Source organism: Synchiropus splendidus, chromosome 4 (genome assembly GCF_027744825.2).
Source record: "Synchiropus splendidus isolate RoL2022-P1 chromosome 4, RoL_Sspl_1.0, whole genome shotgun sequence".
NCBI lineage: Eukaryota > Metazoa > Chordata > Actinopteri > Syngnathiformes > Callionymidae > Synchiropus > Synchiropus splendidus.
The window spans coordinates 2,495,204-2,774,670 of record NC_071337.1 but is presented as its reverse complement, the minus strand read 5'-3'; the positions used below and the strand labels follow the sequence as shown (position 1 = coordinate 2,774,670).

Sequence of the window (279,467 nt, the reverse complement as noted above, 5' to 3'; positions counted from 1 at the left end):
CAGGATGCAGTTTTACTGCCCGCCACTGAAGGTCCAGTTTTACCCTAGGAGTGGCCTCCACAAGCCCCCTGTTGGTCCAAAGTGAGAGGTTTAGTAAACACTGGAAAAGTGAATTTGTTTAGGCTTTACCTTGGAAGCACCTTTATTACAGTGTGGCCCTAAGATGCTGGTCCTAGCTCATTAAGTATGTTGTAAATAAACCAAACTTGTGGTGAAACCAGATTGGTCAGCCGATTTATCGGTGCCCTTATGTGCATTTATGATGCCATCGTAAGCCAATTTTATTTATATGGTTATTTAAATAAGATGCTATTTATTTATAAAATGAAGAGAAATGTTTTTGTCTTCGAAATTTAGCAACACCAGCAACAATGGCAGTTGTTTGGCAATACTTGAGGGAACAATTAAGAAAAAAAAAAACAATGTGCAAAAATTCGTATCGGCCTGTTGCGACTTTAAAACAAATCGTCAATCGGAATTAGCCAAAAAAAAGGGCGATCCTACGTGAAACATAATGGAACCCGTGCTAAAGGTTGTGGCAGGTGCAGTCTGTCCAATCAGCAACAGGTGTGTGGAGGCCTTTTTCCGACTCACGTTGATGTTGCTGTGATAGTCATGTGTTTTTAGGCTTTTGGTTGTGCTTTTCAGTTGTGTGTGCCATTTGCCTTTCAAGGCCACATTTCGTTCTAAGCTCTAACTACAGCTGTGTTCAGAACCCTGCAGCAAGCCTTCAGGCATGCTTTGGCTGCACAGTCGGAGGGGCGGGATCACATTTGCCGCGTGCTAACCCGTCCTCCACAACAAGGCTTTATCCTGTTTGTGTGTCTTTTGCTCCCGTCATCCAGTGTGTTGCGCCAACATCAAAACCCTCTCGTTGCTATCCGTGTTGGCCTTATCAACATGCCAACGGTGTGAGTCCATCCCTGGGCCAACACACACAAACACCCTTTATCGCTTGACTCCTATTTCTCATGCAGCTGACGATTCATTCCAGCAAAGGCGCTTCCTTCCACTGATGTGTAAGGAGTAGCAAGCAGAGAACAGACTTGGCACATGGACTTTACAGCCGGGCTCACCGTGCTAATGAGGTCAAAGAGATAGACACAGTTCCCTCAACAGCTCAGTCCAAGACATTCCAGCACGGCTTCGCTTCTGCTGCTCAGGGCATCGCCGCTTTTTGTGGGAAGTCATCTCCACGTCGATTTAGCTGCACATTAGAGCAGCTGGTCCAAAGTGTATGATTAGAATGGAGAGAGTCTTATTCCCTTTTGAAATCTCGACTTTATTCAACATGTATACTGATGTTCTTACTCTTAGATTCTTCACTTCGTCACCTCGGCAGTCAAATTGTCAGGTGCTCCATCGGCGTGTTTCAGCAGCTGCTGGTTAACAAGCACAGCGTCAGAGGGACAGAAACCTGCTGAACATGAGCAACAGCGAAGGGAAGCAGTCGCCTTCATGGCCTTTTCTTCATCACCCGTGCTCTCATGTGTGAACAACTCCTTCCGTCTGTGATGCTCAGTTCTTCCAGCGTCCACCTGATTACCTTCGCTAAAGTGTATACTTTTCTCCAGGCGTCTGCTAATGAGTTTGTAATATCTGGCATCTGAGCCAGAAGGTTTTTTTTTTTAAACAGACTGTTGTGATTTAGTGAGGCGGAACAGGTCGCACAGTGAAGTTCCTTTTTTTTAACCTTCTTCCCGTCAGTGTTAGTAATAGAAGTGGTGACGTGAGCGCCACCTGTGCAATCCCATGGAAGGGCTGAAGAAGTCTTGGTGGAGGACAATTAAATTGCCCATAAGCGCCTGCGTTTGCTGTTTCCTTGGTCAAGTTGGTCCATTTAATGAACGTGCAGTGAGTCCAGATCTCAGCTGCTGCGTGGGGAACCACATCAGACATCAGCGTTAATAAAGGATGGCGTAGTTTTACTGCGTTTAATGAACCAACTTTGCAGCCCAATTTCAATCAAATTGGCTAGATTCAACATGTGCCGCATGATATGGTGAAAAAATCATGACAAGTTATGACAAAACAATGATTTTATATTTATATTGGCATCAGACAACAAAGCCACAAGATCCAAAATTTCCCTCCACAGTGTTTGAAGATTGGCTGGCGTCATCTTCGCTGCCCTCTCAGGCTGCTGTCACTCACTTGGTTACCATGGCTAATGCTAGCAACAGACTGCGAACCTCACCAACTAGCAAACAATAACCAGAGTTTCCTTCAGGATTTTCTGAGGCCCCTCAACAGGAATGGAATGCAGCCACTCAAGAAGTGAAACAATGAAGCAAAGGGGAACGTTTTGGCATTGATCAACTTGATGACAGTCATTTGATGATGATGACAGTGTGCAACGGAAAAGGGAAGAAAACTGAATATTTTGATGGTGATATGTCAGATTCAGAACATGCGACCTCTGGTGACCTCAGGGTGGGTTTGTCCAATCCGTTAGCGGGGTGACAGCTGATAATCGAGGTCGACCAGAATTTCCCAGGATAATTAGTCGTGAACGATGAGTGGCTCTGCTCTGAGTTGAGCCTGACAAATACTGACGCATGCTCTTCTGCAGCTGTTCAGGCTGACGTGTTGTGCAGCAGTTCCCCAAGCCTGAGTGTCCTGGAGTCTGAAGCCACACGTTTGTGGAACTATGATCTTGTGAGAGTTTGGACTTGTAGGTGACTGTGGGGAAGAAAAAGCTGTGAGGCGTTTGCATCAGGAAGCATGGCACCAGACATTCCAGTCCCATCTTCAGAACATATCTCTTTGTAGGGACCTTTCATGCCCATCACCCTTTCCCCAGCCTCCACGGCCAACCTGAACCAGGTCTCTGAACCCAACTAAAACCCAGTTATAATGACCTAGTTATTTTGAAATGTTCATCCTCCAATTGAGGCAAAATCTCGTGGGCTATGGCAAAAGGTCCCCACAAAGACATAAGGTCCCCACAAGGAGGTGTTTGCCCCAAAATTGGTCCTCACTAGGATAGATTTTTTTTTAAACACACTCTCTATCATGTTCAAGTAAAAGTAACTGTCTCTCACTAGGGGCTTGTGTTTATCTGCCTGCATTATGTTCTTTAAGGTAACAAAGTTAGAAGCGTATTAGAAATGAGTTCTGGAGCGTTGCGGCAGCGGGGCATGTTTTGGTTTCCTGGGGACACCTTGTAGTGTTGTCACGATACTAAAATTGCAAACTTGATATGGATACTCAGGAAGTACTTGAATGAATGTTACAGTGTGATGGAGCGAAGAACCTGTCAGTAGCTTCCACCCCAAAAAAGTGTTCTTCTGTTTTGTGTCTGAAACTGTGCTAAAAGAGACTGGTGTCTTGAAAACCATTGTATGTAAGGCATGTAAAACAAGAGCTTATTTTATCGGACCTCGGCGAGGCCTGAGCGAATGTTCTAGGCCGGCCTCGTGTGTCGGTGAAGATTCTGCTTCTGTCTGCCGTGAACAACTTTACCTGATGCTTCCTCAAATCCCTTTTGTTGTCTGGCTTGTTCAGAATTGTAATCCTCCCTCAATTGGAGAGACGGCTTCAAGCTACCCGAATAGTTCCATTGATTTAAGTCAAGTGCTTGATGTCTTGGTGCCAAGAATACAAAACAAACACACAACAGTTCTTGCTTTAGCGTCGACCCTCCTTCACTTTAAATCAACGTTTTCCTGCTAAACTGCTCAGAGGCTTGCTGAAGACGAGAGAAATCCAAAGTAGCTTTCTAGAAACTCCTCTGCTGGTACTCTGGTCATTTATCTCCCTTTAACAGGACATGCATTTAAAACATACCTGGCTGGGCTGTTTCATTGTTATTGGAGTTCTTTATCCTCGGAGTGGAAACTCAGTACATGGCCTCTGCAGTGCGCCTCCATCGTTTACATGCAACGCAAACCCTGCAGTTGTAGCAACACAGTGCAAGCAAGTTTTGTTGTTATGGTTGGAAGAGAAGTCCATTACTGGCAAATGACAGCGCACTCATGGACAGCAGTATGGCTGAAAATGACACCTACGGCATGTATTGAACTGATGGGTTCAACCTTAGGTGTGACCAAAGTCTGGCTGAAAGCCATGATTTTAGATTTAGATTTAGATTTTTGAATTTATAGTCCCGCCCAAATCCATTCCCCTCCCGACACACCATGACAATGACTAACAACTTGATTTGTAAAAAAGAAGCTGTAAACATCTATTTGTAGAAAAATGACTTGATAAACAACAAATAAACAACCGAGTCAAATAACAAACATTAACTCTGTAAATGTTTACTTTTTTTAAGTGTGGAACTTCCTCCTGTCATCAGCTCTCATCATTCGCAGCGCTTTCATGCCGTGAGTGTCATGACTCGCCAGATGTGGAAATATGGCGACTGCGATTGCAAAGCTACGGCTGAAAAAGGGTCAGCATCTCTCAAGACTCCTGGCTGTCCCTGTTGGTCAAAGCCTGTGTGAGTCTAGGGCACATGTTCATGCAGTTGTTGAGGGGAAACAATTCCATGCCAATTTTTATTCATGCTGACTTGATGTGTGCTCAGTAGTGCGTATACCATTTATTGGTATCGAATGAAACAAACAAAACACTTCCAGCAGCCCTTGAACAAACTGTTGTTCAAAGATCTCAGCATCACCACCAAGATCATTGAGTTTATTTAGTCTCTGTCTATCACCAAGTATCTGCTCCATCCGATTACATGTTTCAATATTTGAACAGTGACCTGTGATCCTGTCAGGCTGCATGTGCTTCACTGTGGGCTGAGAGTATTTGTACTCATTATCTGGACTCCATTCCTGGAGGTGAGACAAACAAGATGGCAGTCAAACAAAGTAGCACCTATAATGATGGAGTGCTTCAGAAATTCCTTTCTCAGTGTTGCAGGACTCGGCCCAGTAATCCCAGTCCAGTGCATTGTGTGCAGTATTTACAGGCTAGTGAGTGCTTGTAGAAGCAGGGAAGAAATTGTGGAGCTGCCAGTCTGAAACATGCTGTCTCCTCCGGTCTGGTCGGGATACACTTTAGTTTATTGTTTGTTTGTTGTAGTGGTTATAAATATACAGAAAGGACACAGGCTGTAGTCATAAAAATAACTGCTAACTAAGTGGGAGGCAGCCTGAAAGACCTCTGAAGAAGGCTGAGGGTAGCGGCCGTCCATTGACAGTCAGGTCGAGAACTACAACCCAAATTAGAGAAAACATGAATCCTGACGACAGTAAAAACGTTATCCTCAAAACAAATGTGCAACTCTGAAGGTTTCACATCAGCATTTTATATTTATTAAACCCAAGACAGACATATGTAGAAAGTGAGTGGATCCATCAGCAAAACATCATATAATCGCTCTTGGAGCATAAATAGATCAATTTTCCGACTGACAAATGACGTAGCACAGACATCTGAAGCCCAGCATCCCAGATATGCGCTGTTCGTTCACCTGCTGCGACGCCTCACTTCACACGTCTCACGCTCCTGTTATGCTTGGTCAGCGAACACCAGCGCGCCACTTTATTTACGTCTACTAGCGTATCCCAGGACTGGAGTCAGGGAGTTTTTGCATCCTGCTAAACACTCGCATGCTAAATGGATACATGTTTTCAGCTGAAGTCTCAGTCTGCTGCTCTGCCAGCTCACTGCAAACCTCACCTCTCGCTGTCATCGACTGACTCATATGTATGATCTGGACACACCTGGAGGAGAACCAGAAGCTAACACACACGGTTCCCACATAGCTGCTTTGTTGTTAACCTTTACATGGAGTAGTGGCCCAACTATCCTGTGGTGTTGCAGTGGTGGCGTGAGCTGGAGAGTGGAGCCGCTGCTGATCTGCTGACCTCGTCTGGTGTGACTGGCTGTGGGCAGCATGCAGGGCTGATTTCGATCACTGTCAGCGAAGTTACTGTGGAAAACTGGAGGAAAAATTGGGTGTCTACCGTCCGTCCTGCCTAAAAGTAGGGCATCTGTGCCCGGACCTGCTACTGTAGCTAATTCCTGTCTGTACTGGAGCTGCATTGTGGAAAATCATTGAAGCATTTGAAGAGCTTCAGACTGGGACCTGGAAGCACCGGCTTGACCTTGCTCCTCTTCACCCAACTGTAATGCACTTCATCTCCTGCCAGCCAGTCACATTGGTTTTCTATGAGAGCTCAGAAGTGGTTTATCTGAGACGATCATGTTTCAGGTCTGTGTGTGTGCGCGAGTTGCATTCGCCAGCATGTACTGGAATTAAAATGATAATCGAGGCTCGCGCAGTGAAGAGACAACCTCTGACTTTCTGAGTCTGCCTCAGGCATCTTCTCATCAGCCTGGATTTGTTCTGCGATACGGTAAATGTGGTTTTGCAAAGGTATGATATAAAGGCTCTGAAAACTCTCTCGGTCCTGGGGGACTAACTCCAGCAGACTCCTACACTCATGGAAGAGACAAGTAGATCTGTTTGAAGACCTTTCGTGGCCCTTATTTACATGAGTGGACCTGATTCTTTGGCTGATTTTCCATTTTGGATTCCACCTCAAAGCAATTCTCCCATTTATTTCACCTTCTTCTAAAAGGAGACAACAGCACTGCGGTCTTCACAGACCTTCTGGAAGCTCACCATCCTTTCATCGCCTCGCGGCACAGTGGCAGACAGAAACACCAGTGGAAATGTTTCCTTGCTAAGCAAACCGTAATATTTGCCTCAACCATCATGGCTCCCTGGAGGCCCCACGAGGCACAGCAGTCTGAATGCTTCCGTCTGACTCTCTCAAGTTGCTTCTCTCACCCATCACTTCCCGAACACATATGCCATGTCTGCTGCTCTTCATTCACCCCATGATGCTGAGGGGCAGATATGGTTTGGATGGAAGCCCTGCAAAGCCAACATGATACATGGACTGGAACTGAAGAGAAGTACACTTGACTGTCCATCACTGCTTAGAATCCTCCCACAGTAAGGTGCCTCGCCGCCCAATTATTGACCACCCACCCATCCACCTGAACCGCTGTCGCCACATATCTTGATGGGTTTGAAAGGGTATACGGTTGTGGAGAAATGCAACTGTCTGAAAAGAGTTTTGGGAGCCAGTTGAGACCTCATAACTGCAGGAATCGCACTGAAACCTGTGGTCCTTGTTCAGTGCGGTCATGCAAGGATGGCGGTGTCTTATTTGACAAGAAACACAAATCCAGGTTTTATTTTTGCTGCTGTACCTCGGATCCACGTTGGTCATGATTCAACAGTGTTTTTGCACAGAGTGAGACGTCCTATCGTGGATGTGAAGTATGCTTTAAGAGGCCTGAATAGAGCCTGACATGGAGGACTCAGAATCTGACCACCGACCTGATGAATGATTGAAAACCCACCGCACTGTTGAGGCAAAGATGCCTGGTGTTAGCCATCATGGAAGCGTGTCGTGGTTATTTCTGGACCACTTTCTGTCCGTGTGAACGTTGAGAGACTCGATGCTTTTTCGTGTGTGGAACTGTGGAATGGCTGTTTACCATTTTGCAACTACGTGCAACGTCCAGACGTCACAGCGCAGCTCGTTCTGGACTGAACACACCCAGAAAATACCCAAAGATGGCAGACGGTGTTTGCCGTCATTTTGGGCTACCAAGTGCCTGGAAACACAGAGCTGGACACGACGCATAAATCGTGCAAGCATCACGGAACTCAGACCAAGCGCCCCGGCAACACAGCTAATGTACCGGCTCGTATTACTAGACGTCACCTGGAGGCCAGAGACACTGAACAGTGAGCCGCGACCTGCTGCGCTTCACCGGCAGGAGAGCCTGTAAGTTTTACCTGGAGACAGCTGCGCCACAACTTCACCAAGAGACTAAAGGAATGGTCGACAGTGAAGACACTTTCATCAGGGTTTAAAAGGCGTCATGCTCAACTGCTGTCAACAGGCACTTCTATTTAGCAACTCAAGCACTGTGTGATTTATGTTAACAGTTGCAACAAGTCCATCTTAAGCGGGGATCAATGTTTAAAGCACAATAAACGTGAAAAAAAATATTGTCTCTAATTGTCATTCTGTCTGCAAAGTTGATCATGATCAATAAAAGTTATCATCGATTTTAAGTCGAATCGTGCCCCCAAAAATCAGAATCAAATCATGAGATAGGAAAAGACACACACCCCTGGTGTTGAAGTCCGTTGCCAAATCCATAAGAAAGTCATCGATTTTAAGTCGAATCGTGCCCCCAAAAATCAGAATCAAATCATGAGATAGGAAAAGACTCACACCCCTGGTGTTGAATCCCGTTGCCAAATCCAGAGGCTTTGGCCGTGTGGGCATCACGAGCAGCTTCTTTAACCCAAGGTTGAATCATGTCCTAGAACATTACGGTTCTTTGTAAAACCCATGATACTATTTTGTTCATAACGTTTGTGGCCTCATCACTTGAAGAGTCAAGAATGAAAACGTGAATAAGACTCTTGATTTTTGTGTTTCACCCGCTTCCCCAGGTCCCTTTTAATTCTTTCTCTAACAGTAGTGGGAAGTTGGACCAATCAGAAGTCATGATGATGGGTGGTCGGTGGGAACTGTGGGGTGACCATGCTGGAACTGTTGTGACTGGAGAGGGACTGACCGACTCAGTTGACTAACTTCAGCCCGCACTTTTCAACAAAAACACAGAGGCCCACACTGCTCCGAACTTCACGCCGTTACCCGACTGGTTGAGTCCGAGATAACATCTAATTAAACTGCAAGCCCACTTTGTGTTTCAGGGTTGACTGGGCCTCAGAGAACAATGTGCTGTGGCTGTTGTTTCCCACAGTTGCTTGAAATGCATTGTTAATCAGTGGAGTGCTTTACAGACGGTTTATGGAGTTTGATCTCGTCTTTACTTCCAAGATCAGGAGGGAGGGGACGTTTTGGACTCGTGTGAGTGAATCACTGAAGGCGTCACAGTGGCACCAGAGGAAGGTCTGAGGTGAAGGCTTGAAGCAGGCAAACTGTGACAGGGAGCCGTGCTGTGGGCCAAACAAAATACAGTCGAAGCAGAAGCAGACTTCTTCTCTGCTTGGTAACTGGTGGACAATTTGTAATCCTCCCTCACCTAGACTCATAACACGAGATACACTCTGAGAGTTTTAAGTTTAAATTCACCATCTCACTTTGTTCATTCACGTCGCTGTAGGGCAGTAATGTTGTGACCTGGATATTCCAGTTTCCCCCCATTTGAACCGTTACATGGTCCAAGTCTCACTCTGCTGTTGAGTCTCGAAAACTGTCAAACAGAGCACTAAAGCAATCGCTCATTGAAGAGTTTTTTTTTTTTTACTGTTTTACTACCTGTGTATAATTACAGCAGAAAAAGGGTTAAATTAGTACTGCAATATTTGTTCCTACTGTCCTTAATTCTCCAGTGGGCCCTATAAAATAGCCTGTCGGGCCAGCTTTGGCCCCCAGGCCTCAAGGTGGACGTGCGTGGTTCGGAGAGTTTGCTGAGGTTTGTCAAGCTGCCACTGCACATTATGAAGACAATATTGTTGAGGACGAATCAGGAAACTGATGTTGCTGACATTTCATTTGTTTGAATGTCACACTGTTGCTCGAAATGTTAAAAAGCGAAACGTCAAATGTGTAATAAGTGGTTTGAGAGTGCAACAGCAGCAGGATTTTGTTATTCATCTCTAATTGGCTCCATCACTTCCTCTGTCTCTCTCGCACGTGGAATTCTGCTGCATGGTTGAACTGCTTCCTTCTGTGCTCAGGCATTGGACTGAAGACCTTGTGATTAATGAGCCTTATCTGTGCGCTGTGAGTTTAATTCTCATTTTGTCACTCTCTCTTCTCTTCACATTCTTGTTTACCAACATCACATTCTTATTTGGAAGCTTCAGCCCCCAGTACAGAGTGGAACCAGGCCCTTGTTTGAGGCCAGAGCGAGGGATCGATGGTCAGTTTTTGGAGGTGATGGGCCTCAGCTTGGACCCAGTAGTTTGATGGTGAGTGGCTCATTAGGCTGCTTCAGTGAAGGTGGTGAAGATGTGCCACCTGTTGTGGATCAGAAGATGGTTTCCTCACATGTCAGGATGTAGGAAGGAAGTGCTAAGTGCTGTGTTTGTTTTTCATCAACACATTTCAGTTGAACTTTGCGTGCATTTCTGAGGGTGGCATTTATTCACATCTCATTTATTCACTGCAACCTTTCTGTGTGAAAAGTCCTTCTGTTTATTTACCTGACATTTGAAAAGTTGGCCGCTGTGTGTGCGTGACAGTCTGCTGGAAATGCACTGTGGATTCATGCGCTCATCTGCCACTCCAGCGATCATTAATCCTGCAAGTCAGAGCCATATGGATGAAGTACCTTGCTTTGCACATGAGATGTGATGATGATACAGTTAGCAAATAAAGTAAGCAAGAAGCTTTGTCTTTCTCGTCCCGTTTCGTGTCCACCAACTGTGGATAAGTCATCTCCTTCACCGTCAACAGTGATCATCTTTGCCCTGAATGATTCTTGTGATTCAGGCAGGTCGACATTCCTCATGTAACAGAATGAGATTTTCGAATTGAGAAGGCTGCAAAAACCACTTAGTTTATGCATATTCCACGAGTCTGTGGGACAAAATTTGGCAACCCACTTTTTTTTTTTTTTGGTGGGCTCAATGTTGTCCAAATAAATTTAATCCAGTTAAGACACAGAAGTTGTCCATGACTTCAGATTATTGAATTATCATGACGTCGTCACCCCAAAATCCTGAATCCAGATTCTCTCAGAAGCTAAAAATCTCTTCTCCCGAGACTGCTGCTCGCAGCTCACAGACACAAGCATTACATCATCACCTGCTCAGATGTTGGTGCCTCTGACATCATCATCCAGCAGATCCATCAATACTTGAGCGAGGGGAATCTGAGTGAATCAGAGCTGAGCTGATATGGAGCTCCGTCTGTGGAGAGTTTACCCCGCGACCCGCCGTATGAAGTCAAAGCTTTGAACATGAAAGAAGCACACATTTTGATCCAGTCTGAGAACAGCGCAGAAGGAATTCTATTATTTTAACGCAGACATCTTCTGGACAATGAATGGATGTGAAAGCCTTTTTGGTTCAGCACTGAGCTCCACCACCACTCTCTTCCACTTTGCAAAGACCCACTTTTCTCAGCGCTCAATTATTAATCCGAGCGCCGCTCACCCGTATTATTCCGCAGCACTTTCCCTCCGTGCCAATACCTTGTAGCTTAACGGTTATCCTGAGTGACATTTTTGGCATTTTATTAAGTCACGCGTTTTCGCAGCCGCCGCCACATCGCTGGTTTCGAATCGGCTACTCATTATGGAAAAGACTTGACAATTGTTATTACTGCCCTTATCTCGACGTGGAGGAATCGCGATGTAATCCCCGAATAATGAGGTCTGGACCCAGTGGATCAACCCAACTGTCTTCACCAGGACTCACCTGGAGTCTGCTTCGCTCTTCCCACGATGACAGAAACCGGAGAAACTGCCCCCAAAACAAACCATCGTCAATCATGCATTGAGAGAGTGTTGACCTCAGTGAAACAATAGTGGAACACTCACTATAACAGATGGTGATGATGGCAGAGATGTGTTGGAGTTTGAGGGGGAAGTACAGGACAGATAGATGACTGAGTGTGTTGTACCTTTTTTAATTGGTCCTCGACAGTCTATGACAGGCTCGATCAACCTGCAGCTCCCGAGCCGCATGCAGCTCTTTGCCCAGTTTCATGTGGCTCTTATTATTGGAAGACTTCGCATTTAACTTTGAAACGTAAACAGTGCCCCTCATTGCCATTGAGAGTTGCAGTCCTCAGACTTGGATTGTCATCAGATCCACAATTTAACATGACTTAGTTCCACACTTCATTTTGTCATGACCTAAACTAAACATATGACATGTGTTTCACATATTATTCGTAGCGTTCAGCGTGAATTCCGTCTGTTTCAGTGGAGCGAAGAGTCAACCTGAGACGCTCCAGTCAGCAGTCTGTCGTGTTTCCTGTTCACTACACTTCCTGGACACTGGGGACCACTGTTCCTGATGATCCTTTGGTTTACTCACCTTTGAGCCGCTGCTTCTGGTGTTTGGTGTCTTCATGAGTAGAAGAAAGTCTGATCAACATCACCCTTTTGTTCTCAGCTCCCATCACCAATATAAAAATGTCATCCCTCTCTGCTGCTTCCTTTTCTAATGCGTCTGCCTCCTGCTCATTGCATGTGGAACATCACTACCACCAATCAGACGAGATATGTGTAGGGCAGTAATATTGAGTTAATAAATTCCAATGTGGGTGGAGAAGAGCTGCTTGGTGGAGGTCTGCTCCCTCACAGTCTCTTACTACTGTTGTCAGTTGTGTTTGGATAAAGATTCTAGGGTGATGCACCTGCAGGCGAGGAATCTAAGTCCACAGAGACAGTGTTTTTTTTTTCACGTGAGGAGCAAATATCATCCCCACAGATGGCAGTGTGGAGCTGCCGTGGCGGAAGCCTCCAGATCCAGGCTCCCTCCTCACCTCTGACAGTTCCTCATAAATCAGCAACAGAAGCCGACAGACACACACAGCTATATCCAGCCCCTCGCTCCAACCTGCTAATGCATTCTCCACGTATGACGGCTCGCACCTGCATGCTGGAGTAGCCTCCATTCGCCTAATGGAGGAAAGTGGGACGTGAAGCGGCGGAGGCTCCGTCCAAGTCTGGGTCGAGCATGAACAGGCGAGAGGTGGCCAGCGGCTCGCTCTCCAGACGTTACCTTAATATTTCATCATGAGAGCCAACTCCTGCTCTAATCTGATTTGTCGCTAAAAATGGAAACGGTTAGGGGTCTAATTATTCCCTGCGGGTGGAGCGGAGGAACCAGAGTGTGGAGTCCTGTCTTCATGGAGGCTCTCGCCGATCGTGACCTGGTCTGCTTCTGCTCCCCGCTGGTGTCGGATCTGATGTGTTGCGGTCAGGCTGAGGGTTTAGGATGGTTTTCCTTCTACCACTGCTGAGGAGGTTTTGCTTTGGCCAATCCTCACCTCTGTTTACACACTCAGCAAAAGTCATGAACAGGTTTCAGATACATTGTAAACAGATGATTTGGTGTTTTGGATTATCATCTGTTCCAGCAGAGCACAGACAGTCTTCGGTCCACACTATAGCTCAACATTCTTGCTTGCTTTCTACTGGGTTATGTGAGCGGGTTCAGATGGTGAAACTGCAGGACGATCATGTCAGCGGAAGTCAGAGTGTGGGGGTGTGTGTGAGCTGCTCGGTGGAGGTCTGCGCCCTCTGTGCGATTTCTAGACTCCAGGATCAGGCATAGCCGATACAGTCACGGTGCGCTGCTTTCCCCGGTGTTCTGCTGACTGCAGCCCGGGACAGTGAGCACGTCCAGAACCATCTGAGACACCCTGCTGCCGATGAGATGGACTCACTCATTAATAGAGGAATTAAAACCATGTCACCTGAAATGAAAGAAAAACTTGTTTGAACAAACGTACGTCGAGAAAGTTCTGGTGGCTTAATGCAATTGTTAAGTGACTGGATTGGACTCGGGAACTTTGACATCAATTAGGCAAAACATGGCGCCAGCCTTGCAGCGCATCAATATTTATTTCATCTACATATAAATGAGATTAGGAATCCGTTTACTGAGCTCTACCTGCAGACAATGCTGCTGTCATGACAGGGCAACTGCTGTATTGACATCTACCACTGAGAGTTTCAGTGCTGAAAGCTTCATGAGAATCAGTTTTGTCTTCAGTTGTCAGAACCGTTGAACTGCTGATGTCGTTCACGGTGCTCTGGGTCGCACAGTTAACTCGGATCGTCTGGTTTGCGATCGTGAGCTCCAGTCATGGACCAGACTTTCCACCTTTTTCTAGACTCACTCGACTCCGCTCTCTTGTTTCCTTCCGGTTCCATGATCAACAAGCAAACTAGGGCCCCAACAAGTACGGTTTTCAGTTCTATTTGTTGGCCGCTCATGGATGCATGGATGCTCCTCTGATCAGAAATGCTCCAGTCTTCCCTTAGTGGGGTTGGTGTGGATCAGTCGGTTAGTGCTGCTGTTCTGGCAGCAAAAATTAACCTTTACAACGCCAGTCAGTTTTTAAATCCTGGATCATTTGGCTTCTTCTCCTTCAGAACCAGTGTGTTATTTTGTTTCCCGTCTTTCAAGCAACCTTCTGGGATGTTTTGGACTGACTTGATGACGGTCTTCATTTAAGCTGTCTGAAGAAGATTTGTTAGATGTGCTTTGTGAGGGCCACAAGACTAACATGCAATGTGGGAGAAATAAGAAAATACGTTCAGGGGCCAGAGGTGGGACCGGATTTGTCCTCAGGGCCCTGTGGTGGATGCTTGGGCTTCCAGTTAGTGATGGAGCTTCCTGAAGCATTTGCTGAGCCCACAAGATGGCACCCGCTGCTTTGTGATCCTGAGCATTGAAAGCAGTTTCACTGAAACCACACGTCTCAAAGAGAATCTCGGTGAGTTGTAGATGCACATTCTTTGTTGAGGGATTAAACCTCAGATTATCAGGAAATCCAGTCGACATATTTGCTCAAAACTCTTTTGAAGTTGGAACACTGTTGGTTTGCCTTTCTGAAGAGGAACTTATTCTGAGGTCAGAGGTCACTGTGGTAGCCAGTTATCTGGAAGTAACATGGCAGGAGGTTGACAGTGATGCAGATGAAGCCGGTGAGAGCCACCACGCTGGAGGCTCAGTCACATGTCCTGCCGGGTTGTCCCTCTTGGCAAAAAGGATTCTGTAAACGGGGATTAACCGCAGAAACATGGGTCCTTCACGAGAGAGAGCGAGTGAAACGTGGCTCTGCAGATTCAGCAGAGAGTCAAGTGTTTGTTGGAGCTGTCTGTGCATGTTTGAGTCCCCAACTGCCCCGAGCAAGTCCAACTCCAGGCAGCGGTGATGGGACATGACGGGCGCAGTTTCACATGGTGCTCCCGGAGTGAAGAGGACGTTCAGAAACAAGTGTTGTCCCCTCAGCGATCGGGTTTGTTGTGGGCTTCAGAAGACACCGGAAACTGAAGGGATCCAGAGAACAAGGCTTTATAAAGAGGCTCAGTTGTGACTGAAGATTTTAGGTGTTCACTTTGCAATTGAAACGGCTTTGTCAGTTGTGGCTACAACACAGGGATTTGTCCTTTCAACACTTGCTAATTCATGCAAATTCAGGCTGCCGGTGTTGTGCTGCGCTGGTTCAGGGTTGGCTCACGTTCCCAGTGTTTCTCACATTTCAACAGCTCAGCTGCTTGTCAGTGTCTTCAAAGATGTTTGCCACAGGTGACAATTAAAATCCTTGAATGAGAAATACTCTCTGGGGTGGGTCAAAAGTTGATCCTGAGAATGTAACGCTGAGCTGAACACGGAGTCTTCCATCCCTCCGCCCCGTCTGGTCAGGTGTCCGGAAGCGTTACGTGACCCCATGTGACCTTTTATTCGAGGGTACAGGAATATGCTGAAGGAATGTATGGACAACACCATAACTGCTAAGGGTCTTAAGAGCCATGTGAACATCTCTATGTTGCCATGTTGTAACTTGTTAATAGTGACACTCACACATATGCACACTCTTTAATGGACACCCTTGTCTTGAGGTTGGTGTGGTTTAGCACGGTTGTCCTACCGCACAGTTCTGCAGGATGGAGTTCAGGAACAGTCTTAGCTCGCTGCCCAGGCGACCCCGCGGATGTCTTCAATCTGGTCGTCCTTAGACCCAGCAGACCCAGCCCGAGGGCAGCTGCTCCTCTTAGGATTGTTGAGAGATGCATTCTTCTTTTCGTCTGTCATTTTAGTATTTTCCTCAAAATTAATTGAAAGAAAATTCTAAATATATTTTTGAAATAAATCGCCTTTTCATCTTCGATGTTTGGTCCATAGTTTTATTATGATTTCTATTCAAATAAAATGCATATAAAATGATTTTTTTATTGGGTTCATTTCATGTTTCACTTTTCTTAACATCCTTGCTTCCATTGAACTTTTTTGGTTCATTTCGTCCTTTTTTGTAGTCATCGCCACCTGTCTTTTGGCATGATGGCCCCTCACAACAGTTACAGTTTGTAATGTGGCCCTTTAGGAAACTGCCCACCTCTGCCTTTGTAGATTGACAGGCCATTTTGTGCTGCGACTTTGCTTTGTCATAGTTTATGTGTGCAATAAACTTTATATTTCATGAGGAAATAAAATCATGGCAGAGAATCGTGACGTCAATTCTTGGCTAAAAAAGTCGTGATTCAGGCCGAGTGGACAGCAGTCACCTGACAGCAGGTCAAACAGCTGACACAGCAGAAATGCCTTTACTTCTGCAGGGTTGGAAGCCATGCCTGCTTGAGTTGGCGTGTTCTTGTTTCGCTTCAATCACCGACGATTTCACGGGTTTCCTTCGATGCACCTCTCCCCAACTTCTGTGGTGCACAGTCTCATGCTTCAGTTCCCATCGTTAATTGATGAAACGACTCATTAATTTTCATGATGTTGACGCTGCTAATGTCTGACGCTGATGGAGTCTGCTCACTGATCTCCAGACATGAGGATCCTGGCTGATTAAACACATATCTAATGTGGGACTTTGCTGTGTTTTAATTGAGCAGTGTTGGCCACTGTGCTGGCGTCGGTCCGCCACCGTCACCACCACTGAAGCAATTTCCTGAAGAAAGACAGTAATTTCCCTTTGACCTCATGAGCCGGCTGCCCACTCACTCACTTTGCTTCTCTGCTTGGAACCGCTAGGCACAGCGAGTCTCACCATGGTGAGATGTTTGGAGACATCAGAGCCGAAATTCATTCAGTGTTCAGTTTGTGTGTGGCTATATGGAACGTAGTCAGGAAGTCCTCCTCTGTCAGATGATGCCATCACAACACCAGTGTCGCCTGCCTGATTTCTGGCTTCCCATCTGCATGGGACATCTAAGCACTTGAACAGAACCTTGAGACCTTCATCTTAATCCTGGTGTTGCCACATTCTTTCTCCTGTTCTGCGTGCTGACCAGTGTTCCCTCTAAGCTGCGCGCGTGTGCAATTGTGCACAGCTGATGCGATCTCAGCGCACAAGAATATCTACGTTGCGCAACAAATGAACGAAAACAAATCCTGAATTGAATAACAATAACACTAAGCGCCCACTGCGCTGTTCGACCATCCTCGCCGGAAGTTTCCACTATTTCTCCAGTGCGGCAGTTCTTTGGATCACCGTCCGCCGGGTGACACCGCTACATTTGAAGTGAACTATTGGAGCTGGCTGATGTTGAAGAGCTGATTTCTCTTCAAGTGGCTGGTGCTTGGTCCAAATGTGCGCATGCACTGAGCCAATTGGGGGGCGGAGTTACGCAGAGGACAGAGAATAGTTGCAGTGCAGGTTTCAGACGACAATCCACAGAGAGTAGACGCTAGTCAGGTGAGGAGATGAAGTGTGGAGTCAGTGGAAGAAACCTGTTCCTTCTTCATTGGAGCCTGATCCACACAGCTCACTGTTCCAAGAGGAGCACTCACAGAAGACGGTGGCCTCAAGTGGACAAAACTCACTCTCACAACAGACGGATTCACGAGCCTCATCCATCCGTTTGAGAAAGGATCAATGTTTGTAAAAGTTTCTTGAAGTTCTTTGATATCCAGTGCCATCAACGGTGTCATGTGACAATGGCTGGAGTTTATTGTATTGGAAGATTCTTGATGTATATATTGTGACTATATTACATTATGATTCACCTGAACAAACATGTAAAGAGTCTATACAATTCAAAGACAATTGAAAGGTTTTTATTTCTACTTTTATATAAAATTTCACACGTTCCATTCCTCAATTTGAATTATTCAAATTGTAATTTTTTTTTTCCATTTTTTCATTTAAAAAATATTTAAGAGAGTTTGTGTGTTTGCTCAGACACATGAAAAATTGGAGGGAACATTGATGCTGATGCCGCGCTGTCCGGAGCTCTCTCAAGCCTTTCCTTCGTTCCACTCCTGGTCCACTCTGACTCCAGACTGCTCTGTGTTCAGACGCTCTTCTCTTCTGGTCTCACACGCATGAACTTGAGTGAAAGTTTGGAATGTTTCTGCTTTGTGTTGAAGGTCTGAGCTACTATGAGACGGTTAGCAGTCAACCTGTGACCACGTGTCCTTGACTTGATGAAATCCCAGCCTGCGATCTCGTCCAAGTCACCAGCCTGTCTGCCGCTGGGATTGTAATTAACCTGGTATTACACAGAAGAATCAATGAGCTGCTTGGCGTGACTGCTAATGGGAGAATAGATTTTTATAGAACTGCCCTACATGTTAATTTCACCCTGCTTCCAGTCCATCGATAGGAGTTATAGGCTGCCTTCTCTTTCTGCAGAAATAAGCACTGCAGGAATGAGGAGAGGAAGGTGTGAAGAGAGCATGGTGAAGTTGGTGTGAAGGAGGTTGACTTGCTGTGACAAGAACTGTGTACCAAAGATCACGTTGAGGGTCCCGTGTGTGGAGGGAGGTGACATCATCTCAGGGTTTAGAGGAAAAGTGGCCCCAGCTCTTCAGCAACTCAGGTGCCCTGCTGCTGTCAACATTAGGAAGCCACCGTCTTGGAGCTCCACGCCCCACATCTGCTCTGGAAAACGCAGTTTTAAACATGTTTGTCTAGGAAAAGGTCCAGCCTCAGGTCCAGAACTCTGATTCAGATGTGAGCAGAGAGAAGAACTGGGTCGTGGACTGTGGCTGCCATGCAGTTGTGTGTGTGTGACCATGCTGGTGCGCTGACTCTGCGCTCACAGCCACGAGCGACCCGTGATGGGGATGTTTTCAGGAAGTGACACGGGGGCATTTGAGACGGCTGAGTTCTCCCATGGCCGCCTCACCTTCAGAGGTTTGTTGTGTCAGCTGTTCCCGCGGCTCTGAAGATACACGCCAGTGCTGTCCTCCTGGACCATCCCTGTGCTGTAGCTGGGCTCAGTTGAAGTCACATCTAAAATCTACAGCCGTTGTTGGCTGGCCATGGCTCTTTAATGGCTGGAGAAATGTTTCAAATCAGAGCTGTTTCACCACTGTTTCGCCACTGTGTCATCTGTCCTCGCTTGATTTGGCATCGTAGCACAGAACGAAGGGACCGGTTTGCCAGAATAGACAAATATTTTTGAACTGCGTTCTTGGAATTTTATCGTGAGGCTGAAATCTCACCTTCAAGTCATCTTGCTCTGAGAAGATTATATTTAGTTATATAGTTGTATTTCCTCATTGCAGTGGCCACATTCAAATACACACAAAATAATAATAATAATTTTCATGTAATAACCATCTTATTATGTTTGATTTTGTGGTAATTATTGTGAAAACTCGGCAAAGAGAGAAGTATTTGAGAGGAATATGATTTATTTATATATGGTGATTTCAGAAGTGCAAACTGAACCAATGGCAGTTCTTTGGGTCACACAGTGCCCTTGCAGTAGCTGGCTGTTGCTAAAAGGTCAGTGACCACTGATGTAGACCGTCCCAGTTGTGTCTGTGGGCCTGCCTTTAACATGGCCCACAGAGGACTGGTGACCGGCCCAGGGTGTCTCCTGTCTCTGTCCTGGACCTCAGTGTAGTCAGTACAAGCTCATGGCAGGTGCATGTTGTGCCTCTGAGCTGGACGGTGACGATGAGTCCTGCCCACTTCTGTTGTGGCCCCCTGGATCCTGATCCTTCTCTCACTGAGCTCTGAAGTGAAGCCCAGCACTGAGGAAGGAGGAAGCTTGTGATTGGTTCTCTGTGACGTGCAGCTCTGACAGGAAGTCTTCATGTCACCCTCCTGCCACTCCATGAATCTCAGCAGGAGAGTGCAGTGCCAGAAATAAATAATGATCCTCTTGAAACCCAACTGTGAGAAGAAAGTGCTCTTTGGATTTTTTTTTTTTCTTTCCTCACTCACTCGACTTGAATTTTCCACCTCTTCATATCAGAAATATATCCTGTCTGCACTCTCGCAGTGGAACCCACTGTGTTTCGGTTATTAATTCACATTGAACAGCCCCTCAGCGTTTGTTTGCAGATGTCTGCGTGATCATTTCCCGCATGGCATCACTGCTGCTGCGCATGAGCCCAGAGAATATGGCGGCAGCTTCATCTTCCTTGTGTCAGCTTCTATTACCCGTCCTGCCGCTGGGGTTAACACGGCGGAACTGGGTCCAAGCGAGGTGGGCTGTGTTGTGAGAGGGTGTGTGGACATTTCACATGTCAGTGGCTTGTTCAGGACTGTCATGGGTTCAATACCCACCCCTCCAAGTTTGATCCTTGAGGTCGGGCTGCCGCTGGTGAATGTATATCGAAGACATTGTATAGATCAGTGATTCTTAACCATAGAGCCGGGGCCCATGGTTGGGCTGCCAGCGCCCCCTAGAGGGCCGTTTTACACCTTTGGGTCGTGAGACGCTCAGTTTGAATTCATTAGCCAGGTATGGTGGAAGTAGTGAGTCACTGAATTGACTTGACAACTGCAAATCTGTGAGAGTTACCAACTATGGGAGAAGTTCTTGGAAAGGAACAATGATGAAGAAAGTGATTGTGCCCCCAACAGTTAATGAAAGTGTCTGTAGAAGCAGTTTTGAAAATGAATTGTAACATTTTATGGCAATATTTTCAGTTCCACTTTACTTAAATCTTCTTTGGAGTCTAAATAAAGTATACTATTTTTATTTTATGATATTTGGACATGATTTTGTCTAATTTCTTTGGGATTTGATTCAGTTTTTTCAATTTTCTCAACAGTTTGCATCAAGTGTATTTTTTTCTTTTTTTCATCAGTAAATTTGATGAACATGACTTGCACCTGCTTCTGCTGCTGGTTGGACTTTTCCATGACAAATATCTTTGTGACGATCACATGGTTTCATGTCATTTCACAAGGTTTCGGTTTGTTTACGTGTCAGTAGATTAAATATGGTTATTGATCACAGATGAAATCAAGAGTCATGAATCGGTTCTATCACTTGAATGGGCCCTGGGGCCATTTGTTCTGAGAAAGGTGGCCCTCAGATCAAAAAGGTTCAGAGCCACTGATGTAGACGATAGTCTAATGCTTGGCCGTCAAGGTGTCTTCTGTCACCAGTGAACTAGAAGGTGTCGCAGCTGAGGGAACACCAGATGTGCCTGTGTTTGTCAGCGTTTGTACCACAGTTTCAAAGAAATGTTTTTGTAATCATCTGCAAATAATTTAATCTGGATGTAAACATTAATGTTCTGTGCCCAGATGATGATGTGAAGTGCAAATCTGACTCTCAGGTGTTCGGAGTGGAGCAGTGATGATTTCCAACCTTGTTTACAAAGACACGATGATTCAGCAGAGCTTGTGTTCAGAGTCGACACGACTTTCACGGTGTTCAGCTGCGGCATGACTGAAGCATTGATGAAGCACACTTCACTCTCTGCGTGTTTCTATCACAACAGTGTTTTCTTTACGAACATCACGCCGTCAGATTCAGAGTTGGCTCCAGTTGGAAGTTACATTGACACAATGTACTGAGGCTGGACACAAAACACAGGCTGTGGCTGCTTTGGATTGGAATGCAGACACACACACACACGTTAGTATTTCTATCCTTGTGCGGAAATTGTGAGGCTTTTCATGGCCATCACCCTTTCCCCAGCCTTTCCTCCTAAACCAAACCATCCAAAACACATGGCTCTCCTGAACCAGGACTCTGAACCAGACTGGAACACAGATATGACTGTTATTCTTCATCCTCAAATTGACTCATACGGTCCTCAAAAGTACAGTGTTTTGTTAAGGACTGGTCCCACCAAAGGAACATAAAGTAGCCCACACACACATACATGTTTGTTTCGCTATTTTTGTGAGGACCTCTCATTGCCATCACCCTTTCCCCAGCCTCTCCCCCTAAACCTAACCATCCAAAACACGTGGCTCACCTGAACCGGGACCCTGAACCAAACTGGAACCTAATTATAATGACCCAGTTATTTTGAAGCGTTAACCCTCAAATTGAGGCTTCACCTTGTAGGACTGTCCCTGACAAGGTCAGATAAAGAAGTACACACACGTCCTTATATCATTAAAACCATGAAACCACCTTAAATTAAACTTCAGTCTGGATTGTTGTGCGCCTCTCAATCCTGCTCTCTTCCTGTGCTCCTGCTTCCAGTGGCGAGGCACTGAACCAGCATTCAGAGTGCAGTCAGTGACAATGCTTCCCACCCAAAGCAATTACCTTTTGCTCGTTTTGGTTGGGGTCGCCTCCGCTAAAAGCACCTGGAGTCTCCCTGACCAGCGGGAATCGGTCATTTCCTCCCAGTGTTTTGGGTTAATCCCGGATGGCCCTCGCAGTGAAAGGTCCATTAAGCCCAACGCAGAAGTGCGGCTCTCTTAGGAGCGAGCGCTCCACGTGCCTCGACTCCTCCTGCTGTCGACACTCACCTCGTACTGAAGGCTAATGCCGTAAAATGTGGTGATGCACCAAGGATGCATTTAACTCGGGGCACTCGTCTCATCAAGCTTTACTGCTGTACCAGAGAGGATTCCTCTGGACAACTTTAACTCTGAGGTTCTCGTGGAGGCAGCACAGAAAACTGGTGTGGAGGCAGAGACATGAAGACATTTCAAGTGAAGCGATTCACCCTTGCATCAGTAGTTTTCTCCATCTTCCCTTCTTGCTCAGTCTACAGGCCAGTTGGTGGCTTGGACTGCAGCTCGAGGCGCCCCCTTTAGTTTTGGGGTGACCCAGGCCTTTCTGTGTGGAGCGCCTATGTTCCATGCTTTTATGGGCTTTTTACCGAGAACTCAGGTTTCCTCCTGCAGCCACGTCCGGAGTTGTCTCTCACCTTCAAACAGAGTTATTTCGAAGTCTCCATCCTCAAATCGAGTCTTATGGACCTCACAAGGACAGTGTTTTGTCAAGGATTGGTCCCCCCAAAGTAGGATAAACTAGCCCACACACACACACACACACACATACATGTTTGTTTCGCTATTTTTGTGAGGACCTCTCATTGCCATAACCCTTTCCCCAGGATTGTAATGACTCTGTGTGGCGCGCCTATGTTCCCCTCTCATGTTGGCTGGTTTAGCCATTCCTATTGTGGTTCCTGCTTCCTGGGAACCACCATCACTGAGGACCTCAAATGGGAGCCAACCATCAGGTCGCTCATCAGGAAGGCCCAGCAGAGAATGTTCTTTCTGAGGCAGCTACGGAAACTACGACTGCCGACGAAGTTGCTGGTGGAGTTCTACACGGCCATCATCCAGTCCATCCTCACCTCCTCTATCACCGCCTGGTACAACAGCGCCACCTCCACGGACAAGAGCAGACTGCAGCGCATCGTACGTTCTGCTGAGAAGGTGATCGGTTGCAGCCTGCCACCTCTTCAGGACCTGTATGTCTCTAGGACCCAGAGACGTGCAGGTGGGATCAGAGCCGACCCTTCTCACCCTGGTCATGGACTGTTTGTTCCTCTTCCCTCTGGCAGGAGGCTACGGTCCATCCAGACCAGAACCTCCCGTCACAGGAACAGCTTCTTCCCCTCGGCCATCAGACTGTTAAATTCGTGAACAGCCTTGTTGTTATGTTATTTTATTTTATTTTATTTTATTTTATTTGTTTTTTGTTGCACTTTATTCCAAGACACTTTCCTAGTCAGTGGCTCCCCACTGACCATGGCAATAAATCTGATTCTGATTTTGGGCATTTTACCAAGAACTCAGGTTTCGTCCCACAGCCTATGCGCCCCGTCATGTCCGGAGTTGTCTCTCACCCTGTGCCGCTGGGATCGGCTCTGTGTCCCCTGAATCATGTTCCCTTCTAACCCTAGATCCTGATCGGAGACACCCACTTATTGTTGGAAAGAATCCTTGGTGGAACCCTGTGACTGTTGAGAAGAATCCTGTAGATTTGATGACACGAAAACAATCCGGAACAGTGTGACTTTGGTGTGTGTGGTTTGTCCCTCTCCTACCAAACTGGTGTCTTCCTGCAGCAGCAGCAGCAGTGTAGTTGCAGCCCGAGCGATCGGCTCCCTGCCACCTGTGTCCAAGCAACTCTCCACCTTGTGTTGTCTGTTTCACCAAGCTTGTCCTGGTGCGTCGGAGGAGGGGGTTGGTAAAAGATTTCTCCCTGTGCTGAGTGACATCAGCATGCTCACAGTGGGTGCTGCAGTCAGGCAAGGTGAAGCAATTTTACACTCTCCTGGACTTCAAAGTTGGGCCGGCTGGTGATCCTGCTTCCTCACGCCAAGCACTTCTCCCTTGGTTATTTTTACTCCTCAGTGTCACAGGACCACTTTCCCCCCCAAAAGACCACTTCCAGGCCGCGCAGTGAGACCAGTGCTGTCACTCTGCCAGCTGCTGCTGCTGCTGCTGTTTTGTGTTGTTTCCTCCATTCACCAAAGGACTTGGGAGGAAGATTGAATTGTTACCATTCAGCATGCAAAAATGTGCTTTCTTCACTAAACACTATAGCGATAGATCATTCTGTAGCGCCACCAACAAACCCTGTTGGCCAGCTCTACATGTGATGATGAGCTGAGGTGAAGTGATGCATTGACATGAAAAACTTATCTTTATTGAACTGTAGAAATCACGGTGGAATTCTGGGGGTACGTTAGGGTCCCAAGGCCTTAAAAACGTGCTGCATCATTACCATTCACTGAAACCAAATCAGAGAAATGAACAAAGCACTGCAGCGCAGTGTTGAGGGGCGCCCCCACCCTCTTTCCACGGAGTCAGTTCTATTTCAACTTTGTCTGCACGGAGTTAAGCTTGGCATATTAATGCTAGTTTACCGTCTGTTACATAGGTCTGTTATAGTTTTGGGCAGTTTACTGTTAAATTACTGTTAACACATTCATTCACTCTGATTTTTTTCCGTAGCAGTAGCCACTCTTTTGGATGTTTTCAACGAGTGTCAGTAAAGGTTTCAAAAGACGTCACGTTAGCCCTGTTAGCCCCGTTGGCCATTTAGCTCTGAACTTCAGACAGTCTTTAGCGTCGGAGGTCAGACCAGAAAACTCTTCCAGTCACTCTGCCATTACCATGTGTGGTCGAGTTAGAGGCGGATCATGATTAAAAATGTTTTTTAAATAAAGTTATGTTTTTGACCAGCTGGTTTGCTTCGACGGTGAGTGTGTAGCAGGACAATGTGAGTTTGCGACAACAGTGTGGAGAGTGAGCGGCGGCAAGTCAGTTTCTAGAATGAAACAGGGGCGATCCATACAGTCTCCGTCTCCTCACTTTTGCACATTGTCAACGTGTTCAAATGGTCCACAATCTGATATCGTCATATTGCACACCCTTACGAAGTGTCACCATGACGATGGAGACGGCTGCGCTCGATACTTGACACCACAGACGACGAAATGATGAAATGGAGAGCAACTATGTGAGCTGTGGGTCGGACAGTTCAGATCATCTTTGAGTCGTGTTGAAGCGCTCCTGCTTGGTGGTCGCCAGACCGCGTTGTGACCTCCGGCGTCAGTGCTGAACTCACAGTGCTGCGCCTCTGTAGTTGGTACAGTGGGGTGCCGGGTTGTGGTGGAGTGGGTTGCCAGGTTTTCCGCTGTGGTCTCGCGTCTGCTCCATAGCACATTTGATGACAGTGTGATGTTCTAGACTTCCAAATGTCTCGGTCTTGACCTCCAAATCTCTCGGTCCAGTCTTAGTCTTGATCTTCAAATGCTTCGGTCTTGTTTTGGCCTCGATACTCTCCAGTCTCGATAATGTCTTGGTCTCGGTTGGTGAGGTCTTGACGACAACACTAGTAGGGGCCACTGGCCCATATGGGTGTGTGAGGTGTACGATAGAAACCACCCCTTCACTGGGGTCAGTATGTCTGTCTGGGAGAGCACCAAATATGTGTTCGGCACCAGATTAAGTTCATGTGGTAGCAAAGAAATAAAAAAAAAAAACGGTTTTTCGAATCGGGACACCCCACGTGCTGCCCTTGCATTCACTTCAAACTCTCCTCTGCCAGTTCAATACAGACTCCGCCCCCCACACAAAGGTCCAGGTTAGTAGCACTCACTGTTTAGCAGAACACCAGCAGCAAAATACAAAATTGTAGCTTTCAAACTTGTATCTTTGGGTGAGCTGTGATGTCTGCTGTTTTCTTTAGGTCTGCCGTCATGTATTGTTTCCGACTGCAGCAGCCAGAGGAGAGTGAAGTCTCCTCGCTGTGTGGGCGTATTTTCAGCTCGGAAAGCAAAAGTCGTGGTTTGATTCAAAACAACACGCTGCGATACGACTACTACTTATTCATGCACAAAGAGTGTGTGAAGTCAACAGGCCTGATTCATTTTCTCAACAGTAGGAGACCTTGTTACACAGCTGATGTTAGTAATGATGTTGATTTAAGAGCGAGCTTTGCACAAGGCCTGCTGCTTTATTCAAATCAAGGAGGCTCAAATATACTTTTGATTTCACCAACCTGGCAGCGTGGGGAGCGAGAACACAGAGCGAATCCTTCCTCACTCAGCTCAGACTTCCTTCCTGTCATGGAAGCCAGCCTCCGTCCACAAACTCATCTTCTCTAATGGGGGGAAGTGAATGTCCTTATTTCACCCATCAAAGTGACTGTAGACAGTAGGTGTACCACAGAGCTTCTGAGGACTTGGAACGTGTCTCCCTCTGGCTGTCGACACGCGCTTAGTAAGGTGATCGTTAAAGCTGCAGGAAGTAACTTTGGAAAATGACTGACACCCTTTGCTTCCTCAAGAGGCAGGGTGTCATCTTGACACGGCACCTCTGAGACCTTCCCTCCAGATGCACCTAGAGACCGGGTCTCCAACAGTACTGAGTTTGAGAAACAAAAACCTGAAACTGCGGTTAGCTGAAGGCTAATCATTCGCTTTAGCTAACTGGTCGCTAGCCTCTTTTAACCTGATCGCATGTCGCACAACAGGCTGAACAAATGCTGCAGTATTATTACTGTGGTAGCTCCCCTGTCCAGGACGGGGAGCTGCCAGCTGTGAATCCAGTTCCAGACCGAGACAATCCCTCTCCTTTTCAGGAAGGTACCGCCGATCTTTTGGCTGGTTTCGCCGGTCCCATACTCCTTGGCCACTCTCTTCTCGGACTCACTCTTCTTTGGCTGCTCTACTGTAGCGGGAACCACGACTTGCCGCTGGTTTCTTCCCTCCAAGTCCTCCCTGACTCAGGGCTGCGTCCCTCCAGCACTTTGGTCCTGCAGGTGAACAAACCCAACATTAGTTGGTTAAAACGTGTCCTGATCCTGACCAGACCAGACGATCGATGACTGATTTGGTCTCCTGCGCGCTCTTTACTGATTCTCTATTTTCAGATACATATATTTGAAAGCCGTTTCCATGGCGATGTTCAGCCCTAGTGAGCTCTTTTGCCCAAAACCAGCTCAGTTCAGTATGTCACGTGAAATGCTCCCCACTTCCCTCGGGCTTCTGAAGTGGTGTGTAGCGGCCCAGGAAGCGTGGCCTGCGAGGCGGCCATGATCCAAGCTCCCATTTGGCAACATCTATGTCGACTGAAAACAGCGAGCGCCTGGCGAGGTTTGAAGCTCATCCTGATCTTTTAATGAGTCCGATTATCGGAACAGCTGTCGCCTCCCGTTCCAACACACACTCGGCCGTCGGCGCGTGACAACGCTACATATGTGCGCGCCGCCGGGTCGCCTCCGAGCCGAGTGTGATGAATACTGTCAGCGAGACTTTGATGACTCGCCGCCAGCGCCGACTGATCCAAGCTGTTTGCCTTTATTCCAGATTGATTAGAAAAGTTTAGTGATCACGCTCTTGAGATCTGTGTCTTTAGGTTCATGAGGTGAAGAGAAGTCGAGCATGTGGCGGAGGATGGTGGCCCGCACAGACTTGCACGTGAGCTTGTGAGATCCGCTCTGAGCTGAGTCGCTGACCTCGGTCCAAACAGGAGAGATGCTGTGCTGGTCGTGGTGTTAGAGGCACTGCGGCAAGAAGAAGAGTTGGAGATGAAGATTTGAAGACTCGGCTGTTCGGAGGAGAGGGGGAAAAGAGTAATGCTGCTTCTGACCCACTTATTTCAGACGTCCCAGGTTCCTTGTGTCCGCCGGACCAGTTGGAGTCTGTCAGCTATTCCAGCGCCTGCGTCCCTCAGCGGAACCAGCTGCTCTTTTGTTTTTGTGGCTCCACAGGCTGTTCTCTATCAGAGGCCCCTGAGGGACTGACTGGACGCCCACCGAGACAGAACGGTGTGTTCCCTCCCAAGGCATCATTTTTTATACACCAATATGGTCAGAGATTCAGGGAGCCCAAACCTTCTTTTTATATCCAACAGCTTTTAATACCTGAAAAAATTCCTGCTCTCCAAGGCTCAAATGCTCCCACACCTTGGGCTGGATGAGAGGAAACGATCACATCACCACCAATCACTTCACTTTGGTTGATATCGACGAAGGTATATTGTGATATAAAACAAAGCACTATGTTTGTCGAGCCCTGTCATGTGACAAGACTTCAGAAGGGCTGATGGGAAACCTCTCATCTTCCACTTGTTTTGTCCTTCATAGAGGGTTTCCGCCACATCACCGAGCAAGGCGCTCCACTGTCACATGATCAAATGTAGTGAAAGGAAACATCGAAACATTCTGGTAACACAAAGCACATCATGGAGCTGGAGTTGAACGTGACGGTTTTTGCTGTATTTTGCGCTGAAAAATTCCCCCCAAAAAAACTCATAACTGGAATCCGTTGCTCGCTGAACTGAGGTCACTCATTCCGGCTGGACATACGAAGAGACGGACCGCTGCTGATTGCAGAGGGATTTACTTCTCATGATTGAAAAGTAACGTTTTTATTGTCACCAATTCTGTAAATGTCAAAACTTTCCCCTCTGATTCATTGGGGGTTTCATCATGAAACAGTTGCAAGAAAGACTGTAGTGTCCAACAAGTGGAATAGAATGAAAATGGATTCAGCGTAGACCTGGGCAAAGTGCGGCCCGGGGACCATATGCGGCCCAATGCTTGTATTTTTGTGGCCCGTTTGACGTCAGACTAAAAGTATTACTGATATGTCATAATTTTTTTGTTCTTTCTCTTTTGGTCATCACCGCCATTTTATTAGTTAATATGCCATGTTCTTAAGACTAAAATTGTAATCTTTTCATTGGCCATTTTTGTGTTTTTCTTGTTCCTCAAAATACATGGAAGTAATACTGAAAATATATTTTTAAATAAATTGCCTTTTTATCTGGAACGTATAGTCCATAGTTGATTTATATTCAAGTTAAGTGCATATGAAATTAAATATTTCAATCGGTTTCATTGCATATTTACACTTCTTAATATTCTTAGTTACATTTCATCTCCTTAGCTTCATTGTGTCCTTGTTACTTAAGTTTATATTTGGGATATTTTTCCATTATGTTTTGGAGTCATTTCTGTCTTTCTTTCCATGATGGCCCCTCACAACAGTTTCTAATGTGGCCCTCGTGGAAATTTAATTGCTCTCCTCTGATGTAGCGTGATAATGATTGTTAGCACCGAAATGACAACATTTATCATGATATTGTTTTTTTGTGTACATCGCCCATCCCAAGTGGAGAATTGAGTGAGATTGAGTGAATGCTGCCCTCTGCGTTTGTGGAGGAGATTCTGGCCGAACAAGTCCTTCACAAGTTAGACTGAATGAAGTATCAGATTAGGGTGGTGTGTGTTGGGCTGTGGAACCATCTTTGTGGGCCGAATATGGCCCGCGGGCCGCCAGCTGAGCCACAGAACAATTCTGTTGCCGTTGTTTCACCGTCAGTCCAAATTTAGTTGCTGACAGGAGCTCAAAAGCTGGATGTTCTGGTGGAAAAGGAGGATGGTCTCTGATGACAAACCTCAAATGAAGCCTTGTTGGTCCTGTGAGAACACATTTTATCATGTATCACGCCAATAGAAGGAGTTAAGCAGATGGCAGACCATCACTGAAAAGTGTTGCAGCGCAATCCTGGTTCATTCTAATTCCCAGCAGCCTTCGTCATCAGTAGGATAAAAATCACTCCTGCAGGCAAGTGAAACTGAGGAAGCTGGACTGTGGCTCTTCCCTGCACCTCAGCTCCTTGGTCCCCAGAATGCAAATCCACGTTCTCTTAAATGTGGTCCCTCAGGCAGGTGTTGGTCAGAACCACCATTTGTACGACTTGTCCTAGACAGATGGATGAGATATTTGATGGAACAGATCCCAGAGTTTAGATCAGTCCTGGACTGGGACCTGTCGGTCACTTGCGTGTGGCCCCGCCCCCTGCCTGAAGTCAGAGCACGTAGTCGTGCCGAGGCGCTGCTGTTGCAATGGTTGTCTCGTGACGTATGTCATATACATGATTTTAAAGATTTTTTTGAGTTTTATCAAGCTGGTTTTGAGTTATCTCCAGCGCCGGTCAAGGTCGTGGTTGTGGGTGACATCAGGGCAGGACTCTCGACCTAAACCAGAAACATTTGGCCAGAAAGAGACCATGTCTCGGCATTGGCTTCCCGTGTGCTGAGTGAAAACGGCTGAGATTCTCGTAGCAGAGCGTGAGAACGCAGGCCCCTGGTCCACCTCTGGCTTGGGAATGTCTTGGATTTCATGGCTCTGCTCTCACTACGCTGTCTCCAGAACCCGAATGCCCCAAGATAAAGAGCTAAATTAACATTAAATAACTGAGTGGATGTGAGACAATGTTGGCAGTTTGGTTATAATAAGATGGAATTATAGTCAGTGGTGTGGAAAAAAAGGTGAGCGCGAGGTCATGTGGTAATAATCTGAGAGGAGTTGTGTGATGGGTGAAAAGCCTTTAATCTGACAAGCGTTTAAATGAGATGCAGTGCCTTCAGTGGCAGACGGGGGGTGCTGTAGGACCTGGGAAGGAGTGAGGAGCGTGCGTCCCCACAGCCAGCTCCACGCTCCAGCCGTCCCTCTCCCTCCTCTCTCTCTACCCGCCTCTCCGTCTCTCACTCAGTCCATCCTCTCGCCTGGTGATGCTTCTGCTCTCCCTGGCTGCGTGCTAGCGGCTGGACTGGGGTTCCGAGCCGAGGGTCGAGCTGAGGGGGATCAGCACTGCGCGGGGTTTACTGCGACGCTGGAAGAGCTCAGAACCTGTGGAAGGAGGACACAGCCGGCTGCTGAGGTCTGACGCCTGCGTGTGTCTGCATCTGTGTGTGTGTGCGTGTGCGTGTGCGTGAGAGCTCACCTTTTGATCATGCGTATTCATCATCGAATGTAAATGTGCTGCTCTTGGGTGAAGACACGGATGGAGTCAGCGTGACTGTCGTGCGGCACTTCACCTGAGATGTGTGGTGCGTGCGTGCGTCTTCACGTGACGGAGGTCTTCAACTTCCTTCCTTCCTGTGCTGCTTGCCTCTGGTCGGGTGATCGCTGAATGTGTTTCCTAAAACGGTACCATGTGGGATCCCTGAAGTATCATCAGCCCCCCGGCCCCCACCTGCCGTCATGTCTGCTGTCTCATTGAGGTCTGATTAAATCAGAGCGAGCTGGCGTGCGTGCAACATTTGGCCGGGGAAAGGGATCAACTTGATGCTTGCTTTACCTTTCTGCCACTCGCGGGATTAGTCCTTCCCCCGTCCAGCCAGACCCATTTCTGTCACACTCTCCTCTCTGCTCCTGCTGAGGCAGCAGGATTTCAGTCCCTTCAGGATCCTGTGGGCAATTTTTGTGACTGCTGCGAGATGATATGGCTGAGCATGTCGGACCTCAATTATTGAAACGTTTTTTCACCCTCAACAACTCGCAGCTGCTTCAGTTATTGTCTGTTAAACCCCTGAACAACAGTGTCATCATGGTATGGGCAGCGTGGTTGTGTAGCAGAGTGTGCTGCAGCCAGTCTTTAGCCGTCTGTGGTTCTATGCTCGTGTGGGTTTCATCTGGGCTGCGCACATGACGGGCCTCTCTTCACCACATGTTGACAAATACAGTGGAAACTCAACTCAAAATCCCAGTGTTGGGGACCTGCGCCGGGGAGAACCCAATGACACTTCTGTGGTATCGGTGTCCCCGACTGGAACCCTGTTTTGCGCAGGTCAAAAGGTTGGGGTCTGCACAAAAGGTCAGAGGTCAAATCACATGACTACCTGATGATATCACAGTCCAGTTTTGAAGGGACGGTGCTGGGTCCCAGGCCCGTCCAGGGACTCCAGAGCCCCTCCCCCTGTGGCTCAGAAATCTAGATTTCATTCAGTCGGCTTGTCTGTACTTCAGTTGTCTGTATTTCAGTTTTCAAATGTTATTGTTGAATCTTGTAACATTAAAATGAAACTCGACCAAAATGTGCGCCACCTGAGCTGACCTCTGACATGCAGACTTTGATCCTGACGATCTTCAGGTCCACATCCATACGTGTGCGAGCAGGTCTCGTCCCACATGACTCGTGTAGAAACGAGGCTCACGGACGCTCCGTCACTCTGAGCACAGCCAGTCAAGTCGCTGCTCTTTCACACGCTTCCTCTCGCTTTTGGGCGCTTTCAGACAGCCGCGCTGATTTAATGAGGTCAATCCTGCGTTTGAGAAGCTGAAACTTCTGAAGCGGTGTCTGGTGGGGCTGTACACACGCAGGCAGGCGGGTTGCTCGTCCTTCTCTCTCCTGCACTGAACGTGGAAACAGGTTTGAAATGGGTTTGCAAATGCTCGTCTTACATTGAAGAGTGAAACACTGACAGGACACGGTGGCGGGTTTCTCTTGGTGGTCGCAGCAGGTGGATGCTCCTGAACCTGTGTTGTGTCATAAACGCTAGACTGTAATACCTGCAGGACTTGGTGGCTCCGCCTCCTGTTCTTGCGTGAATGTTCTGAGGGTACGTTTAAACAGCGAAGGCACCACGGACTGCAGTTCCATGCAGAGCAGCCCGACTGAGGCAATAGCTCGATTAAGCAGCCGACTCCAATGTTCAAGTTCTCCCTGTTTACATGCAGCGCAATGAGTAGTTCTAGCTAGCTAGCTTAGTCCGGCTACTGGCTACATGCTATCTTAGTCCAGCTACTGGCTACATGCTAGCTTAGTCCAGCTACTGGCTACATGCTAGTTTAATGCAGCTACTCGCTACATGCTAGCTTAGTCCAGCTACTGGCTACATGCTATCTTAGTCCAGCTACTGGGTACATGCTGTCTTAGTCCAGCTACTGGCTACATGCTAGCTGAGTCCAGCTACCGGGTACATGCTAGCTTAGTGCAGCTATTGGCTACATTCTAGCTTCCTCCAGCTACTGGCTACATGCTAGCTTAATCCAGCTACTAGCTACATGCTAGCTTAGTCCAGCTGCTGGCTACGTGCTAGCTTAATCCAGCTACTGGCTACATGCTAGCTTAGTCCGGCTACTGGATACATGCTAGCTTAATCCAGCTACTGGCTACATGCTAGCTTAGTCCGACTACTAGCTACATGCTAGCTTGATCCAGCTACTGGCTACAAGCTAGCTTAGTCCAGCTAATAGCCACATTATCCAGGTCGTGGAGTCTGACTCAGAGAAATTCTAGTTTCTCTCCAGGACTATGCCGTTTACATGCGTTTTAAAAGTCAGATTTTAGTCTGACTAATGCAGTAATTTGGTTTTCTGGGTCATCATGTGACTGCAGTCAGTGAAAACCACTTGATGCGAGGAACTTTGCACCTAGTGAAACTGCGTTTACTGAGTGACGGAGCGGCTCAGAATTGACTACCTGGCTGTAGGTGCCATTTTCGGGAAATCAAACTCTGATACATGTGGACAGGACGATACAAACCGCTCCTTTTCAAAGGTAACACGTATCACAGAACCCGTGCCTGTCTTTGACGTTGCAAAACCGTGGGTGGCAGCGTAACAAGGCGCTAACGTTCGCCAATCACAACCATGAAAATCGCAACAACTGCATCTGTAGAGCCGCTGTGCCTGAAAATGCAACATCAACTGTGCTGCTGCTCTGAAAGAATAAATGGCGGTCACACTTCTGACTCCAGTTCTGTCCCATACTGTGACGTCGACTGGCTGCTGTTCCTCCGCTTTGCTCCGTTCACATGTACAGTAAACCTGCAGGAGTTCTGAAAAGCATCGTACCAGAGGCGACTTCTCTGTTTGTGTATAAATGAAGGGACATTTCTTTGTTTCTGAAAATAGCCAGGTACGTCTGAACTGGCCCTGAAAGTTGAAGATCAGACTGGACGCTCCAAGCCCGTGGCAGGTTCATAACCCGGGGTGTAAGAACAAGCAGCCCAGTTGTGTTCCAGAGCATCACAAGAGAGGGTCCAGAGGGTCTCTCAGCTGGTGGGGGGTGTGGGGGACCCGTCTAATGAGAAGCAGCAACAGCCCCCAGGGGAGCAGCGTGGTGATTCATGTGCAGACGTTCCTCCACACGTGTTAACTCGGCGCTCCAATTAACACCTCTACCAATCCATGGCTGCACTTGACAGTCGCTGAGGCCTGTGGAGGCCAGAGTGTATTCATTACCGTTATCCCTGTTTGTTTAAGGGATTTAGCAATTGTTTGCTGTGGCTCTGCCGTTTCCAGGTCATTTATCTGCAGGCTATTTTGGGCCACATGATGTAGCGTGGTGCCAGACAGCGTGCCGGTGTGGATGGATGGGCGGAGCGAAGGCTGACGCTGCTGCGGTTGTTCTTCCAGGGGGCGTGATCAACAAGGACCTGTGCCACTACCTGAACCTGCGCTTTCAGAAAGGCTCCGTGGATCACGAGCTGCAGCAGATCATCCGGGACAACCTGTACCTGCGGACCGTCCCCTGTAAGTACTGCAACCGTCGTGTCCACCTGCCGCCATGTGATGCTGGCTCGGGAGACAAGTGTGTGTGTGGATGCTCACTTCTCTTTTGGGGCATCTTGATCTGGGCTCAGGGCGGCTGCAGATGCTCGAGAGCTTTAGTGTCACTGGCGCTGTGAGTGACCTCAGAGGGAGGTGGAGAGCTTCAAGTGTGGAGCCCCGACGCTAGAACCTTACGGCCTGCTTTCTTTGGCTTTTACTCCGGTTTCCTCCCCCAGTCCAGAACCGGCTCTTCTATTTAAGTCTCATGATTGAAAGACTAACACTATATGACCTTGAGTTTTGGGTGTGAGTGAGTGAGTGAGTGAGTGAGTGAATGAATGAATGGTGGAGCTGAAGCCTCTGATTGTTTCATTCTCTAATGTGTTCAGTTGGTTGCTAAAACAGGTAGAGATTACCGTACCGGACTATAAGCCGCAACTATTTTCTCATGGTCAGAACCCTGTGTCTTATACAACAGCGCGGCTATTATATGGATTTTTACAGGCTCAAATCAGGTGAAATCGGACACGACGAAACCAATGAAATCCAAGGCTTTTTATTTACCCTTAAAGCACTCAAAATGCACTTTTGGCCATGGGTCCACGCTGTCGCTCTCCTGGAGGTCTGGAATCGAGAAGCAGCTGCTGAGACAGTCTGCGCTGTTGGAACTACGCAGGTGAAAACGGCGCATTTGGAGGACTTTAGTGTGAATAAAAGATGTGAGGAGCTCATGATTCTAGTTCAGAACATTGCAGTTTGTTTTATGAGTCAGTCTCTATTCGGGACCCTGTTTTAAAAACTTGTTTTTAAGCCAGCTCAGGTTTTTTAAAGGGTAGTTTGGCGTGTAAGAGGAGCTTGCGAAGCAGCGGACACTGTGAGAACTCCAGCTGAGTTCCATTCAGTTTCAGTGATTCATCCACTCGTGAGTTCGACTCTTTAAATTCCTGCAAAGGCTTCGGAGGGTTTCTGAGCTCCGAACTGCTTCTGACCATATGGTCCTGCCGCACTTGTGACATCATCAGCTGCCTCTGCCTCAGGGCTGATTCTGTTTGCTGTTTTCGCTCACTCAGCTCTGAGTTTAGTGTGATCATCATCTCTGAAGAGCATCTCTGTGATAAGACGGTCCGGACCCAGCCATCAGACCCATCTGTCTGGACCCATGATTCCCAAATGAGGGGTCTGTGCCAGCAGATGGATTCTGCTGACGCCACTTCCGAAAATGAGCCTTGATTCTTGGGGAGTAAACATTATGGAGAACTGCTCCACATATGTTGAGGTTCCACTCCACTGGGTCCTCAGTCCTGAATAGTTAAAGTGGAGTGAGCTCAACCTGGTGGCGCTGGTGCTAGTGTGGACTCCACGTCTGCAGGGTCATTAGCCCAGATCAGCACCAGTGTTGCTGTCACGACCCGATACGTGCCTCTAATGTGACATGAAGAAGACATAATAATGGTGGAAACTCTCCGTCCTCCGCCGGTGGCGATGGATTTAACAGGCTCACCGCCGCTGCCTTGTCAATACTTCTTCCAAAGTGGCCATGTTGGTTTTGGAGTTTGTTGTTGTTATAAACTATTGACACTTGGCTGCTCCCCCTGGTGGATATATTGATGAACAGCAAAGGAAAGAACACATGGAAGCATGTGATCAGTGACTGCGACATGGTTTGAAACTGACGGCTACATTTTCACATCTAAAGCGAGCATGAATGGGCCTTAACTCTCATACGCTACTGTGTCTGGAAACCTCTCGTCGATTGATGTTTGTTCAGCTGTTCCCTTCCGTCTGTTCCGTCCTTCATTCAGTCATGTCTCGTATATGTCCTGCTTGTATCTGTTGGATTTGTGGCCATGGTGCCGTTTTTCTGTCATGCATGGACGTGTTCAACAGGTTCTGTTTGCATAGAACTTCCTTCAAGTTCTTCTGTGCTGGTGGAGAGCGTTCTTCCATAAAAGGCAGAAAGAGTCAGTCACTGAAATCCGCCCTCTTCCTTCAGCTCTTTCGGCCGTTTCCTGGCTTCTTTGGCTGTGATATGTTGTGCATATCATCCCTTCAGCTGAAGGGTCAGATGGCGAGTCAGAGCCACGTGATTCATCCACAGGATCATTGGTTTAAGCTCTGACTGAGCTCTGTCTCTTGACTCAGGATTCTGATTTGACCTTGTGTTTCTGAAACTGATTTGCTCGGTCAGTGAACATTTCTATGTGTAAAGAACATCAATACATTTCCGAACTGATTTGCGAGAGGTTGCCCTGCCAGTGAGACTGGCGACAGTTGCTAGTTAACCTTCTGCTGTTTGAGTTGAGTCTAGTTTTGGGCAGGTTTCTTCATTATCTCGCTCCACCACGAAAGATTTTGTGGCTCACCTACCTCAGATTGAAGATACGGCGGTGGCGCTGGAAGCCCTGATGGTGGTGCGGCTCAGACTCCATCTCCCTGCTGTGAAGTTGTGAGGTGGAGTCGGAGGAGCAGCAGGGTTAAAAACCACTGCTGAAACTTGAAGTGGAATCAACACGTCTCTGCATCGGAGTTTAGTTCACCATGAAAATAGAGGAAATCTCCTCGGAAATGTTCTGACAGATGGAATGTAAACAAGTGCGGCGATGAACTTGACTTGTAAACATCAAAGGGAAGAAAGCGGAGCAAGAACCCTACATGTTTCCCCCACATGTCATTAAATATGAATACGTCTGCTGCTGCTGGTGGACAGAAATAAATATGTGCTAAATAAACCTGAAAGTCGCCAGGGTCTCCGACGACCTGGGAGAATGTCGCAGTTTTGTCGGAGTTGGTCTCTGTGACCCGCTCAGACTGGGTGTGTGCTGGTTCTCAGTTGAACTCAGGTTGCTGGACTGAGCAGGAGAGACGAGGATGAAGGAGTTTAGAACCTGAGACCGGAAAAAGCCAGAAGGGTTTCCAGCATTGACCTCTGAGGAGTCGTGATCTCCACCAGATGAGTCCCACATGACCTCAGCAGGAGTCCGTTCAACCAAGCTTTGATGTTCCTAGCCGCTGCTCAACAGAGCTGTGACCTCTGACCCTTGCTGCCTCTCCACCTACATGTTGAGCAGCGTCCTGAACTCACTTGGTGTCTGTAGAGACTGAGCTCCGGTGGATGGTGAGAGCAGTCAGTTCATGTTTCACAGTCTTCGGTTGTTACTTCTTCAGCTCCGTACCGAGCCTCTCTTGCATATATTTTGGATGTTTTCCACCATATTTCTATTTCGTTTAAAATTAAATGAAGTTCAACAAATTCTCAAAACAGTGAATGAGCGCCATCAGTAGTTGCACACCCCTGAACTGACTGCTTCTAGACCTTCTGGTCCTGATGGAGAATCATCATGGAGCATCACAGGTTCCCACCACCTGCAGGTTCTTATCTTCGTCTGTAAATCTACAATCATTTGGCAACCCGATGAGGCTTGTTTGTGAGCCGCTGCCTTAGGAGCAGATGTGCTGAAGAGGACGGATGAGTTGCTTCTCTCTGCTCTCCAGAGGGAACATGGGACTTTCCTAAAAGCTGAGTTTGTGTGCGACGTCATCGTGGCGTTGATCAGCTGCTGGAACGTGTCGCCGCAGCTGCGATCACATCCTGTTGTTTAGCAGCTCATGTCCGAGCGAACCGCTGCAGGGGGGCGATGTTTACAGGAGCATCGAGCTGGTCTTGACTCCAGCCAGTGCTGGGTCGATGATGCTGCTGCTCCTGGTGCAGGAAATATAGCTTTCCCTCTCCGTCTCTTTTCTTCTTCTTTCTGTGAATACGCTTCCTCATGATCTCATTCCCTGTCACTGGCTCCCGAGTTCACTGACGTGCAGTGAGTGAGTGAGCTCCTTTCTTCCTGACTCTTCACCTCGCCACCGTGGGTCAGCTGGACGACCTTCCGCTCTGTTTTCTTTCACTGTCACGACGACCACGGAGGCTCAGACCTTCATGAGGAAGATAGTGTGAGAGGGTTGCTGTGTTCCCCTGGAAGAGAACATGCTGGACCTTCTCAGCTCCACGATGACAGTGTGTGTGTATGCAACACGTGTGGGCAATAACTCAAGACCCAGAGGACGGTCCAACACACCACACCCTTAAATGTTGCCTGCCCTGAGCATAGTTTGGAAATGAGATCAGCTGTGACACGTGTCCCTTTATTTGCTGTTGTTGCTGCAGGTCCCATAATACACTGCAACACTTGAAGATCCAACATGAAACATTCAAATGAAATACGTTTTGCAGGTCAGGTGGGGTCCATCTGGACTCCCTGCTGTGTTTTGGCCCTGTTTGAGTGGGGCACCTTTGTCCCAGGGCAGAAACCAACCTGAGAACAGGCTGAGGTCCAGTGACCTGGAGGAGGCAGGGGTCAGAGGTCATCCTCTCCTGATGAAGGTGTGGCAGGGTGGCTGTTGACCAGGCTCCTGGTGATGACGTTGATGGAGGCCCGGTCGAGGCTCTGACATGCTGCTCACTAGTGGTCGAGTCAGAAGCCCCACCTGCCCCACTTCTTCGGCTCAATGTCCTCAGTGATGCCTGAGCACTCTCCTTATAGTCAAGTCTAATTTCCTTCTTCCCACCGTGACCTGGATTTGTTTCAGGAACAATTTGATTGTGTTTTATTCGTACTTTAGTGCGATTATGAAAAATTAGTTTTGGGTTCCAGAGAGCTCACTTGCTCTTATCAGTCCTTTTACTCAGTCTTATTGGAGGCGAGGTTTCCATGGCAACTGTTTCCACTCCTCGTCTGCATCAAAGGCAAAACCTCAGCCCATTTTCTTCTTCTACTCCCCCGAAACATCCTTCAAATTCTTCATCACATCTAGTGACGTTGGGAAGTGGGTCAAGGTTGTCTGCGTTTGTAGTGTTTACATTAGCGAGCGCCGATCCACGTGAGGGCGTGGCTAACGTTCTCCCTGAGTCTTTATGAGGCGAAGAGATGGATTAGGGACACAGATGTGGAGGTGTCTGCGCTGATGCCGGGCGTGACGTTCAGTGCCTCGATACAGATGGGGCCAAAAGAGAAGTGTGACTGTCTCCGGCTGCTGAAGGCCGGTGACAGTCACCCTCCTGTCCTTGTCTGTCCAGCCGCAATGCCAGACGCATCCATCAGGTGGCTTGTCTGCCGTCACATCTTCACCACTTCCTTCCTTGTTCTCCTGAGAATGAGCTGACTTTTAGTGAGTCACGAACGGAGGACCATCCATTCGACCTTGCGTTCCTGGAACAGAGAACATGTCTTTGAGAAACGTCTTCACTTTGATTGTAATCTTAATTCCACGAGTCGCGCGAGGAGAGCAACATCAGAGGAAGATACATTCTTCTGTCACTGACCTTCCAGACCTTCAGCCTCTTCCTGGGAGCGTCATTCCTGGAGGAGTATCTCATTACCTGAGTGATGAAAAGTGTTCGTGGGCAACAATGTTGATTCAGCTGGGTCCGAATTGGTCCTGGTTCTGTTGGGCCTCCACACTACCGTGACAAGACTGTGGATTCTTTTTTGGGCCATCGAGACGTGATTGAAAATGATGACAGAAACAGGCTAGCGACCATGACGGGAAAAATGATAATCACCATTCTTTTGATTCCAATTATAACCACAGTTTAGTCTTATTGAACCTTCCAACTTTATTGTGCACCAAACATCACTGTAGTAGTCACATGTGGTAAATATAAATGATAATGTAACAGCTCTATTTAGCCGTCATCATGTCACTCTTGAAGGGCTCTTGCTGCTTCAGGCATCTGTGCGGAGAAGCCTCTGAGCAGGCACTTGTGAAGTGTGAGCGACTGTTCTCTTCCACCTCCAAACCACCAGTGGTTTTCAGAACATCTCCAGCAAGCAGTTGTCACTGCTGTCCAGACTCAGGACACTGCATGAGCGTCTGCTCCTGGGAGGTTCTAACCCTGAGAACCATGACCACACTGCTGCTGGACATCATACTTAGCGTCCCGTACCCAGATTTTAGCTGGGGTGATGAGCGCTCTGCCATGCTACGTCGACCTATCAAAGACAAAACCAAGCATGGTTCCTGCGATGGCGAAGTCCACCAAGCCATGAGAGTCGGTGAATTCCCATCTAATTCAGGGAGACTAGAAGAAGCACCCTTTTCATGGAAGCCAGTATGATGGCGCAATGACTAGGGCACTACACAGGAGCTAAAGATTAGATGGGCTTTTTTCACTGGACGCCCTCAATTTCCAGTCATCTGGACCAATTTCTGGAGCAGCCGCTTTGCCACACAAGCTTTTACCTAGGATTTTGAAACAGGGCGTCCAAAACCCCGCCCCCTCCCGACACACCGTGTCAACGACTGACAACGAACAACTTGCTTTGTGAAAAACACAGCTGTAAACATCTATTTGTACCAAAATAACTGGATAAACAACAAATAAACAAGCCTCTGAGTCAAATAACAAAGGTTAACAGACATGAACTCAGTCACTGTTGCCACAATAACACTTGCAGGGGTCCCCTGCGCAATAGTTTTACTTGTCTGACATTGATTCATTAAAATAATAATAATGAGCCTCAAATATTCCTCCAATTAGAAAGCAATGAGTTAGTTTTGTGAACGATTGTTTAAAGTGTGGAACTTACCTGCGGTTTCCTCCTGTCATCGGCGTCAGACACCCATCCCATCAATATCAGCTTCCACGTCGCGAGTGTCGCAACTCGCAAGATCACGGCGGTTAACAAATATGGCGACCACGATGGCCAAAATAAGGTTAGAGAATCTGTGAAGTTGGATCAGAGTGGGCGAAATTACTGGGCAGAAACCCAATTTAATGTAAACCAGTGAGATGACAGTAGGAGTTGGGCATTATACAGGCACTAATGATACATTTAGGGCGTCCTGCTGAGGAAACAGGGCGTCCGGTTTTGAGTGCTGGAGGTGTCCATTTGTTCATGTTTTGCAGTTTAGTGCGTCTGCTGCACGCAGCAGTTTAATATTCAAGACCACAGTCTTCACTCCAAATGGCGTTTTTATGGCAAACTGCAGACTCCAGTGCTGCGTCACACAGATTTCATGGTGGGTTCTAGTTTTACCTATAAGTGGAGTTTTATGAGCAGAAATCAGCTGTAGTTTTGGCCTGTGGTTGGTCAGCATTAACTTCTCCTAGTACGAGTAGTTGCACCTGGCTGCTGACCTGGGCCTGACTAGAGACCAGTGTTGGACTTGTACCTGACCTGACACCAGCACCTGCTCAACGTTGACTCTCAGTATTAAAACGAAATATGCATTTAACTGTAGCTCAGTTTCAGCCGTTCATGATGGACTGGAGAACAGTGGACCGGTTTGGGTGAAAACTGTTGTGCAGAAGGATGGATGGGGGCCACTGAATTGGGGGCCATTTTTGATGGACAGGCTCCACACCCAGAGTTGCTCCCTTCCTGAGGTGCCGGAGCTTCTGCCTGCTCTTTGCGAGGACCCCAGAGAGTACACACCAGCTTGGCTGCTTGTGTCCGGGTCAAATAGGAGCCGCCTGTGTGTGCTCTGATTACTAATGGTGGGATGAATTGAATAGTTCAGAGCCAAGCGGAAGAGAAGGAGTCCGTTCAAATATTCGGCTGAATCTCTGTTTGCGGTCCGTCTGTGTTTGAACACCTCAAACCGATTCTTCCTCTCCGGAGTCAAGCTGACGTCCTGCTGTCGTTTAACTTCCCGCCACGTCCCCGCAGGGTTCTCTCCCTCCGGCTCCGACCTACTGACTCGTGTGCCTCATTTACCTTCAGGGTTCGCTCGTACGTCCAGCGGAATGTAGCCGCGGTGGAATCTGAGAGCAATTTTCTCCCAGCGTCCCAAAGCTTTCATTTCAAACGCTGCCTCGCGCTGCATAAATCAGCTGCTCCCTCCTGCTGTGTGATTGTTGGCCACGCCGACTGTGATTAGCATCCAGCTGTAGCAACCGCAGCCGTCCCTGGAGAGCAGCGCCGAGCAGTGGCGGCCATCAGTCGTGCCAGTGATTCCGCCTCTTCACTTCTTCTGGAGTGGCGCACCTGAGCTACATGTCAGGACCAGACCTTGAATGTAGTGGACCAAACCGGAGTCCCCCCCACGTGGGCAGGCTGCTCACTGATTCTGACTCTGAACCTGACTCTTAATCTGACTCTAAAGTGGATCGTAAACTGCCTAACCAGGAGGCTGAGTTGGGACAGAGACTCATGGGTGGTGTCTCTGCTCCCCATAGTCCCACTCTCTCACACACCGCTCTTCTGGTTCTGTCCTCTGTGGCACCCAGATGACTGTGGTGAACCAGGCTGACCCTGTAATGACGCAGAGCTCTGAGATGTATTTGCATGGCCGCGACCCCTGATGGGAGCGGATCGGCTCCACGCTGCAGGAATTCATGCTCGCAGGTGACAATAACAGCAGTGAGTGTTGCACTTATCGCTAATGGCCAGGGAACTAAGTGGATCATACAAATTGAAAGTGACTGGAAGAGTTTCAATTTGAATGTTGCTATTCAGGCTCTGCACCAGAGCGCGACAGCAGCACAAGTGTTAACACTGTCAGACTGGTGTCTCTTTATCATCCAGCTACCTTTCAGTGAGAGCCACCTTCATGCTGACGGCCTCCTCGCAGTTGCTTTGTGATGAGTGTGGCTGATGCAGACAAGTCTTCAGTCAGTCACTGTCCTCTCCTCACGTAGAGAAGACTAGAGTGGCTGATGTGGACTCACAAGGCTTGCATGCAGCTGCCGAAGTCCAGTGGCCCACAGCTTCAGGTCCCCACTCACTGCTGTCCTGGGGCCCCCGGCTTCAGGAAAATGGCTTCTGACAAGGTCACTGAGACGCCTGTTCAGGTCAGCAAGGGATCCTGAAGTTCATAAATTCAGTCCATAAGTCCCAACCCCCATGATGGAAATATAGAATATAGGAGGAAAAAAAGCAGTAGTGACTAGTGCAGCATCACCTGAACACTATACGGGGCGGACGTAAACAAACATGGCCGACCTCCAGGCTGTTTCTGAGCTCAGATCTGCAGCTACTGTTTGAATGAGCCACTGACACACACCTTCACCTCTCAGACTCCGCCCCCATCCAAACCTCCGTCAGGCTCTGCCCTTGTGAGGCGCCCCGAAACAACACAGGCATCAATCCCTTCCCATTTCTGCAGTTGACGAATGTTGAACAGAATTTACTCAAAGTGTCGCCTTGACCTGTGTAATCTACTGAGGAAGCCCGTGTCATGGACTTTTTGAGACTATGTAATGCCCCATAACGGGCCATTGACACAAAGATATCCAGATGAGTGAGTGTCCTGGGGGGAATGGACCTGCCATACTCTTCAATCTGCTGAGGACATTGGGCCCCCATCTGCTGGCATCTCTGTAGTGTGAGAGCAGAAGCATGTGCTGTTATAGGACAGACCTCGCTCCCTCAGCGAGAGGTTAGATGAGCTGACCCCTCTCCTCCCTGCCTGCACTCTCTTCTTCACCTGCCTTGGTCGCTGTCTGATGAAGTCGTGTTTGCTCCACACATACTCTCCTATCCTGACCTCCATTCCTCCTCCTTCACCCTCACCTCATCACCTGCGTTGTGAGGGAGCGCGACGCCAGCCCAGCCCCAGCTCTTGCTTCCCCGCCTCCTCTCCTGGTTCTGATCTGGTGCCGCCTGTGTGACTTGGACTCGTGCGCCACCACAACTGAACCGGTCTTTGAGAACAGGAGCTCTCATTCATTTGATCAGAGAAGTGTTTTGTTATCCGCCACAACAGCGATTAGCGGCCTCCAGCCGGGCCTGTTTTTGTGTCAGCAGTCTCTGAAGCCTGCAGTCTCGCACCCAGATGAAGGGTCACCGCTGGAGCGTCTTGCTGCTGCTCTCGTTTATCTGCTGCGAAAAAACGGGGCCGAAAGCAAATGAAATCTCCACTCTCTTTGATCCTCTGTGCCCCACAATCTTCTCTGTATAATGTAAGAGAAGAAACAGTTATTTTCATGTTCCCGCACTTCAGCTCCAGCCCCACAGCCTTGTTGTCATCCTGTAAAGACACTGCAAATCTCTCTTTTTCACTGTCTAATCTCTCAGGTTGGCTTCTGTCTCTGAACCAGAGCGTGCATGTCTTAGCCGTTGCTGTTCCGCCTTCCATCTCTCAGAATGTCTGCTCCACGCCTGTGTTCAGGTCGCGAGAAGACCTGAGGAGCAGGAGACGTTCACACGAAGCTTATCTTCAGTCCGTTGAATTTGAGGTCAGCTTTCACAGTCTGTGGATTAGGGAAAGGCGATAACTTATTGTACACGATATACCGACGAGGACACTCCCCATGGTGAGAATTCTGCATCTCACAATAAACTGGATAAACGTGTGGCTCATTCGCTGCATTGGCCGCGCTCTCCAGCTCCGCGCCGTTTGACAGCCGACACCGGTGTGTGACAGTTGTGGAGAGTGTGGTGGACTTTGGTTCATCATGGTAGTTTGAAAGTGATTTTGAATCCAGGGAACCTTTGATCATGACACTGGTCGACTCTGAGTCTCTGGATCCCTGTTTCTTTGATGAGATGGAGTGGTCCTCATAGGGTCTCTGACGCGCTCGTCTGCCTAGGTTCACATCAACACGTGCAGCTCTCCCACTGCTCTGGTGAAAACAGTTGGATATTGGCGGATATATTCTTCCGCGTCTCCATTAGGCTTCACTGATGGCGGACACACTCTCACAGGCAGCGCTAATGCTACGAGGCCATGGAAAACAAGCATTTTAGGAGAGAGAATAATGGTTTTTCATCACACAAGACAAAGGACTGACAGTTTGTACCATGATCTGGAGAATAGAATCTGACTCCATGATCATTTCTTCACCTGATTTCTAATGTTTCTTCAGTAGCATCGAGGAAATGTGTCCAGACTGCTCCATAGTTCAAGTCAACTGTTCAGAGACATGAGATACAGCAGACAGACGGCTCCATTTAACCCCTAAATAAAGCTGGCAGAGCAGCCTGTCAGACACCAGCGGCTTCTACCAGAGACCTGAAACATTGAGTTTCTCATCTCTGCACTTGGTTCACTGTTCTATTGAAACATCAACAAACCATGATGGAGACAAACTCCACTCATAAGTTTCATCGTGAAACAGTTTCAAGAGAGACTGTAGTGTCCAACACATGGAAGAGAATAAACATGCATTTATCCTTATTATCATTATCGCTGAAATGACATTTATCGTGATATATTTTCTTTGTCCATATCACCCACCCTTGGTGCAGATAATACTCTTATGTAGCTTTGTCTGAAATGACTTCTGTGAGACAAATTCCAGTATTGCCTCCTGAGTGGCCTGATGCAGAACAGCTCCAGAGTGTTGTGTGTGTGAAGAAGGCCAAACTGAATTGCACAGTACTCCTCAATAGCTGGGGTTGACAGAGACTAACACCATTGTGACCAGAGCAGATATCTGTCCTCAACTAAGACCAAGCAGACGTGAAGGTGTTGTTGTGAAAGAAGCTCTGGCAGTGTGTACCAGGATATTTGCTTGTTGATCATTACCTCTCTGACAAGAGCCTGCTCCTTGTTTGGAGACTCATTTCTCTGACATGTTTGGGAGTAAACTAAAACCAGCTAAGGCTAGAGCTAAAATAGTCAGAAGAAGGAACCAGAAGTGGAGCAGCGGAGGTGTAGTTTTGTGTGGATGACATTGTTTTCACTTTGGAGAGGCTGCGCTTATCGTGGAGCTGAAAGATGAGAAGTATTAGAACACAGCAGGAGCAAGGTGAGCCGTCGAGGTCAAACATCAGACAAACACCTGAGGAGAGGAGAGGGAACGGCCACGGGTGTGAGTAAAGCTGCGGCTCCTGTTCTCTGGAGATAAGGGGCTGATGGCAGCTGAGCTGATGGGGACGCTGTGGACCATCAGCCCACTGTGAGGCTGGAAACACAAGACCTTTGTGGCCAGACTCAGGGAGTCTCTTCAGTGCCATGTGCTTGCTCCACTCGGGTCAATGATGTTCCCACAAAGTTTCACATCACGGTATTCGTGGTTCATGGATGCCACTATATGACCTGGTGCTTCTTTAATGTCCATATTTTGATATACAAACAATATCATGACATCCTTCAGCCCTCGTTCCAACTCTCACGTCGCAGCATCAACGTGGAACTTAAAGTTCTCTCCTTAACAAGAGACAAAGATACACCTCCCAGTTTTCTTGATCTAATAAAGGTCGGACTCGTGCTGAGGAGCTGTGGTTCTCCAAAGGTCTTGGTGCCTCACCTGTGGCTGCCCTCCCCTGGCTGGTCCAGGCCGTCTGTCCACAGGTCTGGAGCTCTCGCAGAACCTCTGATATTGGAGAAGAGGAACAGAACGCTGGCGGTTCTGTCACGCTTCTAAAAGTGGATATTTGTTTGTACTTCAAAGAGCCAAGTTGTCAGTTTCAGTCAGGAAGAAGATTTACATATTTCAACATTCTAAATTTAGCCTTCAGAAAAGACACTGTTTGCTTCCACAGTTCTGGATTGCGACTATTCAGTCAGTGGTTTTCTGCCCCACCACTGGCTCTGTTTTGAGACCCATGTCCGGAAGCCTCCGCACCCACCAGCCCTTGCTTTGGTGGAGGCCGGTCCACCCTGGAGCCAGACCAGTGAGATGGCAGGAAGCTGTGGGCAGTTCTGAGCTGGAGCTGGTGTCCAGCTTCGGTGGCAGTGTTTGTTCTTGGACGACTAATTGCTGCAGGCCAGCTACATCTGTCAGCAGTGAGGTGAGCGTGTCCGCTCTCATTAGTCGTGGGTCGGACACATGCTCACCGGCGCATCCGTCTGAGGACACGTGTGCCGCAGGAACGATCTGCCTCTACACATGTCTGAGGAGGTGTGTGTTTCCAGCTCATGGCTGAAGAGCAACTCACTTGCTGAACATCCCATGGTCGGAACCCGGCACGGAACACTTTTAGGTGAAAGTGACTGATGGGTTTGGAGTAATTTTTCCGGCTCGTGAAGTTCACTTTGGTTTGACTTTAGTTCTCAAACATAGCGGCGCAGCAGATGGCCCGGTTATATGACCTGTCAAAGGTTTTACGACAGCCACTCAACGTTTGGAAAGCAAGGCTCCTGCCATAAAGCTGAAGGTGTTTTATGTCTGGACGTGTTTGGACAGCGACGGTGAGTCAGGACCTGCTGCTGTCTCGCTCTCCCCGCGCTCGTGCCGGAGCCACCACCCAGGGGAAGCGATCTTGGCGGCAGATTATTTTATTCACGCTTCCTGATGAGGCAGGAGCGTTATTATATTCACATCTTCAATAGTTGATGAGGCGCCTGCAGCTGAGCGAGACAGTGGTGTGTGTGTGTGTCCGCCTGATCTGTGTGAACACTGTGTACATGTAACGGGATGTTTAACTCCAGGGCACATTCATTTTTGATGCCTCCATGAGGCTGGACAAGACGCTTCAGGTGCACCGGGGCCGGAGAGCTCTCGCACACCGAGACTCCACCAGCATTTATGGGCACACTAAACCCAGCGTGTGGCGGCGGACCTCTTTATCAATCCCTGTGAGAGACTCCCAGCAGGACTGGTTTAGACTGCGGAGCTCAGAAAATGGCTTCAGTTCAGGAGGGGGGACTGGATTAGGGGGACCGGTCTGGTGATTTATTGATTGTAGATGAATGTGTGAACCGAGGAAGGTGCCTGTGATGGAAGGGTGTTTGGGCACGAAAACAAAGGAATGATGAGATGGAAAGTTGCAGGACACCAGTGGACTAATGCTGGAGGGGAACATGTTTGTCCCCGTGTTTTCACCCAAGTCAGGAGTGTGATGGGCGTATGTCACGAAGGAGTCGATATGATGAGATGTATTTCTTCTCTCCGCTCCTGTGAGATCCATGAGACCACATCAGAAAGGGAAGAGTGTTGTGTGCCTGATGTGCAACTGAAATACTCTTCATCTGAAGGCCCACAGTGGACCTGGATCAAGGTGTGTTTCCGTGAAGATGGAGGAGCACAGACCTCCACCAAGCAGCTCACACTGCAATTTTTAACATCCGTCCGCCCTCATTCGCTGATCCATCGCCGGGTCGCAGGGACAGCAGCTTCAGAAGGTTGCGCCAAACACCCTCCTCCCATGAAACATCCACCAGCTCCGACTGGGGATCCCAAGATGTTCCCTGGCCAGTGAAGAGGTCTCATCCCTCCACCTGGGCCTTGGTTGACCCCTCGGTCTCCTCCTGAAACACCTCCAAGGGGAGGCCTGCAGGGGGCGTCCTCACGAGAAGCTACCTCAACTGACTCCTCTCAACGTGGAGAAGCAGCGGCTCTTCTCCGAGTCTCTTCTGAGTGACAGAACTCTTCACCCTGTCTTTAAGGGAGACGCCTGCCACCTGTCAGAGAAAACTCATTTCAATTCTGAGATCTGGTTCTTTTGGTCATGACCCATAGATCATGACCATAGCTGAGGGTCTGGATGAAGACTGATCGGTAAATAGATTGGCCCAGCTCTCTCTCACGCACAACAGTGCTTGCATTTATTTATGAATTAAGTATCATTGATATCATCAGTAGTTGACTTCAACTGAGCTTAGTGGACAGCAGGTGGCAGTACTCACGACAAGTCAGTGGAGCTGGCTCCTGACATCATCAGCAGGTGTCGCTGCTCTTGTCTGCTCCATTTACAGTCCACCTCTGGGAGCACGACCTGATGTGACGACGTTAATCCGAATCCGTGGAGTCACACGCTCTCATCACGCACGCTATCGTGACTGACAGCGAGGAGGTGAGGGTCCTGGAATGGCCGCATCATGCTGGACGTTAATCCTAAATCTTGTCGGGAGGTTTTCCTGATTGGGATTTGTCTGTTTTCAATGTTTGAGATTTGATTGTTTTGAAGCTTATTCACACACACACACACACACACACACACACACAGAGCAAAGGATTATTGTGCCAAATATAGAGCCTCATGAAAATGGATCTAAATAGGAAACAAACTCAAAGATAAGTTCCGAACTGTAAGAGCCTGCAGTGAGTGGAGGCGTCTGCTGAGCGAGCAGATGATGATTGTTGTCTCTTGAGGACTAGTGCTGTGTTTAAAAAATTGATTTTCCGATTCTGAATCGATTCGTACATCAATTCCATAAAATCGATTCGTAGGTCCAAAGATCGGATTAATTAATTTACGTTTTAACACATATTCTCCAGGTGAAGTGCGCATGCGCGCACCTGGGACACCAAAGTCAAAACAACATGCCTCCTCACAGTGGCAACACTAGCAACGTTCAGACGCGACCAAACCAAAAACGCGCTCGACAAAAGCATAGCAATTAGCACGTATGCCTAATGGAGGTACTGGAAGTGTTGCAGTATTACACGTCACGTGACGCGACATCACCCAGCGCTCCTTTCCAAGCCATCCACCGGGCCACAACAAATGAAACTCGAGCAAACTTTACCACTACCGGGTAATTCTGCACGCTCTGTCAAAATAACTGAAGCGATTGTGGGCTTCATTTGCAAAGATATGCGCCCGTCTTCCGTCGTTGGAAACGAGGGCTTCAGGCGGCTAATGAAAGTAACAGAGCCACACTACGCTATGGTGTCTCACAAACGTCTGTTATCCCAAACATGCAGCAGTCAGTCAAAGAAAACGTGAAAAGTAAGCTTCAGTCAGCAGTCAGGGGGGCATTACAAGTGATACGTGGACATCTCCGCAATCTTACGCGAGTCTGACAACTCACTATATTGATGAGGAGTGGGACCTCTTCTCACACGTACTACAGACCACATAGAACTGTTCACATACTGAGCAATGACCGTCAGGTTGCTGTGAAGTCAGTCACCAGCACTCTGTTTACATTTTCAGTGGCTGAGAATATCTTTTTTTCATTTTGATAATAAAATAAAAATGCATTAGTATTAAACGGCAGCATCTTTTGGGTGAATTTTTTATGTCATATTTCCAATAATGCACCAGTCCCATGAGCAGTCACATCTGGCCTTCTGTGTCTGGATCTTTATTATCATTTACTATGAATCCGTCATTCATTTCCTGTTGAATGTCAATATGATACTAGTATTAATACGTTGTGTAACTTGTCATGTGATCATGCCAACAGCTCAGAAAATGGTTTAAATACTAACCTGAATCGAGATTGGATCGGATCGAATGGAATTGAATCGTGATAATCGATTCTAAGTCATGGGAATCGGAATCGAATCGATTCTTGAAATTAGAATCGATACCCAGCCCTCTTGAGGACATTGCAAGCCCCAGACCTCCTGATCCGGGCCCCTCACTGCGTGACGTTCTGGTCCTCCTGGTTCTGCTGCCATCGTCTCCTGAGCACTCTTCAGCAGTGTAGCTCCTGCTGTGTCAGAAATCTAAACTGGACCTGTCTTGGCAAGCCTTTCTGCTTCCGTCTTGGAAAACCCTTGTCTTTCAAGTCACAGGTGTCTTCGGGTGACATTTCCTCTCAAGTGCTTTTCGATCCGCGCCAAGGGGACTGCTGACAAAAGTGAGTCACAGTGGCAGAAATGTGCGGCTGACTGGTGTGGCGGCATGCGTCCGTTGGAAGGTGCTGGCCTTTTCACCCATTAGTATTCCAGGCTCGACGCTTCCTGACACTGTTGCCTCTGCCTTTCCTGGCGGATTTCCGACCCTCTCTCTCCCTCAATGTGCCACTCTCTTCCTCTCCTCCTCGCTCGGCCCGAGCCCAGACACCAGCAGCCTACACTCCCCTCGCATTACCATGGAGACAGACGTGATGTCAGTGCGGCTCTGCCTGCAGTTTCGACAGGCCCCAAATCCCTTCTATAAAAGCATCGCCCCAAAGATTAGTGAAGTGCGGGCCACCTGCTGCCCAAGGAAAATTCTTTCTGGAGGTCCTTCTGGAGGAAACGCCCGGGTGGATCTGGCCAGATCTCGGAAGCTCTCAGGACCTGGCTGCTTTCAGGGGGGAGGAGAAAGACGTGCGCTGCCAGAGCACTGATCTGACTTTTACGGTCCAGATACCGATTCCTGGGCTTTGGGTATTGACCGATACCAGTGTACCAAGTATTAACCTGCTCTCCTTGCTATGGGATAACACTGGTCGTGTTTTAAGCAGTTGTCCGACGTTCCAGTGAGAGACGCTGGGACGGCTGGTAGTTTTTTTCCTGACTGGAGGGAAGTCCGAGCTCCAGCTTTCCGGGTCGTGACCCGAAGCAAGTTGATTGACCGCTAAATTGAGAGCTTCACCTTCTGACTCTCTCTTCACTCCAGCACACTGTCTTCATGCAGTTGCTGCCGGGCCGGCATGAGGGGCAGAGTTGTGCTGGGTCACCATCGCTGTGTGGTCAGAGCCACTCGTTACTCAGCAGAACTGTAGATCCAGTCAGTCTAGTCTGCGCGTGTCTTCATTCATCGATACTTACCAGGAACGGTAAATAACACCCATCTATAATGGTGTTCCTTAGAAGATTGACCCAAAAGTCCACGACCGAATCACATCTATGCAAGAAATAAATGAAAAAAAGGAAGAGTGAGGTCGTTGCCATAGCGACGTCAGCCTGCTGTCTGATGGAGGGTGACTTCATCAAGTCGTGACTGGGTCGCTTTTATCTGGCAGAAGGTTGTGATCAGCGATGTGTCTACACTCACTCAGCAGCTTGTCTTGGTGAGTTTCCTCTGCCTCAACCCCGGCATGCTGGGACTGGATGGCAGAAGAGTAACTCATCGAGTCAGTTACCACACAGCAAAGCTCCTCAGATGTTGGGTGCCCGTGAGGCGGTTTGTTCCTGAGAGAGAAGGAAGTGTTTGTGATGGGAAGCACAGCAAGAGGAAGGGAATGATGGCTATAGTTTTGCTCCAGTATCTGAGTGTATATTGTGTGTTACAGTACTGCGTCATGACACTGATGAGACATGTGCTTTAGTTGTGGGCTGCTCTCGCTCATTATTGCTCCTCAGTTCTGGTTTGTTTTGTCTATTTTTACATTCACACAAACGCGAGCGAGGTAAACAAACATTGAATGAGGGCGGGGAGGAACCCCGGAACGGGGTCGGATGATACATGAGCCTTTCAGGAACTGCTCCTTATCAGGTCCCATGTCCTCGCTGTCATCCTGTGGCCTTGAAGGAAGCATCCGTGATGAACGTTGTGTGAAGAGTCAATCGTGGGTTGCAAGAGGAGGCAGGGCCGTCTCTCCAGCCGCGGCGTGTCCGTGATCATTCCGGCTTCGGAATGTTGCTGCATTTCATGACGGTCTTTCTGCTCCGCCTCACGTCGATGGTTTGTGGAACCTAATTTAGTCTCCAATTAAAAGAGGGGCGAGCCCCACAGTAACAGAGGTTGTGTAACAGCCCTGACTCGCCTCTTACGTAACACGCCGTGCACACTGGATGGAAGCCGCTCTGTGGGACACGTCTTCTTCGACACATGCTCTGCTGCTTCAGAAGCGTCTCCCAGCTTAACTATGAGTCTGTATCATGGAGGAGGCCATGACTGAGAGAAGAGGCCGTGGAGCTAATGTGTCTGTCGGATGAAAGGCGGAATATCTGTGTGTGAATGAGAGGGAGGAGGAGTGAAGCTGAGGGAGCAGGAGGGAGTAAAGAGTGAGGTGAAGGCGGATGCAGAGGAGGTGGACACCACTGCCAGCAGTGATCACTCAAGACTGAGACCTCTACAGGACAGTCAGTCTATCTGACGGACATGTAGGGGAGAGACAGTTAGGGATGAGGGAGGTGCTTTGGTGGAGAGGAGAGAGAGAGCTGGACCAAGGAGATGAAGCAGAGGTAGACCACATTGAGTGTCATGATGATGATGACCTGCTGTGGCAACACCGATGGGAAACAGAGGAGCGGGCTTTGGTCTTTAATCACTTCTGTGTTCGGTGGAAGCTCGTACCTGCTGAGGGTGACTATCAGCAGCGAGGTCTTTTTTCATCTCACTTCATCTTTGAGGGACCCATTTGATGCGGAGAAGCAGGAGCAACACACAGAGTAGGACTGTCAAAAGTATCCATTTGCTTGGTACCAATACTGCTGTGTGTGGCACTGGGCCGCGCCACGGTCGTCATGGCGACCCTTGACAGGCCAGTGAAGCGATGTGAGAAGCTTCTGCCAACTCCAGCTATCATCTGTGATTCACGTAAACAAGAATGTTTCTCTGCCTTTTTCAGAAAGTCTCAAGTACAGGCTAATGGGGGGGCGTGAACTGCATATGATGAAATGATCAAATCATGATCATTTCCGCACCATCATTTTGCCGAATTTGATTAAAATTCACCGTTTCTCGACCCTTTCGCAGCCGCAGCTTGGCCATCACGGTCGCCATATTTGTTTACCAGCGTAATCTGGCACTTTTCCACATCTGGCGAGTCGCCACACTCGCGGCATGGAAGCGCTGTGATTGATGGGATGGTGACTGGAGGAAACCGCAGACGAGCAACACTAAAACATGCCGCAGTGTTTGCGTAATTGAAAGACAAAATCTGGTGTGAGTCCTCTCTGAGTGCCAAAGCTTCTCCAGGTGGTGCGGTGTGTGAACCTCCTGAAATCTCAGGAGGTTTCAGCGGACCCACCACCTGCACCTCGCCCTTCAACATTTCAGTCACATCCAGAGGCCGGAGACATCAGTGCAGGGCACCTTGAAGGCGTTGGCTGCACAGCAGAAGATAAACAAAGCCGAATGACTCAGTGCTGTTGTGCAACGGCCCCTAAAATGGATGTTTCCATGGTGATGTGGTGAAAGGTCCATGGTCTGGATGATTGTTGAGAGACACCCTTCATACAGCCACTTCCAAACCGCTCGACCACGGTGGTCCTGAAGGAGCCTGTGTGAGGACACCTGATGCCTTTCTCCAGCTTCTTGGAAGTACTCAGTTGCTGGGGTCGGTGAATCTCGTCGCCCCCTTTCTCCGCCTGATCCCTGGGTGACGGGTTACTGGAGCAGGTAATCACACTTTGTTTTTGCTTTCTTGACTCATTAGATATTCCACTCAGAGCGGCTCTGACTTTGCTGAATGGCTCTCAAGGTTGGAGGGGCAGCTTAAAAGGCGTACCACTGCGAGCTCTATAAATACTGCCTTTGTGCAAACAGTTGTAGGAGTTCTGCAAAATGTCTTTCGCTCCTGCTTTCATCCGCCGTTGTCTGTTGTGGACAGCTTGTTCTTCGTGTCACTCAGCTCTGCTTTTAGTGCCAAAAATCCCATCTGCCTTCAGAAAGAGTGTGGAACAGGAACATGTGCTTCGTCCTGCCAACAGATGAGCCTTGTTACCTGGGAAAGCTATTCACTAGCCTGCGCTGGATTGAGGCTAATGCCGTGACTCATTCGTTCGTCTCGCAAGGACTTGGTCTGTGCCATCGAGCAAACCCACGTCTTGTCATGTGACAGCCAGTAACGCTGGACGATAAACAAAGCCGTCGACGCCAAACAAAGAAGTGCCACTTTGGACTTTCTTCCTGGCACCTTTTCTTGTGACGGCGTTTTAATTCTGGCTCGCAGATAACTGCAGAATCTGAACGAGACAATCAAATCATGCGGCGAAGGAAAGGCGCCTCATCCATCTCTCCTGGTGAAATGAGATGCTCATGGAATACAAGGCACGCTGTTAAATACTGACAATGAAATGAGCTCTTTTCATTTCCGTCTCTGCGCCTGAGCCTCGTCGACTCATAAATATGGAATCAAACTTCCCACTGGGGTCCGTTCTGCTTTCATTGGTGGCGTCTGATGCTGTGGTGGGGACACTCACCTGACCCGATCCCAGGAGGGCGAGGCGCTGAGTGAGGTCCAGTTGTGGAGCTTCATCATGGAAGAGCGATCGGAGCGAGATCCAACTGAGAGGGAATATCTGCCTGTCGGTCCATCAATCCTGATGATTCATGCCAGAACAATACGGCAGGGTTTTGACATCACAGGCAGAAGATCCTCGTCCAGTCACTGAGGCCGAGTTTCCTGCTCACGTTCCTAGCATTCCCTTCCTTCTCCACTCACCTACTGCTCAGTGAGAGGACTCCAGCAAGACCCACGGCCGGACTCGCTATCACCATGTCAAGTCGCCTGTGCTGCTGTGAGAAATGAACGTGGGCCATTGTCTCTGCTGAATGCAGGCTTGGATTGATTTCACTTCTATCTCCAGACAAGTGAATTGGTTTCTTCCTCAGCTCTCGGACGTGCTCCGCCGTTCCGCAGCGAAGTGGTTGGCGAGACGAGGCTACAGCCACTGCCACTCCAGTAATAGAAGATAAAGAAAGTGAAGTCAGAACCTCCGACTTCCGGACATGAAGCAGGTCACTCGGGGAGAGAGGGGTGACAGTGGTTCAAAGTCACCCAGTATTCATGAGACCCAGGGAGGATGAGCGAGTCAAGCTCAGTCCACTGGGCTTTCAGAGGCTCCAGAGAGATCTGGAGGTCTGAACCAAAACCCTCAGGTCAAAAAGCAAACCACTCAGTGTTCCTCATGAGCCCCCAAACCTCTGAGGAATCAGCTCTTCTGGAAGCAGTTTCTCCTGAAATGATGGAAGCATTTGCTTCTCCTGCTGATGCCGGTCGATCCCGCTGCTGAGGCCATCTCTGCTGGAACTGTGATGGAAACATTCTGCTGTTAATGGAGGTGTTGCAGGATGGTCTGAGATGACCCCAATGAGTGTCTCCCTCCCTCCCAGATGAGACCCTCCTGACGGCGGGTCGAGAACGGTTTTAATGCGCGTGTGCTCTCTCGCCGCAGCCAGTGAAAAGACGGCGACAGTCGTGGGTGAATCCGTCGCAGCTGGTGAATTATTAAGGTGAGGCGATGGAGACCAGACCAAGGCTAACATTCATTTGGATGTGTCACCCTCTAGTCGCTGGGGCGCTCCATGGTAGACGTGAAGGAGCCTCCCCCTCTCCCGCTCACTGTGATCAAGCTGTCAGTCTGTCGCGGACCGTGAATTGGTCTCTGACTGGATAGATGATGCAGGAAGATGAGGGAGATTCTAGCCTCCTGCCAAGAGAGTTCACCCTCGGGTTAGAGCCATCACCAGGCTGAAAATGAACCAGAGCTGCAGACGGAGCATTTGGCTCTGAGCTCAGCTCAACTGATGGATGTTTACACCGTGCCCATGATGAGAGAGATGGAAGTGGTTTAGTGTCCTTCTACTTTTGTTTCTGAGTGTTTGGCTGAAGAGGAACATGGTCCTGATGTCTTCTACTGTGCCGTGACTGTGGCACCGGTCCTTTGCTGCCTTTGCTATAACTAATACGTCCTAATTCTTTTGCCTTTTTTTTGTTCTGTCTCTTTTAGTCACCGCCACCCCCACTTCAGCAGTAAATGTAGAATGTTCTTGTTTCAAGACAATTTTTTTTTCTTTTTATTGGCCATCTTTGTGTGTTTTTCTTGTTCCTCAAAATACATTGAAGGAACACCGAAAGTACTATATATTTTGAAATAAATTGCCTTTTTATCTTGAACGTCTAGTCCATAGTTGATTTATAGTCAAATTAAATGCATATAAAATTAAATATTTCAATAGGTTTCATGGCACATTTACACTTCTTAATATCCCCAAGCCTGTATATTTGAATAACATACAATGTAACCACACATTTTGTGTCAGTTCTGTAAGAATCAGCTCCTGCCAAAATAAAAGCAGATTATTCTCTCCACCGACCAAGGCCAGTGGCAGAGGCTCCCCGACCCAATTCTGGGTGGCGACCCGCCAGTTGAGTCACTGAGAGCGAGGACAACAGTGACCTGTCAATAATTCATTAGCTGAACTTGAACCTGGTCACTGGTTGCAGTATTCCAATGCAGGACTGGGGATTTTCTCTTCAGAGCAGATGAGGATCTGGAATATTCGCTTCAGTGTCTTGGTGACACACCTTCTCTCACATCCGTGTGCACCTTAATGCTTGCTGTTGTGGACTCGGTCACTGCCCGAACTTGTCCTTGTCACGTGACCAGGTCATGTGAAGAGGCTGCCAGTGTCCCGCCATATGAGCTCGGCGCTCTGCTGCTCCTCCTAGCTGTGACATGTGAGGATGCGGATTGATCCGGAGGCCCCACAGGGAGTGTTTGTATAATGGCTTGGATGTGAGCGCGCTCACATCTGATGAGGATCGAGCGGTCGCAGCAGACGAGCCGAGCAGACGAGCCCCCTTCACTAATTCTGCTCTGGAAATGATGAATCCGGACCCTCCTGAGGGCCAGAGTTTTCCCCGCCATTTAAGTGTAGATGTTACCGATGAAAGATGCATGTGAGGAGTTTAGGCCATGGCTTATGCATGAGGGCTCGGTGCGGGCGATTAACATTTCAAGCAAACACTTGCTCAGCGTCCTCTCCTCAGCAGATGCTTTCATGAATCCACAGTTCCGCTGGTGACCCGCCTGCCTGACTCTCTGAATCAGACGTCATCGCTCAAGAGTACAACAGATTTGACTTTTGATTGAAGCTACTTGGGAGTCAGTCTCAGACGCACTTCAATGTTTGAGTCTCGTGTCGGTGTCAGCCATGGTTCGGTGGAGCGTGTTCTCCAGGAGGAGACGGCTGGAGAACCACAGACTAAACAAGCCCACGAAAGCCAACGATGGGATCCACAGCAACAGATGAGCTTTTCACACTGCTGACTCTGTCTCGCGATAAAGTGTGTTCAGCTCAAAAGTCTGACAGGGGAAAACAAGCGAAGCAGGGTTTTGGCCGCAGACTTGATCACGCCTGGAGAGCTGCACTATGTCCCCGTCATGGGTCACAAACCAGCTATTTCGCACAGAGCACCCCCAGCTGAGAAGAAAAGAAAGGACCGGGGCATAGAGGTGCCAGACCGCACAGAAGGGGGCGCATCGGACTCAGGCCACCCGAGACAGAATCCACTGTCTCTCCTAAAATATATTTTAAAAATATTTTTTCATCAGCATGTTTGAAGATTTCATTGATACTTTGGCTGAATCAGAATCTGTTGATGGTCCCTAATTGATGGCGGCTTGTAGCATTAGCGCTGCCTGTGAGAGTGTGTCCTCCATCAGTGAAGCCTAATGGGGACGCGGAAGAGGACGCCGTTACCAATATCCAAGTGTTGTCATCTTGGCAGCGGGAGAGCTGCATGTGTTGATGTGAACCAAGGCAGAGGAGCGCGTCAGAGAACCTATGAGGACCACTCCATCTCATCAAAGAAACAGGGATCCAGAGACTCAGAGTCGACCAGTGTCATGGTCAAAGGTTCCCTGGATTAAAAAGCATTTTCAAACGACCATGGTGAAGCAAAGTCCACCACACTCTCCACAACTGTCACACGCCACAGAACTGGAGAGCGCGGCGCCGTCACCGTCTCCTCATGTTCACGTGTGCAGGTCCAATGCAATGTCCAATGTTTATCCAGTTTATCGTGAGATGCAGAATTCTCATCATGGGGCGTTATGGCTGCTATATCATGTACGACAAGTTCCCGCTCGTTCCTACTCTCCAGGTTGGGCGCAGAGTTGGGCGTCGTGTGAAGGAGAACCAGACCAGATCACACTCCTGCTTCACGTTATCAGCTATGGAGCTGTGCGGTGTCTATACAAGGCAGCGGGGTTTCGTCATGAATCTCGCCCTGTGCGTCTCATGGCTGCCTTTTTTAGATACCTTCACTCCGGTTGTGGCTCAGCTCATTTGGTTTACGACCCGCTCCGCTCCAGCACCAGTGGTGTTGGTGTGCATCACTCGAATGAAGGCCACCTACCACAGTGAGCATTATTTTCACCCTGTGTTTGGCTTTCACTTCTGACAGCCAGCGGAGCCAAATACCAGCTAATGACCGTCCATCTGTCAGCGCAGGGGCCGGAGCCCCCGCCGAGCTAATGACCACTCTGCATTACAACCTAGAGGACGATGATAAGGTTAAACGTAGGAAAATCACCCCCGAAGTCATTGTCCCCTGATGGAAGGCAATTGGCTGATTTGTCCGACTGCGGGGCCACTTTCTCTGGATTAGCCTCCGAGGTGAACAGCTGTCCCCCTCTGTCACCGCGACCATGGCTGCTCACCGACTCGGTTACGGAGCACTTGAGCGGCTCACGTCCCGCCCGTCCGTTAGAGCCTCCACTTGGAGAACCCCAGCAGGAACGTGCCATCCATGAATCGGCCCCTGTGAAGTGCTCCTGCATAATGCCATTTGATCCCAACCGTTTGAACGTGTGCTCTCATGAAAGCCAGGCGGCTAATGAACAATGGCCTTGTCAAGCACTGCAGCCAAACCTCTCTTTAATGTTCTCAAATCCAGCTCAGCAGGGGCTTCTATTTCAAGAAAAGAACAAAGACGGCGCTGCTCTTCCCACCTGTCGGTCCTCCCATCCTGGCGGGGTCAGCGTCTTCACATCTTTCTGCTGCGAGTGTGGAAGATGAGCGCGGTGGGAAATCTGCCCAAGCAATTCCTCGGGTCTCTTGTTTGCAACAAAACAGCGCAGCAGAACGTTTGCCCTGAATCTGGAGCGAGTCCTCAGAAGTCATCACGCACATCTGCGCTGTGGTCGAAGAGGCAAACGTCCGCTCGAGTGGTCGCAGAGAGCGAAACACACGGCGGCTTCAGCTGCTGTGGAACACACTCCCGGGTTTCAACTGTGATTCAGGGGCAGGCCGGATGGATCTGGGTGAAATCGGGATGAACTGAGACGTTCCATGGGTTAGAAACGCACGTCGTCCTCGCTCTACTTCTGTCTGCTCATGCCCACCTTCTGGCTCTTCCGCACTCCTCACACGCCGGCGTTCACTCCCACATCAAAAGCAGGGGAAGCGATGATAAACCGCTTCTCCTCCCCTCGTCATCTCGCTCGCGCTCAGGTTGTTTTTGTCTCCTCGCTGCAGCTTCTCCCCCGACACTCGCTGTCTGTTACCGGCCCGCTGCAGATTAATGGAAAATAATGAAGAGGAATATGAACACGGGGACGGTCTTGTGCTGAGAGGAGCCAACTGGCTCTCAGAAGAAGGCCGTGACGCGCACACTCTCACAGCCACTTTGTTTATCCAGCAGTCGCGAAGGAAAGGAATTAGTTTGTGTCCTGACCAGACAAAAACAAGCTCAAGTGGGCCTGCGCCACAACTGGTGCTGTTTTGGATTCTGTTGTTAGAAGAGCCGAGGATAGAAAACCTGTCTTTCCTCCCAGGATGTGATCCCGCCTCCACACAGGGTCAGGTTCAGACACACTGACTTCAGATGTCCGTCTCTGAGACCGTAGTCCAAGTGCCTGTCCTGTAAGTGGCGCTGTATCTCCGTATCGCTCTGCACTTGTGCTCCACTGAACACCACATCGTTGTTCTTGTGGGGACGTTTATAGCTAGGTGTTAGCTCCGTCAGCGTGAGCAGCTACGCAGCTGAAGTGGAGGTGAGCGGCGGGTGTTGCTGTGGCTCCACAGGGAACCGTGGCTTCCTTGCTGCGCTCCAGACCTGTTGGTGAAGCCTGTCCTGACAGCCACCTCCCAGAGTTACGTGGGAGTCTTGGCTCTTCCTTTGACCCCGTGACCCCACCGGTGTCTCGCTTCGCCAGTTTGAAATCTGTGAGGAGAGATCCAGCGTCGGTGTCTTCGGTGCCAGTGGGGTCACCAGAGGTCATCTGGAAATGCAGAGCCAGCATTTGTCTATTGTTTATTTTGATGCTGAAGCACGTTCCACACCAGGTCGATCTGAAAGTGTTGATCCATTGATCATAAATGACTCAAGTTTTTACCAGTCTTGACTTTTATTGTGGGTTTTTTTAACAATGATAAATTTGTATTTTTACTTCCTGCTTTTATTTTTGGTTGTTCTGCAGCAGTTCTAACCATTTCAGAAGTGTTAGTCAATGATGATCAATGACCTGGGTGTTGTCTCATGCCATCTCAGCGTTTTTTAAGCCGCTGCACCACTGACTTGTCCACAGCGCAGACAGCACCACTGCACCTGCGGCTTATAGACCTCTATAACTCATGCATGAACAAGATCTATTGTCCTTTCTAATTTTAGTGGGTGCGGCTAATATTCCAGTGACTCTATAGTCCGGAAATTACGGTACATTTATGGTATATGTCATTTTCCCGCGGCACTGTGCCGTTGTTTACCTCATCAATTACCGAGTAATTGAATGACCGTCTTGATGATTTGTGACGGCCGTTGTTCCCTCAGCGGGTTCAAAGTGATTTCCTCCTGACAAGAGAGTAACAGGAGAGCACTGCGCGCGTGATCTACTGCGCCACTAATTCCATGTGACGGCCCTCAGACTGTTTATCGCCGGCCGAACACCTTCATTCCAGCGGGGACGTCCTCTCCAGTGTCTCCCCGGACGTCACCGCTTTGATGGCTTACTGGAGTTTCAAACCTCGGTCTGAATGATTCTGGACTCTGGTTCATGTTGGGAGAAGGCTGTTGGAGTGTGTCACGTTTCCTCAGACACACGAGCGTTGAAGTGGCGTTGAACCAAGCTGAGCTCCTATCACAACCTGCTCATGCTTTGATCCGTTTCTGAATGAAAGTCAGCGGGACGGGATCTCATGGGACGGCTGAGTCCCAAACGCAGGTCGGCTCTGGTGTCGCCTTCCATCGCAACAGATGCTCCAACGTCAGTGAAGATATTGGAGGTACCTGAGAGGTTGCAGGTGAAAAGAGCCGCTCATGGAAGTAACTGGTCGACTGCACTGCGGTTCCCAGAGACAGACGCTTCTTCCGGGAGGAAGTTTGACTCCAACATTGGCGTTGCTCCGTGACCGTGGCGTACGAGGACCAGGCTTGAAGCACCAACTCCATCAGGAGGCGGGAAGGGAGAAAGTGTTGGCAACACTTCCCGTGCAAGTAACTCGGAGAGGAGCGAGATCTTGGCAGCAGAACCACAGCCGGACGACGATGCCAAGTCAGTTCAGTGATGGACAAGGTGACTTGTTTTTGCCGGGAATTAAAGTCATGATGAATCCACACTTCCACAGGCAACAGATGTTCAGTGCTTCTCCTCTGCAGACAGTTGGACATTTCATTCACGGGAGCTTCACCCCATTGGTGCCACTGTCAACCTGACAACCTGCCGCGCAGGTGTGGAACAGCTCCCTGAGGTGAAGGAGCTGGGCTTCAGGTCCACCTACTTCACTCTGCTCTGTGAGGAGCCAGAACCATTTCACTGTTGCTGGTGACAAGTGCTGCTTCCATGATGCCTGAAGAGCATCCTGTTATCATGGCGGAGTTGACGGTGATGATGATGATGATGATGAAGATGTTTATCATGAGGTCGGTGACGATGATGATGTTGTTTATGGTGGAGGTGACGATGTTGATGGTGATGATGATGGTGATGAAGATGCTGTTTATCATGGAAGAGGTGGTGGTGATGATGATGATGATGAAGATGTTTATCATGAGGTAGATGACGATGATGATGTTGTTTATGGTGGAGATGACGATGTTGATGATGATGGTGATGAAGATGCTGTTTGTCATGGAAGAGGTGGTGGTGATGATGATGATGATGAAGATGATGTTTATCATGAGGTAGATGACGATGATGATGTTGTTTATGGTGGAGATGACGATGTTGATGATGATGGTGATGAAGATGCTGTTTGTCATGGAAGAGGTGGTGGTGATGATGATGATGATGAAGATGATGTTTATCATGAGGTAGATGACGATGATGATGTTGTTTATGGTGGAGATGACGATGTTGATGATGATGGTGATGAAGATGCTGTTTGTCATGGAAGAGGTGGTGGTGATGATGATGATGATGAAGATGTTTATCATGAGGTAGATGACGATGATGATGTTGTTTATGGTGGAGATGACGATGTTGATGATGATGGTGATGAAGATGCTGTTTGTCATGGAAGAGGTGGTGGTGGTGATGATGATGAAGATTGTCTGACCTGCATCACTCTTTTTGTCTGAAAGTCAAATTACGCCTGAGAACCGTCCCATCACAGAGGGCGACCTCTCATCTCCTCCCCGGGAACACAGATGACGACGCTAGTTTTGGACCTCCCAGTGTGTTTCAGCTGGTTCCTTCTGCGCACCCCCCTCACTCTCGTCGCCTCTCATCCGTCTGCCGATGCCTTTTCCCCCTGTATCCCAAAGTTGGACTCATTCCTTCTGTTTTCCAGGCCTTTTCTCCCACTCCCTCCGAGGTGGTGAGGAGACACTGGTAAACAAACAGGAGCGAGGAGCATCTCCAGAGGGCCACTTCCTGCTGCTCTCCTGCATGTTTCATTTATTCCTGCCTCAGTGTTTGAAGGCATCGCGGCTGAAGGATGTGGTGCTGAGGGTCTGCGATAAGGGCCTTCTCTTGGTTCCACTTGGGGACGGGGAAGATAGGTGAGCGCTAAGCTGCTCGCACCGTTATCTCTCACAAGACACACACACACACACACACACACACACACACACACACACCGTCATTTGCATACATCCGCCAAGTTCACACAAGAGAGACACGCTCTTGCATCATGACTTGAGGTGCCACTTAACTACAGAAGTCGTACAAACTCATGAAAAATGCAGTAACCTGCTTCCACACTGCAGTTGCTGCACTTGTCGTGTGTGGTGATGTGCAGCCTCCTGATTTAGAAACCAATCCATCACTTGGAGGGTCGTGGATGCTCCCAGCTCTGACGTCCACGGAGCTCTTCAGATGGATCTTGGGGTCCAGACGGAACCGTGGGATCTTCATCTTTATGGAGGTTGTGGTGGTGGTGGTGGTGGTGTCCCACGGGTGCAGACAGAACCGTGGGATCCTCATCTTTATGGAGGTGGTGGTGGTGATGATGATGATGATGATGATGATGATGATGGTGGTGGTGGTGTCCCACGGGTGCGGACAGGACCGTGGGATCTTCATCATTATGGAGGTGGTGGTGGTGGTGGTGGTGGTGGTGGTGGTGGTGGTGGTGATGATGATGATGATGATGATGATGATGGTGGTGGTGGTGTTGCTCAGGTGCAGTCAGAACACTGAGATCTTCATCACCATGGAGGTGGTGGTGGTGATGATGATGATGCAGACATAGCCGTGGGATCGTCATCATTATGGAAGTGGTGATGATGATGATGATGGTGGTGGTGTTGCTCAGGTGCGGTCAGAACACTGAGATCTTCATCACTACAATGGTGGTGATGATGATGATGCAGACATAGCCGTGGGATCTTCTTCACCATTGAGGTGGTGATGATGATGATGATGATGATGATGATGATGATGATGATGATGATGATGGTGGTGGTGGTGGTGTCCCTCGTGTATGAACAGAACCGTGAGATCTTCATCACTACAATGGTGGTGATGATGATGATGGTGGTGGTGTCCCTCAGGTCCAGTTATAACAGTGGGTTCTTCTTCACCATGGAGGTGATGATGGTAGTGATGATGATGATGGTGGTGGTTCTTCTTCACCATGGAGGTGATGATGATGGTGATGGTGGTGGTGGTTCTTCTTCACCATGATGGTGATGATGATGATGATGATGATGATGGTGGTGGTGGTTCTTCTTCACCATGGAGGTGATGATGGTGGTGATGATGATGATGATGATGATGATGATGGTGGTGGCATCCCTGGGGTCGGATCGGAACAGATGGTGCAGATGAATCCGGGTGGAGCTGTGGTGAGGGTTGTTCTCTCTCCTCCGCTCCACCGGTTCCCCTCACCGTGGCCTGGGTTTGCGTCCCTCATGAGGAGCTAACGTGAGCGTGGCGTGTGATGCTGACGCTCATATTTGATGGAGTCATTAAGAAGCCAGCAGATGTTGAACCTGCTCGTTTCCACCGTGCGTATGCTTTATGGTTCCCATTCCGTGCGGATAATGCGCTCCAGTCTTGTGTCATTGAAGGGAACGGCCATGTGACTTCCAACCACATTCCATTTGTTTGGCACTTTTCAATTTGGGAAACATCATCAAGCCATTTGTTCAGTCCGGAGTTCCCTCCTGACTTGGACCCGACCCACAGAAATCACCGTGTTGTGTGGCCGTGCTGCCGCCACAGACTTCAGTCTCCTCTGCTTGTCTCACGATGACGGCGGATGTCACATGACGGCACGTGATAGTGGTTTACAGCCCGTAAATGAAGCCCTCGCTGACATTAGCTGGCAGGTGCACAAACTGCATACGTATCTGAAACATCCATGTTTCAACGCTTCCCTCGTGTCGTCGTGCAAGGAAGCTTGAGAAGGTGGAGCTGTTTCTGCTGAGGAGAGTTTTCTGTCCATCCAGCCTGGAGGAGTTTCTGATAAATATAAAACATGAAGCGTATCATTTATAGATGCTTATTGAGTCAACACTGGAAACACGAACAGCAGAGTTGCATTGAGGATTCGTCCATTCATTCAGTTTATTCAGGAGGCTTGTTATTGTTTGAGCTGTAGCTAAATAGTGTGGTAACTAGAGATGGGTCATATGGAGAAAGAAAACAGGATAAATGTTGTTATTTTGGCAATAATGATCAGGATAAATCCATGTTCATTCTATTCCAAGTGTTGGACACTACAGTCTCTCTGGAAACTTTTATGACGAAACTTATGAGTGGAGTTTGTCTCCAACATCATGACTTGTTGATGTCTCAATAGAACAGTGAACTCAGTGCAGAGATGAGAAACTCAATGTTTCATGTCTCTGGTAGAAGCCGCTGGTGTCTGACAGGCTGCTCTGCCAGCTTTATTTAGGGGTTAAATGGAGCCGTCTGTCTGCTGTATCTCATGTCTCTGAACAGTTGACTTGAACTATGGAGCAGTCTGGACACAGTTCCTAGATGCTACTGAAGAAGCATTAGAAATCGTGAAGAAATGATCATGGAGTCAGATTCTATTCTCCAGATCATGATACAAACTGTCAGTCCTTTGTCTTGTGTGATGAAAAACCTTGTCACAATTCTCTCTCCTAAAATGCTTGTTTTCCATGGTCTTATTGAAGATGTCACTCAGACTTTGAGGCTTCAGAATTTGTTGATGGTCCCAAACTGATGGCGGCTCCTAGCATTAGCGCTGCCTGTGAGAGTGTGTCCTCCATCAGTGAAGCCTAATGGGGACGCGGAAGAGGACGCCGCCGCCAATATCCAAGTGTTGTCACCTTGGCAGCAGGAGAGCTGCATGTGTTGATGTGAACCAAGGCAGACGAGCACGTCAGAGAACCTATGAGGACCACTCCATCTCATGAAACAGCGAGTGAGCTGTGTGTTTATCGTGAGAGGCAGAATTGTCATCGCGGCGAGTGTTTTTCCCAGTATATCGTGTACGATAAGTTACTGTCCCTTTGGGAAACCTAATGAAAGTCAGGCGTCATGGTGACAAGCCCAACTCACAGCTCGAAGCTCGTGAACTGGACATTTATGCAAACATCAATTAAAGGTGGAGACTGATGCTGCCCGGCCGAGCGTCTGCCTTTGTTGGGCCGCGTGTCGTCTGGTGGCTGGGCTCCGGGGCGGTGATCAACTGCCTTCTGGAAGGGCAGCACCATCAGTCCTCATGATGGACACGCTCACAAATCGACTTTTGGAGTCAACAAAAAAACTTTTTTTTCCCCCTCTGCTGGTGAAGTATGAACCGCCAGAGCCGTCACCTGGAATTACGGCTTGTCCTCTCTCTCCCGGTCCAAGGTCGATCCATCTATCTGGAAGTGTCGCTCGACGTCAGCTCCTCTCCGTCCTGGAGTGGTGTCTCCTGGTGGATTTATTGTGATGAAGATGCCGACTGCCGTCATCGGTCCGTGCCACTCAGCCGCGCCTGCGCTGCAGTTTGACTGAGGTTTTCTACATTTATTATTCATTTGATTGACTCCTACTAATCGCCTCGCAAGTGGAGGAAATGAATCATTCCCAGAATTCCTGTCAAGGCTCCGTCACGCTGGGCTGTGGCGTCCGTCGGAGCCAGAGAGGAGGAGAGCAGAGGCTGGGTGTTGGGGACTTTTATGTTGGCTGAGTTAAGCACGTATGGCCCGGGTGGTTTCTCTGTGGGTGAACTGCGTGAGTGCCCCCCTCCCCTTCCCCTGACACCCCTCTATTCGACTCATAGGAAGAGGAGGCGAATTACACAGCAGGAAGTGGGCACCGTGAGCTCTATTAAAAGGATCCTCGTAGAGTTAGGACAGTGCTGGCAGCAGGGATGATGGTGGAGGTGGAATCTGATCTGTCACACCGAGGCCGTTTGTGTTTTGTATTTGCTGAGTGTGACTCAAGTACAAGTTCCATCATAGTACCTCATCCCTGTGGAGGGATGTGGAGCTTCTTCATCAGTGAGTTATCTTTGCCTGTGGCTGTGAGGGTTTGCCAAGTCTTGGCTGAAGCAGGTGACCGGTTCAGCGCCCCCTGCAGGTCTCTACTTCTGATCGCTGTAGTGTCTCATTGCTACGGTAATCTAGCTCCTCAAGGGAAGTCCATGTCTGCAGCTTCCAGGACCTGCAGAGCAGGGGCTCTGAACCTTTTTGATCTCGGGGCCCATTCAAGTCACAGAATTGATTCATGACTCTTGATTTCATTTGTGATCAATAACCATGTTTAATCTACTGACACGTAAACAAACCAGAACCTTGTGAAATGACATGAAACCATTTGATCATCGCAAAGATGTTTGTCAGCGAAAAGTCCAACCAGCAGCAGAAGCAGGTGCAAGTCATGTTCTTACACGTGATGCAAGCTGTTGAGAAAATTGGAAAAACTGAATGCAGTTCTTAATAAAATAAATATGATAAAATCATAACTAAATATCCTAAAATATTGCCATGAAATGGTGTCATTAATTTTCAAAACTGCTTCAACAAGTGACAAGTCACTTTCTTTATCTCTGTTTCTTTCCATGAAATTCTCCATAGCTGGTAACTATCACAGACGTGCAGCTGTCAAGTCAATTCAGTGACGAGAGGCGGCTGGGCGACGTGGCACGGCCCAGAGGTGTACAGCAAAACAGCCCTTTAGGGGGCGTTTTGTTTTACACCTCTGGGTAAAACCTCAGTGATTCCTAACCATGGGCTCCAGCCCTACGGTTCGATGGTAACGATCATCTCAACAGCAACTTGACGGCTCATCTGGTGAAGAGCTGCGTGAAACTGGCCAGAGAGGCCCGACCCAAACTCTGCGTGAGTGTCCCAGACGCCATCTTGATTTCAGCACCTTATCTTGTTACCGTGTGCTGCACTATCGATCACTTGCTTTGCACCTTTCTCAGCGCGAGCTCACAGGTTTGCACCGTGTTTAACTCACTCATTCTGTAGCCGTCAGTTCACTGACTCCACTGATCATCGAAGTTAGAGGTTAACAAACTGCTTTGCGGTGGTGTATTCTCAGCCTTGTCTTGAAACCCTCCCCTTCCTCGCTCCGCACCTCGCACCTCCTGGAGGGCAAAACTATTCATGGAAGCTGGGAGGAGATGACCACCACATTACTGTCTGTCCACAGGGACGGGAGCAGGAACACAGCGACTCTCACTCGGCTGGAGTGGACCAGACTCCACCCAAAGTCTCATGAGCAGCCCTCCTGAGCAGACACTGGGGTTTCGGTCAGTGTGCTGAGATGGTTAGCTCTCATCACTAGATGCTGTTCCTGCTCACTGGACTTCATTACCGCCTAAACCATCAGTAATCACGCTTGATTCAGACCTTGCGCTACATCACCAGTCAAACGCGTCGTGCTCGCTCGCCCGTGCCGTCAGGCTGCAGTGGAAGCAGTTTTCGGCGGCGTCCGGCCTCGGCCAGCTAATCCATCCCTTTAATGCAGGGCATTACGGGGGTCTGTGACTTCCTCATTGGCTAATGGCTAGATTAGCATGGAACAATGGGCCGTGCTGACACCGTCGCAGTGTCATGCGTCGGAGCCCAGGCTGCACGCCGGCTGCTCTGCCGTGAGTCTAGCGTAGTAAACAACCATGCTGACGACGGATCTGTGGAGGGAAAGGAAACCACTCACCCTCATGTTTGATTGGTCCATCTCTAGCTTTGATGACGCCATCGATGTATGTTGCTGGTGGTGACCCAGTCGGGTCAGTAGACCTCCTCCTTTGGCTCGACATGTGGCGCCACTCACTCATCTTTGTCTCGTCCTGCTTTAATGTGAGGAATTCCATGGTGTCATGCATTGAAGGAAAACAAGTCAGACACACAGTTTGTCTGAAGGTGACAGTTTACGCTGCCGATCATGGGATGAAGCGCCGAGTCACCGGTAGATGACCCAAAATATTCAGCCAATGCTGTCAGGGAGTGGCAAGAAGGTGTCAGTCGATGATGGTGATGTTGAGTTCACGACCTGTTGGCGAAACATTGGTGGGTCATTTAGCTCTGAGCTTCTGCGTGAGCTGGAATATCACTTTAGACAACAGAATATTGTTTATTTTGCATCGCTTTGACAATAGCACAATAAATCACCATGGTGTCTATATTCAAGTTTTTATATCACCTGATTTAAACTGCAGCTCTTTAAATGTCTTGACAATATTTGTATAAGAATTTGAATTTTATAAGAATTTCAAGTCCATTCAGAGTGATGTAAACCCTGGTCATTGTGTGGTGAAAAACCTCCCTGAACCAAAGCAAACGGATGCTTTTGTTTGCTTTGGTTCAGGGAGGATTCCTCCATGTTTGTTGTTGTTGTTCTCATCCTAGCTGCCACGTGTCTGCTGCATCAGTGGGATCAGTGGAGCAGGAACTCCTGCACTGACAGAGGTTCCCTGGTGTCTGGAAAGAACACTGTTCACTTAAATTATTAAATATTTTATTGTGTTTTTTTGTTGTAATTAATGAATCCTAATTAAATTGTTAAAGTCCCACCACTAATATTTATATTTTTTGTATAACTTGATTTCTATTTATGATAGTATTTTCAGCTGGTTCAGGTTTACAGTGAGGTGTAGACTTTGACATCATTGTGATCCAGCCCTTAAGGACTCGCTAGTGTGATGCTCGTCTTTGTACAGTCTTCACAGAGAAACAGTCTAGCCGTGCTGGAGATGTGGGCGTGGTCTTTCACTCTCACACCGTGAGACCTCAGCCCCGTGGCCCTCGGAGACTGGAGAGTTCTTCCAGGTCCTCAGGACCTTCATGGACCTGTGTTCCAAGTGGAATTCCTTCTTCTTTTCACAGATGAGAGCTTCTCTGAGACAGAGGTTTGGGTCCTAACTGCCGAGCGTTTGTGTGACCGGGACCTGGTTCATCAATTCTCCACAAGTCAGTGGCGTCACCAGCAGAGGCTCCGGCGGTGTGAGCACGCAGGAGCGAGTGGGACGTCTGACCAGTGGATGTGAGTGAAGAGTGAGCCAGTCGTTCCTCCTCCTTCAAGCTAATTGATAGCTTGAATTTTGAATGAGCGTTTGCCTGGTTATGACTCTCTTTCCTCTCGTTCTGTTCTCGCTGGTCTGGTCGGAGGCAGCGCTGTGGGGAGGGACTGTGGGCTTGATGGAAGGCTCTGTTTCAAGGCCGTGTGTTTGTCAGGAGCCACGTGAAGGAGACCAGGCTCTCATGAGTGCACGCGTTTGTCGGAAGCTCTTGACTTTGATGTGAACGGAGTTCGTTTGGAAACTCATTGAGATTGTTGGCAATCACGACACTTGTTCTGTTGGAGTGGCTGTGACTGCTGAGGCATGGCGGCGGCGCGGCGCTCCTCTCTCTGGGAGATGAGGCTGCACTCGTGAGTGTTGGCAGTAATCCAGGCAGTGGCCACTACTCTGGTCCCAGCTCCATATCTGAGTGTCCTGCATGAGATGGTGGACTCCTCAGTGTTGACCTTTGTGAGCCAGATGTGAGTAGGTTCTTGTCAGCTCAGCGCTGGAGAGTGGATCATCATCTGGTGAAGTCGGAGTGCAGCCCAGTAATCCACGTGTCACCCTGATCTGGAGGTGATTCCATGTCCCACCAAGACAAGACGGTGGGGATGGGCGATATGGACAAAGAAAATGTATCACGCTAAATGTTGTCATTTCGACGATAACGATAATTATCAGGATAAATCCATGTTTATTCTCTTCCATGTGTTGGACACTACAGTCCCTCTTGAAACTGTTTTATGATGAAACTTATCAGTGGAGTTTGTCTCCAACATCATGATTTGTTGATGTCTCAATAGAACAGTGAAGTGCGGAGATGAGAAACTCAATGTTTCATGTCTCTGGTAGAAGCCGCTGGTGTCTGACAGGCTGCTCTGCCAGCTTTATTTAGGGGTTAAATGGAGCCGTCTGTCTGCTGTATCTCATGTCTCTGAACAGTTGACTTGAACTATGGAGCAGTCTGGACACATTTCCTAGATGCTACTGAAGAAACATTAGAAACCATCAGGTGAAGAAATTATCATGGCGCCAGATTCTATTCTCCAGATCATGATACAAACTCTCAGTCCTTTGGCCTTATTGAAGATGTCACTCAGACTTTGAGGCTTTAGAATTTGTTGATGGTCCCTAACTGATGGCGGCTGGTAGCATTAGCGCTGCCTGTGAGAGTGTGTCCTCCATCAGTGAAGCCTCATGGGGACACGGAAGAGGACGCCGCCGCCAATATCCAAGTGTTGTCACCTTGGCAGCGGGAGAGCTGCATGTGTTGATGTGAACCAAGGCAGAGGAGCGCGTCAGAGAACCTATGAGGACCACTCCATCTCATCAAAGAAACAGGGATCCAGAGACTCGAACTGTGTCATGATCAAAGGTTCCCTGGATTCAAAATCACTTTCAAACTACCATGGTGAACCAACGTCCACCACACTCTCCACAACTGTCATAGCTGTGTGTTTATCAAATTTTGCGTGAGATGCAGAATTGTCATCATGGAGATTGTGTTTGGCGGTATATCGTGTACCATAAGTTAGAGCCCATCCCTACAAGCCGGAACACTTCCTCAGCAGCCAGAGGATTCTTCACTCCGTACTTCAACAGTGACCACACCAAAGTAGCCCCTCATCCCGGCAGAGACCAGGCGTTTCTGTAGTAGAGGAATTGTGGTGGTGGGATTAAACCACTGAGATATTCCCGTTCTCCACCGGTGCCTGCATGTAACTGCTCGATTGAGGTCGGACCCGGAGATCTGAGGTCGCCTCGAGGCTGGAAATAATCCCAGGGAGAGCCCTGATCCTAGAGCAGTAAGAGCACCAACGTTAGTGTAGCTAGCAACCTCTCAGTCACTGGGGTAACCTGAAAACATGTTCCTAGCTATTTGGAAGTAAACCACTACTCTATAATGCTGGTTCTAAAAGTGGGTGGAGGTCACGAGCGACAAGACGTAGTGGACAAAGTTGGCCAAAGAACGAGTGTTGCATGAAACCGAAGCGGCCTTCACCGCTGGTGTCTGCACAGTCCGTCCAGACCTGAGGGCCAGCGGGGTCTCGACGACCCAGTGCTGAGTCAGCTGTTTGTGAGGGCCCCCCGGAGATGAGCCAGCAGCCGGGAACACCGTGATGATGCTCCTCTCGTGTCACATGGCTGGTGCTGCCCCCAGTGGAGAGCTCCTTGATAGAGATGGTGCGTCTGTCAGAAGAGGAACAGCTTGAAACTGCACTGCTTTTGATGTTGCAGATCTATTTTTAACCATCTTCCGCTGGGAATCAAATCAGGTGGCGCTCTGGGAAAGACTCTGCAGGTCACACGGGACGACCGTTTCAGCAGCCTCTTCACCTCCTCTCGTGTGTTTCGGGATCCAGGCCAGAACAAAGCAAGTGGGAGGCTCCAAATATAAACAGCGTTTCACTCACTACCTGCAGATAAAATAGCAGCTCTGATGTGAGACGGAGCTGGAGCCACGGCAGATGTAGCCAAGTCTTCTGTCTGCGTGAAGCGGAGAATCAATACAACATTCACGTCAGAAACAGTGAACACAGCGCTCTCCCAGTGGGGACCATCCTAAACACATGGTTGTTTTTAACTCAGTTAGTTTTCATCCTCAAATTCAGGGTTAACCAGGAAGTATTTCCAGGAATTGGTCCTCAGAAGAATAGCTAAACCGATGGCACACACACACAAATCTTGCACCAGAGTTTCAATTCTCCTGCTGCTCCCTGCTTCACACTGTAATCCTCCCTCTCGCTCAGATTATTGAGGCTAATGTTGTAAGGATCTAACACGGAGATTATCAGTCGTGGGAAGCTCCCCTGAAGCACCAGCAGCACGGACGTGGGACCCGTCTGTGGGACCCGTCGGTGGCAACTGCAGGAGGGCCTCCACAGTCTTGTTTCACTCCCTGCTCCATGCCTCCGTGTGACCTGACCGACTCCTGACCATGTCTCATTAGACTCCCTGCACGGAGACGCTGCGTGTGGATGTTGCAGCAGTGAATTACACTAGGTGGCGCTGTCACTCACATTCTCGTCCCCCTCTGAGTGAGTAAGTGGAGCAGAGCAGGGGAGAACTGTCATTGGTTTCTGGGTGAAGGGACTGGAGTTGATATTTTTTGCAGCGATAATGTTACATTCCCTGTGCGCCACATCGGTGGTGCCAATTGTAGTCTATTGGTAACCAGCGATACTGAGTGGTTCTGGGAAATATTGACCACAGCATGTCCATCCGGTTCTGCTGTCAACAATGTTACATTTGGGCAGAGCAGCATTGGCCCCATCATTCTTGAATAAGAAGCTGTGTTACGGTGACCTAAACAGTTCCCATGATGCTTTGCAGTCCAGTCAACCAATCACAGGGCTGCAGAGCATCATGGGAAGTCCCTGTTACTGAGCTTCATATTGAAGCAGCCTGACATGATGGCTGAAGAGGTTCGTTGTGACGCTACTGCAGTGTCAGTGAGACGCTGGAAGAGACATCAGAAATATTCATGAACTTTATTTTCTTTAACCCCAGAAGACAGAAAGCTCGGTGGAAGTGACCTCCTGATGGTGCAGATCCAGGCGAGGAGGCTTGCTCTTTGGGATTCGAGCTCATGGTTCATCCCGGCCGCCACGGTTCAGCAGTGAGAGCGGAGCAAGTGTGTGAGTCAGAGCGAGCCTCCGTTCCACTGAAAACAGCAGCGGGGGGTGAAGTGCGGCTGCATTATCACAGCTGGGATCAGCTGTAGCGAGGCTAGTTACCACGCCGCCACATAAATACTCCGACACCTGCTGCTGAGTCACCTGAGAGCTGGCGTGGAAACCTGCCTTTCAGTCGGCAGGTTGACTCTCAGCCCAACATGCTGGGGGCGGAGCTTGTCCCAGCCACTTGGGGCGAGTCCAATATAGAGCAGGGTTTCCGCCACGTGTTAATGTAACTGCCGAGGCTTGAACAAGCGCTGCCAGAAACTCACTCTAGCAAAAGTATTTAAACTGGAAACATCAAAACAAAGGGAAAACACCTCACGCATCATGGAGCTGGACTTGGACATGATGGTTTTCAGCCTGTTTTTCACAGAGAAGTCACGAAACAAACCTGTAGTCTGTTGCTGGTGGAACTCAGGTCGCGCACCCTGTCAGACATATGAAGAGACAGACCGCGTGAGGACGGCTGCAGACTGGAGGGAAGTCTGTTCCCATGGATAGAATCTAGTGTTTTTATTGTCACCAACTCAGAAGATGCCAAAACTTTCCCCGCTGCCATACACTCACCTCCATTTGATATTTGACAACACCTGTCAAAACACGAGGTGAAGATTCAGAGATGAGTCCGTCGGAGGGGCCTGTGGAGAAGTTTAGAGACCATGTGAGGAAGGGCAGATGTTTGGAGAGGAGAGACAGAGTTGGACCAAGGGTGGTGGAGATGAAGTTTGTAGAAGCTCATTTCACCAATAATAAGTCTCACTGCGGTTTATTTCTCGTCGCTCAGACCATGCAACGATCACAAAGCAGCTTCTCCTTGATATGTGTTTGAGACAGTGTCGCTCCAAACTGAGGTAGATGGTTTCGTCAGACCGGAGCTCCAGACTGTGAATGAATCTGGAGATGGCAGGTGTGAATCCCTCTTCCTCCGTGTTCCTCTGAGAAGGTCCAGTGCTGACCTTTCTTCACTGTCAGGTCAGCGCTGAAGCTGATCTGGTGTTTGGATTTCACCTGCAGTCCAGTACGGCTGTTTAAAGTCTGGGCCATCAGACGCTCTGGGCGGGCCGGGGTCGGCCCCCGGGCCTTGACTTGGGACAGGGATAAATGAAACTGCTGACCAAGTCTCTGGAGCCCCAGTCGTCCCTGTACTGCGCGGTGATGAGAAATGTCCCAGCTCACAGCGTCCACTCTTATCTCCTGCAGGCACAACCCGGCCGCCCAGGGAAGGAGAGGTCCCCGGTGTGGATTATAATTTCGTGACCATCGACCGCTTCATAGAGTTGGAGAAAAGCGGAGCGCTGCTGGAGAGCGGAACGTATGAAGGTAAGAATTCTGCCGAGTCATACTGAACTGGGATTATGGTTCTTGAATTTGTCGGCGGCTCTGAGGCCCGGCGTCTCAGGGAATCTCACGCCGCACATTGCCTTCTCAGCACTGGTCTTCTTTGAGGCAGAAGTGTGGTCAGTCATGGTGAACATCAGCTCTCATACTGCAGCGGGAAATAAACACACACACACGGCAGCTGTAGAACAAACCCATCTCGTCCTCAGAACATCACTCTCTCAGAACACTGTGTTTGTCACACTCACGGCGAGGAGGTACACGCCTGGACTCAGGAGCCTGGAGAGAGAGAAGACTCAGATCCAGCAGCTGTTCTTCTGAGCATCATCACAACAAACGGTTGCTCTTCATCCCTGTTCCACCTGGTTCCTCAGGAGAAACACAACTCTCTCTTCTCTTCTGCTTTGGTCATCCTCAGAAGCAGCATCAGCTCCTCTTCACTGGTTCATTGGTTTCTGACATCTGATAAAAGAGAGTTGTAGTGGAGGTCCTCACAGAGAGTCTACAGGCTGGACGGTTGTTTTGTGCCTCACTACATAGTGTGTACTCCAGTTCACAGGTTTGCACCACAGACTGTGTGTTTGGTGGGGGTCTGACCTCCACTCTGAGTTCCTCACTGACCTCCTTGTTAAGTTCCTCTGTGAGCTCTTCGCTGAGTTCCTCACTGAGCACCACATTCTGAACTTCACACTGACTTACACAATGAGTTCCTCACTGAGCTCCTCACTCAGCTTCTTCCAGAGTTCCTCACTGAACTTCACACTGAGCTCCACAATGAGTTCTTCAGTGAGCTTCACACAGAGCTCCTCACTGAGTTCCTGGCTGCGCTTCTCCCAGAATTCCTCACTAAACTTTACTTTGAACTTCAGACTGAGCTCCTCACTGAGCTCCACACTGACTTCCGCACTGAGCTCCACACTGACTTCTTCCCTGAGCTTCTCACTGAGCTCTACCACAAGTGAGGAGAGGGAGCAGATGTTGCTCCTGTCTAACCAGAGCACAGTGTAGACTGCAACAATGTGCTGATGTTTCTTTGTTTGGGACCGTGTCCTGGTCTCACAGGGGCTGTGTGAATGTCCACGTTACTTCTAGTGATGATGAGGTGCCACCTCACAGCACCTCAACTCTGCCACACTAGATCTGCTGGTGCTACTGTGACGTAGTGTCTTGCTGCTTCTGCTGTTCACGTCTCTGCTCCTGCTGTTTGCTTGGAGATGTTTCAACACCTGTCACTGACGGCAGTGCCAGCGTCTGTGGCTCCTCGGTCTCCTCTGGTCCTCCATGTTGGCTCTTGCAGTTCAGCCTGAGGCCGACTCACGACCCGAGGTTCTGATCCTGCCAGTCTTGGCTCATTTCACATTCCAGCCTTCATTTTGTAGAATCAGAGCTGCGTGTTTGAGTTGTACCTTCGAAGGCAGACAGAAACCTTCTCTCCCCACACTGGAAGAATGAAGCGGAATAAAGGAACACGGGGAGCCTTTGGGGGGTTGGACTGGTGGGAACAGACTCTAGCTCTGTCAGTGAAGCGCACCGTCACCGCAGGTCATGGATCTTTGCCGCGACTGACTGAGGCAGCGGGACCGCTCGCAGAACCATGTGACCGTCGAGTGATCCATCGCACAGACCACCATCCATGTGCACGCCCCAGCTGACGTGCACAGCTGGTCCTGAGCCAGACCCAGTGAGCAGGATTTGAAGATGGAGGCCTGGCGCTCACGCTGCCCTGTGCCTCTGGTGTCAGTCCTGAAGCCTCTTGACTCTGAGAGCCAGGCTTCAGCTGCTGCATGACCCGGCTCAGTGTGGTCCTCCAGACTGCTCCTCCCACCTCAGCCATCCTCACTGCAACATGTGGGACTGGGTCTAAACGTCACGGATGCTGAGACACTTCACACACACACGCACACACACACACACACACACACACACACACACTCATGGATCTCTCTTGTGGGGACACTGTGAGGTTTCTCATGGCCATCACCCTTTCCCCAGCCTCTCCCCCTAAACCTAACCTGAACCTGGACTCTGAATCAGACCGAGACCAAGTCAAATCAAGGCTTAACCTTGTGGGGACCAAAACCAAGGAGGTGTTTTTCCAAGAGATGGTCCCCACAAGAATAGATTAAACCAGTTACGCACACAGACACACCGGTTTGTCGCACCATCTTTGTCAGGGCCTTTCCTGGCCGTCACCCTTTCCCCAGCCTCTAAACCTGACCATCCGAAACACATGGCTCACCTGAACCAGAACTCTGAACCAAACTGGTACCCAGTTAGAATCACCCTGTTATTTTGAAGTTTGAACCCTCAAGCTCATGTTTGGACCTTGTTGGGTTCAGCCAAATGTCCCGACAAAGTCATACGGTAGTGTACACACACACACACACTGTTTCGTCATAACTTGAAATTTGAACTGAAACCAAGTCTTTTGAAAGGAAACTTTATGTTTATTAAGTTTTAACATTCTTGACAGTCACAACAACAAAAGATACAAAAAAGTTTAAAATAGTGTCACTGGTTACAGTATCACAGGTATTGATACATAGTAGCTATATACAACTTCTGTCCAATGGGGTCCAGTTTTCTATCGGTGACTGATTGGTCAGTCCGTTGCAGCAGGTTCTTTTTGTCCCTAAAATAACCAGTGGGAAGCCTTGGGAAACATTGATGGCCACAGAAGAGGAACCTGGTGAATATGATGCGGCTCCAGGTGGAACACGACCTGATTGGCCGAAGCAGTGGTTCTGCACTGGACGGCTGGAAATACTATCTTTTCTTCACTTCAACGTGTGAAGTGTATTTGTTGCTGCGGAATAGTGTGATGTCATCAACCAGCAGCAGCCTGGAGGCCCTGAGGATGTTCCAATTATGGAGCGAAAGTCCATCGACAAAAAATCTTTTTTTTTATTTTGGAAGTTTCCTGAACTGACCGTCACCTGCACAGTCAAGTGGCCAGTCGCTTATTTCAACGCTGGAATCGCAGAGCTAATCCTGGAAAGACTGGCTCTCCTGCGCAGTCGCACAATGCCGGCAGCAAGGTTTGGTCTGGCTGCTTCTCATGTTGTCGGAAAGCACGATGAAAAATGCACCGTGGGACGTGTGCATTCATGATGAGAGGAAGTCTTTTGTTCGCCGCTCTTTTTAAGGCTGACTGCCGGTGAATATCGCTCTTTCCCATCGGAGGAAAACAGGGTTCTTCAAACAAACTGCGACACCTGAATTGAAATGGAAATGCTGCATTTACATATAGAGAGGAGCGATATGAGAAGAGAAGTGGTCAGAGGGAAGCTTCCATCCAGAAGTGAAAACAAGGTTCAGCCAAGGAGAGTGAGGAAGCTCAACCATTACACGGCTTTTTCCGGTTTCTTCCGGAGACCCATCAGCTCCAGGACAGTCACTCAAGACGTGACCCGGTTCCACACCAGGTCGTCGCAGCGCTTGTTTTCACTGCGCTGAGTAACAGTTCTGTGACTGTTCGTTTTTCCATTGTGTGTTGCGTCCGAGTGAGCGTTCATTTCACAGACAGACGATCTTTGATGTTTCTTCAGCTCGGCAGTTTTTGTTGTTGATAGTCGCTGTAACTGAATCGCCGGCTCCTCGTTTCAAGTCTGTGCTTCACTATGGGAGACACTTTGTCTGTGAGTAGTTATACTTAAAAGATGAATGTTAACTACTTTGTTGCTGTAACTTTCAGTTTTACAATCCATATTTGGTGCACGAACGTGCATGAAGGGCAAGGAAAGTGCCCTTTTTTCAAATCTGCAAGTCAAGTTGTTGGCTGGCTGTCTAGCAACACAGTGGGTCACGTGTTGTGAGGACAGCATAGCGCTGCTCAAGATTTTCGTCTGATCGTCGCATTTATGAGTCGTGGGGGCAGCAGTGTCGGTGCAGAACCTCAGAAAATATCATTTCACCCAGCGACCGTTGGAGCTATGAGCTAGGCTGAGCTGAGACTTGGTCCACTGTGAACTAGAAGCTGGTCTCCTGCAGGACACTTGGAGGAACACTGGTCTGGTCCAACTGAGGCTGCAGAGCTGATGCTACTAACCGTGTCCTTCTGGCTTAGACTTGGCAGCTATGGGTCGCCAGGAAGGGTCAAAGCTGCTAACTGACTAAAGTGCTCTGTGGTACAGACCACACCGCTCGGTCGGGAGGTGGGGCCCCCTAGCCGATCTCCTCTCACCTTCTGTGACTCCAACAGGAGTGGGCCTTGATTCTCCTGAAGATCCAGTCTCCCCCACAGGTCCTTGTGAGGAACTGACCTCCTTCCTTGGATCTCCTGCCAAAGTTGTGGTGTGGTTTGTGACTGACAGGTGCGGCGGAGGTGTGCGCTCCCCGAGTGCGAAACTGTTCAACCAGAGGAGATCTGTCTATAAATACGAGACTCTGCGAGAAGAACTGTTTGATCTTCTAAGATGAAGATGTTGCTTTGCTGCTGAAGAGAGTGAAGGTTCATTATCTGTCTTAAAGGTGTCAAACACTCTGATGAAGTGATGCCACACATGGTGCGATCATTGTAAGTGATGTGTGGAATCAGAATGTTTCCTTGCACCGATGCTGCTGTCGGCCTCAGTGTTGCCCAGGAAGGGAAGGGCAAACTTCCAGCTGCCGCTGGATCCACCGCTGGGCGTCACCTTCAATAATTAGTTTAGGGGTTAGGTCTCTTTATGCCAGCAGATGTGCCAGCGGCACCGCCTTCACCTCCTCTTCCGTCTCTTTCAGATAACTTCTACGGCACCCCGAAGCCTCCAGCCGAGCCCAGCGCTCTGCTGCTCAATGTAACGGACCAGCTGCTGCCGGGCGCCAGACCCAGCTCCGAGGGCAAGAGGAAGCGCAACAAGTCGGTCAGCAACATGGAGAAGGCCGGCGTGGAGCCACCGGAGGAGGAGGAGGAGGAGAGACACGTCGTCAACGGCAACGGAATAGCCGTCACGCCAGGTGAGCCCCGACGTGCGCTGCAGTCAGGGCGGCACAAGGTCGCGACCCCGGCCTGCCAGGCTCTGCGTTGTTATTTAAATCACAGTTGTGAGGGTTGCCTAGCAACAAGGATGGTACAGACTGGCTTAGTCATGGACTCAGAGGAGGCTTTCTGTTGCCAGATATTTGTTATGTTCATTTTTGTACCTCTGTTTCTGAGACATCTCAGGACATGGGGAACCTGACACCCGGTCATCTGGGTGAGGACTGGCTCAGGTCCGAGTCTTGCCAGTCACGCAGAGGTCATTCCTTCATCAGACTTGTGTGCGCCGTGAACTCAGCGACGACAAGGGTGGAGTCAAGTCGGCTCCACGATCAAGCCGATTGGACTTCCTCACGTCTTCTGAGCAACTTTTTGAGATATGAGAGAACCTACCATGTCGCTCTCACCTGTCTGAACCAACGGCACAGGCTGCATCCAACATGGCCGCCATCTGATAGTGATGTCGGGACATTTGTTTGGGTTGGAGTGTCCAGAGACTTACACACATATACTTGTCTCTCTGTCCTTACGAGGACCTCTTGTGGTCATAACCCCAGCCTCTCCCCCTGAACCTAACCATCCAAAACACATGGATCACCTGAACCAGGACTCTGAACCAAACTGGAACCCAATAATGGGGTGTATTCCAATTCCTTCCTCCATCCTCAGATCTCAATCTTTAACCTTCAGAAGATTTGGGTCCTTAGAAATGGGACGCTCCTTAATGCAGGTACGTCCTTAGCCTGCTGGGGGCAGCATGACACCAAAGCAGTGTTTCCTCTGTCAATTCAGAAGAAGAAGAAACATTTACAGGATCAGAGAGGATGCCGTCTGCAGCTGTGTTTTTGTCTTTTATATCTCCATTAGCATAAAAACATGTACATTTGCGGCTCGGTCTCTTCGTTTTCGACGCCATCTTTGATACTACGCAAAGGATTCTGGGTATTCCTCAATACCCAGGAGGTCGCAGAGTTTCTCAATCTTGTTCCTCAATTTAACGTCCTAAGAATTGGGACAGTCCTTGCTCCTCGAGCATTTTTGAGGCTTGAGGTTGAGGATGAAGGAAGGAACACACTGGCCCAGTTAGTCAGACGTTCTCACCCTCAAAACTCTATATGGACCACCCCGAATATCCTCATAAGATCAGTGTCTTGCCACAGATTGGTCCAATTACATGCATACACACACTTGTGTGGAGGACGTCCCATGATCAGATGAGTGGATGGCTATGAAAGAGGCATTATGAGCTTGATCTGGCTGATAGCGGGCCCAAACCCATGCCGTGGTCCTGTGACTGTGGAGGCGTCCCGGCAGATCATCAGCACGGCGACACACTTGAGCAGCTCTGGCTCCAGCTCCGGCTTTCAGGATGAGATTTTGGTTTTCCTATGGGAAGGATGTGAAGCAAGGTAGGCTGAGCATGTTCTTCAGACGGACCCTGGGCCGGAGATGTCTGAGGTGAGGTTTAAGTGGAGCAAGAATCCAGCTGAAGGACAGACTGACCTCTGGAGGTCTTTAGACTTGAGAGAAGCATTTCACCGGACCCAGGTGTGTGTCTTGGGTTCACTTGGTCTCCCCAGAGATCTTCCAGATACAGTGAGACACTTGGTCTCACAGGCAATAAACAACCGCTCACTCGCTTCCTGAATTGATATTTATTCAAGCTCATTTGATGAGTGTTTTGGGGGCGACGTGGTGACTTGCTGTATACAGAGAACTGTCCGCATTTAATGAAGCATTTAGCTGTCGAGTCAAGTAAACAGGCTGCTGAAACTGGACTGTGATCCAAAGCTCGGTTTCATAAACATGAAGATTCTTTGATCAGCAAAGCTTCACTCAGAAGTGAGGCTCAGCCTGACGCTGCAACTCCATCCTGTCAGTGCTGTGAAATCTGTGATGCTGTTGGTGCAAAACTCACATGGATTCACTCACAGTCTTTCTATACACTATAGATCTATGCTGATACGCTGACTCGTCCTTCAGCGCTGCTCCTCCTCCCCTCACACTCACAGTGAAGAAGCCGGTCAAATGCTCCACTTCCAGCTGTTTCTAAACCTCATGCTCCTCTAATGTGACCACACACACCTTCACCACAGAACCATGGAGCGTTGCTTGTGGGACCCGACAGGCCAAAGACTGTCTGCACCGCAGAGCTAACAGAGCTAGCGGCTAACATAATGTCTCAATTCAAAACTTTATTGACACTCGTAGACTGGCACAGTTTTGGTTTAGAAGTTGACTAAAAAGCAAATGAAGAACCAAACAAATTTGCTCTAAAAAGTGAAGAGAGAAAGTATCATTGTTGAACTGAAGAAAGTTATTTGTCCTAAATTGTCAGATTTTTGTTTCTCCTTTTGGACCGACACTGACCACAAACTGAAAAGTCAGTCTGAAAAATACACGTGAGATTGTAATGAAACTGAAACAATTATTTAAAATAAGTAATATTGCCATATTGTCCACCCCTTTCTGTAGACATGTTTAAACAGACAGGTTTTCAGCAGTTTCATATAAATATTTTCACAAGTCAAAAGGGATTTTCTGCAGGACTTTGGACTGAGCGTCTGTCCTTTCGTGGTGAGCCTGAGGTTTTTATGAACCAAGTGTTGAAGAAGGTTGGAAAACTCACTGCTCTCCGTGATGCGACTCTGCCTCAGCTGTCGGACGCTGGTCTCACCCCAGCTCACCCCCTCCGTCTGGCCTCTCTCTGCGCCCTCTCAGTGACCCACCCTCTTCCGTTGTCTCCCCAGAGTCTAGCGAACATGAGGACAAGAGCGCAGATGCTCTGGGCGACGGCGGCCAGCAGAGCGGTCCAGCAGATGCCACCACTGAAGGTTGCCAGTCCCCCAAGATGACCCTCCCCAAACCCGAGGAGAACGAGGAGCTGGGGCCGCTGCCGGACAACTGGGAGATGGCCTACACGGAGAAGGGAGAAGTTTACTTCATCGAGTGAGTGTCTCAGCTCAGGGGGGGCGGGGTAAAAGGTTGGCGCATAAAGACAGCAACAAAACAGCATCTTAAATGACTTAAAGAGCTTCTTCTGCGTCAGAAGCCCGCGCTGGCTTTAATGACTGGCAAACGCTGAAGTCTGGAGGAAACAAGTGTAATTCATGCCTCGCTTTACTGCTGCTTTACTGCCACCATAAAGGTGAGTCTTCATTACCCTGAAATACGACGGCGCTGGGACTGGGTGTCACTAATGTGCATACATGAGGCCATGTGCTGGAGTATATCATCCTTTAATGAAGCCATTACGCAGAGCGCGCGACGCCGTCGGCCTGCGGGAAGCTTTATGACATCAACAGGCTATTTTTAGCAGCAGAGCCCCTGCGGCCTTGTCTAAGTCCCAGCGGCCTGAAGACGCCGGAGCTCCGACAGAAACCATAGTGTTGACGTTCAGACACATGTTGCATGCGCACGTCTGCTTCTCACGCTCTCACACACGACGGTATCTCCATCCTTGTGAGGACCTTTGATGGCCATCACCCTTTCCCCAGCCTCTCCCAAAAACCTAACCATCCAAAACACATGGCTCACCTGAACCAGCACTGTGGAACCAAACTGGAACGTAGTTAGAATCACCCCGTGATTTTGAAGTTTGAACCCTCACATTGAGGCTTGACCTTATGGGGTCCAGCCAAATGTCCCCACAAAGTCATACGGTCCTCACAAGGGTGGTGTTTTGTCAAATATCGGTTGTGGGGACTGGCAAAAGGTCCTAACTGAGACCCAAATGTCCCCACAAAGGTGTTTTCTAAGAAGTGATTCTTAACCATAGGGCCGGGGCACATGGTTGGGCCGCAAGCGCCTCCTAGAGGCCGCTTCAAGTTGTTTTGTATTATACCTCTGGGCTGCGAGATGCTCAGTTTTAATCCATGAGCCTCGTATGGTGGCAGTAGTGAGTCACTGAATTGACTGGACAGCTGCAAATCTGTGAGAGTTACCAACTATGGAGAAGTTCTTTAAAATGATAAAGATAAAGAGTGATGGCGCCCCCAACAGTGAAATCTGTTCATGAAAGCACCTGTTGAAGCAGTTTTGAAAATGTATTAGAACATTGTATGGCCATACTTTCATTTACTTATATCTTCTTTGGAGTTTAAATAAAGTATATTATTTTTATTTTATGATATTTAAACATGGTTTTATTATATTTATTTTATTCAGAAGTGTATTCAAGTTTTTCCATTATATTTTTTTCTTTTTTTTCTTTAGTAATTTTGATGAACATGACTTGCAGCTGCTTCTGCTGCTGGTTGGACTTTTTCATGACAAATATCTTTGCGACGATCACATGGTTTCATGTCATTTCGCAAGGTTTTGGTTTGTTTACGTGTCAGTAGATTAAATACGGTTATTGATCGCAAATGAAATCAAGAGTCCTGAATCAGTTCTATTACTTGTATGGGCCCTTGGGACATTTGTTCTGGGAAAGCTGGGCCCCGAGATAAAAAAGCTACACAGACTCTAGCTGCAGATGACTGTGTGCGATGCCACGAGTCGACTTCTCGCTGCTTCAGGCTCTCACAGCTTATGCTGTGAACACAGTGCAAATGATTCCTGCCAGCAGGAGGTCGACCTCTGTGTGAGAGGTCTTGGTTTACCCACGGAGAAGGGTTGCCGGGAACTGGGAGGGAGACTCGGGTGAAGGACGGAAACAAGTTAGCGATCCGTCTGAAGCCATGTGATGTTCAGGCTTGTCTCTTCAGCAGTGGTTCAGGCTCTTCTGTTCTCAACTCAGTGGAGCTCAGGTCACCGCGAGCGCCTGACTTTCCTGAGAAAATGGTGGCCACAAGCTCCCTCCACACACATGGTCAATGCCAGGGGGCACCAACGATGATAAATGGAGTCGTCACAGCAACCATCTGATCTGGTTCTGACTGTCGAGTGGATGGTTGCCTGACCGTGGGCGTAGGTTACGGGCGCTTTATTGACATTAAAGTGCTAAGATGTGCTGTTTTCCTCCCACTTCTTCTTCTTCCCACTTCCCTTCGAATCACCTCGCCACACTGCTGACTGGCTGTGGAGGCGGAGCCAAATTGTAGCGATCAACCACTGTGATTGGTTGACTGGGATGCAAAGCATCATGGGAACTGTTTAGGTCACCGTAACTGAGTTTCTTATTGAGAGTGTGGGGACCAATGCTGCTCGACTCTGTGTCCCATTGTTGATGGCAGTTATGGCTGAACATGGTGAACTGCACTCACTGAGGAGACACAGTTTGTCTGCACCATTTCATGGAACCTTTCAGTCCTGATAGATGCGCACTGGGAATGTAACTTTATTCCTGTTAAAAAAAAAAACCTCAGCTCACTCTAAATTTGTCACTCATTCCATTTCGTTGTATTCTATATATACAGTATTTGGCTGTCGTGGAATTTCGTTTTAAAATATGTTGGGGTTTTTTTGGTCTCTCTTGGTCAAAAAGGTTTAGATCTTTGATTGATGTATGACCTCCTCTCCTGTCGGGGTGACGTCCCCGTCCAGCTGCTGTCTGACTTCAGGAGAGTTTTTGTTGAGAGTCACCTGGCTCTTCCGTCCTCTTCCATCACATTCCTGGCCTGAAGGAGTTCTTAACCTTTTTGATCTGAGGGCCACCTTTCCCAGAACAAATGGCCCCAGGGCCCATTCAAGTAATAGAACTGATTCTTTACTACTGATTTCATTTGTTATCAACAGCCATATCTGATCTACATACACATAAACAAACCAAAACCTTGTGAAGTGACATGAAACCATGTGATCGTCGCAAAGATATTTGTCATAGAAAATAAGAAAAACTGAATAAATATAATAAACATAATAAAACCATATCTAAAAATCGTAGAATAAAATGAAAGTATTGCCATAAAATGTTCTTATTTCTTTCTAAAACTGCATCAACAGGTGCTTTCATGAACAGTGTTTCCTGATGGGGGCGCCATCACTTTCTTTATCACTGTTTCTTTCCAAGAACTTCTCCATAGTTGGTAACTATCACAGACGTGCGGCTGTCAAGTCAATTCAGTGACTCACGACTGCCACCATACGTGGCTCATGGATTAGAACTGAGCGTCTCACGACCCAAAGGTGTGAATCAAAACCCTTCTAGGAGGCGCTCGTGGCCAAACCATGGGCCCCGGCCCTGTGGTTAAGCATCACTCCTCTAGAGCACCAGCAGAGAGGAAAGCAGAGTTGGACGGCGCTGTTGAGGCCACGCAACAGATCCATCAAACTGTTTTCATCTGCGATCGACGTCTCAGACAAACGTTGGTGTTGCCAGTGTCTCTGGCTGGTGATCAGAGCTGAGGGCGAGCCAGCAGCTCCCTGCCCACAGCTGCTGCTCTCCATCACTGCCTCCGCTCTCGCTCCCTCTCCCGCCCTCTAATGAGGGACAGCAGGCAAATTAAAAATATTGATTGCCATTTGAGCGACCATGAATTCTAGTGTCACCTTTTGGGAGGCTTCTCCGGGGACGCTTCTCTTCTCCATCCTGTGTGTCACGCTCACTCTGCCTCTCTCTGCAGCCACAACACCAAGACCACGTCGTGGCTGGATCCCAGGCTCGCCAAGAAGGCCAAGCCACCGGAGGAATGCAAAGAGGACGGTGAGTGCGGCTTCTTCCTTTGGGCTAGGCTTCAGTTGTCGTGCTTCTGACGGAGGCTGCTGACTGGTGATGTGTATCAGCTCCGGTGGCCGCGGCCCACAGGCCTTGTGATTTGTGTATTTAAAGCCCACAAAGACGGCTTTATCCTCCTGTGAAAGAGAAGTGGTGCACCCGCACCACGACCCTGCGTCCCGAGAGAATGTCAACGAAGCTGAGTCTGTCGTGAGCTGTGCGTCCGCCAGGTCTGGAGCCGAGTTAGCGCTTTATGATGAGGTCACAGTTGGCTGCCAGAGCCAGGTCCTTCTGAACACACACGCTCTGTTAGAGGCAGGCTATCGAGTGCACTCCGGGGTCAGACCTTGTTGAGCTCCTGGTTATGGGGGAGTCTCGCGTCCATCAGGACTGAGATAGTCTGGAGTTCCAGTCCAACTCGTGAGTGGTGGGAGGGAGGCCTGAGCTTCGCTGAATCCTGACATCACGCTGGCTCAGACAGGTGAAGCAGGCTTTTAGCTAGGATGTTGAAACAGGGCATACTAAGCCACGCCCACAGACCGTAACCCCGCCCACAATACATTCCCCTCCACACACGTCAATGACGGACTTAACAGCTTACTTCGTAAAAAACAAGCTGCAAACATCTGACTTATATAAATAACAACCAATATACAACAAACATCTGAGTCAAACATTGACTCAATAGCTGTTGCCACTTTCAGATGCAGGAGTCTCCTGGGCAGCTGTTGTACTCAGCTGACACATAAGAAAAAAATGCATATTTTTTATCATGATTTTTTCCCTTACTTCACTTAGTACCATGTAAATTTTGATCCCTGTTGAGATATTTTATGGCATTTGCCAAGCACTGTGTGCTCCCCGCGCTCCCCAGTGAGCTTTGTGTCAAAAAAAAAAAAAAAAAAACGCTAAAATATTATGAGTTAGTTAGGTAACGATTGTTTGTGTGGAACTTATCTGCGGTTTCATTCTGTCACCAGCGTCAGACATCCGACCAATCACAGCGCTTCATGCTGCAAGTGTGGCGACTCACCAGATGTGGATAACCGCCAGATTACGACCGTAAACAGAGCAAGCTATGGCCACAAAAGGGTTGAGAATCGCCAAATTTCGATCATATTTGGCGAAATTCCCGGGCGGAAACTCTTTTCATGGAGACCAGTGTGATGATACAGAGTAGATCAGATCAGAGTAGAGCGTTATACAGGCACTGACGATCGGATGTTTTGGGGCGTCTGGCAAAAAGGGCCACACAAGGGCAAACATAAGGTCCTCACATGGAGGCCCCCGGGATAGATGAGCTTAAATACACACCTGCAGACAGCTGGGAGGAAACCAGAGTCGCCAGAGGAAACCAACTGAAGCACACTCAGGTCTGCTCAAGTTCCAGGGGTCAAACCTGTGACCTTATGGAGCGAGGCCGCAGCGCTAGCCGCTCCTCCACTGTGCTGCCTAAAGTACACACTGTGGTATTTCTTTGCTTGTCGTGGGCTCCTCTGCGGTCAGCTGAGTTCTTTCTGGAAGATCCCGGCCGTCACTGAGCGCCGCTCTAATCTGGCTCCACAGTTTTCCACCCGCAGTTCTCTGCGCGTGTGTGTGTGTGTGTCGTGAGGTTCCCGAGGCGAGCCTGTCGTACGACAACAAGCCACCGAACAGCGATGACATGCTTCACCGCTCCTGTTTTATTGAAGAAAACCCTGAGCAAACGCTTTTGCTGGGCGCGTGGAAGCTTGTCCTCTTTGTTCCGTGAAGCCCGTTTCAACAAAGCCTGTCAAAATATGTGGTTGGTGCTGGGTGCAGCGCCACCCGTTCAAAAGAGCGGCGGCACCAGCGAAGCTGGCGGCCGACATCACAGACGCTTACGTAACTGGATATTTCTGTCTCTCTCTCACCTCCTTTACCTCTTCAGTTGACACCCCCCCACCCCTTCTGTAGAGAAGCAGAAAAGTAGGACGAGTCTGTTTTCACTGTTGCATCCCTGCGCTGGCTCTCTGTTTGTTTTATTCCTGCTCTGCCAAATATTTGTTGGCTGCGAAGCAGAAACACGTGTGAGCACTTTGTCTCTTTACTGATTCAGCTTTGCTCTCACCTCAGGAACAGGCCCCCGAACCTCGTAGGCCGCGTTCAGTTACAGAGTTTTAGCGAGTCACATGTCCGCCCGCCGACAGGGAGGCTGCCGCGGTACTCGCTGACATCACAGAGTCTCCTTGACGTTCCGATTCAAGTCTTTCTGCTTGATGCTCTCACCAAGAAACGTCACATGAATGAGTGAAGTTCATTCCTGCCTTCAGTTTTCATGACGTGTGCCAGTCAGCAAGTCCTTGAACTACAATCCTGGCCCATTATTGGGGGCAATGTGTCACGTATTGTGTGGTGAGGCAGCCTGTGATTCCCACCCTGGTCTCCACTGAAGGACCAAGCCAGGAGACCTCAGAGGGTGGATGGATGGGTGGGTGATGGGTGGTTGGGTTCATGATGGCTGGATCGATCGATGGATGAGGAATGATGGTTGGATGGGCCAGTGATGGGGAGATGACCAATGGATAGATGATGGATGGATGGATGACAGATGCAGGATGATGGATGGATGGTAAGTGATGGAGGGGAGGTGATGGATGTACCGATGATGGATGGATGGATGACAGATGCAGGATGATGGATGGATTGATGGAGGGATGGATGGATGTACCGATGATGGATGGATGGATGGGTAGGTGATGGATAGATGAATGGATTAAGAATGATGGGTGGATGAAGGGGTGGGTGGATCAAGAATGGATAGATGGCTGGAGAATGATGGATGGATTGATGGATGGATGACAGATGCAGGATGATGGATGGATGGTAGGTGATGGAGGGGAGGTGAAGGATGTACTGATGATGGATGGATGGATGGTTGGATGGATGGGTAGGTGATGGATGGATGGATGGATTGAGAATGATGGATGGATGAAGGGGTGGGTGGATCGAGAATGGATAGATAGCTGGAGAATGATCGATGGATGGATTGATGGAGGGATGGATGGTGGCGGCCTCTTCACTCCTCTGACCTGCAGCATGGTTCCAGTGCGACTGGGCCGCTGAGGTCAGCTCCTCCCACCTCCCCTGTTGGCTCCTCCCTCCCCCTCTGTCAGCTGCATGAACCAGCAGGTGACCAGCTAAAGCTTCATCAGACCAGTGAAAGAAGCGTTTCTCCCAGCAGCCTCAGCTCCTGCTTCAGAGCTGGCAGCAGCTAATCTCTTCTCCTTGAGTGGATGTAATTAGGTGTCGGTCTGCGCGAGCAAAGTTCAGCCTCGTCTCTTTGCTGACAGATCGACCTGTCTCACCTTCACGCTTCGCCGCTTCTGATGTGTGTGACTCTTGTGTTTTGATTTACCTCATCATATCACCGCATCTGCTCCGTGTACCTCGCTGGTGCATCTCGAGCCTCGTGGCCGGCGCTGATGTCGGAACTACCCTCCTCCAGTTAGCAGCTCTTTAGTCAACACGAAGAACCCCATTCCACTCCTGAAGCTGTCGGCATGTTGGTCCAGCCTCCAGGTATCTCTTCCAGCTGACTCTGCTCGTGTGAGCAACAGCAGCAGCGAGACTTTTACGCCAACAGGTGGCGCTCTTCCTCCGTAGAGTTTTCAGTGTGGCCGGATGGTGGCGTAGGCAAGGTCGAGTCAAGGTGACCGGTGTTTTGACTCCAAGATTCAGTCAGAAAAGTGGCTGAAGTTGCTGGGCTCACTGAGGCAGAGAGGTGTGATGGAGATTATGTGACTGGTCTCCCAGTCGTCCTCAGCCTCCTCCACCTTCTTTGCAGCATTCAGTTCACTTCGAGTTCGTCTCATCGAACCCCAAATGCTCATTTCACCTGCTGATCTCCACCTTCATGAGGTTCTGTTTCTCGCCCATTTTTCTGTTTAGTCTTCTGCCAAAGTTAATCCTTTAGTCATTCACGTCATTGTAGTTGGTCATGTTTAAGTCGACTAAAAGTCACAGCAATTCAGTCTAGTTTTAGTCAAATGAAAACTCAGTTTTACTCAAAACATCCAGTCGTTCTTTTCATTCCAGAGATGCTTATTGTTTATTTATTCCAGTTTACTTATGTTCCATGGCTAAAATATGGACTGAAAATCTGGAATAACAAGCCTCTTGAATAAACTGAATGAATGAATGAATCAATGCGACTTTGCTGCTAGTGTTTCCATAGTTGACTCAATCTGCATTTATAAATGATACGCTTCATGTTTTAGATTTTTTAGAAACACCAACAAAATAACATTCAAAAAATGGTGTTGGAAACGATATAGACTTTGACTTTAGTAGCTGAGCATCAACTGAGCATTAAAATGCCGGTTTCCACCGTGAGGTTTTGAATCCTCCTCAAATAAAACCGAAATGGAGCGCAGCCAATCAAGAAGCAAAGTCATGTTTTGACATTCATTGAATTGGTGAGTACAATAACAGTAGTTTTTCATCATGAGAAGTGAATCTCTCTTCAGTCTGCTGCTGTCTTCACCGGTCCGTCTCTTCATTTGTCCGGCTGGATGAGCCACTTTTGTTCCGCTAGCTGCGGGTGCATGCAGTTGCTGACTCGGCGCTGGCGTCTCAGCGGAGTCGGCTCAGAGAACCTTCTTCTCTGGAGGAGCAACTGTGTTGCCTGAACACACTCAAGAGCCTCAGGCAAGTGACTCTTCACTTCAGCTGACTCCAGTTACAAGGTCTCATCGTCTTCAGTGTCTCACTTACCTCAGAGGTTTTCTGAGAATCTCCGCCATCCGCAGGTGATACTGCACCTGAGCGGCCAGTCGAGGTGCCGTGTCCCGTGCTGGGCCTTCCTCCTTGCTGCTCTTTCTTCAGCTCAGTGTGCGACACGTTCCAGTCATAAATATGGCCTGAAACACTGCTGAGTCGGCTGTATTTGGCGAGGAGTGGATCTTGAAATTCAACCCCAGTTTTTCACAGCTAACGCGAGTCCCGGAGCGACTGCCGTGTGTTTGGAATGGGCCGACGTGTCTTCTCTTTTAGCACTCAGAAGTGAGGCGTCCTCTTTTCTGCTCCATCTGTTGTGAGCTGCTGTCACCCAAACCTCTCCGCTCAAGTGTCCGGCCTGACGCTGCACTGAATACGGCCCAGCAAAGCTGCGGCTTCCAAACAGGTGCAGGTGAAGACAGGCTCGGAAAAAGGAATGTGGCGTGGACAGGACGGCGTGAGGACGTTTGCGTGGCAGGTTTTCAAGTGGCCAGCCGAAGTTCAGCCCTGCACCGTCTCGATAAGCTTCCAGACATGCAGCGCTCTCCTCCTCCTCCGTCCTGGTCTCCTGCTTCATTGTCTGCTGTGTCTGCAGGAGACAGGCTCCGGTGGGAGTTTGCACTCGAGGTGATGTCAGGACAAAACTGTCTTCACAGCCAAGGGTTGTGTTTTCAAACCAGAAGAAGAAGTTCAACTCTGCCAGAGAAGTTTTCAAAGTGAGGCGGAACCTTTATTCATTTTTCATTTGCCGGCGTTGAGTTGAGAGTTGCTCTCCAGTGAGCGTGTGTAATCAAAACGCTTCACTCAGCATCTGAAGATACCAGATGCCAGCTTGGTCCGAGCTTTTATCCCCGACTTGATTGGTGTTGAAGTGTCTTGAGTCGAAGATGTTCGCAGAGATGTTGCACGTCTCCGTCAAACTGCAGCTGTGGAGCTTCACTTCGGCTGAATCCATTGTTTAGTCAGCGCAGGCTGTCCAGCTGACCTCGCTTCCCCAGGTCAGGGAAGAGGCACATTTGGGCTTCTGAAGTCCTTGGGACAAAACCAGGAGACGTCAGAGGGTGGGTGCATCGATGGATGGGGAATGATGGATGGATGGGAAAGTGATGAGTGAGTGACCGATGGATGGATGGATGGATGGATGGGTAGGTGATGGATGGATGGACATATAATAGATGGATAAATTGATGGAGGATGGATCAGTAGGCGACAGATGAATGAGTGGATGAAGGGATGTGTAAATCTCGGCTGGATAGATGGATGAGAATGATGATGGATGGTAGGTGATGATAGATGATGGAGGGATGGGAAGGTGATGGATGGATGCAGGGGTGGATGGATGGATGGATGGATGGATGTAAAAGATTGATGGATGGTAGGTGATGATGATGGAGGGATGGGAAGGTGATGGATGGATGGACATATAATAGATGGATAAATTGATGGAGGATGGATCAGTAGGCGATGGATGAATGAGTGGATGAAGGGATGTGTGACTCTCAGTTGGATAGATGGATCAGAATGATGATGGATGATAGGTGATGATAGATAACGGATGGAGGGATGGGAGGTGATGGAGGGATGCAGGGGTGGATGGATGGATGTAAAAGATTGATGGATGGTAGGTGATGATAGATAACGGATGGAGGGATGGGAGGTGATGGATGGATGGACAGATCATAGATGGATGTAACAGATTGATGGAAGGAAGGATGGATGGATTAATGGTTGATGATAGATGACGGATGAATGGATGGAAGGAGGGATGGATGGTGGCAGCCTCTCACTCCTCTGACCTTCCACTGATCTGAAATGACATTGGACCCAGTGGAACACGGCAGAATGTTTGTGTTTGTAACAAAACTATGTCCTGAAGTATGTACATGAGACAGTCTACAGAAGCCCCGCTCATCCCCAACACTTTGGCAAGAGATGCGCCTCTGCTGGCAGCTGTGAAAAACCCCTCTCCTCCCCACTGAGGGCACATTCTCTTGGGTTATAATGGTGAGCCAGGAGCCCTTCATCAGGGCTTCATCTAACAAGGAGGGGGCGGGCCTACGCCTGCACAGGAGGCGGAGTCAATGGCAGTGTGACGTCAGGAAACGGAGCACCGTCATAAGAGACTTGCTGTATCATGTGGAGGAAGGCTTGACAACCTCATGAAGCATTTCTTTACCAAGAGCGCCTCCTACAGAGCGCTGAAAATGAGGCTTCGCTGAGCTTCATTTCTTTCTTAGGTAGTGGAGTACAAAGTTACGCTGGCAAAACACGTCCCACACAGGTTGGTTCCGTTGGTTCTGTGGCACCTGACCTTTGACGGGCTGACTGATTCTGGTGCGGCTGGTTTCACAAAGTGGTTCCTCTGTGAAAGGTCAGGGAATGAAAAGAGCAGAAGACAGAAGGAACATGAGCCCCCTGCTGTTCCCGCGGCTCGTCCTCGTGTTCCTCACCCCACTGCTGAAAAACACCATAACTCGCTGGCTCCATCCGACTTCAGAAGTCTGGGCCTGAATCAGGAACGACGGCACACTTGGACCTGATGAAAGGAGCCAGCCGCCCTCTTTTTCTAATGATACTGAGAGGAAGAGCAGAGTTGGAAGATGCTGCTCACTGATCCTTGCTTTCACCACAGTTTTTAGACTTCTTCGTTCCAGCTTCGCCCCCCAAAAGATGAACGGTCTTCACTTTTATTGAAGTTCTATTTGCTTCCCTCCTGCCATTTTTCACGTTTGCTGCCCCACATATATGATAGATATTGGATATTGCCATGAAAATGGCAGAGACCCGTCATTGTGTTGCCCACATATACTTTAGAATGTAATTTCATGAGAGCCATATATATGTGTGTATGTAAAAAGCAGCATTGGTCCCTTCATCCTAAATAAACAAACACAATTACGGTGACCCAAACAGTTCCCATGATGCTTTGCAGTGCAGTCAACCAGTCATATGGAGGAAAACAGCTCATTTTGGCACTTTATGGTCAATAAAACACCTGTAACTTCATTGGTCTGGTGTGACAAGGTTCAATTTTGGCAGCATGCGGCTTGTTTGCCTGCATAACTCCGAGCATGATGGGAAGTCACCGTTACTGAGCTCACTGTTGAGGGTGGTGGCGCCTTTTAAGACCGGCTAAATAGAAACAAAGTCGGGGAAACTGTGGTTTGTTGTGACAGTATTTTCATATGGTGAGCTCCTTCGCTTTCATTTTTCCCCTGGGCTTTGCTTCTCTGACCGAACAGGACCTGTGACTCGTGGCTCCTCTGATTCTGGTCATGTCGCCTCTAAACTAATGCTGCAGCGCGACGCATATCTCACCTTTACCTCCGTGAATGAGTCACCCATTCACACGTGCCGGGGCTTCTCAGCTGCATCTCCGCTCATTAAATGTGAAAGATAGTGTTTCAAGTTTTCACTCTGAACTCACACCCGTTTATGAAGCTTTACGTTGCTTTATTCTGTTGTCACATGGACGCACGTGCTCGCGTGCTCCCCATCAGAGGGCCGCGTAATTCTCAGCTCCCGAATCGTCATTCTCGGCCTCTGAAGTCTTTAATGAGTCACATGTTGTTCACGTGTGCGACGACGATGCACACGCCACAGGGGCGAGCGAGAGAAACCGCTGGGCTGCTCAGGAAATGAACGTCAACAAGCTGCTGATCTCAGCCGCCGTGTTCCCACGTTGTGTCCCCTGAATGATGACACTGGAAATGCCAGTAACAGATTGCCGTGTTTGCCGGGAGCTTGTCATCTCACCGTCTCCGTAACGAGATTTCAAAGCACGTCGTCCGTCTCACCACGGACCTGGAACTAATGACTTGTGCTGATGTTATTGGGAGCAGACGGAGGAGGTGTTTTCTCATTTGCATGTGAAAGGCTGAGTGAAGAATTGGAACACCAGCGACACGCCGCTGGTTCACCTCAGGCCTGCAGCAGTCGCTGCTGGCAGCGGCAGTGTCCTCGCAACCTTCAGCCACACGGTGGTCCACGGCCTCGGGCGATAAGTTATCGTATATGGTATACCGGCAAACACACTCCCCGCGATGACAATTCTGCATCTCACCGTAAGCTGGATAAACACATGGCTCACTTGCTGCACACGTGAACATGAGGAGACCGTGACGGCGCCGCGCTCTGCAGCTCTGCAGCGTTGGACAGCCGACACCGGTGTGTGACAGTTGAGGAGAGTGTGGTGGACATTGGTTTCCATGGTAGTTTGAAAATGATTTTGAATCCAGGGAACCTTTGATCATGACACTGGTCGACACTTGGATATTGGCGGCGGCGTCCTCTTCCGCGTCCCCATTAGGCTTCACTGATGGAGGACACACACTTACAGGCAGCGCTAATGCTACGAGCCGCCATCAGTTAGGGACCATCAACAAATTCTGAAGCCTCAAAGTCTGAGTGACATCTTCAATAAGGCCATGGAAAACAAGCATTTTAGGAGAGAGAATTGTGACAAGGTTTTTCATCACACCAGACAAAGGACTGACAGTTTGGATCATGATCTGGAGAATAGAATCTGACTCCATGATCATTTCTTCACCTGATTTCTAATGTTTCTTCAGTAGCATCTAGGAAATGTGTCCAGACTGCTCCATAGTTCAAGTCAACTGTTCAGAGACATGAGATACAGCAGACAGACGGCTCCATTTAACCCCTAAATAAAGCTGGCAGAGCAGCCTGTCGGACACCAGCGGCTTCTACCAGAGACATGAAACATTGAGTTTCTCATCTCTGCACTGAGTTCACTGTTCAACAAATAAAGATGTTGGGGACAAACTCCACTCATGAGTTTCATCATGAAACAGTTTCAAGAGAGGCTGTAGTGTCCGACACATGGAAGACAATGAAAACTTAATAACTTTGCTTCTGAAGCATCACTACATCAGCCATTTCTGGGAGACTGAAGAACCATTCTATCCATTTCCGCCCCTGATTTCTTCAGCAGGGTTGTGTGTTCCTGTGTGGACCGGTGTCGTGTGTTTTCTCGTGCGGTGAGGTCATCATTAGAGATAAATCACAGGCGCACGACACATGAATGGCTGAATGAGGTGCAGTGAAACAGTGAGGAGAGTTGTGAGCCGCAGTCATGAGTGAAGCCTGGGCTCAGCTCACCTCCTCCTCCTCTGCCTCTCTTCGCAGCTGGCTTCCGTATCAGACAGCATGAATGACAAGTGCGAGTCCGAACGTGTCGTCGTGGTTCTGCCCGTGTGTGGCTGAAACGCTTGTGCCCGTCATGTGTTCCGTGCCGAGAACACTGGACGTGATCTTCAGACTCTTCCTCAGCAGAGATGGTGTCGTCCACGGCCTGTGAAGCTGCTGCCTGTGGTTCTGTGCCGTCTGGCCCGACTCGTCTCGATCGCCGTATTTACATCACTAACAATTCAGGCCACGTTAATATTTCATGACTGAAACTTCCGACCGCCTTTGTCCATGTTTGCTCCGAGGACCACTCCTCCTTCCAGGTTGGTTTTCACGCTCCATCGAGCCCCTGGCGGTCACCGACGGCGAGCCCCTGCCGCAGAAAGGTTTTCTGGAGCCGATCAATGCGCCTCTCTCAGAGCATCCATCAAACAGGAGCCTCATTATTCTTGTCTGTTTATGTCTTGCAGAGCTTCCGTACGGCTGGGAGAAAATCGATGACCCCATTTATGGCAGCTACTATGTTGAGTAAGTTGTGTTAATATGTTCTCTTTATTTTGGGATGCCGCTGGTGAGGGGCCATTAATCCTGTTAATTCAGGCGGAGCGGGGCCAGGAAGTGATGGGCTCGTTACCGCAGCGGCAAAGAGCTCCGAGGCTGCAACAGCACTCTGGGAGTGCAGACCTCCACAGAGCAGCTCGAGTTCAGTGACGTCATGAATCCAGGGGGCGGGAACCTTGTGACTGAGAGGGACCAAAGTGTAATTCCATCACTGCCATATATATATATATTAGGGGTGGGATTCGATTTAAAAATAATCTAATTAATTAGAGAATTTGTGATGAATTAATCTCAATTAATCGCAGTTTAATGGTATAAGAATATTTGCCGCAAGAAGCCACGTTTTAAAATTTGAATGAATTTGGTTGAATGAATTATTGAATTACATACATTTAAACAACAACAGTTTGACAGTAGCACAAGTTTTTATATCACCTTATTTAAGCTCTTTTAATGTCTTGAAAATATTTGGATAAGAATTTCATTGTCATAAGAATTTCAAGTCCGTTCAGAGTGATGTAAACCCTGGTCATTGTGTAGTGAAAAACCTCCCTGAACAAAAGCAAACAGATGCTTTTGTTAAAGAAATGGAAAGTGAAGAGCAACAAATTTAGAGTGAATTCACATTTCAATATTTTTTACAGCAATATCGTGACATTCCCCGTGCGGCAGGTCGATCGTAGCAGTTGATGTCTACTGGTGTTTATTGGAACTGTTGAGCGACTCCTGTCTGCAGGAAGTGGCAGTAACTCGTGTCCCACTGTCATGAGCTCATGAAGCCATTTGTGTTTGACCAGCTGCCGCACCTCTCCGGCCCTCTACAAGTGACCGGTGCTGACCACTGCAGGCCCAGAGGTCAGGAAGTGACGCTGCTGTGGTGTCAAATTAGGTCGCCTTCCCCCCGAAGTTGGAGGAAATGAGGGGCATTGAATCAGCCCTGTTCCAGCTCAGTAAGAAAATGAAACGTAGGAGACACAATCACATCGGCGCCACTTCAGAGCCCCGCTGACATTTCAATTGGAGAAGTTTTGAAGCGTGAGCGTGAGGCATCTGCTTCTGAACTCCATCACGAGACGCCTCCTCCGTGCTGCAGGGGCTCGGACCTGACTGCGGCGCGGCCCCGCTCTGGTCTGCTCGCCTTCCACGGTGCCGCATGACTCGCTCTATTTTTAGCTCAGGATGAAAGTGGTTTGGCTCACGGAGTTTCTCGCACGCCAGGCTTTCTGTCTTTTGTCCTGCCTGTGCTGTTTCTGATCCCCAGCCCCCGAAACTTGACAGGCTTTTCACTGTCACTGACGCTTGTTTCTGACGCTGTGAACCTCTCCTCCTTCCAGCCACATCAACCGACGGACCCAGTTCGAGAACCCGGTCCTGGAGGCCAAGAGGAGAGTGCAGCAGCAGCAGCAGATGCAGAGCCAGGGCCTGTCCTCGCTGCCTCTCCCCGCCATCTTCAGAGGTGAGCCCCGCTGTCCTGGTGGCGCCGTGGGTCTCACCGCAGCGCCGTCTCATCCAGCTGTCACCGCTGACTTCTAACTGTCTTTCTGCGACAGGATGTGACGTCAGTCACTGTCTCTGCTCTGAGCTCTGTCCTGTCTGGACCAGTGCTTCACCCCTAGGGGTGATAGGAGGCACTGCAGGGAGGACGTGAGCGTGGGAGAAATCGATTTTAATACTCTCTAGAAACAAAGTCTCCGCCCTGAGAGGCTTGAGCCACCGTGGTCCTTCAAGTTAGTTACCAGTGATGCAGAGAAGCTGGCTTGAGATCACGAGGTCACATGACACGCCTGTCTTTCTCAGAGCCTCCAATTAACCAGGCGCGAGCAGGTTGAGAACTCGAGTTGATCTAAAGCAGCGCTTTTCAACTGGTGAGCCGTGGGAAATGATCCAGTTCCCGGAGACAGAGGTGGACGATGAGATGAGATGAAATCATGAACAACTGAAACATGTTGATGGTTGACCACCGTGAGCAGATCACATGGATTTGGCCACATCCTTTCTATACACTATAGATCGATGCTGACTCGTCCTTCAGCTCTGCTCCTCCTCCCTCACACTCACAGAGAAGAAGCCGGTCAAATAGCCACAATAGGCGAGAGTCAGTAGCTACCAATTTTCACCAATTCAAAGGGATTTTCCACAGGACTTTGGACTGAGCACAATTGCGCTCTGGCTGAGGTTCCTTTGGTGGTGAGGCTGGGGATTTATTCAATAAACAGAGTGTGACAGTGGTCTGAAGAACTCCATGTGAACCTGAGTTTCTGACACGGCCCCACGGCAGTGGGACGGTCCCACCCAGAGCAGAGCCACGAGCCCTTCAGGCTGAAACTCTCTCCAGATCTGGCTTCCACTGGTGCGGCCGAGCCGCCGGAGTCAGGCCTTTTTCCACAGTGTCAGGTGGCTTTGTATCTGTGACGGTTCTCTTTTCTCCCCCCCCCCACTCCCACCCCGTCAATGGGACCCCAGTAGAGAGCCCCTGCGCCACCCTCCCCAGATCCCCCCTCGTCCAGGTGGGCCTGTTGTCCGAGCGGAGCCACAGCCTGAGCGACCTGTCCTGTTCGCCGCAGGCGCTTCGCCGGGCGGCGGCGCACGCCACGTCCTCCTCCGCCAACGCTTCGCCTCTGCGGAGTGTTCTGACTCGCCGACTGAAGCGCTGCCCCCACCACCAGCTGAATCCACCCCACACCTCCGCCTGCACGGTGCTGCTCCAGCAGCCCGTCTATAGCCCCCTCTCCCTGTGGCACGTCCTCAGTAAGTAGGTCAGGAGGGGGCGCCACAGAGCCCGGCGCCACCTTCCGCTGCCTGCGCTCCTGTTGTAGCATGCTAGCTCGCAAGCTTCCCCACCCGACCCGGCCGCCTCCTACCGGGACTCGTGTTCTTCACATGTGGAAACCAGGATGCCAACTCAGCTCCTCGGCTGCAGTCCTTCGACCACCTCTGTCCTGCAGCTGACCCGGAATGTCGCCCCCCCCCTCCACCGACCCTAGCATCTTTGGAGCTGATCCCTTTAAGCCTGGTGACAGTTTGTGCTCTCCTCATGCTAATGACGCGCACCAGAAAGAGTTTGGCCTGTTTGTTTCAGTCACCACGACAGTGTTTCTGGGTCGAAACACCTTCCACTTTTGCTCCCTGAAATCCTCTCCTCTACAATGCTCTCCTTAAGTTCTTCAAGTTTGTCCTTCACTGTGAAGTCTCCAGGAGCCTCTCCCACATCTGGGGTCAGAAGAGCGGACATGAGGACTGGTAGGGCTAGCGCCTGGTCCAGGGCCCGCTGGTGGACATTGATCAAATCTGATCCAGTCCCATCACTTCAGATGGTCCTGAATAGAGGTGGATGGAGAGGAGCCAGAACCAAATAAGAGATTGATTCAAACCTGTTTGGCATGAGCTCCTCCCCCATGAGCCAGTGTCGGTGCCACAGTGGCTCGGATCTGTCTGTGGTTCCCAGGTGTGGTCCTCCAGTGAGACCATCAGATCAATATCAGCGTCTGAAGCAGGGGCTCCTGAAGTGCTTTTCTCTCTGTCTCAGACCAGTCGCACAGAGAGAACTGTGCTGCAAGGACACCTCAAGCAGAGAATAAATTCTGCTTCGTAATGCGACATCCATTCATCCATCCATCCACCCCCTTCCATCCATCCATCCACCCCCTTCCATCCATTCATCCATCCATCCATCCATCCACCCCCTTCCATCCATGCATCCATCCATCCACCCATGCATCTATGCATCCATCCATCCACCCACCCTTGCATCCATCCATCCATCAGCTATTCTCTGTCCCAGCCAGAGAGGTGAGGGGCCCCATGAACAGGTCACCAGACATTCACACACCTATGGGCCAGTGAGAGACATCGATGTGCACCATTTCCTTCTTCATCTGTCCCCCAACTCTTGGCGCCCCTGTCGTGCAAGCTGCTGCTTCAGATGCTGATATCCACTTCAGTGCATCCTGTGGTACCGAGCCACCCAGTGGCTGCTTTGAGAATGGCAGCGTAGTAAAATTGAGCTCAGGTGAGGTTGAGCACTGTCTGTGGTCCCGTTGCTTCTTCCACCTTGGCCTGAGCTCCACCCCTCTGATGCCCCCTGCTGGCCCCCTGTGGTAGGACGAGCCTCGTGCGTGCAGCTCTGAATCTTGCACGCAGACCTGCATCTCCACACCAGCCTGTGGACCGTGCTTCCCAGCTCCCCGCAGCTTCACCCGTGTGCCGTGATCCAGCCGCTCCAGCCTCCCGCCGCCGCCGCCTCGGCCTGGCTGGCTCTCACGCTGGTGTTTGTCTCGGTTGCAGAGAAGCCGCTCTTCACCCGAGACCCCACGCAGCTGAAAGGAAGCTTCCTGTCCACGTCGCTCCAGAAGAGCAACATGGGATTTGGATTCACCATCATCGGAGGGGACGAGCCAGACGAGTTCCTGCAGGTCAAGAGCGTCATCCCGGAGGGTCCGGCTGCAGCGGACGGCAAGATGGCCACCGGTGAGTCCCTGCTCTGCACGCAGGACCGCGTGGGTCACGCCCACCTTTGGAGAACACCTCCTTATTCATGTCGTGTAGAGTTTCAGACTGTGTTTTTGATGCTGCTGGGTTTAGGCGGCTTCATCGCAGTGAGGTCAGGTCAGGTCACTTCAAGGGTCATCGGGTCACGGGCAATGGATCCAGTCTCCCAGAGGGCAGACTGGGTTTGGCCCGTGTCAAATGGGACTTGTTTCTGACGGTGTGACAGAGTCAGCTGGCGTTTTCCTGGACATCTGAGCTAAGGTCGTGGGGGCAGCGCGCCCATCACAGTAGGCTGGACTCGCTCCTCGCCTTCCCAGATCCACAGAGAGACGTCATCTCTCCACCGTGGTTTCACCTCAGTGCTTGCTCTCTGATCTGGCCTTGCCACTGTTGAGACTCCTCCTTTATTCCTGAGCGTGTCGGAGGCGCAGTGAGCACTGGGCTGCTCAGGAAGACTGGGACCAACAGCATGCCTCAGTCCAGCAGGAAGCTGGTGTCTGGCTGCTGCAGGACTCCGCCCAACACCTGCAGCCATTCATCACCAGAGGACTGAGGCTCAGAGAAGCTTGCTAAGCTCTTCATCTCACTAGTCAGTGCTGTGTTCCAAAACCAAAATGCTTTTCTATTAATGAAGATGCATGTCGCCATTTCTGTTATTAGAGTCGTAACCAGCAGGGAGGTGTGCGTGCTCTAATTTATGCTACTTTGTGGGGGCCAAAAGCACTGTCCTTGTGGGGACCTTATGTCTTTAACATGATGGTGAAGACGGGGGAGGTTGTTCATCCTACTTTGTGGGGACCAATTACTGACAAAACGTTATCCCTGTGAGGACAGTTGACAGGACCCCGCAAGGATAAGCATCCGTTTGAGGGTTCAAACTTCAAAATAACTGGGTTCCAGGTTGGTTCAGAGTCCTGGTTCAGGTGAGTGTTTTGGACGGTTAGGTTTAGGGGGAGAGGCTGGGGAAAGGGTGATGGCCAGGAGAGGTCCTCACAAGGGCCGAGATACAAACGTGTATGTGTGCTGAGGGTCACAAACCATGGTCTCTACTGGCTGAGAGCAGATCAAATCTACTGTCAGCGTGGAGGCTGCCACAGACACTGAGCGCTGAGGTCGCGGCAGCCGACGCTCTGCACCGTTCCCTGGAAGCAAATGTCTCCGGCGTTTACTCGGATGAATTGAAAGTTGCGTTCAGAGCCCCCCTCAGTGTTGGGGTCACCTGGAGAGAAGCCTCCAGTTCCATCTGAGGAGCGACGCTTCAGTACTGAGCATTCTTCTCTCTGCTGCAGGTGACGTCATCGTCTACATCAACGACGCCTGCGTCCTCGGCACCACGCACGCCGACGTGGTCAAGCTCTTCCAGTCGGTGCCCATCGGCCAGAGCGTGAGCCTGGTCCTGTGTCGGGGGTACCCGCTCCCCTATGACGCGGAGGAGAGCGCCACCACCAGCACCAGCGCGGCGGCCACCACCACCATCATCTCCCCGCTGGGCATCATGGAGCAGCGGCCCATCCTGGTCAACGGCAGAACCGGCTACGACAACTACCTGGACTACCTCTCCCGGACGGCTGGCTTTGTCACGGACCCCGGCCAGGACCAGCTGGGCGCCGCGCAGCAGCTGCTCACCCCTCACCCCGGGGACACCCACCTGGACGGCTCGCTGCCCCACACCGCCGGCGCCACGCCGCCCGACAGTGTCTCCATGGCGTCCTCTGGGGCCACGCAGGGCGAGCTGCTCACGCTCACCATCATGAAGGGCCTGGACGGGTTCGGCTTCACCATCGCGGACGGTGCCACGGGTCAGCGGGTCAAGCAGGTGCTGGAGGCCACGGGCTGCCCGGGGCTGTGCGAGGGCGACCTGATCGTGGAGATCAACAAGCAGAACGTGCAGGGATCCACTCACAACCAGGTGGTGGAGCTGCTGAAGGAGTGTGCGGTGGGAGCCGAGACCAGCCTGGTGGTCCAGAGAGGAGGCACAGGTAACCCTCATCTGCAGGTAGGACGGCCGTGTGGGCTCCGGGCTGGAGAACCAGCAAGTTTTACCCCAGAACCAGGGCGTCCCACTCCATTTTTAGCAGGTTGGGGACAAAGAATGGAGGTTTTAGGAGCGAAGAAACAAAACTGCGCACCTCTCTGCGTTCAGAGAGCTGAGCTGGAGTCCACAGGTCTCTTGTGAGAAGTCACTTCTGGAGGCTCCAGCTCAGTAACATCTGCTCTAACGGCACGGACACAGCTCTCATGTTGAAGTGAAGATGAAGTTCCTGAGCCAGTCCACTTCAAAAGAGGTTCCTCAAGAGTTCCTGAAGAACTCTATTGAGGTTGCTGGATCGGACCAAGACCCCTTCTGGGCTTGTCCTCTCAAGAACATTTTAACGTGATTTAAAAGACGAGAACCAGAGCTATGCCTCCTTCCTCTTCTTTGTTTGCGCTCTATGATGCATTTGTTGGCTGCAGTGCTCAAACAGGTGCTGAAGTTCGGAGGAGATTGGAGGCCAGTGGAGCTCAGATGACTCCAGGCTTGTCTGGACGCTGGAGGTTCAGGGCTGAGCTCGGGTTAGGTGCGATGCTCCACTGGCTCTCTGGAGTTTGACTGTGGTCCTCAGAACTCAACGGTGAAACCAGACTCGTAACTCAGGAGAGAGCGGACGGCTCTGTTTAGAAACATTCAGCAAAGTCGTGTCGGTTCATGAATTGTGCATCATAAACTTGTGTGGACACTTCAACACGGACGTGGTGCTGTAGCCACAGTGTGGTCTCTTGCTTGGACAGTGTCTCCACATCGAGTGCGGAGAGTTGGCTTGTGTTTGATCTGAGCTGCTGGAGGAGTCGCTGGGTCTCATACGTCTGAACTTGACAGAACGTGACAGCTGTGGAGCAGCCAGGTTCTCATGATGCTCCTCGCCTGGTGGAGGCTGAGCAGCCGTGCGCGGTGACACCGGGGCGTCGTGTCACAGGCTGTGTTGCTGTCTGCTGGCAGGAGAAACATGAAAGTCTCTTCCTGTATCCCAACAATCCAGGCCTGTGCTATAGTTATACTTTCAGACTTTCACTTTCAGTTTAACTACATAGTGGACTTTCTTTGTGTCACCTGGAACCTCTGTTTCCAACACTGTCTCCTGACCTGTCCAAACCACCTGAGTCTGACCTCCATAACCCTGTGTGACTGAGCTCATCTGTTGTCACTTCCTGCACACCTGTTCGTTCCTCTCCTCTCCAGCTCGTACCTCCTCCACTCCACCTTCTCCTCTGACTCAACTCCATATCCTCAGCAAACATCATGGAGACACCTGTCTGTCAGTCTGTCCATCACCATAGCAACAAGAATTGGCTGAGAGCTGATCCCTGATGGACTCCTACTATCACATCCATCATACATGTCCTTCACAACCCTCACATCCTTCTCTGATGCTTCCTCCTACAATACCACTCTTCTCCAGAGCCACAAAGACCTGCTCTGTTCATCTCCATCAACATCAACAGAGCAAACAGCAGATCTGTGGTGCTGTCTCTCACAATGAAACCACACTGCTGCTCACTGCTCTTTCCTGCCTCTACTGACTTCAACCTTTGGAACCTGTAGTGACTGAAAGCTTAAATATATTGAAGGTCATATGTGGCCCCCTGTTCCGGTCACCGGACTGGAGTCGACATGTTTTGTATCAGTGGCAGCACCACGGCGCCCCCTGCATGTCCTCATCTGGTCCTCATGACTCTTCCTGAGAGCTCAATGACAGTGAGGCGCTGTTAGGAGCATCATTTAGCGTATTCCCTCTTCTTGTTCTGAAATCTTCATCTGACGTCTGCCAGCTCACCGACACGCTTCAGGTGCCTTCACCGCTTCTCCTCACCGGTTTCCATGCAGATGTTGATGGTTTATCGAATCATTTTAGCTCCGTTTCCTGGGTCTGTGACGCAGTGCCACGATGACCACGGCACTCTGAGGCTGCAGGCTTTTCCTGCGACTGGTTGCTATGGAAACGACAAAGCTGACTGGCCTTGTGATGATATTGATCACTCAATGATGTTTTGAAGGTTAACTTGAGCACTGAAGAACGACGGGGCCGCAGTGTCGCTCCCAGCTCCTTGCAAATGAATCTCTTTATTAAGCTTGATGTGGGTTGGTTCTGCAGAGGAGGGAAAGCTCGGGCTCCTGCTGAGCAGCAAGCTTCCTTCTCTCAAAGGTAATTTGCCCGTAACAAGTCTAAACCCTTTCATTTTGCTGACCACCTCTGAGCTGAGTGTGGAGTCAGCGAAGCCAACCTCCCGTCTTCAGACGTCTCTCGGGCTTTGTTTTGGTGAGTCGCTGGATCTGGCACCTGTGAAGGTGAGGACGGACAGACAGACAGACGGACACCAGACGTTTGACCACAAACCAGAGCGCCGTCTCTGTGTGTTAGCGCCTGGTGAGCGGCCGTCCAGACCATTACCAGGCTCCCGCTCACACGTGTCCTGGTAATTAGGCGACTTTCTCCACACTCTCATGAGTGTCGCCTGCTCGCTGGCTGCCTCCTCCCACAGACACACACTCAGCCGTAGGTTTCACACACACACACACAGACATACACACGCTGGCCGTACAGCCCTCCGGATTGGCTGTGCCCTCGCGCTGAGACCGGGGCTGATAGATGGGTCCACTCTCGCTCCTGTAACAAGACTCACCTCTGACGCTGTCAGGAGGTGAGTCTTCTGTGAGCAGCAGAGCAGCGTTGGATTCCCAGCAGCGGGGGATCGCTGTGAGGCAGACAGTGATTCATCGCTGCTGGAGGTTTTAGATGGAAACCAAAGAGAGAGGAGGAGGGCTGCAGAGTGACGCGGTCGACGCTCAGCCAGGTCTTCACTCTCACTCCTCTTCTCAAACTGATCCACAAAGGGGCCTCAGTGGGTGCAGGTTTTTGTTCCAACCCATCGAGCGCACACACTTGCACACGCACTTGCTTCAGTTGCAGCGTGGATGTCACCGTGTGCAGCGCGTGTTAGCGCTGAAGCCAAAGTCTCTTTAGCACCATGGATAGCTCCCGTTAGTCTCTGGACTCGCAGCCTGGATCTACTGCAGGATCACCTGCACAGCTCCGGCCTCTCTTTCAGCTCAGGTTCTGTTTCCGAGCTATAAAAGTGCAGCTGGTGTGTTTCTCCACTGAACCCTGGGCAGCTGGGCCTGGGCTCTTATTGATGCGCCATCTGCTGGGGGAACGCTGGAACTGCTGTGGTGGTTTCATGATGTGGAGCGTCCAACCATGTCCAGCTCAACACACCAGGCCCCCCCTTCTGTGTGAGTGTGAGACCCAAACAAAAGGGTCTGTCAACATCAATAGATTTTGGAGGCTAACGTTGCAGCATCTTTGACTCACCATGGACTCATAACTCAACTCTGGTTTACTTCTTGGACTTTTTGGAGGTTTGGAGATGAATTGTTGACAGAGTTGCTGCCTGCTGTTGTACCTGCACGACCTGTGGAGAGGCGATGCTTCGCGCCGCAATCTTCTCGAGCCACAACACCAACAGGCAGTTTAAGCTATTTGGATTTGATTCTTCAATGTGTGCTGCTCTCCTGGGCCACAGAAGGTGATGTGTGGGACCAGATTTGCCCTTTGAGCTTGTGTGTATTGGTGGCAGGTGACTCGAGCATGACGACATATGACGACACTATTCACGTCTCCTGCGTTGTCCTCACAGGAAGCTCGGGGCCTGGACTGACAAACTAGTCTTGTCAGGCATGTGTTGTTGGGGTCTCCAGCCTCACAGCTGGACCCCAGGAAGTGAATTGCTTCGTGTTTCTCTCAAGTGTCACCGGGCCGAGGCGTGTAAGTCGACTCGTCACCCTTTAATTCGGTCGCCTCATTTGCATGCTCGCGTGTCTTCCCGCAGGGCAGACGGTGGCGTCACTGCAGAAGCAGTAGAGAGGAGCCGAATTTTCTGTCGTCCTCTGTCTCCGCGACGAGCCGCGCAATGCTGTTAGCATTTGATGAGCTGCTTCAAAGGTCGACGATTGGAGAAAGTCAGCGCAGGCTGAAGGTGTCGTCACTGTTTTCACACTTCTGTGGAGCCTCAGATGCTCCTCTCATCCCAGCAACCCGGGGTGAGAGGCAGGGGACCCTTGGACACGGATACTGACTCACACACAGCGTGAACAGTTTCAGGTTCATCGCTTTACCTCAGTGTGTTTTTGGACTGTGGGAGGAAACCGGAGTGCCCGGCGGAAACCCTTGCTAGCTGGGAACCTTGAGAGTCGAACTGAATCTGGATTCAGTCATGGATTAGTCTGGGTCTGGACCTGAAGACCTGAACATGGGCGGCTGGTCCTTGACTCTCTGAAGGCAAGTGCCCAGTTGTCACTTCTGGATCCTGAGGGGACCAAGGAGGGTCTTTACACTGGTGTGGGAACCCTTTGTTGTCGGTGGTGATCCATCAGGTACTGCAACAATCGCGCCCACACAGTAGATGATCAGGATGATGAGTTTAGTTGGACCCAACGCTCTGGCGCTCAGCACTTCCTGTTGTGTTTTTAGAGACTCTGATTTCCTCTCATACTTGGTTTATTTGTGTCTCAACTTCGCAGGTCACTATTCCCCCTGGAAGACCCCCACTCAGGTAACCCCGGAACCGAACCCATCTCTGCTTTCACTAGAGGCTGCGTTAACCCCTCGCCTCCCTCCTGACCACACAGACCCCATGACTGACTGCTGCTTCACTCGCTTGTCTGTCTGCTTCACGTCTTCCGCGTGATCCGTGTGGTCGGTGAAGGAGGTGCAGCTAGAATGAGCTGGCATGCGACGCCTGCTGAGCAGGAAGGTGGACGCAGCAGAGTCACTCCGCACCAGCGCCGGACCCCGGTCCTGAAGCCGCTCGCCGCTCCTCCTCACCGGCCGCCTTTTCTATCGCTCCACGTTTGATCGATCTTCATTATCCTGCTCAGCGTAATCACCATCCCTCCTCAGAGGGAGGCGCAGCGTCGCGTTCCAGTGCTCATATCGGCCTGACCTGTGGTGACCCGCTCTCCTCGGAACCCGAGTTCCATCTCGCTTTAATTGGATATCATTTGTTGCAGCGCCACTTCTCCGGCCCTCAGAATGAAATATGGATAGGTTTGACTAACAAGGCAGGAGCCGCCAGCGTCTAATTGTGGCACGGAGCCGCGCTGCACAGACTCTGCCTCTGCCTGCCTCCCCTGAGTCCAGTTTGCAAATCAGCTGGTAGCGATTTGTCTGTCAAAGCCAATGAGTCGTGACGGAAACGACTCAATGTGGTCCAGCCTTTGTGCTCAATAAAACAGGGTGTTTGAAAGCGTCCGGGTCCGACACGTTGCCCTCGATCACCAGCTCGCTCTTCCTCAGCGCTGGAGGGAAACGGCGTCTCGGTGCCTGGCGCGGCGTCCTGCGTCAGAGCCAGCGGGCTCTGACTCATCTGACACGAGTCAGGCTGGTGGCAGCCAAACTGCGACCCCAAACACTTGGCATTATGTAGCGGTGACACGAGCAAGTCAACGGTGACACAGCGCCAAAACATGTCCCACTTTCGCTCCCCGTTAGACGTGGGCTGAAGAACCAGATCCTTAGATCTGCCTGGCTTCGATAAGGAGGCGTTATGGCAGCTGTCAATCACTTGCTCACAGGAAGTGTAATGTTCGTGCAAGCAAAGCCTTGGAGAGACACCACAACACTGCTCCTTTCCAGCCACACTGACCCGGTTCTACTGGTGTTGGAGTGGACAGCACCTGATCGTGACCCAGACCAACTGAATCCAGAACCAAGCACCAGTTTGTTCCAATGAAACATTGTTTTTTGTTTTTTTTTATGACTCCTGTCTGTGTGTATGTACGACTGATGCTTCTGTGTCTCGGTCTTGGTCTCATCCCCTCCTGGTCTTGGTTTCTCCCTGGTCTTGGGTCAGGTGCTCCCCACAACAACACTAGTTTTTCCCCAGTGTTGTTGTCACATATCTCAGATATATTCACCTGAAACGTGGCATATGGCCAAATGAGCTGAGTGTAACAGCAGGTGGCAGCAGCGTTCCAGTTGTTAGAGCTGCTCCCAACAGCGACGTGTCCTTCAAAACGACTGGTGAGTCCAGATGGTGCTGGAAAACTGTCTTGCAGTGGACGGTCACATGACCTCCGTGCCTCAGTCCCCCGGCCATCACACCGAGTTGCAAATATAAGAGAGCATTTCAACCCAAACTGAGTGGAGCGTCAGTGCTGCCCCAGTTCCCCTCGTATCTTGGGCGATGAAGCTCCAGCTCCGCTGCGTCCACCCCCCTCGCCCCCCACGCCAGTGCTAGACATGTCTGCTTCGCTCTGCGTGCTCAGCCTCGATGGCCCGCCCCGATCTGGATGGGAAGTGGAGCCGGAGATGCTCGGCTCCTCACTAACCTAACTAACTGTCCTGCCTGACACCAGTCGGGTGATCCAGCATGACTTGGACCCGCACACTTGGTTTTGAGTGACACTGCAGTGAGAGACGGGCAGAGTGGAGCAGGAGGATCCGGTCCATCACTGTATACAACCTGCCACATTAATCTCACTAAATCTCCCAGTCCCATAATGCACTGCAACAGCTGACGCTCTGGTCACGGACGTTGGTGCCGAGACCCTCGTTTGTCTTGGACTCCTGCCCGAGACCGTGTCCAGGGTCCGTCATCTGTAGAGCTCCGTTGATCGCCTTCAACACACTCACAACTCCACGAGTGACCTGCGGCTCAGAGGCCACCATCTGGCCCTCAGGAGGGCCCTGTGTGTTGATATGTTAACTATTTTCAAGAGCACCAGAAAAAACACTTTTCGACTGTGTCAGTGTCAGATTACTATATTTTATGTGCTGCCGCTCCACAAGGTGGCGCTAGAAGCCATTCGGTCCGTCTCTCAGTGACACCAGAGCGAGCAGGTAAACCGACCACAAAGGTCATTCTGGCTAATCTGAGAAGTGATCCGGCGTGACCTTGAGATGTCGAGGTCACCTGTGGTCTAACCGGACCTCTGCCCGAGCTCTTCACATCAGAGACCCGCTCCACATGACTACTGATGCCACTGTTGCTTTTCAGGTGTTGGAGCAGTGGGAGTCCCAGCAGGGCCACAGCAGCCCGGCTCAGACCAGCCTCTCTGCTCCAGTTATCCCCCACAGCGCCCCCTACCCCACCCACCACCTCCACCGGGCCTCAGTCCCGGACTCGGCCGAGGCACTGGTGCTGGCCAAACCTGACCCGTTTGGCCTGTATGAGCGGTCCAGGGCGATCTATGAGAATAGGCGTAAGTACCCGACTGGCTGACATCGCCACGGCAACACCGACTGACCGACATGTACTTCTGAAGTTGATGAGCGCGTGGCGTCTGCGGCTCACTCCGGCGCCAGTGAGTGAGGACGCCGTCGTGAAGCAGATGGTTTCCTCACCGTGGGGAAGAAAACCTCCGCTGGTTCCTGAAATGAGTTTGGCGTCGTGTCTTCTCTTTTATGGGTTCGTTCCGCAGCGTCGTGGCTCTGGTGCCTTTTTATGGCCGTGTGTGGGAACGAGCTGCAGTTGTCAACTTAATAAGCCTGGCTGGGAAGTGGAGCCAAAACCAAGCGCCGAGTGCGGCAGTGGTTGCTATAGTGACGGATCCAAAACGTCGAGAGATCGAATCCAGTGGAGCTGAGGTCCGTCCCGCCTCATGTCAGTTGGTGCTGATCAGGAACCCGCCAGGTCGCCACCGGTGCGTGTTCTGCTCACGTGTTTCTGTGAAACCTTCAGGAGCAGAGGGTTGCCAGGATGTCGTGGCCTGGGTTCTGGGCCCAGATCTTCTCTTCTGCTGAGCAGATAAAAAAAGTGACACTGTGGTGGTGCATTTCTGAATCACTCCATTTGGCTGGATGCTGTGGTTAGTCATGTGACATGAGCCGCTGGGTGGAGGTCTGCACTTGCTGAGTGCTTTTCTGGTGTCGAGTGAAACCCAGGTGGGTCACCATGGTCATCTGGACTGCTGGGTTTTGTGATGAGCAGTGAGGAGTCACCTGTGCTCCAGAAACCTCTGGGCTCATTTTGTAGCTTCCCACAGTGCAACCAAACTTGCTCCTCCATCTCACGTGAGGCGTCCGATATTCCACGGGACATTCCTGTCAGCCCGTCTTCGTGTCAAACGTCCGGCCCCGAGCGGCGCAGCGTGCAGGCTGCTCCTCGGCTCCTGGATGTCAACGCCGCGCTGGGAATCGGCAGAGACAGTGTTTGGGGACGCTCCATTTCACTTCCTTGTCTGCGTGATTCCCGTGGTCTGGTGCAGCCGGGGGAGAGGGCGAGTCGCCAGAGGAACACTTGAGATGCTCAGGAGGTTTACGTGGCGGGACGATGATGAGAGTGAGTGAGGATCGATGGAGGACATTGGAGTTAGTGGTCCTGAGCTTCTGCTGGTCTGGGTTGGTCCGGACTGCGGACACCTCTGTGAGGCCGCGCAAAGGAATGGTTTTCACTGCAGACGTTTGACTCCTAAAACCTTTAGAAATGTCCCTTCTGTCCTGCTCTGAACCTTGGACCGTTCCCATGGTAACGGCAGCATCCTGGTCTGGTCTGTGGTGGTGAGCCAAGAGGTTTCCTCACCTCTGCGACCCAGCCAGAGTTGCACTTTGAAAAAGTAGTTTGATTACTTTTTTATGTTACATTACAAGTTACTTGTCAAGTTACAGCCCTCATTGGCTAAACAGTATTTCTATGTCTGTTGTTGTGTTTTTGATCCAAGGTAACCTCGGAACAAACCTGGACTCTTGGGGGTCCAGTGTTTTCCATGTTTGGGGTCAATTTTTCAGCACAATCCCAGCGATAATAAATATTTTATTTTGACTCACCCTGATCCATTGGACCGAACATCCTATCCGTGTGGGACCCTGGTTCTGAAGGTGTGCGATGACACGGCGGAGGTGGTGCCTCAGACTCAGACCTCCAGCCCGGATTGTGCTCTCTCTCCTCTGTGCATGGTGGTCCTCACCTCTTCTCTGGATCTTTTCAGAACCCAGCCAGCCCAGAGCCGTGCTCCCAGTGGACCCCACAGGTACGCGCTTCTCTCCAGTCCTCAGTGAGCCAGTGGCTGATGGTTTCTCCTCCTGTCTCCTGGAGCAGAGTACCAGGACATCGAGGTCCACCTGCGGCGACAGAAGTCTGGGTTCGGGTTCCGGGTCCTGGGCGGGGACGAGGCGGGCCAGCCTGTGAGTCCGGAGACGCGTGAGAAGGCTCGTATGACGATGGGCGTGGCAACCTGTCATTTTCTCCTCTCTAACCCTCACACGTGTCCACCTGACCTTTGACCCCGAGAGCATGAGGCTGTGGTGGCGTCTGTTGACGTAACAGTCTGAAGGAGGCATGGCCTCGTGGCCCTGGCGCGGTCACTAACCTCGGTTGCGTTTGGCGGACAGATCTTGATCGGTGCCATCATCGAGAAGAGCCCGGCGGACCTGGACGGGCGGCTGCGACCCGGCGACGAGCTGCTCTTCGTGGACGGCATCCCAGTGGTGGGCAAGCCGCACAGATACGTGATCGACCTGATGCACGCCGCCGCCCGCAACGGACAGGTCAACATGGTGATCCGGAGGCGAGTGCAGAGCTCGGGTGAGTCCTCAGAGGCAAACTGCTGTGACTCCCTCTGAGTCACAGAACGCAGTGGCGAGCAGTGATGTCCTAACATAGTCCCACCCCCTCAACCAACCCGGCGGCCTATCAACACGTGAGAAACGCTGGGGAACCTTTTGTCACCACCATGTTTCTCTGGGCATTTTTCCACCAACAACACGGTGAAAACCTCCATGATGTGTTACGTGTTATCCCTCTGTTTCAATGTTTCCACTTGATTTTAAATTAGGGGTGGGATTCGATTAAAAAATTAATCTAGTTAATGAGAGAGTTTGGGATGAATTCATCTCAGTGAATCACTGTTTAATGGTATCAGAATATTTGCCACAAGAAGCCACATTTTTCAATGTGAATGAATGTGGTATCTGACTGAATCCAGTGATGGAGCCATACATACATTTAAACAACACAATGTTGTCAGTTAACAACAGCACAATAAACCACCATGGTGACTATATTCAAGTTTTATATCACCTGATTTAAACTAAAGCTCTTTTGACGTCTTGAAAATATTTGTATAAGAATCTCAAGTCCATCCAGAGTGGTGGAAACCCTGGTCATTGTGTAGTGAAAAACCTCCCTGAACCAAAGCAAACAGCTGCTTTTGTTTGTTTTGGTTCAGGGAGGATTCCTCCATGTTTGTTGTTGTTGTTCTCATCCTAGCTGCCACGTGTCTGCTGCATCAGTGGGATCAGTGGAGCAGGAACTCCTGCACTGACAGAGGTTCCCGGTTGTCTTTTTTTGTAATTAATTAATCATAATAATGTTGTAATTAATTATTATTAATCATAATTAATTTGTTAAAGTCCAACCACTAGTTTTAATATGTTCGATCGCCTGAGAATCCATCTTTAAAAAGGCATAATTTTTATGGTTTTACATTTGACATTTCATATTCATATGTGGCAGAAACCCTGTTGTTCACTCGTTTGCCAAGTCACAGTTTCGCATCAGACGGCCACATTTTGCCGACAGCGGCACTAGAAACATGTCTCTTACAGAATAGAATCGCACAGCTGCGCCGTCATTAACACATGAAAGGTGAAGAAAATAATATCTAAAATGTTTGCCCTCACCAAGGGCTCAGCCTGTGGCGGTCACATGACAGGAAGAGGGGAACAAACCCTGTCTCCACCTGGGTTTTCTAGCCACTGTGGCTGTAGATGCTGGTGAAATACAGGGGCGGAGAATGTCTGTCAACAGCTGTGGTTTCATTGGTCTGAAGGTTGTTTGTCCATCACAGTCCATATATGATGAAGCCACAGGGTTCAGAGAGCGGGAAAAGAGTCGATCTGGAAATGACTGTACGAGTCACAGGATCAGTCACGAGCGCATGGAAGCCCTTGCTGTCCCCAACTCTGATACGAGTTGATTTCATCCGACCTGGCAACACAGGCGAGCTGAATTCTGATCGGACAACAACTCTAACATAGAAAAAGAACACTCAGATGTACTGTGGAATGAATATGATTATTGTAGAAACTATATGTCATATATTGTGGGGAAAATACATGAAAAAAGAAATGAACTTTTATCGTGAATACGCTCATGATTCCAGGCGAAGTGAGGCCTTGCTGGACCTGATCCTCCACACTGACAAGAGCTCCCTCACTGTCAGAGTCAGCTGCAGCGGGTTTCATGCTCCCACGTTCACTCGCTCACTCAGCAGGGCCGGGATTGAACCGGCAACTTCTCGCACGCTCAGATTTCTCCACAGATTCTCACCCCAGCGCCTCCCTCCACTCCGCAGGTGAGTCGTGTCCCGAGAACGGCCGCAGCTCGGGCTCCGTCTCCACGCAGCACAGCTCCCCGCGCAGTGACCTCACCTGCGGCAACAGCAGCAACCAGACCAGCAACGCCGTCAGCGCGCAGCCCAGCGACGTCGTCATCAACAGGAAGGAGAGCGAGGGATTTGGCTTCGTCATCATCAGCTCGCTCAACCGCCCCGAGGCCACGGTCACCAACGGTGAGTCGGCTCTTCAGAGAGCGGTGCTGCCCGCAGGTCTGGATCATGGAGTTCCGTGAGGGTCTGGCTCGCCCACCTGGCCCGTCATGTAACCCCGCCATTCTCCGCCGTCTCCTCTCAGCCGTGCCCCACAAGATCGGCCGCATCATCGAAGGCAGTCCGGCCGACCGCTGCGGGAAGTTGAAGGTGGGAGACCGGATCCTGGCGGTCAACAGTCAGTCCATCGTCAGCATGGCGCACGCCGACATCGTCAAACTGATCAAGGACGCTGGTCTGAGCGTGACGCTGAGGATCATAGCGCAGGAGGGTGAGACACACACACTCACGCTCTTTCTTTCCTTGTGGGCACCTTCCCCCAGCCTCTCCCCCTAAACCTACCCCTCCAAAACACATGGCTCACCTGAACCAGGACCAAACTGGAACCCAGTTATTTTGAAGTTTGAAGCCTCCGATATAAGGCTTAACCTTGTGGGGACCGGCAAAATGCCTCCACAAAGTCATATGGTCTGCATAAGAAAGTGTTTGTCAAGAACTGGACCCCACAAACTAGTAGAAACATGCTGTCCACACACACGTTTGTCTCTCTCTGTCCTTGTGAGGACCTCTCCTGGCCATCACCCTTTCCCCTGCCTCTCCCTCTAAACAGTCGAACCCACTCAAGCTAAAGCCGACTCTTGAGTTTTCCGTCTCGTGCACGGCGCCGTTTCTCAGCTGTCTCCTCCTGGTGAGCAGTTCCAGATAACAATCCACTTGTGGTCCCACTTGCAGAGACCAGCAACCCCCCCTCGGCCCCCGGCTCAGAGAAGCAGAGCCCTCTGATCCAGCAGAACAGTCCGAAGAACCAGTCCAACACGGAGAGCTCCCAGCCGTGCTCGGGACTCTCCGAGAGCCAGACCAAGACCCACCAGAGCCCGGTGACGCAGCGGCCCGCCGCCCCCCCTCAGACCTACCCCCATGAGAGCAGGTGAGTTCTATCCGTCCTGCTGCACCTCACTGTCTTGGAGAGAAATTACCGCTTTATTGTGACCTGTTAAATATCTGATGGCCACAGTCGAACACTGAACCAGACCATGGAGCCGCCTGACGTGACGTGACGCGACGCGTGAGGCCACGCGGGATGCAGGGGGTGCCGGGTTTTCTGTCCTGCCGCACACTTCTGCTGACATCAGCACTTCAGAGGTCCCCAGATGATGTGAGCCGCAGGCTCCTCGAACATGTCGCTGACATGCTAGTGCCATTGCATCCTGTGTTGAGGGGTGAAACCATCACCTCCCTCTGGTTTCCTCCTGATCATTGATGGAGCTTGGTGGGTGCTACTGTAGGGTCTTAGTTAGGTGGGTAGCGAAGCTAGCTAGCACTGTGGGACGCAGGGGAGAGCAGGACGCTCGGTAGGATCTGGAAGAAAAGGACGGTCTTGGACCCCTTCAGGATGGATGTGAGGCAGGGACACGGCTGGAGGAAGACAGGTCACATGACGGAGGAAGGAGTCGCCAGCTAGCCAGTGAGCAACAAGCTAGTGAGGCTCGGTTCCTCCCTCAGGTGGAGTAGGGGCTTTTGAAAAGAGGAGAAGTTTGGATGCAGTGATGGGAGCTTGTGCAGACATCACCAAACTAACAACGTCCAGATCTGTCTTGAACTGTCTGGGGTCACCGAAGTGTGCAGCAACAGTGGGAGGAGCTCACGTCCTCTGTCCCTGAAGGAGAAGCAGAACTGCTCCTGACTCTTCCTCTGTGGTCTTTCAGCTACAGGTCAGAGGTCAAGGCGCGACAGGACGTGAAGCCCGACATCCGACAGCCGCCCTTCACAGACTACCGCCAGCCGCCGGTGGACTACCGGCACCCCCCGGTGGCAGACTACCGCCAGCCCCCCACACTGGAATACAGACACCCTCCTCTGCTGGACTTCAGGCACCTGGGCCAGGACGCCCGACAGTTCACCATCCCGGAGTATAGGATGCCCCCCGTGCAGGTGAGGAGAGTCGCCGTGCGCCCACCCCCTGGTCACATGACCTGTGAGCTCACGCCGTCTGTGGCAGCTGACGCAGGACTTTGACTTCTTCACGGTGGAGCTGGAGAAAAGTGTCAAAGGCTTCGGCTTCAGCATCCGCGGAGGCCGTGAGTACAAGATGGACCTGTTCGTCTTGCGGCTGGCGGAGGACGGACCGGCCGTGAGGAACGGCAGGATGAGGGTGAGTCCGGCCAGATCACTAACTGCTAAACCAACCAACTTCCAGACAGTGGCCCCAATGGAGATGAGCTGGTGAATTCCGACTGCTTTTGGACGGAATCGGTTTGCTCCTTTGGCCTCACGTGCCACTGTAATACCAGAAACTTGTGGTTAGGCCAGACTCAGTCGTGGTCTACAGCAGCCCCACGTCATGTGACGGACTCTGTCCAGAACATGATGAGGCTCTTCACACACTTTCACCATGAGACGGAATTAAAAACTGTTACACGACAGGTCAGCCGCAGGGAGCCAACAGTCTGGATGCTGGATTCATGTTGGAGAAGAGATGTTTTCATGTCACCTCTGACCACTGGTGTCCAGTATCAAGTGAGAGGATCTGATCTCTGCAGCATGGTTCTGGTGTCACCACCTCCGTCGTCATGGTGACGCTTCAAGTGCAGAACTGCATTCAAGACACTGCTGTCTTTTGCTCAACGGGTGCTTGGAACCTGTCGTCTCCAACTTGCAGTACCAGGTTTAGAACTAGGTGGCAGTGATTTGGGGTGACTGATTTCCCACGCGGCAAAATAGCGCTTAGCCACGATAGCTTTGGTGTGAGTCCATTTCACATCCGCTGCAGATTTAGAGAGGGAGAGTCCGACCCCCCTGACCGGTGTCCTGGTCCGAGAGCATCCCCCACCTGCTCTTGGCTGGTGGCGGCCCGGGAGCCGTGGAGGGTGAGCTTCCTGCAGCAGGTGTTTCTTCATTCATGTGAACGGCTTCAGCTCGAGTGACAGATGAAGCACCAGCTCCGCTCTGTCACAAGCCTGTCGTAGATGATGTGTGCAGGGGCCTCAGGGAGCTGGATTTCCCCTCCCTGGAGGTGGAATCATGAGGTCCAGCCGAGGACTCCCGTGGAGCCGCGCCTCCTCCTCATGTCTCCTCTCTGATGAAGTCAATGTGTGGTGCACAGATGAAGAGCCACTCTGGGGGTTTCGATTAAACAAACATGAGACGCGGCTGACGGGCCGCTCGCGCGCCTGTCACTTCAGGTTCCACTCACTGTGAAGGGGAATCGCTGTCGCTGGGTCGACCCTCGCACACGTCAGCTGACAGCGCGGTTTGCTTGAGCTGCAGATGGAATCCATCCTTCTGCTCTGGTGGGGTTGGGGGGGCAGCAGCAGAAGCAAAGAGGCCCCACCTCATCTCTGCCACCTGTCCTGGCTTGGCTACGTGACCTCCATGACTCAGTTCTGAGTCTCACATGTCACGGAACGTTACGCTCTTGACCTGTCGGGTAACGCACGAGTCTCAGTTGGGTGAACCGACTCCAGCGTTGGTGCCATCGTGCCTCCGCTGATGATCCACTGTCTGCTCAGTGACAGTTGCAGCCGAGGACCAGATGGTGATGATGATGAAGGTCACTTCAGTGTCCTGGTGTCATGTGTGTCTGGTTTATCCTCACTTGTGGGGACCAATTCTTGACACAACTCCACCATATGCTTTTGTGGGGACCAGGTCAAGCCTCAGTTTCAGGGTGAAATGGTCAAAATAATGGGGTGATTCTAACTGTGTTCCAGTTTGGTTCAGGTGAGCCATGTGTTTTGAATGGTTAGGTTTAGGGGGAGAGGCTGGGGAAAGGTCCCCACAAGGTTAGAGATTCAGGTGTGTGTTGCGTGTGTCTGAGGCCTTGTTTAACCTACTTTCTGGGGACCAATTATTGACAAAATACTATCCTTGTGGGGACCATTTGGCCGTACCCAACGAAGTTTAAGCCTCAGTTTGAGGGTTTGATCTTCAAAATAACGGGGTGATTCTAACTGGGTTCCAGTCTGGTTCAGAGTCCTGGTTATCTTTATCCATGTGTTTGGGATGGTTAGGTTTAGGGGGAGAGGCTGGGGAAAGGGTGATGCCGGGAGAGGTCCTCAGAAGGCCGGAGAGACAAGCATCTGTGTTTGTATATTCTGGAGAAACATCCCCAATTTTAGGTAAAACATGAACACACACCCTCAGGGGAAGGATGTGTGTTCATGTCTCTCTCTCTCTCTCTCTCTCTCAAACTCAAAGCCAAAGTGAAACGCGGGTATTTTGTAGTTTTAACCCTCAAGTGCGAGGCCTAACGTTGTGGAGTCCAGCAAAATGTCCCTCAAATGCAACTGGTCCTCACACCTAAGTGTGATGCAACTCTGCGCGCGGCTGCAGCGCCGACCTCGGTCCCTCCTCCGTGCTGCCCAGCCCCGTGACTCACTGGTCTGTGTGCTGCTCCAGGTGGGGGACCAGATCATCGAGATCAACGGGGAGACCACCCGAGAGATGACCCACGGCAGGGCCATCGAGCTGATCAAGTCCGGGGGCCGGCGGGTCCGTCTCCTGCTGAAGAGGGGCACGGGGCAGGTCCCAGAGTACGGTAGGTGTCGCCGCTCGCCTCCACCCTGATGTCACAGCGCTCCTCGTGGTTCCTCTCGATACACACTGTACATTTAACTCTCTCTCAGTCTGGACTAACAGCGCTGTATCTTCTGTCCACTCCAGTGATCTGTCACTAATTGATTGGTCTAGGTTGTTACTTCCCCTTCTATAGGAACGGTATCTTCCAGTCTCTCCATGTGCATGACAAGTGACAAGCATGGCTCCCCCTATTTCCTCCTAACGGGCCTCTCTAAAGACACGGTTTGTGACCCTGCTCATGCTTTTCTCTTCGCTGTTCTCTGTGCTTCTGTCTCTGTCTCTGTGTGTCTGCGTGTGTTTGTGCCAGTCAGGTTAACTGGGCGTCAGTGACCGGCTGTAGATGCTTAGTCAGCACCAGTCAGGCTGAGAAGATGAGCAGGATCTTTGTTCATCTGACTGGATCCTTTAGTGCCTCTGCTGGTGATAACATCGTGTGAAGCTGCGCCTCGTGTCCGTCCACGTTGTCTTCTCTCCCGAGCTGCCGTGGTTTCGGGTGCGAGTCGCTCCTTCACACGTCACCACGCACTGGCTCTCCGCGGCCGCCTCACCACTTGCACCTCCCGTCTAGGCCTGCACGATAAATCGTTCAAAAATCCCATTTTCAATTCACCGCCGTGTTTAGTTTTCGCATTTTTCCACTTTGCTACTTTCCTTTGAGAGTTCTATGCTCCCAAGCAGCGCTGCAAGCCACTACTTTCTGAGTTCCCACGATGCTCACGGCTCCACCTTCAGCCAATGACGAAGTGCCTTGTAGTCACGAGTTTAACTCATGGACGCGGTAGTGATCAGATCGGCCACAGGATAGAAACTGCGAGAATCAGCCCACCGATGAGTCTCAAAATGAACTTGTTCCGAAAAAGAGTCTGGCGTTCGGTTGTGGACCGGATGACAAGCGTCAATCTCAAGGGATTTGCAAGATGCGTTTTTCCCTCGTCGCGTCACCATAAGGTGACACCTCAAATCTTTATCAGCAAGGTGCTGCAGCTTTCTTTAGTCAGGGTTTATGTGTGCAATAAACTTCATATTCCATGAGAAAAAAAAATCTTCCTCTGAAGGGTCCGACGGCTCAGGTCCCCCCATCAGGGAAGAGTTCCCGAAACATTAGTGCTTTCCTCCATACTGCGACAACTTCAAACACATCTCCCATCCCACCTGTGACACCACATTCATGACTCAGCGATTCTAATCCCGGCACACTATAGTTCAGTCCCTCCTGGATGTCAGTGAATTTTTGGTTGTTGCGACCAAAAATACCTACGGAGCACTGGAAGTGACATGCATGTGTTTTTTAGATGTCACATGCATGACTTTATTTTTTCATCCCGAGATGACAGTCTCAAGATCATTTTTATCTCGGGATAAAAAAAAAAAATAAAGTCATGCGTGCCACATCCAGTGACGCGTAATACATATAGCTTAGCCACATGTGGTATTATTTTGAGTAGAAGGCACTGGATGGAGTGTTAACAGTTAGGAAGCCGTGGGAGACATAGTGGTTACAGGAGGATGTTGCAAAATGCTTTGCCAGAGAGGCAGTTACGCATGCGCTGACATTTACCATTGTATCTCGAGATAAAAATGATATTGAGATAACTGTTATCTCGGGATAAAAACAAATAAACAAACACATGCATGTCCCTTCCAGGGCTCCGTAAATACCTGACTTTGCAGGAGATGATATAAAAATTGTGGTGAAAGTTCTGGTTCTGGAACATTATGGGAAATAAAGACTTTTGCAAATGGGCTTGTGAGAAACTAGTTTTAGCCTAAAGAGGCTGCAATGATTTGAACCAAATATGCTTGATTTGCGCATTCTCTAGTATTTCAAGCGCAAATAACACACAAATAAATAAATAAATGTAGATGCTAAATAAACACTGATGATAAAATAAGTGCATCTTCTTCATGGTGATGGTCTGTCAGTAGTTTCCGGGCTGTTTTGTTCCGGAGCTCCTCACAAGGGCGGAGCCTGACAGAGGTTTGTATGGAGGCGGAGTCTGCCTTAACAGACTGACGGTCAGGGAGCGCTACCATTGTCACTCACAAAAGCAAGGGAGAGCTCTCCCACCTACGCTGAGGCGTACGACCTCATGTCCCCGCAGCCTCTCGCTGATGGTCGCTGACATCATGGAGTAAAGATCTCTGTCATTCGTCGCGTTGTCACATCCAGTCGCTGGCTCTGACGCTGTGTGCATGCGTGTCTCTGCATGTGCCGCACCGCAGCTAGCGCTGGCGCTCTGGTGTGTCTGTGAGGTGGTGCCTTGAGTGTTCCGGCATGGTCACTGTGTGCGTGCGCCGCTGTGGTCTCAGGAGCGTAGGTGCTCCTGGTGCTCTGCCGTGTGATGGCATGTTGCACGCTCCATGTCGCCTCCACTGACGAGGCCACTGACCACATGACTGTGTGTTCCAGACACTTCCACCTCATGGGATGTTCGCCCTTCAGCCTCCCCAAGTCTGCCGGAAGTAGCCCCTCCCATCGACCCTCTCTCCCTGCCATTGTCCTCATCTCATCTGGTCCCAGAGCCGCCTCCCCTGCTGCCTCGGGACAGCGGGCGGGAGCGGTCCACCAGCCCCTTCAAGGCCGAGCTGTTGAAGCCAGATGCAGTCAGTCACGGGCCGAGCAGCAGCAGCGGCAGCAGCAGAGCCCAGAAGAACGGTGGCAGGTCCACCCACGGCTCGCAAGCCACTGCTGACGCCGAAGGAGGCGACGGGCGGCCGGGCAGGGGCGCGAGGGGTCGGTCCAAAGAGAGGAGCACCGGCCGAGGCTCCAAACTCCTGCACGCCAACGGAAACAGCCGGGAGCATCACCAGCAGGGGGAGCCGGCGCCAGGCACCAAGGGCGGCGGCGGCGGCAGCTCAGCTGGGAGGAAGGCCACCGTCTCTCCCGGACCCTGGAAGGTCCCCGGCTCAGACAAGCTGCCCAGCACCCTGCGAGTGGGCGCCTCCCCGCTCAGCAGATAACAACTTCTGCGCCCCAACGTTCCCGGCGAGCCGCCGCCGGCTAGACTTTTATTTATGATCGGGTGCTCCTAAGTTATTCTGAGAAACTTTTGGCACCGGCCACCTTGAGAACGTTCTCCTGTGGAAGTGGACTTGTGTGTAGCGAAACGGAGCCTGGCCGGAACATTCTGCAGCTGGACCTTTTTATATCAACAGAGTGGAGTCTATTTTAAGATTGTTTAGAAGAGCGTTTTTACGGGACGACAGTTGTGAGACCTTCTCTCCAACGGAACTTTGCCTTAACGGAAGCAGCGTGAATGAGTCTGAGAGGTTTTGTGACGGGTCTCGGTGTAAATACGGGCCGATGGTTTCATGACCTGGCTGCCCGCTTCGGCGTTTTTCATTCCTGTAATTCACCCCGACGGTGCTGTCCAGTCGGACGCCAAGAGACGAGGCCGCCGTGACGCAGGGGGGCAGAGTGCCTTAGACTGACATGGGTTTGGCTCCGGAGTCACCTTCAAGGAAACAGGCTGCTACCAACTTCAAAGATGTATTTTTTCAGTGTGACAAAGCTACATGTGATTTGTGTGTATATTTGAGGCCCCTGGGTCACATGGTGCGGCTGACCACGCGGGTGTGAGGTGGCTCTGAATGTTCTGTCTGAATCACACGCACCAGGGGAGCAGCAGCCTGGCATGACCCGGTCACCTGTGGGTCAGTAAACCGGTTACAGGGTGATGAACACGGGGCCCATGCTGACCACGGACGGCTCCGATCCCGACAAACTGTGACGGACTGGTTTTCTGGACCCATGTTAGAAGAACCAGCATTGTCGTTTCATCTCTGCTCTTGGGCCGGACCGACAAGGTCTGCCAAGGAGCAGGTGGAGACCCTGATCCTGAGGCTCAGCCGGAGCCTTCCACCCCTGATCTGGAGTGGGAACTTCGCCCCCAAAAAGTCCTTGAACCTTCAGAGCCGGTGTCAACCTCAGTCACTGGAGGCCAATATTCAGACCCAGTTCCAGTCACAGGCTAAACAACATATAGGTTTCCAGTGACGCCTGTGAAGTGGGCGTATGACATCAGTCACTTTGGAGACTGACTTCTGAGAAAGGCTTCTTCTTCTTCTTCTGAGAGGTTTCCAGCCTTTGCCCACTGTGGTCCTCATAATCACAACATCAACGTGGGTTGGATATGTTCTGGTTCTTACTCAGTTTCACTTTGAGCCGCCAGTGATTTTAACGCTGGCCCAGAAACCTGACCTGCATTTGGCCCCCGGACCTCAAGGTTGACACAGGTTTCTCCAGTGTTCTGGGGAGTCTCCACCTCTTCACGGAACCATGGTGCTTTTTCAACTGGAGTTCTGTCTACGAGGTCCAGACTTGGTCCTTCAGCTGTCAGGTGCAAAACCTCCAAAGTAAGTCTGAAGTGCGAGACCCCTCTTCACGGGCGACGCCAGCCGTCCAAACTCACAAGCCAGTAGATCATCTGGGCCTGGACGTCTGCTGTGAAGTAGACTTGTCAAGGGTTTACGCACCTGGTCTGAATTCAAGTCACTGCGCGAGAGACAGGCCAATCACCAGCCAGGGTTTCGTCAGACCTGACACCTTCATCTGGAACAATGAAGGTCAGAAGGTATCTGGAGGTTCCCATCAATGACACCAGTCAGTGACTCGGACTCGACGGTGGAGCCGTGTAGGCGAGGGAAGCACTGGTCCGGTGCGAGTCAGAGTCGTGAGGCTGTGATCCCCCCGCCGGTCCAAAGGTCGCGCTTCATTTGCTCCGCAGAATCAGCAAAAACTCCACGATTCCTTTGATGTGTCCTGGAAGTCTGGCGGTCCAACACCACTTCTGTAATCACGGCCCTCCTCCATCTGCTCTGTGATCTCTAAATCCACTCCACTCATATTACCCCAAAACAAAACAACTGTTTCCCCCGGAGAGGGATCAGGAAACTCTCACCAATCTGTCGCTAATCTCTTGTTACACAATCTGCCTTTGAAGCACAATCCGACCCTCGGTTTGGTCTTCGGATCTTCCGATAAACTCGCTGACTAAAGTAGCACTTCTCTCCGTTCATCCCCTCGGTTGGGTTTGCGTCTGTGTCCCTCCACATGGAAGCCAAAATGTAACGTGTGTTCTACGTGAAGCGGAACAGGTGTGCGCGTGTGTGTGTGTGTGTGCGCGTGTGCGTGCGTGCGTGTGAGACCACGCTGCATCCAGGACGCCAGCGCTCGATATCACTGTGTCGTGTTCTAGCAGTGTGTAGATCCTCAACAGGAACCAAGACGACTCTGTGTCCTATTGACGGTCACAAAGACTATTTTTATGAAATGCAACTCTATGGATATATTAACTTTTGCAAAATATTGTTTAAATGTATGATACTCTGAAACGCTGTCAAATAAAATCTTGACATGACGATGACGGAGTGTTATGTGTGCTGTGAAGCTGCTGAAGCATCACGAAGCCTCATTTTCGGGGCCCGCTAGATGGCGCTCTCCTTGCGCGTTTTTTTTTTTTTTTTTTTTATGGAACATGTTTTAAATCCGAGAGCGCCACCCACCAAGCTCTGAAATTGAGGCTTTGTGACACTTCATGGTCAGTTACTGACGTCTGCGAGCACAGCACGTGATGGATCGATAACCAATCACGGAGCTGTAAAGGTAATACACGAGCACCTGAAAACACAGGTCTGAGGTGATAGAACTCAAGAGCTTCTCTGTTCCAAACCTGTGATGGAGTCAAGATTCTTTCCTAAGGAAGAAAGACTTGAAGCTTGTGTCTGGTGGAGTGACGGAATTAATCAGGACCATCGCGCTAATGGACATTTTTAAACTACTATAGAGCGAGGTGCACCATGGATCTTCATCAGAGGAGTCCCCCATCATCATCATCCTCATCAGCGAAGCGCGCGCACACGTGCTGGAATGGCTTGTAAAAAGCAGTGCAGTACTCAGTTCTGGCACCAGAGGGCTCCGCTGCATCATAACAGCGGGCCACACAAAGACGGTTCGACTGGCACTGTTCGGCTCCTCCGTCGTGACACCACGTCACCCGAGAGGCTGTTGTTTCTGAGTCTATTTTTGCTCTCAATAGTTGCATCTAATCTGAACTCCTCCTTGGTGCTGGTTTTCCAAGTGTCCACCAGAGGTCAGTAGAGACCGAGCATTTGCAGGTTCGTTTCATAATAGTTGGCCTTACATAAAGTCATTAGTCGAACCCTCGAAAATCGCTGCTCAGGTTGCTCTGTGACGCAGTTCTGGTGTGGCTTCAGCGCCGGGGTGAGAGGAACATGAGGGACGAGAGCGCAGCGCAGCGGGAGGGCGACGACAACAAGGCTCCCTGCTGAGGAACACGGGCTGGAGCTGCAGGTGTGAGAACAAATCAATCCAGATCTGCTTCCCCCAGAGAGATGAGCGCCGCCTGCTTGGGGAGCCCGGGACGGATAGGGAGGAGGAGGTGGCGACCAGGTGGGGCGCCAGAGCAGGTCTGAAGGAGCCGCTCCAGTGGGGAGCAAGCCGTTCATCACCCAGGGCTCGTCCCTTCAGCTGCACCCTCAACACCAGGCGGAGCTGGGTGTCACGCAAGGTCAAAGGTCAACATTATCCCTGAGTGAAGATCCACCAGGAAACTCCAAATAAAGTCTCACCAACTCACTCCTGGAAACATGAAGGTCACACCCAGGTGTGGTGTTGAGGTCACAGGTCAGGGAGCAGAGTGAGTGATGCCTTCACCCTCAGAGTGACGGTTCACCAGGCAGCTGCAGGAAGGACCGCCCCACACGGTCTTCTGACCCCCGCCTGCCATGATCCAGACCTCTCTTCCTCAGAAGCCTCAGCAGTCGTGACGAGACGCGACACGCCGCCTGACCTCAGGTGGAGACTCGCCCCACCCGAGAGAATAAGCACACGTGAAGCTCTGGCTCAAAGGCACTGCAGTGCAAACATCTGGAGGGGGAACATGAGGGCCCAACACAGGTGCTGACGTCACGGACTGGAACCTGCTCCCTGCGAGCTCCACCTCACCCCAAGTTCACTGAAACACCTCAAGTCGCTGAGCTGTGGCCGGGAGTCACGTGCTCCACTCCAGCGGCGTCCTCGTGCCGCCGCTCACCGCGCATGTCTGCTGCGGCTCTCAACTTCCCAGAGAGTTGAATGAAGTTGGGCTTCCCTCGCGCGCGCGGACGGAACGCCGTGTTCTGGCGGGAGAGTGGGAGGACCCACAGCGCGTGACACGCCCCGCCGACTCAGAAGCGCCGCCGCCGCTGACGGAGCTCGCGTGGAAGCGTCGCACGGCTCCGAGGCGAGGGGCGGCCGGTGGGAGGAGGCAGAGAGAGCCCGCAGCTGCCGCAGCGCCCAGCCGCAGGAGGACCCCAGCAGCCCACGGTAAACCCTCTTTTCTGCCTCGCTATCCCGCGCCGTGGCCGTGGCGTGTCATCACGCGCAGCATCCCTGATGCCAGGCGTCACGTGAGCCGCCGAGCCCGGGCTCCCGGTTGCGCGGACCCCGCGGTCGGTGCTGAGGTTCCTGAGCCGCGGAGTGTCGGACTCCGTGCCGGGTAACGGGGCTGCAACTGCGGCCGCTTCTGAAGCGGGACGCTCGGCGTGGACCAGAAGCCGTTAGCACCGGAAGCACCGCGGAGGCCTTCAAAATAAAGGCCGGTTACAAGCTAGCCTCTTTAGCTCACTGAGCGTTCTGAAACGCTGTGGAGGTCCGACGACACCGGCAACTAGACCGTTTCACATTGAGCTAGGAAGCCGATCCCTTCACCTCTTTTATGACCAGTGTCTCTAGTGGAGAGCGCCCATCCGGAAGTGCGACCCGTTTTGACTGGACCGGACTCTTTTTCATCGTCAACCAGCTGTGGAAAAACCGCTGGAGAGTGACGTCAGCCTTTTCGGATTCTGTCCGCGTTTGTTGTGACATCGCCGGCGACGATTCTGACGTCATCGCCATCCGACTGTAAGTCGCTCCCGTATTTGTTTAAACTGTGACTTCAGTAGCGTCATTTACATCAGCGACCGGATCGCACACGTGTTTCAACGGCGGAGTCGTTTTTAGAGTCCACATCCGTTTCTACTTGTCTCTCTCTCTCTCTCCTGGTCTTTCTGACGCGTGATGTCACTGAAGAGTGTTTCCGGTGTGGGAGGTCCAACCGTCCCAGCCCGGCGCTGACTGGTGCTGAACACAAGCGTGTTCCAGAGCGGATGAACCCATGAACCCCGCTGGGCCGTGACATGTCATCGTCTCTTTTCATAAGAGGCAAAGCGAGGCGTGTCTTGAGCTCATTTCCCAACCAGGATGCTTCACTAATTATTATGGGAGGATGACCTATAATTCATTTATGGCACAGTAGCACGTGGGTGTCCTCACTAATGGACCAGGGAGTCTTTACAGGGCTCAAACGCCACAGTGCAAATGTGTCACAGATATTCTGAGGAGTTGTGTCTGAGTTGCCTCTTGCTTTATAGCAGCTCACGAAGAGGTGAGAACAGCTCGTGTGTGTGTGTGAGGATATACGCTGTATCATAGAATATCAAATATCAAAGAATATCAAAACTCTTGACATCAATCTGCATGCATTTTCATGTGTATTTATTGATCAGCTCTTCACGTCGTGTGCAGACTAGTTGACTCGCCGTTCAGGTTGACAGTCACTTGTCGACGATCGAAATAATGGTCGGTTGCAGCTGTGTTGAAAAGTATGTTGTCGATTCTGTAGCAGGCATGAAAACAGTATTAAATCCCATGCTGTGCTGTAGCTCTGCACTGACTCGCTACAGAAACAGTGCACCAAGAGGCCAACATGTCAACCTCCCAGTGAACACTGTCACATCAGCCTCATCCGCTGGAACATGTGGACAAGTGATGACAAAGTGATGTGTGTGATGACCCCAGGAGCGCTGGGGATGGAGTCCGATTCAGGGTCAAGATTAGGCCACGTGTGAAGAAGATAATGACATTGTCTTATCAGTGGTGTTTCATAGCACCGTTAAGATTAGTTTCGTGTGTCACTGCTTTATCTGACTTCCTCTTCTTCGTTCAGATCCATTTCCTGTTTGGTGCTCGCCCATAGTTGCTGAAGCAGCTGCTAATGGTGGAACAGATGCTTCTGGGTTCTTGGGCTCTGTCGCTTGATGACCTCCGAGGTCACTTGAGGATCTGACCTCAGGTTGAAGTGGTGATGCAGAGCCGCGTCACGCTAATTTCACGCCCCAGACTCAGTCGTTGTGAAACCACTGACGTCCCCAGGTTCCTGCCTCCACCCTGGCTGACTTTTGCCCCGATTATTCAAGTCAAATTTGAGCTTGTGCTGAAGTGCTGTGTTGACTGAGGCAGCCCTGCCCAGAAGCGTCCACCCTCCAGGCCAAGATAACACACACAGCATTCGTGCTTGCCTCCAAGTTGAGTGCTGATGTTCGACTGCAGGTGTGGTTCTGCCAGTCAGACCAGTGTCAGGCGCCACGCACTCGCAGCTTATGCAAGCGCAAACTGGACCAGTGTGTTCCAGTGAAGTGACTCAAACACCGTCTTTGATGTGGTTTCTCTCCAAGCGCAAGTTGTCTCGGGTCATCCTTCCCTCCCATTGAGACTCATCGCCTCACCAAACTCTCCGCTGAGCTGCTGGGATGGAACCTTGTCAGTCCGGTGCTGCAGTTGTGTTCCAAACATCCAAACTGAACATGAGCCATTATAAGACGCGGTGAAGAGTCTCTGTAGAGAACTGCCCCACGGCATCAGATTCCATGATTCTGCCATGATGCCATGTGACCATTTCACATCTGTGACTGGCTGAGCTGCTGTGCTGAAGGGCCCATTATCAGGGGCCCCATGACTCATAGTGTATAGTGTTGTGTTGCTGTGCTCTCTCTCTCTCTTGTCACTGTCTGACTCACAATTAATGCTGATTCATCACAAATGATAAATGTAAAGTTCCTCTTACAACAGTGAGCGCCCCCTACTGATGCTGAGTCGTTCAGCTCAACCAACATAAACACAAGGTGCAGATGATGTTTGAGATCCTAAAACTGTTGCTCCCAGATTGCACTACAGCCACTCAACAACACAGCAGCAGCACCAGGAAGCTCCAGTTTGGTTCAGAGAAACTGCCGTCCCAGTTAAAAATGAAGCCCTGCGGGACTGAAATATGACCTGATGACTCGGACGAAAAGTGTCACGCTAGCATTCCAGTGTAACCGTTCACTCTGGTGTCTTGGTACTGTACAACCAATCGATCAAACTTTACAATGCTAATAAAGTTCCTGAACTGTCACTTTCTCATTCAAGGACAAACACACAACAATATCACAATTTATCTCCCGACACACCGTATTTTAACAGGGCAATAAAAATGTGTTTTATCTGATGATATTTTACGCTCCCCTAAAGTGCTAGCTTCCTTCCAATGCTTGCGTTGGAAGCTTAAAAATAAACTTGTTTTCTCCTTGTTTGACAGAGAAACATGCAAAACTTGGTCAGAAATAACATGCGTATTGTCGTCTTTCGGGCTGCTCGCAGTTATGTAATCCAGAAGTGTGAGCCTCATCCTGCGCGTGCTACACTTGTAACGGCCTGCAACAGTGTGTGTGAGTTATAAATGGCGGCTCCCCCGCCTCTCGAACAAGTCCCATCAGACATGTCAACGCAGGGCGGCTGCCGTGTGAAAGTCTTGCGTTCACCCTGTCATTCTGCAGTTCCATGTGTGGTCCCACACCTCAGCTGCAGCTAATGTTCCGCGGTCACCTTGTTAGCTTGCGGCTATCAATAGATGGTGAGGCATTTCAGCTGCTAATGGCGAGTGGCAGGCGTGACATTGAGTGTGCGTGTCCTGCAGTGGTCAAGTGCGGCTGGTGAGAGCCACGTGTGATTCCGACCGCACTTACTTGAACTTCAATATTTGCATTAGAGCTTTTCAGTTTGAGGAAAGGGAGCGGCACTTCAGCGTGACGTCATGTGATCAGCACTTTCAGTAAAGGGTTGTTGTGCAAGTGAGGGAACCGCCTGATGTCTGAGCTCTGCTGCCGTGTTGTTCACAGCAACATGACCCTGCAGGTCCACGGCCATGAAGGCTTTTAATCCACCTTCATCATGACTGAGATTTGTTTTCACAACCTCACCGTGGCTCCCTTGTTCGCTACTCACCAGAGATGGACGCGTGTGTGTGTGTCACCTTTATGGTATCTGGCCTGTTATCAAGGCTGCAGCAGCGACGTGCGTCAGAAGGGTGCGAGAAGGTTCAGCCGTGGTCCTCGCTGAACTCTGACTGAACCCTGGCGATGCTGTTGCAGGGTCTTGCTGCTGCAAAAACTGAGCTTCCTGTTTACCAGCGCTGTCTCTCACACAAGGGGCCAGCACACCCCAGGTCGCATGAGTGCATGTCGATAGAACCACTGTGGCTGAGAGTCTCTGAAGGCAGTTTCATCTGATGTCAGTGAGATGAATGCAGGCTAACTTGAGCATTAGCTTCTCAGTGGTTATCTACACAACACAGATGTTGTCCTCCGCCACCACAAGAGACTCACATGAAGAGGGAACATTCATGCACCCTTCCATCTTAGATCAGAATCTCCTTCACCTGCATCTCTTGCAGGTGAGTTCTTGACATTTACAGCCTCCACTCGCTTGCTGGAATGTTTGGAGGTCATGAGATCAACATGGGCTGTTGGTGCTCCTGGAATTATTTCAACCATATCTGTTCTCGCTCTTCCTGGCCGTATAAACTGACTTGGTGGGCCGTATTTGGCCCTGTGCCTTGAGTTTGACACAAGATCCCACTGAGCGATCAAACACACTGAGTTCAAACATCTGACGTCAGCAACTGAAGCTGCTGTTTTCTCCTGATGAACTGAGCAGAAGACAGAAGTTCTGCTCCTGTCAGTCGTTGCTGTGAGAAGACACAGGTGTCCAGCGAGTGACCTGCTCATCCTGCTGACCTAGACCAACGTCTTGAACAAGCCTGTGGCTTGGCCCTCACCGATGACTGTTGCAGGAAGGAAACCGCGCGCAGACCTGAGCGCGACTGACTGTGGAATGTGGGTGTGGTTTTACTGCCGTCGCTTCAGAATGACAGGAAGTTGTGGAATTTCTTTGCGATTGTTGTGGATCACTTGAACCTCCATCATCCCTCGCTGTAGAACCCCATCACTCCTTGCGCGTCTTACTCCACGGCATGTTGTCTTCTTGCCTCGGGTCATGTTTTGGTCGACGTGACGGCTGCTCTAATTGGTCCCAGCTCAAGTGCTTTCATCATTCATTATGGACCTGTCTGGCAGCAGCGATTCATGAAGTGCGGCGTGTTCCCTGGATGTTGAGTGAAACCCGAGCCTGATTGGTCACAGATCCGTTTCCACGTGTTGTGTTGCCAAAGGCAGCGCTGTGTCAGTGGAGTCAGTCACTCAGGAGTGGCTCGCATGGGGCGGCCATGTTGTTTGTGGTTGTGATCGCGATATTCATGTTCATCAATTTTCAACAAGCTTTATCAAAAGAACAAAGAAAGGAGGTAAATGAACTGATGATTGATTTAAAAAATTAAATAAATGAATGTCCTTATTGTGAGTTTTGTACTTCGACTTATACATGTTTGTCACAGTGGACTCATGAAAGTATTTCAGTGACGATCCCGGCAGCAACGACAACAACATTTGTATTTTTGATGGCCGCTGTTTTCTTTGAGAACTGAGCTGAGAATGAGCGTCTCAACTGCCCCCTCTGGTCTCGTCCAACAGTCTTTGATCGGCGTGCCAGACCTGGAAATTGTGGGTGAAACTGGAAACAAATGTAGGAATAAATAAGGAAAAGGATGTGACATAGTGAAGAAAGTACATGTGAAGTATTTAAAAATAACATTGATCATTCATTTGTTGGTGTTGACCACAGTTTCCGTGGTCAACACCAACAAATGTCTTGGTCCAGTGAGCGTGCTTGATGTTGCTAATACTGGCTCAGATGGACTTCTTTCATGAGCAGTGAGCGACTTGGTTACAGGAAGCGCTGCAAGAGCGTCTTCACAGAGATTGCTGTTTTAAACAACGTTGCGTTGAAGCAGCATGGAAAGTGTGGTTTGCTGATTAGCCTTATCAGTGAAGCGACACATGCATGTTTTTAGGCCCGACAGTTTCTGGGGTGTTGCTTTCATATTTCCTCTTTTAGAGCCCTGCACAGGCATTTTTAAGAGACGCTGCCCTCTGATGTATGAGTCAGTGTCGCCCCTATTGGCTCCACTGCAACAGTGCTCTGCAAACCTTCACAGCAACATCATTTCAGTGGATGAAATGCAAACCAAGTTTGAAGTTGCAGCAGGTACAGCAGGAAACGCAGTGATGTGACCGAGGAAGCAGCAGATGTTCAGTCTCACTTTGGCATGAACGGTGGTGTTCAACAGTTAGTGAATCTTCGTCATCATTTCCCTCGGCTGAAGGTGGACTCAGAGGGCGGCTTTTTAAACCTGACAAATCCTCCGCTGTTTGATGGCTTGTGTGGCCACCGTGGATTCCCAGTGTGGCTCTGGGTCCAGGCGCAAAATGAGCCTGGAGCCGCCGTGTCACTCAGAGATGGCTGCTGTCATGACAGAATCCCGCTGTCATCAGACAGAATGTTGACACAAACAGCGGCGTGCACCGACTCTCCCGGGGCCAGACGTCCCATCCAACACATCCACCTTCATCTGTAGATCTGAAATTGAGTCGGGCTTAAAGACGGCTTAAAGCCAGAGGCGGGCAGTTAATGTAATTAATTGTAATTCGATTAGCCTCTCGCTGCCTGGGGAAAAATGGAGCGGAGAGAAAAAGGTTGTGGTATTACTGAGGTAATGCAATCTTGGATTAGGCCTCTTAAGAGGTGCAATGTGATTATGTGGCTTTTTGTAAAGGAAGGAATGTATTTTAGGATGTGAAGAAAGTTCTGATCCAAAATACTTGAGAAATTGAAAAAATGTCCCTTTGGCCCAAATTGATTCTGCGACAGGAGGACCACCTGACCTGAAACCGAGTCACCACCTCGACTTAGGTCCAGGACCTAACAAGCACGTCAGTGCCATGTGGGTGGCAGTTGTTCGACTGACGTCACTGGTTATAGTGTGACTAGGATCTCACTCATTTGTGAGTCCCGCTTGAGCGAGACAAGACCATGGCTGTGTCCCATTTCTCACCCTAACACGAGCACTTGGTTCTGAGCACCCTCCACTGTGAAGCTCCCTCCACTGTGAAGCTCCCTCCACTGCGAAGCTCCCTCCACTGTGAAGCTCCCTCCACTATGAAGCTCCCTCCACTATGAAGCTCCCTCCACTATGAAGCTCCCTCCACTGTGAAGCTCCCTCCACTATGAAGCTCCCTCCACTATGAAGCTCCCTCCACTATGATGCTCCACTGTGAAGCTCCACTGTGAAGCTCCCTTCACTATGAATCTCCCTCCACTATGAAGCTCCCTCCGCTATGAAGCTCCCTCCACTATGAAGCTCCCTCCACTGTGAAGCTCCCTCCACTATGAAGCTCCCTCCACTGTGAAGCTCCCTCCACTGTGAAGCTCCCTCCACTGTGAAGCTCCCTCCACTGTGAAGCTCCCTCCACTGTGAAGCTCCCTCCACTATGAAGCTCCCTCCACTGTGAAGCTCCCTCCACTGTGAAGCTCCCTTCACTATGAAACTCCTCCGACGACCAAGTCAAGTGACTGATGTCCCTCAGAATTGGGACACTTGATGACATCACGCGTAAAGTCATTGACTGCTGTGCTGCGTTTCGTTTCCTGCATATCCAGTGTTGGAGACAATGCCAGCTCCAGTGTTTCTGCAACCTCTTGCATCGGTGCTGATCATCTCACTTGGTTTGGTGAACCAACGGAGAAGAAATGGGCGGAGCCTATGTTGCGGTGATAGATGTGTCCGAGGTGTGAGGATGCTAACGTTAGCCTGGATGCTAGCCCACTGTTGTTTGTTCAGAAGAAATCCAAACCTACTGTTGAACATCCATGTTGCATTGTTCATGTTGTGGGACACGCTGAAGCATTTGGCTCGCTGATGTGTGACGCCAGAGAAAGTCAACAAAGGGAAGAGTGGTCCTGGCTACTAACATGTCCCTGTTGTCCTGTCCAACATTGTTGTGAAATCAAGTCCTTTGGTCTCCTGGACATCTCTCCACACTTCATATTCCCACTTGGTTTCAAGTCAGCTCTGGAGCTCCCTGGGTTTGAGGGGATCATTTCAAGTGGTGAACGGCCAGTGAGGAGGAGTGGGACACACCACACTGACACGTGACGCGCACAAGTGTTAGGGTGAGAAATAGGACACAGCCCAACTCCAAAGACCAAGAGACAACCTTGAAATGTTGAAATGTTGTCTCGTGGACTGAGACCTGCGTGTGTGTTCGCTGTTCTTGAACGTGGAACCTCTCTCTCCTCCATATGAGGGCTGGATTTGCTGTACACAACTCTTCTTCACTGTGTCACACTGTAGTGTTGGAATTTCGTCTACACAACAGCCCACACTTGTTGGTCAGTGTTTGTGTGCACGACATGATGGTGTGGCCTTGGTACCATCTTGATTATTGACTCCCCCGTCATGTTTATGTCCACTGTTGCGCAGCTGTGGAGCTTCTGATGATCTGCATGGACCTGCTGGGCAGAGCGTCTGAGGCAGTACAGCCTGTGGCCCTCTGAGAGGGCAACTAGGGCTTGATTGTGCACAGAAGATCACAGGAAGCCTTGGGAGCCGTGTTTGGGCCTTCAGCTTCAAAATGACCCTCGATATCTTGACTTGAATTCCAGCCTCAGTTTCTTACCAGCCATTTTCTGCCCTCCTGAGCTGTCGCAGTCTCTGTTTGTTGCTCATGTGTTTGTTCCGCGGGGTACATTGGTGCGTCAGCCATGGCTGAGTGTTGGGTGAGCGCCGTCCTGTCCTTCCTTCGCCTGGGAAAGGCTGAACTACCAAACCTGGTGATGAACAGCCCAAGTGATGGAGACAGAAGTGTCGGCCCTCTGTTGCTGCCCGGCATCATCTGCTTCTGCTCAGTCACCAATGAGAGCGACTAAGACGGAAGTCTCAGAAGAACGCCGGCTCAGTGGATCTGTTTTCCAGCTGCGTGAACATTTCCCATTGTACACTGCTAATTCTTGGTGACTGGTCGGCCTGCGCTCTTGTCCTCGTGTCCACGGGGGAGCAGCGGCGACCTCTGCAGTGTCACAGCTCTTTGCATGACAGACGAACTTCTGCAGGTCTGTGACTTGCATAGAAATATGTAGCAAATCATCAGTCTCAGCCTTGGGAAGCACGAGACGTCGGTCCACCCTGATGTTCTTTCATCCTGCTCTGGGTCAGGTCATTGATTCTGCTTAAGGAGAGCTTAGTCACAGCCAGTTGGTTCATTTGGACGTCTAACATCTGCATGTGTGCTCAGGTGCAACAGCTTTCTGAGAAGGTGTCAAACCCACACGCGTCAGTCACAGTTCCGGCAGGCCAACCAACCAACATTCCCTCTCTCTTGGTGTCGGGTCGGTCTGTGGGCTCCTGAGATCTTTTCTCTCTGAGGCTGTGTGAGTTGATCTCAATACATGGAATAGCTTCACACTTTGTCGGTGAGTTGTCAGTCCTGTCAGGGTCCGAGGACGGACTGAACCCAAGTGCGTGAGGTGGGAGGCACCAGACCTTCACAAGACCAAAAAAACTGGCCTTGTTTTGGCTCTGTCATCATTGCGGCATCCTGGCTGAGATACAGGTCGTGACTTGTCTGGTAACTTGGACCAATGGACTCGTGAATGGAGACAGACTGGGGAAGAGCTTACAGCATCATCCATCTGCACTGACTGACGAACGGTCGGCAGATTCCAGTGATTTAAGGTGACAGCGGAGCCAGGAGGAGTGTCGTCCTCTGTATTGACGCACTGTTGCCATAGTTACCACAAAAGAGCAGCCATGTCGGCAGGATCGCTGCGAGCTTTTAGCCCACACATACATCCCCAGACTCCTGCCTCCTCGCTGCTTCACTGGCTGCGAGGACACTTGTGAAGTCACGTGACCACCTCCATCATCTCCGTGATCCTCCGTCTGAATTACTGACTGCCGTAACGTGTCGTAACTCCGCCTGAGTGTGGCACTTACCTTTGTGATGCTTGTAATCTATTCAGTACAACGTTTTACTGCGACATCTGTTTCCAGGTTTGTGAGTATCTCTGATGACAGACACACAAAAACACAGCCTCCTTGGCTGAGGTGAGGTACGATTTTGGAGTTAGACAGTCTACCGACACTGGAGACGGCAAGTAACTGCAGTGAACTATGTTTTCACGTGTTTTACTACCTTCTGACCAGGTTTAGCTGTCAGTCAGAAGGTGGGAAAATTCTCTCCCACCCAAGTTCACAATCCAAGATGGCTGCTCAGAGGGTCAGCAGCGAGGAGATATATTACATATTGTGTATATTTGACTTCTCACTACTTTTTCTTTTGCTAGATCAGTAGAACGTAGTATTTCTTCATGCATGTACCGTATATAGAAATGTTTCTGTTGTGTCATTGAAGTGAAATGAAAGAGCAATAATCCGAGACACAACAGTGGAAGAGTCGCTGAACTGGCGAAGATGCTCTTTGATGCTAGCTGCTAGCTGCACTGGCAGCTGTGGGAGTTTTCAGTCAGAAGCAACAAGGTTGTCCATTCAAATCAATGAGGGTTATTTAGTTGCACTTCCTAAAATGGTTTGTGTTTTTATATCATCAAATGTAACGGGATGTATTGTATCTGAATCACATTTCATGTTGTTACGTCGACCACAGAAAGTGTTGTTCATGTTAATGGTAATATCGTGATTATATTACACAGGTACGACACCATGTGAAGGTTCTGACTCTTGTAAGTCTCAGCTCTGTTGTCGTTCCTTTACTCGCCTTTGATTCAAGTTCCAGACGTTGATTTGAACTTGCGACTGCTGTGCGTTCCTGTCCTTCCACATGGTCTCATGAGTGAGCCAGATGCCCTGCAGAGATGTGATTTAAATCAGCCTCGTAGACACGGAGTGAATAAACCGGCTCCCCCACCTCCAGAAACCCTCTGAGTCATGAAAGAAGTGGGGCGCGTTATCTTGGGTGAACCTGACTCCCTGTGCGCTGAGGCAGGTGTGTGAGAGTCATTTGTCGTTACCTGCGGTTCACACAGATGGCTGTGCAAATGTTGGGCTTAAATCTCGAGTAAATCTCATCCTGCCAAGAAACTCTGAGTCAATAAGATAAGCTGAGCTAATAGAAACTCTCTCTGTCCCTCTCTCTCTCACACACACACACACACAACCCTGCCCTTGAACATCAGCCCTCAGACCATCTTTGAATATTCATGCGATGCGGAGAGTCTGGTTCCTCCTGTGACTCTGTGTGTTGAGCTGTTGGTCATCTGTCTGCTCTAAAACACACAAGGACAAAACAAGAGCATAGAGATGTTGTAAGGTTGTTGAGGTCGTGTTGACATGGTGGCTTCAAATGGTCCCTGAAGAGAGTCGTGGAGAGGATTGTGCCTATTCTGTCTGGTGTTGAACGACTGCACCCTTCCCTGCAGATGGAGAGGATCGGAGAGGACACCACTGACGCTCAGGCCCGGCCGGCGGACCTTAGCGGCGGAAACATGGCGTCGGTAGCTGAGTTCTACAGTGGCAAGAGCGTGCTCATCACCGGAGCCACAGGCTTCATGGGAAAAGTGCTGGTGGAGAAGCTTCTGCGGTCGTGTCCTGACGTCAAAGCCCTCTACATCCTGGTCAGACCGAAGGCCGGCCACCCCATGCAGCAGCGGGTCAGCGACATGATGAAGTGCAAGGTAAAGTTGATCACCCCTCTGCTGTACGTCACTGACCTACGTTACAGCTCGCAGTAGCCTTCACTCTACACTCGTCTTTCACTTGGTGTCGTGAGAAACGATGGACGCCAAAAAGTGACTGACTATCAGACAGAGAAGCAACTGCAGCACCTTTTTATGTTTGTGGTTTACGTCTCCAAATCCTGAATCATATCCCCGTGTTTCCTGCTGTCATAATGTCTTATATTCCTGTGTAAGTGGTGTGGTAAAGACAGGATTTGTGGTAATTTGAAGGAGTTTTTTTAACCTTGCTCAGCCAAAACCGTTGGCTGTCGAGGAACAGTTCTAAGATGTGATTTGCGGGCCATTATCCCCCTTCAAATCCAGATTTCAGGGAGTGTGACAGCAGCGGCTGAAGATTACTCTCATTTGTCTGCGCCTGGAAATAAGCTGCTTATTTCACCTCTGATAGTGTCTTGCTTTTCAGACTCATTTACTTTGAAGAAGCTTGTCACAGACAGTACGTACGCTGATTTTGTTTCATTTTTTTGGGCAACTATATTTTTAACCGTCTGTTTTACTTCAGAACTTAGTTTTGGAGAATCAAACAGTTGAAGCGTCATCAGAGATAACTGGTTTCTACCTTGTGTTTTGGTGGCAAGCCAGCAGACAAAGTGAATACAAAGATTAGTTACGGGTCACCATGAAGCTTAACACGCTGGCCTTTCTTTTGCCTTTTGTCATCGTCAGATTGCGTCACGTGATGAGTTCTTAACATGGCCTTAACATGTGAATGAGTGCGGTGTTCCGAGGTGCAGGAGGTCCATCGATGTATGGCGATACAGACAGTTGGTCAAAGCTGAAGCTCTTCGTACAGCAGTTTTTGTTCTTTTCTTACTAAACATAAGGTCATCAGGCTTCTGGCCAGGATGTTCTCAGTGTCCGGACATTTTGGTGAAGAACCTTGCTGTGCGGCGCTGCGATGAACGCGAGTCTGTGTGAGCTAGGGTTTCACCAGCGTGACTGTCATGAAGCAACCAAGGCTTGACTCAGGCGATTTTGATCTCTTCCACTACTGTGGAAGTGTTTGAGGCCTTCTGTCTGAAAGTAGGGCGTCTAATTCCGGTCCAGAGCGTTTCCTCGACTCCCCTGCGAGCTGCTGCAGCGTCCCTCTTCCAGATGTCCAGCTCACGCTATCACCACCGACATGCCTGCTCGCGCACGTATAGCATTTGAGATCAGACCAGCTGGAGGACTGAAGTAGAAACGCATCAGCTTGGCCGTGTGTCTCTCTGTGGCTGAGTTCCTGCTGCCTCCTTCCTGTCAGCAGCACATCAGAGACCGGTCGATGAGACGGAATCAGAGCTGATGTCTGTCGGCTCCAAAGCATTACTCAACAAACGCAAGCTAATGTTTCCTCGCGGGATCCTCTGCGGCGCTGGCCTCAAACTGTCAGCTCACCTGAGAGCTTCAGCGCTGTCTTCACATCTCCGTCCATCATTGTAACTGCTTTATTGAGTGTTTTCTGACTCACTCTCCTGAAGCCTGCCCTGGAGTTTCACTTTGCTCTGCTGTGGTGTTGGATCGACTTGCAATATTAATGATGCTTTGTGGAGCAGCGGGTCTTGTATTCCAGTCGAACCTCTTGATGGAGTCAAACGCTGGCCTGTTGACAGACTGGGAGACCTCCACCCCTGACCTAGACCACAAATCACTGAGGATTGAAGATCCTTGACAGAGCTCCACACTGCCTTGGCAGCAAACCTGTCAACCGCAGACATTTTTAAAGCTGGTTATTATCAACTGCGATGCTGAATACATCTCACATCCCTGTCATGTTTGTGTATCACTGTGTTGACAGCCACGACTGTTCCTCACAGCTCTGAGAATTGAACCTACCAACTCAGTAACATGTCGCTGAGCAAACACCAAGTCTCCACACTCACGTCAATGCTGAACTCCACATGGAGCTACACTAGTCATTGCTAAGTCAGGCCATCTCGAACGATCCTAAACACGTCATGGAAAACCACCCACGGTGAAAAGTTCTCCTCTCCCTGGCTGAGGTGGCAAGCGTTCTCTGGTAATCCACCAGACAAGCTGGACCATGAATCAGTGAATGACTGGGGCTTGACCAACACGGTCGCCACGGCAACGGGTAGCTCATTTACAATCATACAGTGGAAGATGATCCCGGCATTAGAGAGGCTCACACGCACCACCCCCGAGTCACCACAGACCTCTGTGCTGGGCTGATGTCAGACATGGATAAGCTTGTGTGAGAAGAAGTTTGTGGAAGGAGCAAGTGCAAGTTGGAAACATGTCTGTCAAAACAGACTGATGCCCGGACCGAACACAGGTCAGAGTCAAGGCAGAAGGTCAGCGTGGTCTGGACAAGTTAAATGCTGCTGTCAGTTTTGAGGTCCTGGATACCGAGCGTGGTTGTCTGGACAACAGTGGGCTGCGTGGGCTGTTCGGCTCCGGGGCCGGCCGATGATTCTGACTGTGCCGTGCTGAAAAGGGAAGTTCTGATCTCACTCACTCAAAATGATCTCAGCTGGTGTTCTGCAGCTGCCAAAGGACTTCCGTCTCCAAATTCTGCTGTTTTTCCACCAGTGTTTCAGCACACTCGCAGGCCGTCTTGATGTGACCGAGTGTTCCATGTCTTCTTCCCCGAGCCGCCCCCCGTTCAACCTCATCTCTAATGGTGTCCACCGTCCTTGATACCCTGCCAAGAACACACTCTCCCGTGTTCAACCTGCTTTTAAAGTGACATCATTAAATTTCAATGACCATCCTCAAGTGCCAATTGGTATTCATGCCTCAGTTCCCCATGATTCCCTTCAGAGCCCAGATAATTCATGAAGGAGAACCCAGTCTCTATTTCCACTGGTTGCTCGGTAACACGTTGTTTTTTCTCTTATCGCTCATTCTGACCAAGACAAGAGAAGACAGCTGTTAGTGTGTGGAGGATCTCAGTGTGTGGTGCTCAGCACACACTGGGTCCACTGAGGTCAGGACACCTTCTCACTGAGCCACAGGCTCCTGAAGACCAGGGAACCCAACGAGGAGGTGGGAAACAGTGGGAGCTGGAATGACAATGATGTGGAATTCTGCTGACGGAGACGGCTCTGAAGAGGGACAGACATTGTTCTGGGTGGACCAGTGTTCTGGCGAGGCTTCACAATGTTGGCGGAGTGAGGATCTGATTCAGGGTGAACTCTGATCCTGTCCTGCTGATCAGAGGGTCAAACCTGACTCAACCTCTGATCTCTCCAGTCTGGCTCCTTCAAAAGAGCTTCTCACCTAACCATCCAGACCAGACACCCCAGCCGCCTCACCCTGTGCCCGAGGGGGACCCCTGACTCTAGGCTTCGGGTGTAACAAATGGGGTTCAGCTTCCCCTCAGAGTCGCTCACGCTGCTTGTTTACTCAGTAATAAATAGATAATAGCAGAGGGAAAACAACGGAGTGGCTGCCACAGACTGACACTCACAGAGGCTCCTCACTATCTCCGCCTTGGAGGTTATGTTTTCTACAGTGTTGGTCTGTCTGGCTGTCTGTCTGTGTGCATAATTACTTAACAGATTTGGACTGAATTTTCAGGAAATGTGACGGCAAACAAATCATTCAATTGGATCATTGGATCAGCTATACACACATTCAAGGTCTCCAATACTCCCCGGTTACCACGGGGTTGGGATTCCTCGCTCTCACCACCGTGGCAAGGGTTCCATTCCTCTCTGGGAATTAGGTTTTACTTCTTTAACAGATTCTTTATTAGTGGAGGTTTGTACTCTCTGAGTGCTTTCTAGTATACGTACATTTCCTAATCCTCACGCCCCCCCCTGCAGTGCCTTCATTTATCCTCTTGGGTTACTATTTGAAACCCACCGTACTAGCAGGAGGGTGACAGGGATTCTCTCGCTGTCACAATTCCAACCTTCTACAACTTCTGCTCTCATCCTTTTTTAACGTAGCCATCTTGCTCTTCAATGTTAGTGTCGTGTCCAGATCAAACTCTAGAAACAAACTCTTCATGTTCATTTCAGTCCTGAGAAATGAAGTTTCAAGTGGTCATGGCGCAGTAAACCTGATGCCCTGATGTAGTCCTGTCTAATGCCAGGCCTGGGGGCCAAGTCCGGCCGGCCAGGTATTTGTAGTGGCCCGCAAGCGTGCATGGTTTGTTCCAAATCAGATCAATACTTGGTGCAGAATTGCTGTATTGATCTCTTCATCACTTGTCGTGATGTGTTTGATGAACGGTTGAGTGTATGTTGTGCACCAGGAAGAGTGTGTCGTGAGGTGCACTCTGTGGAGAGTTAGCGCAGGGTGTGTTTTGAAGCTCACCCTGTGCGAAATGTAGCCTCAAAGGGAGGCGGATTCAGCACAGGTGTTGCGAGTCCTGTCAAAGGTCTGCCAGTGTCACCGCTTCTTCTCTCAGCTTCACTGCTGCTCTCGTGTCAAGCTGTCTGAGCAGGGTGGAGGTGCCGTTCCCACCTGGGCCAGGTCCACCAATGGCACTTCTTAGTAAAGTAAACCCATCACTCATCGTTCTGACTGCTCGGTATGAGGAACATTGGAGGGCAGGGCATGTGAGTGGCACCAAGGGAACAGCCCGTCTCCTCAACTCTCTGATGTCTCCACCGAAACGTGGCTTCAAATCAGCTGTGGAGATGAAATGCAAAGCTGCTCAGCTGCATTCATGTCAGCATGGCGCCGCATCCATATTCAGATGTTCTCAGCCAAATGCAGTGGCTTATTCGTCACATTCTCAACAGCGTTTCCTCTCCACACTCGAGATGATCCTGTGCACAGGCGGCAACCTGCCTGCTCTTGAGGGCTCATGCCACTCTCCGGCCTGATGACGTCACTGGAATGTGATGCCGTACCTCAGTCCTCAGTCCTGCCCTCCTGCTCCTGCTCTGGAGGTGTCGCTTGTTTCTACACGCAAACAAAAAAACGGTGTCCTGCTTTGCCTCAAAGGCTAGTGTGGAGGACTGACAAGTCTATGGTGGTCTTCTGTTCACGTCCTGGCCACCAGCTCCAGAGCAGACAAGTCAGTAGATAGTTTTGGCTTATTCACTTACTCTACACTTATCTTCATCACTATTCTCTCAGTCCTTTGAAATATTTCTGGTGGTTCCTGTACGACTGCTCCCCCCGCAGCATTTCACTTGCAATGCAGTTGCCCCTCCAAACAGCCATGAACCTCTCATGTCCTTCTGTGGTTGCGATGCCCTCAGATGAGTGGCGCCTCTTGAGTGTGGGCTTTTCGAAAGTGCTCCAGATTGATTTCCGGTTTCAGGCGCTGTTTTCTGTAATCATGCTCCGAGCGGGTCAGCGGAAGGGCGGGGCGGCCTAATCATTTTAGTGTCGGCGTGAAGCTGCGAGGGTGGATATCGATTGAGGACGGGGCGAGTCAGAATGGAGAGAGCGCACTTTCCCTCGCACGAGCTTTGTCTTGTTGCTCACATGGTCGCCCACCTGTCACACCAGCGGGCGATGGCTCCACCCGGACATCAGTCCCAGAACCGTGTCGCTGGTGAACCTCCGACACCAACTGGTCGTCTGTTTATTTCCCACTAATTTGGACGTTGCATGTCGGGAAATGAGGTCAGCGATGAGTGCGCTGCTGTTAATTGCCTGACACACACGGGCAGCTCCACCCTTGTTACAGTAAGTGTTCTGGCCTATTAATCTCCGTCCAGCTAATGCCTCCGACTGTTCGGGTCCAGAACCTCTCATGGAGTTTCTCTCTCTGAAGGAGCAGCAAGGGCTGAGAGCTCTGGGAGAGGCTTCCTTCTGGCCGTTGATATGGTGAGATGAAGACAGCTAGGACCAGTGGTTTGGTCCAGCAGAGGGCTTCAGGTGCGAGACAGCTGTGGCTGCGATACAAAGATCCTCATCCACTTATTTCATCTGAATTAGATTTCATGTTACTGTCCATCAACATTCTTTCATCAGCCATTCCACTTTTTTCCCCTCTAAAATGTCCATTAAATGTGCACACACGTCCAAAATGTCCAAGTATCACTATGGTGTAATGATGCTCCTGTGTTTTCTTTTCCATAGAAAGCACTTTTCTATGTTGCTTCTGACTTCTCAGTGAGTTCAGAAGAGGTATCAAGTGTCACAGCGTGACATCATTTCCCTCGACAGTTAGATTTAAGGCCCGCCAGAGTTGAGGAAGCCACATGGCTACATATAACATCCCCTTAGATCCCCTCCTGTGTGTGATGTTGTAAAGATGTTCTTCACCGCGAGGTGACGGCGTGTGGGGCTGCGCGCTGAATCACCACCCTCCCCTGTTGACTGACTGAGCACTTCTATTTCTGAAGTACTCCAAGTTGCTTAGGAGAGTTTTGACCTGCAATGTCTTCACTTCTAAAAGTGTCAAGGGCGCGACCTTCGTTGGCTGGGCCACGCGTTGACCTGCGGAGGCAGGCGCGGGTGTTTCTCTCCGGCCTTCTGCGTCTCCTTCCTTCTCATGTTGCTTCACACAAAGAGGCTCTGACAGAAAGTGGTCTGAGATGCCAGTCAGAAATGCGAGGCGTTGATGAAGGAAGGACAGATGGCTGTCAGGAGGGACAGGTGCCTCAACAGACGCGGTGAGAACCACATGAGTCAAATTAAGCAAGCTCAGGAGTTTACTGCTGGGAATTTGCTTGTAAAGAACAAGCAACCAAGTGGAGCGTTTCGTTGTTATTGGATTATGTCTGAACATAAATGACCCACAGGAACACACTCTGGAACCTGCGTGACAACACACTGGCACCTTCACCACGACTGTGAAATACAGACCTGTGGACGCCTTTAATCCTGTTACATCAGCAGCAGGGGCGAAGCGTCCATCCATTGTGTTGCTGCTGTATTGTCAGCGAGGCTCATGGTCGGTGCCGGGCAGCTCGGAGGTCAGGAGGAGGGCGGCGAACGCCCTCATTCATATAAAGAAGTCACAGTCAGACTGTGTCATTGTCTTCCTGCCCCGATACAAAGACAGCTTTGATGCCTCCTCTCTACAGTCTGCCTCACCCTCCTCATCACAAGGAACTCATTGTGATGGCATGTGTCTTGCTGCCAGGGACTCGCCATGCAAGTACATGTGGCGGGTCGCAGACGTGAGAGGGAAGACTTTGCAGCCACAGCAGGAGATGGATTTGCATGACCTCCACGAGAGTGAAGTGAGCAGCTGGGATAGATGTGAGAAGCTGCTAGCTCCGTGCCGCACCTGCGCTCAGCGTGGCAGGGAGAGCAGACCGAAGCTGCGCATGAAAAAGCCCTCCCATACCAACTTCACGCTCAGCTTGCGTGCACAGATCAGACCTGGCACGCAGCGGAACTGAAACAGGACACGACAAAAATCTACTTTTGGTGGAGCCTTTGAGCCTGTTTTATGTGTCGGGTTGTGTTGGACCGAGCCGACCGAACGTTGGCTGCTGCCCCAAGGGCAGATTTTTTTTTCTTTTTTCATCTACCCGTCCTCTTTCCGCTCCGACACCTCCCTAATAGCAGCCTCTGTGAGCATCAATCAGCTCGGCCCAAAGTGGAGTCAAATCAGCCCCTGCCCTCTGGTGACTGCACTCTGGTGAACTCTGGTGTTTGGTGTTTTTTCCGTCCACCTTGCTGTCACATTTCTGCTGCAACTTCCTGTCCACCCTCGGCAATCGCAAATGGGCCATATCCTGTTGCCATTCTTCAAGCGTGGAAGTGTTCAGCAGCAGCAGAAGACCCCTGGTCTGGAGGTTTGCTTCCTTCCACATCTGTGATCTGGCTGTCGTGCTCCCCAGCAACACTGTCGCCAACATGGCTCCTGCCACGCTCAGACACATTGCTGCTTGTTCCACTCGCTCAGCTCTGGCCTCGCAGCTGGAAGTAACAAACACAGTTTGTGTATTACGTAATCATATCCCTGCTCCACACTGGTGCTGGAGACACCACAGGCGTTCCCCTCCCCCAGCCAGGCCGGGCATCTGGACTAATATGGGCTCATTGTATTTTACAAGCAAAGGGTATCATCAGGAGGCAAAACGCTGACGGAGCGCTTCCTTTTCTGCCGGCTGTCCAGGGGCCACAAGACTCTCCAGGACAGCTCCCGCGCGGATGCAGCACTTTGCTAATGCTCCTCTGTTCCTCTTCCCCTCAAACCTCCAGACATTTCTCAACTCTCATCGGCTGCACTCATTTACGCAAAACCCACACGCAGTGTTTGTTTTGTTGGAGTAGGATACACAGCAACATGAGCATGCTGGGTCTCTGATTTGGTCCCAACGTAGAGCTAAGCCTCATCAGCTCCGTCTCAGCAGGGGCTGGTCATGTTCACATCATGGAAGGGTCTTGTGTTGAAACCTACCCGTATTTATCAGCTGGTACGCTCAGGTCTCAGACCATGTTCTTCTGTTCCATCATGTCGCTCAGAGCTCGCTGTGCCCTCTCTTGTCTCACCACGTGCTGAGAGTCTGTTGAGCCTGTCCATCCAAGTGTGGCTGGATTATCGACATGAACATCACAACATCCCTCTCAGCAAGTCGGCCCCTGACGTGCATTCAGCTTCAGGGAAACCAGTCTGGCTGCCTCCAGCTGTCTGCTGCTCATCTGAGGCTGGGGTTTAAAGAACGATTCACCATTCCTCGCCATGAACCGGCCTCCGAGTCCAGACACCCGACAGCAACTGGTCCAACACATAACTGAAGACTGTTGATCAGACTTGGCAAACTCAAGGCCCCAGGGCCAAAACTGGCCTGCCTATCATTATATGTGGCTACAAGGGCTTTGGATCCTCTAAGTCAGATCCAGAGTGCCCAGGAGTGCGGTTTGCTCGCAGATCAAACTTGGTCTTGGACCAGACAGCCAGTCAGAGTTGTGCTGCCGTAGAGACAATGGACTCTGTGTTCTGTGGATCTGTGTGAGGAGGAGAAGACAGGTGACACGAGGAAGGAAAGAGAAGAGGCATGATGAAAAGAAATGCAGCGATGCGTCAAAGTTGGCAGCTGTAGGAGGAAATATGTGCGATTAAAGTGCCCTTGCTAACGTTGACGGCATGGAAGTGGAATGGTGTGGCTCTTGTCTGACTGATCCCAGCAACCTCTGAGGTCCTGCTGCTCACCTCGCTTGTCCACTGCTGGTGTCCTTTTCTCATTCCTCGACAGCAGGTGGCTGTTTTTGGGTCCATCTGGGTCTCCAGGCGAGGAGTCATCTCAGTGTCTATGCTCTCTCACCGTGGTCTTGGTTTTCACCTCTCCAGACCGATCATTCTGACTTCACATCCAACGTTCAGTTGACTAATCCCAGTGTCCCTCCACAGCTCTTCGACCGAGTGCGGGAGGACAACCCCGACTTCCACCAGAAGATCATCCCCATCAGCAGCGAACTGATGCAGCCGGGCCTGGCCATCAGTCCTGAAGATGTGGAGAGGCTGACCGCCTGCATCAACATCGTCTTCCACTGTGCTGCCACCATCCGCTTCGATGAGCCCCTCAAGTAAGAGCCTCCTTTCTTCAAACAGCTCTTCAGCACTCGGCTGGTTCAAGAGCCATGTGTTGAACTCAGGTGAAGAGAAAGGAGCGTCAACTGTTGCCGTACATCATGGAGGTTGGAAGGCCTTGAGTTTGAGCTGAAGTGTTGAAGTCTCCATGATCGGCCAGTTCAGCGCAACAGGTTCAGATTTACATCGACGCTTGAGGTTGGATTCGTTGAAGGAGAGGAGCTCAGACCTGCACTAAGAACCTGCATAAAATCATAGTCATACGTCAGTGTGAAATGTCTGTCATATACTTGATCATTAATTCCAGTGAGTGATCTGGAACTCACTCACACAACCCAGTAGAGACAGGGTGAGAAAGTCAGTGAAACTTTAGTTGAATCCAGCTGGTTGACTAGAACACCACCAACGTCGAACCACCTGCTCCGCTGACCAACCTTCTGTACCTGCCGCGGGGTCTTCTGGTCAATCTTTGCTCTTATTTCCCCAAAGCTAGGTGACAAAACCTAGCTGCTCAAGTGTCTCCAGCTCTGCAGTAAAAGGCGTTGAACATGAGTCTTGTCTTTGACAGTCGGACACAGACCAGGACCGTTAGAAACTCCTCGTCTGGTTCCTGTCATCAGCAGCTCCTCGTCCTCGTTTTTCCAAATTAAACCTGTGTGTGTCCGAGTCTGCAGTGAGCTCCAGCTCTGTCCTCGCTGGTGAGGGGGGTCACAGACACGCTCACTCACAGGGACACACACCTCTAGTGGATTCAGGTTAGATGGGAGGCTTTTGTTGAAGGTCTTATGGAACTCAGTTTTTTCAGGTCGGTGTTGTTTGCTGCCCGGTGAGGGCCTCTGTGGGTGTGTGGTTCCAGGGAGCGTCATTTCAACAGCCTTCCTGGTTGGAAAACAGTGATTCATGCATGCCTCTTACTGTGCTCATGCCATGAGTCTGAGCTTTCTTTTGCACAGCAAAAGGACGAAGCCCACACGGTAAGCTGAGCTGACCGAGTGGCCTGTGGCCCACAGCCACTAACAAGGTCCACCTGACCACAAGTGAATCAGGTCGACCCACCGCCGGGGCCGGCGCTGCGAGGCCTCTGCTCGCTCAGTCTCTGACACCTACACTGCACCGCGTCACCACGGAGTCAGTGCTGCCGTGGAGACAATGGACTCTGTGTTCTGTGGAGGAGAACACAGATGACATGAGGAAGGAAAGAGAAGAGGCAAGATGAAATGAAGTGCAGCAGCCGTAGGAGGAAATATGTGTGATTAATGTCCACCATTGAAATATGGATTATTGATAAAGTGTAGAGTTAGTGAACATGTGTTATTGCTGTTATTGGGTGGCTCCAGCCAACGCTGCTGCGCTGCAGTTCACCAGAGGTCTGACACGAGAAGCTCACCCAAGGGTGAAGGTGAACCAGCATGAACCTCTTAACAAGCTACACCTCCAAAACACAACAGTGACAAGACACAGGCGCCGGCTGTGTTTTCTCTCAACAAACAAGTCTGTTCTTTCCACAACATAAACAAACAGTCGGGTACAAGCTCTCACGGCTCCTGACGAGAGTGGAGAAGGACAAACTTTAAAACCTGCCCTGTTCACCTCCTCCCTGCGCTGAGAACACAACAGGCCAATGTTGAGAACATTTTAACCCCTGAAACCCCCTTCATTGATGTGATGAATGGGCTGTGGTCCATTTACTGAAGAGAGCTCAGAAATGTTTTCAGCACTATTTCATTAACTATTCAACTACGGAGAAGGTGGACAGCTGAGGATGGTTCTCAGAGCTTTGTCTCTCCAAGACCTCGCACAGATGAACTGACCAATCAGGAGCCAGTCGGACTGAGGTGTAGATAGTGAAGCGTCCAAACATGAAGTACTCCCTCCACTTCTAAGGTGTCTGAATAAACATCTCTGCTGCGGTGGAGTGGCGAAGGACAGTGACAGTGTTGAGCAGGAGTCAGAGCCAGTCGTCTTCGCTAAAACACTAACTCACACGGCATCATCCCGTTTGTGCTCACCATCTGCTGCCCGCCACCGACCTCAGACGAGTCCCTCCATCACCTTGCTCTCACCTCTGTCTCCACGGCTCTCTGGCAGACACGCCCTGCAGCTGAACGTGATCGCCACGCAGCAGCTCATCAGCCTGGCCCAGCAGATGCACCACCTCGAGGCCTTCATCCACATCTCCACCGCCTATGCAAACTGCAACCGCAAGTACATCGACGAGGTCATCTACCCACCGCCAGTGGAGCCCAAGAAGCTCATCGAATCTCTCGAGTGAGTCTGGGAGGTGGTTGGTTGTCCTGGTGGTGAGGCCCTGTGAGGTCCACAAGGGCATTGTTTCCCTCATTTCTACTTTTCATGTCAATATCAAGGCTTTAAGCCTCTAGAGGAAGTTTATTTTTGGCCTCAAAATTGCCTCTATTTTTTTCTTGTTAAATGCATATTGATTGTCTCTCTCTTCGGTTGACTTTAAGTGCCCCTCACATAAGTTTCTAATCTTTTTTTTCCCAAAAAAATGGCTAAAATCCATCCCAACAGTTTTTTAATCATGTTTTGGTGCCAAACAAAAATGCTGGCAAAGCCTGCTGAGTCAAGTTTTGGAGAGACTAAAGTCACATGACTGTTGGGCCTCTCCTGTGACCAATCTTAAATCAGTCAATCTGTGGCTGTGTATAAAAGATCCCCAGCACATCAGACCTTCACATCACCAGCAATCACCTAGGATTTGCCCTGAAGAAGGTCAAGGTGCTCCAGGAGTGGCCAGCGCAGTCTCCAGACTTGAGCATCATTGAGCATGTCTGGGGTAGAGTGAAAGAGGAAGCGTGGAAGACTAGACTAAAGAAGCTTGGTGAGCTGTGGGAGGCGTGGACGACCCTGACATCCCTGATGATGTCATCCATACATCGCATGAGTCACTCGAGCTCATGGAAGTCATACAAGATATGCAACATCTTTTGAAGTCAGTTATTTGTTGACTTTTCACCTTGCTCTCTGCAGGCAACAACACTTTTGTCTCGGACATTTTTGTGTTCATTTCTACAGTGAGGCAAATTTATTTTTGGGTTTGGGTTTCATATGAACCATTTCTAAAATCAAGTCAAGTTGTAGTTGCAGTTGTTTCTACAAAACGGATACGACTTTTGTCAGGGGCTGTATGTTACGAGGTGAAAGAAGAAATGAGCGTCATATTGATGTCATCCCTAATCCACGTCACAACCTTGTTCTTCAGGTGGATGGACGACGCCATCGTGCAGGACATCACCCCGCGGCTCATCGGCAACCGGCCCAACACCTACACCTACACCAAAGCCCTGGCTGAGTGTGTGGTGCAGCAGGCGCAGGACCAGCTCCCCATCGGCATCATCAGACCCTCCATTGTTGGAGCCAGCTGGCATGAGCCGTTCCCCGTGAGTCCTGGGCTCTGCCGGGTTGCACTTCCTCCGTGAGAGGCGGGGTCAGACTGAATCAGAAGGCTGGACTCTGCTGGGACTTTGGGCGGCCCGGGTGATGAAGAGGGGACTCGGGGCCAATGAGAGGCAGAGGGCAGGCAGATGCTGACTGGCCTGAGTGAGGAGTCAGCTCTTGTCAGGAGCTGTGACTCGGGAAACTTGATGACATCATCACGTGAGCATGCTCGCTGGAGTTAACCTCTTGTTTTTCTAATCTTGCCATATTGCGCCAAACTACCTCTCTCTTCCCTGCACTAGTGTTACTAGTTAAGTTACTTTTGGTGTGTTTACTTCAGTTACCAGGGAGAAATCAGCAAAAATCTCAATTGCTTCTCAGACTCTTCACCTGATGATTTCTGGTGAGGTGGCAGAGCTCTGTCATTGGAGAGCCAGTACCTTGTCACCTCCTTCACTAATCGATATTTCGCATCCGTCTAACCCTCAGAGAGGCGGATGAGGATGGTTTCCCCGCCGAGGTCAGCGAGAGAAGCTGTGTTTACACTCTGCAGGCAGCCCCTGCTCATGTTGAGCGGCGGTTCTGGCAGGAGACGGAAGTTGGTCTTGGCTGCACAGCTTCATTGGCAGCCATTTCTGGTCCACATGCTGCGAGGGAGGAGAGTCGGCCTGCAAATATCCGGGTTAATAGTGTTGAGCCAGTTTAGACTCTTGAAGTCACCTGCTCCACGATAGATGAGGGTCGGGTCGGTTCAGTCTGGCGGGACCACAACAGCTTGTCTGTTGTCTCCCTCCTGTCCTGACAGAGCAGCCGAGTCCAGCTTGTTGTTGCCCCTCAGGGAGACACAAGCTCCTGGCGTTGAAGCCTGCATCACATGGATGATCAGGCCCTGACCTTCTTCTGCCCTCGTCTAGAGTCGCTATCTGGTGGTCTGGCTTGCATGCTGGTTGCTAGAATGAACGTGGTTGTCAACTTCACCTGCTCCTCTCTGGATGGGTTCGGACTGTTATCAGGAGCCCGGAGGATCTGAGGACCAGATCAGACTTCCATCCCTCTTCAACTCACTTACCGGGCCCAATTTACCTTGTCAGAAGCAGTGTAACAGACGGGCTCTTCCTCTCCAACAGGGCTGGATCGACAACTTCAACGGGCCGAGCGGCGTCTTCATCGCCGTGAGTAGACCTGTCTACGTTCTTCCGCAGCCGCAAACCTGGAGCTCAGATTGTGTCTGTCGTTCCTCAGGCTGGCAAGGGCATCTTGCGCACCATGAGAGCCAACAACGATGCGGTGGCCGACCTGATTCCTGTGGACGTGGTCATCAATCTCACCCTGGCTGCTGGCTGGTACACTGCCATTCGCAGGTCAGTACTGTGAAACCAGCTGTGGTGACGGGTCAGTCAGTGCACATGGGGAACGATGCTGGTCTGTGAGGTCCAGTCCTACTGAGCCTCTTCAGCTAGCCAGGTGCCACAAGTGTGTTTGTGTTTCACCTGTTTCAGATGAAAAGTCCCTGACACACACAGAACTGAAGTCTCCGCCCACATTTACTGGATTAAAAAAAGTCAAATATTTAGGGATTACACCAGACAAACACTTGAAGCACCATCGTCGGCAAATTCCAATCGAGTAGCATTTAAACAAGCCCAGCTGCAGATATGGAGCCTGATGTAGTTCCTCCTTTACACAAGCAGGTGGCCGCACCTGTGACTTCAATCTGCGCAACATTTGTGGGCGAGTTTACATCAGAGTTTGGTGTGAATAGAGTTTGAAAACTGACCCCCAGTCGAAGAGAAGAGAGTAAAACAAGTTGTGTGTGTTCCATCCCAAACTTTGGCTCACTCTGACGCATGTACCACCAATGTGCAAGCAAGTTGTAAAAACTCCGGACCAGGAACAAACAAGACGGCACCACTGTAGCAGTCAGCTACAGTCGGCCAAAGCTTTTATGGCCGATATGTTCCCATGAAAGTTTTACAGCTGTTCCTCACCCTGCTCTCTGCACTGGTCACAAGACAGCGGATCTTCACAATGGTGACGGCCAGCACTGATCCACGTGCAGAGCAGCTGCCTGCTCTGTGGGAGGGGGTCAATATACCCACCAGCACCTGGGACTGAACCAGGCTGTCTTCGCAGTGGACTGACAGGATGGTCGAGCTAAACAACATGCGCACATGTGGAAATGTGGACCCTCTGTTGTGACTAACATCTGTAAATGTCTTTTTTTAGTCCCGCAATGGTCAGTGTTGAAGATCAGCACGTGCTAGCAAGTCAGTCTTGGACAGTCTGTCCATTTCTCAATGAATAAATAGTCATAACAAAAGCACAGCGTGTGGCAGCCAGCTCAAAGGCAGCTAGCTTGATCATAGGAGAAGGAAGAAGGTGTCCTGGGACAGGTGTGAGAATGTCTCTCCAGGTACCTGAAATAAAAGTTAGGTTTTAACCCTCCAGTCCAGCATCAGCCCTGCGTGAGGAGTTAGTGCCTCGTAAATCCCAGCGCCAGTGTTCGAACAATGATTGAAGAGTGTTTATCACTGTCCTGACCTTGACCTGGTGTCGCTTCCCTTCCAGACCCAAAACTGCCTTGGTCTACAACTGCACCACCGGAGGCATCAACCCGTTCCACTGGGGGGAGATCGGTAGGTTGATTTTCCTTGCTGCTCTTGCTCAAAGGCCGCGGCGTGACTGCTGAGGGTTTGGATGTTAGTGCTCACTGTCATGTTGGGGATCAATACGCTGCCGCTGTGATGTAATGTGTCCAGTTTGACCATGGACAGTGGCGCCCCCTGATGGAGCCAGAGAGAGGAGCAGTGGTCCGACCATAGCAGCATGTGTCTCGCCCAGCTGTCCCACTTCTGACCACATGTCAGCTTTTGTTTTCCATACTCATCCGTTTATGATCTGATTCAGGCCTGCGTGCAGTCAGCCTCCCTCCAAGGAGGAGAGGTGTGAAGGCTCCTTCACAAGGTCGGGATGAAGGTCAAAGCTGCCAGTTCTGGCCGTTCTCCTTTACAGTGTTTCTTCTCATCCTTGTGGAGGACAGAGGAGGAGGCTCTGCTGCCTAGTCATTCATCTGCAGGCGCCTTGCCACACTCTTGGTTGGATCCTGATGACAAGTGACCCACTTAGCCAGGGAATGCCCTCCCGGCTTGGTGCGTGTGAGAGACGGGTCACCGCCGTGTCACGTGATCTGGGGCGCCTGTTTAGAATTGGTTAACCTCACTGCCAGCACCGGTCAGTCCACATGCTGTCCAAGAGGGGCGCCACGCCAACGAAGCCGCGACCTCTGAGGTCAGGGGTCGTAGCGTGAAAGAGAGTCCATGTTGGATTAGAGCGGGGATGAGGTCCTGGCAGCTTCCTCGCTGATTATTAAACATGTCCCCTCCGCCGTGGGACTGACCAGCAGATGGCTCGGAGCTGGATTAGGTCTCAGCGGCGCCACCGCTGGAGGACAGGTGTCTGCATCGATGTCAGAAGTGGAGTGATATATTCATGGTTCTGTGGCCGCTTTTCCGAAGGTGACCATCTGGTTGGACTGTGTGATTAGCGCTCGGCTCCTCGGGTCTGGCAGCGAGACCCCAGATCGGACCCGGCGGCCACAGCTGGCTGTCACTTCATATCTGGCCTGCGCCGCTATCATGCATCTGTTGCTATAGAAACCAGCGGAGCGGACCCAGTTGGCATGCTGAGCGTGACGCAATGTCTGTGGTCACATGGCCGCTCTCTACAGTACAGTGTCTTGGAGGAGGGGTCGACTGCTGCTGGGGTTGTGCAGTGGACGCCACGGTGTAATCTCATTACTCCACGGTGAGAGTTTCCAGCACAGTGACGAGGGATTATGGTGTCTGAAGGGAGCCCAGTACCCAGTCCTGGTGTGGAGACTCCCCACTGGTGTTCTCCAGCCAGCAGGGGCTGTACTCTGGACTGGACTAGTTTCACCTGGGGACCTGGGCTGAAGAGGGACATGAGGCAAGTGGGTCCTCCAGTGAACGTTGTGCTTCTGGTGAAGGAGTGCGGGACCATCAGCCCCGGTGACATGGTTCTGTCCGGGCTGCAAGCAAAGTTCAGGGCTGATACTGCTTCATAAAAACCGGGGTGGGTTCATCAGCACGTTTATTTGGTGCCGAATGAAACAGTCATTCTGGTGTCCGGACCTGCATCCAGCAACCCTGCAGTAGACAAAGGTATTTAGCAGAATTTCCTTTGGCCCCTGGGGGTCACAGCTCATCCCACTTCACCAGTCCATGTCCCTGCACTGTTCTGAGTTGGTCGTCGAGATGGAGTCACGCATCTGTCCAGGTGTGAGACGTGCTCTCACTTCAGCTCCAGAGGAGCTGTGTGTGTTTGATGCCGCTGTCACGTGCGTGAACGTCACAGCTAACTTTATGCACATCAGATATGTCATTTGACAGAATCACATGGTTCAGACAGTGCAGCTATTGTAATCCAGTCTGACTTGGTTTCTGCTTTCAGAGCACCACGTGATGTCGTCCTTCAAGAGGAACCCTCTGGAGCAGGCCTTCCGCCGGCCCAACGCCAACATCACCTCCAACTATCTGATGAACCAGTACTGGATCTTGGTCAGCCACAAGTTCCCCGCCTTCATCTACGACCTCTTCCTGCGTCTGTCGGGTCAGAAGCCTCAGTAAGAGCTCCGCCCTGCCGCAGCGCTGTCCACCGCATGTGTCCCGCTGTGCTCTGACTCTCTGCTGCTTCAGGATGATGCGCATCTTCAACCGCCTCCACAAAGCCATCGGCCTGCTGGAGTACTTCAGCAGTCAAGACTGGGAGTGGAACTCTGAGAACGTCAGCATGCTCATGAGTCAGCTGAGTCCAGAGGACAGGAAGGTGGGTGGGTTCTTGTCGTTCCTCCGCTCGCCATGGTGTCATCACACTGTTGCTGAGCTACAGGGAGGTGTGGTGCAGACTGGAACTGAGATGTATGACAGTAGAGTCATCGCTGCGATGTTCAGAGATGAAGATACTGAGGTTGGAATTGGGAGAAAGGACCAGATCACCGTCTTCCACTGGGAGAAGTTTGGAGACACAGTTAGGGAGGGCAGATGTTTGGACTCATGGAGAGGAGAGACCATGGAAGGTGGAGATGAAGGAGAGGTGGAGGACTAGAGCGAAGGTCACAGGCAGCTGTGACAATGCTGGAGATGCAGAAACAGACACTTTCCCAGTCATGGTTTCATGGACTTTCAGACCCTGATAAACTGAGTAGACGAGCCAGGCGCTCATGAGACTAAAGAAGTGAGAAGATATCAGCTGTGACTTGAGAACAGGTTTGAGCAGGAGGAACCCTCCGCTGGAGTTCAGGGCTGCTTCATTGCACCATCTGGTGGCAGGTGTTGGAACTGCTATTCAAAATCCTTCTCCTCCTCCTCCAGATCTTCAACTTCGATGTTCGCCAGCTGAACTGGCCGGAATATATTGAGAACTACTGCATCGGCACCAAGAAGTACGTGCTGAACGAAGACATGTCCGACATTCCCGCTGCCAGACAGCATCTGAGGAAGTAAGTGGCGCCCCCCTCCGTGTGCTTCTGGCACTACACCCCCACTCAGACTGTGTGTTTCTGTCTTCCTCCCCGGCCAGACTGAGAAACATCCGCTACACCTTCAACACCGTGCTGCTCGTCTTCATCTGGAGAGTCTTCATCGCCCGCTCTCAGATGGCCAGAAACATCTGGTACTTCGTGGTCAGCCTCTGTTACAAGTTCCTCTCCTACTTCCGGGCATCCAGTACTTTAACCAACTGAGAGTTCCGGGGCCGGCGCTGTCAGCAGAACCCGCATCAGAGATCCTGCCTCCCACCCAGGACGACTCCTCCCCCTGGTGGATCAGCAGGAGGAGTCTGAGGGCAAGTGAAGATGTCCAGTAGCCATGTTTAGTTTGGGATTCTAATCCGCACCTTCAGCCACCAAACACGTCCGATCATTCTGTCTCTCTTCTCAAAGTGGCCAACTATATATGCAAGCAGGCTTCTGGTGTGGCTCCCGCCTCGTCTCCGTCCCGCCCATCTCAGTTCGATGCCTTTGATGCTTTCATTTCTCGCGTGACAGACGCCGGCGGCAGGTTGCGTCGAGGGATGTGTGGATATGTGGTAGAGCGAGACGTCACGTGTCAAAACTGCCTTCCTAACCAGACGACGCTCACGGGTGCGTGGGCTTCAGGTCCTCCTGAGAGCTACTGCTGAGTGTATTTGTCCAATTACGAGCCCAAGGTTAGTGAGATGCCTCCAGATCTCCTTCACCCTCTCCAAATCCACTGGACCAAACATTGAGGAGTCCCGAACAGAACATGTCAGATCTGTACAACAGTGATGGAGGGATGTTTTATCACAGCATCAAACAGTCTTTAATATTAGCTGCACCTAAAATACGTATATATTTAAATGAATTTTAATAGTTGCACCTTCATCCACACTATGGTTTTATGGAGTCCTGAAAAGACAGACTGAGAGGGGCCGGGCCTGGTGCCTTGAGGAACGCCGAGGTGATATTACTCTCCTCGACCCAGAATTGTAATGATTTTATTTTTACCTTTTAAACTAATTATTTAATGATGAACACAAGCATCTCCTTGTTGGACATCAAGACCCCCGGAGCCAAGACTCGGATTAACACTCTTGACTCTTCATTAGACAAATACACTCGCGCCACTTCGGGGAGACGAAACCGCGACCGGGAGCTTCGACTTTTCGCCTGTTTGTACAGCAGTTTGTACGTTTCCTACTTTTACATCTTTATACTTGGTGCGCGGCCGGAGCGTGGGGACGAAGGCGGTGGTGGGAGAAGAGTTCGTGTCTTCATCTGGATGATAAAGGACAGAGCAGTGTGTTTTCTAAAAAAAACAAAAACAAAACAAAACAAAGGCAAATCAAAGTGAAGCAAAAACGCTCAGAAGCCATTTGAAGCCAAACAGCCATAGATAAACCTGAGTGACTCTCATCCCTGCTGATGGTCCCAGCCGCCGGGACCCTCTGCACCTACCTAACAGTGCTTCTGGAGGCACACGCTTCACTGGACCTGGAGAGGAGCCATGCCACGCGCCGGGATGTCGCTCTGGAGGAGTGTACATAGAGGACTTCATCGATAACCAAAAGGAACGTCCACAGAGCTTCCCGCGGTCACATGACGGACAGCACTTCTAACAGGTGTACAGTATTCAGAGTATTGCGAGGTTTACAGGAGAAAAAGGGATCAACTTTACTTTTATGCAAAGTCTATATGTGTGTGTGGCGTCACCATGGTCTCGGGAGGCCAGTGTCTGGAGGTGGACGCTGGGTGCAAAGCTACAGGGCTACGGTCGCACTCTGCTCGTCTCCCAACCAAGTGCTGGAACCACTGTGTTTAACAAGCGACATGTACCTCCATGTTGATCTGTTTTGCACCTCTGTCTTCTGCTTTGGCGACGTCTCTGCTTGGCTAAACTGAAATAAACCGGAAAGTGTGTGTGTGGCGCCCAGTCATTTCCACAACCTGTGTTTGTGTGTGTGTGGGCTTGTTTATCCTACTTTATGGGGGAACCAATTCTTGACAAAACACTATCCTTGTGAGGGCTGTATAACATTGTGGGGACCCCATGAGGTTAAGCCTCAAAAACTGGGTGATTCTATCTGGTTCAGAGTGTTTTGGATGGTTATGTTTAGGGGGAGAGGCTGGGGAAAGGGTGATGGCCATGAGAGGTCCTTAGAAAAACAAACATGTGGAGGGGACAGGGGTGTTGACAAGCCACCTTAACCCTCTAAACCTTGTGAGGACAGGCCAAAATGTCCTCACAAGGTGTAGAGGGTTAAAACCTCAGTAAAAGTAGCTTATTAGAAATGGTTCCAGTTTGGTTCAGAGTCCTGGTTCAGGTGTTTTGGATGGTCAGGTTTAGAGGGAGAGGCTGGGGAAAGGGTGATGGCTATGAGCTGTCCTCATACAGATAGAGATGCAAGCATGTGTGCATGTGTTCTGGTCTCCTCAGCTCCACCCGAGTCTCTGACGGATCACGTGGCATCAGGCTGCTTAACAGGACGCCTGGTGGCTGCTGTGGGAAGTACAGACTCACGTTTATTTAAAAACACACAGCAGGTTCAGTGTTTTGTTTTTCTGTGTGCAGGAACCAAACAAACACAGTAAAGACGTCACTAGCCATCAGCTCATGTTGCAGCGCTCCGTGGCTCCTGGATCTACTCTGGAGGCCCCACGTCAGCCAGCAGAGGCGTCTCCAGGTGGTTGTGGTTCTGCTGCGGCGCCTCCTGCAACAGACGGACAGCTGGGTCAGTGACATCACTGAGGTGAAGGCGGGGCAGGGTGCGCCACACTGGGTCACTCATGAATGTTCATGGCGCGGATTCGCTGCGTATTAGCGAGTGTGTGCTGATGAGCGCCGTGCTGAGCCCCACTGAACAGGTCATGAGCAGGTCACCTGTGTTTCCCAGTTGAAAGTTCATTTCCCTTCCCAGTTTAGGAACTGAGCCCAGGTGATTTTGGAAACAGTTTACCAGAGTGAAGAACTCGCTGATGGTCATTTAAATCTAGTGTCAGGAGGCGTGAGACTGGCCAGCAGGGGGCTCCACTGCTGACTTCAGTCAGGAACACAACAGAGCTTTTGGCTTCTGCTGCTGCAGTGCATTGTGGGAGGACTCTGAGGCTCGCACCTCTCGTGGCCTGTAAACTCCCAGCTTGAAGCGGCAACACACGACGTCGAAGAAGAAGCCGACCAGCCCGTGAAGCATCCCTGGAGGAGGAGCAGGAGTCGTGAGGCTCTGGTCCGCACAGCTGTCTGCAGGTGAGGCTCACCTGTGGTGGAGAAGATCCCCCCGACGATGCCGCAGAGCCTCACCAGGAACTGCCAGAGCGGCATGTGCTGCTCGCTGACCGTCACCATCAGGGAGCTGGTGTCGTACTTGATGAAGATGCCGGAGACGCCGTGGCTGCCGGCGGCGTGGTTGATCACGCGCTCCTGCGGGCGCAAACACACAGGTCAGGTGAGGTCAGGTGACGGAGCTCGGGCCGGTCTGCACTCACTCGCTCGGTCACGGAGAACTGGTGAGTGTCTGCTGAGAGCTTGGAGGTGTGGAGTCTGGTGGGCACCACCGTGATGAAGTACTGGAACATCTGGTTGTCTGCACACACACAGGCATGAGCTCCTCCTCTGCGGTCCATACAGCACATCCCTGCACACTCACTGTGGACGGTGATCTTCTCCGTCCCGTCCAGAGGGTTGATGATGCCTGGAAGCAGCTCCCCGAAGGACAAATGGTCAATTCGGTGGGAGAAGTTGTACGCTGCCAAGTGAAGGAGCTCGGGTCAGAAACATGCAGCGGGAGAAGTGAGGACGAAGGGCAGACACTGACTGTCATGGCTGACGAAGGCAGCGATGTGGGCGTGGCCCTGTGGGTGATGGATGGGCCTGGAAACAGAAGAGGGGGTCAGCGAAGCGCCGCCCGCGTGGCCACTGACAGGCTGCCTACTTTCCCACGGTGATGTGGAGGTTCCCCGCCACCTTGTTGATGTAGACGTGTCCGTGGATCCTGCAGGAGTCCAGCGGCTCCCCCGCGGAGTCATCCCTGCCCGGAGACACACGCCGGTCACTGACGCACTGTCGACATCCGTGACCCTGCAGGCACCAGGCCCACCTCCCCTGAGAGGGTCTGCACCAGAAGTGAGCTCCGGAGGGTGGAGGTGGCTCATGGGAACACTTGAGTGATGTCTGACCTCTAACCCACTTTCTCCTCTCACCCTGACTGCTGTAGTGACACTGGTGTGTCTCCACCCTCATGGCTCTCGGTCACCTCCCACATGAGTCTCTGTCTCGCCCCTCCTGGGTCTTGGTCTTGGTTCTCGGTCTCGCCCCACGAGTCTCTGTCTCGCCCCTCCTGGGTCTTGGTCTTGGTTCTCGGTCTCGCCCCACATGAGTCTCAGTCTCGGCCCTCATGGATCTTGGCCTCAGTCTCGCCCCTCAGGGCTCTCTGTCTCACCGCTCATGGGTCTTGGTCTTGGTCTCACCCCTCAGGGGTCTTGGTCTCACCACTCAGGGCTCTCTGTCTCACCGTTCATGGGTCTTGGTCTCGGTCTCGACCCACGTGGGTCTCGGTCTCGCACCTCATGGGTCTCAATCTCGCCCCTCATGGGTCTTGGTCTCGGGCCTTATGGGTCTCGATCTCGCCCCACATGAGTCTTGGTCTCGCCCCTCATGGGTCTCTGCCTTGGTCTCGCCCCTCATGGGTCTCTGCCTTGGTCTCGCCCCTCATGGGTCTCTGCCTTGGTCTCGCCCCTCATGGGTCTCTGCCTTGGTCTTGGCCCTCGTGGGTCTTGTGTGTGTGTGTGTGTGTGTGTGTGAGTGACAGCAGCTTCTCCTCAGTGCATATGTGCTCCGTCCAGGAACTGACCGAGGCGGCAGAGCCGTAGGTGCGTCCTGCAGCAGCGTCTTGTAGAGGACTTCCTGCAGCGCGTGTTCTTCTCTCAGCCTGTTCTGGATCAGCAGCAAGGTCCTGCAGGAGAAGGGATGCAGTTGAGGGCCAACGGATTTGACACAGACACAGGTCAGTGCAGGGAGTCGACCCCAGTCAGACAACGAAGTCATGATTCTGACTGCCTCAGATCCTCTCTTCGGCTGAGCTTCATCACTCACTTCACTGACACTCAACTGCAGTGACCCTTGTTCTGAGCTAACCGTCCACAGGCCGGCGGTGTGGTGGTCAGGATGGAGCCCAAGACAGAGACCCAGAACAGATTGGCGGGTGAAAACATGACTGTGACATGCTTTTTGTCTCACACTGAGAAATAGATGTGTGTCTGCCTGATGTTGCTGGGTTCAGTTTGGTCTCGGTCTCAGTCTCGCCCATCAGGGGTCTCTGTCTTTTTCTCACCTCTCATGGGTCTGAGTCTCGCCCATCAGGGGTCTCTGTCTCACCCATCATTGGTCTCAGTCTTGGTCTCGCCCTTTAGGGGTCTCAGTCTTGGTCTCGCCCATCAGGGGTCTCAGGCTCACCCCTCATGGGTCTCTGTCTTGGTCTCACCCCTCATGGGTCTCAGGCTCACCCCTCATGGGTCTCTGTCTTGGTCTCACCCCTCATGGGTCTCGGTCTTGGTCTCACCCCTCAGGGGTCTCAGTCTCACCCCTTATGGGTCTCGCTCTGCTCTCGACTCCGACAGTAGGGGCCACATAGAAGCCAGACTGGGCCCCCGGGCATTGAGTTTGACACACGTGAAGCTAGCACTTCGTCACTGTACTGACCTCTGCCAGAGCCTCTGTTGTGGCGTCAGATCAAAGACCACCTGCAGAGACAAAGAGACCGGTGTCAGCACTCCTACGCTTCAGTGGCGCCCCTACTGTCTCACGCTAGCACCTCTGAGGGGGTCAGAAACAGAACAGAGACCCACTCACAGGTTCATACTGCAGACCACTGGACGTGATCATCGTCTCGGCCAGGTCCAAGATATCGGCGCCGACATCTGTGAAAACAGGTCACGTTAGCATCATGTGCGGCGGCTTCACGGCGGCGCGTGGGTCGAGCTGCAGGATGTCACTGGCCGATGCTCTGTCCCTGCCCACCTGTGACATCTCCACACTGGACGGATCCCAGTCCAACATCTACATCCCATGTCCTTCATGAAACTGGACCCAGAGTGAGCAAGCCCTATCACCCCACAGAGGTCGGACCAGGCCTGTGGTGGGGCAGGTTCCAACTGACGACAGGCTTCAGACACCTGTTCACCTGTGTGGACCCAAACCTGCACCCACACCGGCCTTTGTGGGTCCGACCGTAGCAGGACTTAGGGTGGGCTAACCTTCTCATGAGACCCCAGGCCAGATTTGTCCCCACATGCCGAGGCCCCTGGCATCTGAGCGGGTGGTAATACTCACGTTGGCACTTCATGGCGACGGTGATGTCGATGTTTATCCTCAGTTTACTGTGGAGACAGACGGAAAATTCACAGAGGATATTGGCTCAGACATATTTAGAACTAATGACAAGCTGAAGCTAAAGAAGTCGGGAAGAGAGAGTGAGAACGTGATGAAGGGGAGACTCGCCGCCATGGAGGCTCGAGGTCAGGTCAAGGGTCGCTCACTGCTGGGTTCAACTCCAGAGCTCGGCGAAGACGCGCCACTCAAATGATCCGACATGACCGTCACCACCATCTTCAGCAACGCCTCAACTCGCCTGGAGAAATCCTTGTCCACCTCGTACTCGTACTTCATCCACGTGTCTGTGTAGACGAAGAACTCCAGGAGAGCCAGCAGGGCGATGGCGGCAAAGGCCAGCAGAGACACTGCGGAGGCAGAGCAGGAGCGGCGTGAGGCGGGCAGCTGGCGGAGCGGCACGACGGAGCTCACCTGTTCCACCCGCGGCAGAGGTCTCCACGTAGCTCTCGGACACCTTGGGGAAGGCGTCCAGCTCCTTCACCAGGCTGAGCGCTTTTCTCCGGGTCACGCGCCTCATGACGTCGCCGCCTGTAGCAGAGCCAGACTTCGTCTTCCTGAGCAGGTGCTTCATTCTCTGCCACTTATCTCACCAGGACTCATGAATGAGAGCGGCCAGCAGAGACCATCTTTGGCCCTGGCTCGAATCAGATCTCACCCCCCTGAATCAAGCACCTCTCCGCTGCTACACCGTTTGTGTTTACATGTCACCAGCTCAGTTGTTAAAACCAACTTATTGTCCAGTCAATAATGTTTGCTTTAAAGTTCACTTGTGTTTTATGTTTTTTAGTTGACAATAACCATCACAGAAGCACCTTGAAGACCTTCTTTTCCTCTTTCCTACACTGGTAAAAAGAGTCTTTTGTCTTACATTTTACATTTATATTTTTGTTGTTCACAGAGCACAACTTCATCCCGAGTGAAAAATTGCTCGTAACTTAACATGCTCTGTAAACAACAAGAAATATAAACATAAAATGTAAGATATAAAATGTAAAATACAGTGTTTTAACAGTGTAGGACATAGAGATATACTTATCCAAAGGAACATGAAACCATTCTGTCGGAGGAGTGAAAGGCGTTGACAGGGGAAACCCTCGTCTGTCAAGCAAAGTGCCGCCTTAATATCACATCAAGCATCGATATATATATACTGTACATCGCGTTATAGCGTCGATATGATAGTGTGGCGGTGAAATAACGGCGCGTCTTCATCGTCACTGTTTACTCACCTGCGCCAGTGAACCACCTCAGGCTTCCATCGCTGAACTAACGTCCCTGTTTCCTCCGGTTATTCAGAGATATTTGGGCTTCAGTGCACCAGCCATGGTCGCTAGCAGGGGGCGGACTTGCTTCCTTATTTGGTGAGTCGTGACGTCACACGAAGCTCAGTGCGCTCGCCCGCCACACACGCGAACGCGCAGCTTTCGGGATCACGATGCACTGCAGCCTTCGTCCAGCAGGTGTCAGCCTCACACAGAGGTCAGCCTCCCGATGTTGCGGACGAGCGCGTCGACTCAGAACCGCTTTGATCGCCTGATTCACTTTAGATGAGATGCCCTTCAGTAGCCCCACAGTGGGGCAATCTGACGTCACAGCAGCAACAGGTAGAGAGGCCAAAAACTAGACATCAAAGATTCAAAATGTACCCTGATATGAGTCCAGAGAAGAGAGCTGGACCTCTGAACCAGGTACTCACATCCATGAAGTAGTCGGACCAGCACCAGGGCGTGCGCATTTCCACCCTCATTCAGGGTGAAGAGGTCGAAGGTCATGCATGCCGCAAATATTCAACTATCGTTGTCCCCAACAAGCGACTTCAGCTGTTCTGTTCCGATGGCTTCTGTGGCTGAGGGGTGATCAACCATGGGGTGTTCTCTCTGGCGGGGGATGTGGGCGGCGTAAGCAGGGAACACATGTGGGAGCCGACAGCTCATGATGAACCCCGCAAGCCTGCTGTTGATCACGCAAGGCAGCGCAGATGGGCGCGCGCGGGAGGTGATGGGTGCTGTCGGAGCCGACCCACGAGTCAGAGGGACACCCCGGAGGGGAGGTGTCTCACCAGCATGTTCCTACACCGCAGGGCCACATGACAACGTGACTGAAGTGTGGCCTGCTGCGAATTCACTTTATTTTTAACTGAAAGTGCTATAATCTTAATCTTACAAAGTTTAATCTACATTTAGACCCCTCAGGGGTCTCTGTCTTGGTCTCACCCCTCATGGGTCTCTGTCTTGGTCTCACTCCTCATGGGTCTCGGTCTTGGTCTCACCCCTCATGGGTCTCTGTCTTGGTCTCACCCCTCATGGGTCTCGGTCTTGGTCTCACCCCTCATGGGTCTCGGTCTTGGTCTCACCCCTCATGGGTCTCGGTCTTGGTCTCACCCCTCATGGGTCTCGGTCTCTCCCTCATGGGCCTCGGTCTTGGTCTCACCCCTCATGGGTCTCGGTCTTGGTCTCACTCCTCATGGGTCTCGGTCTTGGTCTCACCCCTCATGGGTCTCTGTCTTGGTCTCACCCCTCATGGGTCTCGGTCTTGGTCTCACCCCTCATGGGTCTCGGTCTTGGGCTCACCCCTCATGGGTCTCGGTCTTGGTCTCACCCCTCATGGGTCTCTGTCTTGGTCTCACCCCTCATGGGTCTCGGTCTTGGTCTCACCCCTCATGGGTCTCGGTCAAACTTTTGACCAAATGTTTAACTGAAAAAGCTATAAGCTTAATTTTACAAAGTTTCATCTACATTTATTTGGTTTATTTCTATGGATATAATACGCAAGGTTACACAGCAAAATACGTCCCTTGGACCCAACAACATTTTAGCGTCAGTTTTGCGGCAGCGCTCCACGAGGACCCGTTTCTGTGTCGTCACAAGCGAGGGCCGCGGTCGTGCATCCTCGACGATCTTCGGCTGTTCCCGGACGCCTCGCTAGATCCCCGCCCCGCTTCGTTCCTGCGTTGTTTGGGGACAGTAGGAAGATGGCGGCGGCCCCGCTGTACTGTGTCTGCCGGCAGCCGTACGATGTGAGCCGGTTTATGATCGAATGCGACATCTGTAAGGACTGGTTTCATGGCAGGTACGTGACTTTAAGTGTCATTCAGTCAACTGGCGAGCGAGACACCGCCATTACGTGGTGTTTGTTCAAGAAAGACGACGATGCTGTTAGCACGGGCTGCTAACTTAGCCTGCTAGCGGGGGCTTTAAATCTATTGACCCGACTTTACCTCCGAGAGTGTTTTCCGTCCCGCTAAACCGGCTACACACAAGTTACCCCCCTCTGGAATGTGGTTGTTCCACACACCAAATCCGTTTTGCCTCACAGTTTCGATGTTTGGAGTCAATATTTCGTGGAAGGAGAGCACATAGTTGAGTAGTATCTTCAGTATCTGCCGAGGTTCGCCGGCCATATCAGCGTTGACGTGTTGACACAGCCTGACCGTGTCGGGGTCCCGAGTCACACGTCACTCTTCAACTTTGCCTTGTTCGGTCACTTTCGGTGGCTGCTGAAGGGACTCGCTGCTCGGGTTATTCGAGGTGACGACGGGCGCACTTTGTTGTCCAACTAACTTCTCTCTCCGGTGTGTTCTCCTCCTCGCGCTGCACGTTGCTTCCACCGAAATAAAGCACGCATGATACCCGTTTTTAGTCCCGCGTTACTTACTAAAAGAGTGTTATTTCACGAGGTTCCATTGCGAGGCTCAGAACAAGGAGCTTGTTATTATGCCTTTTGATTGACAGCTTGAGAAATTTAAATCCCCCTTGCAACCAGCGGGGCACATGGCAGGGGCCTCTAGTGGCCAGAGACGGGACTACTCAAATACTAGGTAGCTTTTTTTGTCCTGTCGTGATGTTTGGTGCGAATCTGTTTCAGTTAAGCAGTGTAATATCTCTGCTATAAACAAGTGTCGACGCCAGTGGCTTCAGTAACTCCGTACTTCTCCAAATGAATGAAGTCTGGTCTTCATTTAAAAGGGATTTCGTTGTGGAAGCCATTGTATTTAAAATGGCTGATACCTAAATGTCTCAGTGGGCTGTGACCCAATAAAGTAAACGTCTGTGATTGTCACAGTGTGGGCAACTATCCAGTACCTTCACAGATGCGTGAACAAGTCTGTGAAAACGCAATGGTCTTTGTTCCCTTTGATCCAGCGCATGTGGGCACGTCTCCACGGCAACTGTTTATGGATACAATATTCTTCTGGTGTTGAAATGACGGAAGCAGTTGCATAACCACGTTAAGTAATCTTGCTCTCCAAAACTTGGCCGCTGTGATTCGTGGCTCATCAGGGCCAGGAAAGACAGGCTTGTTGCGCGTCTCTCGTGCCAGATATGAAAGAATACTGGAGCCTTGCACGGTGGTGACTAAGAAGGCGTCACACTCTCCCCGCACAGCTCCAACAGCATCGACATTTCCAGGATCTTTCCCACTAGGCAGGCCAGAATTGGAGGGATTTTCTCTGGCTGACCATGACACTCTGGTGGGGGCGGACACAAGTTCAACAGCCCTTTGCTGAGAGGTTTTTTTTCTGGATATGGAGGTCTGGAGACCAGTCATTTCCTGTGTGGGGTTTTCCTTGTCACTGCTTCCTGTTTAAGTGAGAATCCAGGAGAATGTTTCATGTCTTACAGTGCTTAGTTATTTCTGATTTTCAGAAGAGGAAAATCAATACTTTTCTCCAAGTATTCTCCAACTTCAGTGGTGAGGATGTCTGCAAGCCCCCTGGCCCTTATCTACAACAAAGCAATTGATATTCAATTTGATATTAAATAGTAGTCATTGGTCCAGAGAGAGAGCCACATGCATGAGGAGGATGAACTGACTAGTTCGATTTATAAGACTCAGGTGTCAGAAGAATGGGTTTGGTGGCTGACGTAGACATTTGCCCGGACTGGTTGTTCCACTGGCCTTTGAGACTGCAGCTTTAAAGGAGCTGATCAAGTTTGGCTCGACTGTCATTGTTTATTAAGAGAAAGCAGGAGTTTGATGTTCTATGAAAAGGTTTTGGAGAAAGGAGCAGAACATCAATAACATACCTACATGAAGGTTAGACTTGAAGCTCTGTCGCGACCCAGGTCCTAGTACAGCGGGTTACCCAGTACGACAAGAAGTGTCATGTCATGAGGTTATTAGTGAGACAAATGAGTTCCTATTCCTGCAGAATTTCCCTGAGTAAATCAATGGGTCTGTCCTGCTGATTCTGGTGGCCGACACTCGACTTGTGTTTGACTGTGTTATTAACGGAGGGGGTGTTGGGCCCGTGGGCTCGGTGTGACAGAAGAGTTGATGGATGTTCACTGGCGTGAACCAAGTTCAATCTGTCGGTGTCAAGCATGCTGCAAAGAGATGGATGACCTAAATGGTGTGTTTTAAGTGTTGATGCTGAAGGCGTGGTGGGGTGGAAGAATCATTTTGTCTGTGTACGTCGCACACGCCTGGGATGGTCCATGCAGTAGCTCGGTATTTATTGGGGCAGGTTACGACGTGTCCAGTGGCTCTTCTTTAGAGCTGTGTCCACAATAGTCAACCAAGGGTCTGTGTTCCTCTGTGGGTCACGTTCCACTCAAGTCGTGTGCAGTATATTAGAAATCACTTTCACATGTGTTGTTTGTTTTGTCCCACTACAAAAGCAGCAGAATAACCATATGCTTTAATGAAGCTCCATGCTAATAAGTAATCTGCCGGTAAGCTAAGTCATTTTTATATATTGATCTTGAATTTTCTCAGTGTAATTGGAGCCAAACCAAATGTCTGTCAGAGTGGCTTGTTGTCGCCGTGTATTTCCATACACGCGTCAGTCCTGCAGTAAGTGTCAGAGGCTTGAGAGCAACTCGGTCCTCAGCCAACACTCCATGTGGATGCTCTTCTCTGTCAAGAATTTCCTTCTCGCTGGAATGTGAGCATGTAGTTCAGGAGAAAGTGTCGTTTAAATCCATTTCGTGTGGCCAGACTGGGTGACTTATGCATTTCAGCAGCAGACGGTCACAAGACTGATGACTTGGCAGGTTTCAGAAAGCCTCTGAGGCCCCGAGACAACCCGGCCGACGGCACATGTGGGTGCAGAGCAGTGGTGCACGAGCCCCGAGGCAAACACCAGGCAATAAAGTTTGAACTCCGTGATATACCATGAGAACATGGTCACCCCATCTGGACCAGCTATCAGACCTATTTGATGTTGTGAGTTTGTTTGTTCCGCTGACTGTAGATGGTCCAAATGGTTTGACCTCCATCTGTCAGGGCTCAGTGGCTTTAACTGCTGCCTGAGCTGAGCTCTGTTTATATAAGACCTGGCTGGGTGCTTGAAGGAAAAGGCCTGTGGGGCAGATAAAGATAGCCAGGTGTGTTTAACTGCCCTCATCTCCTCACTATCTCCGTCGCTGCCATGGATCCATTAGGGATCTGCCAGCTCCCTAATGCAGGCGTGTCGGTTCCCCATGCAGAGCGCTTATTTAGAGCTTAAAATAATGGCTGTGCCCGCCTCTCGCCTTTGTGCTCCCTCACTGATCATTGGGGACAATGAACCCCCTCACAGTGCGTGGGCTAATGAATAAGCCTCCTCTATCCCACAGGAAGGAGGCTCTGATGAGAGGAAGTGTGGGGAGAGGGTTTGTTGTCAGCCACTGAGCCAAGAACACACAACTCCTCTCATTTACAAGGGGAACTTTGGGTTGTTGCTGGTGTCACATCGAGGAGATGATGACTTTCGAGAGCGGTCAAGCTGATGCCGCGAGCAAGCGCACAGTTGACCTCAACTAAGCTGATTCGATCAGGCAAAAGCTGAAGGCAGAAATAGTGAGTTCTCTTCTCTTCTCCTCTGACGTGCCTCGGCTTCTCCGTCAGAGCGTGGTTGGGCACTTCGTCTGCAGGTGACGCAGCTGCTGGCGAAAATGGCACAGTGCCCTTATTTCCCACTCTGTTACATAAAGGAAAGTGAGACGAGGACAATGCTGTATTACTACTCTGGGGAAGGAGCCTGTGACTCATGCTTTCCCCCAGCAAACGTTCACATGTCGGAACCAGGATTCCTGATCCATTAGCTCAGGGTTTTTTTTACGGACCAGCGCTGTGCAGTGTTGTTGCCTGTCATCCGCTCGCTCACGTGCAGGGGAGGAGTGCTTCTTGCTCTCTGCAGACTTGTTTTGAAATTTTGGAGTTCATCTTTCTGCCCAATGGCAGCCTGTGTTATATGGCATTTAGATATCTCATTCATTTTTTGAAGGCCTTGGCATGTTCTGCTCTGGGTTTTAGCATGTTATCTCAAAGCTCTTCTTAGTTTTGTATTGGGCAGTCGTAGCTATGATGCACTGGTAATGTGGAATATTTGGAGCAAACGCTCCTATAAAAGTGCATTTCTTTGCTGCCATGATAAATATTATTTCATGATTATTGATATTGTTAACTGTTAAAACCTGTTTGCTATTCCTGAACGCCACGGCTCTGTGTATTGATGACATGAGGTCTGCAGGACGCCACACTGTCACAGCCACATTTGCTGTCATGCTGCCTGCCAACGCACTGAGGACCTTTTGACAGACACGAGGAGCTGCATTACAGGTTTATTTGAGAACCACCAAGACCTGTCCTGGATCTAAACTTTATGGGAATCTGTGGATCTCCACATTGGAGCTGATGTCACTGCAGTGAAGACTCGTACTAAAACACCTATGAGCTCCTGAATAAAAGTGACCAAGGGTGAGGACAAACCTCTGACCCGAGGGAGGACAAACTTCTCAGCTCATAAACCGCAACGGTGCTCCTCATTCAGAATCTGGGTTGGGAGTTGGTGTGGCACCATGTGGTTTTCGCTTACATGTTGAAATGCAGCAACAGACACCTCGCCAAAATGGTGCGTGAGTCAGTTTTGCTTTTATTCATGTTAAAGCTTCTTTAAAGTCTTCATTATTGACAACTGTGATTCGATGAGAGCAGGAGGGAATCACAGGCATGGTTCATCCCCTTGTTTCTAGTTGTTTGTAGTTCCTGTCAGGCAGTAAATGTAAAGCCATTTTACCAAAGTAAACTTGTTATAACTTATCTAACATTTGAAATGTTGTTTTGATGTGAAGCTTCTCTGTTAGTATGAAAGATGTGATTACTCAGTGGAAACACTGGATCCGAGGGCACTAAAGTGTGAAGTGCGTTGTCAGCTTACATGGCTGCATCTTGTGAAGGCAGCAGTGCATTTTATTGTCCTGAATTCAGCCTCACCACCCTTTGATGAGTCTAACGACCCCCAACTTCTATTTCCTTGATGGTTTCCTGCCATTCCCGGTAGATCAAAGCAGATTCACAAGTCTTGTTTGTGGCCTGCAGACTAGCGCTGAGCTTACTATTAACCCCAGAACTCTCTCAGGCTGTGAGCCGTGTGGGGAAAACAAGTCGAAATACCAAATGCATGATGTGGCCTCTGATGTGAACACCTCTTCGCCTGACTTGCAACTGAGAACTTTTGTTTTTGACTTGGACCTACTGAAGTTCAAGAAGTTGATCTTTTCTTGACTTTTGGATCAAATGAATACACATTCCAGCCAGACTTGGTTGGTTCTGTTCCAGGACAAGATGTGTCATCGTGCCCTGTTGTTCCTTTCATATCACTCTGCTTGTATCTATCTCTCAGATTCCAAAAAGTCCGCGTTCTCAGCTGGTCTGTCCTCGATGCTGGTGTAAAGTGGTTCATCCAATTTATTTGGCAATTGCTGTTAATGCATGAGGTTTTTTGTTGTCTTGATGCGATTCGTGTCTTTTATATCAACCCTCTGGCTCGTAGTTCATGTACATCAGAGATGGGCAATTGAATTTCCTAAGGGCCCACATTAGAAACTAACTGTTGTGAGGGGCCATCATCAAAAGAAAGACATTGATGCCTACAAAACATGACAGTGAAATATATCCTTAAGCAACAACGACAAAATAACCTAAAAAGATTAAATGTAAGTAAGGATATTAAAAAGTGTAAATATGCCATGAAACATATTGAAATATTTCATTTTATACGCACTTAATTTAAATATAAATCAAAATAACTCGATCAGATGTTCAAGACAAGAAGGCAATTTATTTCTTAATATATTTTCAATATTCCTTCAATGTATTTTGAGGAACAAGAAAAACACACAAAAATGGCCAATGAAAAGAATATATATTTACATTTATATATTTACTGCTGAAGTCGTGCTGGTGGTGAGTAAATGAGTGGGAAAAAAAGAGAAAAATATCAGTTATAGCTTTAGTCTGACGTCAAAAGGGCCACGAAAATACAGGTATTGGGGCGCATATGGCTCCTGGGCCGCACTTTGCCCAGGTCTGATGTACTTCATGTGGCTTTTCACTGAACCTGAACCTCTGTCGATTAAGTTAGACTTTGGTGTATATAAACTGTGATGCGGTTGAGGATTCGGAGGCATGTGTTCTCATGGGAGCTACTGTGTCTTGCTCTTCATGGAGGAGTTTGGTTTTATGGGAGACCATCAGCTGTGCTGCAGGTGAGGAGTGTTGCTGCTTTGTGATGGACATGCAAGTTCTGAAGTTTTGTTGGATGCCTCAGCACTGAACAGCAAGTGTCTGCTCAGACAGACAATATGGGCAGCATCCCATGCTGCTCTGGAATGCAACGGGGGAATGCTCGTCTTTAGGTCCCAGCAGGTCAGCGGGGGAGGGAGTAGTCTTCCAAGTCAGCAGAGCAGGTGGCACTATAGCTTTTGTTCACATACTTCTTGAACTCCTCACGGGAAGACATTTTCGGAAACGTAATGTGAAGCAGCAGTAAATGTGGCTGTAGTTGCAGTGTATATATAGATGGTCAGAGACCTGTAGAGAAAAAATGTGTAACCCGACTTTCTTTTTCTCTCAAGCTGCGTGCACGTGGAGGAGCATCATGCTGTGGATATCGACGTCTACCACTGTCCCAACTGTGATGTCCAACACGGACCCTCCCTGAGTGAGTCTCTCTGTCTGTCCTCAGTCCCAGTTCATTTGTGTGGGCAACGACTCGACACATGAGCGAAGCCACCCCTTCTCAATGCCTCTGTTTGTTGTAGTGAAAAAACGCAACAACTGGCACCGGCATGACTACACAGAGCATGACAACGGATCCAGACCAGTGCAAGCTGGGACGCCAGTCTTTGTTAAGCAGCTGCAGAGCAGGGCCTTTGCCAGGTGAGAGTCAACTTGTTGAAGGGTTCTCAAATGCAACTCCACCATCAACAGTCAAGGAAATGTTTTGTCGTTTCCACACAGTTCCAGATGTTCTGGAAAAGGTATCTTATTCACATGGACAATGAAGTAGATCAAGCGTGTCCTTGACATGAAAACACTGTGAACACTTTGGTTCTCTGGGTTTCTTTCAGCGCTGACGAAATACTTATTCGGATGAAGGGCGAGCAGGTGACCCCCAGGTACCTGGAGAGGCATGGCTTCAACTACCCCATCATGGTCACTGAGATGGAAGGCTTGGGACTCAAACTACCGCCTCCCACGTTTGGTGTCAGAGACGTGGAGCAGTATGTCGGTAAGAACAAGCCAATGACTTTGTGTTCGAGGGGGGTGTGATGTTGTGGCCACTGAGGCAGAGCTCCAGCTCATGAAAGCCCGACAATCAGCAACTAAGTGGCTATGGCTGAGCTCTCGCCATCTGTGTGTCAATACGACAGGTCTCTAGGTTCTCAGCATTCTAACGCACTTATCAGGCACCCGGCTGTAGCTGATAGGCTTCTAGATAATCACTCGCTCGTCTTTCACTGGCCTCTCAATGGCCGGCGCTGCCTCACGGTGGCTCTGGTTACAAGCCCATTACCAAGCCCACCAGTGTTTTGCCGTGAAGTTCGGATTACAGACTCTCTCTCATGCCCTTTTAAGCATTAAACCCAGGCACAGGTGTTGGGAGCCGGCAGGCGGTGTCAAGTTTCACACAGTGCTGATCTGTCTGTCTCGCGGTCGTGGAAGTACATGAACTGCCAAATCGGTGGGTGGCGAGTTGTCAGAGCCTGTGGTTACACACTAATGAGCAGACTGTGAGTGGCCCGGGGGCTGAGCTCTGAGGTGGGACTGGATACTGGAGGAGGAGGAGGGCTCCACGCGACTGTAATGATCAGCCACTTGTCATTTAAAATGTGTGCCATAAACACTGTCGTTCATCTTCCAGGCGGCACAGACGCTCAATCCTCTGCAGCACAAGTTACTGACGGAAGATCAGGGCTGTAATAGTCCTCTGTTTTTTGCTATTGGAAACAAAAATGGGAACAACATAGACAGGGATGGAGGAGAGGACTGGATCAGGATGATGCTGGAGAAAATGACTGATGGTTGACTATAAGACCCTCAAGTTCATCATGAGTTGCTTGTAGGGCTGAGCAATGACTGTACACGATGTGTACGAACACACGGCACACTTGCTGCATTGGGTCTGCACACGTGGATATTGGACTATTGGCGGCCGCGTCCTCTTCCGCGTCCCCATTAGGCTTCACTGATGGAGGACACACTCTCACAGGCAGCACTAATGCTAGGAGCCGCCATCAGTTAGGGACCATCAACAAATTCTAAAGCCTCAAAGTCTGAGTGACATCTTCAATGAGGCCATGGAGAACAAGCATTTTAGGAGAGAGAATTGTGACAAGGTTTTTCATCACACCAGACAAAGGACTGACAGTTTGTGTCATGAGTTGGAGAATAGAATCTGACTCCATGATCATTTCTTCACCTGATTTCTAATGTTTCTTCAGTAGCATCTAGGAAATGTGTCCAGACTGCTCCATAGTTCCACACAAGGATTTGAAAATGGATTTATCGTGATAATTATCGTTATCACATTTACCGTGATAACTTTTTTTTGTCCATATCATTGCTCGATAGTTTGGTTTACATTATTATTAATAGTCACCCTGAGAGCTGTTGTGACAACAAAAGTCATATCGGTGCAAATGTTCTCCTGAGGCAGGAGACTGACGGGGCTCTGTCCAGCTGTGCTCTGTCATCAGACGCTGGCCAGCTGTGCCGGCGGTCTGTGTGTGAACAAGCACGGGGGTCATAAAAAAGGTGTGTGTGGGAGGGGGGGGTGCGACAGACAGCTGTCTGCTCACAAGCACTTGCCCCATTCATTCATTCAGTAGAACCTGTCACCCGAGTGCAGTATGTAGCGTCCCAGCGGCTGCCTCTGTGCCGGGGTTTGGTCCCACCTCTGCCTTGTTGTTGTTTGCTGTCAATTCTTCCTCATCCACACTGAAATGTTCCTCTCCTACACGACTGAGTTTGTGATTGTGTTCCTCCATTCAGGTGGCGACAAGGCCATCGATGTGATCGATGTGGCTCGACAAGCCGACTGCAAGATGAAGCTCAGCGAGTTCATCAAGTATTTTACCAAACCCCATCGACCCAAAGTCCTCAACCTCATCAGCCTGGAGTTTTCTGATACCAAGTGAGTCACTGCGCCCTTGTGCTTTCGCAGGACAAAGCTGCCCAAAACTCACTTAGTGACGGTGTTTCGTGTGCGTGATGGTGTTGGAGGTTTTGCTAGAAGCAAGGTGAAGCTTTGTCTAAAAAACAGAGAAATGTCTCCAAGGAATAGTCTTGAGGCAGGCACTTCCTTTCCCTTCACCTACTGACATATCTGATGACAGAAACCCAGGGTTACTCTGTTTGACCTCTGATGGAAGCCAGCGTTGTTCACCACATGACTGAAATGTTATTGTGATACTGTGAGTTGATGTTCCTCCTCTGTGCCGCTGTTAGGATGTCTGAGCTGGTGGTGGTCCCTGACGTAGCGCAGAAGATGTCCTGGGTGGAGAACTACTGGCCAGATGACTCCTTCTTTCCCAAACCATTTGTCCAGAAGTACTGCCTGATGGGAGTTAAGGACAGTTACACGGACTTCCACATCGACTTCGGCGGCACCTCTGTGTGGTACCACGTTCTGTGGGTGAGTGTGCAGAGGTCAAAGGTCTCAACTCTTGAAGGTCACATGGTAGCTGCTTTGTAGTTTGTCATCCTGCTGGTTATGTGTGCTTGGTGAGGGTTTGTCTTCAGTTCTTCTCTGAGGTCAGTGTCAGGCTGTGTCCCATTTCTCCCTTCAAACCCAGGGAGCTCCGGAGCTGACTTGAAACCAAGTGTTAATATGAAGTGTGGAGAGATGTCCAGGATGCCAACGTACTTTATTTCAAAACAGTGTTGGACAGGACAACAGGGACATGTTAGTAGCCAGGACGACTCTTCCCTTTGTTGACTTTCTCTGGTGTCACACGTCAGCGAGCCAAATGCTCCACCGTGTCCCACAACATGAACAATACAACATGGATGTTCAAAAGTAGGTTTGGATTTCTTCTGAACAAACAGTGGGCTAGCATCCAGGCTAACGTTAGCATCCTCATACCTCGAACACATGTAGCATAGGCAGCAACATAGGCTCTGCCCATTTCTTGGGCCGTTGGTTCACCAAACCAAGTGAGATGATCAGCGCCGATGCAAGAGGTTGAAGAAACGTTGGAGCTGTCATTTCCAAAATGTTCCAACACTGGATATGCAGGAAACGAAACGCAGCACAGCAGCCAATGACCTGTCGTCTTTACACGTGACCTCATCAAGTGATGTCACGCGTCCCTGGTTGTCGGAGGGCGCTTCATAGTGGAGGTTGGTTGCCCTCCGATGACCAATTCACATTCACATCCGTAAGAACACTTCATGACCATCCACACTTCATATTTCCTCCCAACTCCAGAGCTCCCTGGGTTTGAAGGGATCATTTCAAGTGGTTGGCGAGTGCTCTCACTCTTAGGAGTGTTGGGACACTTTACACTGACACGTGAATGTGCAGTGTTAGAGCCAAAACCAAGTGTCAGGGTGAGGGCTGGACTGGCCTGCCCGGGGAGGAGGACCAGAAGTACTTCGTGCAGTTGGTCTAACCTGCGTCCTGTCGTTCAGGGGGAGAAGATCTTCTACCTTATCAAGCCCACTGCCACCAACCTTGCACAGTACGAGGCCTGGAGCTCTTCACCCAATCAAAGTGAAGTTTTCTTCGGAGACAAGGTGGACAAGTGTTACAAGTGTGTCGTGCCACAAGGAACCACCCTGCTCATCCCCACAGGTAGGACGAACTGATGTATCTAAGCTTCTGATGCCTGAGCGCGCTGCCGCCTGGGCTCCAGCAGCCATTTCTTATCAGAACACAGTCCTTCTCCAGAACATGAGGCAATGGATGGCCTTCTTCTGTCCTGCTGTGTGCTTGTTTGGCACCAGACCAGGAACAGACTTTACACCCCCAACACACAACTACAGTCAAAGGTGACCCCCTCAAATTTTGAGAACTCCTACTTTGTCCACCAGGCAGCCGAGAGCTAAAGAAGCGGCTCAGTTTAGAGCGGAGCGGATGGCTCGGCCTAGAACTTGGTCGGTTAGAAACAACACAGAGCCTTCACATTTCAGAATGAAACACTGCGGTGACACTGGCTGCACACCAGCTGTGGCCTGATGTGAGAGCCCCGCTGCTCTGCTCACACACCGACATGCTGCACGGTTAATGGCTTGGAAGCACAGGTGATGTCATGAGCCGCGCGAGCCCCCGACCGCCGGCTGGTCCTGCCGTGGCTTGCACACAAGGAGCTACCTCAGACCTCCAAACAAGTGGTGCTGAGGTCATGACTAACCGCTGGTATATGGCTGGAGCACTTCAGTCAGGAACATCTTGCTTCTGACCCCGGCACATGAGGTGATGATGGTCATGTGAGGGTCTCTCAGACTCCAACTGCAGAAGCTGATGTGAGATTATCACCTGTTAGCACTGAGGGGGTTCAACTACTCTACTGGTTCGGCGTGTCGACACCCGTCTCTAGGCTGTGTGTGAAACGTTGAGGGTGCGGAGAGGAGGAATTAAGCAGGGGTCAGGGAGCACAGTGGCCGGTCAAGCAGTGCATTATCAGGCCTGTCCATCAGTCTTACACCAACCCCCCACTCTGCACCGCCACTTTCTTTATCTTCACGTCTGCGGCCCTGATGCTGAACACACATGTCTGATCTGCTGCCACCGTCCTCTGTGACGTGTTTGACTTTCTCAGAGTGAAGATGCCAGCGCTCTGCGTCTGTGAACTTTTAACTGGAACAAGAAAACTTGAGAGATTTGCTGTGCTGCAGTTTATTGAGATTTGTCGCCCCCTGCAGGATGGATCCATGGCGTGCTCACCTCTCAGGATTGCATGGCATTTGGGGGAAACTTCCTCCACAACCTCAATATTGGCATGCAGCTCAGGTAGAAGTCTCTTCAAGAGCCACTGTCATCCTGGCTACTCGAGCTGTTCCCTCCTCTTGGTGTGGACCTCACGTGGCGTCTTCATGCTCTGCAGGTGCTACGAGATGGAGCGTCGTCTCAAAACCCCAGACCTCTTCAAGTTCCCCTACTTCGAGGCCATCTGTTGGTATGTGGCCAAGAACCTGCTGGAGATGCTCAAAGGTGAGTTCAGCAGCACACAGATCCAGGCTGGGACTCGTTCAGGTCCCACTTTCTCCGAGTGGATGTGTGAAACCAGCATCTGAGATCCCCTTAGAGTGACGTTAGTCTTTCATCTGTGAAGCCTTTAGATAGTTTTACTGCTGTTTTCAAATGCCTCTCTAACTGGGCCTGCGTGGTGTGTCCTCCTCAGAGCTCCGAGAAGACAACTGCCCCCCGCCCTTCTACCTGACGGAGGGAGTGAAGGCTCTCATCAGTGCACTGAAGACCTGGCTCAAGCGAGAGGTCAGTACTCCTCCTGACCAGGGGTCGACCGCCAACCTAATCCATTTGCTGCGACCGTTTCAGGTGACCGGGCCGAGCAGCGAGGTTCCTGATAACATCCGGCCCAACCATCTGATCAAAGAGCTGACCAAGGAGATACGCCACCTAGAGGTGCGTGCTGATATACGCCCCCCCCCCCACCCTCCAGTGTTCCTCAGTCCCAGTGCTCAGGGTTCATCTTGAAGCGCGTTTGCGTCTTGGTCGGTGTGAGACGTGCATCATGTGACCCTACAGGAGGAGCCAGTCGGTGGGAGCAAACCCGTGAAACCTCAAGGAAGTGTCTGCGGCACCAACAGCTGCCCGACCACCCGCTCCACCATCGAGCGCCTGTTCCAGGCCCGGCGTGCTCGGCGCGCTGCCAGGCGTCTGCGTGAGCAGCAGCGCCATGCGCCCAAGGTTCCCACCAACCTGGACATCCTGGAGCTGCACACCAGGGAGGTCCTGAAGAGGCTGGAGGTGGGCCCACTGGAGGAGGTGAGCCTCGGTCCTGGACACGCCCTGTGCTGTCTTCATCGTCTGACCCGTGGGCTTTGTCACTTCAAGTTACTCATTACTTTCAAAGTAACTAGTTACTAGCGAAAGTAACCTTAAAACTGTATATTATAGCGGAGCGCAAACCTAATCATCTTAGAACAGTCACGGTCATCGAGTTGGGAACCAGCAACATTGGGTCAGAATCGGGCCTCATTATTGTTATTTGTGTGACCTGCTAAACTAGATAGTCAGGTCATCATTAATAATACAATATTTCTCTGGTCTTTTACAGCTAAAAAAAAAATATTATTGGCCCGTCATCGATTGCAGCCATTATTGTTGTCACATGTGGGCTTCACGTCCACCACAGAAGCTTTTGATGTGTATTAAGGACACTGTTGTTTAAACTTTTTAAAAAGTTGTGAATGTGAAGTAACGAGTCACGAGCATGTTTAAATCACAGTAATGATAAACCTGTTGGTAATTTTGGCAAAGGAACGTGTTATGGCACATGTTATTACAAAAGATGACGTAGTTCCTATAACGTGTTACTTCATATCGCGTTAGTCCCATCACTGTTCACATTTCTGTCCAACCAGTGGATCGAACAAGTACTGTAGTTACTGCTGCTGCGCAGAGCTCTGTGGCGTGAGCGCCCTCTGCTGGCTGGATGGTGCATTGTCACTGCGTGCCCACCTGATATAGAAGAACTTCAGTGTTCTTCTGAGAAACGGCTCTGAAAGTGTTTGACACACACACACACGACTATTGCATCATCTTTGTGGGGACCTCTCCTGGCCATGACCCTTTCCCCAGCCTCTCCCCCTGAACCTAACCATCCTGAACCAGGAGTTATTTTGAAGTTTGAACCCTCACATAGAGATTTGACCTTGTGGGGACCAGCCAAATGGTTCCTACAAAGGTGTAAGGTCCCCACAAGTGTAGCTCGACACTCACACAGTTTCAACTCGTTGTGAACCTGGCTCTTTGCGTGAAAGACTCCGCCCCCTGATGTTGCTCCTCCTGCAGGACCAGGCCTTCTGCTCCAAGGTCCACGGGAAGCTCAACAAGGCGTCGACTGCGTCGGCAGCTGCTGCCACCGAGTCGCTGGAGGAGAATCATCTGCGCCTCATGCTGGTCAACGGAAGAATCATCCGGTGAGTGGTGCGCTGTGGCTGCGGCGGCTGGAGCTGAGGGGCAGATGAGCAGCGCCCTCTGGTGTGTGTGTGTGCAGGGACATGAGGCGGCCAGCAGGGAGCCCCCTGAAAACAGACGCCGACCTGGACCCAGGTCTGCCGGTCAAGGTGGAGCGGCTGCCGCAGGACGCAGAGCAGAGCGGTGGCTACAAACCCGTGGTCCTCAGCGAGTCCCTCAGGAGGGTTGCTGGGCTCCAGTGTGGAGGCCTGGAGCGAGTCAAGGCTGAACTCAGGGAGGGAGGCTCGCCGCACTCGGCCGCGTCGGACCTGGACTCGGACGCTGATGCTCACGCTCTGGTGAGTGACAGCTGAGGCCGCGGGCTTGAGGTCACATGAGGGTCACGGTGTTTTGCTTGCAGCGCAACACTTCGCTGTCATCGTCCTCTTCATCTTCGTCATCATCCTCCTCCTCCTCCTCCTCCTCCTCCTCGGATGAGGACTCCCAGAGCTCCCCGGAGGACGACGGCGCCAGGACGCAGCAGAACGGCTCAGGACACACCATCCAGCTGCACCCGTCAGACCAGCACCTCAGGCACCAACACAAACCACTCAAGCGGTGAGACCGTAGCTCCTCGCGCCTCAGCAGCTGGTCCAGGTGGAGGCCTTCATCTCTCCGCTCTCCTCCCGCAGAGAACGTCCTACCTCACCCAGCACCGAAGACGCCATTCAGGGGATGCTGTCCATGGCCGGCCTGCTCTGTCCCTCCAAGCCTGAGAAAGTGGGCCCGTCTCCGGAGCCCTGGTGGTCCAGCCCCAGCCACGGCTCTCCGCCGGAGGACGCCAGGAAGGCGCAGCTGCAGCGCCGCCTACAGGGGGAGTCCTACAGCCCCGTGGACAGTCAGGGCAACAGCAACGAGGCCTGGGACAGCCAGGGGCTCCATAGCCCCCTGGGGCTGGACCACGGTGCCGTGCCGGACTCGGACTACCAGTACTGTGACCCCTCCATGTCCCCACCGCTGCACCCGTCCAAGAGGCACGCACCGAACCCTCCGCCCGTCAGCAACCAGGCCACTAAAGGTAGGACTGCAGTGTCGCTCAAGGGCTCCTCCTGCTGGCAGGAGCGAGTCACGCTCGTCCCCGGGACGAGGCCCTCCGCTTGGTCTGTTCGGGGGCCGCTCACTCTCTGGCTCTGTGTGCTGAGTGTGAGATGGTGGATGGAGCCCTGCACTCTGGTTTCCTCCCACAGAGGCGAATCCCCGTTGTGATCTCCTGTGTGTGTCTCCTCCAGGCAAACGGCCCAAAAAAGGAATGGCCACGGCCAAACAGAGGCTGGGGAAGATCCTGAAGCTCAACAGGCACAGCCGGGTCTTCGTGTGAGCCCAGGCCTGGAGAGGGGCGTGGCCACACCCGGGAGACAGGGTATCCAGCTCCAAGCACAGACGCCACCAGGAAGTGTTACACTCTCTCCCCAGTCCCCACCCCTGCACTGACCTCTGACCCCTGCAGACGACGGCCAGGACGAAGACAGCTCTTTCAAAATGGTGCTTATTGTTCATACCTGACCCCCCACCCCACCATACCCCCAGCCCCTCCATCCCACCAGCAATAAAGGATGAACTCAGTGCTGCCTCCTGCAGGTCGCCAGGGGAACCAGGAGTCCAAAAATGATCTAAGAACAGTAACGGCATGACGTTTCTTAATTTATTACTTTATTCTGTGATTTTTTTTTTCCCTCATGTTTCTCAATGACGTATTTATTAATTGAAAGAGAATGATTTTTATTATATTTTGGCCCAGAAGTGGACTGGTTCTGAGCGTGTTTCTTCTTTTGTATCTGCTGAGTCTGGCGGATCTTTCCTCTCCTCTGTTGTAGCAGTTACTTCTGCGGCTTTTCTAAACCCACCTGAGGTCAGCGCCGCTCCTCCAGTATTCTGAGCCACTGTGGTCGACCCAAAGTTCCGCCCTTCCAGGAGCTTTTCCGACTGGAAGAGTGAGGCCTGTTTTCCTACTTCGGTGTGAGGCGCGTGTGCGCAGCTCTTCGCTCTCAGGGAATGATGCCATGGACTTCACCGAACCACCAGCCACGTCTCACCCCGGTCCATCAGCTGTAGATCTAGAGACCATCTGTTTTAGCGAGTCACTCAAGCCACGTCACTTTCTTCCTTTGATTTCCAACCTTGTGGGACTTGTTTGAAAAACAACAAAAAAAAAAAAAGCTTTGCTCAGGTTGACTCTAAGGGCACATGACTCCAGGTGTGATGGAAACATGCTGGCGGGGCTTGTTCCTCACGTTTTCCAGGATTTTTTAACTTTATCTTTGCGTTTCTGTGCGTTGGTTTCCCTCGATGTTTAGTTCTCCATATTTAAATTGCTTGATTTAAAAGAACACTGGCGTACTGTGACACTGTTGATGCATTTTGACTACATTTCAGAAACTTGCTTGTAAATAAAACAAATGGAAATAGTCGCCGCTTTTCTTCAGCTGACCTGACAGGAACACGCCAGGTCGCCAAGTCGCTGGAGGAAGGCAGGAGTTTTTGTTTTAGAACGTGGAGCTTCAGGCCTGAGCAGAAGGATGAGTGGGATGTTTGGAAACCAAATCTCTGAAGCTGCATGAAGGTCCTGGGTTTGGCTGAACCTTGGTCCTTGTGCGTGACAAGTTCTGAGCTTGGATTCCTCAGGGCGCTCTGGTTTCCTCCCACAGAACAAGTTCTGAGCTTGCTTTCCTCTGTGTGCACTGGTTTCCTCCCACAGAACAAGTTCTGAGCTTGCTTTCCTCTGGGTGCTCTGGTTTCCTCCCACAATACAGAGGGTAAGTGGTGACTCCAAACTGAGCTCAGATTTGGTCAAAACTTGGCTTTGCCACACCAAAGAACTACACCGACAGATGAACATCCACTGTTTATTAACTTATGTACAATAACGTCCAGAGTGAGGTCCAGCAGCTGCCGACCTGCAACAGAGAACTGCAGTGACTGAGGAACCCTGAGCACAGAGACGCAGCAGAACCACCAGGAAGAAGCTTGGGCCAAAGTGAAGCTCCAGAGATTTTATCACCTTAAATGGCCAACTTGAGTGGAAAGTAAAGACACTGACTGGTTGTAGGTCATGTGACTAGGACAGGCCCGAGCCTCCCAGGGGGAGCAGTGCCACCCTCGGGCCCCGGCATGGCGCCCGCGGGTTCCTGAAAGCCAGGCGCCCCTCACCTCACTCCTCATCATCGGGTGGGATTCCCAGCTCCTCGTCCGTCCACTGGGACGCGTCCGGCCAGGGGAAGTGACCCTGCACACACAACACGTCAATGCTCGGTCGACGTCCCAGCAGGTGACCCGGGGTCAGCTCCACTCACCAGCACCGCGTCCGAGTCGTGCCAGCAGTGCCACAGGACCCAGAACCACATGGCGCTGCTGATGAACTCCGCCTCGAACAGCTGCCTCTTGGTGATGTGAGGAAACTCTCTGTACCGAGCTCCGCCGCCGCTGGAACGCAGCGTCAGTGACAAGTCAGATCTGTTTATGCGCCGCGAGCTAACGCTAGCGCACGGCCTCATACTCACTTCCGAACGGTGATCCTACTCTGCGGACCGCGCGTTAGGAGCCGGGAGCCAGTTCGAGCGAGCCCCAAGGCCCTTCCCCAGGAGGACATGTCCGGTTCTCCGCACAAACACCGACGGTTCCCGGTGAGACTACAGTGAACACCGCTTAGCTCGCCAGAAGTCACCTTCTGTCCCAGCACAACAGGGCCTCGCAGCATGAGCCGCTGTGATTGGACGATGGCGAGGGGCCGCTGTACTTCTCACGCTGATTGGCTGGCGCTCAGCTGCGCGGTTTATTGACGCGCCCTCTAGTGGTCGCATTTGCCATCGCAACGTGTTACAACCAGTTATTCATCACCAGGTCGGAGAGGTTTTCACTTTTCAACCAAGGATTCTTTTCTTTACATACGCATCCGGCTATTTATTATCTGATGTTTTTGCTCCGCTTTAGCAGCCACACGTCGTGCCGCAACGTCTGAAAACGTCACTGTGCGACGACGTGCTGACGTGATACGAGACGATCCATTTGAGTCAGAATCGAGAAAAGAAACATTATTAATCCCGAGGGACATTTTGTTCGTAACTTAGCAAATATAAAAATGTAAAATATAAAGTGCAAAATAGAACACTGAGCTCTGTTTCAGACTGTTGTTCCTCGGCGCATGCGCACTAATTCTGTGGGTATGTGTCGGTAAACGAACTCGCTGCTGTAACTAGAAGCGTATTTGAAATAACACCATAAAACACGTGTGCAAATATTATGGATCAGGTTGCCATGACGACACGAACGTCACATTAATATTTGACCGTCTTTGCACTGAATGGGTCTCAGCTTTGTCATCAAGGCACGTTCGCCACCCAGCAGCAGAGCCTCCTCTTGACCACTAGATGGGGTCAGAATCACGACAACCTGCGTTCACTGTTCCGTATTTTGTCTTATTGGCACAAACTAACCCAATAGATCCATGTTTGTTGTGTTTGCTAAGACAGGGAGGAGTGGAAAGAACTGAATGAAGGTTAAAAACTGTCGGCCCCATTCCTAAAATAAACATGTGTAATGGTGGTTTAAAGACGGTTGTGTTTTATTCAGGTTGTGACCTGAGCAGTGTTTCATTTTCTGGTTTTGCAGCAGTCGCAACAGCGTTAAAATGAATAAATAACTCAGCTGTAGTTGTAAGTCTCGGTGTTTTAATGATGTAAGAACTCGGGGAGGATGGAAATAAAGCACGAGCTCTTTCCGTTCGCCGCTGCTTCCGTAACTGCGGAACAAAAACAAGGTAGAAGTATAAAGTTATGAAAACAGGAAACCAGTCCTGAACGCGCACTGTCTCGCGTTCACACGCCTTCGGCGCGTGCACGGCGCCACCGCCCCAACTGTGCTCGAGTCCGATGCAAAAGAAATCCCGGTCGCCATCTTGTTTCTCCTCGACGGTGTCCAGCGGCTTCGCGCGGAGACCGAACGAAGCCTTCCGCTCGCAAACGCCGATGAACCTCTTGGCCTCCGGGAACGTGAACTAACGTGTCGCGTCCCAGAGAGTTGTCCGCCGCAGATGCGCGTCCCGCCGGCGCTCCAGCTCGCGCTCCGGCCGCTCGCTAATGGCGCCTGCTCGTCGTCGATCTCCGGCTGCGCCCCTCGCCCCTCCGAGCTCAAGCCCCGCCCCTCTCCCCTCCGCGCTCAAGCCCCGCCTCTTACCAGCCGGGCAATGATGTCACCGGAGAGGAACTACTCCGGGAAAAAAAGGAAAAGATGAACGATCGCACGATTTCTCCCCCGCTACTGTCAGGAACAATGGCGCCGCTTCTGTCCGTCATCGGTCCGCGCCTCCCGCCGGAGCCCAGCTGGTGATCTGGCTGTAAAATGTCAGTGCTTCCACTCAGTGGTGGTAACGTACAGCAGCAGCGCCATCCAGCACCCACCAACGCACTGACGTCGTTCACTACAACCGCTTCCTCTGCGGCCGTCACCTTCTCCTCGGGTCCATTCGGGACCGACCGTCCTTCCCAGCTTCACCCGAACAGACGCCGAACCCGCGGCTGCCTGCGCGGCAGCAAACGCAGCGCTCCCTCGCCAGTGCGCATGCTCGGGGAGATGCGGGTTTTGGGTGGGGGAGGGTCACCAAGATGGAGAGGATGAGGACATCCTCGCTGAACATGTGATGTCAGAGGCATCTCTGCTGCCTGCCCAGCGAGGACACGACGATCCACAAGGTTGCGGTGGACTTGGCCTCTAAAAACCCAGCGGGTCCTCCTCAGTGCCACCGTCCGACTGGGGCAGCGCCACATGTGATCATCCTGGGGTCACCGCTGGATCCATCTCTGGCAGAAACATCTCCTCAATCTCCACTGTTCCGCTCAGTCCAGCGGCTTCTCCACCAAACATCGGCTAAACAAACACATTAGTGCGCTTGTATAAGGTGTTACATAATGGTCTCCCACCGTGTGGAGCAGCAACAGTGTAGCCACATCCACACGTTTGTTCATTCAGAGCCCTCTGCCCCGTCCTGGCACCCCTGTCTTCATGAACGGTGACATGGAAGGAAGGAAAACCATACTGGTTATGAAAGACGCCACAGTTATTCGTCCATGATCAAGAGCTTATCCCTGATGGGAGGGTCTGTGGAGCTCAGCAGGGCTTCATCAGGTCCGTGGGCCAGTCACACAGAAGAAGCCACGACCTCCTGCTCTCAATACACTTGCCTGTTTTACCTTGATCTTTATCATGTTATCTATTTTAATGCTCACTTGCACCAAGGAAAGTCAATGACAATGGCAGTAATATATATATTATTATAATATAATAAAAGAAAATTAATTCATAAGGTTTTTCTGATTCTGAAGCCCACGTCCAAGTTCACACCTGAGAATCTGAACCAGCTTTATTGTGAGGATCCCACCAACATGAAAGTGCTTTGGAACAACGCGCAATAATGAAGAAAACATAACAATAATAATGCTGATGCTGAAGCTCAAGTTCAAGTTTACGCCTGAAAATTCACCTCCAAAACCAACAAAATAGATAAAAGCCAACACACAGCCTCAGAACACGCGCTTCAGTTTATTGAGCGGCAAGTTAAATCTCCCTTCACCGCCTCCCAGAAGGCTAAAAACACGCAGGACGCACGAGCGGCCACTGCGGTTCTCCGTGTCGGAGCCGAGCGCCACACTCGCGGCTCAGGGGAGACGCTCGCGGACTGTGGACGTCAGTGACATATATACAGCAGGCTGGAGGACGCGCGGGAGCGCGCGTCGAGAGCGGACACGCGGCCCCTGCAAAGTGGAGCGAGAAGCCCCGAGCAGCGTGGGGGCGGGGCTCGTGTTTACCGATGGCAGAGGAGGGGGGCTCGTGGGGGAGGCGGAGTCTCGGCAGTCCTGGCAGGGCCGCCATTTTTGCAAAGCGAAAAGAGACTGGGTTGAGGGGATCTAATTTCTGAAACTCGCCGCTTACTAGGGCCCAATTTTATCGCTTTTCATTTGACTCAGCCTTCAGCTGGAGCCCGAGGATCAAGAGAGCACTGAGCTGGGAGCGCGTCCCGTTGGTTTGGACCCAGGAGAAAGCCTTGCTAGTGATCCGCAGTGTGTGGACAGAAGTATTGTTTTGGTTGTGGAAGCTGTGTGGATAGCGACGGGGCTCTCACGCAGGTCCTCCAGTTCGCCCTACGGATCCCCCAGAGTGGACATAAAACGGTACGTATGCTGCTGGTGTGTTGTGCTGGGTCGCTGGGAGTCTAAATCCGAGCTGGAGGGCTATTGTTGGCGTTGCTTAGCTCCATGCTGGCTAATGTAGTATCCAGAGCCAGTGTAGCACGGCGGCTAACTGCAGGCGGACGCCGTCATTTCCCCTCACAAACCTGCCGTTTGCTTGCCGAAAGTTTGAAGCGACTAGCCGCCAGTGATGTGGCGCTCTGTCTCCAACGTGAATGTCAAGTTGGTAACGCAGCTACCTGGTTAGCACATGCTACAGACTAGCCTAAATTAGCCTGCTGTAAAAGGCACCTCGTTTTTCGTTATTAATAGCGAAAAACCCCACACGCTGTTTCGAGCAGGCGCTCGATACGATCTTTAAATCACAATGAAACCGCGTTCAGCAACGCCTTCGCGAAACAACGTAGGGTAAACGCAATGCTTAAAGCGACGGAGGCAGACAACTGTACTTGTTTGAATTTTCCTTTTGCGTCGTGTGAAAAGTCAACTGGGGCTGAGACACACACTAGTGCAAGACATTGCTGATCGTTTCGAGCCCTCTTTGTTACAGGAAATGTGTTTAGCCGTGGATTCTCGGGGTGTTTTGATTGACAAAAACCTGCCTTTTATTGGGCTACACTTGAAACGAGAGTCAACCTCTGGGTCTCTAACTTGCATAAGGGTGAGATATTGACCCGGGCCTGAGCTCAGTACCCTTCGACAACCGAGACAATATCCATGAAATGAACTCATTTCGCGGCTTGACCATGTGAAAACTCGAAACACGTCAACAGAACTGGTAGAAATGTAGATGTGCGGCGCACGAGCGCTTGTGTTTTCCAGTTAACGGTGCTCTGAAAAGGCGAGGTTTTTTTTTTGCTGTCCATGAACGTCAAGTATTTCCGACCCGAAAGCCCCGACAGTGCGAGTGGCCAGTGCGGGGAACAATGCGCGCATGTAAACAGGAATCAGTAAAGTTCCAGCGCGGTCCAGCCCACGGCGGCTGCCTCTAAGAGCCCAAATGACTCGCGTTGATTTGACTGAGATCGGTTTTGATGCGACGATTCAAGTCGTTTCCTGGCCGACACACACCGCGGAGGCTTTTTCCGAGGTGGTGCGCTTGGTGCGAGTGCTGCAAGCTCGGGGGAGGGGAGCCTGGTCTGTCGCACCAGCACCAGATCCACTGCCAGAGCGTCTAAATTAAGATGGATCAAAATGCTAACAACGGGACTCATTGACCTTTGTTGTACGCCTGAGATTAATGGTTGTTGTTGTGGGAGTTGTTCCCCGTCCAAACTGGGACCCGCTGTCGCGCTTAGCTTCCCGTGCTAACACTGCGCATTGTACCGTTAGCTCGCGTTGGCTTTTAGCGGCTGATTTCCACGGGCGGCGTCTGCATCCTTTAGGTCGAGTGATTTAAAGTAGTCCACAGACGCGATGTTTTGGTCACGGTTTGCATCGCTCCGGATTCCGGTTGCTGCTTTTGCGATGGAGGCCTTAATGGCTCTTCGCTCGGCTAACCGCCGCTGCTTTCGACGAATTCACATCATGGCAACAACACATAGACGGTACCGGCTCAGGGATACTTAAGGTAGTGTGTGAGGGAGGCGACTGAATGCACTCTTGGGGGGTTCTTCTCGTGTCGAGGCTCCACTTGGGCGAACGCTTGTCTCGCCGTCCTGAGAAATGCGCTCTGAAAATGGCGGCGGCGGCGGCAGCAGCTGGGTGTTGTGTTGTTGCCTCCACACCCCTAACCGGCACAACTGACTGCAGCGCCGACATTCTCTCCGGGAAGCAACTACAGAGCGCATTCTTATCTGACGGGCCGTTTCGACACTACGGTTATTAGAATTCCCCACCATGCCTCGATCCTCAAAATACGGTCCCCTCCGCTGCCCCTTGCAAAATAGTTCCATTTAGAAAATCGAAACAGGTTTTGTTCAATGTCGCTGTTCATGTAGCTTCTCATTGTCAAAGAGACATAGTACAGCTTTTTTAATGGCCACAGTTCATGTTATAACACTCAGAAATTGCTGGATTTTTTTTTTTACAATAAAATGATTTTGAAATATTTCTGCAGATTTGGACGAGGACAGTTGTGGACTGACATGTCCTCTCCAGGATGACCTGTTCTTATGTCCAATTTAATTTAAATGACAGAGCGCCTCGCTGATATAAAGCCAAAATCCTTACCGGAGAGGGGAATCTGATTACACAAATGTTTCATAGGCCAGAAGAGCCACAGTGATGGATAAATAGACCAATCAGCATAGTGGGTGCAGAGCCGGACCTACCAGGATGCGTATTTCTGTGCTCTGCTTCCTAATAGTAACAGAGGAGCACTGATGCTGCCAGTGTTTCTCTCCTCCAGTGTACGTGTTAAGAGGGAAGTGTCTTTTCATAAGTCTTTGTTTCAGGTCACAGAATCTGGGGAGAACCCAGACTTAACCTTCAATATATATCTCTCTCACAGTACGACATGGAAATCATGTGCTCGCTGAAGGTTGCTGACTGAACCCGACAAGACTAATGCAAAACATTGAAATATTTTGTAGCATATAATCCACAGTAATGTCATACACGTGTTCATTATTTGGAGTGGGTGTATTTTGGACTCCAGGTTTTTGGAGGAGGCTGACAAATGTTACAGGAACCAGAGGAAGGTTTTTGGAGAATTTGGTCAGAATTCATTTTTGTTTGGATTTTGGTCCATCATTCGCTGGAGCTCCCTAAAGCAGGTGCGGGATCTCACCTGCCGTACTGAGCAAGAGTGTTTGCTCTCAGTGTTGACTGAGATCTGGCGGGAAATGAAGTGCTGCTCCGCTGTTATAGGTACACAAAACTTCTGCCGCTGTGGGAGTCACTTCTCTTCGGTCACACCTACCTAGGCACCTTCCAATTGAAAACCAGCATTGGTACAGAAGAATGCCTGTTCCTGTTGGTTCAACTTGACGTTCTCTTCGTCTTCCCTTCCCAGGAGACGATATTATTGTAATTCAGAAAGTTACTTCTGGATCTGTGGCCCTTCTCTGTAGTTTTCTTAATGTAAGCTCATTATGATCTCACTTATGTGAGACTCAGACCCGAGAGAGTTGGAGACAAAGCTCTCTGGGTGTAAGACCCAACCGGATCAGGTGACTGCTAGCTGGGCTCAGGTGACCTGTTTAAGGCTGTAACTGATTTCCTTTACTAGCAGCCCCTGACAGCTGCACAGGGAAGTCTGGTTGATATTGCCACGGCTTCCATGGAGCAACCTCATTTGAATCTGAAGACGGTTGTGACGACGTTGTCTGACTTTTCGCCATGTCACCCTTTAACAGTGACGCAAGTTACTGTTATATATTCATGTCTTCTGGCTAATAATTATTTAGAATTTATGCAGGCACATAAAGGGTTTTCCCACTTCTGTGCCTCAGACTTGCAGCACTATTTAAGGCCTTGTACCTGAAGTAGAAGTCTTCTGATGACCTAAGTTGCTCCATTCCTTTTTGCTGATGTGAAGCTGACTCTTCTCCGGTTACAGGTGGTACTATTGTGGCAAAGCAACAGGAATGCTGAATAAAGTTTTGTAGTTTCCCTGTATCTGCAATTGCTTGACCCCACAGCGCCACTACTGAGGGGGTGCTCAATGTTTTGATTTTGAGGAGACAGACAGACGGAGCTATTGGCCTTCCTTGCAGCTGCCATGTCCCCACTGTGAATGATGCGAGGAATAACAGACCAGCATTCCATGCTTGTCATGCTTCCTGTGTATGTGAGTGTTTTTGTTGAAGTTTTGTGTTACTGGCTGAGTCATTGCTGCAACCAAAGGAGTGAATAAAGGCTCAGTTTGAGGTGAGACGGAGGAGGAGGAGGTGGGGTGGAAATCCTCATTCTTCCTCTCTCATGAAAGAATCATGGGCAATGCATGTTTGTCAGCGAAAACCAGAATGAAAAGCTCTGGCATATGGGGGCAGTCATGATGAAGAGTGGAGGGTTTCTGGTGCTGTGTGGGTTTTCCCTCACCGACTTCAGCGCGGTCCACTCTTAAAAGGATAGTTATTCCCCGCACAATGACGTGACTGTCTCCTGACGGAGGGAGGGAAAGGCAGAGACTGGCTTACGCTGTGTGCTCCACTTCGCCACCCAGAGTCTACCCAGCGTCCATGCTGTGTAGCGTCACTGTCAGACAGACCCCAGCGAACTTCCCCCATCCCACTGCCCGCAGAATTCAACGGTATGTGGAGGATTCCTGAGTTTTTAACTGTGGCACTAACTGCACTCAAGTGACGTACGTAATGTGTGGCACACAAGCGCCTCATCCTGTGACTTGTTAAATGCTCTCGTCCACTTTCCCCAGTTGTTTATGTCTGATACACTCATGCATGTGCTACATTTGGCCGAGAGAAGGTTTAAATGGCCCTTCCCCGCTCCTTGTCATTCGTCTCAGACGCCCTCCTCTTTTCCACTCTGCACTACTGTCTGTGGTTTATTTAGGAAATGCACAAGGGAGGGACAGACATTGGCTTGGACATGGGGACCTGGCACAGGAAGGGAGGTGGTATGTTTTTGGCTGTGCTTCTCCAGGGTGACGGACAGCTCTCGCAGAGGAAGTAGGAGGAGCAGGGAAAGGCTGGTGCAGGCGCTCAGATTTAGCCTGGAATGCTTCTGCTCTGTGTTTCTTTTGTTTTTTTTCCTCCCCACACACACATTTGCTTCAACTGTCCAGTCTGTTGACACTGCTTCTAGGGCTACGTATATCAACTCCACTCCTTGTACCACGATCTAGAGGTTACAGGGGCAGGAGGTTTTCCTGTACGTATTTTGAAGATTAATGGTCCAGTAGTCTCTACAAACCTGCAGCCCCCGAATGCTCAAATGTAGCTCTGTCATTGAAGTCATTTTGGCACGCTGCCCCCTACTGGTAGAAGAACTTCTTCTCATTACATCAGCCTACATAATGACGAGTGTCCCTCGTTGTAAAGTCGGCATGCAGTTTAAAATACCCCCCACTGGCATGACGGATAATGAGAAAGCTTTTTGGCCGCCGATGACCTTGGCTGACTCTATTTATTAGCCATGAAGCTGGCAGCTGTCACAAGTGGCAGTTGTTCATGTTTTTAATGTGTCTGTTTCCGTGACTTGTCTCATACTTGTTTGCTCCTGAAGCTTAAGAGTCTGTGCTCTATCCTTGCCTTTCTGTAGCAGTGTGATGGCAACAACTCCAGTTGACTGACTGTCTTCATGTCAATAGGAACTGCAACATCATGTGAAGCCATTTAACTGCTGGTTCCTCCGTGAAAGAGGAAAAGAACCTTGTCAGTTTCTAATGTTCTGGTTTGACACTGACTCAGCTGGAAGTGCAGTGTCATGTTTGTTCCTCGCTCACCTCATTAAATATGCATGTGATGCAGTGATTAATGAAAAAGAAAATGCATTCACATCGTCGATGGAAATACTCAATGAAAGTCCCAGCTTCATTCATGAGACTGACACGGGAATATTGTAATGAAAGCCGAGACTACATTTCTGGTTGGTTCCTCTAGGAGAGACAGGAGATAACCTGCCCTTCTTCAAATAATTTGTCCCACTGTTTCTGAAGATGAATGTTTAGGGTTGTCAGCACAACTCTGTATAATGTGTGTGTATAATTCTATATAGACTCTCTCATCCTGGCCTTTGTTTGGCCCAAGTGCACATAAGCAGGCGGAGGTGTGACCTCCAGCCTATTTTGTCTCTGCATCTGTCCCTCCCACTAATCCTGCTTATCAACAGAGCTCTGTATCAGGAGCAGTCACACTGACACATATGCTCCCGTCTGAATTCACGTCACATGCTAATACTCGACAGTGCCGCCACTGCTTAAGCCAGTGTGTGTGTGTGTGTTTCGTTGAGCCAACTCTTGACGTCTCCGACAGTCCTGCCCAAACATGTCATCAAGTTTATAATCTTTTCACATGAGATCGCAGTGGATATGCGCTAAAATAAGGAGGAATTAATAACCAGACCTTCATGTAAGAGTTAATGGGGTTTCATGAGTGCTTCTGGAAGAGCTGTCCTCTTCAGGAAAAGGGGGGGAAAATGGCCTCTGTGTGGTGGTTTTCTCCCCGTTTTCATGGCGGCTGGCTGCTTCATGTTCTCTTGCTCCCCTTTGTGGGAGGTTTTATACAGTGCATCTGTCTGCAGTGCGGCCACTGTGACATCCTGACATCAAACATGCCGTCTGTTACCTGTTTTAGCTTGATAGTCATTGAAGATATGCCCTGCTGATCCTTTTCGCATTGAATCTAAGTGGCGGGTGAAAGGTTTGGCCCATGTTTTCACATGCAAGTGTCCTGTTTTCTGTCTTACCTATGTGCTCTTTTCTCCTTTGCAGGCCTTGTGGATGCACTTAGATGTCTGCAATGACTGCTGTGGCTGGTATGCCTCAGTGTTTCGGACTACCACTCTTCGGACTCAGTAGGACAAGAAGTGATCAGCAGAGAACGTCATGAGCATAGTCATTCCAGTAGGGGTGGACACAGCTGACACCTCATACCTGGACATGGCTGCAGGCTCAGAGTGAGTACTGAAACTTTAGAGGGACTCTTTTGCCATCCCTGTTTCATGTGAATCTTCATAGCAGGTGGCTGTGAGTGGTCCCACCGTCGTATGTGTTCTGTCAGTGCTTGGCTAATTCATGAAGGAAAGAGATGCGGTAGTTGGCAGTGGCAACGCCCGTCACCTCTGAGCAAAACTTGAGTAACTTTTGTAAGCAAGGTCACTGGTCAAACGGTCAGAATCTGGTCAAGATCACCATAACACTGACCTCTTCCCATGTGTTGCATCACACAAGCCGACTAAAGTTCCTGTTTAAATTCCCCGATTTTAAAAATAGTTGTTCAGCATGACTCTTTTGAAATGTTGAATTGCAAATCATCTTCACACACCGGAAACCATTGACTAATTTCTGAGCCCCTGTGTCTCGCCATTCATTGTCAGTTCACTCGTCTCGTCTCCACTTTCATACCCACCTACTTTCTCCCTGCGCGTCAGCTCACTCTGTTGATCTCATAGTAGAACTTGAATGTCAAACGACTTGTGTGAATTGTGTCAGACTCCAGATGTTCTCTGGCAGAGCTCCTCTTTTTGCCATTCATTCCACTTTTTGTACTCCAGAGCCTTGTGCGCGCTCCCATTTTTATTGCTGGAAAGCTTTTTTTATTGTCCGTGACGCTGCAGTGTGGGCTCTAATGGACAGTGGAGTCATTACATTGATTGTACTTGCACTTAACAATGGCCTGTCAGTAAATGCCTTTGACGCTAATATCCACATTTCCCTGTTTTCTTCAGCATCTTTTCCCCTTCCTCCTTCTCTCTACACTTGAGCATCATGTTTGCTCATGTGTCGAGCCAGTGAGGCAGAATGGTGCATGGAGTCATGGCAACGAGCCTCACCATGCCCCTCCTCTCTTCTTCACAGCGTCTTGTCAAGGACAGTGCTGTATCTTTTTTCTGGTCAAATAAATGAAGCAGGAGGTTCTCGCATGACTACAGAATAACAGACGTCATCGGCTTATGGAGGCGCCGCTGTCTCTTTAACTGATGGAGAGCCCTCCCCTTCCTCAGAGCTGTTGAAGTGACAGCTTGTGTTGCCATGGTATCTGCCCTCATACCTCTTCCTCCCCCCCTTTACTGCGCAAGGCATGTTTCCATGGTCACAGGCCTGAGTGACAGGTGGTCCTCACAAAGATACTGCGTCTTAAATGGCCCCCCTCCAAAAGCCCTTTCTACCCCTGGTGGACATTTCCTTCAGCCGGGTCTCTCGCCCTTTGTCCGTCCTGGTGAGCAGATTGATTCAGAAGCGGATATGGAGCTTGAAGTGTGCTTCCAGTTGCACCTGACCTGAGTAACATTTAGAACACGATCCCTGGTGTATTACGAGCACACAGGCGGAGTCAAAGGCAGCATGGCTGCCTACTTACCAGAGCAACAGCGTCATGTCTCTCCCACATCCACTGAAGTCTGCAGCAGCGTGACCAGCTGTTGGTTAATGCAGCGTGCGTGTCCCTGGTTACACACGGAGCCGAGCGTGCGTGCGTGCACATGCTGACAGAGTACGCACAGTTGCCATGGCAGCAAGTGAGAGCTCTTTAAGAGTGAAGGCGTTGCCTCTGGCTGCTCAGTGCTGCTCTTTTGCTCTGCTGCTGTGAGACTTGCTGTCCACCTCACCTGAGCTGAACAGCGCTCCGCAGATGAAGCAGACGTGAAAACAGCACTAGACTCAATATGAGCATCATCCTCCATGTCTGACAAGTCATTTATTTTCCATGTCATCGTTTTGAAAAGACTCAGATTCAGAGGTTCTCATGCTTCTGCCGCACAATAAATATGGTGGTGTGATTTCTCAAGCGATGATATGGTCTTGTGTCATTGCATTCATCATAAAGAGTGGTGGTTGTTCATTGCCTTGGGAGGTGAAGTGCTTTGACGGACAGTAAAATGAGAACAGTGAAGGAACACTCCATGTCAGCATCAGTCAAATTAGCATCGTTGATGAGAGGCACTGGTTTGGCTGGAAACAAAGCTTCATTGACTTTTGATACTGTTCTTTCTAGTTATGAGTTATTGTTTTCTATTTCTGTGTTGTTTCCTGTCTTAAGTTTCAAGCAAATGAAATGATCAAATACCGTTTCTTTAATTTTTATGAGTGAAATTTCACCACTTGCCTTTTAGTCCATCCGTTGGGGCATTTGTTTTTCAGTAATGCAGATAAAAAGTAGAAACACAGTGGAAAAATAATCATGTTGATATTTCTGTTTGCCGTGAAGCCTTTCCTTGAATGAGTCAAACCCAACAACCACGTACGCTGGGAACTCCCCTTCCTTCCTTGTTGAACTCGTCAGTGGGTCCTCTTTCTACTCTGCTGTGGGTTCTAGTCTGACAAAGTCAGTTTGAGGAACATAAAACTGGATAAAGTCTTGTCTCACTGCAGCTAAAAAAGGATAGTCCTCACTCTGCCGTGGACCTTTGCCAGCATGTGGCGGGCCTGTCACCTCTGTTCACTACTGTGAAACCTGCTTGACTTGAGTCACGCCACACTCTTGTTAGAGCTCTGCTGTCATGGGAGCCAGGCTGTAGTAAAGACACACCACTGCAGTCACACACACACACACCTTAACTAAGATCCGCCCCCAGACCTCGTGCGGGCACTTTTTTACTTCGACAGTGAGTACTTGAGCTGCAATACACACAGGAAGTGTAGCACAGTGCTCGTACTGCATGCACAGAGTGCACAGGGAATAAGAAGAGCTTATGCAGGTACCGTACTGCCTATTTTACGTTCAGATGAAGTGAGACATGTTCATCTTGACGCTCTCATATTTGTCTGGCTAACGTCGGGTCAGAATCTATCTCTCTTGTTTTGAATGTGTTTCAATACTTTGGTGTTCTTGTTTGGATCAGGCTTGTTTTGTGACTTTACTGTGTTACGATTTCTTTTTTTAACTTCTCAAATCATTGAATGTTTCTGGACTCGTATGAGGAAACTGCCTGTGTGTGGACCACTGTTTTTGTTGACGACAGTGGAAATAAAACGTGGCCTGTCACTGTTTTTGTTTCGGACCCATTTTAAAATAGAGTAGCTTCAAGTTAGTGACTGAAAAAGAGCCATGTCCTTTTGACATGTGCCACACATGGAGTAAAGGTCTCAACTTTATGTTTATCGCCTTCGTTATCACTTCCTTTTTATTTACCCGTCAGTCGAGTTTCATTTCTCCCGCTCCCTCATCCATCACACCCTCTCACCAACGGCAGAAATGTGTGTGACAATAAGGGTGCGTAGACTTTTAGCCAGCAATATACTGCGCTAAAGAGCTCAGAACTGGTGGAAAGTCGCTCTACTGGTTTAGGGAATATCATTGTGTGTTTTGTTGTTGCGCGTGAGTTGTTTTTGTTCAGCTTGTGTGTCCAGAGTTTAAAGGAAACCAGGTGTATGTACTAACCTGATATTGTGGCGTTAACATTACTGTACTCGTGTCAGCTCCACACTGTCCGCAGTCAAAGCAGACAATGCCCGATTTGCCTGGTGTGATAACGTTTGTATTTTCTTTGTGTTTCCACTCAACAGACCAGAATCGGTGGAGGCCAGCCCCGTGGTGGTAGAAAAGTCCAGCTACCCTCACCAGATTTACAGCAGCACTTCTCACCATTCCCACAGTTACATTGGCCTCCCTTACGCTGTGAGTACTTTGCACTTTCATTATCACTACTGTCCTCTTGGCTACTGTGTACAGTGAGATCGAGACTCAACTCTCACCTCCGCACCAGCTCAGGTCTGCGCTGCTTTAACTTAATGTTTAACTCCCTGAAACATGCAGAATAACAGTGGAGAGGAGTTAATGATTTCCACATGAATACAACAAACGTGTAGCTTGCTTGATTCCTTATTGCATTTTGCGTCGTTTTGTTTGTCAGGGAAATGGTCTGCACAGTTGGCGTCAGTGCAGAGAGTGAAAATGGGTCCTTGAAAATGGGAATTGGAGAAATTCCCTATCTGCTCTTTTTTATTGGCTAGATTTGTTGCTGTATTTGTTTTAGTGCAACTGCAGTAATTCAATCAGTAATTCAACATGTAATGTTGTTAAAGTGATACTTTCTCCTTCTCCTTCCTTGTAAAATGAGCTTGTTCATGTCACCATTTAGTGCTACAATTACAGTCTGGATGATGTGCTCATGCCTGTCAGACCTGACCAGACTTGAATCGGCTGCTTACCAACAGGTTAAAATGATTGAAATGAAATGAAACACGCAGGTCTTATCCATTTTAAAATGCTTCCTTGTTATTCTGACCGTGTGGTGTCAGTAGTCAACAGTACTTTCTAAAGTCTGGAATCCAGTACTTTGCGTGGTGTGAAAGAAGTACACTCATATTTCCTGAAGTTGAACTTTGTATTTCAGCTTTACTGACGATTTATTTCTCAGGACCATAACTATGGGGCCAGGCCCCCACCTACGCCGCCGGCTTCGCCACCCCCCTCCATGTTGATCCGACAAGGGGAGGGTGGGTTGTTTCCTGGGGGCCAGGATGAAGCGTCCACGGGCACCACGCTCAGCACCTCCGAGGATGGCAGCTATGGGGCAGATATTACACGCTGCATCTGTGGCTTCACTCATGACGACGGCTACATGATTTGCTGTGACAAGTGCAGGTAGCGTGCGGGTCACTCCTGTCCTAATGAAGCCCTTATTGTCCAAGTCTCCCACTGACATCACCACCAACCTCGCTCTCTTTAACCCCAGTGCCTGGCAGCATATAGACTGCATGGGCATCGACAGGCAAAACATTCCCGAGACCTACCTGTGTGAGCGCTGTCAGCCCAGACACCTGGACAGAGAGCGAGCCATCTTGCTGCAGACCAGAAAAAGAGAGTGTTTGTCTGGTAAGAAGAGTTCCTCGTCGTTCATTTTGACTATTTTTTATGATTATTCCATTATGTCCAGGAGACAATAATACAGAACGATACTCAAACGAACATTTGAAACAGGCTTGGAACAGGGTGTATTTTCATGATTGATCTGATCATGTTTGACAGTTATTCTATAACTGTAGCTCACTGAAAGGAAGTGGTGTTCGGATTGTGGAAATACCTCTGAAATGATTGACAATACGCGGTGGGTAGTGTTGCGCTGTCGCCCACTTGTCCAGCTATGCCACACTGACACCTGCTGGACAATGGGCAGAACTCCCACTTGGCGTACTGCATTTCGTTTCATGCGGATCAGTATTGTCCAGCAGATTCTTACAGATGTTCCGTCTTTTCTTCTCCCTCAGATGGGGACACCAGTGCAACAGAGAGTGGGGATGAGGTTCCATTGGAGCTCTACTCCACCTTCCAACACACGTCAAATACAATCACTCTCACGACCGGGCGTCTTGGCAATAAGCAAGCCGATAAAAAACGAAAAAAGAGCGGTGACAAGGAGCCGCCTGCAGCCTCTGCCAAAGCAAAGAAGGTTGGCACCTTTCACACAGCTGGAATTGTCATTTCTGTCCATATGTTGGTAAATGCTTGCTCAAACCCAAGTACATAAGTCGGCTGCTCCCCACTTCAGCATGTTATTGTTTCTACAGGGTTGGGGTTCACCCCATCCCTCACTTGTACTGTCTCCGCTCCATAAACGGCACATGTCAGCAGGTAACAAATGATGTTGAAACTTTCTTTTATTGTCTTGGCAGGCCTTCCGGGAGGGGTCCAGGAAGTCCTCCAGAGTGAAAGTAAGTGGCGTGAATACATGTTTTGGGATTGGATGTCTGTCCCTGGGTTGTAACTGATTTCCACTGTTTGTAGGGTGCAGCTCCAGAACAGGAGCCGTCAGAGCACTCGTCCATGTGGGAGAACAAAATTAAAACCTGGATGGAGAGATACGAGGAGGCCAGCAGCAATCAGTACAGTGAGGACGTGCAAGTTCTGCTGCGTGTCAAAGAGCAAGGCGACGGCAAGAGCCTGGCATACAACACTCACCCGGCCACTTTCAAACCGCCAGTGGAGGTACAGCGCCGCCTTGGCCTGTGTGTTGAGCACTGAGCCCTCTGCTAACCCTTGCATGTCCTTCTGAAGAGTCAGGTTCAGAAGAACAAGAAGATTCTGAAAGCAGTCCGGGATTTGGCCCCAGACTCGCTCATTATTGAGTACAGGGGCAAGTTTATGCTCCGACAGCAGTTTGAGGCCAATGGATATTTCTTCAAAAGGTCAGTGCGTTAAACTTTTCAGTGTTATCTGCAGCTGCACTTGGCATCAACAGTTGAGCTGGTTGACCTTCATCTTGTTCCTCAGCTCATGAAACAATTCATCTATACTTATTCAGCCCTGTGTTCTCTGATCAAGCTTGAATCGGCTCACAGACCCAAATTAAAAACGCAAATCTTAGAGAGAAACCTTGTCATTCGGAAGCGTCTTTGAAGACCTGAGGTAACCCCCGCCTTCCCTCTCCAGGCCCTATCCCTTTGTGTTATTTTACTCCAAATTCGATGGACTGGAGATGTGTGTTGACGCCCGCAGCTTTGGCAATGAAGCTCGCTTCATCCGTCGCTCCTGCACCCCAAATTCCGAGGTGAGGTACCTTTTCACCTACCGTCCTTTCTTTACCTGGCTGCCGAGTTCTTCTCATGTGTCTTCTCGGCTGGTCTTGGCAGGTGCGCCATGTTATTGAGGATGGCATGTTGCATTTATACATCTACTCTTTGAGGCCCATATCCAAAGGCACAGAAATCACCATTGGTTTTGATTATGACTATGGCAGCTGGTGAGTGATAAGATCTGAAATATCCCGCCATGTGACTTTGAAGGTCCAGGTTGTGACCATTGTTTCCTTCAATTATTCAGTAAATACAAGGTCGACTGTGCCTGTGTGAAGGGGAACCAAGAGTGCCCAGTCTCAAAGCACAATTTGGAGCCCACTGAGAACTTGGTGTCCTGCGGGCGACGTCGGGGCAGTCGCAAGGAGAAGGACTTGACGCGGGATGACCAGGGCCAGAACCAGAATCTGGGTTTGGATAGCGAGCTAAAGGGGAAGAGTGTTGGCGACTGCAAACAGCGGAAGCTCTCTCCTCTTCGGCTTTCCATCTCCAACAATCAGGTAAGCGGTGACGGCCGTCACCTGTTTCACTTCACTCTGACGTCCATTTCCATGCTTGAAGACATTCCATGGGATTTTAGTTCCACGTCCCAGCGCATGTCCTTCACTCGTGGCTTAATTCCATTCGTGTTAGTTCCTTCTTTATCCCATCATGTTCTCACGTTCTAGTTCAGCAGCTGATCAAGCACTGAACCAGTTCTAGTTTGGTACCAGGACTACAAAAAATATACTACGTCTTAAAATGTCTGCATCTTCTGTTTATCTTGCTAATGTATTCTAGCGTTGTCCTAGCAAATCTGGCCGAGCCAAAATGATGTGTGTGTGTGTGTGAGAGGAGGTGCGCCCGAACAGAAGAGCGCTCTGGTTGATCCAGAATCTTTGAGGTGTCTTGATTGCTATCTACCACAATGCACACAATGATTCTGACGACAGACTCGGTAGAACCTCTCACGCGTTCATCAGTGCCTCTCTATCCTAGGATAACTGCAGCGCCCCCTACCTGTTCCTCCCCTTCCCTCCCCCAAACTGTAACTGTTAGTCTGTAACCAGACTGAATGGTCCGACATGATAAAGCGCCATGCGGCCCTCCCTCTCCCCTCTTACAGGATCCTGAGTTATATGAGGATCTAGAAGACAAAACCTCCGTTAGCAATGAAGTAGAGATGGAGTCAGAGGAGCAGATTGCTGAAAGGAGGAGGAAGATGGTAAGTGAGCACTGCTCGGGGCTTGAGCTTTTTGTGCTGCAGACCCGCGCCAACGGATCCAGAGCAAATCAAACTTTGGCTCTAAGCAGGGACTATTCTGCTGAAGGGGTGTGGCTTGGATAGGTGCCGCTGTTTCTTTAACAAAAGACCTTCTCTTCATCACTCATCTGCTCCCACCGCTGCCTCCAGCTTTTTGTTCCTTTCTTTCACCTCCACCTCATAAGGCTTCGCACTTTCAGTACTGGCTTCTTCGGCGCATTGGTTTGGTACTGTTTAATACACTTGTGTGACAATAGAAACTAGGCTGCGATGTGTGACCAAGGCTGTGTTGATGCCTGATATGGTTTTTAATGGAATGTGATGTAGGAGGCCATGCTGGAGTGCTGCGACGATGACCATCAGAGATCCACCACAAGAGTGTTGTTCCCACCACTCTCATGATAAATCCATTTATCGCAGCTTATGTGGCTCTTTTGGAGTGATCTGGTTTGAAGGGAACTTGTAGTTCAGACATAAATTCCACTTGTATGAATGTTTGGAAGAACGAGAAATGACAAGAAGTCACTCAAGTATCTCGTGATTGGCTTTGCGTGGCGTAGACCCGTAGATTTGGTGAGGCTCAGGCACACTCTGACTCTGTTCCCCAGTCTCATTCACACACACCACCGCTGGGAGAGACGCACACGATTCCGACTGTGGATTCATGCCTTAGTTTGTTCCACAATTGCGTCGCTTTTGCTCTTAATTCCATTAGGGGATTAGCCTCACCCCCAGACGGTGGTCATCTAAATTTACTTTAGTGATTAATTATAATAATTAGGGACTCTACGTTCTCCATGTTGGTAATGAAGTAAAGATTTAACTGTCGACATTTTGATATGTTTTTATCTTTATTGACCTGATTTGTCTCATGAGGCTGCCTTTCTGGAGGTGGAAACAAAACTAAAAATACACGTCACTTGGAAAAATGTCCCAGTAGAAATTTCTACCTTCATGGGCACTTCTTTATGTCGCTATTATCTTATCGAAGTATCTGTGGGTGCGGACGAGGATTGCGATGTAAACACTTGATCTGGAAGGACTTTCCGGAGTCCACCCTCCCTGACACTATAGTGCCTGTCGTAGCTCCAGACTGTACCAGCATCTAGACCTGTCCAATGTCTCTGAGCCCCGTTTAGGGAGGAGCCTCCTCATCTAAACTCGGCTGTCTCTTTATTGAACACTCAGGCCAGCCCAGCGGAGCAGTCCCATCTCGCTGTCGGGGCGGCCTCCAGCTGGAAGGGATTGAAAAACAAGGAGGTAAATCTGTCCCATCTGAAGCAGAACCACTGCACCCATCAATCAGCCTCCACTCCCAATGTCTTAGAGGTTACTCTCTGTCGATATTCTCGGCAATCTTTCGCCTGGTCGCTCGATAAATACACCTTATCTCGGTACCCTCTAGGTTGGATCTATTTATCAAGGGTTTCTCACTGATGGTGGAGCGCTTGGGTTTGTTATGGCAGTGGCATTCAGCAACTCTATTGCCACGCCATTTACTTGAATAGCTTTATGATCCTCCCTTCCGGTTTCTGTGGACTTTCCTCCCTTTTTTCCCAAGGGCTCGCTCATCTTTGCACTTGGCTAGAGCTGCTTTTGCCATGTAGCAGACCTTGACCTGATGATGATGATGGTGATGAAGCTGCACAATCATTTTCACCACCGCTTCTTCTCCATCCCTTAGACTCGAGAGGAGAGAAAGATGGAGGCTATTCTGCAAGCCTTTGCTCGGATGGAGAAGCGGGAGAAGCGCAGGGAGCAAGCGTTGGAAAGAATCGGGACCGGCAAGACGGAGGTGGGAGGGCGCAGTGATATCAAGGAGGAGCCACCAGCCGAACCCGAGATGGTCGAGTCTCCATCCGTCATCCAGGTGAGTCAATCTAGTCCTCTCAGTGGCGGTAACCTGAGGTGAGCTGAGACTCAAGGATGTTTCTATGGCAGCCGCTTCTTGAGGTGAAGGAGGAGCCCGGGATTAAACCAGCGAAAGTCAAAAGCACCCGGAACAGAAAAAGTTTCACCAGAAACCGCACCCACATAGGACAGCAGCGCCGACGAGCCCGGACCATCAGCACCTGCTCCGACCTAACACCTGGGTCTCCAGCGGAGCCTCTGGAACCGCTGGCTAATGACGTCCCAGAGGGAGAGCCAACACCCAGCGTCCCAGAACCTGAGGCCATTGCTTCTCAAGCTCTGGAGAGCAGCCCCCCACACAGCAGCTCGCCTGCCCCCGACAGACACCGATCTGGGAGCAAGAACTTCAAAACAAAAAAGGTTCACTCTCTTCTCACCCGCTGCCTCCGGTTCCATGTATTTTTGCCTGAACCTATCGTCTTCTGTCGACAGCACTTGGTCAGCGAGTGGGTGGGAGACAAGCAGCCGGACCGCCTGGCGTCTCGGACCCCTGAGCCCACCCCTGAGAGACCGTTGAGAATAAGCAGTGACCCTGAAGTACTTGCCACCCAACTCAATGCCCTTCCTGGATTGGCTTGTTCGCCCCAGGTCTATAGCACGCCCAAACACTACGTCCGCTTCTCATCCCCTTTCTTGGCCAACCGCAGTCCAACGACTCCTGGGGTCCCCACCGGGAGGCGGCGGTCCAGAGAGCTGCCCGAAACCCCTCAGAGCACTGGCTCTTGCAAGAAGGTCCAACATCCTTGTGCCACGTTGACTTTTCTCCACCTCCTGTTCTTTGTCCTAAAATCCTCTCTTGTGTTTACAGCGCTGGCTGAAGCAGGCTCTGGAGGAGGAGGGATCTACAAGTCCAGCGAGAAGACCGAGTCTTTTCATGCCGACTGAGGGTCCACTCAGCCCCTCTGTGAATGGAGAGTCTGACAGCCCTCTACCTTACAATGGCACTTGCCCAGTATCAGGTATGTCTCCCCACAGAAAGCCTTTTGCTTGCCTCACATGAGAGACTCATCACTGCTCTGCATCTTTCAGAGTTGCCTACTCCCTTGAAAAAGCGACGGTTGAGTCCTTTAGACGCCTGTCTGTCTGAAAGCTCGACACCTTACGGCTCCCCTTGTGCCACGCCCACCCGAGCGGACCAAGTGGAGATCCCCCTGCCCCCCATCTTAAGTGCGACCCCACCACGTCCACGTGTGGAGGATCAACACACCGAGCCTTTCCCCAGCACCCCGACACACACACTCAATGTTCCGCAGGAGGTGAGGCGGCCGCCGCGGACTCCACAGGAACTGAAGTCGACCAGAATAACTGACACCGTTGTCTTTCTCCAGCTCGAGTCTTCTGTCGAAAACTCTCCAGACATCAGCAGGAAACCCAGCGTGCAGGAGGTGAGCCGAGCTTCTGACTCCTCTGGTGGAGCTGAGCTTGAAGGGCCAGATAGTTGTTTTTGTCAGCTGATCAGAAATGTCAGTCACCATTCAGAGCACCTCAAACGAACCTGAAAACAAAGTGAGTCACGTGTCTCTGCATCTCAGCTGGAAACACGTGCCGACACTCTGACCCTTGACTGAGACGCCGATCTTGTTGGAAGCTGTTACAGTGTGGGGTGTCATCATGAACCCTCAGGCCCGATGACGTGGTAAACATCTGTGGAATCAGGTCCAGCTATGGTGGAGGCTGGTTTTTAACTCTTCCTTAAATGTTGCTGTAGACAAAGCTAAACAGCGGTGTAAATATAGAGCAGTACGATGCGATGCAGCCAGGCAGGATGACATATAGCGTCTGTGAAGGGGGCGAGGCATTTTGAAAAACAAATCCAAGTGATTGTCTTATATCAGCCTCGTCCTCTCTTTCCTGCACTTGTTTACACATTGTTCAGTTGTTTCGGCTTGTTTTACAACTGCATGATGATGGTTCATTCTCAGTCCAGTAGACGTTCCGCTTCCCTCTGCTCACATTGGAGATCGCTCTGGTCATGGACACACGCACCATAGGACCTCTTTAAATGCCATAAAGCTGTGGTGAATGCCTCTTACACAGGCTGTGTCACAGCCATCAAATCTCATGGTCAGAGGGACTGATGGAGTGACAGGACTCTCACTGGAAGTCTCACTGAATCTCAATGGAGGTCACACTTTAACCTGCTTTGTTTCTCCAGGCTGATCGTCCTCCTTCGTTGGTCTTGTCACCTTGCATCCGGACCACCAGCTCAGATGCCCCGCAATCGGAAAGCACTGCTCAAGGTCCTGGAAGTCCTCCACCTCCAGCTGCTGAGTCTATGAACTGTGGCGAAGAGAAGGCGGACGGTGGAGCGGCAGAAAACACCAGTGAGGCTTCCTCCTCAGCCGAGACCTGCACTTCCTCCTATCCCTGCTGGATGAAAAGCCCGGAGAGAGGCCCACCTGGACCGGCCGGCCTCAACTTCTCCCCTGTCAACTCCAACTTAAGGGACCTGACCCCCTCGCACACACTGGAGCCTCTGGCGGCTCCCTTCAGGACTGAGGCTTCGTCTGGGGCTGTATCAGGTTCCACAGCTGGACTGGGGTCACTGGTGAGCTCGCAGCCGCCCTTCACTGAAGCCCAGGGCCAGATGTTCTATCCCAGCTCAGAGGAAGGATCTGCTCCCGGTGGCTTCCCTCGCTCCCTGAACGTGGACACTGCTGGAGAAGGAGGCTCGGCACAGAACCCCCCTCAGAAGAAGAAGGTGAGGCAGCAGCAGCTTGGTGTTTAGCTGCATGAGAGGTGCTGTGCGAGTGAGTGAAGCAGAGTTGCAACTGCTGCATGTGCTGATGGCGAAGGTGCACATGTTGCGGTACAGTGCTTCCCCCTACTGGCAGAACCCGATAACGACCGGTCTGCGTTTCCCCAGGTTTCCCTGCTGGAGTACAGGAAGCGGCAGAGGGAAGCGCGGCGCAGCGGCTCCAAGACTGAATGCAGCTCCCCTCTCTCCACCGTTCCACCTTTGACCGTGGAGGCTTTTCCCAACGCCGCAGAGACGCCCAGCGAGACCCATGCTCCCCCACACCCCTCAGCACTCTGCAGCACGGCTGCAAAAGACCTCCAGTCCAGTGAGGAGCCCGAGGCTGGTGGAGAGAGGGAGGCAGGAGAGGGACACTGGTGAGTGACTGTCAGGGGCGGGTTTTAGCCAGAGACCATGATGGTCCTCCTGTGACTTCAGGGCTGCAATATTTGAACGTCAAAATCTGTGCCTCAATGTGTCATGTTGCTGTTTGTGTAAACACACAGGGCATCAAAAGGTGGTTGTTATTCAGAAGGAATCACTAAGATGTGTTAGTTTCTGTTGCTCTCATTGGTTCCTGACTGAGGTCTGACTCAGACTGACCGCAGCAGTCCCAGTCACAGAGGAGGTCCAGTGTTCACAAGTGTGGCTTTGTTTTGATTGCAAAGAAAACTTGAGTCTTTGGGATGAGCAAACCCTTCCAATCCCACAGTAGAAGGATGGAAGAGTGTGAGCTCACACACCCTCCAGCTAACAGCTAGCATGTTGTTTAGCACGGAGCTGACTGTTGTCAGAAGAGAGAGTGACTTGTTTACTGTAATGTAGAGAAGTGTGTAGCATGTGTGGTGTTGGAGCATCACAGTGAGATGATGCAAGTCGCTTTAGGTAAAACAGAAATTCAAAATGGGTCCAAAGAAAGGTCATCGCGATGAGTTGACTCAAAAAGAAATAATAGACGAGTTGAGAACGAGAATGTGACCTGCTCATCCTTGGGGTTTCAGGATTTCCTCCAACTCGGTGGAGCAGGCCCGAGAGCGCGGGTACCACCGCGCCCTGCTGCTCAACAAGGACAAGGACCCTGGTGAGAGTCCCCGTCCATTACCTGCCTCTCAGACATGTGTGCTGACGCGTGCTGCTCTTGCAGATGTGGAGACGGAGAGCGGAGAGGCGTCTGCCGCCAGAGACTGTCCGTCCTCTAGCCCTCAAAAGACCCCGACTCACGTGGTCAGTAGTGGCAACTGCTCGCTGTGCTGTGGTGAAGAACCCGCCATGTGACTCTGTCCTTCTCTCCTAGCCCGGCTCCCCTGGTCCTGCCGACAGTGAGGGTCCGCCTCGCGCCAGCCAAGCACAGAGCAAGGCCCCGGGACCCAAGCCGGCGCCGGTGACGCCCACCAAGCTGCACCCGAGCCCGCTCCCTTCCTCGCCCGTCCACTTCCCCGGCTCGGCGCTCCTGCACTCGCCCAAGCCTCAGCCCCAGGGCTCGCCTTACCGCAGTCAGAGGACGCTGTTCTCCGGCGCGCAGCCTCAGACCGGGCCCCCTTCCTTCCCTCAGTACAGCCCGCAGGTGGCCCCGCCGCCGCCACCCCCACCCCCGCCCGCGCCGCAGGTGTCGGCCTCCTATTTCCCCGGCTTCAAACCGGCGGTCAGCGCCGCCTACCCGCCCGGCTCTCAGCCCATGCTGCAGACTCTCCCGCACAGCGTGCACTATCAGACCTCAGCCGCCCCCCCGCCGCCCCCGCCTCCGCCCCCACATCCGATGCCGGGCCCCCACCTGATGCACCTGCAGCCTCCCCCCATCCAGCAGCACCAGCTCCTGTTAACCTCTGCACCCCCTCCGCCCCCGCCCCCCCAGGGCCAGGGCGCCCAGCAACAGGCCCCACCCACTGGAGCGTCCTTGCTGTCCCTCACCCCTCCTCCTCCGCCGCCTCCCCCGCCCCCCAACCCATCCAGCACCTCCCAAATACCTCCGCACCACTTTCAGAACTTGGGGAGCTTCCAGCCGGCGCTCCTTCACCCCGGTGCCGCCGCCAACCCCTCGGTGCCCCCCTCCACGTACCCGTCCCCCCTGCAGTCGGCCGGGCTGCCCCCTCCGCCCCCGCCTCCCCCCCAGCAGACTCAGCCAGGCCCGGGTCAGGCGGCGTCCTCCGGGACCCGCGGACCCCCTGCGTCCTCCGCCCCCTTCCACAGTTCAGGGTACCTGAGCACGGGGTGGCACTGACCTCCCCCCGACCCTCCCTCCCTCCGCTGCTGCCTGAGAACTCTGCCAGAGACAGGCTTGTACAGTCGTCCTGTAAATAGGTTTTCTATGTTCCCGGAGACACGGCCAGTGGAAACCTTCAGAGGGAAGACACTTCCGCACTCTTCAATAAAGACTGTGTTGAGCTGAAAACGGACAGACCCCGGTGCTCCCCCCACCTCCCTCTCGCTGGCCTCTTTTTGCTTTTATATATCCTTTCCATGAGAGAGGCAAGCTCTTGTACGTGTCTTGTTTGGACTCCTGTCGTTAAAAAAGCCCGCACTTTGTTTATCTCTGGACATTCCAGCCCCCCTGACCTCCCTCCCTCCCTCCCCTTCAGTTTGTCTCCTCCTGGTTTCCCTCCTCTGTCTGTCATCGACTCTTAGGTTTCTTTTAATCTAGCGGCTCATTATAGACAAAAGAAAGCTTTTTGTATAGAGACTAAACACACTTATTTTTTTTATTACTAGTCTAAACAGCAATTATCTGTTGACCGCTGCAGAAGAGCCCCATTTTGGGGGAGCCTGTCTCCCCACCTCGGGAGGCTGCACTCGTGTTTGTCAGGTTCTATGTGTGTGCGTGCGTGTGTGTGCGTGCGTGTGTGTGCGCAGTAACAGCTGCCTAGTATGGAAACCAGAGGACGTGTGAGAGGTTTTGTATCTGGAGTGTTCGCAGTCGTCTGAGGAAGAGCACGGTTTCGCCACCAGGTTCGGCCATTAGCAGTTTATTTTTCAATATCAATGGTTCTTTGTAGAAAGTGTAATTTAATGTATAGGTGGCTCCTCCGGCTTTCACACAAACAGGTTGTACATATTGCTTCTTTTCTTTTCTAAGCTTGTACTATTGGCTCCCATCCCATTTTGCTACATGGTTGTAAATACGAGCGCTCGCATCGAAAGGCTGAATGTTTCCGTGGCCGTAGCATTTTCATTTCCCTCCGGACTTTACAACTTTTTTATGGTTTGTGTGTGAGTGTATGTTCGTGTGGAGGAGAAGCTCACAGACACTGCACTGGTTGGCTCTTTTCATGGTTCATTATAATAAATCACTGTAATGACAGTTTTATACCAGCTGGTGTCGCCCTTCTCTCTGCTCAGCCGCTCCAGTGAGGGGAGCCTTGGTGGGGGGGGGACCGACGTCACTTCCTGGTGCGGTCCGCCGGAAGTTCCGGGACTGGAACCGGATGTTAGGTCTACGAATCGTGTTCATTGGTTATATCTCGTAAATTAATGTGCTATCGTTACAGTTTTACTGTTAAATAGTGTATATTTAACAGTAAAATCTGGAAATTATAGTTTTTTACGCGCATGCGTAAGTACGATCTGGTCCGTCTGCCTGATGTGGTCCGCCGGAAATGATGGTGCTGGAGTAGGAAGTTACCAATGAACCGGTTTAAATTACCTAACCCTTCATCGAGACTGTGCACGATATAACCACGGACGCATGCGCTTACCAGTAAACGTCAGTTGGTAAAACATGTGCAATTTCCAGTTCCAGTCCCGGAATTTCCGGTGGACCACATCAGACAGTGACAACCGAGTCTGGCGACTGGATGGGTTTCGGCTCGTTCGGGTCTCCGTTTTTTATCCAACATCTCCACGGTGAGGGAGCAGAGTGCGGCCGTGACTCTCTGCCATAGAGCTTTCAATAGGTCAAACTACAGTTTCAGTACGAAATGAGATCACGCCGAGTCCAGCGTGAGTGGGTTTATTTTCATCTAAAAATGTTTTTTTATTAATATCTTATCTAAAATGCTTGCAGAACAGACTTGTGGTGAGCCTCCTCTTCCAGCTTTAGGATGGACTGTCCTCAGCTCTGCTGTCGCTCCAGCTAGCTGCTCGCATGTTTGACTCCAGGTGGTTTGTTGCAATGCACAAGTCGTCTGAGTAACCGTGACAGCGTTTTATTGGTCAAAGGTCAAACCCCGGGAACAAAGTAGACAATAGAATAACTGCACACAAGTCATGTGACGCGTAATAACAGTGTGTTTTCAGACGTTCGTGTCGTGAGGTCACGTGTCACATGGCAACACACACACACAGTCCAAAATCAAAACACGACACAGATGACGTCAACACAGCACAGACTGGTCACTCGCACAACAGCCAGAGGAAACCCGTCCTTCCCCGCCATGTTGGGCTCAAGTCTCCTCTGAGTCGCTGCCGACCGCGGTCTCTCTTGGCACCGAGTCCCGCCACCGGACCCGAGGGTTCCTCCCACACCCACGCGCAGCTGGGCCCCGGCTTCAGTCAAGTTCACTTTCCCACAGGCTCCTCTTCGTCTGAACGCTGACGTCAAGCAGGAGCGTCCCACTGGCCGCCGGGACTCGCCACTCAAAAGACCTGCGACAGAGACACAGTCCATATTCACAGGATGCGGAGATGACGTTTGCTTTTACTGTCAGCAGGAGGCAAGTGCTGAGAAGGTTTCAGATCAGAGCCGGTCTCTGACCTTCTCTATTGCTGACTTGCATGGGGTCATTAGACTGAAACACACGCTTGTATCTCCATCCTTGTGAGGACCTCTCCTGGCCCTCACCCTTTCCCCAGCCTCTCCCCCTAAACCGAACCATCCAAAACACTCACGCTCACCTGAACCAGGACTCTGAGCCTTATTCTAATGACCCAGTTATTTTCAAGTCTTCATCCTCAAATTGAGGTTTGGACCTCAAGATGACAGAAGGTCCCCACGACGACAGTGTTTTGTCAGGAATTGATCCCCCATGAGGCAGTATAAACAAGCACGCACACACGAGCCTCATCTCACGCCTTCATGATCACGTGACCCCAATAACGCCGCAGGTCCCACGTGACTTCTAAATGGTCACATGACTGCTTTAAAACGTCATCGAGGGCAGTGGTGTTTTTTTTTTTAACCTACCTGGGCAGCTGAAAGATGACGTCACCGCTGCTTATAAGGCATTATTTCCGGTCTCTGTGAAAACAGGAGGTGTTTAGCGTGCAGCACTTGAACCGGCAGATGGCGCTGTTGCGGCGCGAACTAGTCTCTCTCGGCATCAGCCCAACAAGACCAGGAAGAAGTGAAAACCTCTGCGCTCAGCCTCATGTTCCTCTGTGCTTCTCCTGCTCTGGGTCCCAGCGGCTCGTCCCTCCCACCTCCGGCCTGCAGGGGGCAACTGTGTTCCTGCTGCATCTTCATCACGATCCTCCCAGCACACCCTCACCTCCTCTCCACCACCCTTGGTCCAACCCTCTTCCTCTCCACCTGTCCAAACATCTTCCTTCCCTCACTTGGTCTCCAAACCTCTCCCACTGACCTCCTCCTGTCTCAGGATCCCCATCTCTGACTCTCTGAACATCCATCATGTTCCACTGTGCCTGCTCTCTCCTCTCCATCTGTCCAAAGATCTTCCCTCCCTCACTTGGTCTCCAAACCTCTCCCACTGACCGCCTCCTCCCTCAGGATCCCCATCTCTGACTCTCCTGACTCTGACTCTCTGAACATCCATCATGTTCCACTGTGCCTGCTCTCTCCTCTTCACCTGTCCAAAGATCTTCCCTCACTCACTTGGTCTCCAAACCTCTCCCACTGACCTCCTCCTCCCTCAGGATCCCCATCTCTGACTCTCCTGACTCTCTGAACATCCATCATGTTCCACTGTGCCTGCACTCTCCTCTCCACCTGCCTGACCCCTACAGTCTGCAGGTACTGGCCCTGGAGGACCAGGCTCCACTCACTGTCTCCCAGCAGCTCCTCAGACATCAGACTGTCCTGGCGGTTGCCCAGCACGAAGGCCAGGAAGGAGAGGATGAGCGCGTCCAGGATGCCCATGATGGCCAGGATGTAGGCCCAGCGCACGGAGCAGGCGCCCAGCGTGTACTTGTCCGTCCGCTCGCCGCACATGCGCTTCACCTCGTCGCTGTCCCAGCCGTCCGGGTAGATCATGCAGCCCAGGATCAGACAGGTGCCTGGGTCGGGAGGAGAGCAGGGTCAGAGGTCAGCTGCGCGTCATCTCATGCTACCACACAAAAACAATATCCTTGTGGGGACCTGATGTCTTTGTGGGTCCAAACCTCAATTGGAGGATGAAGACTTCAAAATAACTGGGTTCCAGTTTGGTTCAGAGTCCTGGTTCAGGTGAGCCATGTGTTTTGGATAGTGAGATTTCGGGGGAGAGGCTGGGGAAAGGGTGATGGCCAGGAGAGGTCCTCACAAGGATAGCAATACAAACGTGTGTGTGTGTGTGTGTGTTTGTGGTGAGCAGAGGGGTCCAGCTGCAGCTCTAAACTGACCAATCACAGACAGTTTTGCAAGTGGGTGTGACATCACTTCCCTTCCAGCTTGTTTACAGGGGGAAACAAAGAAGTCAGTTCATCAGAGATGGAAGGATTCTGGGACCTTCTTTATCATGGCTGCAGCTGCATGATGATGATGTTGGTGATCACATTAGATTAGTGTGTACCAGGTTGAGCTCTACTTGTGGGGACCTTTTGCCTGCTCCAAAACTTCCAAATAACTGCCAAATAGCCACGTGTTTTAGATGGTTCGGTTTAGGGGGAGAGGCAGGGGAAAGGGTGATGGCCAGGAGAGGTCCCCACAAAGATGGTGTGACAAACCTGTGTGTGTGTAATTTGTTTATGCTACTTTGTGGTTACCAATTCTTGACAAAACACTGTCCTTGTATGGCATTTGGCTGGTCCCCACAAGGTTAAACCTCAATTTCAGGATGGAGACTTCAAAATATCAGGGTGATCTAACTGGGTTCCAGTTTGGTTCCGACACAGAGAAGCTTGTTCCCAACACAGTGAGCAGCTGCTGCTCCAGCACTTCTGTCCACTGCTGCCATGATGAGAGACCGTAATAGGATTGTGGAGCTCCTCCTCATCTGCTGTGTTTGTCTGGCAGGATTTACTCCACCTGGACCGGACGCAGACCCAAACCACCCCCACCACCCCCCCTCACCCTGGACTGCTGCTCTGACTCAGGTTGGAAGCGTGAAAAGGGGAAACTAGAATCCGAGCGACTGTCACGGTGAGAGGAGCCAAAGCCTGCTGTCACCTGACTGGAGAACAGACGCAGCAGATCAGGCTCAGTGCACGGAGCCTCCTGTGGAGCTCTGTGGTGGGACCATCCACACCTCAGTGTTTTCTAATGAGTCTGAAGCTGAGAAGACAGAGTCCGCAGGAGGCTCTCACCGGGTGATGGGCCAAACCTGTGGTGGGACACACACCCCACTGTGCTGAGAGGCTGCTCCCACACACACACCTGTATCTCCATCCTTGTGAGGACCTCCTCTAACCCTAACCCTGGTCATCACCCTTTCCCCAGCCTCTCCCCCTGAACCGAACCATCCAGAACACATGGCTCACCTGAACCAGGACTCTGAACCAGAGTGGAACCCAGTTAGAATCACCCAGTTATTTTGATATTTTCCCTGTGGCTTAACCTCGTGGGGTCTACCATAAAGTCACATGGTCCTCACAAGGATAGTGTTTTTTTACCCCACAAAGTAGGATAAACCATCCCTCACACACACACTGGCTTCCCTCCTTGCAGCCGTCCCAGCGGTGGGCAGCAGCTTCAGCGAGAACCGGAGTGACCGACGTGTGTGTCCACTCTGTCCTTCAGAGGAGGCGTGTGTCAGAGAGGGTGAAGGATCTCAGAGGTGAAACCCACACACGTGTTTGTGTTCATGATGGTGCTGGTCGTGCTGTGCAGGTGCTCCTCCTGTGGACCAGTGTCCAGAACCTCATGGTCAGATGGAGGTCAAATGATGGGGAGCTGTCCACGGTGCTGAAGGCAGCCACTCCATTTGCATAATGTTTGTATTCATGTGGGGACCTGGGACCGACCTCCCTGTGTGTTCTGCACCGACTCCAGAGAGGAGAGAGGAGCGGAGGGATCCAGGTCACATGACCAGAATCCTGATGCAGCCGAGCGGCGACGCGGAGGGAATGAGAATGACTGATGCGGAAACACGAGCCCCCGACTGAGAGACACCAGGGGCCGCTGCACCCCGCAGGACTGGCCCCGCCCACACGGTTGGAAGAACCAGCAGCTGGACCCGAGCAGGTGAGGCGTAACGTTGCTGGACACCTGTGTTCCGGAGGTGGGCGTCTGGTTTAGCTGTACTTGTGGGGACCAATTCTTGAAAACACACTTCCTTGTGAGGACATTTTCCTTTGTGGGGTGGTTCAGAGTCCTGGTTCAGGTGAGCCATGTGTTTTGGATGGTTAGGTTTAGGGGGAGAGGCTGAGGAAAGGGAGATGGCCAGGGTCAGAGAGGGACAGAGAGACAAACGTGTGTGTGTGTGTGTGCGTTTGTTTGCGCGTGGGCATGTTTTGCCATACTAGTGAGGGCCAAGTCTTGACAAGCCACCTTCTTGTGAGGACCTTTTGCTGTGCGTAGACATTTTGGCCGGTCCTTACAAGGTTTAGAGGGTGAAAACATCAGTAAAAGTAGTTCATTCTAACCAGTCTGGTTCAGGGAGCTGCTGAGGCCAGTGAGGACCAGCTTGTCAGCAGCTGAGGCTGGAGGTCAGGTGCGTGTCCCATCACCTGCTGCCTCCTCTCATCTCCAGCCCTCTTCCTCTGCCTTTGATGTGGAGCTGACTCGGGTCTGGTCCTCTTCCTCGCTTCCACTTCCTCAACTGGCGTCGGCAGCATGGACAGATGATCTGAGTTCTGAAGCCCCTCATGAAAAATGAGGTCAAGTCACGACTGGTCAGTCAACCGGAGCCCAGGTTTAATGGGAAATGTCCTCAGCAGCAGGAAACGGTGACATGGAGGCTTGGATCTGATGGCTTTCTGATGACCAGCCTGATGGACCCAGAGACCACCGAGTCTTCCGGTGTCATCCTACTGCTGACGCCACGGTTCGGACCGTCACCTTCTGCAGCCTCCAAATGTTTCCAAGTCCATCTCCGTGAGACACTTGCAAAGCCCTCCACCGTCCCGTCTCCCAGTATCCCCCACTCCTCGCCCCCCTACCTCCCCTCACGCTGCTCCGTACTCCGAGCCGTATTTCGGTGAAAGGTTCCTGGACCAAAAACCAGCTGCCCAAAACCGACAGACAAACACAAGCGGTTTACGCATCTTGGAGTAGGTCATGTGACTGTGGGCCATGTGAGAAGATGAGAAGATGAGACGATGAGACGATGAGCCTCCTTGTTTGCTATATCAGAACCAGATCTGGGACAGAGGGAGGGGTGGAGGGGGGGTAATCCACGGGACGGTCATTGCACCTTTAAAGCCCTCATTAGCTGAGCAGCTGAGCCACTGGCTAAATCCAGACTTGGACCTCCTTCTGTGGGATTTCCAGCTGACTTGGCCAGGATGAGGCTCGGCGCCTTTTCAGCATGTCCTCACCTTCCCACGCCACTCGCTCAGCCTCAGATCGGAGAGCAGTCATTCAGACCTCTCAGGAGTCCAGTTCAGCCCGGAGAGAGGGTGACGTCTTCACCCTCCACCTGGTGGCTGACCAGGAGGGGGAGCCGTGGAGCGTTCAGGGGAACGTCCTCTTCACACCCTCCTTTATATCCTGCAGGAAGCTCAACTCCCTGGCACCTTCTTCTCCAACATGTCCGCTGTCTCTCCAGTCTCTCCCTCTCACGGTCGCCTCCACCCTGCCTGCACTCTCCTCTTCACTCTCCGTCCATCACTCTGTACGACTGATCCCAGACACTTGAACTCTTCCTCTCTTCCCTCATCTTCAACAGCCCTCCTGCCTCCCTCATTCTCTTCCGTCTGGCTTCCAGCAGCTTCACTCCTCTCCTGCAGAAAAAGCAACCCTCCCCCCCACCTCGTCACCTCCTCCCCACCTCCCCCTCCTCCTCACATCCTCCTCCTCACATCCTCCTCTTCACCTCCTCCTCCAGTCTCTAGCGTGAACTCAGGTCCTTCTCTGACAGAGGTGAGCAGACCGACCTCCCAGTGACTGGTGAGGAGTCAGTCAGATGAAGGAGCGGTCACATGGGACAGACGGACAGATGGACGCCATGAAGAATGACCTCTGGATAGGTTATTTGTGTCTATGGGACTAGTTCAAGATTCTCATTTTAACATGAAGATTTCCAGTTTGGTGCGCTCCTGACCAAGGAGGTCATCGGATGGAGGCTCGGTCACGTGACCGAACCTCACGCTCACATCCAGACTGGGACCTTCAGCCATACGTCAGATATTCCGAGTGAGGTGGGCTCAAACGCACAGCAGGTGGTGGTAGCGCTACAGCAGACACAAGTGAAGAAGAGGCGGCAGGGATGGAGGAGAATACGAGAAATCCACTTCTCGTCTCCAGTGACAGAGGAAAGTTGACCTGCTTCAGGGACTCTGCAACATGTTGCCTTTTATCCAGTCGACTGTGCGGGTCCTGAGCTGGTCATGTGACCAGATGGAAATCACAGCGTTGGGAGACCCACACAGGTCACCTCCGGAGTCACGTGCCACTTAAGGTCGCCCGCTTACTCCCGGCCCTGAGAGCTTCGCTGAAGTACGTCAGTCTACTCTGGAGCCGACGTGTTTACAAACAAACAAACCTGCCTCTGGACCTCAGCCTCTCTGTGATTGGTGGAGGGGCTATTGTGCCTGATATTCTGCTGAGAATCGATGTCTCAGTCCAGTGGATTCCCGTGCGGATTCAGTGTGTTCACGGACACTTCTGGACTAAGACAACAGATTCTCTGAAAACTGAGATTAATATCTTTAAATTCTTCATTTATGTGAGTTATTTTTGGCAAAATATCCCCCCTTAATATCCAAACAACGTTAGCGTCTGACTGCTGTTTGAATATGAGCAAATTTCAACAAGTTACAGTGGTGCCTCGGTTCTCGACCACAATCCGTTCCTGACGGCCGTTCAAGAAGCGAATTTTCCCATTACAATGAATGGAAAAAGAACTAATGCGTTCCAAGCCTTAAACTAGTCTTTTGTAGGAGTGAATGTGGAGTGTCTGCTGCAGGTGGCTGTTCCTCTATGTGTGTGGCCGCTGCATGTGGGAGGGGTTGCCGAGTGAGTGAGGTCTCTCCAGAAGGGAAGAGGTGCCCGGTGCGTGTCCAGCTCTGAATGTGCGCTTCTGTGCAGTTTGGCTGTGACAAAGTCATAAACCAAGTCACGCTCTGTCCCAGACTGGCCTCATCCCTGTCCCAGCTCCAGCCCACAACAGGACATCAAACCCTGGAGTGAGCGCTCCAGCACCTCCCCTGTGACACTCTACCACGGTCCAGTGTGGAGACAGGAAAGGTTTGACACCTCAGTATGAAGAAGAAACAGTCAGTAAATGGAGCTAACGTTATACACAGTAACAGAGCGCGTCGTGGCTCAGCTGGGGGCGTTCGAGTTCTGGATTTTCGTTCGATATCAGAAGCAAAAAAATCTAGAAAATTTTGCTCGAATTCTGAGATGTTCAAAAACCGAGGCACCACTGTATCGTCGCCGTGACTTGACAGCTTCTGACCACTCCTTAAATCCATAAATGTCTAAATGTGGAGATCAAAATTCAAATCAGAACAACAGGTTGCAGTCAATATGTATAAACTAATCTAATCTTCAACCTGTGCACGTCGATTCGTCGACCAATCGTGAAGATAGAATCATGCATCGCGTCTCAGGATTTCTGGAGGTGGCAGCTCTAAACGTCATCGCTTCCTGCTTGATGTTCCTTCAGGGGCGCAGGTGAGACCGGAGCAGGTTGCGATACAGGTTGCAAAGTGAAAAACAAGGAAATATACCGTACTGTTTAAAAAACAAAATCAACTCATTGGTCCCGTGGAAGACACCTAGGAGGTTTGAACTCGATCTCATTCAGTATTTCAAAGTAAAAGCTGAAAGAAATTATGGCAACTGAACGAGAATCTCTATTTATTTATAATGATATTTTAGGTTCGACTCGGACTGGAGCATCAGCCAGGACGTTTGGGCTCTTACCTGCAGCCAGCTGCATCCAGCCGCAGGTCTTGTACACGGTCCCGGTGCTGCAGAAGAAGAAGAGGGTGAAGCAGCCGATGCAGCTGAGAACCAGCACCATCGACATGCCGATGAAGAAGGAGGCGGCCTGGAAGGCGGCGGCCGGGATGCTGCTGAGCTCGGCGAGGCTGCCCTGGCAGGTCAAGTCCCGGGACAGGCCGTTTCCGATGCAGTAGTGGAAGAGCCCGAAGTGGCCCGCCTGCGGCGTGTCCGCGCCGTCGCCGATCCAGTAGGGCTGGATGAAGCACACCACGTTGACGATCGCGAAGAGGATGGTGAAGATGGCCCACAACACGCCGATGGCGCGCGAGTTGCGCTCGTAGTTGCTCTGGTAGATCTTGGCGGCTTCCGAGGCGGGGAGCATGCTGGCGGCGGGGTCCGGGGCCCCGGGAATCATCCTCACAGCGGCGGCGCCGGGGATCGCGTCATGTCGTCGAATCCCGCTCAGGGTCGCGCGCGCTCGGAAGCAAGCGCTCTCACGTGGCGACGGTCAGAACCCAGGCACGGTCCGCTCGGTGCTGAGATCCGGCCGGACTGGAGCGGGAGGAGGCAGAGAGAGGGCTCGGCTCACCCACATCCCTTAATCCCAGGCTGACGTAGATGATGGGCTCAGAAAACACACACACACCCAGCAAACATCTGACGTCATTCCGTCAGCTTAACGCGCGTTTTCACGCATTTCTACTCTTCGGTGACTTAATTTCACGTGCATTTACTTGAAATCAAAATCAGAATTACTTTATTTATACGGGGGAAACTGCCTTTCGTTACAAAAACTCACACTCAAGATTAAAGAGGAATAAAGAAATAGAGTACAATTACTAAAAACATACGAAAAAATAAAGTAAATAAAACCATACTAACATACACTAAGCGCTAAGATCACAATAGAGTAGAATAGCACAGAATATAAGGACCATCTGAGCATATTTACAGTGTATACACATTCAAAAGAATTGCAGGCTATAATAAATAAATGAATACATAAATGAACATGGATTCAGAGGTTTATTGAGAATCAGAATTGAATTTATTGCCATGGTCAGTGGGGAGTCCACCAACTAGGAAAGTGTTTTGGAATAAAGTGCTGACAGAAAATATAAAATAATGATAAAATAAAATGCAATTCCACATTCAGAACATATATTTATCATTCAGGACTGGCGCATGTGCGATGAAAGCCTATTCTTTCTCCAGACTCGTAGCTACGGTCTACTAAATGTAGATTTTGCAGCGTTCACCACAAACTACATTACCCAGGAGTCATGGTCTGCTCTGTGATTGGCTGCAGCCAGTTTGGCGGCACCGTGACGTAATCTGAAGGCGCTGCTGCCGCGATGGTGTCCGCTTCTCTTTCCTGAACTTGTTTATCAGCTCTGTCGCCTCGGTCGCTGCTCTTTCACTTCCTCGCTCAAACGAGTCGGTCCCGTCAACATTCCGCGTTCCTCCGTCCGTCACAGCCGCACGTTAGCGAGCTCGGGAGCCCCGCGAGCGGCAGCCGTGTGACAGGTCGCGGTGCGGCGGCGGCTGCAGCAGCAGCAGGCGACGATGACGGCGGTGCTGGAGCATCCGGGATATGAGGAGCAGAAGCTGCAGAGAGCCGCCGACCTGCTGCCCTGCAGAGAGGCTCAGGCCGCGATGCTGCTGGCGCTCATGGGAGAGGTTCGTGTCGCTTAAAAGCCCGGCTGAATTGTGTCTCTCTGGAGCCACCAATATTGTTTCTGAGGAGGAAGATGCTTCACCACAAGTGTCTCTGCGCTCACTCGCTGAAAGGCTTTTTCAAGGATGATTTATTGTATGAATTTCCATCAATTTGAAAGTTTGGAAATTACAAAAACAATCTCTACATAATTATGAGGACTCTAACATACGGTTATTTTAGTGTTGTAAATAGAGTAAGGAAGCTTGACATTTAAATTTTAATTCATCTGGATGTGGTGTGAAAGGTATGAGATCTTTGATGGTTGTGAAATGGTCCTGTATTTTTGGGTCGTGATGGTTCTGGAGCCTCAGCCATTTCTCCGCTGACTGTGGCCTGTACTTGGAGAGCGATGACATCACATGACTCACGAGTCTGTGTGCACCTTATTCTCTGTATTTGTTGAACAGACATTGCTGAGTCAATGCGACAGATGATTTCCCATGACCTTTGGAACCGGATGCTTTTTAAGCAGTGACAGCAACATCTCCAGCAAATAAATACTAAAACTAAAATATGCCTAAACCTTAAAGAGTATATAAATGTGATTTTTTTTTAGCATTCTGAGCTGCAACACTGCTAGTAACTGTCGTGTTTTCCTTGTGTTTGGTTTAATAACGTTGTGATGTTTTCCCCACTCACAGCCAAGTCAGTACAGTTACCCATCAATATTCATCTACGGTCACCGAGCCTCAGGGAAGAGTCACGTGGTCGGTGTTCTATTGAAGGAGCTGGAGGTAGGAAAAGAGCTTTCTCATCTTTGTCTCTGAATTTGTGTCAATGGCAAGATTTTTGTCTCGGTCCATGAGCTTGTGTTTCGGACTGTGTTGGTTTGTCTGTCTTCAAAATGTCTTCAAAATGACTCGAAAAGTTGTGGATGAAATGAAACAGGAAATATGTGATTTAGGATGAGCATTTTGAGAGTGATTCTTTTTGACAGTTCTGTTGTCATTGGGAGTTATTGTTGGTGAACTGAAGCTGCTGGGTGAGTGTTTCTGTTTTACAATGAAGAGGTGGCATTCATGGAGCTCATCCATCCATCCATCCATCCATCCATCCATCCATCCATCCATCCATCTCCATCCTTCCGTCCATCCATCCATCCATCCATCCATCCATATCCATCCATCCATCCATCCATCCATCCATCCATCCATCCATATCCATCTCCATCCGCCCAGCCATGAAGAGATCAGAGTTGTAAAGTTGTGAAACCCCAACATTGTGTCCAGCTTATCCAGCAGCAGGGATGTAGTCACAGTGTTGTGCACTGATAGTAAAGAACCTGTTAGAACTTCCTCAGATTTAAACGGTGTGCAGTGAGATGTTGGGCTTCCTTCTCCCTTCCTGCAGTTCTACTGAGGTCTACATCATCACTGCATGATCGGCACATGTTCCTTACACAGTACTGACCTTGTGAAGTTTGAAGTGAATCAGAAGCGTGTCATTTCTGGTGGTTCACCTCCTGTTTTGTCAATTGTCAACAATCCTCAAAATACTTAAATGTTTGGTAAGATTGAGATGATTTGATCAATCGGCTGATTTCAATGAAAGGAGAACTGTTTACTCACTCGCTAATAATGTTTTTATGTGCATTCTTTGACACGATTCACATTTCCTGTCATCATTGTTTAGTGCAAGCGTGACACCACCGTGTCCTTGCTCCTCTGCAGCTGCCCCACGTCACTGTCAGCTGTGTGGAGTGTGTTTCGGTGGCCGTGCTTTTCGAACAAGTGCTGTCGTCCTTCTTCGGCTCCGACACTGCCTCCCTGCTCCCCCGCGCTCCGTCCCTGTCCGACTTTGTGCGCATCTACCGACAGTCCGCGCACTCCTCTCCTGGGACAAGATACATTGTGAGTGGCTCTACGTGAAATGGAGACGGCTTTGCCGCATTTGAGAGACTTTTTCATGCTGAACTTTTTTTTTTAATTCTTCATAAAGCTTCACTTGTATAGCACCTTCCAGAACACTGTTCACTAAGTGATTTACAGACAAAACTAACTAAACTTTATTGATACTCATCGATTATCAAAGTTTGCTCCATTGTTTAAAAGTTGCCTAAAACTAGAACTAGTTAGTTTCCAGATTACATGTGAAATTGTGATAAAATCGGAACATTATTTAAAATAAACAGACATATCCTGATATACTATGGCCATATTGCCCAGCCCATTCTGGACACATATACATATTCTCCATGTTGCTCTTTGAGCTATCATGTCAAAAAAGCAGAGTGTCCGCTACAGTTTTTAAAAAATTGAAAGGGGGTTTCTATCGACTGAGCACAATTGTGCTTTGGCCCAGGTTCCTCTGGTGGTGAGGCTCAGGATTTTTTTCAAGTGTGCCGCGGCTTGAAAATGTTGAAAAACACTGGGTTCAGATGACATGACATGCATCATAAAGAGTTTTAAAGGTGGCAGTGCATGTTGTGTTTGTGCCTCCTCTGGCAGAATGTTCCAGAGTGGGTCAGCAGTTCTACTGTGTAGTCACGGTTCAGGCCCAGATGGGCTTTAAATGGGATCACTGAAATCTTGAAGTGGATCCCAGAGTGGACCAGGAGCCAATGAAGGTCACACTAGAGTGAAGTGCTGCCGTCTGTTGGAGCCAGTTAGAAGCCTTGCTGCTGAGTTTTGAACCAGCAGGGGGCGTGAGAGAAAGGCTTGCTGTAGTCCAGGCAGGGGACTATACTGCTTCACTTTTGACTGATCAGACGCTTGTTTTCAGGTCATGGAGAAGGCGGAGCTTCTGAGAGACGCTGACGCCAATCTGCTGCCAGCACTCCTCCGTCTTCAGGAGTTGGTGAGATCAGGCTGCGTGTTTCTTTCTGCAGTATTGTGTTGAAAAGTTTAGTCAAAATACAAACACTTGTTTCTATTTGTTGAGGTGTCAGCATCAAATAAATAGAGGACCAGAACTCATCATGTGCCGTCTGATCTCCTCAGGTGGAGGACAACGTCACGGTTGTTCTGCTCAGTGAAATAGTGTGGGACAAGTTCAGACCCACCACCAGCTGCTTCGAGCCACTTGTCCTTCACTTCCCTGACTACAGCAAAGGTGATCTTGCTTGTGCTCCCTGACTTTTCTGAAGAGTCTGAAGTGGTGAGCCAGAGGAGGGTCTGGATCCTCTCCTACATTCATCTGAGTGAGGCAGCTCGGGCTTCAGTATAGTCCAGTGTTGAAGGCAACGAGTTACTCAGATGTCGGACGATGGAGCCAAACTTGTGTCCCAGCAGTGAGTTGTCCCAAATCTGCAGACACACTGACAGATCACAGTCAGCAGGCGCCGCGTGAGGTTATGTTTGTACCTGTGAGTTTGTTCTGACGCTCCAACTGAGACTGTTAGCGACACGTTCTCTCTGTCAAGTGTTGCATTTCCTGTGTGTTCCTCTCCTGAAGTCGGCTCTCGGGGTGTTTACAGGAGAGCTGCTCCAGATTCTGTCCCGCGACAGACACCCGTCACACTCGGCTGAGCTCTACTCGTCCTACATCAACATCGTGCTGGGAGTCTTTTACTCCGTGTGCCGGGACCTGAGAGAACTGCGACACCTGGTGTGGAGAGCACATTCCACCACTGAGAACTTGTTTTTATCAGTCATGTCTCACTGATCTCACTCCCTCTTTCCCTCCAGGCTGCTCTTAATTTCTCCAAGTTCTGTGAGCCGTTGACTGAAGGGAAAGGTAACTGAGAAGTGAAGGAATTAAAAAAGTTCGCTCTGGAGCCATTTAAACAGTTGCTGTCTTCTTCAGTGAAAGAGACAGACACACACAAGCTGTGGAGGAACATTGAGCCGCATTTGAAGAAAGCCATGCAGACGGTGTATCTGCGAGAAGTATCGAGGTGGGTCTTCCACGTGACTGGACCTTTCTCCATATCTGTGACCTGTCCGTCATCAGTGTGCTTGGCTTCCCCAGCCTGCAGTGGGAAGAGATGCAGCAGGAGGAGACAGAAGCTGGAGCCCTAAAAGGTAAAAGTGTGAGGTGTTGGAACGGCCAATGAGGCCTCTAGATTTACAGTCAGGTTTAGAGTTGTCTGCCTTGGTTCACATCAACACATGCAGGTCTCCCGCTGCGCTGGTGAAAGCAGTTGGATATTGGATATTGGCGGCGGCGTCCTCTTCCGCGTCCCCATTAGGCTTCACTGATGGAGGACACACTCTCACAGGCAGCGCTAATGCTACCAGCCGCCATCAGTTAGGGACCATCAACAGATTCTAAAGCCTCAAAGTCTGAGTGACATCTTCAATAAGGCCATGGAAAACAAGCATTTTAGGAGAGAGAATTGTGAGAAGGTTTTCCATCACACCAGACCATGTATCATGATCTGGAGAATAGAATCTGACTCCATGATAATTTCTTCACCTGATGGTTTCTAATGTTTCTTCAGTAGCATCTAGGAATGTGTCCAGACTGGTCCATAGTTCAAGTCAACTGTTCAGAGACATGAGATACAGCAGACAGACGGCTCCATTTAACCCCTAAATAAAGCTGGCAGAGCAGCCTGTCAGACACCAGCGGCTTCTACCAGAGACATGAATCATTGAGTTTCTCATCTCTGCACTGAGTTCACTGTTCTATTGAAACATCAACAAACCATGATGTTGGAGACAAACTCCACTCCTGAGCTTCATCATCAAACAGAGAGACTGTAGTGTCCAACACATGGAAGAGAAGGAACATGGATTTATCCTGATCATTATCCTTATAATTATCGACTATAACTTTTTTTGTCCATATCACCCATGCGTAGTGACTGATAATGATGGACCTCAAACTGCTCGTCTGCTTCTTGTTCCTCCATTAAAAACATGACTCTAAATTGCTCCAAAGTGACACCAGCCCTGGCCCCCACTGACCCACGCTCCATTAGAGAGGGGCCGTCTCTCGACGGAGACCATGTCTGGACCAGTCTTCTCTGACTAAACTGACAGTTTTGTTTGTGCTGATGGAGATGATCAGTGATGTAAAGCTTGTTGGCTCCGACACCGGAACAGTCACTGGAGAGATACAAAGGAAAGCCTCACTCCTCTGCCCATTTCACCCCCACCAACCTGCTGCCCTCTCCGTGTCAGTGTCACTTTGCCTGCAGAGAGATGGCATCAGGTAACAGGAGTGACAAAGATAGAGTTAGTGAAACAAAGAGATTAGGCACAAGGAGAGCTAAGCTGATTTAAACCCCAGAATAGGAGCCAGAGGAGCCCTGTCATCGAAATATGGGCCCTCGCCACTCGCATCAGAGAAGAGCGTCTTTCTCATGCCACCTGCTACAGTCCACTCGGTGACCCGAGTCAACGGGACACAGACACATTTCAGTGCCCGTGATTGTCAGCCAGAGTGGGCTCCTCTTCAGCAGACTCTCCTGCCACTGTCAAATTCATCTTCGCCAGATGGTTCACCTCACCTAGCTTGTCATTGTGTGTTACTGTTGGACGGTTTCAGGTCTGTCGGCTCACACACACGTGGAACTTCCTTATTACTCCAAGTTCCTGCTGATCGCTGCTTACCTGGCATCCTACAACCCGGCACGCACCGACAAGCGCTTCTTTGTGAAGGTAGGAGAACCTGAACCCTGGTGCTGAGTCCTCCTCCTCTTCACCTCTCGTGTCCCTTCCTCTGCGACAGCATCATGGAAAAGTCAGAAAGACCAAGTTCTTGAAGAAAAACGAGAAGGTGGGAGCCCAACGTGGGCAGGTTCGAGTGGCCCTGACTGTGTGATCCTGATCTCCGTGCCCCCCTCTCTCCAGACTAGTAACCACCTTCTGGGGCCCAAGCCGTTCCCTCTGGACCGAATGCTGGCCATTTTCTACAGTGTGGTGGACAGCAGAGTGGCCCCCACTGCCAGCATCTTCTCGCAGGTCAGAGGTTGTCTGCTTGTGCACCACAGTCCACCGTCTCTTAAACAGTGATAACGCAATCGATGGCAAGCTCACTTCCTGGTCCTCTAATGTCAAGTCCCCCGAGTTTCTCCAAACGTATTTTATCCATCGATGTTTTGACAGTTGAGGATGAGGACTTCCTGTTTTCAACTGTGGAGCATCAGAGGTGGTCATGATTTTTCTCACAACTTTAACATTAGCTCTTTCATATCGCAGTATTTTGTTTATGTTTGATCAATTCCCACGGATGAATGGAGTTATGTGCCATATTTTAGTTGTTTATAGAACATTTCTTGTCCATATTTGTGTTCAAACAAACACATTCGTAACATTACTTATACCGTTTGCATTTCATTTTTGTAGTACCATGTGTATACGTGGTACATTTCTTGTGGTCCTGGTGTGTACTTTTGAATCAGTAACATCTCCTGTCTGTCTTGATTTAAAGTGACAGAGCAGGAGGTGACGTGTTTTGCTTCATAATGTCAGGCATCTCGCTGCTCCTGGGGCATCAGCACTGTGGTTAGACTCTTAGACAAACGTGTGAGTTCCAGGAGCTGTTGACTGTGGTGAGAGCTGTTGTTTGCCTTTGCTCCATTCCTGGTCACAAGCTTCAAAGGAACGCAGTGAGCCAGTCTGTCAGTTCAAAGACGCGTGGCCTTGGATTCACGTTGCCTCTCCTCCAGATCTCATCACTGGTGACCCTGCAGCTGCTGGCTCAGGTCGGACACGATGACCAGCTGGATGCCCCCAAGTACAAGTGCGCCGTTTCCATGGAGTTCATCCGTGCTATTTCCAGGTGAGCGAGACGCGCGTCTGGTCTGGAACCTGCCCTGCGCGTGTGTGCAGCGGCAGAGCGCACGTGAGTCAGCAATGCTCGATCTCATCCGCTCCCCGACTGCTCCACTGCCTTTGTCTGTGCTGTTTGTGCTGTGAAGCCATTGAGAAACGAAGAAGCCTTCTGCACTTTCTATCCAGCGTTAAATCCGACCACTTCCTCTCTAGTGTATCCAGATCAGGCACAGACGTGTGTGAGTCGTGTGTGAGTCGTGTGTGTGTGTGTGTGTGTGTGTGTGTGTGTGTGTGTGTGTGTGTGTGTGTGTGTGTGTGTGTGTGTGTGTGTGTGTGTGTGTGTGTGTGTGTGTGTGTGTGTGTGTGTGTGTGTGTGTGTGTGTGTGTGTGTGTGTGTGTGTGTGTGTGTGTGTGTGTGTGTGTGTGTGTGTGCGCGCTGAAGGAATGACACTGGACAAGGTGCTCATGGTCTGGTTTTGTTCTTCTTGCAGGACGGTGAACTTCGACATCATCAAGTATCTGTACGACTTCTTGTAAAGCGACGTTGTGGTTCTTCAATATGCCTCTGTATGGAATGTAAATAAATGTCATATTGGCAAAACACATAATGTTTAACTGTCTGACTGCCTGCCTGGTCAGTCCTGTGACCCGTCGGCCTGTGCTGTGACTCACCCGGGTCACAGCAAATGTTTGTGATGCATTCATGTCTGTCTGTCTGACTGTGTCTCTGTCTGTCTCTTTCTGTCTGTCTCTCTCTCTCTTGCTGTCTTTGTCTGTGTCGTTCTGTCTGTCTCTCTGTCTGACTGTCTGTCTGTCTCTTTCTGTTTCTGCCTCTTTCTGTCTCTCTGTCTATTTCTTTCTTTCTGTTTGTCTGTCTCCTTTCTTTCTTTCTTTCTTTTTTCTTTCTGTCTGTCTCTCCATCTGTCTATTTCTTTCTTTCTTTTGTCTGTCTGTCTCTTTATGCCTTTCTCTCTCTGTCTGTCTCTGTCTCTTTCTGTCTGTCTCTCTATCTGACTGCCTGTCCATCTCTTTCTTTCTTTCTGTTTTTTTCTGTTTGTCTCTTTCTGTCTGTCTGCCACTGTCTGTTTGTCTGCCTCCTTTCTTTCTGTCTGTGTTCTTTCTTTCAGTCTGTCTGTGTGTGTCTGTCTCAGATGCAAGGTCGGATAAAGGATTCTTCATCCACCTGATAGACACCCACTGTGATGCGTTGGCTCCCTGCTTCAGCCTGGCAGGATGATCTAACAAAGATCTTTCTGTCTGTTTGGCTGTCTGACCTTTGTGGAGACTGCAGTGACCTGGGCTCCCCGAGTCGTCAGCGGTTCCACTTGCTGAACCTCTTGATCAGAACCAGCCCTCCATCGCGTGGCTCCTCCTCCCTGCCTGCCCCAGTGCTCCACTCTCCAGTGTCGGACCAGTTGAGCAGGTCTGGTCTGTCGTGTTCCTCAGATAAAGGTAAATCCTCACGCACAAGATCACTGACGTTTCCTTTGTCTCCTCTCGTGGGCCTGTCCACATCTGAAGGTGTGTGTGGTGTGTGTGTGAGGACCCCAGCCATCACTGTAGGATTGTTCTTTATTACAAATAAGCAAAGCAGAGAATCATCATTCAGTCGAAGGCACCAGTTCAACACACTTGGCTTGTACATCTCTGTGGTTAACAGGCAACAGATTCGTCCTTACAAGTGAGTGAAATGTTGAAGGTTTGACCTGTGACCTCGCAGACGAGAGAGCACCACTATAATGCTGTTATAATGCTTGGTCCTAGCTGACCACGTCTCTCAGGGGACACTGATGCTGGTCTGTCCTCTGAGTCTGCCCACTGCCTTCACTCTGGTTGCTTTCCTTTCCAGGGTCTCCGGAAGCGGACAGTGCGTGGTGAGTTTCTGTTCTTTCCCCTGCCCTTCCCCAGTATAGACTTTAGTATGGATTAGTTCCATTTATACCTCACTGTGTTTGAACTTGTATTTACATGAAGCGTGTTCGGTTTTCTGCCTTCTTGAGGTGCGATGGAAACTCGACGTCACCATCACTGTGGCTGAGCAGATGAAGCCTCCGGTGCAGGGTCCTTCGTGGTGTCTGGTCTGGGGATGAGTTCCTGTTTGATCGTGAGTTTTGTTCTACTGTAGAGAGGAAACCTTGGCGCTGTGAGGAGGAGCTGGACCACGGGTTGCTACACTTCTTTTCCATCATTGTCCTGTGATTATCTCCGTAAGTGGCTTCTCATCTTTCCTGTTTGACTTGTAAAGATCAGGGGGTCCATTCAGTCTCTTTACCATGGAACACACGAACTACAAACCCAAATGAGAAGCTACATACCCGAGTTATGTAGTGGATCTTCATGTACTTTAGTCCCATTAATACTGTGAATGGTTCTAGTTTTTAACTTGTGTTTGTGAAGTAATGTGAAGCATTTTATTACAGTTGGTTTAGATTTCCTCGGTTCATTATTGCCGATGTCATTCAGAGCTTTGAGATCCACCAGTGCAGTTCAGTGGGACCAGTCTGTCAAGGATCCCTCTGCAGTGGGAGCTGATCTGGACGGAGACGTTGGCACAGCGCTAGCCTGCTACTGGTCCTCAGGGCGTCGTCTTGGAGCGTCGGACAGAGAGATGATCCCTCAGGAGGAGTCGGCGTCTGAGAGGTCAAGGTGGCCAAGCCAGGACGGGCTGACAAGGTTTGCTGACTCAGCACAGAGCGTATAATCGGTTTGCATCTCGGGCAAGTGCTCGCTGGGATCCGGGCTCCTAGACGCTGCGCCGTCGGTTGTGAATCATGGCCACGATGTGAGACAGATCCAAGCTTTTCATCATCACCTCCATGAAATCCGAGTCGGTCCGAGCGCCGGCCACAAACTCTTCCAGGGAGAGTTCACCTGTGGAAGGACGACACACCAGCTGAAACCTTCAGTCCATCACGGCGCCTCACTTCTGGGGTCAGTGCGCCGCGACGTGTCCCCAAGTAATGAATAGATGCACGAGTTCCCCTCACGGCTTCCTTCTACTGACACCCCGGCAGGGACTTGAGCCTGGGAACATCTCCCAGAGAAGCTCCAGCTGGAGCACTCAGCACTGGTCCACGGGGAACACAACAGTTGAGGTGGTGTAGCACTCCTGTCTCTCCTCTCTGACCGGGGTTAGGGAGTCGGAGCTCTTGGTCCCAGACAAGTGAACAGGGTGACCAGTGGCTGAAGGAGAGAAGAGCTCCGAGCCTACTCACCGTCTCCATTGATGTCGATCCTGTCAAAGACACGGTTGGTGAAGTCTTCAGCCGTCGTGTCCTGCTCGTCGTTGCCGTTGATGGCTCGAATGGCCTGCGGATCACAGTGACTCTTTAGAGCAGACTTTTTCAACCTTTTTTTGAAATGACACAAAGCTCACCACCAACAGAACCTGGGCCAAAGCGCAATTGAGCTTCGTTGAGTGGAAAATCCCTATTCATTTGTGAAAAATAGTTTTGGCTATTTGCAGAAACAAATTGCAGAATATTTGTTTGAAATGTCTCCATAAAGGGCTGAGCAATATGGCAAAACACATCAGGATTTATTTTTTAATTTACTTTAAATAACTGTTTCCATTTTATCACTTCTCTTTTGCAGGATTTTATTCTACTTTAGAGAGTTTCCAGACAAAAATATTTAGCATTCTTTACCTCAGCTTCATAACAACAATGGTTCTTTATCTTGTGGAGCGCATTTATTTGGTTCTGCATTTAGTTTTTAGCCAACCTTTGAACAACGCAGCAAACTCTGCTGGTAAATAAATCAATAAAGTTTTGAAGTGAGACGTCATGTTAGCTCTGTTAGCTCAGCGGTCTTTGGCCTGGCGGGTCCCACAAGCAACACCCCATGGTTCTGTGGTGAAGGTGTGTGGTCACATTAGAGGAGCATCAAGTTTAGAAACAGCTGGGAGTTGAGCATTTGACCGGCCTCGTTGCGGTGTGTGAGACATGGCTGCTAGTGAGAGTCATCAGCATAGATCTAAAGTGTATAGAAAGAGTGTGAGTGAAGCCACGTGATCTGCTCACGTTGGTAGATCGTCAACACGTTCTAATTGTTCATGATGTAATGTCATCATATCGTCCACCTCTGTCTCCGGACCAATGAGGTGAAACTGGATCATTTCCCTCCAGTGTGCACACGGGTTGAAAAAGAAAAATGTAGAAAAGCACTGTGCCGCGCTGCTCACCTTGATGATGTTGAGCAGCTCGTGACGGTCGATGCAGCCGTTTCCGTCCACGTCGTAGAGTTTGAAGTACCAGCGCAGCTTGTGCTCCATCTTCCCTCGCATGACCAGGCTGAGGGCGGCCACATACTCCATGAAGTCGATGTAGCCGTCCTGCACGCAGCAGAGGTTCCCAAAACCATGTCAGACAAGCCGCCACCCTCGTGTTAAGACAGTCAGAAGCCGGGTTGCTGGTTGAACCCTAGTCATTCCAGTTGGACTGAGGCATCGAATCGTGAATATTCCAGTAGAAATGCAATACTATCATAGGATTGCGATTTTCTGCAATAGTTTCACATTTATTTAGCATAGAAAACTGCCGCTTTGATGCAGTGGAGAGGTGAATATAGAGTTCTATATTTTTCTTAGTTATACAATGGAAAAAAAATGTCTCTAAAGGCAACTATACATGTCAATTTAATGGACCACCACCTCACATGAGAGGCGGGCAGTGATACACATCGGAGTCGTGAGACACCAGCAGGCGGCGCAAACAAGAGAATGATCTACTGTCTTCATGTAGCATCCGTCCTGTGCTCCGCCTCTGATCCTGAGTGATGCTCAGCTCCGCAGCCTGGAGCCAAGGATCTCTCTAATGATCTAGGTAGCTGGAAGGTCACTGGTGGAAATAAGCCCTAATTGGTTGCAGATGTGCCCTCGGGTGTTTAGCTCCTAAACCTGACCTTGGCTCCGGCCAACGGACGACCCATGACGGAGCGTCCCATTAGATCCAGCAAGGTCTTTTTCAAATCCCTCATAAGCCCCGTCAGAGACGAGGAAACCACTTATGCAGAAAAAAGTTTCCTCTGACATATGAACATGGTTAGAGATTAAAACTCATAAAACTTAACTTTAAAAAATATATATAAATGGAAAAGTGACTAGTTTATGACCAAGGTTCCACTGGTGCAAGTGTTCTTGAACAACAGAGCAGATGATTGTTGCTCTCACTCTGATAAATTTTTGCTGTCGCGCATGAAATGAAACTGCTGACCATTGTACTGCAGCACACTGGCCCTAGTGGTCCAGGGTCCTGACCTGGGGGCAGTTCTGCTCTGTCTTCTCCTGCACCACACAAGCCTGGGCTGCAACATTCCCCACCGTAAAGCACCAGCTACTGACCACTGCAGGCTGGGTTCTACTCTCATGTAGGTTGTTCTGGTGGTGTTAAAGTTGATATTTAAAAAAAGATTTTTTTTTTGTCAGTCCAACAGCTGGTCTGGTTGTGAGGACCTTTTTTTTTGTTCCTCACACGTTCAGCTTTGCCTGGAGATGGTGATGAAAGAGTGTGTGTGCAGTTCCAACCCTGCTCATGACTTGTTCATGAACTAGTCTGTGGAACAATCGACCTCTACAGCCTTATTTACGTAATGCCTGTGGTGGACGGAGACAACAATAGATAAGCCGTTTTCCACTGCTGCTGTCTGCTCACCTTGTTCATGTCGAAGGTACGGAACATCTGCTCGATGTAAGCGTTGGCCTCTGAATCCAGCCCTCGCAGCCCAAAGAATTGCTTGAACTCGTGCAGGGTGAGCTGACCCGACGGGCACTCTGTCATGAACTTCTTGTACCAGAGGTGCATCTCCACCGCTTGCAGGTCGTCCACAGTGTTTCCATTTGAGTTTCCCATCTTGTCGTCGGTGGTTCTCCTCACCTGCCGTGTCTCTCTGGGCGGCAGTGGCAGAGGCTGACAGTCCAGTGGGTCTACTGCGCAGCGGAGGCTGTCCCCTCCACACAGTCACGCAACAATAGGACTTAAGAGTGGGAGCAGCAGCCGAGCGCAGCCTTTTGTAGCCGATTGTTCCTGAGCACGTCTCCCTCTATCTGCCTCAGCTCTAATCTCTGGCTGTAATCCAGGCAAACACGCAGATTGAGGAACCCATTAAGAGGCTAGGTAGGTTGTTCCATCTCCGTCACTCTTTAAACGGATGAGTGCTGAGCAAACACTCCACGGATCTCATCCTTACCTGGAAGACATGCAACACCTGTGCACCCTGACCACCACCGGAAAAAGTAATGTCATTAAAGGCCCGCGGTGCCTTTAGTGAGGCCCAGGCCAACGTCACTGGTTCGGTCACCTGTGGGTATGATGGCCTGTGACTTTGTTTTCAAAAAGAACCAGATCCGAATAATTGCTGGGAAACGTATGGCATTATGGCGCCTCTGAATCAGACCATTGTCAGAGTAGGAAACAGATTTCAGCTCTTCTCACTGAAGACCTTCAGGTGTTGCAGTGTGTAATGGAGTGTATATCAGCTGTGGGGGAGGGTTACTTGTCGTAGAGCTGCAGACCCTGGTTAGCTGACCCCATGTGGCCCACGGGCCTCAGCTTTAACCTTGGCTTTCAATGATTTTTCACCATGTTTTACATCTTTGATATGCAATCATCTCATTCTCATAAATCCTTATCAACCTTGAGATCAGACAAGTCAGACCCTGCTTTGACGCACTGACAGGTAACCTTGAACCAATCCTGGGTTCCTGTCAGCTCAAACTCCTGTTGTTTGTCTACAAATGCGTTGCCTGACCTCACACCTCAGGGAGAGCAGTGGTCCCCAGAAGTGGGGCTGAGGCGAGACCGCATCTGAGGTGGCTCCTGGCCTGAGTTATGGACCTGCTAGTGTTGGACCTTCAACAGGCCTCTTCACTTCTAGTCTGGCTTTGACCACGAGTCATTTGTGTTGGTGCTCAGGGGTGGTGTTTTTCCAAACAGCTCTTTAGCTACCGTTGTTGTGCAAGATCTGCTTCATCACTAAGACTTATGGGGAGGTGTTTTGATTTGCTAAAACAGCTGGTGCTTGTACATTCCAACCATTAGTAGTGTTTTTCAACTGGACCAAATAAATGCGCTCCACAATGTGGAACTGGAAATTCCCCAAACTTGAGTAAAATCATGCAAAATAGATTGTTATGAAATTGAAAAAGTTATTCATAATCAATAAACCATGCTGTATTTTGCTATATTGCCGAGCGCTTTCTGGAGACATCTTTAAACAAATACATTTTCTGCAGTTTACTCCTGCAAATAGCCAACATCTACAACTTTTCACAAATTCCAAGGGATTTTCTACAGGACTTTTGACTAATCACAATTGCGCTTTGGCCATGGTTCCTTTGGTGGTGAGTCTCAAGATTTATTCAACGAAGGTAGTGTGCATTAGAGTCTATCCTGGGGTCCTCTCCCACCGAGCTCCCTGGAACACTAGTTGAGGTTTTTGATTTGCATCTGTGGGGAGGTCCTGCCGTGTGCCACTGTCCTCTGGCTTTAGTCTGGCCTGGCTCCTGAAGTGTGTCGAGGATCTCTTTGTCCCGCTCTGACGCCTCTAATCTCCTCTCTTCCGGTGCTGGACCGTGAACAAGGCTTGCCCTCCCACGGTTAAAGCACCTGGAAGGGACTCCGGGGCAGCGGCTTTCAAATCAGAAAAAAATGCAGAATGAAGCCTCACCCACTTCATGTCAACCTTTATTTTCTCTTGATAAAAAAAAACAAAAAACAATACACTTAGTGTTGCGTTACATGTGTTACATAGCAAAGACAAGCAGCTAAACGGAACAAAACCTGCTTCTAAACAGGTTCAAAAACATTTTCAGAACAGCCTCAGAAATAAACTTGGGATCAGTTTTGCTCCACCCGACCTAAAAAGGTGATTATTTTGGTAGCATTTATAGTCCCTGTACACATGTAGGGAAGAGCTACTGTAGCGAGATAAAGCATTCAGTTTCAGGTAAATAATAATAATGCATGCAGGTGTCGCTGCCATGTCCTCATGATAGCTTCACATCATGAATGACCCAGTGAGACACTGGTTGGACACACTACACTGAAATGCTTCTGTCATTTAATCATACATTTTTAAATGGAATTATTTAGCATTTGTATGAACTGTTTTCTTCATAGTATTGGCTATATATATATAAAAATAAATGCTCAGGTTATACAAAACATTTTGCAGCTGACTTCTTCAGTTTAGTGCTGCTGTGAAGGTTCCATGATCACAGGTTCATTTGTAAATGAAGGAGCTAAAATGGAGACAGTCCTGCTGTCGCACGCATTTCTCTGCATGGATAACGTAGCGCCACAGCTCACGGTCAGACCGGGATCCATCAGGACAGGCCTTGTTTTAAAAAAAAGTTAATGATAAGTGCATCCTTTTGGTTTTTCAAGAGTATTTCATCTTCACTGTCCCTTGCCTTCCACTGAAGTTGGCCATCATTGTGCCTGCAGGTCAGAGGTGGAGCAGATCTCTCTCACACTCCTTCTGCGGCCCCGCTGCAGATGCCTGTAGACGGAGTCAAACGCCGACGTCGTGGTGCGTGCGAACAGGCCGGTCCACTCCACGGCCGTCACAATCCACTGCACGCTGCGGCCGACGAAGGCCACGAACACCGTGGTGTAGTGGGCGAGGAGCAGCAGGTTCCTGCCCAGCTGCCTGCCCTGGTTGATGATGAGAGCAACCCGCTGGTCTCGTGCGGCCATGTTTGTCTTCGGTGTTGACACGAGGATCTCGGCTCAGGATACACACCCAGCCGGAGCTACTTCAACACAGCTCCGCTCCCATCCTGGGCAGAGGATGTCTGGTCACGGGTGACAGGAAGAACTTCCTGGAAGCTGAGCAAAAAAGGCACATTTATAATTCAGTTTGAGGCAAACATTTTCTCTGGATAACTCTCCACGGAGATTCCAATTTATTAAAAAAAAAGTTTTTAGATTCGCCTGCTTCACAACAAACCGGACTGTTTTTTACAGCAAGGGCTCATTTTGCCTTTTTGCGCCTGCGCGTTGCAGACAGTCCCTCGCCAGCCGTCCAATCAGCGCGCAGGAAGTTTTGTTTCCGGGAATGTTTGGTGATGTGGCTCTGCTCTGAACCCCAAGCGAGGAAATACATGAGCCGAGACTCCGCAATATTTACCTGGAGAGCCGCGCCACAGGTGAGTCGAGAGCCTACCTCTTCAAATTAGCCAGCAAGGCGTCGTTTGAAGTCAGTACTGCAGCAGGACGGCAGCTCTTCTCAGAAGGCTCCTCCAGCAGCAGCAGCTAGCTGCGTCGCTCACTGGGTGAATCTCGGCAAGTACACTCCGAGTGAACCACTCTCGTTTCCCGGTCTCTCCGCGTTCAACCCCCCGCTGCTGAACTCTAGCTGGTGTCCTCCGTGTGCTGGAGTCATGGCTGTGCGTGTGTGGTGGAAGCTAACTTCCACCACATTCGCATTAGCTTGTTATAATCTTTGCTGTGCTCCGAGAGAGTGGCGCAGGCGCACTGAATTGCTCGCCGAGTTCGCCCAAATTCGGCTCTGTTCGGTTCAACTCGCAGTCCTCCCCTTGTTTTCAATTATGTCATCAAAATAAAAATAAAAATAAGCAATAATAATAGAAGTAACCAATAAATAAATAACCCACGAACAACAAGAGATGTTCGTGTGACGGGAGGTTCTGGTCTGGATGGACCGTCGCCTCCTGCCAGAGAGAAGAGGAACAAACAGTCCATGTCCAGGGTGAGAAGGCTGGAGGGTTTGTTTGATCAATTATGTCCACTTAACCCATGAGCTGGCAAACATTTCCCTACTTTTTTCTCCTCAGTTTTAGACTCTCCATTATTGATTTAAGTGGAAACCACTTATAATTGTCGTGTGAAAAGTATGCAGACGTAATTGGCACTAGTCTTGGTTATTGAAAATTCCAAAAACAATTATTCTGAAACCGAGGACGTGGCTGTCAGGTGAGTGACGTGCTGCTGTTGTGACTGCACTGCTAGACAACTGTTGCAGGAGCCCATTGTTTGATCACATGCGTCAATGTTGGCAGTGTCATCTCCATGTTCAGCCGCTTGGCCACAGTCCTCCAGGAGCTGTCTGGAGAGGAAGGGGCGGATGGAGACTCACAGGTGAGGCAGGAGGAACAGCCCCTCAGAAAGAGTCTTGCTCTGTCAAGTGTTTAGCAAACATTGACTCTGACTGCATCCTGCTGCAGGGAGTGTTGGCGCCTGCGCTGCCTGAAGGGGAGGCTCAGAGTGCCGCTCTCTCCGAGGCCCCAGATGAGGCCATGGAGCGGCTGGCTCATCTGGAGCAGCTGGTGGTGCGACTGAAGGAGATGGTCCGGGACAAGGACTCGGACCTGCTGCAGAAGAGCGCGGAGTTGGCGGATAAAGATGCTCAGCTTAAGGTGGCTGGAAAGTGATTCTGTTCCCCTCGAACCTGTTTCCAATCTAAATGTTATTTGATCACTTCAATGGATATGTTGAAGAGCCGTGTTAGCCTTCACCTTTTTACCATATGCAGCTCAGTCTAGCTGGAATCTTGAAGCTCGGAATTGGCTTTAAAGCAGTCCTTCTCAAATGGTGGGGCAGACCTTCCTTGGGGTGCGCAGAGCGATGGCGGGGGAACATACTTCTTTGCCGTACTTTAATTTCAGGCAAATTGATACACTGCAAGTCTTTTCTCTTACAGACAAAAACAATGTTAATAAAGTTATTCTTTATTTTAAGTTGATCTATATTACTTTCTTTTTTCTTTTCTTTAATGATAACAAGGATACAATGTCATGAGGAGGTGCACTTATAGTAATTTTAATGACAAATGCTATTTACAGAGGCAGCAGACAGTTGGGTGGGCGTGAAACATTTACTTCTTGCTGGTTGGGGGACGCAACAGAAAATAATTGAGAAGCACTGCTTTAAGGAAACATTTTAACTCGGTTTCAAACGACTCCAGCTTTCCATTCACAGCCCTCTGTTCCTTCCTCAGAGTGAAAAGGAAGCGGCTGAGGCTCGCTTCACTAAACTCAAGCTGCAGGCCAAAGCCAAGATGGCCGCTCTCAACAAACAGATCAGTGATTTGAAAGGACAGGAAGGAGCCACGGTACGTGCAAGCATCGCCGCTTCTCTGTCTGATGTGCTGCCCTACAAGCGTGTCCCGCTGTGTTCCACTCAAAAATGATTTTCCCGTGACCAGAGTCCTGACAGCTCCTTTACAAAACCCCCTGCTGATGAGGAGCTGCTGGAGCTCCAGAGCAGGTTGAGCAAGGAGGTGGCTGAGAGTAGTGAGCTGAGAGAGCGGCTGCAGGCTGCGGAGCTCCTTCTACAGGACAGAGAAGCAGCGCATGCGGAGCAGGTGACTGGATGCTCCGTTGCTGACAATGAGCTTGTAGCCCTGCACTCACTGTGGTGCTGGCTTGACAGGTGCGGCTGCTTCAGGCTGTGGTCTGTGAGAAGGACGTGCGTTTCCAGGAGCAGATCCAGAAACATGAGGAGGAGTTGCTGAAAGCCACAAATGCCTCCTCAGATTCCAGTGACCTGCAGCAGGTCAGTATTCAGTTGTATGTCAGTATGTTGTAATTTTAGCGATAATGATCAGGATAAATCCATTCATTCTCTTCCATGTGTTGGACACTACAATCTCCCTTGAAACTGTTTTGTGATGAAACTTATTAGTAGAGTTTGTCTCCAACATCATGATTTATTGATGAGTCAATATCATAGATAACTAAGTGTAGAGATGAGAAATTCAATGTTTCATGTCTCTGGTAGAAGCCGCTGGTGTCTGACAGGCTGCTCTGCCAGCTTTATTTAGGGGTTAAATGGAGCCGTCTGTCTGCTGTATCTCATGTCTCTGAACAGTTGACTTGAACTATGGACCAGTCTGGACACATTTCCTAGATGCTACTGAAGAAACATTAGAAACCAGGTGGAGAAATGATCATGGAGTCAGATTCTATTCTCCAGATCATGATCCAAACTGTCAGTCCTTTGTCTGGTGTGATGGAAAACCTTGTCACAATTCTCTCTCCTAAAATGCTTGTTTTCCATGGCCTTATTGAAGATTTCACTCATATTTGAGGCTTTAGAATTTGTTGATGGTCCCTAACTGATGGCGGCTGGTAGCATTGGCGCTGCCTGTGAGAGTGTGTCCTCCATCAGTGAACCTTAATGGGGACGTGGAAGAGGACACCGCCGCCAATATCCGTTAACTGTTTTCACCAGCGCAGTGGGAGACCTGCATGTGTTGATGTGAACCAAGGCAGACGAGCACGTCAGAGAACCTATGAGGACCACTCCATCTCATCAAAGAAACAGGGATCCAGAGACTCAGAGTCGACCAGTGTCATGATCAAAGATTCCCTGGATTAAAAATCATTTTCAAACTGCCATGGTGAACCAAAGTCCACCACACTCTCCACAACTATCACACGTCGGTTGCTGGAGAGCGCGGTTAAAAACTTTTAAAGTTCATTTTTGTTTGTTTTCCTCTTCTGCCCCAGGCGCTGCAGTTAGCCCAGCGTCGCTGTGAGGAGTTGGAGGAGGCACTGGTCTCTCGCTCCGGAGTTCTTGAGATGCTGCAGCAGGAGGTCACCAGTGCTGACCAACAGAAACAGGTGATTCTCATGGAGATTTCTTCTCCTTGGGTTTGTTGTCACAATGAAAGGATTTGGTTCGGAGAGTCAGGAGCTTCTGATCCTCAACACCTGACTCCTGGTTCTCTTTCTGAGCAGATCTTGACCGCTCAGTTCCGGCAGATGGAGCAGGAGTTGGCTGAAGCGGTCAGGCTGAGGGGGGAGCAGAGCCAGCAGGCCAGCAGAGCAGAGGCAGAGTTGACTGTGCTCCGCAGCAGCTTGGAGTCTCTGCAGCAGGAAAGGGCAGATGAAGGGAGGCAGGAAGCTGAGCTGGCTGCGCTCCGAGAGGCTGAGCGCTACAGCCTGGAGGCTCTGGAGAAGGAGAGGATGGAAGTTGCCAGGTTGGCGAGTGAGTTATCGGCGATGAGGGCAGCAGAGCTTGCCCACCAGGAGGCCTCAGAGAGGGACGCGTCAAGCATCTCAAGTCTGGAAAACCAGCTTGCTGCTTTCAGAGAGGCCGAGTCGGCTGCAGAGCGAGAGAGAGACGCCGGCCGTCGCGACTTGGAGATGGCCAAGTCTGAAATAGAGAATTTAACAGGAGAGCTGGCTTCCCTCAGGGACGTGCAGGTGGAAGCCCAGAACAAGACCGAACTCATGGAGGAGATGTGGAGATGTTTGGAGAGCCTCGGGGAAGAGGAAGCGTCAGCACTTCCAAGTGACCTGTCAGATGTTCTTGACATGGTGAAGTCTGTTGAGGCTAAAATGAGCCAACTGAAGGACAGGCTCCGTGAAAGTGAGGGTGGATTGACTCTGCACATCCACACTGTGGCAACTCTTCAGGGTGAGCACCACAGCAAGTCCACTTCTTTATCAAGCCCTGTGTTCATTGACTGTGCTTTGCTTTCCTCAGAACAACTTGAGCAAGTCTCTTCTGAAAAAGAGGAGGCCTTTGACAAGATACAGCAGCTGGAGCAGCAAATTCAAACGGTAAACATGTCTGTGAGGACCGAAATACAGTGTGTCCTCAGAGCAGTCACACGTCTTGACACTGAGTCAGTGTCAAGCTGGCCACGTCATCCAAACATGGCCCCGCTCAGATGATCCTCATGGTGTCAGACAGGACAGAAGCTGGGTCATAGACTGACCTGCTGTCCGGCAACAGGCCCTCTAATCCACTTTAAACTGATCCACTCTAAAGGCTCTCCAAATGTCCTTCGTTCCTCTGCAGACACACGCTGCTGACTCAAACACAGCTACGTAAAGAGTCTGATCGAGGATTGGAGACACTTTCAAAATGACCCACACAAGTTTGATTTGACTGGTTCACTGTGGGGAACATGGGGAAAAAACCCTAAGAAAGTTGCACAGAAATGAAAATGCTGTGACTGTAGATGCGTTTTATCCCTGAATATGTTTGTTTCCCTCCTGCAGATCACTGAAATACAAGTGTCTGAACAACCAGCCCACGACTCTGCCCAGATGGAAGAAGGTACTTTTTTGTTTGTTCATTTTTAGATTCCAGTCATACCCTTTATAGTACTGCATTCATCTGTTATTTCAGTGTTCAGGTATTCTATTATTTATTTGAGTTCATCAAGTAAGAGCTAAAACATTTGTTGAATTACAGTTGTTTCATGTTAATCTGATCTGAACTAAACTTGTGAAGCTACTGTTCATCAGCAGTCACACACACACACACACACACACAGAGCTCTCAGCCCTCAAACAGGCTTTGTTGTTACCTCACTCTGATGTCGATAAAACCAATCAAGAAGCCCAATAATGGACTCACATGTCACATGGACTCACATAAATGGCTAAAGTTGCAGGACAGATTCACTACACAATCAGTGTATTAAAAACACAAGATGTTATTGATGTTGTGACTGAGTTTGGCGTAAAATTCAAACAGTTCAAATCTTTTGTATCATAAATAGTGTATTTATTGTAATGAAATCTACTTCTTGCTAATGTCTGCCAACCACGAACCGAATTGTGGATACAACAACTGAATAAGTGAAAAAACAAAAGGCAGATGATTCACCATCAAATCAAGTGTATAGTTGTGACTCCACTGATGCGCCATGACGTGGTTCCACATGCCAAGCTGTCAGAATAGGCTTCGCGTTGACGTTTGCCTTCAACGCTAGTTTGGCGACATCTGCTGTTTGAAGTGGGGAATTGCTAAACTCTCTAAACAGGAAAGTGTTATTTGTTTAATCTAGGGGTGGGATTCGATTAAAAAAACAATCAGGTTTATTAGAAAATTTGTGATTAATTAATCTAAATTAATCGCAGTTTAATGGTATAAGAATATTTGCCACAATAAGCCAATTTTTTCAATTTGAATGAAGTTGGTATATTAGTGAATCAAATGATGGACCCATACATACATATAAACAACAAAATATTGTTTATAAATCATGATGGTGGCTATATATATATATATACATATATATATAGGTTTTTACACAACCTTATTCAAACTAAAGCTCTTTTGAGGTCTTGAAAATATTTATATAAGAATTTCAGTTTTATAAGAATTCCAAGTCCATCCAGAGTAGTGGAAACCCTGGACATTGTGTAGTGAAAAACCTCCCTGAACCAAAGCAAACGAATGCTTTTGTTTGCTTTGGTTCAGGGAGGATTCCTCCATGTTTGTTGTTGTTGTTCTCATCCTAGCTGCCATGTGTCAGGTGCATCAGTGGGATCAGTGGAGCAGGAACTCCTGCACTGACAAAGGTTCCCTGTTGTCTGGAGAGAAAACTGTTCCATTCAATTCAATTAAATCAAAATATTTTTTTGTTGTAATTAATTAATCTTAATTAACTCGTTTAAGTCCCACCACTAGTATAATCAGAAAATAAAATACAGAAGATGGAATGAATTCATCCTAAAAGTGGTTTGCCTTGATGCCTTCTTCTGTAGCACAACTATCAGCAAAGGAGCCTGAAGATCTAGGAAAGGTCCAAGAGACGGAGGCTGTGGGAGAATCATTCCAACTGACTGAAGAGCAGAGCTCCTCTGAGGTCAAACCTGACCACAGTCCAGACCAGCACGATGGAACCACAAGCCATGACGCTTCCTCAGATTTAGCCGAGGGTCAGGAAGACTCTCCAGAAGAGGAGACCACTCTGGTGGCTGAGGATAGCTTGGTTCTGTCCAGTCCCTTGGACCACGAGAGCAGCCCAGAACTCATTGGCCCCCAGTCAGAGTCCCCTGAAGAGTCCAAAGCCACATCCTCGGACGAGATGGTGGCCAGCACTGACTCGGAGGTGGCTCACAGCAGTTGGACCATCCTGGAAGCTGTCAATCAGGACAGCAGCCAAGAGTGGCCGTCCATGTTGCAGGACTTTGGCCCACTGCAGCTGCAGACCTGGGAGGAGACTAGTGTGGATCAGGAAACATCCACTGTTCAAGTGGAGTCATCTACTGTCGTCATCAGGGAGAGCATTCATGTTCAGCTGACTCAACAGAGGGATTCCAGTGTGGAGCCCTCGGGCCAGGCCTTCGCTCAGCTCTTAGCTGAGGAGCTGCAGAAGAGATACAGTGAGCTGTTGTCTGAACTAAAGGACCTCAGAAAGGCGGCAGCAGAGTCCCAGGAGAAAATAAAGAGCCTCTCAGAGGAGACTGCAGCTCTTACTTCTGAGAAAGAAGAGCTAAGAACCCGAGCAGACAAGTACGTGGAGGAGCTGGAGTCTGCCAGGGAGTCAGTCGAGATGCTCTCCCAACACAGCAGCTCTTTAGTCGAGAAGCATCTGGTTGAGATGCAGCTCCTGGAAGAGCAGATTGAGATTCTTAGCGGCGAAAAGGAAGCAAAAGAACAGCAGCTCCTGAGCCTGAGGACAGAGCTGGATGCAGCTCATCAGTCTCTGGCTGAGCAGGAAAGTCAGGCTCGATTGCTCAGTGTTCAGCTGGAGGACAGGGAGATGCTCTCCTCAGAGCTGGAGAAGAAGCTTCAGGATTTAGAGGAGAACATGCTCGGACTCTCCCAGACATCGGAGTTGAACAACGAGACCTTGTCGAAGAAGGACGCCGAGATCAGTGAGCTGCAGCAGAGCCTGAGCCAGAAAGAGCAGGAGATCTTGGAGCTGAACGACAGCATGTCTGCAAAGCTGCTCCATGCGGAAGAAGAGAAGTTTGTCAGTGACAGCGAAGTCAAAAAACTCAAGGAACAGATTGTTGCACTTGAGATGCAGAAGGTGAGTGTGGAGGACACGCAGGTGGACGAGGAAGTGGCGAGTCTGAGGAAGCTGAAGGAGGAGCTGGAAGGGCAGCTCACTACCACAAAGAAGAAGTTACAGGTTTTGCTGGTACAACGGAAGGAGCTTTTGAAGAAGGTGGCTAACTATGAAGAAGCTATAGTTCTCAAAGAGAGAGATACAAACCCAGCTGCAGATGTGCCAGTTGATGTCTCGGCAGGAGAGGGAGCTCAGGTGGTAAAAGAGATGGAGACGAAGCTGGTGGAGTTGGAGCAAACTGTGAGATCGAAAGAGGTGGAGCTGAAGGAGCTTGCGCAGAAAGTTGGTGAGCAAGAGAAAATAATTTCGGAGACTCTTGCATTAAATAGAAAGCTGAGTGAAGAAGCTGATAACAAGGAAGCTGCATCTTCTGAAGTTGGTTTGTTGCAAAGTCAGGTGGCTTCTCTCCAAGCTGAATGTGAAAGCCTTCAGAAGAGAGTCGCTGAGGCCCAGGAGTCCCGAAAAGAGACCATTCGCAAAGCCAAAGAGAAAGATCGGCACCACCGGGAGCAGCTGAAGCAGCAGAAGGAGGAGTACAGTGAGCTGATGGAGCGCTTTGAGGTTCAGACTGGCGAGCGAGATGTTCTCCTGATCAAGTTAAAGGAATCAGAGGAGACAAGAGGCTCCAGGGGAGAAGATCAGCCTCTGCTAGACAACAAGCCGCTGGAGAAACCTGCTGAAAGTGTGCAGGAGGACTGGGTTGATTTTGCAGCTTCTGAAGAGTCTTCACAAACACCGGATCCCGCAGGTCCAGAGGAGCATGTGAAGGTTCTGAAAGAGGAGATCAACGCTCTGCAGATGGTGAACACAGAGCTGGAGGAGCGACTGCAGCAAACTCAGGGCAGCTTGTCGCTGAAGGAGAGCCAGTTGCTGGAACTTGGCAAAGAACTGAAGGCCCTGAAGGAGAACGAAAGACAGATGGAGTCACTTTCAAAGGAAATCGATGACCTGAGAGAGAAGTGCTCCCGAGCAGAGTCCTACACCGAGGCCTTACAGGCCGAAGTCAAGGCCACGAGTGAGGCGGCGTCTTCAGAGTCGGCCGCCACCATCGCCGCACTTCAGACTGAAGTGGTTGACGTCAAGCTGTTTATGGACAATAAGAACCAGGAGATCCTGGAGCTGAGTCAGCAGCTGACTGAGCAGAACGCTCTCATTCACTCCATGCAAAGTGCTGTCTCGCATAAGGACGAGCTCATAGCATCGCTGGAGAGCCAGCTCAGTGCTGAGAAAGAGAGGAGCCAAATGTTAGAGGTTCAAGTTCCTCTCAAACAGGAGGAGGAAAACGATAATGAGCAGAAGCTTCAGCAACTCCAACGGAAGCTCCAGGCTGCGCTCATCTCCCGTAAAGATGCAATAAAGGAGAACAAAACCCTCAAGGAGCAACTTGCTCTGAGTGAAAGTGCCGTGGCTGAACTCAAGATGAAACTGCAGGAGGCAGAAGAAGACATGGAGAAACTAAGAACGGAGAAGATGCGACTGATCGAGGAGGTTGACCGGATGCTGCTGGAGAACCAAAGCCTGGGATCCTCTTGTGAGAGCCTGAAACTGGCGATGGAAGGAATCCTCAACGAAAAAGAGGCCTGTGCCAGGGAGGCAGAGTTCGTCAAAGAAGACGCTGCCAGGATCAGCAAGGACTGGGAGGAGAAGGTCCAAAACATGAAGGAGGAATACGAGACTCTGCTCAAATCTTATGAGAACGTGAGCGACGAAGCAGAGCGCGTGAGACGGGTTCTTGAAGCTGCAAGGCAGGAAAGACAGGAGCTGGCTGCTCGCGTGAGGACCAATGAGTCCGCCAGGCAGGAAGCGGAGAAGCAGGTGGAAGAGGCGCAGAAAGAGGTCGAAACTGTCAAGGACAAAATGAGGAAGTTCGTGAAGACAAAGCAGCAGAAGATTTTGGAGTTGGAAGAGGAGAATGAAAGACTCAGAGAGATGAAAGAAACACCTTCTGTGAAACATGATAATGTGGATGTTGAAAGGCTCCAAGATGAGCTGCAGGCTGTAAAAGCAGAGTTGCAAGGCATCATGGAAGAAAGAAAGCAGCTAGTGCAACAGATTGAGAGGATGAGAGAACAACCAGAATCAAAAGGAGAAGGTGATCCTGTGGCCCTGGAAGCTTCAGAAGTCACGGATTCACAGAGCTCAGACGCGATCAAGGCAGAGTTTGTTCCAGATCTTCATCAAGAAACCTCACCTCCAGAGGAGAGCGCAGCTGAGGTGATGGCTCCAGCGGGTGAGGAGCAGAGATCTGACATGACTGAAGCATCTCAGGTGTTACCAGATGAGTTGGTACTGGGTGGTGATTCTGAGAGGGAGCAGTGGCGGACTCAGGAGGCTGAGCTCAGAGCTACCTTGTCTTCTCTTGAGACAGAGCTGGGAGAGTACAAAGAGCGAGCAGGTCTGGTGGCTTCGCTGCAGGCTACCGTGCAAGAGTGCAAAGACAGAGAAAGCAGCCTGATGGAGGACTTCGCTGAGAAGGAGGAAAAGTTGAAAGAGCTTCTGAGAAGCACTGAAACAGAGAAGGACAACCTGGAGGAGAGATTGATGAACCAACTTGCCCACGTCAACGGGAGCATCGCAGGCTATCAGCAGGAGGCCGCGGACAACCGGGAGCTGCTGGCCAAACTTCAGCGAGAGATGGAAGCGCTGGAGAGAGAGAGAGCCGAGCTGGAGGTGCAGGCGCAGGACGAGAGAGCCCGGGCCGACCGGCTGGAGGAGGACGTCAGGCAAGCCCAGAGGCTGAGAGCAGAGGCTGAGGCAGAGGCCGGCAAGCAGAGGGAGCTGGAGCAGCAGCTGAGGTCCGCTCAGAGGGTGAGGGAGGGCAGCCAGAGCCGAGCGCGTCAGCTGGAGGAGCTGCTGCGAGAAAAGCAGATGGAGGTCCGGCAGCTGCAGAGAGACTGCATCCAGTATCAGGAGCGTATCAGCGAGCTGGGCAGGGAAACCAAGTCTCTGCAACTGGGGCAGGATGAAACTCAGAGGAAGCTGGAGCAGGCGCAGCTGGAGGCCACCAAGATCCAGGAGAACCTGAACAGGACTGAGGCAGAGTTGGTGAGCTGCAAGACAGACTTGAGTGAGGCTCGGAAGGAACTCAGCGACGTTGTGTCGGAGAAACATGCATTAGAGCAGACTGCACAAAAGAAAGAAACCTTGATGAAAGCAGAGGCGGAGCAAACGCTGGACTCTGTGAGGTTCAGGCTTGGAGCGGAGCTCAAAGAGATGGAGCTGCGGCTGGAGGAGGTGTTCAGTGAGAAAGAGAAGGAGGAGGACGCAAAGTTGGAGGCCAGAGATGTGGCTGTGGCGGCGGAGAGGCGCGCTCAGGAAATGCAAGCTCGCCTGGATGAGTCTCTGGCCAGGTTAGCCGCCTTCTCCCGCTGCATGTCTTCGCTCCAAGACGACCGCGACCGAGTTCTGGATGAGACCCGGCAGTGGGAGACCCGCTTTAATAACGCTCTGCAGGGGAAGGACGCTGAAGTTCGGGAGGCTGAGACACGTGCCAAGGAGCTGGCAGAGCAGCTGCAGAAAGAGTCTGAGCTCAAGGAAGAGCTTCGGACCGCCGTAACCAGGTGAGACTCCCGATCGCTCAACAATTTGCAGAACAATTCACAATTTAGCTTGAAGGCGTCTTGGGCACTGGACGACCCATTTCCTCAGCAGGACGCCCTAAATGTATTATTAGTGCCTGTATGATGCTCAACTCGTCGTGTCATCTCACTGGTTTACATTAAATTGTGTTTCTGCCCGATAATTCCGCCCAATATGATCCAAATTCACAGATTCGTGAACATTTTGCAACCGTATTTTGGCCATCACAGCCACCATATTTGTTTACCGCCATAATCTCAGGGTGATCTCGCGGTAAGTGGCGACACTCGCAGCATGGAAACGCGATGCTAATGATGGAATGTCTGATGCTGATGACAGGAGGAGACCGCAGATAAGTTCCAAACTTAAAATAATTGTTGACAAAACTAACTCATTGCTTTCTAATCGGAGGAGTATTTGGCGCTTGTAGTTAGGGAAAGCATCATTATAAAAATGTTTTCATTATTATTATTATTATTTTAATGAATCAGGGTCAGCCCAGTAAAACAGTTGCCCAGGGGCCCCGTTGGTTATTTGACTCAGAGGCTTGTTGATTTGTTGTTTATCAAGTTATTTTGGTACAAATAGATGTTTACAGCTGTGTTTTTTACAAAGCAAGTTGTTAGTTGTCAGTCGTTGACAAGGTGTGTCAGGAGGGGGCGGGGTTAGGGTTGGGGGCGGGGTTTTGGACGCCCTGTTTCAACATCCTTGCTAAAAGCCTGATTTACAGAGTGTTTACTGAGTGTTTTTTCTTCCTCTAGGCTGGAGAAGGAAGAGCAAGCCTGGCACTTGAGACTGGACGAGGCAGAAGGGAACAATAAAATAAGTCAGGCTGTCCTGGAGGAGGAGACGGCCAAGCTTCAGCAAACTACAGCAGACCTGCTCTCAGCTAAAAATGAAATCCACAAGCTAAAAAATGAGCTTGAGAGTGTTCAGCAGCGAGCTAAAGCTCTGGAGGAAGCAGTCGGTAAACTTCAGACTGAAGTGGAGCAAACCCGGAGGGAGCTGAACGACAGGGAGTCGGAGGAGAGGCGTCTTTGTCTGACGGTAGAGCAGCTGGAGATGGACCTGCGCTCCTCAAAGACCCTGACGGAGAGTCTGCAGACGGAGCTGAATGAGAAGGAGCAGAGAGAAGTGGACATGCTGGTGGAGAAGGAGCAAGCGGTTGCGCAGGTGAGTGGCTGTTCATCGGTCTGACAACTGGCCAAAACTATGTTTTGAGATCCCCTCATTCCCCACGCTCCCTTGCAGGCAGCAGAGGAGGCAAGGAAGGAAATGGAGAGTAGGGCACAAGGAGCGGAAGAGGAGTTGGAGCAGAGAAGAGGAGAGATGCGAGAACTGGAAGAGAAACTGAGGAGAACGGCGGAGGAGAGCAAGAACAATAAAGCCAGACTGGACTCCTTCACAAGTGCGATGGGCTCCCTGCAGGACGACAGAGACCGGGTCCTGACCATGTACAAGCAGCTTGAAGAGAAACACCTTCAGGTAGTGCCTCAGATGCGTTCACGCCGTCACCAGTTCTAACGGCTGTGTTCTAACGTGCAGGTCATGATGGAGAAGGACGGTCTGATCCAAGAGGCTGCGAGTGAGAACAATGGCCTGAAAGAAGAGCTGCGTTCTCTGCTGGTCCAGAGAGATGACCTCCATGCTGAGAAGGGCAAACTCTCTGCTCAGCTTCACGGCTATCGTGAGGAGCTCAACCAAGTGCTGAGCATGAAGGACTCCCAGCACCGACAGCTTCAAGCCTCGCAGAGGGAGAAGATTGCCTCTCTGGAAAAGGAGCGGGAGGAACTGGCGAGCCAGCTCCAGAGTTTTGTCCAGGCCAGAGAGATGGAAGTGGGAGCAGGTCATGTAGAAAGAGAGATCCTGAGCAGGAGCGAGTCCCTGGTGGATGCTCCTGGCGCAGAGGTGGAGAAGCTACGAGAGCAGCTGCAGGTGTCCCGGGAGCAGGTGGCTGCTCTGGAGGCCGCGCTTGAAGAAGAGCGGAGTGAGCAGGAGAGCCGCAGCAAAGAGCTCTCTGAGCTGCGATGGGAAGGGGGCGTGATGCGAACTGAGTCAGAGACGGCGCAGGAGAGGGTGGCAGAGCTGGCCCGAGACCTGTTGGCCGTGGAGCAGAAGCTGCTGGAGGAGAAGGAGTTGACGTCGAATCTGACGGCAGAGAATCAGTCCTTCGCTAAAGCGATGGCCTCCCTGCAAGACAGCAGGGACCAGGCGGAAAACAGCGTCCGCCAACTGACTCGAAAGCTGGATGAGATGAGCAAAGCAGCGGCCGGGCACTCGGCGCCGAGCAGCCCCGGGGGGGCCACTGGGGAGGTGTGGGGTTTGAAGAACGCACTGCAGGCGCTCCAGAACGACCGAGAGAGACTGGTGAGCTGCTCTTCACTCTGCCAGGGACTCCCATGTGGTCTGATGTTGGTCACCATGTCTTGTTCAGCTGGATCAGCTTCAATCGCAGAGCAAGCAGCTCACGAGTCAGAAGTCGGAGCTGGCGCGTCTGGGGGCTGGCGAGTTGATCCAAGTCAGTCAGGAGCTGATGGAAGAGAGGAGCGTGAAGGAGGAGATGCTGCGCACCGTCACGCAGCTGGAGAACACACTGCAGGCCACCCAGCAGGATGTGGAGATGCTGAGGTGAGGCTGCAGAAACTGAGCCTGGTCCCGGCCTCTAACACCGTCTCCTGCACGTTTCAGGCTGGAGCGCCTTGACTGGATGGCCCAGGCCGAGCAGCTGAAGCAGCAGACCCTCACCACGCTCACCGAACGGGACCAGCAACTGCGGCAGCTGAGCGCCATGCTGGAGGAGGCCCGAAGCCAGAAGCCCAAGCTGCAGCAGGATCACTACCTGAGAGAGGTAGAGAATGGGGTTTCAGAGCTCTGTCTCTGATGAGTGGATGGACTGCCTCACGCTGCGTCATGGTCTCCCTTCAGGGCAGAGAGGAGGTGGACAGTGCCCCCGGAGCTCCTCAAGAGAAGAGCAGCCTGCCGGAGAGCTTCAGCTACAACACTGAGATGAGAGAGCTGCAGCAAAGGTGGGACCTGCCCCCAACGTGCAGGCTTTGAGCTAGGACTTAGAAACAGGGCGTCCAAAGCCCCGCCCCCAGCCCATTCACCTCCAGACACGCCATGTCAATGACTGACTCAACAACTTGCTTTGTAAAAAACAAGCTGTAAACATCTATTTGTACAAAAATAACTTTTTGTAAAAACAAACATCTCAGTCAAATAATGGTTCACTTTCCCTTTATACAAGCTAAGTATCTACCGTTTTCCAGTCACTCCATCTTCTTTCAGTATTTATGCAAGATTAGCACCGGTTGTATCAGCTGTGGATCTGTTTTCTAAACTTTCACACATTTAAATATTCATCAAAGTATACATGAAAGTTTGCCTCTTGTTTAAAGACACAGAACAAAGAAACACTCTTTTCAGACCACTGATGACGCTGAGAGTAGGGCGCTATACAGGTGCTAGTGATCGGATATTCAGGGCGTCCTGCCGAGAGAAACTGGGCGTCCTACCCTCCTAGCTGTAAACCTGCCTCCGTGCTTGTGTATTCATGACGTCCTTCCTTGGCTGCAGGCTGGAGGAGGAGGTCCAGCAGAGGATGATGGCGGAGGAGCAGCTGATGGCTGCGCAGGAGCGACTCCGGCGGTGAGTTTCCAGTTCAGTGTGTGAGGGAGATTCACGTGTGACAGACATGTTGGTCCATGTGATCTGCTGGAAAGTGTCAGCAGGCCTTGACTCTCGTGTCTTGGATCACAGTCAGGCCAAGTGGCAGCCAGAGGAGGAGCACTCGGAGACAGCTGTGTTCATCGAGCCACAGGAAGGAGCCGTGACTCGGGTGAGACTCAGCCCCATCATCCGACCGGCACCAGAGAGACGCCACTGTAACCAAAGCGCTTCTCCTCCGCAGACTCGCAGAGGTGGTCGAGGGCTGACTAGGGTGGTGCGGGGGGCCTTGTGTTCCCGCCAGCGCACCCCACTGCTGCTGGGCCTGTACCTGCTGACGGTGCACGTGCTGCTGCTGCTCTGCATGGGAGGCTACCTCTGAAGCCGAGCACCAACATGAAGGGAACCATGCACTTTATCTATCAGCCAAAGTATCTGTGTGGGTGAGACCGAAGCGCGTAAGGGATCCAGTCTGACTCTGACTCCGCCTGGCCGCGTCCGTACAGAGGGAGAGGGTCCGGTACTCCGGCTGACGCTCACTGTGCCTTTAGCTTCTCTTCTAAACCTGTCCAGGTTGATGTGACGTTGCTGTTCACACGGGCTTCCTCTCCATCTGCACCAGTTCGTCAACCCGACCTCACACCCTCATCACTTTCTCACGCTCCAGTGACGCTGGTTCTGTTCGGGTCGATCACAGAAGCGACTGCTGCCAGTCCTGAGGTGTGAGGCTCCTCTCTGTCATTGTTCTTACTTGAGTAGGTGTCACATTCTGTTGCCTCTCTGAGGGCAGATTTTACATGGCATTAACACATTGGTCAGTTTCCCTGAGGTGTTTCATTTGGGGTTCGTGAGATTAACTTTATTATTAGATTGACTTAGTGCAAGGATTTTGTTTTTTGTTTTTCATGCACCTGATAACGTCAGCCCACAAGGTGTGAGGGTCTTCTGCAGAGAGCACAGTGCAATTTGTTGATTTACATGTGTCGAAGAGAGTTCTGATGTGTGTCTGTCTGTCCCCGTGTGTGTGTGTGTGTGCGCGCCTGTCGGCCGGTCCTCGTGACTGGGATTGTGTTGCACAGATATTGAGAGCTGCGATGGAAACACATTCCTCACTGGACACAGTCCAGGTGAAAGCTATACTATATTAACTGATGGTTTATTGTCTGTCGCCTTTGCAGCATCCAGTCACAGGAACAATAGCTGTAAATAGTTTTAAAGAGCAGGACAAACCTTTGCTAAGGACAGGGAATCCAACTTCCTGTTTGACAATGATCTCACTTCCTCCTCTCTAGACCTTTGCAGCGGTGAGAGACACTAATCAGCTGCTCTGTCGGGTGTTTCAGCTCATGTTTTACCAATAAAACCTTCACTGACTGATGAAGCTGTAGTGCTTTCGTTATTGAAGCTTGTAAGCAGCGTGGTGATGTCATCAGCAGCTGCCAACACGTTGTTGTTTGGATTCACAAGTGGAGCAGTCATGTGAACGGGGTAAGAAAAAGAGAACCGTCTGAATGTGTCTGAACTCTGCAGAAGCGTCTCACTGTGCTCTTCCCTCAGCAGCTTTGTGTGCAGCTGATGGCTTCACCTGCAGAAGCTGAACAAGCCCCGCCCCCATCATGTGCCACTGTGGGGGGCAGAAGCTGCAGCACCCCCAACAGGTGCACCATGAAGACATCCAGTCCCACATCACCTACGCTCAGGTGACCCTTGCCTCCCCACTCCCCGTCCTGGAGTCCCGGGGCCCGTTCGACTCGGCTGTCACGTCAGTCCAGACCTCGGCCCATGGTCGACCTCCCCCCTGCCGTACTGTAATCCGGACTTCAGTCACCTCAGAGTGTGAAGGCTGAGGCATTCGCAAACACCAGTCTGGTCCCAGCTCTGTTAAACCACAAGAGCCAGTCCTGCTTCACACCACCCGAGCTTCTCACACAGAGGTCAGTCCTTCATGACCCTCCCACCTCTGGCTTGCATCAGGGGGTGTCCAGACGAAGCAGAATACATTATTTATTCACAAAAATAAATGTTAATTTTCCAGACCTAAAACCGGATCAACCGGAGAGCAACAGTAGGAGCTTCAGTCCGTCGTCATCTGGCCTCCAGGTCCCGAGCCACAGCTCCGCTCACGCGGCTAAATAGGACACATTCTTCTACTGCTTTGCCAAAAGTGAGAGCTTCTTTTGGCGGCGGCACCGTTCCGCTCCTTCATGGCGTCTTTGATGGCCTGGTCCAGTGCGGTGATGAGCGACGCCTTCTCCTTTTGTTGCTTGGACTGCAGCAAGGCCCGTTCCTTCTGCCACTCCTTCCGCTCGTTGATGAGGTCCTTGTGGGCCCTGTCCAGAGCCACGATCAGGCCGGCCTTCTCTTTCTCGTGCTTGTGCAGCAGAGAGGACTTCTCGTCCTGCCAGGCCTTCCTCTCCGTCATCAGGTCCTTGTGGGCCTGAGTCAGAGCCGCGATGAGGCTGGATTTCTCCTTCTTCTGACTCACAAAGAGGCTGGCTTTCTCCTTCTCCCACTGCTGTCTCTGGAGCTCCAGGTTGGCTTCGGCCTGGGCCAAAGCGGCCCTCATCCGGGACATCTCCTCCATCTGCTGCGCGCTCTTCATCTCCTCGACTCTCTTTTGTTCCGCCGTCTTCATCCCGTACAGCAAAGCGTCCTGGTTGGGGAGGCTGGTGTCCTTCTGCCTCAGGGCGGTGGGCGGGGTCAGATCCAGCTCAGGGATCTGGTCCAAGCTCTGGTTGAACTTGTCAAACAGCACCTGGTGGTCGCTGCGGGTGGGCGGTCTCATGGCGGCGGCTGGAGCAGGGACGGGCGTCATCACGGGGGTCCAGGTGTTGAGGGGAGAGGACACTTCAGAGTCCAGGGGCGTCAGCGTGCGTTCCACGGGCGTCCTGGGTAGCGACGCGGTGGTAAGTGGCGCCGCTGGCGTGGCCAGGCTCGTGGTCTGGTCCTCTAATTCCATGTGGATGACCTTGTCCTGCTTCCCCCGCTGCCGCAGGATGAAGGACTTCTTGGCGACGGGGCAGGTGCTGGACTGAGCCTTCCTCCTCAGGGCCGACGCCGCCGGCTCCGACTCGATGTACACCAGTCGCTCGTCCTTCCCTTGCTGCCGAAGCTTGTAGGCCCGCCGCTGCTGCTGCGCAGAGAAGGTGGAGGGCTCGGAGTCGGGAGGCGGGGTGGAGGCTTCTGACGTGCCATTGTTGACCAGCTTCCATTTGACATACACCTCGTTGTCCAAGAGCCCCCATTTTTCAAAGACCTTCTTCTGGATCTGAGCAAACTTGTCTTCGGAAATGGCCTGACGGATCTGGCCTCGCATGTTGTCGCGGTCCTCCACCTCCAGCGTCTTCTTGTTGGTGCCGTCCTTGTTGTACGTGTGCACCATGATGGTGTTGTTCCAGCTGACCCTGGGCTTCTCGCCGGGGTCGCCGTGGAGCCCCTCCATCTGGCCGTGGGTCTGTGTGGGGAGCTAATCCCTTTGGTCCTGCGATTCTTCCTGTTTTGGCAGATCTGAGCTCAGGTGGGGGCCGACCACCACCTACCATACCAGTGCAGGCCTGTGATTACCCCTTTTATAATAAATCGCCTGCTTTATTTGGGAGTCTTGCTCCCATTTGATGCCTGTGAGTCCTTTGATGTCTGAGTGATGCCGCTTAAAAGGGCTGGGAACCGCTGATGGGTTTCAGTGGCTGCCTGAGCGTGTTCTCCACCTGGAGAGAGCTGTTTGCAACCCAGCTGGGGTGAGCTTTCAACATCTTCTGGACTTGGCAACCATGGGCTACTTCAGGGGTGACCACTTCAGGGGTGTCCAAACCGGTCCTCGAAAGGTTTTTCTTCCAGCCCAACCAGCGCACACAGCTTCACCAGTCCAGGCTTCTGAAGACAGACATGTATCCAAGTGTGTGTTCAGTGAAGAGAGCGCCGTGTTCTCAGTGCCGCGTTGCTCGGCCGTCTGAGACCCACAGATGGTCAATGAGCCGACCCAAAACCTCTGGACTCTGGTGAGTCCGACCCAGCTCCTCTTGGATGCTGTTTTTCCCCCTCAAACCTCCAATAAACTCTGGACCTCTTCATCAGACCCGCAGGATCATTTTTCTCCCGCCACTGTTCTGCCGGGTTCAGGGATGGTTGGAAGCGGCCCAGTGGGTCACCTGTGCTGTGGTCAGACCCGTCTGAGGGGGAACCCTGTCAAAGCCAAGGTCAGTTCAGTAGTGATCTCCAGGTCTGCTAGTCAAATCACCAAGGCCACAGAGTCTTCTGACCGGTGCAGTTGTTGTGGAGATGTGATCTGGGAACTTCCAAACCAGGGAGACGTGGTGCTGATGTCTGTGGTAAAGAGGCTCAGTCTCGTGTTTGGACTGGAGGAAGCCTGGCTCTGCTGCTGGAGAACGGCTGAAGACAAGGAGCCTGGCCGTGGATCAGCAGAAGAGGGTCATGGACGAGGATGGACTGTCAAGCCACCATGGAAGTCTTCCACTGACAGAGCAGATTGTTTTCTCCAAAGGTTTGTGAAGACGGATGGTCTTCATCGGTGGAACGATCTCAAAGGAGTCAGGTCTCCACAGAACATGTTGAGACTCTTTTGATGCTCAGACCCACCGCTGACCTTCACCTCTGGGTCACGGGGCGAACAAACGAGGACGCTCCAAAAGGCAGAATCAGCGAGCCGCAGTTTATAAACGCACTGGCGGCACCTGTTGGGCATGAAGAGCATGAGCAGGTCCCACTGTGAAATGCAGGTTTCCTACACGGTTTCCCAGACGAAAGCCTCCTCTCACCTCCGCTGAGCTCTCCAAAACTGCGATCACGTGATTTACAGCCGCTACTGAAGGTCTTGGCGCGAATAGCCCAGTCTTGAACTCTGAAGTCTGACTTCAGAGTTACACTCAGGTTTGCAGGTTCGTTCATTTCCGTCATAGCAAAGTCCTTGATGATGGTAATCTGATCTCATGTTCATGTTGAGCAGGTCTTCAACTATAGATCAGTAAAGTCTCCTTCATCTTACTGTGGAAATATGGATTTATTGTCATATAATATGGTGTATCATTCGAAAAAAAAAAATCAATATTTCTAACGTAAAACTGCTCGAAACATCGCTTATTTGTAGATCATGACCTGCTCAACATGAATATGAATTACGATTTTTGTTTTGGTTTTAGACTTTGTTCTGGTGAAGTCGGGGGTCTACCGTAAGGACTGAAGTATCCGTGCAACAGACTATTGGAGCTGCGTCAAACCGAACTGCGCTTTCCCTCCGGTGACGGGTGTCTGATGCTCTTAAACTGACTGACACGCAAGCCTCTCAACACCGGCAGTGGAGCGGGAATGTCAACTCAAATATGTGGGGCAATGGCTCTCTTCAGCTTCCCCCCAAACTGACGCTTGGGCGCAGCGTCATAACCTCATGTAATAAGTTGATCATTTGAAGCAGAAAAGTTGCAACTTCGCAGCTCATTTCCGTGTTTCGCAGCTTTGTCCGGCGCCATGTTTGGAGTTTCCAGCTGAGTGACGCGAGTGCGCGGCCATGTGCGTCACATGCGCGTTCACGCCGAGAAGAGCTGATTGACAAGTCGGTCGCCTCCTCGAACTCCAGCGGATCTCCTGAAGTTCTCCCGTGTCCTGCTCCCTGCTGCCGCCTCCAGGTAGGAGCTGTGCTGCTGCTGCTGCTGCTGCTGCTGCTGCTGCTGCTGAAGCAGAGGTCAGTGGACCTTCCTCAGAGGTCAGGTGGTGATGCCCAGTGCGGCAGCGCGGGTTACAGCCGTGACTCCACAAGTGATGTTGGTGTGGCGCTGCTTTAGTTTGGTTTGCTTGAAGACACTAGGCTTCAGTCTATGTCACATTTCACCGTGTTCTTTCTCTCTGCACTGGTTTCATGTGCGCAGCCTCTCTGCACTTCCTGTTCTGCTGGCTGTAGTTGGGGGGTGTTCACATGTGTCTCCACTCCAGATGTGGAAGTCAACAGCCGGCCACAGCGTGAGCGTCAAGGCGTCTGCGAGGGATGACGACTGGGAGACCGACCCCGACTTTGAGGTCCGTCTGCCCCCGAGGTCCGGCCTGGACCCGGCTCACTCTGGACTTGTCTTCCAGAATGACGTGTCGGAGCAGGAGCAGAGGTGGGGGGCCAAGACCATCGAGGGCTCGGGCCGCAAGGAGCCCATCAGGTACGTGACGTGGAGGAACGTCTGGAGGAAGTTGCTCAACAGGAAGAGGAAGTGAGAGCGAGTGAGACGAGGCGTCGACAGCGCAGCTCCTAAAATGGAAGCCAGCGGTGAGAGTCTGGTTCCTAGCTGCAGGGAGGCCCAGCCGAGCCACCGGATGATGTCAGCGGCATCATCTCACTGCAGCCCAGCTGAACTGAGAGTCAGTGCAGAGAGTCGGCGCTGTTGAAACGTGTGTGAACTCTGTCGCCCCCTGCAGCGTGGCTGAGCTGAGACACACGGTGGCTTCAGAGCACGAGCAGGGGAAGCAGAAGGAGCAGACTCCCAAGGCCTCCTACGGATATGGCGGGAAGTTTGGAGTGGAGAGAGACCGGATGGACAAGGTTTGGGCCTGAACCGGAGTTTGACCGGGCCACCAGGTCGCTCACTCGCCTGATGTCCGCCGCAGGCCGCTGTGGGTCACGACTATGTGGCGCGGGTGGAGCAGCACTCGTCCCAGAAAGACGCTGCGCGAGGGTTTGGCGGGAAATATGGCGTCCAGCAAGACCGAGTGGACAAGGTGAGGGGTCACTGACGCTGGCTGTGTAACTGTTGCGGTGCAGTATGGGACGTGTGCTTTGGTTCAAACACAGTGTTGAAACAACAATTTAAAGGCTCTGATCTGATGATGATTTAGGCTTTTAATTTGAAGGGAGTTGCACTTCCTGTTCACGATCAAGACCTTTGTTCTGGTCCCAATAACTCTGTGACCTGGCTCTTGTTGCCATGGTGATACTGGTCAGCAGGTCCCAGTGAGAACCTGAGTCCGAGTGTCAGGGCTTGTTATTATGTGTCGCCCCCTACTGTTGAACCTGGTGAGTCAAACTTTGAAAAATGGCTTCTGTTCTCTCTGCAGTCTGCCTTGACTTTTGACTACAAAGGAGTGGTGCAGAAACACGCGTCCCAGAGAGGTGAGTGCCGGCTGGCGCCCGCCACCCCTGCTGCTGTCGGAGGCGGGGCTTCAGCCTGGTCTGCAGGCGACTCACGTGCTGAACTCAGGCTCAGAAGGTCCTCCAGCCTTGATCGTTCATGTTGAGCTTCAAATGTTAGTCAGATTTACAGGAATTCTCCAGCCTGACAGAATCCTTGTCTTCTTCTTCTTCTTTTCCTTTGGGCTTCTCCCTTTAAGAGTGGCCACAGCGGATCATCTTCCTCCATCTCCCCCTGTCCTCTGCTTCCTCTTCTCTCAAACCTCCAAACCTCATGCTCTCCTTCACCACCTCCATCAATCTCCTCTGTGGCCTTCCTCTCCACCTTCTGCCTGACAGTTCCAACATCTCAACATCTTCATCTACCAATGTACTGGCTCTCTCTCTCTCTCTCTCTCCTCTGTACATGTCCAAACCATCTCCATCTAGCCTCTCTGACTTGGTCTCCTAAACACCTGAGCACATGTGCTGTCCCTCTGATCCTATCATCATCCTGCTCACTCCCAGAGAGAAGCTCAGCATCTTCATCTCTGCTACCTCCAGCTCAGCCTCCTGTCTTCTCCTCAGTGCCACTGTTACCAAACCATACAACGTTGCTGGCCTCACCAGCCTTTTGGAGACTTTCCCTTTCATCCTTGCCCACACCCTTTTGTCCCACATCACACCTGACACTTTTCTCCTCTCTTCTTCACCTCTTCCTCACACGCTCCATGGCCCTAGACAGTTGAGCCTCAGTACTTCAAACCCACCACCTTCTTTATCTCTGCATCCTGCAACTTCACCTGTCCACTTGGCTCCCTCTGATCACAGATCACAATGTCATCTGCAAACATCATGGTCCAAGTGGCTTCTTGTCTAACCTCTTCTGTCAACCTGTCCATCACCATGGCAAACAAGAAGGGGCTCAGAGCTGAGCCTTGGTGCAGTCCCACCTCCACCTCGAGCTCCTCTGTTCCACCTGCAGCACACCTCACCACTGTCTCACACCTGACACACATGTCCTGCACCACTCCAGACTTCCTCATACAATACCACATCTCTTCTCTTGGCACTCTTTCGTATGCTTTCTCCTGACAGAATGTCCCCCTCACTATTTCCTGCTTGTTTGTGACTCTTGCGTGTCAGAACATTGACCTCTTCCTGTGACTGTGACCCCACTGTGACCTGGCTGTGTCATGTCAGGGGTCAGGTGGGGGGTGTCTCCAGCAGTGGTCAGCGCCTGTAGCAAAGCCAGGGAGGGGTTCCTCAGTGTTGGTGAAGCAGCAGAGGTCGCCCCCTGCTGGCAGATCGTCTGAGTCACATGTCCTCCCCAGACTACTCAAAGGGCTTCGGCGGGAGGTTCGGCGTGGAGAGGGAGAAGGTGGACAAGTCTGCGCTGGGATTCGACTACAAAGGAGAGACAGAGAAACACGAGTCTCAGAGAGGTGAGTGCCAGCTGATGACATCATCCAGCCCACTCTGACTTTCAAACCCCGTCTCCCGGTCCAGATTACTCTGCCGGGTTCGGGGGCCGTTACGGGGTGCAGAAGGACCGCATGGATAAGGTGAGTGGGCGAGGGGGGAGTGGTGTGGGGGGCTCACTGAGATTCTGACCTGGAGCTGTGTGGTCAGAGCGCAGCCGCCTTCTCTGACATGGACTCGCCCTCCTCGGCCTACGAGAAGACCCAGCCCTTCGAGGCCTGTGAGTCCCTCTTGTATGTGTGTGTGTGTCTGTGCCTCCGCTGCCCTGCTGACCAGTGGCACCCTCTGCAGCCAGCTCAGGTGCAGGGAAGCTGAAGGCTCAGTTCGAGAGCCTGGCTCGGGCCTCGGACCGGGAGAACCTGAGGAGAGTGGAGGAGGAGCGAGCGAGGAGGAGGGCCAGGGAGAGGAGCGAGAGAGAGGAGGCGCTGCTGCGGCAGCAGGTGGGACACACACACACACACACACACACGTTTGTCTTCCTATCTTAGCGAGGACCGTCATTGACACCACCCTTTTCCCAGCCCCTCCCCCTAACCATCTAAAGCACATGGCTCAACTTAACCTTTACTCCTAACCAAACTAAATCCCAATGATAATAACTGAGCTATTTTGTAGTTTTAACCCTCAGAATGAGGCTTGACAAAGTGAGGACTGGCCAAAATGTCCTCACTCTGTGGATGAAAAACACATACAGGTCCTCACAAAGATAGAAGTACAAGAACATACACACACTGCAGGGTGTGTTGAGGTGCTCTGAGCATGAGTCCTGCAGAAGCAGGAGCTGGAGGAAGATGTTCCTCAGCCCGAGGAGGAAGATGTTCCTCAGCCCGAGGAGGAAGATGTTCCTCAGCCTGAGGAGGAAGATGTTCCTCAGCCTGAGGAGGAGGCGCGTCCAGAGCTCCAGCCCCACACTAGAGAAGTGGAGGAGCTGCCAGAGATCGAGGTGAGGAGGAGCTCCTCGGTGCTGCTGGGCACCTGGAGAAGTGAGCAGCCTGGAGGTCTTCCTTCCGCTGAGAAGGTTCATGTCTCCTGTCGACTCCAGGAGGAACCCGAGTACGACGACGTCCCGCCTCTGCCTCCACGTGCCCAAGACTCTCTTGACGCCCTGGGGCCTCCTCTTCCTACCCGATGTTCAGACGGCGAGGAGCTGTATGAAGATGTCCTGGAAGCCCCGCCCCCTGCTCCCTCAGGTCAGCCTGCGACTCCCCGTTAGCTCTACTTCAACCTCCTGCAGCTGCTCTGAAGAGCCGTGTGTGTTCCAGATGGAGAGCCAGACTACGAGGACACTCTGGCCGGGCTCACGGCGACGGCGCTGTATGACTACACCGGAGGTCCGTCTCTCTCTGTCCTCACCTTCTCGCCGCACCTGTGAGTCACGCTCTGGTCTGTCCACAGAAGGCGACGACGAGCTCTCCTTCTACCCCGATGACGTCATCACCAACATCGAGATGATCGACGAGGGCTGGTGGAGGGGCCAGTGTCGGGGCCACTTCGGTCTCTTCCCTGCCGCTTATGTGCAGCTTCATTAGAAGGTCGGCGACCAGGGTGAAGCCCGGGGCTCAAGGTCACCTGAAGGACTGAGACTGAGGAGATGTCTGAGGGATCTGCTGCTGCAGAGCTTGCTGAACAGCAAACGCGAAGCAACGATTGATTAAAGTCTAAAATGATCTCTGTAGCCTCTGTGTCTGGCAGCGCCACCTTGTGGTCGTTGATCAGAGACGCCTCAGTGATGCACCTGACCCGGGGGCTAGACTTGGCCCTGCGTCTCTCTGCTCTGGAGATCCGCTGCCAGAGGATCCATCTGTTCTCGGTCCATCTCAACCCTGCCTCGCTGCTCTGCCTCTGATGAGGCGGAGCCGCCACATCAGGCAGCCATGTCTGTGAGGGGCGGGCGGTGCTTCACGAGTCGGTGTCCTCAGTTTCATTGCTCAGTACTGGGTTGTAAGAGACTGATGTTGAAGCAGTTGGTCGAGGCTGAAGATCACTGAGCGGAGGGTGCCATCTAGTGGGCTGCCACGGAACTGCTCCAGTCTTCGCTGGGTAACAGGTGGTTTACTGACCTCTCCAGTCTTCAGGAGGCGTTTAGCTGAGCCGACACTGCCTCCTCCGCCTTTAATTCAAGATTCAAGAGTCATGTCGCTGAGAGTTCCACACCACTGGACCCTGGTTCTGGTTTTCATTTCAGTACAGCGGACTGAAGTCAAGTGGGGGACCGCGTCTTCACTGTGGTGGCCCCAAAGCTACGGACCTTTCCACCTTCACATCTGACAGGCTGCATCACTTGCTGTTTCTAAAAACTTGTCCTTTTAGCCTGGCGTTTAGAGAAGCATCAACCCGACACCACACGCTGCTCTCATTTCTGGGTGCAGTCATCGATCCATGTGTGCTGACCGCTGAGGAGGGAAAGCGACCTGGGAACCACAGGAACATGCAGCACTAGGTTGCTCCACCTGAACTCACTTTCTACCAAAGACATTCACAGCACTTCTCTCTCTCTCCAGGCTTGTATCTCTTCAGCTGGAGGCTTTATTGTTTCTTAAGAAATGCATGTTTACATGGAAGAGAAACCATATCACAGCTCCTCTGCACCACCTTCATCATCATCATCATCATCATCATCTCCAAAGCGGGGCGTCTCTGTCCGTCCAGGACATCAGTCTCTGAGGTCCGTGCTTCAGTGCCACTCTGTGGCTCCACAGTCCGTCACGGTGAAGGTCCTCCTGAAGGTCACCAGGCCAGTCCCTTCTTCTTCTTCTTGCCCGGACCCTTCTGTCCTGTCCTCTGCGCCCGCATCTTCTTGGCCTGCCTCTGACTCATCCACACCGGGTACTGGCCGTGCTCGTTCAGCAGGGTTTTCTTGTTGCGTTTGCTGTCCGTCTCCATTTGACCCTCCGTGGCTGAAGAACAGGGCACAATGATGAATGAAACTCCAGTGACAGAGGCTTGAGCGGATCCTCCCCGTTTACCTGCAGCGTCTTCCATGTCGACATCGGCTTTCTTGACCTTGTCTGCGGGCACCACCGTGGCGATCTCCTGCACCTCCGCCATCACCGCCTCGCCCTTCACACCGGAGCCCAGAGCCTGCTTCAGCCTGGCCAGCTCTTTCGGGGCGTTCTTCTTCCTCTTCTCCGCCCTCATCTTCCTCTTCCACTTACTCCGCAGGCTCTTTGCCATTCTGAGCTGCGAAAACATCACAGCTATTACTGCTCAGACCGAGGCGTCCTTTGGCTCCACATTACCGGCCAGTCAGTGGCCATGACCGGGTGATGCTCAGGCCATGAAGTCACCTGACACGGCGGAGACGCTTGACTCATCGAGCAGCTGAGCACTGCTAGCATGTTAGCTTCCCTCACACTAGCTTCAGCTAAACCCCGATGCTAACGAGGCGCACGACAAACCTCGGCACGGAGTTCAAGCGTCAGTAAAATATATTATCAACATACAAGGAGTCCGGCGGACTGATGGAGGTTAGCACTTACCGACGGTCCAGGAGCGCAGGAGCGAGGCTGCCGCGACACGTGTTTACAGGGGAACAGAATGATGACGTGTGCTGGGAAAAACACGCGCCTGATTGGCTGGGAACTCTTGCGTCTGATTGGCCACTGACTCCAACCTCCGGAAGTGCGTCCAATGTAAACAAGAAGCTGGAGAGCGACTTGTAAAGACGTTGGAACAAGTCGCTTCCATATTTGTTTTGTAGTAATAAACGAAGCCAGTCGATTTTTTTTGGATAGTTTCGTGCGTTTATTCCCGATGGCGAGCGTCTTCACCACTCATGCCGGATCCCCGCCGCAGCCCGCGTCAGTGACGCAGCTGTTTGACTCGCTGGATTCTGCGGCAGAGCAGCTGATGGTTTTGAAGGACTTCGCTTCTGCTCTGCAGACTTGTTCCTCTGCTCTGGAGAAACTGCGCCTCGTGGAAGAGGAGGACTCGCAGTACGATTGTTCAAGAAAACGGGGCCGACTTGTCAAGCGAATGTGTTTGTTCCTGACCATCGTTTTCATCTCAGGGTCTCCGAGTTGAAGGCGGGATTCTGCATCGTGGGGATTCAAGCGCTGGCTGAGATGAACCAGTGGCCCGGAGTCCTGTCCTGGCTGCTGCAGCACTATGAGGGACCCGAGAGCCTCCCCGCCAGGGTCCTGCAGATGTGGTGAGCTCAGCTGCTGCGCTTCAAACCACTTCAGTACCAGTCTCCTCTAACGCTTCTCCGCACTTTGAGCTCCAGTCTGACCGAGGCCACGGTGTCCAGCCTGAAGAAGGCTCCTAGTTCACAGCAGTCAGAAGCTGTTTAGCAGCTAGAGTGAATAATCTGAATCAGAAAACTTTATTAATCCCATGGGAAATTATGTTCGTAACATGCTGTGTACACAACACGTCACAATAAAATGAAAAAGAAATAATGTTATAAAGTGCAAAAAGTAATACCAAAGAGCTTAGAAACAATGTGCAAGAAAAATTCAAGGACAGAGTGAACAGAAAAAAACGTGCCAGAGAGGAAGAAAGGAGCTCCTGTGGCGATCGGTCTTTGGGATGGGTCGTCTCAGTCTGTCGGTCCATGTGCTTCTGTATTGGACCAGGAGCTGATGGAGGGGGTGGGTGATGTTGTCCAGGATGCTCCTCAGTTTCAGGAGCATCCTTCTCTCCATAACCGTCTCCAAGGCGTCCAGTTTCACCCCACCACATCACGGATGAGTCTGTTGGCGTCCACCAGCGTTCATCTGCTGCCCCAGCAAACCACAGCCAACAGAATTGCACTGGACACCACCCACTCATAAAACGTCAACTCAGCATTGTATTTATTATTATTATATATTGTCATTGAATCAAGCTTGAATCCGTGTTGGTGTCTCCCATGTGCAGCATCGTGCTTTATACCAAAGTGGGAGACGCTGGCGTGATGCTGGAGGCGGCCGGAGCCTGGCTCCACTGTGAGTCCAACAGACGAGTGGCGGGGTTTGGGACAGTGGCCGAGCTGTACCTGCTGCACGTGCTGCTGCCGCTGGGGTTGGTGGATCAGGCCCGGCAGCTCGTCCTGGGCCAGGTGGGAAGCGCTGTCTTCTCTGAGGAGCAGAGGCTGGCGGCGCTGGACGTTGTGGAGGCGAGGGAGACTCAAATCAGAGAACCTTCTCCAGGTCCTGGTCCTGGCTCTGACTCGGATGCTGCGCTCTCTCCTCGGGGTGAGTCCCACCTGAGCCCCAGACCAGCTGCCACACTTGCTGAGCTCTTGTTCTCAGGTGCTGCCCCCCACTGGCTGGAGGCCCTTCTGAAAGCCACCTACAGGAAGCTGCTGCTGAGCAGCTCTGGCTCTCTGCTGGTCCACAGACTGGTCCTGGCCGCCTTGCTCCTCTACATGCTCTTCCTGCGGCTGGATCCAGGTGTGGAAACCTTCTGTTTCACCAAGACCGGCTTTGCAGTCCAACTTCAGACTGATTCCTCTTCCTCCTCCTTCTGCTCTGCAGCGCTTCCCTCTTCATTCCTGTGGATTTCCAAACTCCTCCACTTCCTCAGGCACATGTGGAGCCACGTGCGCTCACTGCACTCTCCCTCTCAGAGCAAAGGACTGTGAACCAGCATCACCTGGCTCGAAGATGCGTCGCATGAGCCCCTCGCAGGGCCGACAACACGCCTCCAGTTGGGTCGGCAGTGACTCTCTAGCCAACACATGCTGTGACTCCTGACTCCGGGCTTCATTTGACTCATGTTCTGAACTGGCCGTGACACGTTCTCCACGCTGGTTCGTCCGGTGTTTCCTCATCTAACTGCAGCTGTACCAGACAGCACCATGGCTGTCGTCCCAGTGCAGCTTGTTGTGGCACCTTCACGCAGTTCAGGACGATTGTGTGTCGGATCAGATCCGAAACGTTCCTCCTGCCAGAGTGTGATTTTGGCAGCGTAGTGTAAGTGGCAGATATCAAAGACCCATTTTCAGCGAGAGCGCGTCTCTCTGTTTAATAAAAGTGAGCCAGCAAGTCTCTGAAAATCTGAGCGATGATCATGTGTCCTTCATCATATATTTGATGTCTTCTGTATCTACAACGTAAGAATCAGAAGCTGTGTCCGAACTTGACAGCTTCAATGTTCATGTCACGTTTATAAACCTCGCCGTTTGAGCGGTCATTGAACGCCTCATGAGACGTTCAGGTCACCCCCGTTGCGTGCGTGTTCGGAGGGTGGAAGCGACGTGTTTCGACACTTTTTTGTTTGGACGAGACACTCGTTTCTGATGACGGTTGTCAGGACGAATGACCTTATAGGTTAGTGCGTGTGCGGGGGTTTGTTGAACGGTCCTGCGTCACACGTCTTTTTCAGTCATGATCCAACCGAGCGACCGACTCGTCGGTGTCGATGCGACTCCGACTGCCAGAGAAACGAAAGTGAAACTCAGAACCGGCGCCTATAAGAAGCGTCTCCACGAGCCTCCTCACTTCCGGTCCACCTCTGCCCTGCAGCCGGACCCATGTCCTCGGACTGGACGCACTGGACTTTCACGGTAAGATACCGGTGTCCGGGGGTTCGGTTTAACGGCACTGAGGATCTCGGTTCTGAGGTTCTGGGTCTCATCTACTGGTTTCTAAGAGCACAGCTGAAAATCCCAGCGAGAGAGGAGAAGCTTTTTAGGAGCCTGTTGCCCCCGGAGTCCTGACCGGTGTATCACGTGACGCCGAACCTCACATGTGCCCCGAGTCTCTGACAGATGACAGTGTCACAACTGCTGTTGACGGCATCCAAGTCGGATTTACGGCTGCACAAGCGAAGCCATCCGCGAGTCACGTCACTCTGACGTCACCACCGTGTGCTGTGTGTCAGGGATGAGGGGCCTGATCAACTACCGCCTGTCCTGCTGCGCCAACACCGTCCTGCAGATGCTGGCGGCCACCTGGGAGCTGCACCAGCTCCTGAGCAGGTGAGCGCTCCAGACACTCCTGGTGTGGACCAATCAATGACAAGACTCTTATCGTATGAGGTCGTTTTGCTTTGGCCGGTCCTCATAGAGTTGTGAGGGTGAAACTTCAAAATAACTAGGTGTTTCTAACTGGGTTTTGGATGTTTGGCTTATGGGGAGAGGCTGGGGAAAGGGTGATGGCCAGGAGAGGTCCTCACAAGGAGCGACAGGTGTGTGCGTGTGTGAGAGGAACCATGGCTCCGGTGCGTCCACTAGGTGGCACTTTCTGCTCTGGACAGCGACGTTACTGAAGGCGCGCATGCGTTTAAGCCAAGAGAAGAGCGCCACCTACTGAGCGCTGAAAGGCAGAGAGGAAGCAGAGACACCAGAGAAGCTTGAAGTTCATCCGCTGCTGAGGGACCTGATGATGGTCTGCCGCCGGACCTGGGGGTTCCATCAGTTCTGCAGTGCTCCCGCCTGCTCAGATGAATGTTGGCACATGCTGAACCACGAGTCTATAGCCGTGAGTGGTGAACCCGCCTCCTCCATCAGGTGGCGCTGCACTGGCGCGGCCTGTAGCACTTCAAATGTTCCGCACCAGCTCCGCCTGTGTCTGGAGGCCATGTGCCGCGGCAACTCTCAGTCAGCTCACCTGGACCTTCTGCGCTGCCTGGACCGGAACCACATCGAGCGTAAGAGCCTGAAGTTCTGACCCTCTCCTGCTGCGATGCTCTGGTAATGATGCCGTCTTTCAGTGGGTGTGCAGCAGGACGCGCACAACCTCCTCCTCCGCCTCCTCAGCCTGCTGCGGCAGCAGCTGGACGACCAGGCGCTGGTGGGTCCCTCTTCCTTCCCGAGCTTCTCCAACAACACCTCATGAACGTGTCCCTCGCAGGCTTTGGGAATCCAGGATCTGTACAAGACCTCGGTGGAGACCCGCCTCAGGTGTCAGGAGTGCTCTTCTGTCAAGACCCTGAGCAGCTTCCTGCTCACTCTGCCGCTCAGTATCCGGGAAGATGATGATACCGTGGTGAGTGGACACCTGCGGGAGAGAGACCAGCAGGCTGCTCTCACACTCACACCACCGACGAGGAAGAGCCGACACAACAACATCATCACTTTGGCGAACATCCTAATGTTGTTATTGATTTATGAGACACAAACTGAGTCTGAGATGTAAACCAACCAAGCCTAAAAACCAGGGGGGGGCCTGGTCTCGCCGCAGGACGACTGCCTGAGGGCCTTCTTGCAGCAGCAGCATCTGACTGGGCAGAACCAATGCTTCTGTATCCAGTGTGAGAGGAAGACGCCGACTGAAAAGGTGAGAGACGGCTGCAGGCGCTGCCCGGCTGGTGCTCATGTGCTCACATGTTCCCCTCAGGTGCTCCGGCTTCTCTCCCTGCCCCCCATCCTGTGTCTGCACCTCCAGCGCTTCAGGATCCGCAGAGGTTTCACCCGAAAACTCGACGGCCAAGTCTCTTTTCCAGAGACTCTGGACCTCTCTGCAGTACTGGATGGAGTGTCTCATCCCACCTTGCTCCAGGTACGGATGTCTGTCGCTCCGGCGGGGAGGTGTTGGGCCTGGTCTGACTGGGGGGGACGGGGTCTTCCAGATCCCCTGCAGGTACGCACTGTTTGCTGTGGCGGTCCACTGTGGCACCGCTGTCTTTGGACACTACACTGCGTTTGTTCTCGACCAGAACCAGCGGTGGTTCTACATAGACGACTCTCGCGTCCAGCAGGTTTGAGCACGTCCGTCTATCCGTCTGTTCATTATCTGTCCATCCATCTTGCGTTCATCTTTCTTGTCAATCTTTCCATCCATTGGCTATTACCTGTCTACCCATCTGTCCCTGTCTGCTCATCCATCATCTATCCAACCAGCCATCCAGTCCTTTGCCCATCCATCATCCATCCATCCATCCAGCCTCTATCTATCTATCATCCACCCATCCTTCCATCTATCCATCCATCTCTCTTCCTGCCTTCTCAATCTTTCCTTCCATAGTGTTTCACCTGTCTGCCCATCCATCCGTCCGTCCGTCTGTCCATCCATCCATCCATCTATCCAAAACCCATCCATCCTTTTGCCCATCCATCCATCACCCATCCATCCATCTGTTCGTCTGTACATCCATCCATCCATCCATCTCTCTTCCTGCCTTGTCAATCTTTCCTTCCATAGTGTTTCACCTGTCTGCCCATCCATCCGTCCGTCCGTCTGTCTGTCTGTCCAGCCATCCATCTATCCAAAACCCATCCATTCCTTTGCCCATCCATCATCCATCCAGCCTCTATCTATCTATCATCCACCCATCTTTCCATCTATCCATCCATCTCTCTTCCTGCCTTGTCAATCTTTGCTTCCATAGTGTTTCACCTGTCTGCCCATCCATCCGTCCGTCCGTCTGTCTGTCTGTCCAGCCATCCATCTATCCAAAACCCATCCATTCCTTTGCCCATCCATCATCCATCCAGCCTCTATCTATCTATCTATCTATCATCCACCCATCTTTCCATCTATCCATCCATCTCTCTTCCTGCCTTGTCAATCTTTGCTTCCATAGTGTTTCACCTGTCTGCCCATCCATCCATCCGTCTGTCTGTCCATCCACCCATCTATCCAAAACCCATCCATCCCTTCGCCCATCCATCCATCATCTATCATCCATCTGTTCGTCTGTACGTCCATCCATCGTCTATCTGTCGTCCATCCACCCATCCACCCATCCATCCATCCATCCATCTATGCATCCATCCATCTATCCATCCATCGTCTATCTGTCGTCCATCCACCCATCCACCCATCCATCCATCCATCCATCTATGCATCCATCCATCTATCCATCCATCCGTCTATCTGTCATCCATCCATCCATCTATGCATCCATCCATCCATCCATCTCTCTTCCTGGCTTGTCAATCTTACATCCATAGTGCTTCACCTTTCTACCTGTCCATCTGTCTGTCTCTCCACCCCCCTGACTCAGCTCTTTATTTTTGGAGCTGGTCTCTCTTCACGAGCCTCTTCTCCAGTGTGAGCCAGCCTCCGGTCATGTGCCCTGCAGGTGTCCTGGAGAGACGTGCAGTCCTCGTATGGAGGCAGAGGCAGGTAGGGAACACCTCCGTCTTCTCTCAGCAGACATGCCGTCATGTGACCGTGCTCCTTAGAGCCGTGTGCAGAGCAGTAGAGGGGGCCGACCCCATGTGTGTCAGCTGGGGTCTGACTCTGTTTGGTCCTGCAGCAGAACCGCCTACATGCTGATGTACCGCAGATGTCAGAGCCACCAGCAGCCGCCCACATCTGGGTAACACCTGGAGCAGCCCAGCAACACAGCAGGGTGGCGCGCTCCTCGGGGGACCGCGGTGGTCCTAACGTTCAGAGGGTCAACAGTCACATGGCTGGGACTTGCCTGGAACGGTCTCTCTCTCTATTGAGCCACAGGGGGGTGCTGTTCCCCCTCGTGTTGTTGAAGGGCTGCTCATGGAAACCATTAAACACCTTTGAGTGAAGATCGTTGCACAAGTGACTGGCTTTGATACAACCGTCACCACTAGGCGGCAGTCAAGACCGACGCGTCAGCCGGTCAGTCGGCAGTGACGAAAAGATCTGACGGCCCACCCCGGTTGCCATAGCAAGAGGGAAACACCGCCGTATTGTCTGATGCGTTCAACTGAAGAAAGTCACAATAAAAAGATAAACGCTCGCAGTGTTTCCAGTGGCTGGTACCAGACGTCTCAGTGGCTTGGCCCGGGTTCTGGTGGGCCACGTGAGAGTGCTGCTGACGGAGTGGAACATGTCTGTCTCACACACACACACATCAGTGTTCAGGAGAGTCGTGCGCATTCCGAGGGGCGGCAGCAACACCTCGCAGCGCTTCCTCCATGCAGCACGACAACAGTGACACTAGAGTTGAGCAGTCACGGTCGGCACCTGCCTGACCCCACCTCAGCCGGTCACATGACCCGTGTCTCAGCACCTCAGCCAGGAGTGTGTGTCTGGGCGTCTTCAGACCGGGGCCAGGACACACTTCAGGTCTCATGTGTGGGGCAACTCAGCCAACAGCAGCCGTCCATCCACGTCCAACCATTTGGACTGATCCTCCTCTGCATTTCTCCTGCTGCTGCTGTGTCGCACTGCAACACTTGAAGCTGGAATGACAGCCCAGGTCAAGCTGCTGTCCAGGGTGTCCCTGCCTGGAGGTGCTCCACTCTGCCTGTTGGATTTGTCTGTGCCGATATCGACGCCTCATGACACAGTACTGACATCCCACTTGAGAACACGGCACATGACCTTTGACCCCCTCTGCTATCGCCCCACAGTTCCGTTCTTCTGGGGACCGGGCCGCTGGCTCGGCTTTCCACCGGTGACATCATGAGGGTTTTGCTCCGACGCGTGGGGCCGGTGACCATGGTGAAGTCTTCTCTGGTAAACAGCAAACACGAGTGGAGGGAAAATATCTGGCGCATGAGTTTCCCAGCCCGAGAAAAACTGCGGCGCTGGAACACAGACATGAAGAGTGGCCGCCGCTGCACCACGACAGAGATTTGAAAATCAAACTCATTTGAAATAGATGGTGTTCAACAGAGCTGAGCAGAGGAAGAGGACGAGCGTTTGATTCAGACCTCTGACTAGATTAGATTAGATTAGATTAGATTAGATTAGATTGTGCTATACTATACCATAATGTACTGTATTGCATTGCATTATTTTATGTTATAATAGTACTATACTATACTAATAGATAATGATAAAGTATATAAATGATAAACTGGCAGGTTATCAATGTCAGGCGTGTCGTGGGTCATGTATGACCTGGAGAGCGCAGAGACAGTGCAGTGACACCTACTGGCCTCCAGCCATGTGTTGGCTCAGGGCAAGGACGCGGCTCCCTGCGGGGCCTCGGCCTGTGTGAGAGCTCGGGCAGTTAACCAGCACAGCCCAGGTGGACAGGTCAGGGAGCAGCGTTCGGAGCTCTGACCTGTCCTTGGTGAAGGTCATGACTCAGTCACGGGCCAGATGTGACCTGCGTGCCAAGCGCTTGACCCCTGAATGAAGCCATGGGTCTGACCCTGATAAAGACATCAGCCCAGCGGTGGCTCCCTCTCAGACTGGGGTCCATCAGGGTCAGGGGTCCCTCATCAGGTGGATGGATACAGTCAATGTTCCGCGGCATCAAAACAGATCCTCCCGCGAGGCGTTCCTCCAACTGCGGCTTGTGTCAGTCAGCAGGAATGAGAGGAATTGCACCGTGAGGCAGAGGCGGCGCAGGTCGGATCAAAGGAGCGGCCGACGCGTTGGGGAGCCGGTGCCGCGACCGTCCAGGTGACCTGTGTGTGCGAGGTGGGCACCTGGGTGCCTCTCTGACCCGCTCTCTCCTGCTCCCACACAAAGAGCCTCTGATGCCAGGTAGCCGGCGCTGGCATTCCTGTTGCATTCCAGCTGAGGGAAGTTGCTGGGATCAGGAGGAGAAATGCCTGAAACAAAGGGCCACTCTCATTCACAGGGTTTAGGCTCCTGTGGGAAAGTCCGGCGCGGACAGAGGTTGGACGGCAGAGGAATGCAGGGCTCACACCGTCTCTATGACACGGACTCAAAGACACGCTGACAAGGTGGAGGTCTTCTTACCAAGGAGGAGGGCGGGGGGGCGGAGGGGCGTGAGAGCGCGACACTAGCCCTCACTCACCGTGTCGCCAGGCGGTTGAGACACATTCAGCAGACACAAAGAGACCTGCCACCGCATGGCTGGTGGGCGGAAGCTCCTGAAAACCTGCTCCTCTGGTTTGGCTCTCCACAAAGTGCAGCAAGACTGGAGAGCTGCTCACCAAGGCAGCGGCCAGTAAACAGGCTGGATACAAACAAAGCGACGAACAGCACTGGCTAGCTAACGTGCTAGCTAGCTAGCTAGCAGCGCCACCGTCCATTACTAGTTCGTACAAGTCCCTGGGATTGGACTTCATTTTCCCTCACTTCCTTCTCCTCACTGGAGCATTGTCCTCTACGTCAGTGAGTCTTAACCATAGGGCCGGGGCCCATGGTTTGGCCACTTTTAATCCATGAGCCAGGTATGGTGGCAGTAGTGAGTCACTGAATTGACTTGACAGCAGCAAATTTGTGATAGTGACCAACTATGGAGAAGTTCTTGGAAAGAAACAATGATGAAGGAAGTGATGGCGCCCCCTACAGTAAACACTGTTCATGAAAGCACCTGTTGATGCAGTTTTAGAATTATTTTGAATATTTTATGGTGATACTTTCATTTATACTTAATTTTACTATTTTTTAAATAAAATATATCATTTTATTTTTATTATGTAAATTTTATTCAAAATTTTATTGGTTTCATATCATTTCACAAGGTTCTGGTTAGTTTACATGTGAGTAGATTAAATATGGTTATTGATCACAGATGAAATCAAGAGTCATGAATCAGTTCTCCTGAATGGGCCCCGGGGCCATTTGTTCTGGGAAAGGTGGGCCCTGACCCCTGCTTTTACGTTTTCCTTCACTCTTTTGTGAGTTATGCATCAATAAACCGGGTGTTTGAATCCCATCGTCTCCGACCCTTGACAAGTCTTTCAGCCTCACAGTTCCACGTACTGAACTCTGGAGCCATCTTGTATCAACATCTGGCCCGAGCTCCAACAGCTTCCACATGTCTCACATCTTGCTCTGTGTTTACATGTAAACAGCAGAGCTAACGGAACAGTGGCGGCTGCAGGTCGAGAGCAAACCGACACTTTTCTCATGCAGATTCAATCCCGGTCGCCACCGCGAGACGCTCGGCGCTGACGTTTGTTTACCGCCGCTCTGTGAGCTGAGCGTGAGCTGGGGAGCGTGAGGAAGTGATGCAGCCCCTCTCCGACTCTGTGATGTGGCTGCAGACACACGGCCTCCTGGAATAGCTTCTCCAGCCTTGTGCTCAGAGCCGCAGCTCACTTCTGCTGGCGAGTTGGGCTCATCGCTGCCTCAGACACAGGCTCCCCCTCGTGTGAGCGAGCATCTGTCCTGGTGAGGTCCAGCTTTGGGGCCTCAATTTGAGGCTTCAAAGTTCAAAATAACTGGGTTCCAGTCTGGTTCAGAGTCCTGGTTCAGGTGAGCCATGTGTTTTGAATGGTTAGGTTTAGGGGGAGAGTGGCCAGGCCACCTCACTGCATCTGACTCCTGCCCTGGTGCCACCTGCTGCGACTGACACTGAGTTTAAAACAAAACTGCCAGGTGCAAAAATTAATTCAATGTTGCAAAGCAGTGGTTCTGAACCTCCGGGTCCGTTCCCAAAAGTGGGTCAGAGAGCTGCTCTCAGTGGGTCTCTGGCCTTTTCCTGGGTGATAGTCAGTCCGCTTGTGTTCATTACAGTGTTGTTACACTGTGTCAGGGTCGAGCTGCTTCTGTTTGCTCTGGTATGTTTGTGATGAATGCAGTGAAAGGCAGACCGTTTCAGAGCCATTGCCAGCCACGTGTCGCCGGAGGAAGAACTCTCCATACAGAGAGCAGGCGAGCAAGCGGCGAGGGGAAGGAAGTGGCAGTGAAATCTGCGTTTCATGCGGGCAACAACCATTTATTTGTGTTGTCATGGAGACAAACCACCACAGAGGACAGTGGGCCGCTTCACAGCAGAGTGCAGTACCTGACAGAGTTCTGAGAGCCGGCGAGTCTGCTCCTGCTGACTCGGCGCCTTCACCCACAGACGCTGACTGGCGTCTCGGGCCCGGACCTGGCTGACCTTCCACTGACGGCGGCCGGGCGCGTGCCGACACGCCGCGCACTGCACCCTCCTCCGACACAGCAGGAACGCATGGTTCCCACACACTTCAAACGTGTTCTCGCAACCGTTCGCTGCGATAATAGCCGAGGTTTGCATAATCCTGTGTGATCAGATACGGAGCACACCTCTTGCTCTGGAATCTGCATGGCATGACTGCACCTCTATAAAAAGATAGATCAGCCTGCAGCATGCGCTGGGCCACCTGCAGACCTAAAATTTCTTCTGCCATTTTAGAATTCATATAGCATTACTGAGTATTTTTTGTCATATTTTTTTGTTCCTCAAAATACATTGAAAGAAAATTGAAAATATATTTTGTAATTAATTTTCTTTTAATATGTCATGAATATATGTGCTATAATTTTATTATTATTTATATTCAAATGGCATGTGAAATGGTATATTTTTATAGTTTCATTTTTAGATTTGCACTTTTTTAATATCCCTGCTCCCATTGACTCGTCAATGGTTCATTTTGTCATTGTTACTTTTTCCCCTCACGTTTCCTAGTCATTGCCACCCACGACAGTCACAGTTTATAATGTGGCCCTTCAGGAAATGTAACTGCCCACCTCTGCTGCAGACAGTTGTCCTCGTCTCTCTGGTGCTTCTGTCATGACCCCTGGTCCAGGTCTTCTGCACCTGCTCCATGAGGGTACCGCTGAACCAACTGGGCACCAGGCGCCAGCGTCCCGCCTCCAGCTGGACTCGGGGCGGCGCCACCTCCGGTCACCTGGAGCCGGAGCAGACGGATGGACGCACTCGGGGGGTTTCGCTCCGAGGTCCAACCCCGGTGAGACGGGCCGTCGCAGTGGTTCCGCTGGTGCTGGAGAGAGCGGCGGCGGTTACCCAGCTCTCTCCAGCACATCAAAGAAGCGGGCCTGGGGCGAACCTTATCCCATTTCATTCAAGTTGAGGCCGTTCATTCATTTCTGACATTTACAGTGGGCCCATCGCTCCCCCCTCTGCTCCCGGCCTCTCGGCTCCCAGACAGCGCCGAGGCCCCACCAGCCGCTCTGGAAAAACCCGGCGCATCTGACTCGCATTGCTTGGCTCGACTTGTGTGTTCCGCTTGGCCCGTGCCGCTGGAGAGCGGCCCAATTACCAGCCGCTGCTTTGAGGCCAGCATGATGTCACCCGGGCCCCCCACCCCCACCCCACCACTCAGCATAACAGGCTGCAGATGAGGAGGTTTGGACTCCAAACCTTCACGACGAGCAAAAGAACGAGGGTGAAATGTGCCAGCTTCCTTTGATCTGAGCTCATTTACGAGCCATTAAAGGCCTCGGTGGATGGGAAGCCAGTCAGAGTGCAGCTCAGATGACGTGATCTCCAGAGTGATAACAACTTGTTTGAATAAGATAACAGCTGTCGAGAAAAACAAAGAGGAATGTCTCCGTTCTGACTTCTCCAACATCAGAACCAGGAGCGGAGCCAAGACTGTGGGACTGCAGATGACCCAGATCCAGATGCCAGAGTCTGGTCCCAGTCACTCCAACAACCCGACGTGATACACACGAGTCCAGCTCTTTTCCTCGTCATTCTTTTCATGTAGTTTTAACACACACACACAAGGGTTGTCACACCATCTTTGTGAGGACCATCACCCTTTCCCCAGCCTAAACCTAACCATCCAAAACACATGGCTCACATGAACCAGGACTGTGGAACCCTGCTAGAATCACTCAGGTACTTTGAGGTTTGAACCCTCACATTGAAGCTTAACCTTGTGGGGTCCAGTCAAATGTGCCCCCTGAACACTAGGATAGATACATTGACACACACACACACACACTGAGCCAACAATTTTGTTCATCCCTCGTGTCTCTGCAGGTCCAGTGAGTCCAGCGCTCCATGAGTCTCTTGAAGAGAGAAGGTCTTTGACCAATGGCGTGGTCGCAGATCAGTCAGAACCTTTCCTATTGGCCTGCCACTCTTCGCCCCGGAAACAGGTCAGTGAAAAACACATGATGGATGCGAACGCCATGTAAACACCACTGTTTTGTAGCTCCTGAAGAGGCGTCCAGTCACTGTAGTGTAGCACCTTGCTAGCTGATCCACTGACTTGCTGTCCTTGGTTGCCAGGTGCATCTATACCAGGCCAAGACTTTGTCTTGCGTTTAACGTTGAAACATAAACAATAAACCTGGCTGCAGGTTCAATGGTGATGTGAGTGTGGGTCCTCAGACTTGGAGACTCATCAGATCCACCATCAACACCCCTGACATGACTCAGTTCCACGTCTGACTCTGTCCTTCCCGCAACTAAAGTTCTGGCATGTGTTTCACCTGTGACTCACTGTTGATGGTGGTGAGGTCCGTGAAGATGAGACGCTCCAGTCTGCAGCGTGGTTCACACACACACAGACTGGGGCCACGTCCAAACATAGAGGAGTCAAGTCAATGGCGCCCACATTTCTATCGACGCTGCTTGATATTTCCAGGAGGATCAGGGTCAAATGGAGAGATTTGAAAAAGACATGCACCAGAGACGTACGCTGGATGTGAACCAGCAACCTGGTGACACACAGGGATGAGCTTTAACCTCTATACTGAGTCAGGTGAGCAGCTGCTCAGGTGAAGCCTCACAGCTTGACGTGTTTGTAGCATGTGGCTCTGTTCAGCAGCACAGTAGAACAGTGGGGCCCTGAGCCTCCGACTGGGAGGCCAACCCTGGTGTATACTGACAAAATACTTCAGTGAAACCTGGGGTTTGTTAGTTATTGTTTCCTTTAGTTAGTTGTTGTTATGCTCCGTCGTCCATGACTAAAACAAACACGATGCTCTGACGATATACTTTCTGAAAAAAAACGAATGAAACCCGTGTACAGTAAAGTATTCAAAGTGTTTTGATTTGAAGTCGCGGGCTTGAACATCAGCTGGTTAATAACTGAGGAAAGTATTTCCTGTCCATCAATGTCTGGAGCAGTCCTGGATTGTGTGTTGGATTTTTGGGGTTAAGAAGCTGTAAAACAGACTGGCAGAAACCCATTCCCTCTCTACAACACAGGACTCTGATCACACCAGCCTTTCTTCGTGTCTCACATCCATTCAGACCCAGATGTTCAGCCAGCGAGACGTTCAAAGCCCTGTAACTGCCACCTGTCACCTGATGGAAGTGAAGTTTCATCTTCCAGCTCTCAGCTGTTATCAGCCAGTGACACGCTTTACTGACACACACACAGGCACATACTTGTGTCTCTATCCCTGAGAGGACCTCTCGTCGACATAATGCCTTACCCACTCTGAACCTAACCATCCAAAACACATGGCTCACCTGAACCAGGACTCTGAACCAAACTGGAACCAGTTAGAATCACCCCGTTATTTTGAAGTTTGAACCCTCTAATGGTGGATTCCAATTCCTTCCTCAACCCTCAGACCTCAAAACCAAGGGTTCAGGAAGATTTTGTTCCTTAGAAATGGGAAGCTCCGTAATGAAGGCACGTCCTTAGCCTGTTGGGGGCAGCATTACGTCAAATCTACATTTTGTTTGTCAATTCAGAAGAAGAAGAAGAAGAAGAAGAAGATGATGATGATGATGATGATGATGATGATGAAGAAGAGGGTGAGGAGCAAGACGCATCTACAGGAGCAGATCCAATGCTGTCTGCAGCTGTGTTTTTGTCTTTTAGATCTCCATTTACAAAGAAAATGTTTGCATTTGTAGCTCGGTCTCAAGGATTACAACGCCACTTTGGATACTACGCAAAGGATTCTGGGTATTCCTCAGTACCTCAAGCTTGTTCCTCAATTTAACTTAAGAATTGGGACAGTCCTTGCTCCTCAAGCATTTTTGAGGATTGAGCTTGAGGCTGAAGGAAGGAATTGGAACGCACCCTAAACTTTGTGAGGACCGGCCAAAATGTCCTCACAAAGCAAAATGTCATCACCAGAAGGTAGCTTGTCAAGACTTGATCCTCAGAAGTATACACACATCACATCAAAACTCTATCAAAATACTTTTATTTCCAACCAAAAATGGCGAGTCATTTTTGCCGTTCTTCGAAGCTTGTTTTTTGAACAGGAACAATCTGTCTGTATATTGAGAGTCACATTCACCGGAGGCTGGAGTCATAAAGGGATGGTGGAAGTAGGTCCTTCTCCACAGCCTCCAGATATGCTACAAGGTCATTGCTTTTCATGTCTGTCATTTCAAAGTTATGACAAGTTAAATTTTGCAAAATGGCTGCCTTGTTCTGGGCCTGCGTTAATAGATTCCCTGAGGGGCCATGGAGTATACTCCAAC

General features: G+C 50.7%; 14 protein-coding genes across 32 annotated transcripts in view; 9 read left to right on the top strand and 5 right to left on the bottom strand.

The window, feature by feature from the left end:
* Positions 1-125,744, top strand: part of magi2a (membrane associated guanylate kinase, WW and PDZ domain containing 2a) — a 138,677-nt gene extending 12,933 nt beyond the window's left edge. Inside the window, exons 2-23 of one of the 9 annotated variants that reach the window (XM_053863825.1) lie at positions 34,490-34,606; positions 75,582-75,701; positions 80,442-80,657; positions 83,430-83,628; positions 87,186-87,265; positions 97,633-97,690; positions 99,058-99,179; positions 102,008-102,190; positions 103,501-104,190; positions 108,768-108,799; positions 111,245-111,449; positions 113,175-113,216; positions 113,285-113,370; positions 113,578-113,770; positions 115,542-115,757; positions 115,879-116,064; positions 116,526-116,721; positions 117,500-117,725; positions 117,793-117,945; positions 120,192-120,330; positions 120,505-120,593; positions 122,782-122,993. In XM_053863825.1, the coding sequence (XP_053719800.1) occupies positions 34,490-34,606; positions 75,582-75,701; positions 80,442-80,657; positions 83,430-83,628; positions 87,186-87,265; positions 97,633-97,690; positions 99,058-99,179; positions 102,008-102,190; positions 103,501-104,190; positions 108,768-108,799; positions 111,245-111,449; positions 113,175-113,216; positions 113,285-113,370; positions 113,578-113,770; positions 115,542-115,757; positions 115,879-116,064; positions 116,526-116,721; positions 117,500-117,725; positions 117,793-117,945; positions 120,192-120,330; positions 120,505-120,593; positions 122,782-122,838 (3,605 nt within the window). In that variant the 3' untranslated portion in view covers positions 122,839-122,993. The other 8 variants (XM_053863822.1, XM_053863823.1, XM_053863817.1 and 5 more) reach the window with 8 other exon arrangements.
* A 1,744-nt stretch (positions 125,745-127,488) lies between these two features.
* On the top strand, positions 127,489-158,828 carry si:dkey-97m3.1 (fatty acyl-CoA reductase 1). 2 transcript variants are annotated; one of them, XM_053863163.1, is made up of 12 exons: positions 127,489-127,698; positions 138,841-139,095; positions 148,379-148,554; positions 150,647-150,826; positions 151,782-151,959; positions 153,085-153,129; positions 153,200-153,318; positions 154,526-154,593; positions 156,428-156,599; positions 156,673-156,802; positions 157,348-157,475; positions 157,556-158,828. In XM_053863163.1, exons 2-12 carry the CDS (start codon positions 138,841-138,843, stop codon positions 157,716-157,718), a joined length of 1,614 nt encoding a protein of 537 aa, XP_053719138.1. In that variant the 5' UTR covers positions 127,489-127,698; the 3' UTR covers positions 157,719-158,828. The 2 variants fall into 2 exon arrangements, with proteins under 2 accessions (XP_053719138.1, XP_053719139.1); XM_053863164.1 differs by lacking the exon at positions 127,489-127,698 and adding an exon at positions 127,795-128,274.
* Positions 158,829-159,657: 829 nt separating this feature from the next.
* LOC128758022 (endoplasmic reticulum-Golgi intermediate compartment protein 2-like) lies at positions 159,658-167,783 on the bottom strand. Its single transcript, XM_053863773.1, has 14 exons — positions 165,108-167,783; positions 164,290-164,406; positions 164,117-164,225; positions 163,819-163,865; positions 163,339-163,406; positions 163,189-163,229; positions 162,341-162,442; positions 161,423-161,518; positions 161,306-161,361; positions 161,138-161,236; positions 160,977-161,074; positions 160,749-160,911; positions 160,607-160,686; positions 159,658-160,204 (listed from the first exon to the last, which is right to left on the bottom strand). Exons 2-14 carry the CDS (start codon positions 164,393-164,395, stop codon positions 160,136-160,138), a joined length of 1,134 nt encoding a protein of 377 aa, XP_053719748.1. The 5' UTR covers positions 164,396-164,406; positions 165,108-167,783; the 3' UTR covers positions 159,658-160,135.
* Positions 166,797-184,235, top strand: kdm7aa (lysine (K)-specific demethylase 7Aa). The gene is made up of 17 exons (XM_053863771.1): positions 166,797-166,947; positions 173,721-173,806; positions 173,907-174,024; positions 174,216-174,376; positions 176,140-176,281; positions 176,596-176,782; positions 177,781-177,943; positions 179,014-179,101; positions 179,196-179,302; positions 179,493-179,584; positions 179,648-179,734; positions 179,858-180,097; positions 181,127-181,254; positions 181,332-181,590; positions 181,653-181,849; positions 181,924-182,309; positions 182,521-184,235. The coding sequence occupies exons 1-17, from the start codon at positions 166,850-166,852 to the stop codon at positions 182,607-182,609; spliced, it is 2,628 nt and encodes an 875-aa protein (XP_053719746.1). The 5' UTR covers positions 166,797-166,849; the 3' UTR covers positions 182,610-184,235.
* On the bottom strand, positions 184,121-184,996 carry ndufb2 (NADH:ubiquinone oxidoreductase subunit B2). Its single transcript, XM_053863775.1, has 4 exons — positions 184,789-184,996; positions 184,582-184,711; positions 184,439-184,514; positions 184,121-184,185 (listed from the first exon to the last, which is right to left on the bottom strand). The coding sequence occupies exons 1-3, from the start codon at positions 184,983-184,985 to the stop codon at positions 184,440-184,442; spliced, it is 402 nt and encodes a 133-aa protein (XP_053719750.1). The 5' UTR covers positions 184,986-184,996; the 3' UTR covers positions 184,121-184,185; position 184,439.
* Positions 184,997-188,119: 3,123 nt separating this feature from the next.
* On the top strand, positions 188,120-211,141 carry kmt2e (lysine (K)-specific methyltransferase 2E). 4 transcript variants are annotated; one of them, XM_053863767.1, is made up of 25 exons: positions 188,120-188,451; positions 194,804-194,988; positions 198,536-198,647; positions 199,390-199,616; positions 199,708-199,847; positions 200,240-200,421; positions 200,645-200,683; positions 200,757-200,957; positions 201,027-201,157; positions 201,402-201,519; positions 201,602-201,711; positions 201,792-202,044; positions 202,650-202,748; positions 203,976-204,047; positions 204,472-204,657; positions 204,729-205,058; positions 205,131-205,430; positions 205,507-205,657; positions 205,728-205,954; positions 206,027-206,083; positions 206,854-207,399; positions 207,565-207,812; positions 208,437-208,516; positions 208,580-208,659; positions 208,730-211,141. In XM_053863767.1, exons 2-25 carry the CDS (start codon positions 194,918-194,920, stop codon positions 209,651-209,653), a joined length of 4,884 nt encoding a protein of 1,627 aa, XP_053719742.1. In that variant the 5' UTR covers positions 188,120-188,451; positions 194,804-194,917; the 3' UTR covers positions 209,654-211,141. The 4 variants fall into 4 exon arrangements, with proteins under 4 accessions (XP_053719742.1, XP_053719743.1, XP_053719744.1 ...); XM_053863768.1 differs by lacking the exon at positions 203,976-204,047 and having other exon boundaries at positions 208,730-211,140; XM_053863769.1 differs by lacking the exon at positions 202,650-202,748 and having other exon boundaries at positions 208,730-211,139.
* lhfpl3 (LHFPL tetraspan subfamily member 3) lies at positions 210,874-220,215 on the bottom strand. Its single transcript, XM_053863774.1, has 4 exons — positions 219,554-220,215; positions 213,370-213,600; positions 212,552-212,605; positions 210,874-212,013 (listed from the first exon to the last, which is right to left on the bottom strand). The coding sequence occupies exons 1-3, from the start codon at positions 219,987-219,989 to the stop codon at positions 212,583-212,585; spliced, it is 690 nt and encodes a 229-aa protein (XP_053719749.1). The 5' UTR covers positions 219,990-220,215; the 3' UTR covers positions 210,874-212,013; positions 212,552-212,582.
* Positions 220,216-220,706: 491 nt separating this feature from the next.
* orc5 (origin recognition complex, subunit 5) lies at positions 220,707-228,564 on the top strand. The gene is made up of 14 exons (XM_053863419.1): positions 220,707-221,254; positions 221,936-222,028; positions 222,965-223,144; positions 224,016-224,090; positions 224,234-224,345; positions 224,710-224,840; positions 224,921-224,969; positions 225,039-225,129; positions 225,204-225,256; positions 226,728-226,840; positions 226,911-226,958; positions 227,033-227,143; positions 227,851-227,963; positions 228,448-228,564. Exons 1-14 carry the CDS (start codon positions 221,141-221,143, stop codon positions 228,491-228,493), a joined length of 1,329 nt encoding a protein of 442 aa, XP_053719394.1. The 5' UTR covers positions 220,707-221,140; the 3' UTR covers positions 228,494-228,564.
* Positions 228,565-229,510: 946 nt separating this feature from the next.
* guca1a (guanylate cyclase activator 1A) lies at positions 229,511-233,951 on the bottom strand. The gene is made up of 4 exons (XM_053863420.1): positions 233,608-233,951; positions 232,140-232,289; positions 231,172-231,265; positions 229,511-230,827 (listed from the first exon to the last, which is right to left on the bottom strand). The coding sequence occupies exons 1-4, from the start codon at positions 233,803-233,805 to the stop codon at positions 230,700-230,702; spliced, it is 570 nt and encodes a 189-aa protein (XP_053719395.1). The 5' UTR covers positions 233,806-233,951; the 3' UTR covers positions 229,511-230,699.
* A 2,563-nt stretch (positions 233,952-236,514) lies between these two features.
* golgb1 (golgin B1) lies at positions 236,515-253,422 on the top strand. Its single transcript, XM_053861435.1, has 20 exons — positions 236,515-237,104; positions 237,978-238,056; positions 238,143-238,334; positions 238,916-239,029; positions 239,123-239,281; positions 239,350-239,472; positions 240,429-240,542; positions 240,660-241,341; positions 241,411-241,487; positions 241,932-241,989; positions 243,429-248,301; positions 249,082-249,493; positions 249,572-249,805; positions 249,866-250,687; positions 250,755-250,948; positions 251,009-251,168; positions 251,246-251,346; positions 251,897-251,968; positions 252,080-252,158; positions 252,231-253,422. The coding sequence occupies exons 2-20, from the start codon at positions 237,988-237,990 to the stop codon at positions 252,366-252,368; spliced, it is 8,673 nt and encodes a 2,890-aa protein (XP_053717410.1). The 5' UTR covers positions 236,515-237,104; positions 237,978-237,987; the 3' UTR covers positions 252,369-253,422.
* Positions 253,423-256,878: 3,456 nt separating this feature from the next.
* hcls1 (hematopoietic cell-specific Lyn substrate 1) lies at positions 256,879-262,224 on the top strand. Of its 3 annotated transcripts, none has more exons than XM_053861437.1 (15): positions 256,879-257,389; positions 257,454-257,625; positions 257,866-258,013; positions 258,071-258,144; positions 258,401-258,524; positions 258,590-258,700; positions 259,037-259,091; positions 260,423-260,533; positions 260,598-260,653; positions 260,721-260,790; positions 260,862-261,010; positions 261,343-261,513; positions 261,613-261,760; positions 261,833-261,901; positions 261,966-262,224. In XM_053861437.1, the coding sequence occupies exons 3-15, from the start codon at positions 257,930-257,932 to the stop codon at positions 262,097-262,099; spliced, it is 1,356 nt and encodes a 451-aa protein (XP_053717412.1). In that variant the 5' UTR covers positions 256,879-257,389; positions 257,454-257,625; positions 257,866-257,929; the 3' UTR covers positions 262,100-262,224. The 3 variants fall into 3 exon arrangements, with proteins under 3 accessions (XP_053717412.1, XP_053717413.1, XP_053717411.1); XM_053861438.1 differs by having other exon boundaries at positions 256,880-257,389; positions 257,930-258,013; positions 261,349-261,513; XM_053861436.1 differs by having other exon boundaries at positions 256,881-257,389; positions 257,930-258,013.
* An 816-nt stretch (positions 262,225-263,040) lies between these two features.
* Positions 263,041-266,550, top strand: pex26 (peroxisomal biogenesis factor 26). Of its 2 annotated transcripts, XM_053861440.1 has the most exons (5): positions 263,041-264,505; positions 264,580-264,720; positions 265,431-265,747; positions 265,805-265,945; positions 266,030-266,550. In XM_053861440.1, the coding sequence occupies exons 1-5, from the start codon at positions 264,324-264,326 to the stop codon at positions 266,134-266,136; spliced, it is 888 nt and encodes a 295-aa protein (XP_053717415.1). In that variant the 5' UTR covers positions 263,041-264,323; the 3' UTR covers positions 266,137-266,550. The 2 variants fall into 2 exon arrangements, with proteins under 2 accessions (XP_053717415.1, XP_053717414.1); XM_053861439.1 differs by having other exon boundaries at positions 265,431-265,945.
* Positions 263,050-264,110, bottom strand: llph (LLP homolog, long-term synaptic facilitation factor). The gene is made up of 3 exons (XM_053861441.1): positions 264,050-264,110; positions 263,537-263,750; positions 263,050-263,467 (listed from the first exon to the last, which is right to left on the bottom strand). Exons 2-3 carry the CDS (start codon positions 263,742-263,744, stop codon positions 263,298-263,300), a joined length of 378 nt encoding a protein of 125 aa, XP_053717416.1. The 5' UTR covers positions 263,745-263,750; positions 264,050-264,110; the 3' UTR covers positions 263,050-263,297.
* A 373-nt stretch (positions 266,551-266,923) lies between the features above and the next one.
* usp18 (ubiquitin specific peptidase 18) lies at positions 266,924-272,431 on the top strand. Of its 4 annotated transcripts, none has more exons than XM_053863055.1 (10): positions 266,924-267,060; positions 267,378-267,474; positions 268,006-268,145; positions 268,209-268,288; positions 268,349-268,483; positions 268,679-268,774; positions 268,835-268,996; positions 269,067-269,195; positions 270,522-270,565; positions 271,777-272,431. In XM_053863055.1, exons 2-10 carry the CDS (start codon positions 267,380-267,382, stop codon positions 272,003-272,005), a joined length of 1,110 nt encoding a protein of 369 aa, XP_053719030.1. In that variant the 5' UTR covers positions 266,924-267,060; positions 267,378-267,379; the 3' UTR covers positions 272,006-272,431. The 4 variants fall into 4 exon arrangements, with proteins under 4 accessions (XP_053719030.1, XP_053719033.1, XP_053719032.1 ...); XM_053863058.1 differs by lacking the exon at positions 271,777-272,431 and adding an exon at positions 270,702-271,750; XM_053863057.1 differs by lacking the exon at positions 271,777-272,431 and adding an exon at positions 270,699-271,750.
* The last annotated feature ends 7,036 nt before the right edge of the window (positions 272,432-279,467 follow it).

Coding starts and splice junctions, on each gene's coding strand:
- kmt2e (XM_053863767.1), top strand. CDS start 194,918: ATGAGCATAGTCATTCCAGTAGGGGTGGACACAGCTGACACCTCATAC. Junction 200,684..200,756: donor GGAAGTCCTCCAGAGTGAAA/GTAAGTGGCGTG, acceptor CACTGTTTGTAG/GGTGCAGCTCCAGAACAGGA. Junction 201,158..201,401: donor AATGGATATTTCTTCAAAAG/GTCAGTGCGTTA, acceptor TTCCCTCTCCAG/GCCCTATCCCTTTGTGTTAT.
- llph (XM_053861441.1), bottom strand. CDS start 263,744: ATGGCAAAGAGCCTGCGGAGTAAGTGGAAGAGGAAGATGAGGGCGGAG. Junction 263,468..263,536: donor CGACATGGAAGACGCTGCAG/GTAAACGGGGAG, acceptor CCTGTTCTTCAG/CCACGGAGGGTCAAATGGAG.
- hcls1 (XM_053861437.1), top strand. CDS start 257,930: ATGTGGAAGTCAACAGCCGGCCACAGCGTGAGCGTCAAGGCGTCTGCG. Junction 258,145..258,400: donor GGCCGCAAGGAGCCCATCAG/GTACGTGACGTG, acceptor CGCCCCCTGCAG/CGTGGCTGAGCTGAGACACA. Junction 261,514..261,612: donor AGGAGCTGCCAGAGATCGAG/GTGAGGAGGAGC, acceptor TGTCGACTCCAG/GAGGAACCCGAGTACGACGA.
- golgb1 (XM_053861435.1), top strand. CDS start 237,988: ATGTTCAGCCGCTTGGCCACAGTCCTCCAGGAGCTGTCTGGAGAGGAA. Junction 240,543..240,659: donor GTGCTGACCAACAGAAACAG/GTGATTCTCATG, acceptor CTTTCTGAGCAG/ATCTTGACCGCTCAGTTCCG. Junction 241,342..241,410: donor CACTGTGGCAACTCTTCAGG/GTGAGCACCACA, acceptor TGCTTTCCTCAG/AACAACTTGAGCAAGTCTCT.
- kdm7aa (XM_053863771.1), top strand. CDS start 166,850: ATGGCGGCGGCCCCGCTGTACTGTGTCTGCCGGCAGCCGTACGATGTG. Junction 179,585..179,647: donor AGACCTGGCTCAAGCGAGAG/GTCAGTACTCCT, acceptor CGACCGTTTCAG/GTGACCGGGCCGAGCAGCGA. Junction 179,735..179,857: donor AGGAGATACGCCACCTAGAG/GTGCGTGCTGAT, acceptor GTGACCCTACAG/GAGGAGCCAGTCGGTGGGAG.
- lhfpl3 (XM_053863774.1), bottom strand. CDS start 219,989: ATGATTCCCGGGGCCCCGGACCCCGCCGCCAGCATGCTCCCCGCCTCG. Junction 213,601..219,553: donor CTGGATGCAGCTGGCTGCAG/GTAAGAGCCCAA, acceptor CTCCCGACCCAG/GCACCTGTCTGATCCTGGGC. Junction 212,606..213,369: donor TGAGGAGCTGCTGGGAGACA/GTGAGTGGAGCC, acceptor CTGTTTTCACAG/AGACCGGAAATAATGCCTTA.
- ndufb2 (XM_053863775.1), bottom strand. CDS start 184,985: ATGCTGCGAGGCCCTGTTGTGCTGGGACAGAAGGTGACTTCTGGCGAG. Junction 184,712..184,788: donor AGTAGGATCACCGTTCGGAA/GTGAGTATGAGG, acceptor GCTGCGTTCCAG/CGGCGGCGGAGCTCGGTACA. Junction 184,515..184,581: donor ACGACTCGGACGCGGTGCTG/GTGAGTGGAGCT, acceptor TTGTGTGTGCAG/GGTCACTTCCCCTGGCCGGA.
- si:dkey-97m3.1 (XM_053863163.1), top strand. CDS start 138,841: ATGGAGAGGATCGGAGAGGACACCACTGACGCTCAGGCCCGGCCGGCG. Junction 139,096..148,378: donor GCGACATGATGAAGTGCAAG/GTAAAGTTGATC, acceptor GTCCCTCCACAG/CTCTTCGACCGAGTGCGGGA. Junction 157,476..157,555: donor GCCAGACAGCATCTGAGGAA/GTAAGTGGCGCC, acceptor CTCCCCGGCCAG/ACTGAGAAACATCCGCTACA.
- usp18 (XM_053863055.1), top strand. CDS start 267,380: ATGAGGGGCCTGATCAACTACCGCCTGTCCTGCTGCGCCAACACCGTC. Junction 268,775..268,834: donor GGAAGACGCCGACTGAAAAG/GTGAGAGACGGC, acceptor TGTTCCCCTCAG/GTGCTCCGGCTTCTCTCCCT. Junction 268,997..269,066: donor CTCATCCCACCTTGCTCCAG/GTACGGATGTCT, acceptor GGGGTCTTCCAG/ATCCCCTGCAGGTACGCACT.
- pex26 (XM_053861439.1), top strand. CDS start 264,324: ATGGCGAGCGTCTTCACCACTCATGCCGGATCCCCGCCGCAGCCCGCG. Junction 264,506..264,579: donor GTGGAAGAGGAGGACTCGCA/GTACGATTGTTC, acceptor TTTTCATCTCAG/GGTCTCCGAGTTGAAGGCGG. Junction 265,946..266,029: donor CTTCCTGCGGCTGGATCCAG/GTGTGGAAACCT, acceptor TCTGCTCTGCAG/CGCTTCCCTCTTCATTCCTG.
- LOC128758022 (XM_053863773.1), bottom strand. CDS start 164,395: ATGAGGCGCGTGACCCGGAGAAAAGCGCTCAGCCTGGTGAAGGAGCTG. Junction 161,519..162,340: donor CCTACGGCTCTGCCGCCTCG/GTCAGTTCCTGG, acceptor GTCTCCGGGCAG/GGATGACTCCGCGGGGGAGC. Junction 161,075..161,137: donor GGAGAAGATCACCGTCCACA/GTGAGTGTGCAG, acceptor GTGTGTGTGCAG/ACAACCAGATGTTCCAGTAC.
- guca1a (XM_053863420.1), bottom strand. CDS start 233,805: ATGGGAAACTCAAATGGAAACACTGTGGACGACCTGCAAGCGGTGGAG. Junction 232,290..233,607: donor GTACCTTCGACATGAACAAG/GTGAGCAGACAG, acceptor TGCTGCGTGCAG/GACGGCTACATCGACTTCAT. Junction 230,828..231,171: donor GATCGACATCAATGGAGACG/GTGAGTAGGCTC, acceptor GTCCTTCCACAG/GTGAACTCTCCCTGGAAGAG.
- orc5 (XM_053863419.1), top strand. CDS start 221,141: ATGACGGCGGTGCTGGAGCATCCGGGATATGAGGAGCAGAAGCTGCAG. Junction 221,255..221,935: donor TGCTGGCGCTCATGGGAGAG/GTTCGTGTCGCT, acceptor CCCCACTCACAG/CCAAGTCAGTACAGTTACCC. Junction 226,959..227,032: donor TCTTGAAGAAAAACGAGAAG/GTGGGAGCCCAA, acceptor CCCTCTCTCCAG/ACTAGTAACCACCTTCTGGG.